This window comes from Oncorhynchus gorbuscha, linkage group LG08 (assembly GCF_021184085.1).
Source record: "Oncorhynchus gorbuscha isolate QuinsamMale2020 ecotype Even-year linkage group LG08, OgorEven_v1.0, whole genome shotgun sequence".
In the NCBI taxonomy this organism is placed as follows: domain Eukaryota; kingdom Metazoa; phylum Chordata; class Actinopteri; order Salmoniformes; family Salmonidae; genus Oncorhynchus; species Oncorhynchus gorbuscha.
Window position 1 is genome coordinate 9,036,570 of NC_060180.1, and position 288,358 is coordinate 9,324,927.

Consider the following 288,358-nt stretch of genomic DNA (forward strand, 5'->3'; position numbering starts at 1 on the left):
AGTGTACGTTTATTTATCTACAGTCCCTTGTTACAAAATGCAAGGTGGTAACCCCTAGCTGTGTGTTTGTTTGTGTGGATGGTGTTGGCAGATCTGAAGATTTGATGGAGCGTTTGTGTAACATGATGTTGGCTCACAGACATGGCATTGAGTTGGTTTATAATGCATGATGTGGGACAGTGGCTGGAGGTTTATGCTGATATGGCAGAACTGTTGCATGAAGGATGATGCCAGTCAGTGACCTACTAGATCTTGACAAAATTATATATTTTAACCTTCCTTTATACATGCTAATAGCAAGTAATTTAAAGCATTAGGTCTTCAAGTTGAGCATTACCGAAATGTCCACAAATATAGATTGTCACACTCTGACAAAAAATGTCTCGATATACAAACAAGCTACACATAGAAACTTGCCATTTCTGGTTGTATTTCAAAGTGTAGCTGGCTTGCTTGCCCCGAGGGTACCAGTCCAGTACGGAATGCGAAGACATTGACATAGGTTGATATGACAACATGCTCTGAGGAGGCAGCATGGTGTAAGGGAGAGGCCCATTTAAATGTCTTCCCTCCAAGTTGTAAATGTTACGTAACAAGGATTAACCCACTTAGAGGCTATAAATAGAAGTGTACACTGTGTACACTACATATAGACATTTAAAGATCAGTGCATTTGTGACGGCTGATAGATTACATCCATACAGTCCTAATGCTTTATGTGATTCAAATTCAAATATGATTAGCTTCAGCTCTAGTTAGAATCAACAGTTTGTGGATCAGTTTGTGGAGTCTGGTCGAGTGGGTAACACCTCTCGTCTTTCTAAAGATGTCATTTAACTGTACTGTATTTAAGAATATATACAGCATATGTGAATAGTGTGTAAATAGTATTTTATTGTCCCCTGGAGACATTCCTATGTATCTTTTTATTTTGTACATTTTGGGGGGGGGGGTAATGTCATTTATCTTGTTATTGTCTATTACTGCTCTGTACTTTGTCATGTATTTGTATGTTTTATGTGGACCCCAGGAAGAGTAGCTATTTTTTTATTTTTTTTATTTAACCTTTATTTAACCAGGTAGGCTAGTTGAGAACAAGTTCTCATTTGCAACTGCGACCTGGCCAAGATAAAGCATAGCAGTGGGAACAGACAACACAGAGTTACACATGGAGTAAACCTTTAACAAGTCAATAACACAGTAGAAAAAAAGGGGGAGTCTACATACAATGTGTGCAAAAGGCATGAGGAGGTAGGCGAATAATTACAATTTTGCAGATTAACACTGGAGTGATAAATGATCAGATGGTCATGTACAGGTAGAGATATTGGTGTGCAAAAGAGCAGAAAAGTAAATAAATAAAAACAGTATGGGGATGAGGTAGGTGAAAATGGGTGGGCTATTTACCAATAGACTATGTGCAACTGCAGCGATTAGTTAGCTGCTCAGATAGCTGATGTTTGAAGTTGGTGAGGGAGATAAAAGTCTCCAACTTCAGCGATTTTTGCAATTCGTTCCAGTCACAGTATACAGAGTACTGGAACGAAAGGCGGCCAAATGAGGTGTTGGCTTTAGGGATGATCAGTGAGATACACCTGCTGGAGCGCGTGCTACGGATGGGTGTTGCCATCGTGACCAGTGAACTGAGATAAGGTGGAGCTTTACCTAGCATGGACTTGTAGATGACCTGGAGCCAGTGGGTCTGGCGACGAATATGTAGCGAGGGCCAGCCAACTAGAGCATACAAGTCGCAGTGGTGGGTGGTATAAGGTGCTTTAGTGACAAAACGGATGGCACTGTGATAAACTGCATCCAGTTTGCTGAGTAGAGTGTTGGAAGCCATTTTGTAGATGACATCGCCGAAGTCGAGGATCGGTAGGATAGTCAGTTTTACTAGGGTAAGCTTGGCGGCGTGAGTGAAGGAGGCTTTGTTGCGGAATAGAAAGCTGACTCTTGATTTGATTTTCGATTGGAGATGTTTGATATGAGTCTGGAAGGAGAGTTTGCAGTCTAGCCAGACACCTAGGTACTTATAGATGTCCACATATTCAAGGTCGGAACCATCCAGGGTGGTGATGCTAGTCGGGCATGCGGGTGCAGGCAGCGATCGGTTGAAAAGCATGCATTTGGTTTTACTAGCGTTTAAGAGCAGTTGGAGGCCACGGAAGGAGTGTTGTATGGCATTGAAGCTCGTTTGGAGGTTAGATAGCACAGTGTCCAATGACGGGCCGAAAGTATATAGAATGGTGTCGTCTGCGTAGAGGTGGATCAGGGAATTGCCCGCAGCAAGAGCAACATCATTGATATATACAGAGAAAAGAGTCGGCCCGAGAATTGAACCCTGTGGCACCCCCATAGAGACTGCCAGAGGACCGGACAGCATGCCCTCCGATTTGACACACTGAACTCTGTCTGCAAAGTAATTGGTGAACCAGGCAAGGCAGTCATCCGAAAAACCGAGGCTACTGAGTCTGCCGATAAGAATATGGTGATTGACAGAGTCGAACGCCTTGGCAAGGTCGATGAAGACGGCTGCACAGTACTGTCTTTTAACGATGGCAGTTATGATATCGTTTAGTACCTTGAGTGTGGCTGAGGTGCACCCGTGACCGGCTCGGAAACCAGATTGCACAGCGGAGAAGGTACGGTGGGATTCGAGATGATCAGTGACCTGTTTGTTGACTTGGCTTTCGAAGACCTTAGATAGGCAGGGCAGGATGGATATAGGTCTGTAACAGTTTGGGTCCAGGGTGTCTCACCATTTGACTGCGGCAGCTTTCCAATCCTTGGGGATCTCAGACGATATGAAACAGAGGTTGAACAGGCTGGTAATAGGGGTTGCGACAATGGCGGCGGATAGTTTCAGAAATAGAGGGTCCAGATTGTCAAGCCCAGCTGATTTGTACGGGTCCAGGTTTTGCAGCTCTTTCAGAACATCTGCTATCTGGATTTGGGTAAAGGAGAACCTGGAGAGGCATTGAGCGAGGAGCTGCGGGGGGGGCGGAGCTGTTGGCCGAGGTTGGAGTAGCCAGGCGGAAGGCATGACCAGCCGTTGAGAAATGCTTGTTGAAGTTTTCGATAATCATGGATTTATCGGTGGTGACCGTGTTACCTAGCCTCAGTGCAGTGGGCAGCTGGGAGGAGGTGCTCTTGTTCTCCATGGACTTCACAGTGTCCCAGAACTTTTTGGAGTTGGAGCTACAGGATGCAAACTTCTGCCTGAAGAAGCTGGCCTTAGCTTTCCTGACTGACTGTGTGTATTGGTTCCTGACTTCCCTGAACAGTGGCATATCGCGGGGACTATTCGATGCTATTGCAGTCCACCACAGGATGTTTTTGTGCTGGTCGAGGGCAGTCAGGTCTGGAGTGAACCAAGGGCTGTATCTGTTCTTAGTTCTGCATTTTTTTAACGAAGCATGCTTATCTAAAATGGTGAGGAAGTTACTTTTAAAGAATGACCAGGCATCCTCAACTGACGGGATGAAGTCAATGTCCTTCCAGGATACCCGGGCCAAGTCGATTAGAAAGGCCTGCCCACAGAAGTGTTTTAGGGAGCTTTTGACAGTGATGAGGGGTGGTCGTTTGACTGCGGCTCCGTAGCGGATACAGGCAATGAGGCAGTGATCGCTGAGATCCTGGTTGAAGACAGCGGAGGTGTATTTGGAGGGCCAGTTGGTCAGGATGATGTCTATGAGGGTGCCCTTGTTTACAGAGTTAGGGTTGTACCTGGTGGGTTCCTTGATGATTTGTGTGAGATTGAGGGCATCTAGCTTAGATTGTAGGACTGCCGGGGTGTTAAGCATATCCCAGTTTAGGTCACCTAACAGAACAAACTCTGAAGCGAGATGGGGGCGATCAATTCACAAATGGTGTCCAGGGCACAGCTGGGTGCTGAGGGGGGTCGGTAGCAGGCGGCAACAGTGAGAGACTTATTTCTGGAGAGAGTAATTTTCAAGATTAGTAGTTTGAACTGTTTGGGTATGGACCTGGAAAGTATGACATTACTTTGCAGGCTATCTCTGCAGTAGACTGCAACTCCTCCCCCTTTGGCAGTTCTATCTTGACGGAAGATGTTATAGTTGGGTATGGAAATCTCTGAATTTTTGGTGGCCTTCCTGAGCCAGGATTCAGACACGGCAAGGACATCAGGGTTAGCAGAGTGTGCTAAAGCAGTGAGTAAAACAAACTTAGGGAGGAGGCTTCTGATGTTGACATGCATGAAACCAAGGCTTTTTCGATCACAGAATAATAAATAAATGAGGGTGCCTGGGGACATGCAGGGCCTGGGTTTACCTCCACATCACCCGCGGAACAGAGAAGGAGTAGTATGAGGGTGCGGCTAAAGGCTATCAAAACTGGTCGCCTAGAGCGTTGGGGACAGAGAATAAGAGGAGCAGGTTTCTGGGCATGGTAGAATATATTCAGGGCATCATGCGCAGACAGGGGTATGGTGGGGTGCGGGTACAGCGGAGGTAAGCCCAGGCACTGGGTGATGATGAGAGAGGTTGTATCTCTGGACATGCTGGTTGTAATGGGTGAGGTCACCGCATGTGTGGGAGGTGGGACAAAGGAGGTATCAGGGGTATGAAGAGTGGAACTAGGGGCTCCATTGTGAACTAAAACAATGATAACTAACCTGAACAACAGTATACAAGGCATATTGACATTTGAGAGAGACATACAGCGAGGCATACAGTAATCACAGGTGTTGAATTGGGAAAGCTAGCTAAAACAGTAGGTGAGACAACAACAGCTAATCAGCTAGCACAACAACAGCAGGTTAAATGGCATTGACTAGGCAACGGGGCCAACAGATAAAACAAACAAGCAGAATGGAGTACCGTGATTAATGGACAGTCCAGCGTGCATCAGCTATGTAGCCAAGAGATCAGTGTCCAGGGGGCAGCGGAGGATGGGGCAGGGAAGCTGGACTGGCGAGTGTTATCCAGGTTTTTTTAAAACTAACAATGACTAAATAGCTTGTAGCTAGTTAGCTGGTTAGCTTCTGGAGGTTCTTGAGTGTGTTCTAAAAATTAAAAATTATAGCGGTTCCGTATCACATTGGAACCGAGGCAGGTTTCCGGAAGGTATAAACACATCAAAAATCGAAAAGAGATAGAAAGTAAATATGGGTCCAGTGAGTGTTTGGGACGCGGCGATTCAGACGGTTAGCAGGCCTGTGCTAACAAGCTAACAGTTCGTAGGCCGGGGCAAAACAAGGTAGCAGTTAGCGGACCGGAGCTAAACAAGCTAGCAGTTAGCAGGCCGAATTAGCAAGCAAGGAGATAGCAAGGGCTAGAGAGTTAGCCTTTGGGGGACGTCACGATGGGGTGAGTCTGTTTATTCCTCTTCATGCGGTGACATCGATAGACCGGTCGTGGGCCCGGGTATTGTAGCCTAGGAGTATGCTACGGTGGTAGCACAGGTGCTCTGGCCAGGCTAGCTTCAAGCTAAGTGGGTGGAAACGCTAGCCAGGAGTAATCATCCGGGGTTGCGGTTTAGCTAGATAGCTAGTTGTGAAGATCCAGTTGAAAAATGTTCCGTTTGCGGTGGGAATCCGGGGATGAAAAATAAATAGATCCGTTATGCTCTGGTTAGAGTCGCGTTGCTCGAACTGGCGAGAGCTTTCCGAGCTAAAGGTTAGCTGATGACCGGTTAGCTGAAGACCGCTAGCATAGCTGGTGATTAGGTGGCTAGCTTCAGTTGAGGGGTTCCGGTTCCGAAGTAAATATAAATACTTTAGGAAAAATAGCTACATTGGGTGAGGCGGGTTGCAGGAGAGTATTTGGAGGCTTAGGTTTAGCAAAATGTTTTTAAAGAGATATGCGAAGAAAAATATGTAAAAACAAAAAAGAAACGATATATACAAGGGACACGACACGACAGGACGACTTACTGCTACGCCATCTTGGAATACTAATGGGGTTCCTAATAAACTAAACCTTCAGAAACACCAGAACCATATACTCCCCCCTGCAGCGGGGATCCTGGTTGATCCCCGCACAAGGCCTAGTTGTTTATTCTCCCTCTACTACTCTGTATCACTGCTCCTATCCTGTCATTCAAATGATACAAATACATAAGGAGTTAGGAATTGTATTTTCCTGAAAAAAATAGGTGGGAAAAAGAATCAAGAGTTTGATCCAGACAGGACTTGACGTGCTACTGTAAAGGTCACCGAGGGTCAAATGCTGAGTGGTATTCTCATTAAGAATACATTGTGTATTGACAGATAAAAGCCTCAATCGAGCATTTACTATCTCCTCATTGTGTTTGCTTATGAATTGCAGTTTCGTTACATTGTGATGCTTTATAATCCATGATTTAATATGAAGAAATTATCAGGGAAACATTTCATCTTGAGTCACTACATTAGGGCTCATTCCCAAAACATGACAGACTAACCACAGGGGACTCTTTCTTGAATTATGAAAAGGGGGGGATGTGAGGTTGTCGTCCTCTCCTTCAGAACCCCAGTGCCGCTCCTCCCTGTCTGGATGACTGGGCGGGTGAGTCTCATGCTCTGTGTCAGAATGGAGCCACCAGGTCGCCCAGTGGGACGCTACATGACCCAGGTCTACCCTGTCTGACTGACTGCCTGACAGTGTAGTGGGCTGCTGTGTTGGGCTGCGCCTCTTTCCACTAACCCAGCTGAGACCACACCACCAGACAGTAGATAACTGATCAGCTGGACTCTCCCCACTTTTGTGCCTATGGCAGTTGCTGGGATGAGATGTGCTCTTGGTGCGGTCCATTACCAACAGAGAAGGAATTATGTGACATCATATTGGATCGGATGACGTTTGAAATCCAGGGCCTCATGGTGATTCTGAGGCAGCATCATGACGACACAGGCTTTACTGTGACGAGCCTGAACCTTGTGAGTACAGTTCACATACTTTCCCATAGGTTGGTTCCTGTTGTTTCACTTTAGATGTTGGCTTATATCAGTCACCTGTTTAAATCCTGGGTATGGACATGAACAAGTTAATGTACAGATTTGATCATGTACTTTCTTGCTGCCAGTATACACATAATTATTTGTTTGCAATGCATCTGTGGTGGAAGCTGTGAGTTGGAGAGGATCATCTGTTAAAAGAATCACTGAAATGTACTGTAAAATTTAATAGGATTCCCCTGTAATTATAAGTAGCCCGCTGATTACATGTTTGCTGTGCTGTCATACAGCACATTAGTGCCAGGTTTGGAGAGTTATCCAACATGCTACTGTTGCATGAGTGCTGTCTGTGGGGGGTGATTTAGAGATTGACCTCCTAGTCATGGAGGGCCTAAATGTGTGAAGGTGTGGGGCATCCTTTCAAGCAAACATTTGGTAAATCTCCACTTATAATCTTCAAAACCTCTCAGTAGTCTACTATATAGCTCTTTTCTAAATGATTAGTAGAACAGACCGACCCATTGTTCACCACAAGTAGATATAATCATACACCCGAACACAGGCTGAGATGACCGAGAATGATCAAAGTAAGGTTTTAAATCAAATGTCTTGAAACACACCTGAGCAGATTGTAGTGATATGGGTTCAGTAGAGGACACTCTCTCCTCCAGACCAAACCATTAGAAGACTTAATGGTTCAGTACATTGACAGCCATGACACTATGTTTAACTATGTTGAGTGTGAATGAGTTTCCAGATCTGGTACACAGTAGATGTTGTATATTCATGTTTTGGGTGGGAAACATCTCCAGATATATAGCCTGCAGTGGTCTGGTGAGTCTCTCCAATAGACTGACATTACTGAACCTCATGAGTAGTCAATAGGCCAGTCCTCTGAGGATGCTATCATTTATGGATGAACTGACTCCCTCCATCTACTGTAAAGTGCTAGACATGACATTGCAGTACCTTTTGCCTCCACTGTTGGCACAATACTCTACCTCTTTATACTGTGGAATGACTGGGTGAGCTTCAGCAATCATATAGGGGATAGGGTATAGGGGATATGGATTAGGGGATAGGGGATAGCAGTGATGATTCTAAAGCACATGAGCCATACTCAACAGAGGGCCCGAGTGCCTGCAGGTTTTCGCTCCTCCCTTGTACTTGATTGATGAATTAAGGTCACTAATTAGTAAATAACTGCCCTCACCTGGTTGTCTAGGTCTTAATCGAAAGGAAAAAACAAAAACCCAGCAGACACTAGGCCCTCATGGAATGAGTCTGACACCCCTGGTCTGAATGGTACATTCGGATACTTGCACACACCTGAAGAACACTATTTGTCTTTTCACACTATTCATCACTATTATAATCAAATAAATATATATATAATAAATAAATATAAATATAATAAAATGTGAAATAAGGTGAAATATATATTTTTTTAATCACTTTTCTATTGTTGTCCTGACCATTTTTTCTGGGCAATTCCATTGTATGTGTTTGTTACATGGAAAACATGCATTCAGATTATCCTGTAATCTCTGTTTGTATCTGTGAGTTGATTGAGACTGTTCTCTCCAAACCATGTCATTGTATTTTTACTGTAACATGGGATAACAAAACCATGTCTGTTTTGATTACAAAATTGTCCTGCTTTATTTACTACACTGAACAAAAATATAAATGCAACATGTAAAGTGCTGGTTCCATGTTTCATGAGCTGAAATAAAAGATCCCTGAAATGTTCCATATGTTCAAAAAGCTTATTCCTCTCAAATTCTGTCCACAAATTTGCTTATATCCCTGTTAATGAACATTCTGACAGGTGTGGCATATCAAGAAGCTGATTAAACAACACGATCATTACACAGGTGCACCTTGTCCTGGGGACAGTAAAAGGCCACTCTAAAATGTGCAGCTTTGTCACACAACACAATGCCACAGATGTCTCAAGTTTTGAGGGAGTGCGCAATAGGCATGCTGACTGCAGGAATGCCCAATAGAGCTGTTGCCAGAGAATTTTATAGAATTTAATAGAATTTGGCAGTACGTCCAACCGGCCGCACACCCACAGACCAGGACCTGCACATCCGGCCTCTTCCCCTAGGGGATCGTATTTCTGTCTGTAATAAAGCCCTTTTGTGAGGAAAAACTCATTCTGATTGGCTGGGCCTGGCTCTCAAGTGGGTGGGCCTATGCCCTCCCTGACCCACCCATGGCTGCGCCTCTGCCTAGTCATGTGAAATCCATAGATTAAGGTCTAATTTATTTAAATTGACTGATTTCCCTATATGAACTGTAACTCAGCAAAATGTTTGAAATTGTGGCATGTGGCATTCAGTATACATCACTCAACCTGCTTTTGTTTCATGTCATCAGGGCAGTACAAAACATGCTCTTCTTATAGTTTTTGTCAGCAGGATGTAAGTCATGCTCATTGTAAGGCATCTCAACAAGCAACGTGACGCTCATTAGACAGCTCAGATATAGAGACAGTGTTGTTATGTGTTTTTCCTGTTATGAGTTCATGTGTGTTATCCTGTTTGGAGTATTTTTTCTCTAGGGTGAAGGCACAGCTGTGTGTGTGTGTGTGTGTGTGTGTGTGTGTGTGTGTGTGTGTGTGTGTGTGTGTGTGTGTGTGTGTGTGTGTGTGTGTGTGTGTGTGTGTGTGTGTGTGTGTGTGTGTGTGTGTGTGTGTGTGTGTGTGTGTGTGTGTGTGTGTGTGTGTGTGTGTGTGTGTGTGTTTACAGTTTGTTTCTGTTTAACGGCATAATGTTACGGTACAGTGGTGTGTGTGTGTGTGTACGCAAGGAAACTTGTTTGCATGTGTTCAGTCAGTGTGTACTGGGGAATTCCAAGGTAACAGGGTGATGCTGAGATTCAGATTTTTCTATTTGAAATGTATTTCAAACAAGAGTCAATGATTTGAAAGTATAATAAACCATACAACTCTATGAACAAGGACGACTTTTAACATTTTCCACTTTAAAAAATGGAATGTCTTGAACAGTGCAGATGCAACGTTTATTAACAGAATAACAGTATGTGCTGTTTGTGATGTCATTCTGTTACCAAACAAACATACTTGTTCTTCAAGTAAATCTATTTATGTACAATTGTAAGAGGAAATTGTTAAAAGTCGTCCTGTGCATTGAGTTGTATGGTTTGAAATCAATGGATTTTTGTTTGCCATACATTTTCAAATGAAAAATCTCAGCATCATTCTGTTAGTGTGGAATTGCCATACTCTGACATGTGTTCACCTCTGTTCCACAGTCTGTTAGACAGGGCAGTTTGCTGTTCCCTAAGCAGAGAGGCTTTCATTAGCTTTGATGATCACATGTATGATCACTGATTGAGGTCTTTCCTTCCTTTGATTGTCATGGGTTGCAGATGTCCCAGAAAACTGACTGATGGTAATTTCATGGTGATTGTAAATAGTAGTACTCCAATTGATGTTAAGTGGACTTTTCTATCATACTTGGGGAAAATGTAAGGGCAGTGTGCTGTCTCACGCTTTCTACTGGGTTGTAGTCTGAGAGGCTCACAGGAACTAAAACTACAACTCATACATTAGTACCACTGTCAAATGTCCAAACGTGACCCTTTTGACCTAGAGTCAAGATGTTGAGTGACAAGTAATCTAGGCCTAAAGGGACACTGTATACCAGTAGCATTAAACGCACCTCAACACCTTTTATACACCTTTTTTTATTTTGTTCGAGTATTTCCACACCTTTTGTGGAAAAATGCATTGAATGTATGGGGAGCGTTACATTTTTCACCACGACCGGCGATCGGAGTTTACCCACCTATTTTTGTACTATTACATCACTGATCAGTAACCCCGTGCCAAACTACTGGTTTGAAGATATTTAACATTTGTTATCAAAAACAAATGGTAAAATCTCATTGTAGCTCGGGTGTCTTCACTGCTGTTTAGCAGTGTAGTCCTGGTTTGCAGCAGTATATTTTTCCTGATTGGAATCAAGTTAACAAAATTGGATAAGGGATCATTTTTTCCTGTTGTTCAGGGGTCTATAATGCAATTGTGGGAATCAATAGCAATCACAGTATTTTCAAGGTTTGCATAGGGTATTTACATGGGTGCATAAACCAGAGGGATTTTCTGTGGGATTGAACCCTGGGTCAGCAGTTCATGTACGTGCTGGAGGGAACACACTCTATAATGACCAGAGTGCAGCTACAAGCTGCTTCAAGATTTAAAAATGTTTATTTGGATGCCAGAAAAAAACAAAAACAAAATAACCCCAGTAGTTATTCTATTTTTCACCATTGTTTTTAAAGAGGGGTTTTAGCCAAAGAAGAGATTGATTTGAATTGCTTCTTTTGTAGTTGTTTTTCTTTATCTATTTTGAAGTGACGGAGGCCTACCTGGGTCTTTCTTGATGGAACAAAAACAAAAACAGCTTAATGTTTTCACATTTAACTAAATCATTTCAAATCCCAATTCCACAATTTTGATATTCAGTGTTTGCCCAAATAAGTACAACAGACATAAATAACAATATTTTTTGTAATGCATGTTGTTGCAAGATGTTTAAATCCTAATTTAGTGTACTTCATATTCTTCCAATAAGGATTTAACTACGAAGAGACGCTGGGAGTGCCTTCACTGTCTCAGAGCCAGATGGAATAGGTTACAGAGATGATAACACACTGATCACAGGATCCTGAATGGTCCCCGCACAAGCTTTGAAAGCATTGAGAGAATGAAAGATTCTATTTTACAAACAGACCATCAGCGAACAGTAAAAGGACAAGACACTTTCATGGAAATGGGTATGAATGAATGGATGTAGTTAGATGGTTAAACTAGTTTCAGGCCTTGGTGTACTGTATCTGTATCATTATGTGATGGTCTGTAGCTAGTCAAGCTAAATGGGAAGCTTCAATTTCAAACATAAGGCCGTTATTCAGGAGAAATGGCTTGAGAGTGTTGCGTTGGTGAATAATAATAATAATAATTTGGTGGTTGAGCCTTATTTCACACATGTACAAGTGTGCACCCATGTGTGAATTAGTCATGTGTTTTTTTGCATATCCCAACTCTCCCTGAAACACCATCGGAGAGTGGGGTCACGGCCAAGGTCTGACATTGTTAACTGCGACAGATTTTTCACCTTGTCGGCTCGACGATTCAAACTAGCAACCTTTCAGTAACTGGCCAAACGCTCTAAACACTAGAGCGGTTGTTCGGGGGTTGAGTCTAATCTGATCCAGTAAGATTGTAAAACTGTTTAGTCTTGAATTTCATCTTGACTTCAAGGAGGCTTTAAAAAATAAATAAAAAAGAGTTGTGTTTACACAAAACAAACATGTCTTTATGACCTTGTCCTTAGGCACAGATATGTATGTACTGGAGGGAGGGGTGTTCTAAAATAGGGTAGGGTTGTCAAACTTCTGTTTTTGCTTTGGGGTTGTGTGTTCTTTTATTTTATTGGGCCCAGGGGAGGGTAGTGCATTTTTTCCCTGGTTTACATTTGCTCTTCTGCTCATATTTTTCCTATAAACAATGGCTTGACTTACCTTTTGATATTACCCTAATAAAGTTTAGAAACGTTTGTGAAGGTTTGGTATGGTGTGGCTATTATTAAACTATAGCTACTGCAGGCCTGTGATATAAAGGCAGTGGAGCCCCGGCGCTCAAACTGTCTCCGACAGTTGAATTTGATGTGAGGAAGACCAGAGTTACTCCTGTAATCTAAGAAATATAACTCTTATCTTTATACAAAATATTCTGAGCGAAAATTAACGATTTAGCCTCCTTCTCTACGTCTATATATGTATAGCAGAAGCAGTAGCCATCTGACATAAAGAAATGCATGTCAGTGACGTAGCATGCCCCTAGCATATCTCTATCTCTTTGGGGTTAGGCATAAGCTTCTCTTCCTTTTTATATAGCCTATATATACAGTAGCATTCAAACGTTTGGGGTCACTTAGAAATGTCCTCGTCATTGAAAGAAAAGCACATTTTTTTGTCCATTAAAATAACATCAAAATGGTCATAAATACAGTGTAGACATTGCTAATGTTGTAAATGACTATTGTAGCTGGAGGCGGCTGATTTTTTATGTAATATCTACATAGGGGTACAGAGGCCCATTATCAGCAACCAATACACCTGTGAACAGTGAAGAGGCGACCCCTGGCCTTCTAGGCAGTTTTCCTCTGTTCAGTGTCTGTGTTCTTTTGCCCATCTTTTCTTTTTATTGGCCAGTCTGAGATATGTCTTTTTCTTTGCAATTCTGCCTAGAAGGCCAGCATCCCAGAGTCTCCTCATCACTGTCGACGTTTATACTGGTGTTTTGCGGGTAATATTTAATGAAGCTGCCTGCTGAGGACTTGTGAGGCGGCTGTTGCTCAAACTAGACACTCTAATGTACTTGTCCTCTTGCTCAGTTGTGCACCGGGGCCTCCCACTCCGTTTTCTATTCTGGTTAGAGCCTGTTTGCACTGTTCTGTGAAGGGAGTAGTACACAGCGTTGTACGAGATCTTCAGTTTCTTGGCAGTTTCTCACATGGAATAGCCTTCATTTCATAGAACAAGAATAGACTGACAAGTTTCAGAAGAAAGGTCTTTGTTTCTTGACATTTTGAGCCTGTAATCGAACTCACAAATGCTGATGCTCCAGATACTCAACTAGTTTAAAGAATGACAGTTTTATTGTTTCTTTAATCAGAACAGTTTTCAGCTGTGCTAATATAATTGCAAAAGGGTTTTCTAATGATCAATTAGCCATTTAAAATGATCAACTTGGATTAGCTAACACAACGTGCCATTGGAACACAGGAGTGATGGTTGCTGATAATGGGCCTCTGTGTAGATATTCCATAAAAAATAATCAGTTTCCAACTACAATAGTAATTTACAACATTAACAATGTCTACACTGTATTTCTGATTTGATGTTATTTTAATGGACAAAAAACATGTTTTTCTTTCAAAAGGAAGGACATTTCTAAGTGACCCCAAACTTTTGAACGGTAGTGTATATTTATTAAAATGTTAATATCATACAGTGGACACCTAGGCCTATAGGCCTATGCATGCAATGCCCTGATACATGTAGTGTGAAAATCTCTGACAGCTGAACCGTGAGTTGGACAATTATTGTTTTAGGAAAGTAGCCTAAAAACAATTAGAAAAAATGGCTATAAAATGATGCATATGCTGCACATGGAAGTATAAGGAATAGTGTTTTTGTCATTTGTTAAAGGCTGTTCTAAATGGCCTGTTGGATCTGAATGCATATGGGTGTCCGGTAAACTTCTCAAATCTCGCTAAATAAACATCTTCCCTGTGATGTTGTCCGGCGCAAAAATATTCCTAAAGGAATCTCTGAAATGGCATATTGTTTTTAATGTTCATTTTTTAATCTTCACATGAAAATCTGTTGCCAATTGGGTGGAAACCTAGCTAGTGTGCTCGTCCAGTGTCACTTTGATTATGCCTGCACATCATGGTTCAGCAGCAGCCCCAAGCATCTATAGTATAAACTACAGACCAGCCTAAACAAGCTTCTAAGAATTCTACTTAAAAACTCCCCCTCATACTCACCTGGAGGTCAAGCATTTTTCCCTCTCTATCTCTGTAATGTATCTGTATCTATGTAATTGTACATGTATTTATGGTTTTTTCAAATAGGGACCACAATGGAAATAAGTCCCAGACTTTGTGCAATCCAGGTCAATTTTAAAAACCTTTGTACAGTGTATATGTATTTTTTTTATTGACAAATAAAATCAATCAATCCAAACTGTGCAGCAGCCAAAACGTTTAATTACAATCGGAGATTGTCAAGCCAAGGATTCAATACTGGGTAAGCCTACAAGGTAGAGAGGGATGTATTTTCTGTTTGTCCAGATTAACATAGTCTATTTATTGTGGTGTTGAAAATGCAAACCATGACATTGAAGTGCCCGAAGTCGGTATGCTTTGTTTATTGGTTGTGTGGTGCATTGGCACAGAAACCTGTTGGTGGAAAATTTGTTGCATATACTTTATAGAATTATAAATATTGCATCAAAATGTTAAAAATCGTATTTCCCTCTAGCTGATCATTGTCTGCAGCCGTCTCTGATCACAGTGTAATGAAACAGGCAGGGAGAGTGAGCTCGTCTGTGATGGTCGGCAAACCCCCAACCTTCTGGCCCATAGCTCTATGTGGCATCGACACAGCCACAAAAGCATGCTGAAGTTAAAATACACTTTTATAAACGTAGTGTCGCTACAGTTATTGTTATTTGTGGTTGTAAACATTATTTTGTGTTAATTATATGAGGGAAGATTGTGTTCCATTTATTTTAGTGTGTTTTAAGTGTGTTTTTCGTTGTAATAAATCTGACCTCGATTTTGTCTTACAAATCCCACATAGGCAATGTTCCGTCTAAAGTAGCCCAGGACTGCCACTCAGCTCCCCAGGACTGTCACGCAGCTCCCCAGGACTGCAGCGCAGCTCCCCAGGACTGCCGCGCAGCTCCCCAGGACTGCCACGCAGCTCCCTAGGACTGCCGCGCAGCTCCCCAGGACTGCCGCGCAGAAGAAATATTAGCCCACCGAGAAGCATGAGATTGAACTTCACTCAACTCTCTAGAGCAGTGGTCACCAACCGGTCGATCTCCAAGGCATTCCTAGTCGATTGCTAAATATTTCTGTAAAAACCCCAACAATATAGCCTTGTGTTCCTATTTTTTTAAATTAGTCTCGGACTGTTGGTGATTTAGCCAGGTAGGCAACTGTTGCCATTTTCAACCATTTAATGTATCTGAAGGTACAAGCTCTGCCTTCCAGGCAGGTCTGGAAAAGTGCACTATAGGTCTATAGCTGGCCAATCGGATGGCTCAGATTACCGTGTCCGCAGTAATGTAGCGGGCATAAAAGAAAGCTACAGCAAAATTGATACTGTGAGATTTCAAAACATTTAAAACCATGACTAGAGAGAGACTGTCAACGAATACAGCAAAGAGCTGCTGTTTTTATGAGTGAATTCATGTTTATGAGTGAATTCATGTTTAAGTTCTTACTCAGCACTGTCAACACTTTGTATTCAACACTTTTATAAGCCATAAAATGCACATTCTTCCTATTTCCACTCAGCGCTACAACAAGCATTGCAGCAGTAATGAATAAGTAAGAAAGTGTATCTTTAGGCTTGTGTTGTTATTATTAGCAGCTTGGGTCTTTTTGAATATCGAGGAATATTTTACTCTCTCTGCTCATAGGAGTAACAACATGAATTTGTGCATGAGGCAGAAATAATGTGGTGCGACTTGAGTTTCGCAATCAACTGGAAGATGTTGTCCCTTTTTGGTCCATGTAGGAAAGGGAGAGCATAGGAATGTTGAGATGCGGACCCTCAGTCTGCTTCTCTCTCCCTCCACTGAGACTGACAATCACATGCATGCTCCATCAGCTAAGTAAAGTAAAAAGCAAATGATTTAAATGTATGCTCACTCAGCTGTGCCTCACAAGTAATACAACAAAGGATCTATTACCAGTATGATCATATAGCCTACCCCAAATGTTGAAATATAATTGTTTTAAATGTCCAAACCACAATGCATTGGCAGGGCAATTAAAGAAAAGTCCAAATGCGGTGATAATGTATTGGGCCTATATTTTATATATATTTTATATATATTTATATTGCACAAACCTCATCGCTACACTACTATTTTTAACTGGTTAATGTTAAATAGGCTTATGCTTTTTAAGTCATGCATTTTGACTCAGAAAGTGATCTTGACTCAGAAAAGGTTAGTGACCACTGTTTTAGAGTATTCCCTGTTAACACTTTCAATGTTTCTCTTTGCTGTGGCAATTGTGATCTAATCGATGCAATCTTAGCCACATTCAATGCAACATATCGAAAATGAAACAAACTATGCAAGAGATTTTGTTGTAGGCAGAACGCATCGGAGAAGGATCCTATGCATTGGCACACAAGACTCAGCCCGGACTTTACACAGACCAGTGCCGGCATAAACAATCAGAGCTGCAGAAAGCCTATACGCAAATAGACCATTGCCATATACGGATCTGTGTCATTTACTTTGAACTGGACTGTGTTTACAGCATTAGCGGTAGTGAGTAGATGCGTTTGTTTTGAGATCAAAGCGAGAGCTGCATGTAGCCATGTGTGCACATTTTGTCATATCCTTTGCTAGTTAGTGAGTTTTTATGCCAGTTATAGATCATTTGTAGTCAATAGGGGAGTGATTGCTTCCTACAAGACCACAAAACGTGTACATTTCTAAACATCTTTGAAAATCTAGTCAGGTAAAAAGCTTTTTTTGTCTTAAAGGGAAATGGTTTTATTTTGAGACAGTGTTGAATAAGCTAAGTAGCCAATAGGCAGAGGGTAGCATCATTTGTCTGATTCTCTGTAATAATGGTATGGGAATAATAATAAATTTTATTTTGTAAAGTGGTTTCTTGCATCAACTACACAACAACATTTTCAGTTACCCTACATGTTTTTTTCAAAAGACTCATTGAATGTAGGCCTACATTGAACACTACACATTGGCTGCTACTGTAGGCTGGAGAGAGGGGGCTAAATCCTGTACAAAACAGAATGCAACATTTAAAAAACTTCTCTCTAGGCTGGAGAGAGACAATGTTCAAGTTTGCGCTCAGCTGACCTGAAATTTGTCTGAATATCATATGGTTCAATTCCAGATCATTTACGATTGAAATGTCATTTTATGAGTGCTTGACATTTGTTCTTTTAAACCGGCGTGCCCTACTGAGATTTCTATTATCACAGTTCGTAAACGAAGAATGTCAGTATCTCTTTGTCAAAGACCAGATCTATAGTAATCAGACTGACACGCCTGATCGAACGCCTATGGATCTCTTCCTCAGGAGCCACAGGGGGTTATGATGGCATTTCCCTGTCATTATATCCCATTCATGTGTCTCTGCAAAGCACTGGGGAGTTTTAATCCAGGAAGACCAGGCTTTTCCTCTCTTTACAAATGGAGGATATCAGAACAGACCCCAATGAGAGAGGGGGCTAAATCCTGTGCAAAACAAAATGCAACATTTATAAAAACTTCTCTCAAGGAATAGGGTGGGTAGAGAATACATTGTGCTCATGTTGAGAAGTTTGTTGGGAACTTTGTGTTCAAATTTAGTTACCGATTGATAAGCCTGTGGTATATAATCTAATGTAAATACGATTGACCTATATTTTGATTCAGTGTGGCATTAAACTGTCACATGGCCAACCATGCAGCACAGGCACGGTTAGACAACCTCTCAGTATCCTTAGAAAAACAATTATTCTTTGATCAGTGTAAATTGACTTATTTAATGGTGGGTCTTAAGTGCTGATGAATAGCATTATGTTTGCATCCTGAAAACCCTATTTGGCTGACAGGACTGGCGGATTGTCACAGCCCAGGGATGTTTGCTTAACCTGCTCACCCACACCCAGCTGAGGTCAAGGTGCCCAGCTATGCCCCGTCGTTACCACGATTAGATCACAAGTCGTCAAGCACGCCAGGGGAGGTCTCCATGATGGGGAGGTTGTGTGACTCTGAACTGGGGAAATGATTATTTAGACCTGTGCTCAAGGAGCTATGTGAAGCCCTGGCCCATTTGGTAAAGGCTATGTCTGCCCTTGCACAATATACATTTTTAACAATTACGGCCTTCAGCAGAGCTAATGAAGCTGTAAGCGAGCGTTTCGTTGGATGTGTATACCATGTGTATCCCGTACATATACGACTAATAAAACTTGAGACAAGACATGAGGCCAGAACGGTAGCGATTCATTAAAGTGTTAGTGAGTGGGAGCTTCTTTTGTTTAAATATACTTTCATCATGTCTGAGGCACCTGCTGAATCATCCCTCAGATGTGCTAGTATATTTTAATTCGTCCCTCAGATGTGCTAGTATATTTTAATTCGTCCCTCAGATGTGCTAGTATATTTTAATTCGTCCCTCAGATGTGCTAGTATATTTTCATTCACCATGCATGGTCTGCCCTGATTCTTTTTGTCTGTGCTAGTTTAGGGGTGCTTGTCTTGCGATACCAGACCTCAACATCGTATTGTTGTTCAAGAATTGATAAAACCTGTATGTATGGAGTCGAGGAGGCTCTCTGAAAACCTGACAATATGTGATCTAGCTCTGTAAGATTGGACCATCTATTCTTGTCTCTTCTCTTTTTGTTGTTTTCAATAATTGGGTCAAGTCTTTGACATCTACATGAACCGGCAACCCCAAAATCCAATATTAGTGGCTTTGACTGCTAAAGTAATCCTCAGTATTTGTCCTTGCGTTGGCCAAACTATTAACCCTGGGTTTAGGTATCAGAGTAAGAATTGTGTTTTAGCACACTAAATATAGCTATCAAATGTAGGAGCTTTAGCCACTAGATGCAGCTCCAGATATTGTCATTGGCCATATGAAATGATGATACTTAGCCATCAGTCAGCATCTAACATCACATCCCAGGTTGGGAGTCTAGTGTTGGCTCTGTTATTGTCCACTGGGATATGTGGCCAACTGTAGCCCTTAGTGTTGGCACACATGATAATCCACAGAAGTAAAGCCTCCTGTTATCTCCAAGCATTATCTCTTCACGTGTGCCTAACATTAGTGACCTATGTAAGCCCTGTAGTGGCACAAAGCATCACCTCAAGATAATGAGTTGTATTTAAGTAAACAAAATGTATCTCTGACGAGAAGCTGCCGCGTGGTTATCTTACGTGCCGTGGCTAAAGTAGACCCGTAGCTGAAGTGTTAACTGTAAACAGTTACTTTATCCTTTACAATCTGAACACCTGTGTTTTTTGTGAGCATTGAGGAATCGGATTCCAGAAGCAAGTATATAGGTTTACATTTTTTAGGTTAAATTAGACAATTTCATTGTTTTTTAAGTGATGATAATCAAAGTCCCCTACAACCACAGAGTGTAGAGATTTATCCCAGACACAATTTGACTTGTTTTCTTATAGACAAAATAATACATAAATAGCATTGGATTCAATTCACTCCCATTGTTTTTCAACCTGGACGAGACTGTAACATAGTAAACGTAAAATTGTCTCCCTAATATGTTGTGCTTCTTATAGTATACATACAGTGCCTTGCGAAAGTATTCGGCCCCCTTGAACTTTGCGACCTTTTGCCACATTTCAGGCTTCAAACATAAAGATATAAATCTGTATTTTTTTGTGAAGAATCAACAACAAGTGGGACACAATCATGAAGTGGAACGACATTTATTGGATATTTCAAACTTTTTTAACAAAGTCTCTGTATAAATGCACCTGCACTGTGATAGTCTCAGAGGTCCGTTAAAAGCGCAGAGAGTATCATGAAGAACAAGGAACACACCAGGCAGGTCCGAGATACTGTTGTGAAGAAGTTTAAAGCCGGATTTGGATACAAAAAGATTTCCCAAGCTTTAAACATCCCAAGGAGCACTGTGCAAGCGATAATATTGAAATGGAAGGAGTATCAGACCACTGCAAATCTACCAAGACCTGGCCGTCCCTCTAAACTTTCAGCTCATACAAGGAGAAGACTGATCAGAGATGCAGCCAAGAGGTCCATGATCACTCTGGATGAACTGCAGAGATCTACAACTGAGGTGGGAGACTCTGTCCATAGGACAACAATCAGTCGTATATTGCACAAATCTGGCCTTTATGGAAGAGTGGCAAGAAGAAAGCCATTTCTTAAAGATATCCATAAAAAGTGTTGTTTAAAGTTTGCCACAAGCCACCTGGGAGACACACCAAACATGTGGAAGAAGGTGCTCTGGTCAGATGAAACCAAAATTGAACTTTTTGGCAACAATGCAAAACGTTATGTTTGGCGTAAAAGCAACACAGCCCATTACGCTGAACACACCATCCCCACTGTCAAACATGGTGGTGGCAGCATCATGGTTTGGGCCTGCTTTTCTTCAGCAGGGACAGGGAAGATGGTTAAAATTGATGGGAAGATGGATGGAGCCAAATACAGGACCATTCTGGAAGAAAACCTGATGGAGTCTGCAAAAGACCTGAGACTGGGACGGAGATTTGTCTTCCAACAAGACAATGATCCAAAACATAAAGCAAAATCTACAATGGAATGGTTCAAAAATAAACATATCCAGGTGTTAGAATGGCCAAGTCAAAGTCCAGACCTGAATCCAATCGAGAATCTGTGGAAAGAACTGAAAACTGCTGTTCACAAATGCTCTCCATCAAACCTCACTGAGCTCGAGCTGTTTTGCAAGGAGGAATGGGAAAACATTTCAGTCTCTCGATGTGCAAAACTTATAGAGACATACCCCAAGCGACTTACAGCTGTAATCGCAGCAAAAGGTGGCACTACAAAGTATTAACTTAAGGGGGCTGAATAATTTTGCACGCCCAATTTTTCCGTTTTTGATTTGTTAAAAAAGTTTGAAATATCCAATAAATGTTGTTTCACTTCATGATTGTGTCCCACTTGTTGTTGATTCTTCACAAAAAAATACAGTCTTACATCTTTATGTTTGAAGCCTAAAATGTGGCAAAAGCTCGCAAAGTTCAAGGGGGCCAAATACTTTCGCAAGGCACTGTACATTTGTGGATGTCCATCATCCATTTCAATTCATACATTGCAAATTACAATACATATGATATGTTAAGATTTGCAATTCCTACAATATGTTACGAATTTGCAATACCAATGATATGTTACGAATTCCAATTTGTTGTGGCTAACGTTAGCTAGGTGGCTAACGTTAGCTAGGTGGCTAACGTTAGGGTAAGGGGTTAAGGTTAGGAGTTAGGTTAAATGGTTAAGGTTAGGGTTAGGATTAGCTAACATGTTAAGTAGTTGCAAAGTAGCTAAAAAGTAGTAAGTATTGCAAAGTTGCTAATCAGATCAAATGCTGAAGTTGTCAGTGATGACAACCTTCGGGTTGCTAGACATTCGTGTTATACACCCACCCATCCACTTTGACCAACCACCTTTCCTTTAAATTTAGCCTTAAATAACCTTCTGCCTTAGGATTTACGTTTACTATGTTATATCTATGAGACCAGGCTGTGTTTTTAGATAACAAACATGTTGATAGGCAGTTGATAACATTGGCAGGTATGCAAGTTGACATTTTCTCTATTGATTGTATACTACTATATTGTAACAGCGTTCCTCAATTATGATAAATTGGCTAACATTTTAGTAGGCTATATATCTGAAGATGTTGTAGGCCTGACTGAGTAATGTAGCCTATGCACTGCGGTCAGTCACAGGGATGAATAAACTTTTATTTTTCACTGGCAATCCATCATGTGTGATGTAAGCTTGGGAAAGTTTAGCACTTTTGAAGCAAATGTCCTGCAATTCTACACATTTTGTCATGGGGCAGAGAGATTTTCTGGGGGAATACAAGTATTGCGTTGAAAATGTATAATTGGTGGAGTACTGATATCCCTGTGAGCCACCCAGGCTCATGTTGCCCAGGATTAAGAACATACATTGTAGATTCATAATATTACATTATATTGTATTGTATTCTAAACTTATTCCACGGATTACTTGGTCAATTTTTAAAAATCAGGAATATTAGGAATATTTTTTATTATAATAAATATATACACTGAACAAAAATATTCATACAACATGCAACCATTTAAAAGATTTGACTAAGTTACAGTTCATGTAAGGAAATCAGTCAATTAAAATAGATTCATTAAGCCCTAATATATGGATTTCACATGACTGGAATACAGATATGCATCTGTTGGTCACAGATACCTTAAAAAAACAGGTGGGGGTGTGGATCAGAAAACCAGTCAGTATGTGGTGTGACCACCATTTGTCTCATGCAGCACATAGAGTTGATCAGGCGGTTGATTATGGCCTCTGGAATGTTGTCCCACTCCTCTAAAATGGCTGCGAAGTTGCTGGATATTGGTGGGAACTGGAACACGCTGTCGTACACGTCGATCCAGAGCCAAACTTGCTCAATGGGTGACATGTCTGGTGAGTATGCAGGCCATGGAAGAACTGGAACATTTTCATCTTCCTGGAATTGTGTACAGATCCTTGCGACATGTGCAATATGTCTGTGCAATGTCATGCTGAAACATGAGGTGATGGCGGCAGATGAATGGCACGACAATGGGTCTCAGGATCTCGTCACGGAATCTCTGTGCATTCATATTGCCATCGATAAAATGCTACTGTGTTCGTTGTCCGTAGCTTATGCCTGCCCATTTCATAAGCCCACTGCCACCATGTGGCACTCGGTTCACAACGTTGACGTCAACATCTGCCCGGTAGAGTTTAAACTGGGATTCATCCATGAAGAACACACTTATCCAGCATACCAGTGGCCATCGAGCATTCGCTTCTGAAGTTGGTTATGATGCCAAACTGCAATCAAGTCAAGAACCTGGTCAGGACGACTAGAGCACGCAGATGGGCTTCCCTGACACGGTTTCTGACAGTTTGTGCAGGAATTATTTGGTTGTGCAAACCCACAGTTTCCTAACGATCCCACAGACGATGCCACTGGTGAAGGAGCTAGATGTGAAGGTCCTAGGCTGGAGTGGTTACATGTGGTCTGCGGTTGTGAGGCCGGTTAGATGTACTATCAAATTCTCTTAAACAATGTTGGCTTATGGTAGTGAAATGTACTTTTAATTCTCTGTAAACAGCTCTTGTGGACATTCCTGCAGTCAGCATGCCAATTGCACAATCCCTATTGTGTGAAGAAAACTACACATTTTAGAGTGCCCCCCCCTTCAGCCCCCTGCCAACAAAAACAAAAGCACCATTCTGCACTAACTGTCATTTTTATTCAGACATTTCTAACAACACAAATAAATAATCATAACAATTAAAACTATAAAACTATATAAACTATATATACAAAAATAAGACTCATAAATATAAAAAATAAGTAACAAAGACAAATAGCAAAAGAATTGTGTTGATTTGGCACTCGAGCATCAATAGATGATCCTGGTGAGGACTGTGCAATATGAGACTTTGTTTTTTTCACTCCCTCCGTTCTTATCCTCATGGTGATTTTCCTTTTTTTAAATATGTTTTCTCTTTTTATGAATGAGGCTTTTGTTCATCCCCATCCACCCAACACTGTCAACCAAGAGTCAAGACTAAACCAATTCACCTTGGTGTTGTGCAGACTAGTTTTATATTATTCTTAACGATTTTGCACAAACCAGAAATAAATGCAACAATATGTCTGTGAAACTAAATATTCACAGTATTATGAATGAATTGTGGTTTATTTGGTAGCATTTCATAGTGTGACTGATTTGACTAATTGCATTAGTACTGTACAAAGTTAGAGGTGCGCTATTTGATAGATTCTCCCGTTCCTCCAACCTCGGGCTTCCAGTGAGGAGACCTGAGGTCAACCTACCCCGGCCCCCCTCCCCATCTCGTACTTCTGAGTGGGAGACCATCCCAGGCAGTAACCTGCCTAGCTCTCAATCTAGAATCAGGGCGTCCACGCCGACAAGGTTAATTGACCCACAGTCCCACATGGTGATATGATATCACTGACATGGCGTGCAAATGAGCGATAGAAAACCGACCGCGCAAACATCACCTTTCTGATCATTTTGGTCCGGGCCCCCATGCCCCCCCCGGGAAGATTGCGCCCTGGGCGGCTGCCCGTGCCGCCTATACCTAAATCCGCCACTGCACCTGTGTAATGATCATGCTGTTAAATCAGCTTATTGATATGCCACACCTGTCAAGTGGATGGATCATCCGCTAGGCAGGTAGCCTATTGGTTAGAGTGTAAGACCAGTAACCAAAAGGTTGCTAGATCAAATCCCTGAGCTGACAAGGTCAATTCTGTTGTTCTGCCCCTGAACAAGGCAGTTATCCCACTGTTCCTAGGCTGTCATTGTAAATAAGAATTTGTTTGTATCTGACTTGCCTAGTGAAGTAAAAATCTTGGCAATAGAGAAATGCTCACTAACATGGATGTAAACAAATTTATACACAAAATTTGAGAGAAATAAGCTTTGTGCTTATGGAAAGTTTCTGGGATCTTATATTTCACCTCATGGGACTTTACGTTGTTCAGTGTGTGTGTATATATAAAAAAAATATTTTAACTAGGCAAGTCAGTTAAGAACAAATTCTTATTTACAATGACAGCCTACCCCGGTCAAACCCGGGCGACACTGGGCCAATGGGACTCCCAATCTCAGGCAGATGTGATACAGCCTGGAATCGAACCAGGGACTGTAGTGGTGCCTTTTGCACTGAGATGCAGTGCCTTAAGATCACTGCACCACTGGGGTCTGACTGCTTATCCCCTGCAGTACCTATGTGGACCCCACTTTGAGAATATCTGGCCTAGGCTTCATGTGGACGAATAAGACTGATGATGGCACTCGATTTGCCTGCTGGGGGGCAAGGAGACCCACGGCTCTGCTAAAACCGTTGACAAAACTGCGCTGTTTGCAAGGAATTGTTAAACACATGTTAACTATGAAGAGCATAGTCAGACCTACACATTTCCGATTATTCATTGCAAAACAATTGCGCACATTTAGCTCTATCATCAGAGTTATACAGCAAGTAAATTTATGCTTTTCATGATCAGTAAACATCAATTGATAATGTAATTTCATATATGTTGTATAATTCCTCGTCTTTTTGGACTCTGCTTGTCAAACAGCAGAAGGGTGCATTTGGAGTGGTGTTAATTTTGCAAGCTACTGGTAGAAATTGTGTACAGTTGGCTAAACATATCTAATGGTAAGTAGACCTTATGTACTTATTTTCTACAGCCAAAGTAGGCCTGCCTAGCAAAGTTATCTAAAATGATCCCTTTTTCAACTTTGTTTTTAAGAGTATTTAAATACGAGTGCTGCTGTCAGTCGATGGCGATTCCTAGTTGAAGTCATTCCTAGTTGATCACCAAACATTTCTGTTGAAAAGCCAAAGATAAAGATGTGTGCCCCTTTTCCCGCGTTGCGCTGTTGTCGGTAGGTGCACTTGATTCAGAAGCCCTTCACAGAAGCCCTGTTCCCATTTTGAACCATTTATTTTGTCTGAAAAGACAAACTCCTGTTACCTTTGAGTACGCCTACGAGCCGGTTAACCACATAGCGCAAATCACCGTACCTACCTTGACACTGAGAAGTTTGATACTAGCTTAAGTGGGATATCATCATTTTTAGTGGGTTCGATTCCCGGGACCACCCATACGTAGAATGTATGCACACATGACTGTAAGTCGCTTTGGATAAAAGCGTCTGCTAAATGGCATATATTATTATTATTATTATTATTATTATTATTATTATTATAAAACCATGACCAGAGACTGTCAAAGAATACAGCAACGAGCTGCTGTTTTTATGAGTGAGTTCATGATGAAGTTTTATTCAACACGGTCAGCACTTTTTATTCAACACTATTCAAACATAAAACGCACGAATCTCTACTTGCAGCTGAAATGAATTAGTAGTCAATTGTATTGATAGCCCTGCGTTTGTACTATTATTAGCAGCTCGTCGTGTCAGTTTTAATATCGAGGAGTATTTCATCTTCTCTAGTCATAGGAACAACATGAATTTGTGCCTGAGGCAGATGCGGTGCGACTCGAGTTTCGCCATCAGTCTCATGAGAGGGTCAGTCTCATGAGAGGAAAAGAAGAAGAGAGTAGGGACAATGAGTGGCGGACCCTCTGCTGCTCTCTCTCTCTCTCTCGCTCCGCTGAGACTAATGTGCTAAAAACAACTGGGAACTGGGAAATTTCAAACTTCTGTCTTCAGTGCGTTCAAGACAACCGGGAACTCGGAAAAAAAGCGAGATCCGACAGTGGAAAATCTTTTGAACGGTCATCCAACTCGGAATCTCGGGCATCTTTCTAGAGCTCCGACTTTCCGACCTGAAGTTCACTGACGTCATGATTTGACCTCGTTTATTCCAAGTTCCCAGTTGTTTTGAATGCACCATGACCATCAGATGCAGGTACAGTCAGTCCAGTAAAATAAAAAAGTAAATGATTTGTTACTTGATTCAATTTTTGCTCAGCTGTGCCTATCAAGTGCTACACCAACTGATCGATTCTGTTATTAAAGCTCGACTTTTGAAACATAATATGGTCTGAGAAAATAACCATATTGGCATGCCAGACATATAACCAATATGATGTGATAATGTATTAGGCCTACTGCACAAACCTCATTCAGAAGCAAGTAGATAACTGTTTTTATCAGGTTCTTGTTTTTAAGTCAGGTTTTTTTTAAAGAAATCTGAGCGGTAGATCTCGGCTTGCTTTTTGACTGCGAAAGTGATCTTTGACTCAGGAAAGTTTGGTGACCACTGGACTGCAGTGATTGATGGACCACATCAAATTGGCTAGCTAGATGAGAACAGATCACGTAAATATGACTAGTTAACAAGCGAACTTTCAGAGGATAAACTATCTAGATTACTATATCCAAATACTGCTTGATTTGCTTGCCATCTATAATGGTGATGACAGCAACCTCTTTTCAAAAGCCTAATCTTTGACGAAGCAAGCTAAATGATGTTTGCTTAGCTAGTTACATGCCAAATTGATAGGTACCTTCACGTATCTGAAATTGCATGATTCATTTATGTTTACTGATCATGAATAGCATACATTTACTTGCTATATAGTTTTGATAGAGCTAAATGTGCGCAATTGCATCGAATAATCTGTCATTTGTAGTTCAGACTATGCTCAATACGTGATGATATTAAAATCAAATAGTAATAACATTTATTTAACGATCCCTTAAACTGCACGTAGTTGTCAATGGTTTTAGCGGAGCTGAGGGTCTCCTTGCCCCCCAGCAGCCAACTACTACAGGCCTATACCATAGGCCTATAGTAGTCTAGAGAGGCTGCTCAACAGTGAGTTCTATGAAACCTGCACTCAGTGGCGATGTACTAAAACCAATTATATTTTTGAAAACTACTTCCATGTTGTTCCATCGTTCATAGGCATATGCCAATGACATCGCAGCTGCTATTACTTTTTCAAAATTATTCCAGCAAAATGAAATTATGTCCTGCTGCATATATCTTTTCCACTGGGCACACCCACTTCATTTCAATGAAATTACGTTGAACCAATGTCAAATAGACGTTGAATTGACGTCTTTGTCCAGTGGGCTCTTTCTCCTCTATCCTTCTATCATTGATAATTAATGGAATATCCATCCCACCATGTCAGACCTAGGTCATGGTATGTTGTCATGTTCAAAAGTGTTTAACATCTATTCGATATCAGCAAATTCAAATTCCCATAGCCAAATTCCAGGAGGAAGACAAAGTTGTTCCGTGCGCCACCATCATTATCATTAGAAACGAAAATATACAGTTAGAATGCCAATAATACAAATAATCAACGTTTAAGTAGCAAAAGTATTTTTTGGAAAACATGTTATATTTAATATATTATGCACTTCAGTTCTATTCCATTTTAATTTCCTAAACGTTGTTCAAAGAACCCTTAAATATGTTTTAAAATAGTCAAGACAATATTACAGAATAATTTAAAATATTTGGAAAAACTACTCAAGTTTAGATACCAGTTATTTTTTACAAACTTACTTCCTTCACATTGTATAATTTATTTCATTATTTAGGGAAAGTATGTATTGACTATGTAGAAGGCTACTCTGTAGGACGTTCTTAAAGTTTGTTTTTATAACAGAGTAATCAATAATTCATTTAAAGGCAATGATGTTGGCCCTAATACAAATAAAAAATTGAAATCAAATTTTAGACTTCACCTTAATACATGTTTTATATCAGGTAAAATGTCTTACCAATGGCTTAACTCAGACAGAAAATCTCTATCTGGTTTTCTGTATTTTAGTTCATATTTTTCTCAATGTATCTATTTTCATTATCATTGAACACTACTTCCTTAATTTGGGAAGATTAAATTCCTACTTTAATAATAGGCTTTAAATGCAGTTAGAGTTATGATTTTGATTCCCACACCATATATGCTATATAAAATTGAATGTTTATACGCTGAAAGTAACTTTAGATAAACGTTTCTGCTAAACTATCCCACTGCGCACACCACGTGATTTCAGATGGCTATTTGTGTAATATTTGTGTAATATTTGGTTTAGACGTTGTTCAATTAGATTTCAACCTTTATTCACCCACTCAAAAAGACAGCCAGAAGTTTGTTGAATTCTTGATGTGTTATCATTATGCTTTGCAGCCATCTAAAAGTACAGGCAAATTCCAATGGAAAAACAATATCAGATTTTCGGTTTAGTTGTCATCTAAATGTGTTCAGTGTTGAAGAGTAGTGAACTACATGTAGTTCAACAGGTAATGTAACTACATTTGACAGTAGCTTGGTGGTTGTTGAACTAAATTCAAATATTGGTTGTGTTTTCATTAGTGAATTACTTTTTTTTTGCCATGAAGCTAACTACTGGAACTACACTACACTTTTTTAGGCATCAAATCGCTTTCTTTTTCGGCCTCAGACCTGCCTAATTCTCCATTAAAACATATTTTTTTGCAATTTGTAGTCTATGACATTTCAGATTTAAATATGATGATTTTTCACACGGTAGATGTTGACGTGAGGAAATGTGAATTCAACATATCAATTATTAATTTGTGGACAAACTGGAATTCAACCAGACTAAGTCAGTGGCACAGATGGAACTATCCAAGCAGAAGATACATCTTCTTCAACCAACCACAATTCAATATCCAGTTTGTCTACAAAGTAATAATTGATATGTTGGAGTCACATCTTCATCTCAACCAAAAATCTAAGTTAAAGAATAGGACTCAATTAAATCAAAACTTTAAATATACTTTAAATAAAGTTTGATTTGTTTTAATCCAATGATTTAACTTTGGCATTTGGTTGAGATGTAGATGTGAATCCAATACATGAATTCTTAACTTGTAGGTTAAATTTGAAATCAACCAATGTTTGAAACCATAGGCCTATATGCATTCTATATTTTTATTTAAACCCGGGGTTGAATTGAAACACTAGCTGTTGATGACTCCGCACGTTTGATATAAGCCTACTATCATTGCTGTTACAGTAAATGACTTATAAAGTATGCTTTCATTTAATTTGCTCTGTTAAACCTACTCTTTGGAATGGCTTCGATAATAACAGGGAATATATTTAGTTATTAAGTGGAGATCTCTCAACAATCATTCTCATGATAGCACATTGGAAGGAGTCAGTGACATATATCACAGCTAAGCACGGGTTGTTTAAAGGTTCAATACAGCAGTTTTTATCTCAATATAAAATCATTTCTGGGTAACAATTAAGTACCTTACTGTGATTGTTTTCGAATTAAAATGGTCAAAAATAAACAAAAATAGCTTCTTAGCAAATAGCAATTTCTCAAGCAAGAATTTTGCAATGACTGTATGGGAGGAGTCTGAGTGGGGAGGGGAAAACTGAGAACTAGCTGTAATTGGCAGAGAGGTTTGGAACTCTCTTATTGGTCTGTTAACTAATTTACCACCTGGTGATGTCACCAAGAAGGCCAAAACTTCATCCCACCAAAACAGGCAGACATTTTAGGTGGTCTTTTCAAACAGCTCTTAAACTAAAAGGAATTTTCATCATTTTCACAATTGCACAGTATTATTCCAACCTCATAGTGTGGAAATATATATACAGCACAGGTAAATCAAATTTTTGACTGCACTGGGCCTTTGAAACCCTGAATGGGAGACCAAAATGATAGCTGTAGATGATAAACTCTCCAGTAGGAGGTGCTGCCCAAACTATGTTTTTTTCTGATAGTGGATATAACGTTGAAATCTAACGTTGTTTCAAAGGTACAAATTCAACATATTGTATAACAAGGTATGTCTATGTGAAAATTGGTTACCATAACAACATAATTATGTGGTTAAATTTCACAATACGTTGACAAATTAAGTTGAAACGGAGTTGATTAAACCAGTTTGTGCCCAGTGGGATGTTATTGTTATCATTATGACTACCATTAAAGCCATATTTGTAATATTTCCACCAATAATGTGTAGCTTAAAATAATGTTGAAAAAAGTACCCTGTTGCTCTTATGGAATGCATCATACAGAGTGTGGTTTTAAAGTCCTAACTTCTGCATTTCCTTAATTCCTGCTGCCAAAAAAAAAGGCATATGAAGACAGAAGTTATCATTTGTACCCTTTAGATATTTACATTTCCTATATATTTGTACTTGCTTATATGTAGATTGTCTGCATAAATAGCAAACGTTGTATACAGTAGCTATGTAAATTGAGAAAGATGTAGTAAATTAAACTCACATGTGGTCCTCTAGCTGAGTTGGTAGAACATGGCGCCTCCTACGCCAGGATAGGTGGTTCGATTCCTGAGACCACTCATACTTAAAATGTATGCACGCATGACTATAAGTCACTTTGTAGAAAAGCGTATGCTAAAAGGCATATATTATATTACATGAAGGTGTGATATTCCAATGTGTCTGATTTTTCATCAGTATATGCACACTTGCCAAGTTCAGCAACCCATTTAAAAACAACTTTGCAGTGATTAATTACGAAATGATCTTACTCAACTATCAACTAAAAGATTTAGATGCTAAACCAGTAGTTTGTCATTGATGGCATTGTGTTTCTCTTTACCTCAAAAGGCGCCTTTCTTTTCCCAGGGTGAGGATGGCGCGGACGCCATGTTGTAGCTGAGGCCGTATCTGTCATTCAGCTTGCCCTCGCCCTCAACTCTCGTTTTCCACACAATTTTAGTGAGAACGCCAACTCTTCCACCTTTCGTCTTTGCACACCTTCCTACACATCCTCCTTCTCCACAGTGCCTAAGCGGGAGCATAAGGGGCTCAGACATCACTGTCTGTATACTAAAAAAAATCTCAACCTATCCAATTCAAGCTCTTTCATTGGTTATGTACAATCTCACCTCGTTTTCATTCCAGATTTCAAGAGGTCAAGGCTTTCATAACTACAAAAGCTTGGCAATTAGCCTTGAGCGAGCAAGATTTACCCATGACTTTGTCACAAAAAGAGTGCATAAGGTTATCAATAAATTAATCAATGTTGAATATACCTTAGGCTAGCACTTAACAGCTATTGGGAAAACAATTCTGGGAAAAATTCTGGAAATGTGATGGTACGATAAAACAGACATGTTTGTGGTATTTTGAAGTTATAACCAAATCAACATTTCATTGACAGTATCTTTCCCAACACTATGAAGTTAACATGAATGATTATGAACTAAAGGCACTGAAAATGACATCCGCCAAATAGTATTTTTATTTTTTATATTTAACCTTTATTTAACTAGGCAAGTCAGTTAAGAACAAATTCTTATTTACAATGATGGCCTAGGAACAGTGGGTTAACTGCCTTGTTCAGGGTCAGAACAACATATTTTTACCTTATCAGCTCAGGAATTCAATCTAGCAATCTTTTGGTTACTGGCCCAACGCTCTAACCACTAGGCTACCTGCCGAGTAGAACTGACAATTTACGTACTTTAAATCAGATGGCATTTGAAAGCATGCATACATAACACACTGCAATGATGGGAAGACGTGGAGTACGTCAGCCAACCTTGGTTTTTGTAAATGGCGAACCCTAAACGAAGAAAGCTCAAATGGAGGGACAGGGAGGGTAGAGTCAGGAGATTGTAGGCATCTCTGAAAACCAAGATTGGAGCTCTGAAAATAAAGCCAGTAGAAGATTGAAACAATTCTAATTAGAAGTGACTGCGTGCCAGTGATCCATGCTGACTATTAGTGTTGTCACGGAACCCTGCGGATGCAACTGCGCATGCACACTGGCGCCCTCGCTTCACTGCCAGTTTGGGGAAGGTCATCTTGCCTGGGTGTGCATGCTCCCAGAGCCAACCGTGGTTCTATGATTATGCACGCAATCCTTACCAGGGGCGGGGGCGAAACGTGGCCATGGAGGTTTAAGCACATCGATTTCTGCTTGTTTGTTTCAAAATAATGTAGAAATGCCCCAGAAAACCGAAGCCAATGTTGCAAGGTCACCGATGTTGTTAGTGATGTAGATTGCGGGTTCAAGAGGTCGACCTCAGCCAAAGCGCATTTGAGTTTGTGCTAAAATGGCATACAACTACTAGCGATCTTAGATTTTGACTTTGCTTTATGTGTTATTTGGAAACCCTCAATGCTCATCTTTTATAGGAAATGGACAATGAAATAGATTAGAAATATTCTGGTGCTACTATTCCTGCTACCAAACCTTTTTAGTCTTTCAAATTCAATAATGTATATGATTTATGTTAGTAATTTAAACAATTATTTAACAGTGGAACCACACTAGTTGCGGCATCCATTTTTTAAAACTTATAAATTATTGACATATACCCATTGATTCTTGAAGAATATAACTCATAAATCCCTCATCAACTTGGTTAAACTGCCGTACCCCATCAGAACTCAAAATATAAACTTGTTTAACTACAATATTTGTAAACAAAGTAAATGTAAACAAACTGTATACCCTCAAAACATGGTTAAAACTATCATTTTAATATTTTAATATCATGGATGGCCAGTCCTTGCATCCATAGCTCTGTCTATTCATTAAGAGTTGTTACATTTCTCCAGCTGCATCCCTCAGCTTTTTAAAGAAACGTTGTTATTGTTTAACCTACTGATTGCCACTTTAAGCTAAATGTTTTGACACAGTTTAAGGAACCATAGTAAAAGAATCCTATAGGATTAGTGATTTTTCCAATAGAATCATATATGATCCTTGCAGTCCTACAGGAGTTTGTGTCACCTGTATCAGAATCCTATTTGAATTAAATTGGACTAAAAGTAATCCTATTGGATCCTATAGAATTCTCGCAATCCTATAGGATTTTGTATCACCTCTATCAGAATCCTATTGGACTACTTTTTTCCTATTGGAATTCACAAGTAAAACTGCACCATTTTGTTTCTCTCTGTCGTGGAACACACTTTCATCATTTAGATAAAATGGTTGTCTTTGCCATTGTGTTCATAATGGGTGATTGGGTAGAATATTTTCTAACCCATTGGTTATCACTCATATGCCATGTCTAGAAATATGCAGACAGACGGATTAAAATAAAATGTATCCTATAGGTTTTTGACAAGTCTAGTAGGATTTTGTCACCCCAATCAGAACCATATTATAACATCTTTTCTTACTTAAACCCATTAAATTATGGTCTGTTGTCATTAGTTCCAGTACAATACAACAACATTACTTTCTAAATGTTAATTGATCGGAAAAAACAGTTCTATATTAATTTTTGTTTTATTCCCCTGTAAGAAAGCCTGTCCCTTTAAGAGTGACTGAGGAAGTCACAGCTAGCATGAGCTTGCAGTGTTAATTAGCCTAACTCCCAAGTTTAGCTCGCCACCTGTGGCTGTGCAGACAATGTCCAGGTTTCTAACGTTGTTATTCGAACTGTTTTATCCTTTACTGTGTGTGAATTCAGGAACTGTGAGTGCAGTATTTGTTTCCTTATGTTCCCTGACGCACTTGCCAATGTTTTAGTCATATTTTCGTAATCTTACAGCATTTTATGCACTCATTTTTATGCTAGCTAATAACTACTGTTAGCCAAATGTTGCCTGTCGGCTGACTAGCAAGATATCCAGCTAGCAAGGTTGTAGCCATTTGTATGTCATTTTTGAGTCACTGTATTGTTATAGCAGATGAGATTTTTTTTTCTTCTCTTGTTTGCTATTGCTAAATATATGTGCCTTATTATAGACAAGTCGACCCGTTTTTATGATTTCTGGTAGATCCCTAGTAGAAAAATCATATCAGATTTCAGAACCAGTCCTATCGGATTTTATCCTATAGGATCCTATTGGATGCCAAGACAAGAATATAATAGAAAAAAACAGTCAGGTATTGGAACCAGTCCTATTGGACTATACATTTGTATAGGATAGATTCCAAAATCAGATGTTTTTATTGGAATCCTGAAGGATTTTTTTGACTGGGGAATGTGGATATTTTAAGACTATCAAAGGTCCAATACATTTTAAGAAAGTTTAAGATAATTTACTGCATTTCTATATAATATAAAAACGCTAAAATGTTATTTGGAGAACAGAAAAAACAAGAAAAAATGTACTTAGCCTCTATCACATTGGTTGCTTTAGCGTCATTCACCTCAGTTGATCTACAAACATGCAACCTATTAGCTATAAAATTAGCCGCTACTAATTAGCTCATATTAACTCAGCACCAGGATTAAAAACTATATTTTAATACTTGCTGTACAGAGGCATCTGTTAGTAAAACAAGTATTTTATAAACAAAAGCTAAACAAATACGTTTTCTTTACATAACTTTTTGTTGTTTTACAGATAATTTCCTGCATTTCTACGCATTTTGCCATGGGGTATGGAGAAATGATTGCAGTTTTAAAAGCTTATGCCATGTTAATATGATATCTGAGTGAAAGTGACTAACAAAATCAATGGGGGCCCCCTGGAGGTCAGGGCCACTGGCCACGTGCCCTGCATGCCCTGCCGGTAATTTGGCAATGATTACAACAAATTAAGATAGCTGGCTAGACTAACTTGACTAATTTACCAATCTACAAAATGACAGGGGCTAATTGAGTGACTGTCTGTTAGTGACATACTGTATAACAAGAGGAAAACGACTGATGTACAACCAAATTTCGAAATTGCACCTTGTGTATTCTACTATTCTAACTCTCAACAGTAAGTTGAGACCCTAACTTAGTTATTACATTTTTCTTGAAAAAATTACAGAGGTCCAGACCTCAGTGTCCCCATATGTAGCTACAGCCCTGATGCCGTGTAATACTAAAGACCAAGTAGTTCCGTTTTTATGTTGTCAGAATACTTTTCTGCTGTGAGTTTCAGTTTCAAGAGTTTTAATGTCACATTCACAGGTACAGTGAAATGCCTTTCTTGCAAGCTCTAAACCCAACAGTGCTGTAAAAAATAACTAAATAATACTAAAAATAACAAAGTAGAACACAACAAATGAGATGGAAATGAGAACACGAGAAAATAAGCGTACTATATACACAGTCAGTTCCAGTTCCATATTTACAATGCGAAGGGATATTGGAGTGATAGAGGTAGATATGTATAGAGGTCAGGTGAATAGGCATCACAATATATGATAAACAGAGTAGCTGGCGCGTATATGATTGTATGTGAGTGGGTATGCGTGTGTGTAGAGTCAGTATAAATGTATGTGTGTGTGAGCAAATGTTGGAGTGGCAGTGTGCATGAGTGTGTAGAGCCCTGTGACAAGGGTCAACTCAGATACTGTAGTCCTTGTAGCCATTTAGTTAGCTACTTAGTAGTCTTATGCCTTGGGGATAGAAGCTGCTTTCCTGAATGTGTTATAGCTCTGGATAATATACTGAATAATATAGTGCATAGGGTAAACAGGATTGTTTTTAAATAATAGTTTACAGTACGGCTATGAATATCACAGATAGTCCATATTGATCTTATAGAAATGTTATTACTAACTAAATTAAGTTACTCTTTTCTGACTCATCCTCTTGAAATCCTTAATTAATCAATAATTTTATGATTTTTATGAAGTGAGCTATTTTGGGGCTATGTTCCCTTTATAAAATGTGCAAATAACAAAAATAAGTGTTCATCTAGATAGCTACTGTATATTTCTTCTTCAAAACAAACCCTATTCTTATTTTTTTTCTGTCACTTCTGCAGATGTTTTAGAAGAAATGTTAGGTATGCATTATGGCAGATAGCTTTCTACAAAACGATTTTCCTTATTCATTGATTGATTCTCATTCTACTATGGGAAGTAGAATTGATTTTACAATTCTACAAATATTTCATGTTGGTGGGGGGGTTTGGGTGATGAATGGAGTGGTATTAAGCCCTTTCAGGTATCTCTAACTTGTACAAATCCACAAGTATATTGTCATGGATTCCCCCTGTTCTGCTGCTCTTTCTGTGCACCAGCTCCTGAGGTCTACGTCACCGGCCTCTAAGTGTCACTGAACTGTTTCATTAAGCACACCTGGTTCCCATTTCCCCTGCTAAGTAATTGTATATACAGTGGGGCAAAAAAGTATTTAGTCAGCCACCAATTGTGCAAGTTCTCCCACTTAAAAATATGAGAGAGGCCTGTAATTTTCATCATAGGTACACTTCAACTATGACAGACAAAATGAGAAAAAATATCCAGAAAATCACATTGTAGGATTTTTATGATTTTTTAATGATGGTGGAAAATAAGTATTTGGTCACCTACAAACAAGCAAGTTTTCTGGCTCTCACAGACCTGTAACTTCTTCTTTAAGAGGCTCCTCTGTCTTCCACTCGTTACCTGTATTAAAGGAACCAGTTTGAACTTGTTATCAGTATAAAAGACACCTGTCCACAACCTCAAACAGTCACACTCCAAACTCCACTATGGCCAAGACCAAAGAGCTGTCAAAGGACACCAGAAACAAAATTGTAGACCTGCACCAGGCTGGGAAGACTGAATCTGCAATAGGTAAGCAGCTTGGTTTGAAGAAATCAACTGTGAGAGCAATTATTAGGAAATGGAAGACATACAAGACCACTGATAATCTCCCTCGATCTGGGGCTCCACGCAAGATCTCACTCCGTGGGGTCAAAATCATCACAAGAACAGTGAGCAAAAATCCCAGAACCACACGGGGGGACCTAGTGAATGACCTACAGAGAGCTGGGACCAAAGTAACAAAGCCTACCATCAGTAAGGGCATGAAGATGAAACGTGGCTGGGTCTTTCAGCATGACAATGATCCCAAACACACCGCCCGGGCAACAAAGGAGTGGCTTCGTAAGAAGCATTTCAAGGTCCTGGAGTGGCCTAGCCAGTCTCCAGATCTCAACCCCATAGAAAATCTTTGGAGGGTGTTGAAAGTCTGTGTTGCCCAGCAACAGCCCCAAACATCACTGCTCTAGAGGAGATCTGCATGGAAGAATGGGCCAAAATACCAGCAACAGTGTGTGAAAACCTTGTGAAGACTTACAGAAAACGTTTGACCTCTGTCATTGCCAACAAAGTGTCAATAACAAAGTATTGAGAGAAACTTTTGTTATTGACCAAATACTTATTTTCCACCATAATTTGCAAATAAATTCATTAAAAATCCTACAATGTGATTTTCTGGAATTTTTTTCTCATTTTGTCTGTCATAGTTGAAGTGTACCTATGATAAATTACAGGCCAGTCGCATCTTTTTAAGTGGGGGAACTTGCACAATTGGTGGCTGACTAAATACTTTTTTTGCCCCACTGTATGTGCCCTCTGTTCACCATTGTCTTGTCGGTTATTGTTCCCATGTCCGCTGTTCTTGTGAGTACCTGTGCTTTGTTGTTTCGTCTTTCGTGCTGCGTGTATTCTGCGTGTATTGTGTACTCATTATTATGGGTCTCGTCCCGTCCCGTGTATTGTTATTATGGTTCTCGTCCCGTGTATTTATTAGAGGTTTAACCTCCCTCTTTTGTTTGGGTTACATCCCTGTGGTTTTGTATACATGTTTGTTTTGGGCTTCTTCCCAGTGCCTTTTCATTGCATGTTGTTTTTTTGGGTGGAGTATTAAAACCCCCTATTAGGTATTCCTGTGCCTGTCTCCAGTCATTTATACAACGTAACATATATACCCAAATGTAGACATATAATTACACCAAATGAGTGGGGATTCAGACGTACTATTGTGCAACCACACATAATGCATATAAACTAATGCTGTTGAAATGTTGCACGATTAAAATAATATCCAATGTTTTCATTGGGTTATATTAAGTTTTGAAAGTATATGCTATATTCATGGTATCAACATTAATCTCATATTGTTCCTCGTTTGTCTTTTAAATTACTTCAATAATGCACCCTAACTTCCATGGGTCTTAACAAGCACATTCAAATTAATTGGACATGAACTTCACATGAGTTCATAAAGAACTCAGTGTCAGCAAGTTCATGTATCAACATATTTAGTTTTTGTTTTAATTCAGGAATGCCCGTCCATGACAAAGATGCTAGATGTAGTAAATGTGTATTTATTTTGGAATGTAATGATGGATATCTGATGTGTCGGTCAGTTGCCTCCAATTTTAGAGCAATACAAATTGTCTCACAGATTTGCCTGTAAATCTGTATGTCTGTCAAGTGAAGATATATAAAGGATGAAATGGAAGAATAACAATTTTATATTTGTTGTTGACTTTTAGTGTATTTAAGTGCATGTGTTCTCAGGGATGGTACCAGCACCCCCTGAAATATGATTGGCCACACTTGTTGCCCACCAATTCTCATTGGGTTATAGCACTGTCAATCTGGCTCCGAGTGGATAGGGAAAAAAATATTTCCGCAACAGAGACAAATAAGAAATGTAACTTTTTCTTTCTACAAATTTTGCTCTCACATTTGAACAGTTGGAGCTATTCGCTATTATGACCACATTCCTGAAAGGTAAGACTCAGGAACAGGAATGTGTTCAAAACACATACTCTTAATGGGCCATTTAGCAGGCCACCACCATTATGCATTAGATATGAAAATACAGTTTGAATGCCAATAGAACAAATAATCAACATTTGAGTTGCAAAAGTATGTTTTGAAAATGTTATATTTCAAGTAATATGCAAGTCTGTCCTATTCCATTTTCATTTCCAAAACGTTGTTCAAAGTAGTCTTAAAGTCCTACTCACCTGATTTACTTTACAAAAGGCACATCTGTGGTCCAGGTATCCTCATGACATGGCACAAGTGGGGTTTAGGCCTTTCCTCCTTTGTTCTCTATTGCTCCTCTATTGTACCTCAAGTAAGAGGAGGAGGGACTGGTGACCAAAGCACCAGTTCCAATCCATGCACCAATGCTGTTTAACAAACTCCAGGCATTTACATTTGTTGGATGACCTGAAAATTGAGCTCTTTGGCCATGCACACCAGTGGTGGGTTTGGCATCGAAATGAGAAAACATACCTGCTGTATAATATGGTGGTATATCTTTAATGTTATGGGGCTATTTTGTTTCCACTGGTCCTGGGGTCTTTCCTAGGGTCGAGGGCATGAACCTTACCCAACAACCTGGTTGCAACCTTCCAGCAAAACAATAACCCCAAGCACACATCAAAATCCAGAAAGAAATGGTTAGTTAGCCACAAAAGTCACAATGGCCATCTCAGTCTCCAGACTTGAAATCCATTGAAAACCTGTGGTTTGAATTGAAGAGGGCAGTCCATAAGCGCAGACAAAGGATATCAAGGATCTGGAAGGATTCTGTATGGGGAATGGTCTAATATCCCTCCCATTGTGTTTTCCAACTCTCAGTGCTGTCATCCTTGCAAGGTGAGGTATTGAAAATGGGGGTGGCAATCATTTTGACCCCTACCTTTTTGAGAAAAAAATAAAAAGTCTCTTTCTCTGAGCAATTGTATTAATATAAAATAATATATATTTCCCATTGTTTTAGAGCATACAATATAGCTCAGTATTTTAATTATTTATTTTATTCAGTCATTCCCATCTTTATCACCCTCTGTTCTGTTGTATTGGATTTGACCCAACCCTGTAGTATTTAATTTAGGCCAAAATGTGAATTTGTTTGCCATGTTGTCTTGCAATATTACTTAACAGCCTTGTTGCAAACAGAAAGCATGATTTGGAGAAGATTTTTTTAACACAGGCATCTTTCTTTTCACTTTGTATTAAAGTGTTTTGGTGGCAGCATCATGTTATTTTTATTTAACCTTTATTTAACTAGGCAAGTCAGTCAAGAACAAATTCTTATTTACAATGACGGCCTAGGAACAGTGGGTTAACTGCCTTGTTCATGGGTAGAATGACAGATTTTTACCTTATCGGGTTGGGGGATTCATCCCTATGGGTTATGGATATGACTTCTGCTCTTAGGGGTAATGGATAGCCATGGTTGGGGCCTAGTAGCCTATAGGCAATTTGACTTATGTTAAATGTTGTGGCTATAGGCTTACTTCTGATGTCATTATTAGATATAACATGCATCTTGTTATGAAACTATTTCATATTAACAACCTCAAGTTATCACTGTAGCGGTTTATGGTTTATTATTTCCTATAATAGTCAATTAAATGAATGTACTCTTAACATGAATGTACCATACCTGCTTGTTGGGTTTAGGCTAGTTGTTTTCTTCTTTAACGCTACTGTAGCACCCAGTTTAAACTATATCAAATTAATATCGGATGAATTATTTAAACTAATCCATAATAACAATGTATCTGAAGTGTTTTATGTGGAAATGTTTGACCGTTCTCGAGATTATAGATTCTTGAAATAGTTCAATTTTGATATCATTAGCCTATGCTCTAGTAGAAATGCAATAATGCATATCAATTGTGGAGGATCGTGACCAAAGTAACCTTATACCATTACAATGCTAGATGTCCAATGTGCTAGCCTATATGACCAACAAACATAAGGATGATCACCCCAAGATAGATAGGTCTATACCCGCACACTGAGTAATCTTGCACGCGTTCTAAAACGTACAATACTTAAATCAATTTGATGCACTAATTATATCCATGGCATGTGGAAACATATGTGTCTTGATAAGGTTTAAGTGAATACATCCTCAAAATAAGTAGCATAGTTATACTTCTACTTTTTATATTCACCTGTTCACACATGTTCCTGTAGCCATGTTCAGACAGCTCACACCGCCAGCAGCATTGTTTGACGCCAGAACAATTCATGCCGCTCTTGGTCCAACTTGTTTTTGTTTTGAAAAGTGCCAACGCCATGGCTATACAATAATCCTGAACACAGGGAGAATATTGTTGTTGCTTTTCTATAGCATATAAGACATGGGGCATATAGGCTACCCTTTGTGAGATGTGGTGCGGTTCTCTTCACATCAAAGTTCATTCTGATGTTAATTTATTTATTTTCTAATATGGTTTCACTTTCTCTACGTTTTTGTCTCAAACCACCTTTCTAAACATTAGATTAAAATGAGCCCCCATAACAACTCGGACCAACTAGCACACTTTTGTCTCAAATGAGAGGCATCTTCTCCCACATAGCTTCTGGCTACTCATGAAGTAGCTTTTACCATTGGGCCTATTATTTTGTATTTATATTTTTGGGACGTACCAATTAAATTAATGATTCAACGGAAATATTCGGTTTGAATGGTGTATGAAAGGTAGGCCTATATGCAGCCCTATAACTCAAATAATTTGTATCTACACATATTAAGCCAACACTTCCTGACTACTTTTTGAGTCCATTAGTACACTTTTATTTAGTACCCTATATGTTAATTGTTTTTGTGCAAGGCTTGGGTTAGTTACAGACCTATATGGTCCTTAAACATGACATTAATCGTAACTCTTAAATCGCCCCCTTACCCCAAACCCTGCAGATAGGGTGGAATCGTTGTAATATAGCCTACATATGATATGTAATATGTAATTTTATGATTAAGTAATATGTAATATTATGAATAAGTCAATTATGTCCAAATGGTTTTATAACAAAGTAGGCATATGGTTCTACACTAGACATATTGTGAGAGCTTCAATTAATTTGGTCAATTTCAATACATTTGGCATGGGTGGCATGCCTGTGTATTTTACGTGGAATTGGGCTTAACCATTTTGTAACCTACCATTTTGTATTGACAAAACACAATCAATGTATAATATATGCCATTTAGCAGACGCTTTTATCCAAAGCGACTTACAGTCATGTGTGCATACATTCTACGTATGGGTGGTCCCGGGGATCGAACCCACTACCCTGGCGTTACAAGCGCCACGCTCTACCAACTGAGCTACAGAAGGACCATTATTATTATTATGTTTAATATATATCTGCCTATTAATTACAAATTAATTACAAATTAATAGGCATATATATTAAATTCATTGTAGCCTATTGCTTTGAAATGAAGAATGGCAGTATATGCCGCATCTCAGAAACATGAAATCTGTAGGCCATGTCACCCCACGGCATAGTTGTTTATGAACAGGAAAAGCGGACATCGATCGTTTCACTGCAGTTGTATCAAATACCATGCGTATCGAAAACTCACCACACATTTCAATTGAATTTACAAATGTTTTTACTATTTTATGACACCATTTATATATTTTTATCCACAGAAATATAAATGATTGACAAAGTAGCCTAATTGCACACAGTACAAATGACCCTATCCTGCCTATTGTAATCATTTGAAATTAATTAATTACTTGGGCTGATCGTCTTGACAGAAACGTTGCACTGTGGTTTGCATTGAAAGGGGAGTCGTTGTTTCAGAAACATAACCTATCCTCTATATATATATTTTCCCTTCACCTTGTGAGATTCAGCAGCAGAAGAGTATGGGATGAGATGCTTTTAGGGTGAAGACTTTAAGCCCAATTTTACGTGAATTTGCTATCCTTTTCCAGCCATAAAAAAGGTGCATATTTGTTTCCGTTGATAAAACACATATTTTGCTATGCTAGCTACATAGGCTGCATATTCTTTCCTCTGAATATAGCGTGTCTGAATGTATAACCCGTACATTGGTTTTGTGTTGTTCTTTCATTCATGCTACACATAGCAAACCTATAGCAAAGCGTAATGTCTTGTACTTTAATCAAGTTTATTTTTTTCAAAACATACAGCAACAAAAACAGACAATACTCATACATTAGGTAGGCCTATTCTAACAACAAAAAGTGCAAAACTTTGAAAGAACATTTACAAAAAAAATCGTCAACATCCAAAATACAATGTTGTGAAATAAATAAACCTGTATATAGTCTTTCCAACAAAGGAAAGAAATCTGTCAAATGTTAGGCCAAAATGTGTGTGAATCAGCGCATTACTCTCCTGAATATTATACTATTTTGCTTGTACATAGGCCTATTGGATAATGGAATCTTGATTAACTGGTCATTACAATAACAATGCAGAATGCTATTTCTTTGGATCAGCGTTTGCCAAACTGTGGTTCTGTAAGCCCAACCCCAGTGTTATGCAAACCAGATTCCAGAAGTATCAGTGATGAATGATGTTGTTCTATTTATTTGAATAGGCCTAGACTATTTCAAACCATTATTCTCAGAATGTGAGGTTGGATATAGCCTATTACTGAAAGCTAAGGCAATTTACAGCTCAGAGTATAGTCTTAATTTACAGGATAAATGTTCTTTTTTGTTTGTTTTACATTTGAGTCATTTAGCAGACGCTCTTATCCAAAGCGATTTACAAGAGCAAGTAGGGTCACATCGACAGATTTTTCACCTTGTCGGCTCGGAGATTGGAACCAGCGTCCTTTCGTTTACTGGCCCAACGCTCCGCTAGGCTACCTGCCGCCCCACACATGGGCATATTACATTTTTGTCATTTTGTCAGGGTTATATATAGGAAGCTGGTAGGCCTTATCGTATTGTGTATAATTGTAAGGTGTAGACGTGACTAAGAAAAAAATAGGAACCACTGATTTAGATGATAAACTCTACATTGGTGTGGATATTATACGCCTGTTTGCCAAATGTGTGTTTGATGTAATAGGACTAAATGATCAGACTCTTAACCTGCAGACCTGAATAGGTAGTAGCCTATAACACCTTTATCAAACATGGCAAGTGTCAAGACAACCGGAACTGGTTTTAACGAGAAACTGAAACCTCAAGTGCTTTAAATGAAAGACGTAGGTAGTCCTCACACGAGGAGGAGGCCTGCACTATCATGCACTGTTGTGTCCTTTAATCTACATGTGCTTATTTCGGACCCATCAACAAAATAGGTGACAAAATAGGCTATCATTAATTTAAGAGTACACACAAAACTCTACTTCTCTCTAAAATGTGTAGCATACATTACAGATAGGCCTACAGCAGTAGCCTACATTGGAGTCTCTGGACAGAGAACCTGAGAAGATATGACTTTTGTAGGCTTTTATTTTCTCCCGCGTGTCTTAACCCTGATCTGTATGACGTTTCCCCCCAAAACGTTCTAAATTAAGTCTCATATAAATAATGAATAAACTGTATGTTTTTTATTCATGAATACACTGACAATAAAATGTAAATACATTGTACAATAAATACAAAACATAAATAAATTATTCAAATAATGAAAATCTGTACGATATAAATAGCCCGAAATAAAGTTACCTTTGGCAAGTCTATAGTTACATTTTACAACCCACAGGTAACAAAGTTTGTCTTTCAACGCAAAATAATAAATCGTTGCACTTCAGGATACATAGGCTGCTATGGCCATATTTGTTTTGAGGAATTATTGTTTCTGACCTAATTTGTGATCACTGTTTGTTTACCCTATAATTGCCATTTATATGGTGCTTTTGTATGTCCTCCCCATGTTATCGTTGTGCAATCAGTTTAAGAAAGCATTTGGAGTGACCCTCTTTTGATGGGACAACACTCCTGGAAACCCGCTAGAAATTCCCGGTGAAAAAGACGGTAGGGACGTTCTTAGAGAGTTCGAGATCAGTGTTTGTGGCGAGCTCGTCGGCACACCATAGCCCTGCGCGCTCTGCTGGAGATGCGGCGGCGGGTGCTGGCTCCCTGAGACAAAGTAGCCACTCTGTCCCGATAGTAGCCCAGACGTGTTTACACCGTAACTGTTTGACAAACCCAGAGCACCGACAGATCCACCTAGATGGCGTGTAAGGTCCCCGTTACTCAGCTGGTCCACCCCGGGGAGTAGAGACCCATACGCGTGCCCTTGGTTCAGAAATCCTGCAGATGATCCATTGTAATGGGGATGGTGCAACGATAAAAACGGAGAGATTTGCCAATACAGAGGGTTGTTCGCCCTGTCGTTTATTCCCAAACTGAGAGGCGCAAAGCGTAGTCCCCGTTTCATCGCCAGTTTACCCCTTGAGGTAGCAGAGCGTCTCCGAAGTTTTCCCGTAGTTCCACCAATAAACACATCGTCGCTCGAAGGGTCCAACATCCAGTAGTTCCCTTTGCCCGGGTCGTCGTAATGCCTTGGCACTTTCACAAAACACTTATTGAGGCTCAAGTTGTGGCGGATAGAGTTTTGCCAGCCTTGCTTGTGCTCCCGGTAATATGGGAAGTTCTTCATGATAAACTCATAGATACCGTTCAGAGTCAGTCTCTTCTCAGGACTCTGTCTGATAGCCATCATAATCAAGGCGTTGTAGCTGAATGGCGGTTTATCATATTTCCCATTTTTGCTAGGCTCTGTCGCCCGCTCGGTACCCTCGTCCTCCTCCTTCGGTTTCTCTGGGTTCAAAGGTGCAGATTCCATATCAGGATCCAGAGATTTTTCCGAATCAGAACCCGAAGAAACAATGTTTTTTTCTGGGAGCACCGAGTCCTGTTTTTCACATTTTGAGGGAAGCAGTAGACTCTTGATACTAAATGAAGTAGATCGGTGCACCATTGGCGGCTCTTTCTGATCTCCCATGCCGGACACTGACAAAAATCTCGGATTTTGTGTTTAAAAACGAAAAGGTCAGACGCGATCGGATCAGGACATTGCATGCATGAAGGAACTTGTAGGATAGAGAGTAGCCGGGGCTGGGATAGAGAAATTAGTCATTAAGAAGGTTGCGTCTTATCACAAGGCTACATCACCAAAGGGGAGGAGCCTGTAGATTGCTGATGTTTTAACTGTCAACAAATGCCTCTTCCCCATTCGATATTGTTGAAACAAAATAGACTTTCAGTGCACTATATTGATTTGTCAGGATGGCTCAGTTTCCGTATCTGTTTACCATCACCTCATCTGTGTGTTTGTGCGTGCACACGAGCCATCGGTGCGTGCGTACGTGACCGTTTCCACCTATGTGCGGTGTGCGCGTACAAGTGTTCATCGTCTGTCGTAGCGAGTCCCCCCTCTAAGGACAATGATGGTTTGAATATGTTTCATGTTTAGGCAAACAAAGCATTTAAAATGGGGGATTTGAGCATTGTGGGTGCGCTCCAATCATAGTATTGTGCTGGAGTACTGGACACGTCAGAGGCACATCAAAGAGCCTATTCAGTCTGAACGCCGCTACTTCAGCGCCTCTAGTGTAGCGTACTGTGATATGCCTGCGCTGAGAGCGCACTATTTGAGCAACATGCATGGAGTGTTTTGTGGCTAAAAATAATTGCCTACAAACAACATTTGGTGCTACTAACGAGCTGTGCATAGCCATACGAGTAACAACTTTGTGTAAGGCCATTATTATTTGCAACAGCCTATTTATTTTTCGAGCTCAGAAAAATATTTGACTGCATAACGAAGCCGATAGCGCCTACAACCAGGGTTTAAATTATAATTCGAGGGTTTTGTTAATGTTTACTTAGGCTACATTTTTCTGTACATGTTTACTCCAATTCAAGCCCTTGAGTTGAAGGTAATAATATTGGCTGGTTTTAATATATTCAGTGGTTCACCAGAGGTATTTTAAGAGGTATTTTAAATTATGGAACGTTGAATTTGGGTAAAGTAACCCCTTACCATGTCAAGTGCTTTGAAACCGGGTGAAGAAGCACTGTTACAATGCTATATGAAACATCTGAACATCTATTTTTACACTTTTAGCAAGAATTACATTTATATTACCTCTGTATTTCCAATGTGTCCAACGCCTTCATAAGGGATACGCCTCCAATAGTAGGCCTAGTAGGTAAGAAGGAATAACAAAACAGGCCAGGGACAAGAAAGGTTGTCTGAAATGATTGTAAACAGGTTTGGGTGTTATGTCAGGTGTTATGTCAAATTAAATAATAATTTGCCTGTCTACGTTAAGATATTAATTACATTTTAGTTTTAATTTAAAAATCTACATTGTGGAGATTATATGTATTGAAACTATTATACTGATTTGTGAAATTAAACTTTCATTTTGAGAAAAAACACTATGGGGTAATCCTGTACATTTTGTGTCACTGAGGTAGGACTAAAGCTTGGTCTAAAGGACTGTAATCTAACAGAAATGCTGAAGGTAATAACAGGTCTGTCTTCACTCCAGGTTGGTCATTGAGTTAATATATAATAATAATAATATATGCCATTTAGCAGACGCTTTTATCCAAAGCAACTTACAGTCATGTGTGCATACATTCTACATATGGGTGGTCCCGGGGATCAAACCCACTACCCTGGCGTTACAAGCGCCATGCTCTACCAACTGAGCTACAGAAGGACTGCTTTTGCAACACTGCATACAAGAAGACTGTTGTATACATAGGGTACGTATAATTCAGAATTAAGCACACTGATCTTTTATTCTGGTGTATTATGTTTTCCTTTATCTACAGAGGCACAGAGCTCACCCATGTTTCCAGGTTAAATTTAATATTAATGATAGTCCCATTTTTCCTCTCTAGTATTGTGCTGCTTATACACTCTATTAAATTGAGCAGGTCTTTGGAGCTGGGAGATAGGTGATGCACTGAAGGCATGTGATGGAACATGTGGGCCTACCAAGTCTTTAATGGTCTACATAAGCAAACTAATGTGTAATGGCACGTTTCCACTCGGAGGCCTGGGGGGCAAATTGAAGCTATCCTCCCTGGCCTGGCACTGGTGAATTTCCCCTGTATAGTGACACGGTAGAGTTGCTGCTTTCAAAACATTAAGATGTATCGTACATGATCTCCATTTAGCTATGATCACACAGCTATTAAATTGAGATAGGGCTATTGTAGAAATGGGTTATTGGATGACATTAATCTCTCAGTCAAGTCATTGCCATTGTTCTGTAGGGAAACAATATAGGGAACAATATAGGGAACCACTATACACCGTACATCAGTGTGTTACCACAGACAGTCAGTTGACAAGTGTTGGATAAAGTCAATAAATCATTGATGATTTACCATACAAGATACAAGCGTGTATTTGCTCTTAAATTAGATAATAGCATCTTTCCATTTCCCCCAGCAGCCCATTCTTCCACAGCTGCACAGATTAAAGCAGTGTTGCCACAATATTAACTATGAACTATTTAAGATCAGGTTTCAAGTGCAAGATTATAATTTTGTGGTGTCACTAAACATGAACTTTGCTGACACCCCTCTCATCCATTTGATGTCATGTGTTCACAAGGGATGGAGCGCGAGGACTTTGGAATTAAGTCATATAAGAGTCCTTTTACAGAGGTTTTATTTTCTTCAAGCTTAGTGTTTATAGTCAATTAGATGTTCGTTTTGAGTGCCATTTAATTTATTGCATCCAATTTCCCCTTTTCAAATCCTGGGACTTCTGCCCTTTTTGTGTGGAAAAAACAGGGTCTTTTAGATTTGATTGTTTTGAGTGAATAAAAAAAAACATTGCATTCTCTACCTTTTTGAAGTGGCGTCACAAATCTGTTAACCGTTAACCTTTTAAAGGGAATATGACAATGTCCTATCATAATGTCACATTCAATATCTAGAAACAGATTCTGGCATTGTCTGTCATTAAAGTTCAAAGTTAAAACGCAGCTTTACTAGAGTACAAAGATGGTCTTGATGGACAATAAAGAAAAAGACCAGTGTCAAAACATTAGTCTGGCGCTTAAAACAGGACATCTGAATGTCAGAGCGCCCCCTAGGGATACTTCCAGGATCTCACATACACATACTGTTAAATACTTTTAAAGCCAAACCTTATACACCAACCCCAAACAAAATCAGTCAGAATCGCCAGCAGCTTTGGGGTCATCCAAAGTTTACTGCTATTTATAGAGCAGCAGTAAGGAGCACCCTCCAGGGCTACGATGGTAACTCCCCCCACACAGCATCCTGGGACGCAGGGTGATTACTTCAGCTCCGTCAAGGGGTTGAAGATACACTGCAATGAACCAGGATGTTCCCACAGGTAAATTATAGCTACCGTACACAGACAGAACATCCTATTGTGGGCCTTCTGCTGTTCTAAATCTGGTCTGTGTGGTCACACATGCTCACATGAATGGATTTTGTGTGCGTGTGCGCCCTCAGAATTCTCAGTAACACACACACGCACGCACACACACACACACACACACACACACACACACACACACACACACACACACACACACACACACACACACACACACACACACACACACACACACACACACACACACACACACACACACACACACACACACACACACACACACACACACACACACACACACACACACACACACACACACACACACACACACACACACAGAATATGTATTTATATTGGTAATTAGATCATGTTGAAATGTGTCTCAGCAGTAATAAGGCTTAGTTCTTAGGTTCATTGTCTGGAACGCTTTCAATAGAACATGAGGCTAAATCTGCCATGTTAGGTCAGAAGCTGTTGTTTAATCACTGCTGATGGAGGTTGATGTTAGGGAAACCACAGTATTGCTCTTCCTTAAAGTGGAACTGACTGCGTTTGAACTACTTTGCTGATATGAAGCAAACAGATAATAATAATATCAGTGAAAAATATCAAATTCATAGTTTATGCTTCAAAACTTTATAAGCAGTTTTAAAAAACATGTTATATTTGACTCAAATTTCCATGACGTACAGTAAGGCATTGTTGGCAGAATGGATGGATGCAGTTCAATGCATAATTAATATAATTTACCAATACATTTTTTTTGTAGTCCAAAAATTGATATCAGGTTGTAAATCATAGCTGGCCTGGTACATTATCTGTTGCCTCCACCCATTTGGGATGCACTGTTTCAGTTTCAATTACTCAATATTTTTAACAAAAACGAACGACTGTAACTAAGGCTGAGAACGTCAATAAAATCAAACTAGCAAGGGCAATGATCACAAGTCAGTCAAAACGTGGCTAGCGCACATGTGTCAAACACAAGGCCGGCGGACCGAATAAGACACACAAGCGAGTATAAATGAGTCAACAGTTGAGTCATCTACTTTATGAAATTACAGCCTGATGCATTCGAATCGCTCACATCAGTGAATTTATCTTAAATTGCGCTGCTTTTGTGTGTTCCTTCTACAGCATGCAGTGGAAGGAAAGTGTACAGACACATGCCACAGTCCTAGTTAGGCTACTCAAATGTTGCTGTCTGGCTTCGGTTTTTAAAGCTTGACAATTAATAACCAAGAAACAAAACCTGCAACAAAACACCATGCAAATGATAAACATGTAGGCCTATTACAGCAACATTTGAGTAGTCTTTGCATAAGTATTCAGCTCCCTGAGTCAATATATGTTAGAAAAAACTTTGGCATCGATTACAGCTATTAGTCTTCTTGAGTAAGTCTATAAGAGCTTTGCACACCTAGATTGTGCAATATTTCCCCATTATTCTTTTCAAAATTCTTCAAGCTCTGTCAAGATGTTGGGAATCATGGCTAGACAGCCATTTTCAAGTCTTGGCATAGATTTTCAAGTAGATTTACTTTCAAACTGTAACTTGACGACTCAGGAACATTCACTGTCGTCTTGGTAGGTTGTTGTGTTGTAGGTTTTTATCCTGCTGAAAGGTGAATTCCTCACCCAGTCTGGTGGAAAGCAGACTGAAACAGGTTTTCCTTTAGGACTTTGCTTGTGCTTTGCTCCATCCTGTTTCTTTTTATATAAAATAAATCCCTAGTCCTTGCCAATATCAGGATTCAGCCACCACCATGCTAGAAAATAAGGAGGCAGTTACTCAGTGATGTGTTGGATTTTCCCCAAACACAACTTCAATATTTATTTTTTGCTCCTGCTGCTCTGTATCATTCCATTTCTCCAAACGTCAAATGTAGAAGTTAAGGGTTAGGTTGATACACTCCGAATGGTTAAGGTAAGTTTTAAGGTTAAAGCATTCTGTTTAGGCCCACCGAATGGTTAAGGTAAGTTTTAAGGTTAAAGCATTATGTTTAGGCCCACCGAATGGTTAAGGTAAGTTTTAAGGTTAAAGCATTATGTTTAGGCCCACCGAATGGTTAAGGTAAGTTTTAAGGTTAAAGCATTCTGTTTAGGCCCACCGAATGGTTAAGGTAAGTTTTAAGGTTAAAGCATTATGTTTAGGCCCACCGAATGGTTAAGGTAAGTTTTAAGGTTAAAGCATTCTGTTTAGGCCCACGAATGGTTAAGGTAAGTTTTAAGGTTTGGGATAGGGTTAAAACATTACGGTTAGGCACTCATTCCAAATGTTTATGCCACTGTTAAGGTTTGGGATATGCAGTGGTGGAAAAAGTTCCCAATTGTCATACCTGAGTAAAAGCAAAGATACTTTCATAGAAAATTACTCAAGTAAAAGTGAAAGTCACACAGTAAAATATTACTTGAGTAAAAGTCTAAAAGTATTTGGTTTTAAACATACTTAACGTAAATGTAATTCCTAAAATATACTTGAGTACCAAAAGTAACATAAGAAATCATTTCAGATTCCTTATATTAATCAAACCAGACGGCACTATTTTTTATTTATTTTTTAATTATGGCTAGTCAGTGTCACACTCCAACACTCAGACATAATTTACAAGTGAAGCATCTGTGTTTAGTGAGTGCGCCAGATTAGAAACAATAGGGATGACCAGGGATGTTCTCTTGATAAATGCTTTAATTTGACCATTTTCCTGTCCTGCTAAGCATTCAAAACATAACGAGTACTTTCGGGTATCAGGGAAAATGTATGGAGTAAAGTACATTATTTTCATTAGGAAATAGAGAGAAGTAAAAGTTGTAAAAAATATATAGTAAAGTACAGATAACCATAAAAACTACCCCCCCCCCCCCGCCCCTAAAACAACAGTGTCCACAACTGGGATCAAACATACAACACCAAATCTTCTAACACCATGACTCTGGATCAGAAGGTTGTCTTTTCGATCCCAGTTTTTATTTTTTTATTTTAACCATGTCCCAAACCTTAACCCTTACCTTAACCGTCCCAAACCTTAACCCTTACCTTAACCGTCCCAAACCCAAACCCTGTCCCAAACCCTATCCCAAACCCAAACCCTGTCCCAAACCCTATCCCAAACCTGATCCAGAGTCAAGGGACTACACCAACAACATAGCAAAACCCAAGCCTAATTGATAGTAACAGTGCTCACCATTGCCCCTAGCGGACAGTTTAATTTGTTTTCCTGACGTCCTCAAGACATGGATAGACATCCAATTTCGATATCAATCTTGAATGACCTGGCTGGTAGTAAACTACCCAATATCTTTTATATTGTTTTTCACACTGTGTATTAATATACTGTATTCTTCACATAGCTCATTCTAATATATCTAGTACATTGCATTTTGTTACACTGTTTACATATACACTGGATTCTCGACATAACTCACTGTAATATACATATATTTGCTGCACTGTTATGAGCTAGTACCACAAGCATTCACTGCACCCGCTATAACATCTGATAAACTGTGTACGTGACCAATCAACTTTGATTTGATTTGAATATAAGTACATAGGGTTGTATAAGTTCTTCCCTTTAATAGGTGATATCAACACATTACAACCAAAATATAACTGAGAGGTGTCATAAAGGCATAAACATAACAATAACTTTCAATCAATCCAATTTCAATGTCACATGCATTGTAAACAACAGGTGTAGACTAACAGTGAAATGCTTACTTACCAGCCCTTCCCAACAATGCAGAATACAATAAAAAATAAATAATAAAAATAGAAAAATAAATATTAACACAAGGAATAAATGCACAATGAGTAACGATAACTTGGCTATATACACGGAGTACCAGTAACGAGTCGATGGCGGCTTGGCTATATACACGGGGTACCAGTAACGAGTTGATGGCGGCTTGGCTATATACACGGGGTACCAGTAACGAGTCGATGGTGGCTTGGCTATATACACGGGGTACCAGTAACGAGTTGATGTGCAGTGGTATGAGGAAATTGAGGTAGATATGCACATCTAGGTAGGGGTAAAGTGACTAGGCAACAGAATAGATAATAAACTGTAGCAGCAGTGTATGTGATAAGTGTGGAAGTGTGTGTGGAGAATATGTGCCTGTGTGTACGTGTCGTGTGTGTGTGTTGGAGTGTCAGTGTAAGTATATGTGAGTGTGTGTAGAGTCCAGTGTGTGTGCATTGAGTCAAAAAGAGTTAGTGCAAAAAGGGTCGATGCAGATAGTCCGGGTAGCTATATGGTTAACTATTTAGCAGTCTTATGGCTTGGTGGTAGAAGCTGTTCAGGAGCCTTTTGGTCCTAGACTTAGTGCTCTGCTACTGCTTGCCGTGCGTTAAAAGAGAGAACATTCTATGACTTGGGTGGCTGGAGTCTTTGACAATTTTTAGGGCCTTCCTCTGACACCGCCTGGTTTAGAGGTCCTGGATGACAGGGAGTTAGGCCCAGTGATGTTCTTGGTCGTATGCATTACTCTCTGTAGCGCCTTGCAGTTGGATGCTGAGCAGTTGCCATTCCAAGTGGTGATGCAGCCAGTCAAGATGCTCTCATTGGTGCAACTGTAGAACTTTCTGAGATTCTGAGGGCCCATGTTAATTTTTTTCTGCCTCCTGAGGGGGAAGAGGGTTTGTCGTACCCTCTTCACAACTGTGTTGTTGTGTTTGGACCATGATAGGTCCTTAGCGATGAGGACACCGAGGAACTTGAAGCTCTCGACCCGCTGCACTTCAGCCCTGTTGATGTGACTGGGGGCGTGATCGGCCCTCCGTTTCCTGTAGTCCACACTAAGCTCCTTTGTCTTGCCCACGTTGAGGGAGAGGTTATTGTCCTGGCACCACACTGCCAGGTCTCTGACCACCTCCCTATAGGCTGTCTCATCGTCATTGGTGATCAGGCCCACCACGTTGTGTCATTGTAAAACTTGATGATGGTGTTGAAGTCGTGTGCGCGGCCACGCAGTCGTGGGTAAACAGGGAGTACAGGAGGGGACTAAGCATGGTCCCCTGAGGGGCCCCCGTGTTGAGGGTCAGCGTGGCGGATGTGTTGTTGCCTACCCTCACCACCTGGGGGCGGCCTGTCAGGAAGTCCAGGATCCAGTTGCAGAGGGAGGTGTTCAGTCCCAGGGGCTTTAGATTAGTGATGAGCTTGGAGGGCACTATTGTGTTGAACGCTGAGCTGTAGTCTATGAACAGCATTCTCACATAGGTGTTCCTTTTGTCCAGGTGGGAAAGGGCAGTGTGGAGTGCAATAGAGATTGTGTCATCTGTGGATCTGTTTGGGAGGTATGTGAATTGAAGTGGGTCCAGGGTTTCTGAGATGATGGTGTTGATATGAGCCATGACCACCATTTCAAAGCATTCCATGGCTACAGATGTGAGTGCTATGGGGCGGTAGTAATTTAGACAGGTTACCTTGGCGTTCTTGGGCACAGGGACTATGGTGGCCTGCTTGAAACATTTAAGTATTACAGACTGGGTGTCACGCCCTGATCTGCTTCACCTGTCTTTGTGCTTGTCTCCAGGTATTGCCCGTCTTCTCCACTTATCCCCTGGGTATTTATACCTGTGTTTTCTGTCTGTTCCAATTCGTCTTGTTTGTCAAGCTTACCAGCGTTTGTCCTGTCAGCTCCTGTCTTTTCCCAGCCTCTCTTTTTCTCGTCCTCCTGGTTTTTGACCCTTGCCTGTCCTGAACCTGTACCCGGCCGCCTGACCATTCTGCCATTCCCTGACCCTGAACCTGCCTGCCGTCCTGTACCTTTGCTCCACCTCTAGAATACTGAACTCTGCCAATCCCTGACCCTGAGCCTGCCTGTCTGCCGTCATTTACCTTTGCTCCTACTCTGGGTTAGCGACCCCTGCCTGCCTTGACATGTCGTTTGCCTGCCGCTGCGGTTACAATAAATGTTGTTACTTCACACAGTCTGCACTTGGGTCCTACCTTGATTCCTGATAGTATGAAATGGCCATGACTGACCCAGCAGACCCAGGGCCAGCTGCACAACGCCATCTCCTCCCAAGGAGCCCCCATCGGGAGGCACGAGGAACTGCTTCGTGGCCATATGGAGGGGGTCCAAACGTTGGCTGAACGCAATGACCGGCATTGAACAGTTTGCTGGAGCAATTGCACAGGTTGTCTGGGAGGCAGCCTACCACGGTGGTAACCCCGCAGCTCCTTAGCGACTCAGCGCCATCTCATCGGCCACCCCACCTTCTCAGGAGCCCCGTTTACCTCCCCCCGAAACGCTTCAATGGAGAGTTGTGCACCTGTCAGGCGTTTCTAGCTCAGTGTTCCCTCATTTTCGAGATTCAGCCCTCCTCCTTCCCCTCGGATTGCTCCAAGGTAGCTCATCACACTGATGTCTGGGAGGGCTCTCACCTGGGCTACTGCTGTATGGGAACAGCAGCCGGCCATATGCGTTAGTCTGGAGGCGTTCATGGAAGAGGTGAAGAAGTTTTTTTCCGCCCCGTTCTCCGGGAGAGAAGCTCCCTGGGAGCTAATCCAGCTTCGGCAGGACTCCTGCAGGGTGGCTGACTATGCGGTGGATTTCCGCACGTTGGCAGCAGAGAATGCTTGGAACCAGGAAGCACTGTTCGATATGTTCCTGTATGACGTCTCTGAGGTCAAGGATGAGCTTGCTACTCAGGAGTTACCTACGGATCTTGATTCCCTTATCGCGTTGACCATCCGTATCGATGGGCGACTACAGGAACAAAAAAAAAATCAACTTCGCTCACACATCCAGGGATTCCACCTTGCTTCCGAGTTATCCTGGAAGTCCCCGTCGATCCCGTTGCCGAGAGAACCCGAGGCCTCCCGACCTGCCCTGAGAGTTGCCGGAGTCAGCTGAATCGCCGCATCCCGAGCCTATGCAACTAGGTAGAGCTGGGCTATTGCCAGCGGAATGGCAAATCAAATCAAACCAAATCAAATGTATTTGTCACATACAGATGGTTAGCAGATGGTAATGCGAGTGTAGTGAAATGCTTGTGCTTCAAGTTCCGACAATGCAGTAATAACCAACGAGTAATTTAACCTAACAATTCCAAAACTACTACCTTATGCACACAAGTGTAAAGGGATAAAGAATATGTACATAAAGATATGAATGAGTGATGGTACAGAACGGCATAGGCAAGATGCAGTACATGGTATCGAGTACAGTATATACATATGAGATAAGTAATGTAGGGTATGTAAACAAAGTGGCATAGTTTAAAGTGGCTAGTGATACATGTATTACATAAAGATGCAGTAGATGATATAGAGTACAGTATATACAAATACATATGAGATGAGTAATGTAGGGTATGTAAACATTATATTAAGTAGCATTGTTTTGAAAGCAAAAGGCTTTCGGAGCCATCATCGACTCAGTGGGTTTTGTCCAACATGTCTCTGGACCCACTCACTGTCACAGTCATACGCTGGACCTAGTTTTGTCCCATGGAATAAATGTTGTGGATCTTAATGTTTTTCCTCATAATCCTGGAATATCGGACCACCATTTTATTACGTTTGCAATTGCAACAAATAATCTGCTCAGACCCCAACCAAGGAACATCAAAAGTCGTGCTATAAATTCACAGACAACACAAAGATTCCTTGATGTCCTTCCAGATTCCCTCTGTCTACCCAAGGACGCCAGAGGACAAAAATCAGTTAACCACCTAACTGAGGAACTCAATTTAACCTTGCTCAATACCCTAGATGCAGTTGCACCCCTAAAAACTAAAAACATTTCTCATAAGAAACTAGCTCCCTGGTACACAGAAAATACCCGAGCTCTGAAGCAAGCTTCCAGAAAATTGGAACGGAAATGGCGCCACATCAAACTGGAAGTCTTCCGACTAGCTTGGAAAGACAGTAGCGTGCAGTACCGAAGAGCCCTTACTGCTGCTCGATCATCCTATTTTTCTAACTTAATTGAGGAAAATAAGAACAATCAGAAATTCCTTTTTGATACTGTCGCAAAGCTAACTAAAAAGCAGCATTCCCCAAGAGAGGATGACTTTCACTTTAGCAGTGATAAATTCATGAACTTCTTTGAGGAAAAGATTATGATTATTAGAAAGCAAATTACGGACTCCTCTTTAAATCTGCATATTCTTTCAAAGCTCAGTTGTCCTGAGTCTGCACAACTCTGCCAGGACCTAGGATCAAGAGAGACGCTCAAGTGTTTTAGTACTATATCTCTTGACACAATGATGAAAATAATCATGACCTCTAACCTTCAAGCTGCATACTGGACCCTATTCCAACTAAACTACTGAAAGAGCTGCTTCCTGTGCTTGGCCCTCCTATGTTGAACATAATAAACGGCTCTCTATCCACCGGATGTGTACCAAACTCACTAAAAGTGGCAGTAATAAAGCCTCTCTTGAAAAAGCCAAACCTTGACCCAGAAAATATAAAAAACTATCGGCCTAAATCGAATCTTCCATTCCTCTCAAACATTTTAGAAAAGGCTGTTGCCCAGCAACTCACTGCCTTCCTGAAGACAAACAATGTATACGAAATGCTTCAGTCTGGTTTTAGACCCCATCATAGCACTGAGCCGGCACTTGTGAAGGTGGTAAATTACATTTTAATGGCATCGGACCGAGGCTCTGCATCTGTCCTCGTGTTCCTAGACCTTAGTGCTGCTTTTGATACCATCGATCACCACATTCTTTTGGAGAGATTGGAAACCCAAATTGGTCTACACGGACAGGTTCTGGCCTGGTTTAGATCTTATCTGTCGGAAAGATATCAGTTTGTCTCTGTGAATGGTTTGTCCTCTGACAAATCAACTGTAAATTTCGGTGTTCCTCAAGGTTCCGTTTTAGGACCACTATTGTTTTCACTATATATTTTACCTCTTGGGGATGTCATTCGAAAACATAATGTTAACTTTCACTGCTATGCGGATGACAGACAGCTGTACATTTCAATAAAACATGGTGAAGCCCCAAAATTGCCCTTGCTAGAAGCATGTGTTTCAGACATAAGGAAGTGGATGGCTGCAAAATTTCTACTTTTAAATTAGGAGAAAACAGAGATGCTTGTTCTAGGTCCCAAGAAACAAAGAGATCTTCTGTTGAATCTGACAATTAATCTTAATGGTTGTACAGTCGTCTCAAATAAAACTGTGAAGGACCTCGGCGTTACTCTGGACCCTGATCTCTCTTTTGAAGAACATATCAAGACCATTTCAAGTACAGCTTTTTTCCATCTACGTAGCATTGCAAAAATCAGAAACTTTCTGTCCAAAAATGATGCAGAAAAATTAATCCATGCTTTTGTCACTTCTAGGTTAGACTACTGCAATGCTCTACTTTCCGGCTACCCGGATAAAGCACTAAATAAACTTCAGTTAGTGCTAAACACGGCTGCTAGAATCCTGACTAGAACCAAAATATTTGATCATATTACTCCAGTGCTAGCCTCTCTACACTGGCTTCCTGTCAAAGCAAGGGATGATTTCAAGGTTTTACTGCTAACCTGCAAAGCATTACATGGGATTGCTCCTACCTATCTCTCTGATTTGGTCCTGCCGTACATACCTACACGTACGCTACGGTCACAAGACGCAGGACTCCTAATTGTTCCTAGAATTTCTATGCAAACAGCTGGAGGCATGGCTTTCTTCTATAGAGTTCCATTTTTATGGAATGGTCTGCCTACCCATGTCAGAGACGCAAACTCGGTCTCAACCTTTAAGTCTTTACTGAAGACTTATCTCTTTAGTGGGTCATATGATTGAGTGTAGTCTGGCCCAGGAGTGGGAAGGTGAACAGAAAGGCTCTGGAGCAACGAACCACCCTTGCTGTCTCTGCCTGGCCAGTTCCCCTCTTTCCACTGGGATTTTCTGCCTCTAACCCTATTACAGTTACTGGCTTACTGGGGCTCTCTCATGCCGTCCCTGGAAGGGGTGCGTCACCTGAGTGGGTTGATTCACTGATGTGGTCATCCTGTCTGGGTTGGCTCCCCCTCTTGGGTTGTGCCATGGCGGAGATCTTTGTGGGCTATACTCAGCCTTGTCTCAGGATGGTAAGTTGGTGGTTGAAGATATCCCTCTAGTGGTGTGGGGGCTGTGCTTTGGCAAAGTGGGTGGGGTTATATCCTTCCTGTTTGGCCCTGTCCGGGGGTGTCCTCGGATGGGGCCACAGTGTCTCCTGACCCCTCCTGTCTCAGCCTCCAGTATTTATGCTGCAGTAGTTTATGTGTCGGGGGGCTAGGGTCAGTTTGTTATATCTGGAGTACTTCTCCTGTCCTATTCGGTGTCCTGTGTGAATCTAAGTGTGCATTCTCTAATTCTCTAATTCTCTCTTTCTTTCTCTCTCGGAGGACCTGAGCCCTAGGACCATGCCCCAGGACTACCTGACATGATGACTCCTTGCTGTCCCCAGTCCACCTGACCGTGCTGCTGCTCCAGTTTAAACTGTTCTGCCTTATTATTTTTCGACCATGCTGGTAATTTATGAACATTTGAACATCTTGGCCATGTTCTGTTATAATCTCCACCCGGCACAGCCAAAAGAGGACTGGCCACCCCACATAGCCTGGTTCCTCTCTAGGTTTCTTCGTAGGTTTTGGCCTTTCTAGGGAGTTTTTCCTAGCCACCGTGCTTCTACACCTGCATTGCTTGCTGTTTGGGGGTTTAGGCTGGGTTTCTGTACAGCACTTTGAGATATCAGCTGATGTACGAAGGGCTATATAAATAAATGTGATTTGATTTGATTTGTTTAAAGTGGCTAGTGATATATTTTACATCAATTTCCATTATTAAAGTGGCTGTAGTTGAGTCAGTGTGTTGGCAGCAGCCACTCAATGTTAGTGGTGGCTGTTTAACAGTCTGATGGCCTTGAGACAGAAGCTGGTTTTCAGTCTCTCTGTCCCTGCTTTGATGCACCTGTACTGACCTCGCCTTCTGGATGATAGCGGGGTGAACAGGCAGTGGCTCGGGTGGTTGTTGTCCTTGATGATCTTTTTGGCCTTCCTGTGACATCGGGTGCTGTAGGTGTCCTGGAGGGCAGGTAGTTTGCCCCCAGTGATGCGTTGTGCAGATCGCACCACCCTCCGGAGAGCCTTGCGGTTGTTGGCAGTGCAGTTGCCTTACCAGTCTGTGATACAGCCCAACAGGAGGATCTCAATTGTGCATCTGTAATAGTTTGTGAGGGTTTTAGGTGACAAACAAATTTCTTCACCACACTGTCGGTGTGGGTGGACCATTTCAGTTTGTCCGTGATGTGTACACCAAGGAACTTAAAATTTTCTACCTTCTCCACTGCTGTCCCGTGCTTCCTCTGCTGTTACCTGAAGTCCACGATCATTTCCTTTGTTTTGTTGACGTTTAGTGAGAGTTTGTTTTCCTGACACCACACTCCCAGGAAATACCTCCTCTCTGTGGGCTGTCTTGTCGTTGTTGGTAATCAAGCCCACAACTGTTGTGTCAAAACTTGATTGAGTTGAAGGCATGCATGGCCACCCAGTCATGGGTGAAGAGGGAATACAAGAGGGGGCTGACCACACACCCATGTGGGGCCCCAGTGTTGAGGATCAACGAAGTGGAAGTGTTTTTTTCTACCTTTACCACCTGGGGGCCTGTCAGGAAGTCCAAGACCCAATTACACAGGTCAGGGTTGAGACTCAGGGCCCCAAGCTTTAACAGCAAGAGGAATATGTATTGTCCAGATGGGAAAGGGCAGTGTGCAGTGTGATGATGATTCCACCGTCTGTGGACCTATTGGGGCGGTCAGCAAATTTAAGTGGGTGTAGGGTGACAGGTAAAGTTGATGTGATATGATCTTTGACTAGTCTCTCAAAGCACTTCATGATGACAGAAGTAAGTGCTTCGGGCGATGGTCATTTGGTTCAGTTACCTTTGCCTTCTTGGGTACAGGAACAATGGTGGCCATCTTGAAGCATGTGGGGACAGCAGACTGGGATAGAGAGAGATTGAATATGTCCATAAACACACCAGCCAGCTAGTCGTCGCATGCTCTGATGCTCAAGTTTAAATGCCTTACTCCTGTCCGCCACAGAGAGGGAGAGCCCACAGTCCTTGGTAACGGTCTTCGTCGGTGGCACTGTATTATCCTCAAAGCGGGCAAAGGTGTTTATTTTGTCTGGAAGCATATTACAGTTCATAATGTTATGTTGATAGAATAGTCTCGAACGGAGCTTGTCTAGTTTGTTCTCCAGCGATTGCACATTTGCCAATAGAATTGAGGGTAAGGGTAGTTTATTCACTGGTCACCGTAGTCTCATTAATGTGCCCTCACGGCGACCTCTATAACAACGTCTTTTCCTCTTCCTTGTGTTGTTGTCCTCTGGCCTGGTCCGAGGTGAGCAGTATGTCCTGTGCCGAAAGACTCATTGAAGTAGAAGTCTTCCTCCAGATCAAGGTGCGTGATTGCTGTTCTGATGTTCAAAAGCTTTTTCGGTCATAGGAAATGATGGAGGAAACGTTATGTACAATAAAAGTTAAGATCAGCGCAAAATCCCCCCACAAAATAGCAGAATTAGTCAGGAGCCTGTTAAACGGCTGCTATGCATCCCAGCGCCATCTTTCAGTTCATTATAAATGCTTATAAATGCTTTAAAAATGGTTACATGTAATAAATACTTGTCAATTGTAATGCTTATAGCTGTTTATAAATGTTACAAATGATTAAATACTTAACTTATTGTTTATCAATCATATCTGCTTGTTTATAAAAATTATTATAAAGTAGTACGTAACAATTTATTCACAATTGACCTCTTTCAACCCAATTGCAGCATGTTTACATTGAAGTCCAACTGAATCAGTTGTGCCTGTTCTGTTTGTTGATGGAAAGTCAGCTTAGATTCCTCTTGTCATATTGATTATGCAGACATGTAGCTGGGACTGGTGTGGCTGGGGAAGAGCCTCTGAAGCCAGCCGATGCAGCTTGGGTGGGTTATTGGAGCGGGCAGTTAGTCAATGCCAATGACTACGTACAAGTCTTCATTAAAGACCATATGCAGTGTCTTACCTAAAAATAAATGGTGAAAATGGCATACTCCAACGCTGGACCATTTACATGAGTTATTCACTGAGTGCTTTAAAACAGAATCTCATATGATCCAGACTAATCCACATAGACAGAGCCAAAGTTCAGAAGCATGATTGTCAGAGCACTTCGGCAGCTACTGTACAAAAGTAAATCCTGCTTTACTGTATGGTAGGGGTGTCAAACATATGGCCCACGGGCCGTATCCGTCCCGCAAGGGGGTCCAATCTGGGCAGCGTTTTAATTTGAAAACAAATTGTGGGACGGGACGAACTCAATATACTTTAAAATGACTTAAACCAAAACTAAACTGTGTAGAAATTATAATGGACCTACATTCATACATTCTCTTGATTGTGTCCAGCAGGACATTTTTTTTACACATTTTGACGGCAATGAAATGTAATCCAATGTCAGTGTGGTCCTCCGGACATCAATGAAGACTGAATGCGGCCCTCCGGGCAAAATTAGTTTGAGTCACCTGCTGTATGGGTTCAGAGTAAATACAAACAATCCTATAAATATAGAAATAATCCCTAGAATGTTTTGACTCAATGGGATACAGTTTATGTGGTACTTCTGTAGCTCAGTTGGTAGAGCATGGCGCTTGTAACGCCAGGGTAGTGGGTTCGATCCCCGGGACCTCCCATACGTAGAATGTATGCACACATGACTGTAAGTCGCTTTGGATAAAAGCGTCTGCTAAATGGCATATATTATTATTATATTATATATTATACTCTTTGGAGGAATTTAAGATATCTTAGTGGAGAACGGGTTTAGCTTTATATGATTGCAGAGGATCAAAATATGGATAAAACATGGGTAGGAGACTTCCATGTATGAGTGTATTTAGCCAAAACTAGCATAGTTCAGATAGCCAGCTACAGTTGAAGTCAGAAGTTTACATACACCTTAGCCAAATACATTTAAACTCAGTTTTTCACAATACCTGACATTTAATCAGAGTAAAAATTCCCTGTCTTAGATCAGTTAGGATCACCAATTTATTTTAAGAATGTGTTTGTCAGAATAATAGCAGAGAGAATTATTTATTTCAGCTTTTATTTCTTTCATCACATTCCCAGTGTGTCAGAAGTTTACATACACTAAATTAGTGTTTGGTAGCATTGCCTTTAAATTGCTTAACTTGGGTCTAACGTTTTGAGTAGCCTTCCACAAGCTCCCCAAAATAAGTTGGGTGAGTTTTGGCCCATTCTTCCTGACTGGTGTAACCGAGTCAGGTTTGTAGGCCTCCTTGTTCTGCCCACAAATTTCCTATAGGATTGAGGTCAGGGCTTTGTGATGGCCACTCCAATACCTTGACTTTGTTGTCCTTAAGCCATTTTGCACAACTTTGGAAGTATGCTTGGGGTCATTGTCCATTTGGAAGACCCATTTGCAAACAAGCTTTAACTAACTGATATCTTGAGATGTTGCTTCAATATATCCACATTGTTTTCCTTCGTAATGATGCCATCTATTTTGTGAAGTGCACCAGCCCCTTTTTCCTCCAAACATAACGATGGTCATTATGGCCAAACAGTTCTATTTTTGTTTCATTAGACCAGAGGACATTTCTCCAAAAAGTACGATCTTTGTCCCCATGTGAAGTTGCAAACCGTAGTCTGTCTTTTTTACGGCGCTTTTGGAGCAATAGCTTCTTCCTTGCTGAGCGGCCTTTCAGGTTATGTTTTTATAGAACTCGTTTTTACTGTGGATATAGATACTTTTGTACCTGTTTCCTCCAGCATCTTCACAAGGTCCTTTGCTGTTGTTCTGGGATTGATTTTCACTTTTCACACCAAAGTACGTTAATCTCTAGGAGACAGAACGCGTCTCCTTCCTGAGCAGTATGATGGCTGCGTGGTCCCGTGGTGTTAATACTTGCGTAATATTGTTTGTACAGATGAACGTGGTACCTTCAAGCGTTTGGAAATTGCTCCCAAGGATGAACCAGACTTGTGGAGGTCTACACTTTCTTTTCTGAGGTCTTGGCTGATTTCTTTTGATTTTCCCATAATGTCAAGCAAAGAGGCACTGAGTTTGAAGGTAGGCCTTAAAATACATCCAAAGGTACACCTCCAATTGACTCAAATTATGTCAATTAGCCTATCAGAAGCTTCCAAAGCCATGACATAATTTTCTGGAATTTTCCAAGCTGTTTAAAGGCACAGTCAACTTAGTGTATGTAAACTTCTGACCCACTGGAATTGTGATACAGTGAATTATAAGTGAAACAATCTGTCTGTAAACAAATTACTTGTGTCATGCACAAGGTAGAAGTCCTAACCGACTTACCAAAACTATAGTTTATTAACAAGACATTTGTGGAGTGGTTGAAAATGAGTTTTAATGACTCCAACCGAAGTGTATGTAAACTTCCGACATCAACTGTAATTTAGCCAGGGAAAACTGGGGAAAACCAGCTTGGGCCTTGTGTGCATGTGCGCACATGCACACAAAGCTAATTCAGGAGACAGATTGGAGTTTTTATGCCCTGATATGGTGGCGAAAAGTTTGATTAACAATTCGGAGACTGCAACAAATAAATCAGATTACTTATATTTAAGTCGAACAAATCAATATACATTCCTTAAATAGTAAAACAATAAAACAAGGCTTAAAATGTTGTTTAAGTGATACATACAGAAAATGAATGGTGAAGTTGCTTCTGGACACGGTAGACTCCTCCTCCTCAAAACTCTATTCTGGCAGGGTAAATATGCATCAGGTGTAACGGCGTTCGTCTGTTGAAGGAAGAGAGTCGGACCGAAATGCAGCGTGTTGGTTACTCATGACTTTAATGAATGAAATGCGGTACATGAAATAAATGGAAGACGAAAACAACAAACGGAACGTGAAACTATTACAGCCTATCTGGTGAACACTACACAAAGACAGGAACAATCACCCACGAAATACAAAGCGAAACTAAGGCTGCCTAAATACGGTTCCCAATCCAAGACAACGAGAATCACCTGACTCTGATTAGGAATCGCCTCAGGCAGCCAAGCCTATACCACACCCCTAATCAGCCGCGATCCCAAATAATACAAACCCCAATACGAAAACAACATATAAACCCATGTCACACCCTGGCCTACCCAAACATATAACAAAAACACAAAATACAATGACCAAGGCGTGACAGAACCTCCCCCCCTAAGGTGCGGACTCCCGGACGCACCTCAAAACATAGGGAGGGTCCGGGTGGGCGTCTGTCCATGGTGGCGGTTCTGGCTCGGGACGTGGACCCCACTCCATTAATGTCCTTGTTCCTCCCCTTCGCGTCCTGGGATAATCCACCCTCTCCGCCGACCATGGCCTAATAGTCCTCACCCAGATCCCCACATAACTGAGGAGCAGCTCGTGACTGAGGGGCATCTCGGGACTGAGGGGCAGCTCGGGACAGAGGGGCAGCTCGGGACAGAGGGGCAGCTCGGGACAGAGGGGCAGCTCGGGACAGAAGCAGCCCGGGACTGAGGGGCAGCCCGGGACTGAGGGGCAGCCCGGGACTGAGGGGCAGCCCGGGACTGAGGGGAAGCCCAGTACTGAGAGGAAGCCCAGTACTGAGAGGAAGCCCAGTACTGAGAGGAAGCCCAGTACTGAGATGAAGCTAAGGCAGGTAGTAGGCTCCGGTAAATCCTGGCTGGCTGGCGGAACTGGAAGATTCAGGTTGACAAGCAGATCTGGAAGATTCTGGTTGTCTGGCAGATCTGGAAGAGACTGGTTGTCTGGCAGATCTGGAAGAGACTGGTTGTCTGGCAGATCTGGAAGAGACTGGTTGTCTGGCAGATCTGGAAGAGACTGGTTGTCTGGCAGATCTGGAAGAGACTGGTTGTCTGGCAGATCTGGAAGAGACTGGTTGTCTGGCAAATCTGGAAGAGACTGGTTGTCTGGCAGATCTGGAAGAGACTGGTTGTCTGGCAGATCTGGAAGAGACTGGTTGTCTGGCGGCGCTGGGCAGACTGGGAGCACTGGCGGCGCTGGGCAGACTGGCGGCGCTGGGCAGACTGGGAGCACTGGCGGCGCTGGGCAGACTGGGAGCACTGGCAGCGCTGGGCAGACTGGGAGCACTGGCGGCGCTGGGCAGACTGGAGCACTGGCGGAGCTGGGCAGACTGGCGGCACTGGCGGCGCTGGGCAGACGGGAGACTCCGGCAGCGCAGGACAGGAGAAAGGCTCTGGCTGCGCTAAAGAGGCGGGATACTCCGACAGCGCAGGAGAGGAGAAAAGCGCTGGCTGCGCTGAACAGGCGAGGCGCACTGGAGGCCTGGTGAGTGGTGCTGGAACTGGTGGTACTGGATCGAGGACACGCACAGGAAGCCTGGTGCGGGGAGCTGCTACCGGAGGACTGGTGTGTGGAGGTGGCTCTGGATCGACCGGACCGTGTAGGCGCACTGGAGCTCTTGAGCACCGAGCCTGCCCAAGCTTACCTGGCTCGATGCCCACTCTAGCCCGGCCAATAGGAAGGGCTGGTATGTGCCGCACCGGGCTATGCTCCGGCACTGAAAACACTGTGCGCTCCATAGCATAACACGGTGCCTGCCCGGTCTCTCTAGCCCAACGGTGAGCACAGGGAGTTTGCGCAGGTCTCCTACCTGGCATGACCATACTCCCTTCTGTCCCCCCCAAAAAAAAAAAATTTGGGCTGTTTTTCGGGCTTCCAACCGCGTCGCCGTGCTGCCTCCTCATACCAGCGCCTCTCCGCTTTAGCCACTTCTATTTCTTCCTTGGGACGGCGATATTCTCCAGGCTGAGCCCAGGGTCCTTTTCCGTCTAATATCATCTCCCAAGACCAGAAGTCCTTATATTGCTGCTCCTCACAATTAACAGGGAGAGTAGGCTCAGGTCTGACTCCTGACTCAGCCACTCTCTCTCTGCGCCCTCCCCCAATACATATTTGGGGTTTACTTTCGGTTTTCGCTCTGCACCGCGGTGTCTTCCTTTTCGACTCCATTCGCCTATAGCCCTCTTCGCATTGCTGCAGCGAATCCCAGGCGGGCGCCTGCACTCTCTCTGGGTCGGCCGCCCACCTGTCGATTTCTTCCCACGTCGTATACTCCATGCCTCTACCGTCCATAACGTCCTCCTTTCGCTCCTGCCAGTTTACACGCTGCTCGGTCCGTGAGTGGTGGGTGATTCTGTAACGGCGTTCGTCTGTTGAAGGAAGAGAGTCGGACCGAAATGCAGCGTGTTGGTTACTCATGACTTTAATGAATGAAATGCGGTACATGAAATAAATGGAAGACGAAAACAACAAACGGAACGTGAAACTATTACAGCCTATCTGGTGAACACTACACAAAGACAGGAACAATCACCCACGAAATACAAAGCGAAACTAAGGCTGCCTAAATATGGTTTCCAATCCAAGACAACGAGAATCACCTGACTCTGATTAGGAATCGCCTCAGGCAGCCAAGCCTATACCACACCCCTAATCAGCCGCGATCCCAAATAATACAAACCCCAATACGAAAACAACATATAAACCCATGTCACACCCTGGCCTACCCAAACATATAACAAAAACACAAAATACAATGACCAAGGCGTGACATCAGGTTACTTGTGACAATATACATTCATCCATTCATTGTGCTAGGAGCATGTTAAAATGTCGGATTTAGCGACCAAATTGAGGAATCTAATTCATGGGAGGAAATCCAAAAGAAAACAACTGAAACTGATGAAATGGCTGCAGAATAAAAAATGACTCAAAAGAAAAATGAAATGCAACTCATGCCACCGCAAAATGAAGTTGAAAGAAAGTGATTGCATGGACCACTATGAATGGTAGGTATTTTCTATGCTAGTCTATGCTAGTCTATGCTAGGCCTCTCACTAAAACTAGGATGCATGTCAGTGGATGCAGTTATGAAGCTTATGAAATATGTAACTGAAATCTCTGAACTTTCTCTCTCTCTCTCTCTCTCTCTCTCTCTCTCTCTCTCTCTCTCTCTCTCTCTCTGGTCTTCCTAATTTTCTCTCTGTGAGTCACTGGGAAGATCGCAATTGTATACTCCTTGCGTCCTCTCTGCTCGTCTCCTTCTCAAAACCCATTGGAGGAGGTTAGAGGAGGAGACACTCTGGCTTTCTCATCCAACGGGTTTTTAAAAGGAGAGAGAACCCAAGTATGCAATTCAGATCTTCCCACTGTCCTTAAAGCCAGACTGTAGAATAGTCAAAGTGGTTGGAAGATCAGTGGATGTTCAAAGCACCCACCTGATGTTAACCCTTTTGAACAAACACATAGTGTGGGTCAGACCTGGGTTAAGACATGTTAGTTGACTTTATGTGCATATTTTTAGATGGGATTATGGAGATGCTCTTTTTTTCATTAGAACATGTTCTTATACTTCCTTGTCTGGTGTACTCCTTTTACCATTGCATGTTTTAGAATATTTTCAGCCATTGGTGGAGCATCAGGTGCTGTCTACTAATGTGGCCAGCTTTTGGAGAGTAACAAGTCATTTATAATTGTTTATAAAGTATATGTAGTCCACACTTCAGATTAAGGGCTGCAAAAATAATGTATTAATAATTAGTTAATGGGTTTTAAGGACCTTCATTCATAATCAACTGAGGTAGTAGTAAGTGCATGTAGTCAAATTTATAAATGAACTCATTCACAATTAATAAATATACCATTTCATGACCTATATAAATGTATTTATAAATATAGATATAAATGTTGAGCCAAACTTTTAATTACCGATTAATAAATACCTTATAAAATGAGCTTACGAGTTGACAGTAACTCATCACTGGTTTATAAGTATGTCTGTAGTAGATTAGTAATAATTTACATATTGTGAACATGCTATGATCAAACACATTAATGATCTTATAAATCATAAAAAATATATTTTCTTTATAAATGTGTAATTTACTATTTAGAGACTGCTTACTGACATTTACAAATGTAGGAATAATGATTAATAAACGTTATATAAACTCTTTCCAAACTCTTTAGAAATGGTTTATTAAGGGGCCTTAGTATAAAGTGTTACTGTGTCCTTGGATCCAGTTGACCTGTATCTCTCTCTACATTAGTCAAGGCAAACAAGACTGAGGATAAGACATGCATACTCCAATGCTGGACCATTTACATGAGTTATTCACTGAGTGCTTTAAAACAGAATCTCATATGATCCAGACTAATCCACATAGACAGAGCCAAAGTTCAGAAGCATGATTGTCAGAGCACTTCGGCAGCTACTGTGCATAGTAAATCCTGCTTTACTGTATGGCAGGGGTGTCAAACATATGGCCCATGAGGGGGTCCAATCCGGGCAGAGGGTGGTTTGAGGAAGGGGGAGAATGAACTCAATATACTTAAAAAATGAAAAGGAAATATAACCAACTTTCAGTGCGGCCCTCGGGACCTTGTTGAAGACCAAATATGGCCCCAGGGGCAAAATGAGTTTGACACCCCTGCTTTATGAGTTTAGAGTATCTGACAGAGGAAATACAAACAAATCCTCAAAACAGCCACGTAGGCCTCCCGGGTGCGGTCTAAGGTACTGCATCGCTGTGCTTGAGGCGTCACTACAGACCCGGGTTCGATCCCGGGCTGTGTCGCAGTCAGCCACGACTGGGAGACCCATGAGGTGGCGCACAATTGGCCCAGCGTCATCCGGGGTAGGGGAGGGTTTGTCTGGCTGGGATGCCCTTGTCTCATCGCGCTCTAGTGACTCCTGTGGCAGGCCGGACACACGCACGCTGACACGGCCGCCAGTTGTACAGCGCTTCCTCCGACACATCGGTTGCGGCTGAGTTAAGCGAGCTGTGCGACTTGGCAGGGTTGTGTTTCGGAGGACGCATTGCTCTCGACCTTCGCCTCTCCTGAGTCCGTACAGGAGTTGCAGCGCGATGGGACAAGACTCTAACTACCAATTGGATATCTCAAAATTGTGGAGAAAAAGGGGTTAAACGTTTTTAAAAAGGCTTAGGCATGGGACGGCCTGGCTGGGCCTGGGCCCACGCACTGGGGAGCCAGGCCCACCCAATAAGAATGAGGAAATCCATTTTTTGTTTTTGTTTTATTCTCTGTATTTGTCAGTGTTCCAAACGGGACATTATTTGTCTTTTTATCTAAACATCCAAACACCATTAGATAAAATTCATAGCAAGCAGTGCACTGGAATGACATTCAGATGAACTGGAATTGACAATCACTCTCATAGGATGGGTGGCCAAAAAACAACTAACTGAAAGCCACATTCCCAATATGCCACAAATATGACCGCACTGAGACATATGTCATTGTGCTTCTATGGCTATATGCACCATGCCACTGCCTATTTCATATATTCATTTAGCAAACAAGACCGCTCACAATCCAGTGCCTTTATCACAGTCAATACACCTTTATTTTAGCTTTAGTTAGCTTTAAAAATGTAACATTTTCTCTCACCCTCGTGGCAAAATGTGTAGAATAGCATGAGATTAGCTATAAAACTTAACATTTTCCTCTGCCCCATGGGAAAAATGTGTAGAATTGCAGGAAGTTACACTACATTATAACAGTTTAACTTTATATCATTGCGGAGGACCAAAGATGAAGGAGAACTTGGATAAGAAGACTTTCCCATGTATGAGTGTGTTTGAAACATTGTTGCATTTTACTGCTCCAAACAAACAGTGTATGACATATTATTGCACAATTTATAATTCATCATGTGGTAACATAAATGTTCTCGGTTCGTGTCCAGTTGAGTTCTTTCAAGCAGAAAATGTAGTACAGTGCAATCAGTATGATTTAAATCCTAAAAGTCTTCATAGAAACACATGGGAGTATTGAGAGTTGTTAAATATAGATTATGGTTCTGAATAATATATGATCTGTACATTTGGTGCACAGCTGGAAGTGGTTTTATTATTGAACATTTAAACAAATGGGGTTACTAAGGAACCGCTTTTGTGATTTTAACCTACACAAACTACACACGATTCCCTCCAGCCCAAACCCAGCGACAGCAATATTTCATTGTGACCAACGTGGCATAATGTCCTAGTCTGAACAGTCAGTACCATGGAAAGACTGTGAACTGCTGCAGCCAGGTGTCTTTTGACAACTCTGTCGCTGTTCATGGATGTGTCCTAATTCTCTTCTCCCCCTTGGGTTTGTGTACACTAGCGCCTAGTGTTGCCATGTTCTTTACAAAGGTCAATTTTGCTGCTTTGGTTGGCCACACACCGCCTCCCTAACCAACCTCAACCCCAGCCTGAGCCCCACACTTATCATCACACACGGCAGGGAACAGGCGCCGTGCAGGCCAGGGCCAACAGCCTATAATGTATTTAATGGAGCGCATTTGCTGCCCTTTTGTTACGTAAAATCATTGATGTGCGTGTGTGTGAGCGTTGGTGCATCAGTGTGAATGTTTTGTTTGTTTGTGTGTGTATGTATGTATGTATGCGTATGTTTGTGTGTGTGTGCACAAGGAGGGGGACGGACTATGGCCACGGGTGCATTCTGTTGGATGATATTGCTAAAAGGAGCCGACATGTTACACAGCAGACATGGCGTAGCTTTGCCTTTCAGCTCAGCTCTCTGCCCCCGTGCCTGACAAGGCCTCAGGGATCACCCCAGTCCACAGCGCGGCGCAGAATAGCACTCGACATCTTTCACAGACACTGCAAAGAACACTGCGACCTAAAAACCCAGCTCACAGAAAACCCTGCATTCCAAACAGAAGAGTCATCCATGTGTGAACACAGTGAACACACTGGGAAATTAGATTATATCACCACTCTCCAATAATTTAGCAAGTTTGTAAAATTGTTCCCTATCACCCTCCCAAAGAGATGAAAGGGGGGGGGGTCTTATGAAACAGTAGAGTAAATATTTCCATAGGAGCGATCATCGTTGTTTCATGTGATGATCCTCAGCTGTCAGCTCTGCTGCTCTTCTCTGTCTTTCTGTCTGTGGGTGTTTGTGATGTCTGTGTCTATATGCCTGTGCATTGATGTGTGCTCCACTATGTGTGTGTGTGTGTGTGTGTGTGTGTGTGTGTGTGTGTGTGTGTGTGTGTGTGTGTGTGTGTGTGTGTGTGTGTGTGTGTGTGTGTGTGTGTGTGTGTGTGTGTGTGTGTGTGTGTGTGTGTGTGTGTGTGTGTGTGTGTGTTTGTGCACAGGCACTGTCTGACCGAAATCACACAGAGACAGCAGTGTCAAAATTTGTGTGAGAGAGTAGAGGGTGTCAATTCACATAGCATATGCTATCTTAATTTCCATAAGATTCCATAATAAACATTTTGTATTTGTTGTTCGCTATGTAGCCAGTGTGAATTATTGTTGGGTGTTCCTTTTGACTCATCTTATATGTCCTATGGGAGCCACCATACCTGCCTGCGCTAAACATTTGTTATGTTTGTTTATGAAGGGGAAGAGAGTTGTAGTTAGTACACCTGAGCAGTTTATAAAGAATTTAGCTAGTCTCATTCGCATACGTAACAGTATTCTCTCTTGAAATCGGAGGTCCTCAAATTTTCCAGCCGTGCCTGCCTTGGCTATAGATATCAACACCCGTAGGCTGAAGAATCCCAACTGTTGACCAATCACCAACGAAGGGACCTAGACTTCGGCTGCTGACTTCGGATTGCTTCAAGAAAAATATGTCAAATGCTGTGCCCAACAAAACCCTTAACGAAATCCAAAACTAACAAAAACATCCCAAAATGTCATCATAATATATGCACAAACTCTTCCGAACTGTTTCAGCTGGGAAACACTTTTCGTTTGATTTGGGCTTTAAAGTGTGTGCCCCTTCTCGTGAAGGGTGCATTTGCAGCCACAATTCAGCACGTTCCTGCATTTTCAGGAACCCCTCTTTATACTTCTATTGTTAAATTTTTAAGCTAGGACTCTGGTCCACAGGCGGGAGCGGTCCTGTACAGTGGATGGCGGTAATGCGCCATAACGTTGGATGCTAACTGCCGATAAACCCCACAGAAGAAATGACGGGGGTGATAACAATAGCTAGCTAGCTAGAACAATGCTAACGGTAGACAGTGTCCTTCCCCCCCCTGCCTGTCCTTTGCCTGTTTTCCCACAGTTCTGTAAACGATGGCAAGGGCAGGTGTTTGGCAAAAGGAAGCAAAGGACACTGTGTGCTAGTTAGCTAGGACTCCGGTACACAGCAGATTCCATAGGTAGCTAGCTAGTACACTAGTAGACAGTGTACATCTTCCCCGCCTGTTGGGCACTGTTTTCCTGCAGTTCTGTTAAAGACTGCAAGGGCAGGCATTAGCGAAGGACATTGGGTGCTAGTTAGCTAGGACTCCGGTACAGAGCAGGCAGGATAGGTAGTGAGCTAACCAATGCTAGGACACAAATCAAATCAAACTTTATTTGTCACATACGCTGAATACAACAGGTGTAGTAATACAATTACCGTGAAATGCCGTGAAGCCTTTAACAAACAATGCAGTTCAATAAAGTAAAGAAAATATTTAACAAGCTAAAGTAAAAAAATAATAAAAGTAACACAATAAAATAACATTAACGAGGCTATATACAGGGGGTAGCAATACAGAGTCAATATGCGGGGGTACAGGTTAGTCGAGGTCATTTGTACATTTAGGTAGTGTCACGCCCTGACCTTAGAGAGCCTGTTTATTTGGTTAGGTCAGGGTGTGATTTGGGTGGGCATTCTAGTTTTCTATTTCTTTGTTGGCCGGGTATGGTTCACAATCAGAGGCAGCAGTCTATCGTTGTCTCTGATTGGGAATCATACTTAGGCAGCCTGTTTTCCACCTAAGTTTGTGGGATCTTGTTTTTGTTCAGTTACTGTGTAGCCTGCAGAACGTTACGTTCGTTTATCTTTTGTTATTTTTTGGTGTTCATCTAAAACTAAAGAAAGATGTACACTTTCCACGCTGCGCTTTGGTCTCATTCCGACAACGGACGAAACAGGTAGGGGTAAACAGAGAGTAGTAGCAGTGTAAAAACAAATGGGGGAGGTGTCAATGTAAATAGTCTGGGTGGCCATTTGATTAATTGATCAGCAGTCGTATGGTTTGGGGGTAGAAGCTGTTAAGGAGCCCTTTGGTCCTAGATTTGGCACTCCGGTACCACTTGCCGTGCGGTAGCAGAGAGAAGAGTCTATGACTGGAGTCTCTGACAATTGTTTGGATTTCCTCTGACACTGCCTGGTATATAGATCCTGGATGGCAGGAAGCTTGGCCCCAGTGATGTTTTGGGCGTACAAACTACCCTCTGTAGAGCTTTACGGTCAGATGCAGAGCAGTTACCATACCAGGCGGTGATGCAACAGGATGCCCTCGATGGTGCAGCTGTAGAAGGTTTTGAAGATCTGGGGACCCATGCCAAATCTTTTCAGTCTCCTGATGGGGCAAAGGTGTTGTTGTGCCCTCTTCCCAACTGTCTTTGTGTGTTTGGACCATGACAGTTTATTGGTGATGTGAACACCAAGGAACATGAAACTCTCGACCCGCTCCACTACAGCCCCATCGATGTTAATGGTGGCCTGTTCGGCACACCTTTTCCTGCAGTCCACGATCAGCTCCTTTGTCTTGCTCACATTGAGGGAGAGGTTGTTGTCCTGGCACCACACTGCCAGTTCTATGACCTCCTTCCTATAGGCTGTCTCATCGTTGTCAGTAATCAGGCCTACCACTGTGTGTCATCAGCAAACTTAATGATGGTGTTAGAGTTGTTTGGCCACGCAGTCATGGGTGAACAGGGAGTACAGGAGGGGACGAAGCATGTACTCCTGAGGGGCCCCAGTGTTGAGGATCAGTGTGGCAGACGTGTTGTTGCCTACTCTCACCACTTGGGTGTGGCCCGTCAGGAAGGCCAAGGATCCAGTTGCAAAGGGAGGTGTTCAGTCCCAGGGTCGTTAGCTTAGTGATGAGCTTTGTGGACACTATAGTGTTGAGTGCTGAGCTGTAGTATATGAACAGCATTCTCACAGTGTTCCTTTTGTCCAGATGGGAAAGGGCAGTGTGGAGTTTGATTGAGATTGTGTCATCTGTGGATCTGTTGGGGCGGTATGTGAATTGGAGTGGGTCGAGGGTATCCGGGATGATGCTGTTGATGTGAGCCATGACCAGCCTTTCAAAGCACTTCATAGCTACCGAGGAGAGTGCTATGGGGCGGTAATCATATAGGCAGTTTACCTTTGCTTCCTTGGGCACAGGGACTGTGGTGGTCTGCTTGAAACATGTAGATATTACAGACTCAGTCAGGGAGAGGTTGAAAATGTCAGTGAAGACACTTGCCAGTTGGTCCGCGCATGCTTTGAGTACACATCCTGGTAATCCGTCTGGCCCCGCGGCTTTGTGAATGTTGACCTGTTTAGGGATAGGCGGGACGCAAATGTCTCAACTGGCCAATTGCCAGGGAAAATGCAGAGCGCCAGATTCAAATAAAATACTATAAAATTCAAACTTTCATTGAATCACACAGATAAGATACTCAATTAAAGCTACACTCGTTGTGAATCCAGCCAACATTTCAGATTTTTAAAATGCTTTTCGGCGAAAGCATAAGAAGCTATTATCTGATAGCCTGCACCATCTGCACCAGCAGTAAACAAACGAGTTAGCATATTTCAACCCTGCAGGCGCTACACAAAACGCTGAAATAAAATATAAAACATGCATTACCTTTGATGAGCTTCTTTTGTTGGCACTCCAATATGTCCCATAAACATCACAATTGGTCCTTTTGTTCGATTAATTCAGTCCATATATATCCTAAATGTCCATTTATAAAACGCAACGTCACTACAAAATATTTCAAAAGTTGCCTATAAACTTTGCCAAAATATTTCAAACTACTGTTGTAATACAACTTTAGGTATTTTTAAACGTTAATAATCAATCAAATTTTAGACGGGGCAATCTGTGTTCAATACAGGAAAAAGAAAACAAACCAGCACCACTTTTCACGTCTTGCGCTTCTCACAAAAGTGTATCCAGTTCCGAGTTTGCCTACTTCTTCATTGCACAAAGGAATAACCTTAACCAAATTTCAAACACTGGTGATATCCAGTGGAAGCGGTAGGAACTGAAAACGTGTTACTAAGAAATATCCCTTGGCAATAACAAGACAGGGAAAAGAGAAAGGCAACAAAAAAAATCTGAACAGTTAGTCCTCGGTGGTTTTGCCTGCTACATAAGTTCTGTTATACTCACAGACATGATTCAAACAGTTTTAGAAACTTCAGAGTGTTTTCTATCCAAATCTATGAATCATATGCATATCTTATATTCTTGGCATGAGTAGCAGGAAGTTGAAATTGGGCACGCTATTTATCCCAAAGTGAAAATTATGCCCCCTAGCCCCAAGAGGTTAAACTCTTCCTCATATCGGCTACCGAGAGCGTTATCACACAGTCTTCCGGAACACTTGGTACATGTTTTAGTTTTGCTTGCATCGAAGCGAGCATAAAAGCCATTTTGCTCTTTTAGTGGGCTTGGGTCACTGGACAGTTCGTGGCTGGGTTTCCTTTTGTAGTCTGTAATGGTTTTCAAGCACTGCCACATTTGATGAGCATCAGAGCCGGTGTAGTAGGATTCAATCTTAATCCTGTATTGATGCTTTGACTGTTTGATGGTTCGTCTGATGGCTAGGAGGATTTCTTATAAGCGTCCAGATTAGTGTCCCGCTCCTTGAAAGCGACAGCTCTAGCCTTTAGCTCGATGCGGATGTTGCCTGTAATCCATGGCTTCTGGTTCGGATATGTACGTACGGTCACTGTGAGGGGGACGTCGTCAATGCACTTATTGATGAAGCCGGTGACTGAGGTTGTATACTCCCCAATGCCATTGGATGAATCCCGGAACATATTCCAGTCTGTGCTAGCAAAATCGTACTGTCAGATTTGCCAAATGGAGGGCGAGCTTTGTATGCGTCTGTGTGTGTGGAGTATAGGTAGTCTAGAGTTGTTTTCCCCCTCTGCTTGCACATGGGACATGCTGATAGAAATTAGGCAGAAACAGATTTAAGTTTACCTGTATTAAAGTCACCGGCCACTAGGAGCACCACTTCTGGATGACCATTTTCTTCTTTGCTTATGGCCTCATACAGCTGGTTGAGTGCGTTCTTATTGCCAGCATTGATTTGTGGTGGTAAATAGATGGCTACGAATAATTTAGATGAAAACTCTCTTGGTAGATAGTGTGGTCTACAGCTTATCATAAAGCACTCTACCTCGTGTGAGCAATACCTCAAGACTTCTTTAATATTAGACATCATGCACCAGCTGTTATTGACAAATAGACGCACAAACCCGCCCCTCGTCTTACCAGACATAGTGATAAAATAATTTATATGTTTAAAGATAATGATTAAATAATTCCACTCAGAAACCATATAATTGTATGAAATGTATTAGAATCATAAAACTATAAACTGATGTGTGTAGTTTTAGTCAGAATTAGAACAAGGACCCTTTGTTCCTTTTTATTTTATTTATTTATTTCACCTCTATTTAACCAGGTAGGCAAGTTGAGAACAAGTTCTCATTTACAATTGTGACCTGGCCAAGATAAAGCAAAGCAGTTCGACACATACAACAACACAGAGTTACACATGGAGTAAAACAAACATACAGTAATACAGTAGAAAATACGTCGATATACAATGTGAGCAAGTGAGGTGAGATAACAGAGGTAAAGGTAAAAAAAGGCCATGGTGGCGAAGTAAATACAATATAGCAAGTAAAACACTGGAATGGTTGAATGTGCAAAGTAGAGAGAGAAATAATGGGGTGCAAAGGAGCAAAATAAATACAGTAGGGAAAGAGGTAGTTTTTTGGGCTAAATTATAGATGGACTATGTACAGGTGCAGTAATCTGTGAGCTGCTCTGACAGCTGGTGCTTAAAGCTAGTGAGGGAGACAAGTGTTTCCAGTTTCAGAGATTTTTGTTGTTCGTTTCAGTCATTGGCAGCAGAGAACTGGAAGGAGAGGCAACCAAAGGAAGAATTGGTTTCGGGGGTGACCAGAGAGATATACCTGCTGGAGCGTGTGCTACAGGTGGGTGCTGCTATGGTGACCAGCGAGCTGAGATAAGGGGGGACTTTACCTAGCAGGGTCTTGTAGATGACCTGGAGCCAGTGGGTTTGGTGACGAGTATGAAGCGAGGGTCAGCCAATGAGAGCGTACAGGTCACAGTGGTGGGTAGTATATGGGGCTTTGGTGACAAAACGGATGGCACTGTTTACAGTCTAACCAGACACCTAGGTATATGTAGTTGTCCACATATTCTAAGTCCGAGCCGTCCAGAGTGCGCAGGTGGACAGGCGGGCAGGTGCAGGCAGCGATCGGTTGAAGAGCATGCATTTAGTTTTACTTGTATTTAAGAGCAATTGGAGGCCACGAAAGGAGAGTTGTATGGCAGTAAAGCTCGCCTGCAGGGTTTTTAACACAGTGTCCAAAGAAGGGCCAGAAGTATACAGAATGGTGTCGTCTGCGTAGAGATGGATCAGAGACTCACCAGCAGCAAGAGTGACATCATTGATGTATACAGAGAAGAGAGTCAGTCCAAGAATTTAACCCTGTGGTACACCCATGACCAGGTCTGAAATCAGATTGCATAGCGGAGAAGGTATGGTGGGATTCTAAATGGTCGGTAATCTGTTTGTTGACTTGGCTTTCGAAGACCTTAGAAAGGCAGGGAGGAAAGATATAGGTCTGTAGCAGTTTGGTTCAAGAGTGTCACCCCCTTTGAGAGGGGGATGACCACAGCTGCTTTCCAATCTTTCGGAATCTCAGATGACACGAAAGAGAGGTTGAACAGGCTAATAATAGGGGTGGCAACAATTTCGGCAGATAATTTTAGAAAGAAAGGGTCCAGATATTCTAGCCCGGGTGATTTGTAAGGGTCCAGATTTTTCAGCTCTTTCAGAACATCAGCTGACTGGATTTGGGAGAAGGAGAAATGGGGAAGGCTTGTGCGAGTTGCTGTGGGGGGTGCAATGCTGTTGACCGGGGTTGGGATAGCCAGGTGGAAAGCATGGCCAGCCGTAGAAAAATGCTTATTGAAATTCTCAATTATAGTGGATTTATCGGTGGTGACAGTGTTTCCTATCTTCAGTGCAGTGGGTAGCTGGGAGGAAGTGTTCTTATTCTCTTTACAGTGTCCCAGAACTTTTGAGTTTGTGTTGCAGGAAGCAAATTTCTGCTTGAAAAAGCTAGCCTTGGCTTTTCTAACTGCCTGTGTATATTGGTTTCTAGCTTCCCTGAAAAGTTGCATATCACGGGGGCTGTTCGATGCTAATGTAGAACGCCATAGGATGTTTTTGTGTTGGTTAAGGGCAGTCAGGTCTGGAGAGAACCAAGGGCTATATTTGTTCCTGGTTCTAAATTTCTTGAATGGGGCATGCTTATTTAAGATGGTGAGGAAGGCATTTAAAAAAATAACCAGGCATCCTCTACTGACGGGATGAGATCAATATCCTTCCAGGATACCCCGGCCAGGTCGATTAGAAAGGCCTGCCCGCTGAAGTGTTTCAGGGAGTGTTTGACAGTGATGAGTGGAGGTCGTTTGACCGCTGACCCATTACGGATGCAGGCAATGAGGCAGTGATCGCTGAGATGGTTGAAAACAGCAGAGGTGTATTTAGAGGGCCAGTTGTTTAGGATGATATCTATGAGGGTGCCCGTGTTTACGGTTTTGGGGAGGTACCTGGTAGGTTCATTGATAATTTGTGTGAGATTGAGGGCATCAAGCTTAGATTGTAGGATGGCTGGGGTGTTAAGCATGTTCCAGTTTAGGTCACCTAGTAGCATGAGCTCTGAAGATAGATGGGGGGCAATCAGTTCACATATGGTGTCCAGAGCACAGCTGGGGGCACAGGGTGGTCTATAGCAGGCGGCAACGGTGAGAGACTTTTTTTTAGAGGTGGATTTTTAAAAGTAGAAGTTCAAATTGTTTGGGTACAGACCTGGATAGTAGGACAAAACTCTGGAGTCTATCTTTGCAGTAGATTGCAACACCGCCCCCTTTGGCAGTTCTATCTTGTCTGAAAATGTTGTAGTTTGGGATGAAAATTTCAGGATTTTTGCTGGTCTTCCTAAGCCAGGATTCAGACACAGCTAGAACATCTGGTTTGGCAGAGTGTGCTAAAGCAGTGAATAAAACAAACTTAGGGAGGAGGCTTCTAATGTTAACATGCATGAAACCAAGGTTATTACGGTTACAGAAGTCATCAAAAGAGAGCGCCTCGGGAATAGGAGTGGAGCTAGGCACTGCAGGGCCCGGATTCACCTCTACATCATCAGAGGAACAGAGGAGGAGTAGGATAACGGTATGGCTAAAAGCTATGAGAATTGGTCGTTTAGAACGTCTGGAACAGAGAGTAAAAGAACGTTTCTGGGGGCGATAAATAGCTTCAAGGTATAATGTACAGACAAAGGTATGGTAGGATGTGAATACAATGGAGGTAAACCTAGGTATTGAGTGATGATGAGAGAGATATTGTCTCTAGAAACATCATTGAAACCAGATGATGTCATCGCATGTGTGGGTGGTGGAACTGAAAGGTTGGATAAGGTATAGTGAGCAAGGCTAGAGGCTCTACAGTGAAATAAGCCAATAAACACTAAGCAGAACAGCAATGGACAAGGCATATTAACATTAAGGAGAGGCATGCTTAGTCGAGTGATCATAAGGGTCCAGTGAGTAGTGAGGTTGGTAGGGGTCACGGCGATTCAGACAGCTAGCCGGGCCATCGGTAGCAAGCTAGCATAGGATGGAGGTCTGTTTTTAGCCACCTCGAGTGTTTCCGTCGGTAGATTATTGCGGTTTCATGTGGTAGAGGGGATCAATCCAATTGGCAAAAATAGATAAAGTTATAGTGACCCAATAAATTGTCCGATAGACCTATTCAGATAGCAGCCGACAAGACAGCTAACGATTAGCGGGCGGCAGATGGGCGTTCAGGTAACGTCGCGACAGAGGGGCCAGTTGGATAACTCCCTTGGGCAGATAACGTCGGTAGTCCAGTCGTGAAGGCCCAGGGGGCTACGCATTGGCAGTAAAACGGGTCCGGATAGGTGATTGTAGCCCAGGAGTGGCTGATGAAACTCTTCAGCTGGCTAGCTCCGGAATAATTTGTTTGCTCCGGGATCGACGTAAGCCAATAGTCACACGGATAGCAGCTAGCTAGCTGCGAGATCCAGGTGTAAATGTCCAGAGCTTGCGTTTCAAATCAGGGGATATGGAGAGAAAAATAGGTCCGGTATATTCTGGTCTGAGTCGCGTTGTACAAAACTGGCGATAGATTTTTGAGCTAAAGGATAGCTGATGACCACAAACCGTGGTTAGCTGAATACTAACGTTAGCCAGTAAACTGGCTAGCTGCTGGCTAGCTTCTGTCTAGCTTCTGGCTCGCTTCTGGTTAGCTTCTGGCTAGCTTCTGGTTAGCTTCTATTGTGGATTTCAGATTTGAGGTAAATAAGACTTTTTTTTTAAATTGGTGAGGCGGGTTGCAGGAGAGTGTTTTGAAGTTGAGTTTTTGGAGAAGAAAATATATAAAAGATATGTGAAGAAAGGTATAAATATATATATATATATATATATATATATACGGGACACAACAAGACGAGGTCAAAGGACGTCTGACTGCTATGCCATCTTGGGAACGACTCTCTTTAGTATGTAAGCAGGGTGCAAGTGTGAAACAAATGATAAGAGGAGCTATCCACAGACAAGCTGTACTACTGGGTTCCTTACAGGACATTCTGTCTCCACCCGTGGAGGGGAGAAACTGTTAAGCTTGCAGAAAATCATGAAACATGTTGCAGATTAAACAATGTATCTGTGTAATGGAAAAACACACACTGTCTGAGCAAGGCGTTGCTTAAAATTGGAACTTGTGTGTGTGTGTTATAAAGACTGGGTTTGCATCTTTGATGTTAGAATGTTCTCTGAATAGACTGTACTAATCTTTTGCATAAGCTGAGTCTTAGCCTAATTATTATACCCATGGTCTTACAAACCTCAGGGATTGGTCAAAGCTATTGATGGTTAGTTATTATCACTTGGGATTGAAAATTCTCCTGACACATAGTTTATATGTCCTGTCGTTGCATGGAAATCCCGTCAGCTCTAAATGATCCATGTCGTTATTCAGCCACGACTCAGTGAAACGTAAGATATTACAGTTTTAAATGTCCCATTGGTAGGATAGTCTTGTTCGTATATCATCCATTTTGTTTTCCAAGGATTGCACGTTGGCCAATAGAACAGATGGTAGTGGAGGTTTACTCACTCGCCTACGAATTCTCAGAAGGCAGCCCGACCTCTGCCCCCTTTTTCTCCATCTTTTCTTCACACAGATGACGGGAATTTGGGCCTGTTCCCGAGAAATCGGAAGTCGGACTCGTTAAAGAAAAAGTCTTGGTCCAGTTCGAGGTGAGTAAACCTGTTCTGATGTCCAGAAGTTATTTTCGGTCATAAGAGACGGTAGCAGCAATGTTCTGTACAAAATACATTTAAAAATGAGTTACAAACAACAACAAAAAACTAACAAAATAGCACAGTTGGTTAGGATTCTGGAAAAAAAAAACGTCAGCCATCGGGCACTACATTCCCGCAATTCTGTTAAAGGTGAGGGCAGGCAAGAGCGAAGGACACTGTGTACTAACTTGTTAGCTAACTAGCTAGGACTGCGGTACACTGCAGGCGGGGTAGGTAGCTAGCTAATGATAGCTAGCACACCAGTAGACATTGTACTTCGCTCACGCCTGTCAGGCACTGTTTTCCCACAGTTCTTCTGTTAATGATGGCGAGGGCAGGCGTTAGTGAAGGACCCTGGCTGCTAGCTAGCTAGTTAGCTAGCTAGGACTCCGGTACACAGCAGGTGGGATAGGTAGCGAGCTAAAGATAACTAGGACACCGGTAGACAGTGTACTTTGCCCCCGCCTGTCGGGCACTGCTTTCCCGCGGTTCTGTTAACGGAGAGGGCAAGTGTTTGGCAGGCAGGAGTGAAAGACACTGTGTGCTAACTTGTTAGCTAGCTAGGACTCTGGTACACAGCAGGCAGGTTTGACACTGGTTGCTAGCTAGGACACTGTTAGGCGATGTCATTCGCCCCCGAAAAACTCAGATAATAATTGTTTCCCTTTTGACCCACATTTTAATTGCATAGACAATAAGGGGAAAGATGACGTGCCTGGGTGGGGGGGGCGTTCATGCAGGAAACAATGGGATGCTCCTGCAGATGCAGGAGTGTGGTGCCTGTAAGTGAAAATATCTTGTATGTAGAGGCTAATTAGATGAATGTCACATTACAATCTGGGTAGCTAACCACCACAAACCTGCAGCTGTTTCTATCTTTAAGCGTCATACAGACCTGCAGCTAAATTCATACAGACTACCTGACATACCGGCTAACGTGAGGCTACCTATCTGAGCTACCAGTAACTACAATTGTGTTAACCTGGGGCTAAATTCTAACTACAGATGTAGGATCTTTGAACCAGTTTGCTACAGCAGGAATATAATCTTGCAGCAACAGGAAATATGAATGAATATTTTGTGCATTATTATTAATGGACATTTTTGTAGGGGTTGATACATTTTTCACAAGGGAAAATGAAGTCTGACATTTCTAAGTGTAAATTACAAACTTCAGAAGTATTTTTAAACCTCAAATACACCACAGGTTTAAAATATCCTGTATTGCAGGAAAGTTCTTCTGCAACAGGGTGATCAAATTAAGATCCTACATCTGTAGAGCTCTCTGCCAACCTGAGGTCCCTTAGCTATGACCTGCAGCTACCTGCTGACTCAGAAACATGAGCTGACCTGGACTCCTGACGGAACTTTGCCTGCAGCATCAACACCACAATGACTTTGAGGGCAAAAGTATAAATAGCACAGATGTGCCATTCCTAACCCTTTGAAATAATTTCCACTCCAGATCCCAGAAAATAAATACTCCCACCCACATTGACTCACATTTCCAAACCCAGGCAATACTCATGTTACATATCCAATGGAATATATTTACACGCAAATATATTCATACTTACTACCACTTTCAAATTCGAATACAGCTTATCTAACATTTACATAAATATTACTTCATTATATTCTAAACTACAACTGATACTTTCCAGTTTAGAAAAGTGAACATTCATGCTCAAATCCACAACATCCATTTGCTTCCCCCTGCAGCAAATACCATCCTTAGGTTCACAGTCCACAATGCTCTATTTTATTCAGTACTGCATTGCCAATGGCTACAGTAGCCTACTTAGGTCATTTGCGCTTACTCTGTGTTAATGTGTTTACATTTCTCATGTCACTTTGTATCAGACAGGCGTTGTGCCAAAAATGTGCTGGAAAAAAAACAAAAAAATGGGACACTTTATCTGAGGATTTGATAAAGCCCTCTATCTAAATCTCGCCATGTTTCCACCCTCATACAAACAGATCAGAATTCTGGGTAAAAAATCATTACTACATTATTGACTGATCTAGGACCTGTCTGGCTAATTGCCACCATACTGGGTTTATTGTGTGTGTGTGTCTCACAGGAGGTTGGTGGACCATTAATTGGAGAGGACGGGCTTGTGGTAATGGCTGGAGCAGAGTAAGTGGAATGGTATCAGAAATATTGTTTCTATGTGTTTGATGCCATTCCATTCGCTCCGACCCAGCCATTATTATGAGCCTCCACTAGTGTGTGTGTGTGTGTGTGTGTGTGTGTGTGTGTGTGTGTGTGTGTGTGGGGGGGGGTGTGTGGGGGGGGGGTCTGGTGACCTGCCAGCTGTGTGTATGTGTGTGTGTGTGTTGATAGCATGAGCTCTCTGTGGATTACTGTGTGTTCTGGACTGGCATTTGAAGCTTAGGGGACATCATCTACTGATCGCCTGGTATTTTCCTAGATTGTCTGTACACATTGGCTCACTGAAACGCATCTTGAACCCTGTCACTCTGAATTCACTAAAGTCTGCCTGTTGAAATCCCACAGCTTAACGTTTTCAGTGGGCCAAATGACGCAAAAGCAGACAAGCTCACCCAGATGTAGAGAGGCTGGTTGACGGAGGGAGCTGAGACGACAATGCTCCAAAGCTCTTCACTGCCTAGCTTTAAAGGAAAACTCCACCTAAAAACTATCTTTTGGTATTTGTTTCATTAGTCCATTGTTGATATAGTCCCAACATGTTTTGCATGTCAGCAATCAAGTTTTCAAGATATATAACTTTCAAAATACAGAAATACAGCCAGTATGATGCATAATACTGTGTTATGCATCATACCGGCTGTATTTCTGTATATTGATGAGTGTGTGTTTTTGTGTCTGAGGGTGAGTCTGGTGACCTGCTAGCTGTATGTATATGTGTGTGTGCGCGTGTGTGTTTGTGTGTATGACATTTACTCACATTTCCAAACCCAGGCAATGGTCATGTTACATAGCCAAGGGAATATTTACATGCAAATATATTCATACCACTTTCAAATTCAAATACAGCATCTCCAGGAGAAAAATGCATTTGCATAAATATAACTTAATTATATTCTAAACTACAACTGATACTTTCCGGTTTCGAAAAGTGAACATTCATGCTCAAACCAAGAACATCCATTTGCTTCCCCCTGCAGCAAATACCATCCTTAGGTTCATAGTCCACAATGCTCTATTTTATTCAGTACTGCATTGCCAATGGCTACAGTAGCCTACTTAGGTCATTTTCTCTTACTCTGTGTTAATGTGTTTACATTTCTCATGTCACTTTGTATCAGATGGGCATTGTGCCAAAAATATGCTGGAAAAAATAACAACAAAAAATAGGACACTTTATCTGAGGATTTTATAAAGCCCTCTATCTAAATCACATTATATTTCAACCCTCATAAAAACAGACCACAATAAGGGGTAAAACAAAATTGCATCACTGGGATGTGGTAATGTATTAATGACTGATCCAGGACCTGCCTGGGTAATATCCACCGTACTGGGCTTAAAAAATATATATATTAGTCCTAAGACTTTTACTGCTGTTCTGTTTGATGTGCATCAGTATCTCTGTGTGTGTGTGCGTGCATGCGTGCGTGCGTGACGTTGTGTGCATCTGATTTACACATGTGTGTAATTGTCTGTGTGTGTTGGGTATACATTCACTCTGCACTGTATTTTACAGGTTAAGTAGGTTATGTTTGTTTGTATGTCACCCCTGGGGGGATCTAGCAAATCAACGGACGGTTTCCATCCGATAGAGCCAGTCATTTGCTGAACCTTCACCTAAATGCTCTTTTCCAGCACTAATGCACTCACTACCACAGACTTTGACAATTGACTGTATGCGTTTTGCTTGTGCACTTTTTTTCCAATGGCTGGCATTTCCTATAGCTATCCATTATGTTGTTTTGAGGAAATACGTGTAAAACAGCAGTAGAGGTGTGGGCCAAATTAGACAGTATGGTTAGTCTGACATCTAGTGTACAAAGGGGCACATTACCGAAGCGTTTAGGTTGACAGTTCTTCCTGACATTATTCTGGACAAAGGTTAAGTTCACCATGTCCAATCGCGCAGCAGATACCAAATTGAGTTCTGGAAATGTAGATATTTGGTTGGTGTCTTCAAGTTGCTTGTAGTTCTAAATTTCACAGTATTCCCGTCGTGAGTGACCATACTGTAAAATTATCTGTGTTTCATAATTTAGGTTCTTGCAAGTGTCCATTGCTATGTGGGGTTTTTTAAGCATAGTGCTAAAAGTCATTGATTTATACTTGACTTCAATGACACAGCTTACAGTTTCTAACAAGAGCTTGCTGCTGCATAATTACACCCACCTTCTGCCCCACAGGTGGGGTCTTGTTTACAACAATGCAGTTAGTTCTTTGTTTACATCCAAAGAGCTTTTAGTACTTGAGGCTTGAGCATAACACTTCAACCCAGTTACAGGGCTGTATCACAGCCAGCGGTGATCGGGAGTCCCATAGGGTGGCGCACAATTGGCCCAACGTCGTCCGAGTTAGGGAAGGGTTTGGCCTGGGGGGCTTTGCTTGGCTCATCGCGCTCTAATGACTCCTTGTGGCGTGCCGGGTGCCTGCAGGCTGACCTCGTGTTCAGGTGAACGGTCGTTCCATTGGTGCTTCTGGTTTAAGCGGGTGGGTGTTAAGATGCGTGGTTTGGTGGGTCATGTTTCAGAGGACTCATGACTTGACCTTCACCTCACGAGCCCGTTAGGGAGTTGCAGCAATGACACAAGATCGAAATTAGAGAGAAAAAGGGGCTACAATTATTAATAAACAGATAAAGACCACTTCACATTTTCCAAATTTTGTTACGATTTAAATAAAACATTTTCGTCATCAATCTACACACAATACCCCATAATGTTTTTAGAAATGTATGCAAATGTTTTAAAAATCAAATATGCTATGAGACTTGTGCTCAGATGCTTCCGGTTTCCATTGATCATCCTTGAGATTTTTCTACAACTTGACTGGAGTCCACCTGTGGTAAATTCAATTGATTGGACATTATTTGGAAAGGCACACACTTGTCAACATAATGTCACACAGTTGACTGTATGTCAGAGCAAAAACCAAGCCATGAGGTTGAAGGAATTGTCCGTAGAGTTCTGAGACAGGATCGTGGAGAGGCACTCATCTGGGGAAGGGTACCAAAACATTTCTGCAGCATTGAAGGTCATCACGAACACAGTGGCCTCCTCCATCATTCTTACATGGGAAGAAGTTTGGTACCACCAAGACTCTTGCCGTAAAAGGACCCCCTGCTTAGAATTTCCCAAAAGGCACCTAAAGGACTCTCAAACCATGACAAACAAGTTTCTCCGGTCAGTTGAAACCAAGATTGAAATCTTTGGCTCGAATGCCCAGCGTCACGTCTGGAGGAAACTTGGCACCATCCCTATAGTGAAGCATGGTGGTGGGATCATGTTGTGGGGATGTTTTTCAGTGGCAGGGAATGGGACACTAGTCAGGACTGAGGGAAAGGTGAATGTAGCAATATAAGGAGAGATACTTGATGAAAACCTGCTCTAGTGAGCTCAGGACCTCATACTGCGGTGAAGGTTCACCTTCCAACAGGACAATGACCCTAAGCACACAGCCAAGACAACGCAGGTGTGGCTTTGGGACAAGTCTCTGAATGTCCTTTAGTGGCCAAGCCAGAGCCCGGACTTGAACCCAATCGAACATCTCTGGAATGACATGAAAATAGCTGTGCAGCAACGCTCCCCATACAACCTGACAGAACTTGAGAGGTTCTGCAGAGAAGTCTGAGAGAAACTCCCCAAATACAGGTGTTCCAAGCTTGTAGCGTCATACCCAAGAAGACTCAAGGCTGTAATCGCTGCCAAAGGTGCTTCAGCAAAGTACTGAGTAAAGGGTCTGAATACTTATGTAGATGTGATATTTCATTTTTTTTTTCATTTTTTCAAATACATTTGGAAAAAATGTATAAACTGTTTTTGCTTTGTCATAATAGGCTATTATGTATAGATTCATGAGGGGAAAAAACAATTTAATCCATTTTAGAATAAGTCTGTTACGTAACAAAATGTCAAGGGGTCTGAATATTTTTCGAATGCACTGTAGGCTAGAAATGTTAACAATTTACATATTTTTTAAAAGATTGCATTCAATTGTCCCTCCCTGTTGCACACAACAAGCTTCCATTCCTCCTGTCATAAGGGGATTTATGGCTGATTTAAGATGAAAATCCAGTTCCTTAAATGGCACTTACTATAGTCATTTCTTTCATTTAACTCCTTGAGATGGAAATGTTATGTTTGTTTTAAGTTAAACATATGCTCTTTTTGACAATGATAAATGAGGTGAAATTCTCCTTTATTATATTTGTGGAAATACCCTTCTACGAAAGATACAGAATAGTGTACCACAGTATGTCTCATAATACCCATAAAACCTACCATTCAAACAGGGAAATGGTTCCAATAGTTTTTCCACCATTCATTTTTTCCCATAGGGGATTTTAGAAACACTTAAAATAAGGGCTGTGTTTCGTGTAGGCTTACCCTGGTGTGATGTTTTTGATAAGAGTGTAAAAATTAAATGACAATTCTGCGAACTGGAAAAATATTGCTACCGTTTCCCTGTTTGACCGCTAGGTTTTATGGGTATCATGACACCTTCGCTGTGAGACTCTATGCAGTGCCAATCGTCCCCTCCCATCTCTGATCGGTCTTAAATGCTTTGCTTTTTTTACACCAGCAGGTGGCTCTATTTACCTATATTGACGAGTTCCTGCATTCCATAGTCCCTTCTGTTTCGTTGGTCATATTTAGTGTTATAGAATTGAATTGAACTGAATTTACTACATGGACTTTGGAGTCAAAGTTTACTCTGTGGTCATTTTTTTTTTACAATCCTCACAATCCTCAAGTCTGTCTAGCCCAATAGATCTGATTGGCTTTATTTTTACTCTGTTCAGATTTGGGCAGAGCAATCACAGACCACTGCCTGCACATTCTGCCTGCACATTCTATAGTGATGAGATAGTGTTTTGGCATAGCCGTCCACTAGAACGCCCAAATACAATCAGTTTCTCTGGGAGGGAAATATGACAAGATTAATACTGCATTTTCCTTCCAAGTTAAATGCTATTACCCAGACTTATATTTTTTTACTGATCTTTGTTAGTTATTGTGATATGAACAGTTTATTTTTTATTTTTGTTGGTGTTGTCTTTAACACAAGTTGGCTGATTACTATAGCTAATGTGTTTCCTATTATCAGAGAGTTTGTCAGAAATTGTCCATTTGAGAATCAGTTTGGGGAGATGATGGAAACCTGCATAGTCTGTAGGGGACGGTCTGTTCTCTTTGCGCGCTCGCTCTCATTTGTTCATATCCTCGCTCTCTCTCTCTCGCTCTCTCTCTCATGCTCTCTCTCGCTCTCTCTCTCTCTCATTTGTTCATATCCTCTCTCTCTCTCTCATTTGTTCATATCCTCGCTCTCTCTCTCGCTCTCATTTGTTCATATCCTCACTCTCTCTCTCTCTTGCGCTCTCTCTCTCACTCTCTCTCTCATTTGTTCATATCATCACTCTCTCTCTCTCTCTCTCACGCTCTCTCTCACGCTCTCTCTCACGCTCTCTCTCACGCTCTCTCTCTCGCTCTCTCTCTCATTTGTTCATATCCTCGCTCTCTCTCTCTCACGCTCTCTCTCTCTCTCATGCTCTCTCTCTCTCTCGCTCTCTCTCTCTCATTTGTTCATATCCTCGCTCTCTCTCTCTCACGCTCTCTCTCTCTCTCATGCTCTCTCTCTCTCTCTCTCTCGCTCTCTCTCTCTCATTTGTTCATATCCTCGCTCTCTCTCTCTCACGCTCTCTCTCTCTCTCATGCTCTCTGTCTCTCTCTCTCGCTCTCTCTCTCTCATTTGTTCATATCCTCGCTCTCTCTCTCTCACGCTCTCTCTCTCTCTCATGCTCTCTCTCTCTCATGCTCTCTCTCTCTCTCTCATGCTCTCTCTCTCTCATGCTCTCTCTCTCGCTCTCTCTCTCTCATTTGTTCATATCCTCGCTCTCTCTCTTGCTCTCATTTGTTCATATCCTCACTCTCTCTCTCTCTTGCGCTCTCTCTCTCTCTCACGCTCTCTCTCTCTCGCTCTCTCTCTCATTTGTTCATATCATCACTCTCTCTCTCTCTCTCACGCTCTCTCTCTCGCTCTCTCTCTCATTTGTTCATATCATCACTCTCTCTCTCTCTCTCACGCTCTCTCTCACGCTCTCTCTCTCTCGCTCTCATTTGTTCATATCCTCGCTCTCTCTCTCTCGCGCTCTCTCTCTCGCTCTCTCTCTCTCTCATTTGTTCATATCCTGTCCCTCCCTGTTGAATGGCCAGGGAGTGAGTGTTTTGGTAGAGATGATCTCACCAGCAGGTTCAGAGGCGGGTCTCTCATCCAGATGTGAATCTGATGTCCTCAGAGTTGATGCGGCTCACGAAGATGACATCATAATCTCAAGAGTATTCCACAGAGAGCTGTGAGAGGCTGCTCCCCACACCCACTCTAATGCTTACTGCACCTCATCACTACACACATAAATTCTTGTAACTAAGCACATACACACACATGGTTGATACGCTGTAGGAGACAACGTTTTTACAGATCAGTTTTTTGTTGTTGATGCTCTGTGTGCAGCCTGGACTGAAGTCTATCTGCCACATAGTTAACTTTGGTCTTTCAAGATTTCTCTCAATATGTGCCAAATACTGAGCTTTTCTCACTCTGAAGGGTTCTTTGATGTAGAGCATGCTCGTTGGAAATGCCAAGCCTTCACAGATCACGTCTCCCCTTTCCTGAGGGATACACTTTGTTATGTGTGTGTGTGTGTGTGTTCATGTGTGGTTTTCTTTTACGACTCCTGTACAATAGTTTAAGGGCTGATCCTGTTTCTCCACAGACAGTCGAAGCAGAAAAGCAGAACAGGGACTTTGGGACTCAGCAGGGGACTCTTCCTGAGCTCAGCTCTGTTGAGTGTTCTGGAGACCTCATCCTGGTGCCTAGTCACAAAGCCCAGCTGTGTGGGCTGCTATGGTAACATTGCCATTCCTAGGCCATAAAACCTCTATTAAAGAGCCCTAATGGAATTATCCCCAATTTGTGCTGATGTCTGGTGAGGAGAGAGAGAGAGTGGTTTGGCCAGTGTCAGTCAGCTTTTGTGTTTCCTGATATGACATGATTTCCTTCCTAATTGTTATTTAAGGCCACAGTCATTCTGGGTGGATGGATGAACTCTTCCTATATATAAATACATACATACATACATACATACATACATACATACATACATACATACATACATACATACATACATACATACATACATACATACATACATACATACATACATACATAATAATAATAATAATATATGCCATTTAGCAGACGCTACATACAGTCATGTGTGCATACATTCATGTATACCCACTACCCTGGCGTTACATGCTCTACATACATACATACATACATACATACATACATACATACATACATACATACATACATACATACATACATACATACATACATACATACATACATACATACATACATACATACATACATACATACATACATACATACATACATACATACATACATACATACATACATACATACATACATACATACATACATACATACATACATACATGGCAGCTGCATCCATACCTCTTGAGATAATTCAGTCAGCTACAATTTATTCTACTCAGATCATTAACAAGATTATTGCTTTATCAAATAAGTTGACAAATATTGCAATAATGCCTAAAGCTATTGGACAGTATGCAGCTAAGCTGCTGCCTTGTAGAAGAGTGTTTTTCTCTTTTCATATTCAACTACCCTTCCCCTATCCTACTCTGTTCTGTGTTGGGATCATATTGCCATCTTATTTAGGCTAGCAGGCTGTATCAGACAGGGAGTAGCAGATATTTTTAATGTGTGGGTTCTCTAATCCCTAAAATCAGTGAAAGTAATCACAGAAAGCAGATGTGTTCCTGGGTGTGTTTTATAGACTGGAGGAAAGTGTATGGTGTTTTAGCTCTCTGTATGTGTTGTACCATGTGCACAGCACTGTGGGACTGACCTGCTGCCTGCTATAACTAACATAGCTCTCCTCTTCCCTGAGTCCTGTGGCCCAAATCTGTACAACGTCTGTGTAGGAAGAGACCTACAAACCACCAGGGAGGGAGATTGGGAATGAGAAGAAGAGAAGCAGAGGGTGATCAGGGAGTGAGTGATGAGGGAGGATGATAAAGTAGTAAGGTGGAGGAACAGGGCGGTGGAGAGGCTTGGCGGCTAAGACCACTGGTCAGCGAGTGGCGTGGCAGGGACACAGATGGTCTGGAGTCTGGCCCATGTAATCCCTCTTAGCCCTGTTCTGATGAAGGCCAAACTAAAGCCAGTCCTCTCTAAAGCGCTCTCTATGGGAATACTCTAATCACTGCAGCTCTGTCTAATGCACTGCATGCAGCTGTTTGGTGGGGCTGATGACTGTTTGAAGATGGGGGTTTTCAGCCTATTCGAGAGCTCAGATTCGCTCAGATTTCATTTTGACCCTGGTAGGATTTCCTCTGGAAGGGTTTCGCATAATGTTGCTGTTAAGGTTTCTTTATCTCTTAATGGACAAACAACAGCCATCAGTAAGGAATCCACGTTGGTACCATCCTGGAACTGGCGCTGCTCATCTCATATGCCCCCCCACATTCCATATAGCTCACTCACCTCTCATAGAAAACACACACACACACCCTACCATACCTAAGCTCTCACACAGAAGGAATTCTTCATTTTTTATGAATGTAGAAATGACAGAGGGGTGAAATTGGGTGAGTTTGTACAGTACATATTAATTCACAATATCCCCCTCCAGACATAGCTCTCTTCCCATAAACTTAGGAACTTTCAAGCATTCATGCTGGGAGCATGTTGTTTTGACATCAGGGATGTGGCTGTGTTTAGAGTATCAGCCACTCCCACAGCTGGTTAACTCTCTCACTTACATGGATCAAAGGCACATTCCATAAGATTTCCTGCTGCAGAATTTCACCAATTGGAAGGCTACAGTTAAAATAAAACATCCCATATTATAATCCATACATATACATGTAGATATAACATTGTTTCCCTGCTGAAGAAAACTACATAGACCAGCCTAAATATCAAGCTGGTCCATGTTGGTTGGATGCTTATCAAGCTGGTCTGACCAGCATGGTCTAGCTGGTTCGGCTGGCCGACTAGCTGGTGATACTGGTATGCTGGCATCCCCATCACTGATCTGTCTGGCAAATCCATCCCCATCATTATCATATTCCCCAGCATGCTCTATTTTGATTTTTATAATTGTTTGTTTCAATATCTGTGTTTTTTGCATGTACATTGATGAATTAATCAATGAGTGTATCTTATGCTCCACAAATCTAAACAAATTAAAACTGTTAGTTGGACTTATTGCACCCATTACTGAAATTGTTATTCCAGTTGAGATGCTTAGGGTAGTCTCATATGTTCATCTTTATATGCCTGGCAGTCATTCTGAATGCAGGTTGCAGGAGAATAAAAGTTAAATTTGTTGGATATCCCCACTCTGACTGGATTCCAATAGGAATTAAACATCACTTTGCAAGCCAGCTTAATGTGACTTGCAGACCCGTATTAGGTAAAAACTAGTCTCCTTATGGTATATGAAGGTTGGTCACCAGCAAAAACACAGCGAAGGCTGGTCACCAGCAAAAACACAGCAAAGTTTAGTGACCAGCAAAAACACAGCGAAGGCTGGTCACCAGCAAAAACACAGCAAAGTTTAGTGACCAGCAAAAACATAGCGAAGGCTGGTCACCAGCAAAACCACAGCAAAGTTTAGTGACCCGCAAAAACACAGCAAAGTTTAGTGACCCGCAAAAATAAAGCAAAGTTTAGTGACCCGCAAAAACACAGCAAAGTTTAATGACCAGCAAAAGCTCAACGAAGGCTGGTCAATAGTGTCCAAAACACAGCTTATGCTGTTTTTTACAGCAGGGTTATATTTTATTTGACCCTATCAACCTGATTGTTTTAAGCAGGAGATGTTGTAGTTGACCTGGTGCTGGTTAACATTGGCAGAGTATTGGAAGGCTAATTTGATTATACACCATACAGAGCCATTAGCTAGACAGGCCCTGTTTAGATTGCTCTCCAGGAACAATGCAATGTCTGCCGCTAGCTGGGCTCATTAGTTAGAGCCATAGTTGTTTCTGCAACACATTGAATCCCTTCCCATACGCTGGTTTATGTTATCTAATTTCCTCAAATGTGTGGGAAAAGAGGCCTGGCCAGTAAGTCAGTCAGCAGGCAGGCAGGCATGAAGGAAGAGAGTGGTTGACACAGTGGGTGGTGCTCGGAGACCAGGCCAGTGTTATCAACCCACCATCACGTCACACTGTGTTCTCAGCTGCTTCTGATGTTGGTCCATTATTTAATTCAATTAATAGGGGGTGGACAGGCTTTGCTCCAGAAGTTCAACCTAAGAGTTGAAGATATCAAAGCCGCTCTATCACTAAGACAAGTAGGGCACATGCCTTCAACAAGGAAAATAGCCAAAGACACATGATATGTGACAGTAGAGAGGCGACCATCCTTGTGCTCACACTGTTTTGGGTTCAATACATTTTATCTTGTAGAGGGAAGTCAGTGGAGATTAGCAGGTCCCTGATGCAGTGGGAGTCTTAGAGCTACCCTCTAAATCCTGCAATTGCTGTTCAATCTGCAGTCTGTGGGCTGGCTGTGTGCTACGCTAGAGCAGAGCAGAGAAGGCAGTAGATGGAGATGTTGCCTTTTCTCTCTCTCTCTCTTTCTCTCCATCTGTCTCTCTCTGTCATACAGGCAGCTGTCAGTCAGCTCTCTAGCACACTATGGGTAGCCCCTTCGGCATTATGTCTCTGTGGTCTGAACTCCCATCGCACCAGAACGTGCTTTAGAACGTGACCACATGTGGACCATTGATCCTTTACAATCTCTCCACTAATCTACGCAGCCTAGGAATTAATGTAGCCCTTAGTAGTTGGCCATGCAGCGACATGAGTGACAGGTTCTCAGTCACCAGGGCTTGATCTATATACTGTGAATAAGCATGTTGACTGTTGCTCCACTCTGAGGCAGGCTCCATGGCAAACTGAGGTTTCAATTTAAGACTGAGCTGAGTTCAGTTCAATTCACTTGATTATGTTTGTTGTGCTTTTCTCAAAGTCATTTGTCATAGAGAACAGTAGAGATGGTGCCAAGGAAAACTGCTTGCTCTGCACTGTACCCAGGCTGGCTGGGGCTAGGACTCATTTGTCCTTGGTGACGGAGGTTAGGATCATGTTGCTGAACCATTTTTACCAGTCATCTGAAACAGAGGTTGAAGTTTTAATGTATGCCCACAGCTGTTTGACATGACACACATTGCATGTGATAGAGGGACTATACTATAGGGGACACCGTCGATCTAGTGTTGGCCCCATGGATTGGCCATCTGTCTTAGAAAGCATGCCTTCCCTGTGTCAATCGGAAAAGTCGGAAGCCTTATTTGGCCTAGGCACTGTTTGCTGAACAGAGGGGTCTCTAGAGAACCTCAGATTTCCGTCTGTCTAAAGCATGCTCAAACTCTCAAAGTTAATTTTAGCAATGGAATGTGTGTTTCCAAGCTCCAGATTCACTGGTTATATTGGAGAATATAGAACACATGGTTAGTTGTTGAGAGCAACAGGATTTAAACCAATCATGTAGAAGTTTAGAGAAAACAGCCAACAGGAAAATAGAGCAGATTGATATTTCTTTATGGGAAACACAAGCAGTGTTATTTAATAAAATGACCATCATTGACATAAGAGAGTGGTGGCTAACAGAGTAACTTATTCTTCTTTCTATCCCCCCTCTCTCCCTCCCTCTCTCCCTTTCGCTCTTCACAAGAAGTTGTGGCTGAGTAAGGAGGGGAGTACCAGCTGTCGCACCACCCCAACCTCGTTCTCCAATGAGAGATCCATCGACAAGATGGAGCTCTCTGGCTTCAAGAAGCGCTTCTGAGGAACTTCCTTCATTCATTTCACCAATGCTCTCTAATCACATCCTCTTCAGTACTTCTACCACATCACTGTTACCTACTGTCTCTGTGGGTATTATCCTTCCCCTACCATCTGTAGCTTTATGTTTCTCAATTGATTGTTTCCTCCCCAACCTTTCTGAAAAATACATTTAAAAAATACAATGCTGTAAAGCTAGAATCCTTAGTTGTTACATCAATTTGCTGGTCTTAAAAATATTTACCCAATGATTCTTGAAGAATATAACTTATGTACTAAGTGTACAAAACATTAAGAACACCTTCATTTTATTGAGTTGGTGAAGGAAACGTGAAAAATCTAGCAGCGTTGCAGTTTTTGAAACAAACCGGAGTTCCTGGCACCTACTACCATAACCCATTCAAAGACACTTAAATATTTTCTTGCCCATCTACTCCTCTGAATTGCACACACACAATTCATATCTCAATTGTCTCAAGGCTTAAAAAACATTTTTGATCCTTTGCCCTCGCCTTCAGTTACACTGATTGAAGTGGAAATAACAAGTAACATCAGTAAGTATCTTTCACCTGGTCAGTCTTTGTCATTGAAAGAGCAGGTGTTCCTAATGTTTTGTACACTCGGTATACATGCCCCATGAGAAACCCCCAAATAAGCTTGTTTTACTCCAATGTTTGTAAACAATGTACATGTGAACAAACAGTATATAGCCTCAAAACAAGGTTAAACTATAATTTTGATATCATGGATGATCAGTCCTTGCACCTATTGCTCTGTCTGTGAATTTCTAGTGGTTGCATTTCTGCTAGCCCATCCCTCAGCTTTTAATCAAAGCAGAGGCGTGGTGACTGTTTTGTTATTGTTTTCATTATATCTGAATCTATTATGTAGACAGTTTGAAATTGTGTGCCATTTTTGTATGTGAAAGCTTATCCAAATAGTACCTTTTTTTCTCATCAATGCTTTCCGAGTCTAAACATTTTGAATGTTACATTCAGGCTGGCAGAACAGAATCTATTCTTAGGCAGCTTTGTGCTTTGCTGATTCTCATTGCTTTTCTTCTCAAAATTGAATGCAATTAATAAAACCATTAAATACCCATGATATTAGAATTCCAATTCACTATTCAACAGTTAATACAAGAGACAAAATATAATTGCTTTTGTCCCTTCAAGATAGTGCCTCTTTCCTCTCTGTTTCCTATGGTCCTGGATAATAATGCGTAAGGTCATGTGATCTGGATAATGTTGTGTAAAATCAAGTGACACAGAGTAATCCAGCCAGAGTCCGACTGCACCATCACACTGAATCGCAAGTTAGGAGTATTGATAACCCATTAGAGTGTGTGTGTGTGTTCGGTTCATTAGACCCAGCCTACAGTATGTGTGTGTTTATCTCCGTCCTCCATGGCTCTCCTTTCTCTATCTCTCTCGCTCTCTCTGCTTTCTGTCTCTCACCTCACCTGTATCCACTCCCTCTGTGGCAGTCTGCTCAAACCATATTCTAACTGTGACCTGTGACTCTGTCTTGACACTGTTGTTGACTCCCAGCTTCCCCTGGCTTGACCCCTCTCTACTTTGCGTTGTGCCAATACCATCTCATCATCACCAAGTCAAGCCTATCTAAGTAACAACATTCATTTAGGCCTGCTTTTTACCCAGCACGCAGTGCGGTGTTAAATCCCAAATGTGAACAGGAGCGAGGCAGGATCCTCTTAGCTGACAGAGAGACCTGATTAAACTCAAAGGCTTATGCGCCAATATTGAGCCCAGAGTCTCCTACTGCTCTGCATGGGAATACAGTCAGAGAGAGAGAAGCTTCACTCAACACAGCAGGAGGCTATAGTCCTGTAAGGCTTAAAGTGTGCATATTAACCTATCAGGACCTCTTCCATGGATAATGATGCATGTTATTGCTCTAACTTTATCAAATTACGATATATGGGCAGTGTTTTATCTAATTACGATATATGGGCAGTGTTTTATCTAATTATGATATATGGGCAGTGCTTTATCTGATTATGATATGGGCAGTGTTTTATCTGATTATGATATGGGCAGTGTTTTATCTAATTACGATATATGGGCAGTGCTTTATCTAATTACGATATATGGGCAGTGTTTTATCTAATTATGATATATGGGCAGTGTTTTATCTAATTACGATATATGGGCAGTGTTTTATCTAATTACGATATATGGGCAGTGTTTTATCTAATTATGATATATGGGCAGTGCTTTATCTAATTATGATATATGGGCAGTGCTTTATCTGATTATGATATATGGGCAGTGCTTTATCTAATTATGATATATGGGCAGTGCTTTATCTGATTATGATATATGGGCAGTGCTATTTAATGTTTATGGTACATTTTTTATTTTTTATTTTTTATTTCACCTTTATTTAACCAGGTAGGCTAGTTGAGAATAAGTTCTCATTTGCAACTGCGACCTGGTCAAGATAAAGCATAGCAGTGTGAACAGACAACACAGAGTTACACATGATTTATTGTTGTACTGATTAGAGGACCTTATATTTCTATGATATAAATCGTTCCCAGGTTTGGTTTTAATTAGACAGACAGACAGACAGACAGACAGACAGACAGACAGACAGACAGACAGACAGACAGACAGACAGACAGACAGACAGACAGACAGACAGACAGACAGACAGACAGACAGACAGACAGACAGACAGACAGACAGACAGACAGACAGACAGACAGACAGACAGACAGACAGACAGACAGACAGACAGACGTAGTAAGCGGGGTCTTCTTGCTCAATGACTAATTGTTTAAGTGCCTCTTGAAGCCTTGTGAATGTTTTTTTCTGGTCTCAGATGATTGGATAAAAGCATTTAGCCCCCCCCCATCACCCCACCACCATTATCTTCTAAAGATCAGAGGCACACTTAGAGTGAACATGTAGTCTAAGTAGTTCAATTTTCTCCTGTCCATTACTGAGCTTGGTGGGGGGGTTGACCAATAGGATGAAATGGAGAGGCCAACCAAGGTAAGTTCTTGATACGTAGTGTGATAACCTCACCAGCCCACATGCATGAATTTCCACATTACATCCACACAAGTCTCACTTATGCTTCAATGTTCAGTCACAAGATGCTCTCCTCCCACACATACTCCTTGTATCACTCCTCAGTCTAAAGATTTGGTTGTCCGTTGTTTTCTACACTACAGTATTTGTCCCTGATATATTGCGGCGCTCAGTATATCATTCCTAACTGTGTCCAGTCCCAAACATATCACCCTGATGAGTTCTCAGTGCCCTCTCTCTCCCAGTGTGAGTAGGAGGGGTGCAACGCAAAGTGTGTTGCCATGCCACCAAGCCCCAGGGCCTTCCTCACTGGAGCCTCTCTGGGGGGACAAAGGAAGAGGCCCTTTGATTGGAGGTGGTCAAAAGCAGTGGATTTATGTCCCCATGTGAATAAGACATGCACCACTAGATACCCACTCATTTAGGCCCCAATCCGCTACAGTTACATAACCTGTGCAATCCCCCATTGATTCCGACCCTTCAGCCTTTGTGTTGTGCTATTTTTCCCAGTCCTTGTGTTTCCATGACAACAAGTCAGTGGGATATTGTTGATTCACAGGCTGTGTATTGTAACTGTATGTTATTGTGCTGTAATGGAAAAATAGCCACCAGTGGTGCTCCTACATGGAAACAGCCCAGTGGCAACTGTCCTCACTGGACAGAGCTATCCATCACTAATGGAGAGAAAAGGGCACATTGCTGCTCAGTGTCATGGCTACAGTATAGGGGTACACACTTCCCATCCACACACACACACACACACACACACACACACACACTTGAAGATCCACACTAAAAAGGACTGTCAACATAACCGCTCTCACATACAGTACATACAGCAAAAAGATGCCCACACATTCTCCCATTCACATGCAGTACTATGTATTTGTGACAAAACACTTATATAAATAAAGCTATACTAGGGGCATAGGGGCAATTTTTCAGCCCATCAGGTAGGAGATCAACCTGTTGCAAATGTTAATAGTAACACTCCTATATCCCCTCACCATAGAGAAATATTTTATAGTTGAGTAGTGTCTGACAGAGTGCATTGTTCAGTGTCTGGTTTTCATGGTTATTAGTCTCCCTCTAACGCTTCTCGTTGGTGGAAGGAGAGGAGGACCAAAATGCAGCGTGGTATCTGTCCGTCATATTTTTAATGGTACAACTGAACACTACACAAACTGAAAACGAAACAGTTCCGTGTGGAAAACAGACACAGAAAATAATCACCCACAACCAAACTGGGGGAAACAGGCTACCTAAGTATGATTCTTAATCAGAGACAACGATCGACAGCTGCCTCTGATTGAGAACCACACTCCTTGGAAAACATGGGAAATGGAAAAAAGAACATAGACTACCCACCCCAACTCACACCCTGACCAAACAAACACAAAGACATAATAAAGGAACTAAGGTCAGAACACTCCCACAATCAGTGCCATCACTGACACAAAGCCATCCCACTGGGCACAGATGTCAATTCAACGTCTATTCCACATTGATTCAACGGCATTTCCTTGAAATGACATGGAAACAACGTTGATTCAACCAGTGTGTGCCCAGTTGGATGTCGCCTGAAGGACAGCATTTCATTACCAGTCATTCTGTTAAAGGTCCTTACTGATAGCCCCATCTGATTACATCAACATAGAATCATCTCCAACTGAGGCAGAGGAGAGCAAGTTTATGTTTATTGTCATAAGTCTTGTCCTGGAGGCTGAACTGAGCAAGTTCCGCTAGATGGGCCAGCTGCAAAGTCAAAATTGGCTATATTGTAAAAATTCATGAAAACAAGTTTTTAGGTCTTAATTCAAGGTTCGGCATTAGGGTTGGCAGTATGGTTAGGTTTCAAATCAGATTTTGTGGCTGTGCCAGCGCTCTACAGAGCTGCCTCCAGGCCAGGGCAAGATTCAATGATAATAATAAATGTGTATGTGACCAATAACATTTGATTTGATTTAAAGGATAGGATAAAGTGTATAACTTAAGCAGCTCTTAGAGAGCTTACTGACTGGCCTACTAGGCATGCCTTGAGACCGCAAACGCAAAGCAATATATTCTCAGTCACCCTTGGGAGTGATAATTATGTTACATTCAGTCATATATTGTAGTTATAGTGTAAGAACTGTAAATGTATTGACAATCTTATTTTAATTTGGAGTGATGCAGCGATATTCCGTTCAGATTCCCTCTAGCTTGATGCCAAGAGGAGGCGGATGGAGGCAGAGAGAGAGAGAGAGAAAGACAGGAGCAGAGAGAGTGAAGTGGAGAGAGAAAAAAGGAGAGGAGTGATCAGAGTGGAGCGGCAACATGCATCCAGCCCACCCACTCTTCACTCAGCGGTACACAGCATGTTAAATCAGGCGTAGAATTTCTGCCCCCTCGACCTCTTGTCTCTGTTCTTCTCTCTTTCTCCTCCTCTTCACACACAGGCCACTTCCACAGCAACCAACAGAGCCAACTCGCACAGTGGCCATGGTAACCACACTATGTGGGAAGGGGTTTCAGATAAACTAGCCTGCATTTACAGAGGCAGCCCAATTCGGGTCTTTTTTCCACTAATTGATATTTTGACCAATCACAACAGATGTTTTCACATGAGCTTGTTTTCAGAGCTGATCTGATGGTTAAAAGACCAATTAGGGAAAACAGTATCAGAATTGGGCTGCATGTGTAAACGCAGCCTGAAAGTGCTGAGGCCTTTTACATTCTGTCTGTCTATCTCCCAGCATACCATACAAAATATCTTCACAATCAGCTGCTATGTAATAAAGGAGCTAAGGTCTAATGAAAAGCATACAAATAATTATATTGGTCATATTTTTGTGTGGGTGCACTCAATGACAATGCAGACTCTTAATTGGAACGTGCGCTGTATCTTTTTAAGCTTTAGAAGATGTAGCCAATGTGAACGCATGGTATCACTTAGGGGTGCTGAGGATTCCCTCCCAAAAACATTGAAAAAGGTTCCCCCTCACTCTGCACTGTTCGTACATTTACATTGTAGTCATTTAGCAGTTGCTCTTATCCAGAGCGACTTATAGTTAGTGCAATCATCTTCAGATAGCTAGGTGGGACAACCACATACAGTCCCTTGCGAAAGTATTCGGCCCCCTTGAACTTTGTGACCTTTTGCCACATTTCAGGCTTCAAACATAAAGGTATAAAATGGTATTTTTTTGTGAAGAATAAACAACAAGTGGGACACAATCATGAAGGGGAATGACATTTATTGGATACTTCAAACTTTTTTAACAAATCAAAAACTGAAAAATTGGGCGTGCAAAATTATTCAGCCCCTTTTACTTTCAGTGCAGCAAACTCTCTCCAGAAGTTCAGTGAGGATCTCTGAATGATCCAATGTTGACCTAAATGACTAATGATGATAAATACAATCCACCTGTGTGTAATCAAGTCTCCGTATAAATGCACCTGCACTGTGATAGTCTCAGAGTTCCGTTAAAAGCGCAGAGAGTATCATGAAGAACAAGGAACACACCAGGCAGGTCCGAGATACTGTTGTGAAGAAGTTTAAAGCCGGATTTGGATACAAAACGTTTTCCCAAGCTTTAAACATCCCAAGGAGCACTGTGCAAGCCATAATATGGAAATGGAAGGAGTATCAGACCACTGCAAATCTACCAAGACCTGGCCGTCCCTATAAACTTTCAGCTCATACAAGGAGAAGACTGATCAGAGATGCAGCCAAGAGGCCCATGATCACTCTGGATGAACTGCAGAGATCTACAGCTGAGGTGGGAGACTCTGTCCATAGGACAACAATCAGTCGTATATTGCACAAATCTGGCCTTAATGGAATAGTGGCAAGAAGAAAGCCATTTCTTAAAGATATCCATAAAAAGTGTCGTTTAAAGTTTGCCACAAGCCACCTGGGAGACACACCAAACATGTGGAAGATGGTGCTCTGGTCAGATGAAACCAAAATGTAACTTTTTGGCAACAATGCAAAACGTTATGTTTGGCGTAAAAGCAACACCCTGAACACACCATCCCCACTGTCAAACATTTTTTTTTTTTTTTTTTATTTTTATTTCACCTTTATTTAACCAGGTAGGCTAGTTGAGAACAGGTTCTCATTTGCAACTGCGACCTGGCCAAGATAAAGCATAGCAGTGTGAACAGACAACACAGAGTTACACATGGAGTAAACAATTAACAAGTCAATAACACAGTAGAGAAAAAAAGGGGAGTCTATATACAATGTGTGCAAAAGGCATGAGGAGGTAGGCGAATAGTTACAATATTGCAGATTAACACTGGAGTGATAAATGATCAGATGATCATGTACAGGTAGAGATATTGGTGTGCAAAAGAGCAGAAAAGTAAATAAATAAAAACTGTGGGGATGAGGTAGGTGAAAATGGGTGGGCTATTTACCAATAGATTATGTACAGCTGCAGCGATCGGTTAGCTGCTCAGATAGCTGATGTTTGAAGTTGGTGAGGGAGATAAAAGTCTCCAACTTCAGCGATTTTTGCGATTCGTTCCAGTCACAGGCAGCAGAGTACTGGAACGAAAGGCGGCCGAATGAGGTGTTGGCTTTAGGGATGATCAATGAGATACACCTGCTGGAGCGCGTGCTACGGATGGGTGTTGCCATCGTGACCAGTGAGCTGAGATAAGGCGGAGCTTTGCCTAGCATGGCCTTGTAGATGACCTGGAGCCAGTGGGTCTGGCGACGAATATGTAGCGAGGGCCAGCCGACTAGAGCATACAAGTCGCAGTGGTGGGTAGTATAAGGTGCTTTAGTGACAAAACGGATGGCACTGTGATAAACTGCATCCAGTTTGCTGAGTAGAGTGTTGGAAGCAATTTTGTAGATGACATCGCCGAAGTCGAGGATCGGTAGGATAGTCAGTTTTACTAGGGTAAGCTTGGCAGCGTGAGTGAAGGAGGCTTTGTTGCGAAATAGAAAGCCGACTCTTGATTTGATTTTCGATTGGAGATGTTTGATATGGGTCTGGAAGGAGAGTTTGCAGTTTAGCCAGACACCTAGGTACTTATAGGTGTCCACATATTCAAGGTCGGAACCATCCAGTGTGTTGATGCTAGTCGGGCAAGCGGGTGCAGGCAGCGATCGGTTGAAAAGCATGCATTTGGTTTTACTAGCGTTTAAGAGCAGTTGGAGGCCACGTAAGGAGTGTTGTATGGCATTGAAGCTCGATTGGAGGTTAGATAGCACAGTGTCCAATGACGGGCCGAAAGTGTACAGAATGGTGTCGTCTGCGTAGAGGTGGATCAGGGAATCGCCCGCAGCAAGAGCAACATCATTGATATACACAGAGAAAAGAGTCGGCCCGAGAATTGAACCCTGTGGCACCCCCATAGAGACTGCCAGAGGACCGGACAACATGCCCTCCGATTTGACACACTGAACTCTGTCTGCAAAGTAATTGGTGAACCAGGCAAGGCAGTCATCCGAAAAACCGAGGCTACTGAGTCTGCCGATAAGAATATGGTGATTGACAGAGTCGAAAGCCTTGGCAAGGTCGATGAAGACGGCTGCACAGTACTGTCTTTTATCGATGGCGGTTATGATGTCGTTTAGTACCTTGAGTGTGTCTGAGGTGCACCCGTGACCGGCTCGGAAACCAGATTGCATAGCGGAGAAGGTACGGTGGGATTCGAGATGGTCAGTGACCTGTTTGTTGACTTGGCTTTCGAAGACCTTAGATAGGCAGGGCAGAATGGATATAGGTCTGTAACAGTTTGGGTCCAGGGTGTCTCCCCCTTTGAAGAGGGGGATGACTGCGGCAGCTTTCCAATCCTTGGGGATCTCAGACGATATGAAAGAGAGGTTGAACAGGCTGGTAATAGGGGTTGCAACAATGGTGGCGGATAGTTTCAGAAATAGAGGGTCCAGATTGTCAAGCCCAGCTGATTTATACGGGTCCAGGTTTTGCAGCTCTTTCAGAACATCTGCTATCTGGATATGGGTAAAGGAGAACCTGGAGAGGCTTGGGCGAGGAGCTGCGGGGGGGCCGGAGCTGTTGGCCGAGGTAGGAGTAGCCAGGCGCAAGGCATGGCCAGTCATTGAGAAATGCTTGTTGAAGTTTTCGATAATCATGGATTTGTCGGTGGTGACCGTGTTCCCTAGCCTCAGTGCAGTGGGCAGCTGGGAGGTGGTGCTCTTGTTCTCCATGGACTTCACAGTGTCCCAGAACTTTTTGGAGTTGGAGCTACAGGATGCAAACTTCTGCCTGAAGAAGCTGGCCTTAGCTTTCCTGACTGACTGCGTGTATTGGTTTCTGACTTCCCTGAACAGTTGCATATTGCGGGGACTGTTCAATGCTAATGCAGTCCGCCACAGGATGTTTTTGTGCAGGTCGAGGGCAGTCAGGTCTGGAGTGAACCAAGGGCTGTATCTGTTCTTAGTTCTGCATTTTTTGAACGGAGCATGCTTGGTGGTGGTGGCAGCATCATGGTTTGGGCCTGCTTTTCTTCAGCAGGGACAGGGAAGATGGTTAAAATTGATGGGAAGATGGATGGAGCCAAATACAGGACCATATTGGAAGAAAACCTGATGGAGTCTGCAAAAGACCTGGGACTGGGACGGAGATTTGTCTTCCAACAAGACAATGATCCAAAACATAAAGCAAAATCTACAATGGAATGGTTCAGAAATAAACATATCCAGGTGTTAGAATGGCCAAGTCAAAGTCCAGACCTGAATCCAATCGAGAATCTGTGGAAAGAACTGAAAACTGCTGTTCACAAATGCTCTCCATCCAACCTCACTGAGCTCGAGCTATTTTGCAAGGAGGAATGGGAAAAAATGTCAGTCTCTCGATGTGCAAAACTGATTGAGACATAGCCCAAGTGACTTACAGCTGTAATCGCAGCAAAAGGTGGCGCTACAAAGTATTAACTTAAGGGGGCTGAATAATTTTGCACGCCCAATTTTTCAGTTTTTGATTTGTTAAAAAAGTTTGAAATATCCAATAAATGTCGTTCCACTTCATGATTGTGTCCCACTTGTTGTTGATTCTTCACAAAAAAATACAGTTTTATATCTTTATGTTTGAAGCCTGAAATGTGGCAAAAGGTCGCAAAGTTCAAAGGGGCCGAATACTTTCGCAAGGCACTATATCACAGGCATAGAAACTACATGTTTCCTCAATAACGTAGCTATCAGTAGAGTCAGAGCTAGAAGGGGTGGGGAGGGTTGAGGTGAAGAGGAGGATTATTTAAGATACTGTTTGAAGACGTATGGTTTCAGAGGTTTTTATGAAGTTGGGCAGGGACTCTGCTGTACACAGATCTGATTCATTGCATATGGGATGGGTCAGATTTATGCTGACTTTCCCACCAAATCCCAGCATTTCAATGCTCTGGCTGTCAGGTGCTCAACGTGACCATAAAAACACAGTTCTTTCTTCCTCTGTAATATGGATCCCTCATTCAGAGTGACCAAATATTCTCAGTGCCTCCACAGTTGGCTTAAAATGATGCCGTTTATTATCCGTCCATACCCTCTCTGTGTTCACTTTTCTCTCAACATTACTGTACTGGGGGGTGGACATCACCAACACTTCACCTGTTGCTGAGTGTGTGCTGAGAAGAAACGGTTGCGAAGGAACCCGCACAAGTTTCTCGTAACAGTTCGAATTTACAGTGATTTCGTGGTGGGTGGGGGGTGTTAATAAAGCTGAGAAGATGTATTGTATGACTTTGCATGAGCTGTCATTTGAATATATTCTGCTTAATTAAGTATATTGTGGGAAAACAAAGCTGGGAATGATTACTGCAAGTTTCCTGTGCTAGAAAATGTGTGGAATATTGACAAGTCCTTTGTTCTTTCTCAAGTGTGATCTAAGGCAAACAAATGTTCTAGTAATGTGGTTGAGACCAGAGAAAAGCATAACCAGCTCTCTGTTAGGTTGATCGTTTGATTCGACAGAGGTGATGTTTAATTCCTATTCACTCCTATTTGCTATTGAACATGGCTGTGCCTGTTCAGTATGGTGTCTGGTGTCTGAATGGAAATACCCTATGTCATCATGAACCCTGCTGCCTCCTTAAGCTGACCAGATCCAATTCTGCCAGAGAGAATTCTGGGACACCCTCAAGGTCATCTAAAAAGGTTCCCTTGAGAAGAAGCTCAACATGGTTTTAACTGAGTAGAAACTGTAGCTATCTATCTATACAATAAGTGTTTTAGAGCACATCAACAGACTTCATCTAGTCTGCTTGGGGATTCGAACCAGTGACCTGGCTGTTACTGGCCCAATGCTCTTAATCGCTGGACTACCTGCTTCCCTTTCTGTATTAACATCAATGCAGTGGTTCTCGAATGGACTTAATCATGGACTTCCTTGTTTTGTGATACAGCCGTGGGACTAGGACTGCTCATACTTCCACAGTGAGAGACAAAGCTCGGGGCCCTGGGTCTGATCCCCTCCCTTTGCAACTGGGTCCTGGACTTCCTGACAGGCCATCCCCAGGTGGTGAAGATAGGTAACAACACCTCCGTTATGCTGATCCTCAACACATGAGGGCCCACAAGGGTGCATGCTCAGCCCCCTCCTGTACTCCCTGTTCACCCTTGACTGTGTGGCCACACACGCCTCCATCTCAATCATCAAGTTTACAAACGACACAACGGTGGTAGGCCTGATCACCAACAATGACAAGACAGCCTACAGGAAGGGGGTGAGGGCCCTGGCGGAGTCATGCCAGGAAAATAACCGCTCAATCAACATCAACAAAACGAAGGAGCTGATCATGGACTTCAGGAGAGGGAGCGCACCCCCATCCACGTCGACAGCGTTGCAGTGGAGAGGGTGAAAATCTTCAAGTTCCCCAGAGTGCATATCACTGACAACCTGAAATGGCAGACAGTGTGACTAAAACCTCAGGAGGCAAAATAAATTCAGCTTGTCCCCTAAGACCCTCACAAACCTCTACAGATGCATCATTGCGAGCATCCTCTTGGGCTGTATCACTGCCTGGTACTGTCCGCAACCGCAGGGCTTCCCAGTCGGTGGTGTGGTCTGCCCAACACATCACTGGGGGCACACTGCCTGCCATCCAGTAGATCTACAACACCCCATGTCACAGGAAGGCCAAGAAGATCATCAAGGACCTCAACCACCTGAGCCAAGGCCTGTTCACCCACATACCATTTAGAAGGTGGTGCATCAAAGCTGAGACCGAAAGACTGATGAACAGATTCTATCTCCCGGACATCAGACAGTCACCACGCCTCCGCCCAGTACCCTGCCCTGAACTTAATCACCGTTACTAGTCGACTGCTACTCAGTACTCAACCCTGCTCCTTAGAGACAGTTGCCCTATGTACATAGTCATTAAAATAATGTTTACATACTGTTTTACTGTTCATATGTACTGTATATACTGTTTTCTAGTCAAGGCCTATCCTATATAACTACTGCTGTACACACCTTTTCTAATTCCTATACTGTCCGTACTGTCTATACACACCATCATATACATATATATTTTTATTCCGAACTCTGACATTTCTCGTTCTAATATTTCTATATTTATTTGTATTTTTGGGATTTGCGTGTATTGTTTTGGATTGTTAGGTATTACTGCACTGTTGGAGATAGGAACAGAAGCATTTCGCTACACCCGCGATAACATCTGCCACCAATAACAGTAGATTTGACTTGATTTGAGAGCAACGTTCACCATAGAGAGCAACAGGGGCTTGTATGAGTTATCCTGTCACTGACTCCACAGCAGGGAGGAAGATCTACTGCCTGCTGGACATTTTCAGGACTACAGCCAAGATGGCTTTCCCTATAAACACACTATTATGAGAACCATATCTCGATCCAGCACAGATGTGAGTTGCAAACATTCCCTTTCCCTCCATATTTGTTAAAAGTATGATAAGTATAGCCTACTGTAAATTCTGTGAAAATACTTTAGACAAAATTATGAGCATGACAATGTCTGAATAAGTTACTAATGAGAAGGGAAGGCGCCTTAAGACTCCATATAATTCACTACATATGAAGAGGTTGGCCCTGTCAGTTCAGAACCTTCAGTGCGCACACAAGCACGCACACGCCCCATGGGAGGAAACGGGATGTCCTGAAGCGAGCTTGTCTCATTCTCTCAACTCCAGATGTTGGAAGCGGAGCCTGCTTATCAGAACCAGAGACGTGAGCCAGAAAATTGGAAAATTGTGTCTTAAACCACATTGCCATGGTCCTGAACCTCTGTCCAGAGCTATGCCCCATAGCGCTGGGCATGAACTATCACACAACTCTTCTGCTCTAACAATGCCTCCCACCAGGCACAGACATCATTTCAACGTAATTTATTTCAATAACATGGAAATAATGTTGATTCAACCAGTGTTGGACTACAAAAGAAGTACTCTTTTGTTTTGTTATTACCCCCTTTTTCATGATATCCAATTATGATCTTGTCCCATCGCTGCTGCTCCCCAACGGGCTCGGGAGAGGCAAAAGTGATGTCATGCATCCCCCGAAACATGACCTACCAAACTACACCCCTTAACACCCACCCGCTTAACCCAGAAGCACCAATGTGTCGAAGGAAACATCGTTCGACTGATGACAAAAGTCAGTTAGTGTTCTCTCTGTGACTATTTATTTCACTGAAATGATGGGTATACGTTCTTTAATATCTTCAATGTCTCTCACTATTTTGATAGAGAATAGAGAATGAACAAAAAGGGTAATCCCTAGAGACATTTAGATTTTTTTTAAATGTTTCAATCTGTATTCTAGGCTGCCTGTATTGGCTTTTCAGTTGTTATATACAGTAGCATAATATTTTATTGGGGGAGACAGCTTAGCTGGTAAGAGCTTTGGGTCAATAACTGCAAAAGTCACTGGCTCAAATCCCCGAGCTGACTAGGTGACAAATCTATTAATGTGCCCTTAAGCAAGGCATGTAACCATAATTGCTCCTGTAAGTCGAGCTTCTGCGAAAATGTAATGTAAGTGTGTCATCTCTCTATAACACAATCTTTACTTTATGATGACACTATCGAATCTTCCAAGAATTTCCACAAAGAATTTCCAATGTGTCTACGGTCTACAATGTGTTTAGGACACACGATTTTCTTTGGCTTGTGCTTTTACCAGTCCTGATTTAATTTATTAATGCTCAGCTGGTTGATACAAGTGCAAATGTATGTACAATTCTACATGTAATTCAATAGCTATGCTGACACAGCATATTATACAGTGGCAGCATTGAGATATAGACCGCAATAATGTCCCACTTTTAATTTCAAACGTTGCCCTAAATCACGCATGTGGAGATGTTGGACGCGCTCCTCTGCCCAGGCGTTGTTGACTTCTGCAAGATCTTACAACGCCTGGACAGGTATTTTCAGTATCAGTTAACAATGTCATATGTCATAGGAATTGTCAGTCAATGACACAGTAATTGACGCGTCACGCAACCATTGGTTGATGCATGCAATATCTGAGCAGAGGAACGCGACCACTGACGAGGAAGCCTTGCGCAGAACCCACTTGGTGCGTGAGACCTTGCGGACGAAGTCTCCGCCCATTGTCGAGATTGTGCTGCAGTTGCAGCAAGAAAGGTGGTGAGGAGGACTCCATCAGGATTCTGCGTTTTTCTCGTCCAGTGTCTGGCTGCGTGCTGTTTGCAGGCTTCTCCGAAATTGTTGATTGGTAAGTTTGTGCAATTATTTTATTGAGATAGGAAATTGGTTTGGCGCTCTTCTCGGCGATGGAGACCACACTCCGGACCGCTCTAAACAGATTACACCGCAATAAGAGTTCTCTTTGTATCCAGTTAGAATCAGTTACTGTTGCAAAAATCATGTGGAACCGAACAGATCTTGTTCTATCCACATTGCTCAGATTTCGAAGTTCGTGTTTATATTTGACCCTGATGAAGTTGTCTTTGCTTGAAATATCAGATTTATGTGTTTGTGCGGCGTTGTGTTTTTATAAAGGCCATTCATTCAGAGAGCATCTAATCTGTAGGGTACTTGGTTCGCAGTCACACATTGCGCCATGTTAATCTGGAGGTTTGAGAATGTATATAACGGTATACACAAGGAGCCACCCTACTGCTCTTTGAAGAGATGCAGGCGTGGCCGCCCTTGTTTATAGAAACATTGCTATGATTTCAAGCCAAACACTGATAAATCCGACATTCAAAGCAAAATTCTGGACTTTAATGTATTAAATGTGTGTAATGATATTGAGGAATTACATCTAGGTACCGTATGTATAACTTGAAGCTATTATGTAATCAGATAGGAGATGCATGTATCGCTCGCCGTAGGCCTATGTCACATCGGAGTCTGCTCTCTGCTACATGTGGCTCGAGGCTACCCTTTAATGTTTACCGGGAGTTGAAAACATTTAGTGACGTCATTGGCACAATTTAAATCACAGCAACTGCTGAATTGACCCTTTGCTGGTGAAATCCCCCATTTGCCTCACGTCTTCACATGTTTGTGCCAAACGGGGTTGTCACTATATTGAGCAAGGTGGGCTTTGAGGCCTTTTAAATAGTTACGAACGCCTTGTGATTATGAGATATCCAGCGCATTGGCTTTGCTGTCCCGAGTGTCACTGACAGTCGTGAGTCAGTTTGGTTGTAAATCATTTCTCTGCTGCAGGGTCTATATTGAATGTACAAAACATTAGGAACGACTGCTCTTTCCATGACAGACTGACCAGGTGAAAGCTACGATCCCTTATTGATGTTACTTCTACTTCAATCAGTATAGATGGGGAGGGGACAAATTAAAGGATTTTTAAGCCATCAGACAATTGAGACGTCATCGGGCTCCCGAGTGGCGCAGAGGTCTAAGGCATTGCATCTCCGACGCCCTGGTTTGAATCCAGGATGCATCACAACCGGCTGAGATTGGGAGTCCTGTAGGGCAGCGCACTGCCATTCAGATGTTGAATGGGCAAAGACAAAATGTATACATTACATAGCCAAAGGTATGTGGACACCTGCATGTTGAACATCTCCTACAAAAATCATGGGTATTGATATGGAGTTGCCGCCCCCCCCCCCCCCTTTGCTGCTATAACAGCCTCTACTCTTCTGGGAAGGCTTTCCACTATTCAAATAAATAATTATTGAACCTTTATTTATACAGGTCTTTTTCAAGAGAGACCTGGTCCAATAAAATGTTGCAACATTGCTGTGGGGACTTGCTTCCATTCAGCCACAAGAGCATTGTGAGGTCGGGCTCTGATGTTGGGCGATTAGGCCTACGTTCCAATTCATCCCAAAGGTGTTCAATGGAATTGAGGTCAGGGCTCTGTGCAGGCCAGTCAAGTTCTTCCACACCGATCTCGACAAACCATTTTGTCAGGAAAGGGCCTTCCCAAACTGTTGCCAAAGTTGGAAGCACAGAATTGTCTATAATGTAATTGTATGCTCTACTGTTAATATTTCACTTCACTGGAACTAAGGTGCCTAGCCCAAAACATGGATAAACAGCCCCAGACCATTATTCCTCCTCCACCAAGCTTTAAAGTCGGCATAATGCATTAGGGCAGGTAGTGTTCTCTTGGCATCAGCCACATCCAGAGTTGTCCGTTGGACTGCCAGATGGTGAAGCGTGAATCATCACGTTTCCACTGCTCCGGAGTCCAATGGCAGCGAGCTTTACACCGCTCCAGCTGGCACTTAGCATTGCATATGTTGATCTTAGTCTTGAAGCTCCCGATAGGGTAGCCTAGTGGTTAGGGTGTTGGACTAGTCAGCTCGGGGATTTTAACTTGTAGCCTTTCGGTTACAAGGTACAAACATGTCGTTCTGCCCCTGAACAGGCAGTTAACCCACTGTTCCTAGGCCGTCATTAAAAATAAGAAATTGTTCTTAACTGACTTGCCTAGTTAAATAAAGATTTTTTAAAAAGTCATTGTGCTGACGTTGCTTCCAGAGGCACTTTGGAACTGTGAGTGTTGCAACTGAGGTCGGACTTTAAAAATAAAAAAAAATGTTTTTTTTACACGTTACATGCTTCAGCACTCGGTGGGCCTGTTCTGTGAGCTTGTGTGGCCTACCACTTCGCAGCTGAGCTGTTGCTCTTTGACGTTTTCTCTTCATGATAACTGCACTTTTATAGTTGACTGGGGCAGCTCAAGCAGGGCATAAATTTGACGAACTGACTTGTTGGTGAAGCGGGCATCCTATGATGGTGCCACCCTGAAGGTCACTGAGCTCTTCAATACGGGACATTCTACTGCTAATTTTTTTCTCTGGAGATTGCATGTCTGTGCTCTATTTTATACACCTGTCAGCAACCGGTGTGGCTGAAATGGCGGCATCCACTAATTTGAAGGTGTCCACAAACTTAGTGTAAGTGCCTTTGAACGGGGTATGGTAGTAGGTACCAGGCGCACTGGTTTGTGTGAAGAACTCCAATTTTGCTGGGTTTTTCACCCTCAACAGTTTCCCGAGTGTATCAAGAATGGTCCACCACCCAAAGGGCATCCAGCCAACTTGACACAACTGTGCGAACATTGGAGTCAACATGGGCCAGCATCCCTGTGGAACGCTTTCAACACTTTGTAGGGTCCATGCCCTGATGAATTGAGGCTGAGGACAAAGGGGAGAGCAACTCCGTATTAGGAAGGTGTTTTGTACACTCGGTGTATATTTCGAGTGAGCAGCCCTTTTGCTATTGAACATGAATGTAAATATTTACCACACCATTTCATAAACCCTCGTGCCCTTTCAAGTATTATTCAGCCATTCAGGAGGAAACTGTGACGCACAAGTCCATAGCCACGTTCTCAGTTTTTAGGATGACTGGCATCACAGGCCAGTAGCCTCCTCGTGAGCCCTTGGCTGTAGTTTGTGTGCTGGTTGGCTGTGCTCTAGCATGAGTGTGACTGATCATAATGATAAAAGACTATCTCCCTTTTTTCAATTCAAAGGGCTTTATTGGCATGGGAAACCAAAGTGAAATAAACAATAAAAAATAATAAACAGGAAACATTACACTCTCAAGTTCCAAAGGAATAGACATTTGAAATGTTATGGCTATAAACAATATGCAAATAGTTCAAGTACAAAAGGATAAATAAATATGGGTTGTATTTACAATGGTGTTAGCTGGTGTCCCCTTTCTTGTGGCAACAAGTCACAAATCTTGCTGCTTTGATAGTACACTGGTATTTCACCCAATAGATATGGGAGTTATCAAATTCTTTGGATCTGTGTAATCTGAGGGAAATGTGTCTATGGTCATACATTTGGCAGGAGGTTAGGACGTGCAGCTCAGTTTCCACCTCATTTTGTGGGCAGTGTGGCCATAGCCTGTTCTCTTGAGAGCCAGGTCTGCCTACGACGGCCTTTCTCAATAGCAAGGCTATGCTCACGGAGTCTGTACATAGTCACAGCTGTCCTTAATTTTTGGTCTGTCACAGTGGTCAGGTATCTAGTTTGCTCTTTTGTAAATTCTTTCCAATGTGTCCAATTCTCTTTTTTTCCCCCTCATGATTTAGGTGGGTCTAATTGAATTGCTGTCCTGGGGCTCTTTGGGGTGTGTTTGTGAATAGAGCCCCGGGACCAGCTCTTCTCCAGGTTCATCTCTCTGCAGAGGATGGCTTTGTTGTGGAAGGTTTGTTAATCGCTTCCTTTTAGGTGGTTGTAGAATTTAACAGATATTTTCAGGATTTTGACCTTTAGCATGCATTGGCTTAATTTTGCTCTGCATGAATTGTTTTGTGTTGTTCGCTGGGGATATTTTTGCAGAATTCTGCATTCAGTTTCTCAATTCTTTGTGTTTGAGCGGACCCCAGACCTCACAACCATAAAGGTTTTTATTACTGATTCAAGTGTATTTTTCTGCCAGATCTGGATGGGCAACAGTATCTTTAAAAAAATATATTAAAAAAACATTTTTACCCCTTTTTTTTTTTCTCCCCAATTTCGTGGTATCCAATTGTTGCAATAGCTACTAAGGTTGAAAGTCATGCGTCCTCCCATACACAACCCAACCAGCCGTACTGCTTAACACAGCGCTTGTCCAACCCGGAAGCCAGCCGCACCAATGTGTCGGAGGGTCATCCGCCACCTCATCAGGAGCATCCCCACGCCTTGTAGGAAAATGGCATATATTATTATTTTATTATTATTATATTATTATTTATTATTTTATTATTATTATTATATATTAGGAAGGTCATACAGGCATGTGGAGGCCACACACACTACTGAGCCTCATTTTGACTTGTTTTAAGGACATTACATCAATTGAGTCACTCTAAATCCATGGGTTGATAAATTTGATTTCCAGTGATAATTTGTGATTTTTGTTGTCAGCACATTAAACTATGTAAAGAAAAGTATTTAATAAGAATATTTCATTCAGATCTAGGATGTGTTTATTTAGTGTTCCCTTTTTTTTTGAGCTGTGAACATTTTCTCTCGCGCCTCTGTTTTCTACCTATGTACCAAGCCAGTAGGTGGACAAGTTCCTTTTGCATGGCTCGGGGGGGGGGGGCCCGGGTGGGTGGTAATTTCAATTAAGGACGACTGGAATAGTCTGACACGTTCAACCCCCCCCCCCCCCTCCCCCATCTGGGCCATGCAAAACGAGCTCGCTGTTTCATCAGTTATTAGTGCAGAGTAGTGTTCATACATTTTCCCCCGGGGGGAATCCTGTTAACCTCGGAGGCTTCTTGTCTTGTGAAGTGATGGGTGTTTGTTTACTGAAGGAGGAACTTATTTTCTAGCTCTCTGGGAGAACTGAGGAATGCTCATTGTCCTATAAGAGTACTTTAACTTGGTGTCAGATAAGCAAGCAGGTGATGTCTATTTTCAGGAATGAGGCCAGCCTGCCCTGCAGTGGGAACCTGTTCTCTGTCCTCTCTCCCTCTTCAATCAAGAGAATGAGATTCTGCTTTTGGTTGGGTTTGTTCCTTTTTAAAGAGGCAATCTGTGTTACTTCATCCATTTTTAGATGTATACATTATTTGTAACCGTTGATTCTTGAAGAATATAACTTATAAATGCCTCAAGCCTAGGTCAACTTTTTTTTTATTCCAGATGTTTGTAAATGTACATTAACCTGTCTAGGACACGTTCCGATAACTGAACCTCCCCCAACATTCCGCTGAAAAGGTAGCACGGGAAATTCAAAAATATTTTAGAAATATTTAACTATCACACATTAACAAGTCCAATACAGCAAATGAAAAACATCTTGTTAATCTACCAATCGTGTCAGATTTTTAAAAAAAGAAGAAAAAAAACGTTTTACAGCGAACGCAACTTATATTTATGTTAACCACCAAATCCAAAAAAACAGCCAAAGAAAGTTAATCACTAAACTTTGATATCCTTCATCAGATGACACTCGTATGACATTTTACACAATACATTTATGTTTTGTTCAATAATATGCATATTTATAGCCACATCTCGGTTTACATTGGCGCCATGTTCAGAAATGCGCTATGTCAGATAACAAAAATACTCAAACTTTGACGAAAGATACACTGGTTCTTAATGCAACCGCTGTGTCAGATTTGTATTTTTAAACGTTAGGAAAAAAGCATACCATGCTAAATATATTTCTCTGCCATGTTGGAGTCAACAAATACAAAATTACATCATAAATATTCCCTTTGAGCTTTCATCAGAATGCAGTGCAAGGAATCTTAGTTCCGCAATAAATCGTTTTGTTCCAGAATGTTAATTACTAGTGTCCAATTAGCTAGCACGTTTAGTTCACATGTTTAAAACCTGGCGCTGGTCCAGGTGAACTCGGCATTCGTTTTTGTATACAGAGTAATGGAGCGCATGACGATATAATGAGTACTGCGCATAACCAGGAACTGGCATTCAGTGAATAGGCGATGAGTTAAATATTGTCTGTGTACAACAAATTATGTTGCAGGCGAAAGCCTGAGAAATCCAATCCGGAAGTGCCTAATATTCTGAAAGCGCTGCGTCCCTATTGAGCAGTGAATGGGCTATCAACCAGATTACTCTTTCTCCGTATTCCCGACGGTGCCTACAGCATTGTGACGTAGTTTTACACATTTATGTTGAAGAATACCCGTAGGTGGCTACATTGCGCAAGTGGTCACCTGATGCTCCCAGAGATTCTCGCGTAAAATACAGAGGTAGCCATCACTCCAATCGGTCCTACTGAAAAACGAATTGTCTCGCTGGATATATTATCGAATAGATATTTGGAAAAACACCTTGAGGATGGATTATAACTGAAGTTTGCCATGTTTCTGATTATTATGGAGCTAATTTGGAATATTTTTCACCATTTTCGTGACTGCGATTTCTCAGCCAAACGTGAAGCACAAACGGAGCTATTTCGCCTACAAAAATTATATTTTTGGAAAAAAGGAACATTTGCGATCTAACTGGGAGTCTCGTGAGTGAAAACATCCAAAGGTAAACGGTTTAATTTGATTGCTTTTCTGATTTCCATTACCTGCTGCTAGCTGGACAAAATGCTATGCTAGGCTATCGATAAACTTACACATGCTTGTCTAGCTTTGGCTGTAAAGCATATTTTGAAAATCTGAGATGACTGGGTGTTTAACTAAAGGCTAAGCTGTGTCTCAATATATTTCACTTGTGATTTTCATGAATAGGAATATTTCCTAGTAATATTTATGTCTGTTATGCTAATTAGTGTCAGATGATTACAATGGTCCTGGGGTGTCACTAGAGGCTAAGATTTTTTTCTTTTTGCTTTATTAAACAGATTAAAAGAAAAAGGATGTCCAGGGACCTGTAGTAGACTTTGTTTCATGGAATTGTTTTTGTTGTCTTAACCTCTTATGACTAGGGGCAGTATTGAGTAGCTTGGATGATTTAAGGTGCCCAGAGTAAACTGCCTGCTACTCAAGCCCAGTTGTTAATATATGTAGATTTGGATAGAAAACACTGACGTTTTTAAAACTGTTTGAATGATGTCTGTGTATAACAGAACTCATATGGCAGGCAAAAACTTGAGAAATCCAACCAGGAAGTGGGAAATCTGAGGTTTGTAGTTTTCCAACTCATCGGCCTATCGAATAAAAGTGGGATATTGGTCATATTGCACTTCCTAAGGCTTCCACTAGATGTCACGTCTTTAGAACCTTGTTTGATGCTTCTACTGTGAACGAGGGGGGGAATGAAGGCTCTTTGAGTCAGGGGTCTGGCAGTGTCATGAGCTGACCACCCGCGTTCATGTGAGTTAGACCTGCGTTCCATTGCATTTCTACAGACAAAGGAATTCTCCGGTTGGAACATTATTGAAGATTTTATGTTAACATCCTAAAGATTGATTCTGTACATCGTTTGACATGTTTCTACGACCTGTAATATGACTTCTTCTTAACTTTTGCATGGACTTGCCCGCACGTAGTGAGTTTGAATTGTGTATTGAACGCGCGAACAAAAAGTTGTTTGGACATAAATGATGGACTTTATGGAACAAATCAAACATTGTGGAACTGGGATTCCTGGGAGTGCATTCTGATCACAGGTAAGTGAATATTTATAATGGTATTCTGACATCTGACTCCACAACATGGCAGATATCTTTATGGCTTGTTTGGGCTTAGAGCGCTGTACTCAGATTACAGCATGGTGTGCTTTTTTTCCGAAAAAAATGTAAAAATCTGACACAGCGGTTGCATTAAGGAGAGGTTTATCTGAAGTTCCATGTATAATACATGCATCTTTTTATCAATGTTTATGAGTATTTCTGTAAATTGATGTGGCTCTCTACAAAATCACTGGATGTTTTGGAGGTAAAACATTACTGAAAATGCGCCAATGTAAACAGATTTTTGGCTATAAATATGAACTTTATCGAACAAAGCATACATGTATTGTGTAACATGTGTGTCATTTGATGAAGATCATCAAAGATTAGTGATTCATTTTATCTTTCTGCTTTTTGTGACTTCTCTCTTTGGCTGGAAAAAATGGCTGTTTTTCTGTGAATAAGTGCTGACCTAACATAATGTTGTGCTTTCGTCGTAAAGCCTTTTTGAAATCTTTAAAATGGTGTAAAATAGTACTATGTCTGAGGAATTTTAGTTATGAGATTTCTGTTTTTGACTTTGGCGCCCTGCACTTTCAATGGCTGTCATATCCATCCCGTTAACGGGATCCCAGCCATATTAAACAGGTTTATATAAGTCTCCAATGTCCTAGTGCTCCTTTTCAAGTAAAATCAACACAGAATTTACCTGTGAGTGTTTGGTTTCCCCGTTAGAGGGTTAGGCCTGACCTGTATAGCCCCACTGTAGCCTCTCTATCTCTGGCACCCCGGGTCAGCTGAGCTGTGCAGCCCAGGCTGAGTGCGCTCCTCTGTGTGAGAATGGCTGGGGTCACCTTGCCTGGTGGAAACATCTCTGGCTGTTCATCTTCAAGGCTGTAAGTGGGTTGATGTCCTATCAGGGAGGGGAAAGTGCTGGAAAGCTGCAGCAGGTAGGAAATGGAACGGCAGAACTGTGCGACAGAACTCGTGCGTTTGCTCAATGGCACAACCCTGGCTAAAAATGGGCAACTGTTTCAGCTGGAAAGGTATTTTCTCTCGCTTTTATTTTATCCCCCCCCCCCCCAATTGGATGTTTTAGTTTAGGAATTCTCTCTCTCTCGGATGTTTTAGTTTAGGATTAGATTCTCTCGTCTCTGGTGGACATGTCTGTATAAATGGAGGGATCGGAGTTCATTGTTGAAAGGACCTCAATTCCCAATTACTCTATACCTTGTACCTCTGTCTTCTCCTGTCCTTTACCGCAAGGTCTGACATCCATTTAGTTTGACAAGAGCAGTAGTTTATTTCCCACCACCATCATACCATTCTTCTCAGTACAGAGATTAATTTTTCCCTTTTCTGTTTACACTCTACTCTACACAGAACCTGTTTGAGACATGTTACATTTCTCCAGTGCTAATCCTGGTTTGCCTCACGTTGTGTACAACCACGGATAACTTTGTGACCCAGGGATGACCTCGGCTGGGGTCAGTCTTGACTACTACAGTTGTACCCATTGTGTCATCTATTCTAAACAACTGTTTAGGAGTGGGAGATTGTGCAGCACTGAAGTGGGTAACCTGTGTGTGAGCGATTAATTGATTCTTTGGCATAAGGATGGCATGGAATCATTCATATGGTGGTGTTTTAGTGGGCAGTGGAATGTGCAGCGAGGCTTGGTCAGTGGAATGTGTGATTGACTTGACAGCGGGAGTGTTTACCAACTCAAATCAAGTTGTATTAGTCACATGCGCCGCATACAACAGGTGTAGACTTTACAGTGAAATGTTTACTTATGAGCCCCTAACCAACAATGCAGTTAAAAAAAAAAGATATAGAAGTAACAAGTAAGTAAAAAGCAGCAGTAAAATAACAATAGCAAGACTATATACAAGGGCTACTGGTTAGTTGAGGTAAAATTATTTAAGTGATTATGGGGGGGGAATAGGTTTTGTGCCCTCTTCACAACTGTCTTGGTGTGCTTGGACCATGTTAGGTTGTTGATGTGGACACCAAAGAACTTGAAGCTCTCAACTTGCTCCACTGCAGCCCCATCGATGAGAATGGGGACGTGCTCGGTCCTCTTTTTCCTGTAGTCCACAATCATCTCATTTGTCTTGATCACGTTGAGGGAGAGGTTGTTGTCCTGGCACCACATGGCCGTGTCTCTGACCTCCCTATAGGCTGTTTTGTCGTTGTCTGTCACCAGGCCTACCTACCACTGTCATTGGCAAACTTAATGATGGTGTTGGAGTCTTGCATGGCCGTGCAGTCATGAGTGAACAGGGAGTACAGGAGGGGACTGTACGCACCCCTGAGGGGCCCCTGTGTTGAGGATTAGTGTGGCGGATGTGCTGTTACCTACCCGTACCACCTGGGGGCGGCCCGTCAGGAAGTCCCGGATCCAGTTGCAGAGGGAGGTGTTTAGTCTCAGGGTCCTTAGCTTAATAATGAGCTTGTGAGGGCACCCTGGTGTTGAATGCTGCACTGTAGTCAATGAATAGCATTCTATTCATAGTGTTCATTTTTTCCAGGTGTGAAAGGGCAGTGTGGAGTGTAATAGTGATTGCATCATCTGTGGAGCTGTTGGGGTGGTATGCAAATTAGAGTGGGTATAGTGTTTCTGGAATAATTAGTGTTGTGTTCCATGATCAGCCTTTCAAAGCACTTCATGGCTACAGATGTGAGTGCTGTGGGTCAGTCATTTAGGCAGGTTACCTTAGTGTTTTAGGGCACAGGCACTATGGTGGTCTGCTTAAAACATGTTGGTATTAGACTCTGACAGAGGGAGGTTAAAAATGTAATTGAAGACACTTGCCAGCTGGGCTGGACCTCAGGGGTTTGGAGACAAATGTCTCTACTGCTCAATAGATAACAGCTACAGTTCATCCATGTTTTTTTCATATTCAGACTCGGTCATGTGTATTCACTCATGGCCCCAGGCAGTTTGAGTTCTATATTGTGTACACACCCAAGAGCCAATGTGTGCATGGCTCCAGGCCTAGGAGCTATGGACTTATGATCAGCGGTATGAACGCAACATGCAACTATTTCAAACATTTTACTGACTTAGTTCATAGAAGGAAGTCAGGCTATTGAAATAAATGAATTGGGCCCTAATCTGTAGATTTCACATTACTGGGCAGGGGAGCAGCCATGAGTGGGCCTGGGAGGGTGTAGGCCCACTCATTTGGGAGCCAGGCCCAGCCAATCAGAATGAGTTTTAAAGGGCTTTATTACAGACAGAAATACTCCTCAACACCCCCACACTCCCTCTGAAGGTCCTTGGCTGGCGTCAATCCTGAAGAAGCCGGATGTGGAGGTCCTTGGCTGGCATGGTTACACATGGTCTCCGGTTGTGAGGCCGGTTGGACGTACTGCCAAATTCTCTAAAATTACGTTGGAGGCGGCTTATAGTAGAGACATTAACATTAAATTCTCTGGCAACAGCTCTGTTGGACATTCCTGCAGTCAGCATGCCAATTGCACGCTCCCTCAACTTGAGATCTGTGGCATTGTATTGTGACAACTGCACATTTTAGAGGTCTTTTATTGTCCCAGCATAATGTGCACCTGTGTTGAACATGCTTTTTAATCATCTTCTTGATATGCCACACCTGTCTGGTGGATGGATTATCTTGGCAAAGGAAAAATGCTCACTAACAGGGATGTAATCAAATTTGTACACAGCATTTGAGAGAAATAAGCTTCTTGTGTTTCTGGTGTCTTTTATTTCAGCTTTACATGTTTACTTTTATTGAGTATATGTATGAAATCCAAGGCATTGGCAATGTGTGTGTCTGAGAATGTCCTTTGACTTTTTGGGGGCTTTTCAGTTCTGCATTTTGTTAATGGGGGAAACTTGAGCAGGGGAGTTTGCGACATGACCTTCTCTGGGATTACTTTAATTTGATTTGCATGTAGCCAAAGGCTACTTACAACATTAGCTGTAACCCTACACACAGTCTGTGAGCATGGGATGTTCTATGCACAAAGTGTTGGATGCTCGCAATTCAAATTCATGAAGTTCTGCAGATGTGGCAGCTCAGTGATAATGTTATAGAGTGGGTGTGAAACACTAGCCAAGGAGAGATACAATGTTTATCTGTTCTCTCTGAAGAATCATTCTGCAAACACCCCCACATAATGTCAGTATAAGGAAAGGAAAATTAAGCACCAATATACATTTTTGAGCCCATGAGATAGAACTGTGTCAATTTAAACCCAGTGCAGACCTCACTGGTAGAAGTCATTTCAAACAGGTGACATGAGTTCATAACGATAGTCTGTGTGAAACCAGGATTAGACATGACGAGACTCTTAACTCTGCTTTCACTGTGCGTACGTCTACTTCTGTCTGTCATTCTGATTCTGTGGGCTGTGATGTCTTGCCAGTATCACCCTCAGGATCACAGAATCCATTCAGTAATATTATTGTTATAATGACAGCCTCAACATGCAGGCTGTCTGGATCCTGTAAAGCTTGTCTCTCCATCCTTAGAACTAGAGGTCCCTGGAATAACTGCATATGTTAACCAGCATAATGGCACAAGCTCTTCCAAAATAATATCCTACTACAGTGCTGCGTCCAGATTCTCCTTCATTTGACGTTTGCTTGTGTGTGTGTGTGTGTGTGTGTGTGTGTGGGGGGGGGGGGGTGATTGTGAGCCTTGTCAGTAGCTGTCCGTCTCTGCTTAAAATACACTCTTGTGGGAGTTTCATTTTTACTAAGGCTGGGGCGGTTGAGCTGTGCTGAGGAGGTATTCAGGAGATTGCTCTGGAGTATTATTTTTCCTTAAATACACACTGTCCCACACATGGCATGCTGGGAATAGTGGGGTCCACAGGCAAGGCCCTGGGAGCCTGTCCTTGAACACATAATTCAGCCCCGTGGCTCAGTCTCAACCCATAATTGATTCCCCAGTGGAGAGGGGATCGTTTGCTCTTCTGACCTGCCAATAATGTCACCCAGCAGCAGGAGATTGGTGTCTGACATCAGAACTAAGAGGAACAAGAATTGGGGACATCCAATTTCATCACCAGGCCACATGGTCAGGAACAACTCCTGTCCTTATTGATACACGGTATCTACGTGATGGGAGTCGCTCCTCATCTGCCCAAGGCGAGAGTCAATCTCACGTCAACAACGGAATCTTGTACTCCAGAAGCTAGCGTGCTGTGCTAACCATTACCCTGCCAAAACAAGTGACTGACCTACGGATGACCTAGCTGAGCTCTCGTGCAGCTCTGCTCTAAAATCAGAGCGACGTGAGTATGTGCAGAGACTTGCGTATATAATCTAAATAGATTAGTATGACATCCCACAATGCTCTTGGGGAGGAGCAGCACTATGGTCCGAGATGGCCTGGGAATCATCCAAGGTGAGCAATGATTCATGAAGGCTCTAATCTGGCCGGGGCATTCTGCCGGTCGATCGGCATAGGGCTGCACTGACAGAACGCACTGAGGATGCAGGAGTCTGCGTGCGCGTGCTCATCTCTGGCCCTCCCAGAGGTATGGAGGAGTTGCAACACATACTGGAGGGAGGGTGGTGTGCAGGCATGTGTTCTTCCTGTTCTGTCCTTCGTGCTGGCCTTCAGATGGTGGGAGATGTGTATTGGAGATGTGCTGCAGGTAATCTGTGGATTTGCACTGGCTGTACAAAACATTAAGCACACCTCTTTCCATGACAGACTGACTAGGTGAATCAATGTGAAAGCTATGATTTCTTACTGATATCAATTGTTAAATCCACTTAAACCAGTGTAGATGAATGGGAGCCAGGTTAAAGAAGGATTTAAGCGTTGAGACATGGCTTGTGTGTGCGCCATTCAAAGGGTAAATGGGCATGGCAATAGACTGATGTGCCTTTTGTATAGGCTGTATAGTAGTAGGTGCCAAGTGTAGCGGTTTGTGTCAACTGCAACACTGCTGGATTTTTCATGCTCAACAGTTGTATCTAATGGTCCACCACTCAGTGCTGTAAAAATACTTTAAAGTACGACTTAATTTGCTTTTGGGTGATATAGGTACTTTACCATTTAAAAAAATATTTGTACAACTTTTACTTCACTACATTCCTAAAGAAAATAATGTACTTTTTACTCCATACAATATCCCTGACAACCAAAAGTTGAATGCTTAGCAGGTCAGTGTCAAATTCATGCAATTATTACAAGAACATCCCTACTGCCTCGAATCTGGCCGACTCACTAAACATGCTTTGTTTGTAAATGTCTGTGTGCTCCTGGCTCTCCAAGAAAATTATTTGCTTAATATAAGGATTTTTAAAAATGTTGATACTTAAGTATATTTTAGCAGTTACGTTTATTTGTGGCACTTGAGTATATTTACTTGTGGGACTTGAGTATACTTTGACTTTTACTCAATTGGTATTTACTGAGTATCTTTACTCAAGTATGACAATTGGGTACTTTTTCTGCCACCACTCAAAGGACATCCAGCCAACTTGATGCAACCGTGGGAAGCGTTTGGAGTCAACATGGACCAGCATCCCTGGGGAACGCTTTCGACAACTTGTAGAGTCCATGCCCTGATGAATTGAGGCTGTTCTAAGGACGGTGTTCTCAATGTTTTGTACTGTTGGCGTGTGCAGTCGGTTTTTTAGAATGTGTTGGCTCCCATTGGTGCTGCCAAAATCTGTATTTTATATAGTACCCATATACTAAGCACATTTGATAATTGATGTTTTTATATTCCTGTGTGTTAGATGGCTTATTCAGCATTATTGATTACTGAAAAAAAGCTAATTTTGTTTTTCCTGGAACAATTTTCCATCGGCTTCATACAATCATTGGAATGCATTTCTGTATGAAATATTCAGTACCCTGCAGTATTCCTGTACCTCCTGAACAATAACAGCCTAGATTTGAACACAACGTAAATATCTTACAAATGGATGGCTACAAACAGCCTTCAGGATGGTAGAAATGGAGTGAGTGAACAGTTTCTGTGGGTTGGCAGTACAGATTTTAGTAAATGGATTAGTGATGACAGTTCAACATTGTTCTCTGCTGATACAGATGCTGAATGTTCTTAAAGCCACACTAAGCAGGTAATCAATCATGGGATGTGGGCCCTACTCCCCTCTCCTTGGCTCCTCACCAATACTGTCCCACCCTGAGCAGAGATGGGAACAACCTGTGCTATCTGCAGTGCATATGTCTGAGATGAGCCAAGAGAATGTAATCAACCCTGCTTAATAGATGCAGCTGAGTGTTTAAAACGAGGTCTAATCTAAAACACCCCCCCAGTGACCAGTCAAACGCTGAAGTCCAGCACTGTAGGTTAATATTGTTTTCCCTAAAAGGAGGAATTCTAGTTCATGGGGACAGTGGGTGAGCGTTATTACTGCTCATAAGAAACCAGAAGATGTGGAATCACAAGTAGAGTTCTTTCATGTGCTCATTTGTCAGCCTTGACTTGCAAGCCCCCATGTAATTAACAGTTGTCCTGCTATATGTTGACTTATGTTTAGGAAGTCTTGGCCAAAGTTTGAATTGATGCATGCGTATCCGCTTACATTGCTTGAAGTTAGCCGCGTTACCATTCCTCATTCGAAGAGCGGGAGAGATCTTGAGCTCTGAAGGGTCCTTTTGAACCCACTTGTCGCAAGTGCACCCTGTCCATCTCAGAGTAATGGCAATTTGCACCCTTCACTTGCAGACTGAAGTGGTGAGAAATGTGAAGAATCCCGTTTCCAAGAGTGTTATTTCAGTGTGTCGTAAAACTAGATATAACTGTCCTTTCTAGTGTTAAATCAAATTTTATTTGTCACATACACATGTTTAGCTGATATTATTGCAGGTGTAGCGAAATGCTTGTTTCTAGCTCCAACAGTGCAGTAATATCTAACAATGCACACAACCTAAAATGAAAAGAATGTAATATTTTAGGATGAGCAATGTCTGTGTGGAATAGAATACAGTATATACAAATGAAATGAGTCAAGCAAAAATATGCAAACATTTTTAAAGTGACTATTGTTCCAGACTTGAAATCCCTGGCCACTTCAGTAATATGTACAGTTGAAGTCGGAAGTTTACGTACACTTAGGTTGGCGTCATTAAAACCAGTTTTTCAACCACTCCACACATTTCTTGTTAACAAACTATAGTTTTGGCAACTCTGTCATGCACAAAGTAGATGTCCTAAGTATATTTTCCAACAATTGTTTACAAACATTATTTCATTATCACAATTCCTGTTGGTCAGTACATACACTAAGTTGACTGTGCCTTCAAACAGCTTGTAAAATTCCAGAAAATGATGTCATGGCTATGGAAGCTTCTGTTAGGCTAATTGTACTGTACTGCCGGATGTCATAAGGTGAATGCACCAATTTGTAAGTCGCTCTGGATAAGAGCGTCTGCTAAATGACTTTAATGTAAATGACATCATTTGAGTTAATTGGAGATGTACCTGTGGATGTATTTCAAGACTTACCTTCAAATGCAGTGCCTCTTTGCTTGACATCATGGGGAAATCCAAAGAAATCAGCCAGGACCTAAAAAAAAATTGTAGACCTCCACAAGTCTGGTTCATCCTTGGGAGCAAGGTACCACGTTCATCTGTACAAACAGTAGTACGTAAGTATGAAGACCATGGGACCACGCAGCCATCATACCGCACAGGAAGGAGACGTGTTCTGTCTCCTAGAGATGAACGTACTTTGGTGAGAAGTGCAAATCAATCCCAGAACAGCAAAGGACCTTGTGAAGATGCTGGAGGAAACGGGTACAAAAGTATCTATATCGACAACCTGAAAGGCCGCTCAGCAAGGAGGAAGCCACTGCTCCAAAACCGCCATTAAAAAAGCCAGACTACGGTTTGCCACTGCACATGGGGACAAAGATCGTACTTTTTGGAGAAATGTCCTCTTCTGGTCTGAGACAACTACTTGGCCATAATTACCATCGTTATGTTTGGAGTAAAAAGGGGGATGCTTGCAAGCTGAACACCATCCCAACTGTGAAGCACAGGGGTGGCAGCATCATGTTGGTGTGCTTTTCTGGAGGAGGGACTGGTGCACTTCACAAAATAGATGGCATCATGAGGATGGAACATTATGTGGATATATTGAAGCAACATCTCAAGACAGTCAGGAAGTTAAATCTTGGTCGCAAATGGGTCTTCCAAATGGACAATGACCCCAAGCATACTTCCAAAATGGCTTAAGGACAACAAAGTCAAGGTATTGGAGTGGCCATCACAAAGCCCTGATCTCAATCCTATAGACAATTTGTGGGCAGAACTGAAAAAGCGTGCACGAGCAAGGAGGCCTACAAACCTGACTCAGTTACACCAGCTCTGTCAGGAGGAATGGGCCAAATTTCACCCAACTTTGAGGAAGCGGCTAGGGATGCCGTCTGGGCCGGCAGCCTTGAAAGGGGTTAACACGCTTAAATGTCTGAGAGCCCACAGTCCTTAGTAGTGGGCCACGTCAGTGACACTCCTCAAAACGGACGAAGGTGTTTAAACTTGTCCGGTAGCAAGATGTCGGTGTCCATGACGTGGCTGGTTTTCCCTTTGTATTCTGTGATTGTCTGTAGACCCTGCCACATACGCCTCGTGTCTGAGCCATTGAATTGCGACTCCATTTTTGTCTCTACTGACGTTTTTGCCTGTTTGATTGCCTTACAGAGGAAATAACTACACTGTTTGTATTCTGCCATTTCCCAGTCACTTTGCCATGGTTAAGTACGGTGGTTTGCAAGGCTTGAATTGCTGACAGTTTGTGATTTTACCAGAGGGTTTGGACAGACCATTTACCTTCACCACAACAAAGTCCTTTCCCTTGCTCCTGTCCCAACCGGTCTCAGCACCATTATCGGTCAGCGGGGTGCCCTGTTCTGCCTAAGTTTAGCCAGATGAAGCAGCATCCCAAACACATTTCAAATGATCGTTAGGAGCTTCCTGTCACTTTCCACGTTCTGCAGCCCCTTATGCAATGCACTCTCCTGTGTGCTTTCAGAGCCCAGATTGAAGGTGTGAAGTTTATTTTGCTAATGAGGGTTCATTATTTATTTACTTTGTGGACGTCCTCTTGCTGTGTGCTTGTGGTTAATCAAGAAAGAGGAGCTGAAAGAGGATATTCAAAACAAGACAGCCCCATCGTAAGTCCTCCATTTTAAATGTACCATCACTGGCCCTTACTCCCACTAACCACAAAATGTCCGCCCCACTTTGGGGTTGGCGGGGCTGGTCCTTAAGGACTCCCAAAGAGCAGATTGAGTTTCCATGGTGACATGGTGGCCATAAAATGCTGGGCAGGGCTCCAGTCCTCTGGGCCTGTACTGGCTGAATGGTCTGGATGCTTTTTAAAATTAATAATAGATTAGCTGACGTATGTTCCGCCTGTCCCTAGTACCATCAACTGTTAGTTTTGTCTGGCTGCTTGTTTGTTAGTAAGGCTTGATGATATCAGTGTAGTTTTAGCTGTATAAACTTGATACTTTTGTACATCTGTGACATCATGCTATTTGTTCGTAGTCGCCATTCTGACTGGACTGAAGGGCCTCACCCACAGACTATGGGCCTTATTCTCTCCCAAAGTACTTTTATTTTTTATTTTTTCATTCCAATCCCATGAGCGACATGAGCTTAATTCGGGCTATGCTACACAGCCTTGTGAAATTTGTTGTTCACAGTTGAAGCGTCTGTGCTGTCAATTGGGCCATCTGTTTTGTGACACTATCAATGTCAAGGTCTATTCTTGTGCTAGGAAATTAATTATTTTGAGGACTAATTCTCTCTCAGATTTGTGTGAATGTGTATATCTGGAAAACCTCGGCTAGATTTGTCTACATCAGCTAGCTGGAGGGTTGTCAGGGTCATCTTGGTCATGTCAGATATCATTCATTAGGGATTTTGTCCCGGCCTTAATGGCTTTTAGTTTTTTTTTTTGACCAGGGAACTGCTGTAGAATATTTCCTTTCTTTGATCAGATGAAGAACTAATTGATTTGTGGTTGATGTAACCTAGTTCATCAATAAAACATATTTGGCATCAGCTTCTTTAAACAGGCCTTTTATTATTCAGTACAGAGAAGCGCTCCTCTGAAATGAAATATCCACAGTGCAGTTGGCAGAGTCTGTTACCCAGCTGTTCATCTTGCCTGATGTGGACCAGAAGCCAACTGGAAGACGTATGGTCACTTAATGCCTGGTTTATTTACAGTACCACGTGGCTTGTCTGTTAAGGGGATTATCCTCTAATTTGTAGAACCTGGGTTAATGGCATACCAGGCGTGACAGGAAAGTGGCCGAGATCCAACAAAAATCCAACAAGTGGTAGTGTTGAGGTGATGGATGTGTAGGCTGGAGTGGTAGTGTTGAGGTGATGGATGTGTAGGCTGGAGTGGTAGTGTTGAGGTGATGGATGTGTAGGCTGGAGTGGTAGTGTTGAGGTGATGGATGTGTAGGCTGGAGTGGTAGTGTTGAGGTGATGGATGTGTAGGCTGGAGTGGTGGTCGAGCATCCCTGTCTCTCTCGTGAGATGAGAAACTTCTTCTTCACCTCAAACAGACTCCTAAAGTGGAGTTTTAAAGGCTAGTGCTATCCGGATCATGGGACGTCCCTAACTCCTACCATAACCATTTTGGTATGGTTATCATATGTTTGCTTGGTAATTCTCTGTTCGTCTACCCATCCTCTATCCTCTCAGCTGCCACACTGCCCCCTGCGCCTGTGGACATGACTTGCTAATGACTTTGCCCTCTAAGCACAGCTCAAAACTGTCTAGAACTATTACTTATGCTCTAGGTTTAAAGTCCCCCGATCCCCAAAGCCTGTGGCCTGCCGCTGGCCTCCCACCCCAGCCTTCTCTCCCTTAGCCTCCTCCCCCGTCCCTGTCCCCCGCTCCCCCCATCTGTGCATGGAGAGGAGTGGCTGTTTTTGGGTCTGAGGGAGAAGAGAGCCTTTTGGCAGCAGGGCTGGCGGAGTTGCGCAAGTGTAGGAAATCTGTGGGAGGGAGCGTTTGAGTGTTTGTACTCTGAGTAGAGTGGGAGGGAGAGTAATGTTATCCAGACCATAGTGTGCCTGCAAAATGCACCATTTCTGCCTGTGCCCTGGCTAGGGATACAGTGTTCGGCTTTCAATATATTTGCAACGTTTCAATTTAAGATCTCTTTAAATGTGTAAACTATTGCTGCCCTATTGCATACTCGCACAAGGTACCAAAATGCCGCTTGGCTAATGGTACTGTAAATGGCTGATATGGTTTGGAAAATATTGGCGTGATACTGCTGTACTTAGTAAGTCCACTGGCCTATGTGTTTCTGCCTATATGGAGAGTCCTTTGTTGGCCTTCTCTTCAGGTTGAGCAGTGTTTATGGAACTAATAGTGGGGAAAAAAGGGCCTGGGAATTTAAAATGCATGGCTGTTTCTAACTGCCTGACACTAACATTGCTATATAGCTCACTAATGTGCTTTACAGTTATACAAATACAGGCCACATAGAACTTCTCACTTTCTCAATGTTTAGAGACCCAGATATTGAAGTGTTTTGCAAGGTTAAACCATCACATCTTGCAGTGAGCTGACCCGGATAGATTTATAATCCCCTTTTTCTCCTGTCAAAGTTCCATTCATACAGGCACGTTGTAGTTTCAGGAGAATAGTCTTGCAAAGGAATCTGAAGCGTTTGCGACGTGCTCCACAATACAGATGGATGATATAGCCTGTAACCTTTGACCTTACATGATGCATATATATTGCCACAAGCCTCCATTTAAGCCTAGCCTATATCATTGACTGCTTTTATAGTTGCTAGTGTTCCTGTCGCTGTGGGTTTGTGTAGACGTTTCATTTAGATTGTAGTGGGGCGTTCATTTGTATTTTGTTGCCGGTCAGTGCAACCATCGTAGCTTGTTTGCCTGCCCTGTTGGTGTTCTTGCCAATGTGTTTAGTCTCGGTGCCATGGATCCTGTCCTTTCTCCAAGTCTGTCTGTGTATAATGGAATGCAGTTCAGTGAGATGTCTGTTTTATGGGCTGTGTTGGCGCTGACAGGGAGGGGAGTCTAAGGAGCTGCAGCAGTCATGGGAAATGGAGGACCGTTACATAACATCTTCTCAGCAACTCACAATGCCTAGAATGCAGCACAGCAACTCACAATGCCTAGAACGCAGCACTTGCTATATACCACCATTGGTAGGCAAATTGCTTTTGAGTCCACCACCATAGTGTTGGACTTGCGTATCATGAAGGGGTGTCAGATGTCAATCAGAATTCAGCCATATACTCTCTCAACCTTACTTAGCCCATCACAGCCACTTTGATTTAACTGGCTCTGTGACATTAAAGTGACTGGCATCTATGATACTTTGGCTCTTGCATTATAAGCATAATGATGGTCCCTTTATATTATACTGGTGAGAATACCTCCACAGTGAAGCCCTGCGAGTGGTGACTGGATAGGCTAAGTAAAGTTGTGAGTATATGGCAGAATTCTGACAGCCGGCACCCCTCGTTCATGATGCGCAAGGCCAACACTATGATGGCTGGAGGATGTGACTGACATGTATTCCTCTGAACAAATGGGGGGAAGGAAGGTCAGATGGGCTTTCCTCGAGAGATACACAACCCCACCCACACAACACACTCAGGCCTTCCTTCATAATTCATCCTCACAGCAGGAGTGTATTTACCAGGAGACTACTGTAGTGCTGTTGGCCTCGACTGCTCAGTGGAGGCCATCTGAACTGAGCATGCATGAACGTGATGGAGACCGGCACAACTGAATAATCTCTGTGCGCTCATCTGATTCGCATTGAACAGTGTATTTTATTAATGTTAAAACACTTTGGGTTCATGTGATTGGCTGAGCCGTCGCCAGGCAATCTCCCTTCCGCTTACATCAGTAAGACCGGAGCCGTTGTTTGTTAAGAGGCTTCTCTGGGCTGAGTGTCAATTTGGCAGGCAGACCGAAGACATAATCTGGGCACCAGCCTTTGAAGTACGTACGTATGCACATACCCAGCCATTTGAAAACGCAGACCCACTCTTCATATTTGGCATGCCAGAAAACTCCCTTGAGTAGGTTTATCACAGCTTCAACACGCATCCCATCCACCACTAAATCATTAGACACGGCTCTGTAAGCTCCTCGAGGCCCTCGGTCTAATGAGGTGATGATGTGCGACTCCCTCCATTCCACTGGTCCCACTGTGGCCATCATTGCACTCTGTTGGAATCCTCATATGAAGAGTGGTGGAGGGAGGTGAGTGGGAAACTGTCTCCGTTTACTATCAGAGGGAATGACTGAAGGTATTTCATGAGGACTGGGTTGTGCAGTTTGATAACATTGTAGAAAGGCTAGATTTAGTTTGTTACCGCCGGCGAATACTGCAGCAGAGTTCGTCTGGTCAATGGCATCTTCAGACTGAAAATACTGCAGCAGAGTTCGTCTGGTCAATGGCATCTTCAGACTGAAAATACTGCAGCAGAGTTCGTCTGGTCAATGGCATCTTCAGACTGAAAATACTGCAGCAGAGTTCGTCTGGTCAATGGCATCTTCAGACTGAAAATACTGCAGCAGAGTTCGTCTGGTCAATGGCATCTTCAGACTGAAAATACTGCAGCAGAGTTCGTCTGGTCAATGTCATCTTCAGACTGAAAATACTGCAGCAGAGTTTGTCTGGTCAATGTCATCTTCAGACTGAAAATACTGCACAATGCACTCTCAATGATTGGTCCCTGGAACTATTGAGAGGAGTGCACTTCCTCTTATTGACTGTTGCATGTATTTAGGATTACCTCTTAGTTTCCAAAGGCACACCCCTCGCCCTCCTCCTCTCTGGCTGGGACAGTCACTGCGTTGTGTCTGTGACATTCTTTTACGAGACACATGACATTGCAGTCCGGAAGCCAGTGAATGGCTGACTTGATTCCAGCCGGGCTGTGGTTTATCTCTGCGGGGCTACAAAGGGAGGTTGTTATCTGGCCCTGATGCCAGCACCATAGGAGCTGTGGAGAGTGAATAATCACCATGGAGAGCCATGCTAGGTCACTGAAGAACTGGCCTGGGCAACTCGACAAGTGCCTGTTCAGAATTCCTAATCACTCTTAGTGGCTGTGATGCCTGTTAAGAATCGTGAGGATGAGTGTCCTCTGAGTTCATAGTTTGACATGTTTATTGGCTCGTAAATGTTTCCACATTGCTCTGCTGTCAGGTTTTCTTATGTAAACTGTATATAACATTAACATGCTATGTGAACATGTTTAGATAATGTTATTTTCTAATCTCCATCTTGCTTATAGCTACAGTATCTATAAGTGACTGTTATTCCTTGGTGAATTCCTCTGTTATTGTGCCTACAGAAGCCTCTGATAAAAACAGGCATGTATTAACTTTATCACACACAAACAACAATGTTACAACCACTTAATTAGCTGTCAATTTCTTGGATAACCTAATAACCAGGCTGGAATGTTGACAGGGAAAACCACAAAGATCTTGTAACCAATGTTTGATCTTTTAGTGATCTCCGTGTGGTGTTCTCATCACGGTCTGGTGTATTTCTCCTTATTAATATAGTCCTATATCCCAGATGGTATTGTGGCCATAAGGTCACTAGTTTGACCTGTCCTTATGTGGTGTACATTATTATCAAAGGATGCCTGTTTATGGTCTGGATAGATTTTAAATAATTCAACTAGGCATTCCACAGTGGATCCTGGAACTTTACCAGAATAGGTAATGTCCTGAAGTTAGCCTCCCTTATCTGGGCACTGGTGTAGGCGTCACCTTAAGAGTACAGGCGTGGCTTATAGCTTGGATGGAGTAGTCGAGGATTTGGCCTCTGCCACAGTCTTTCTGGCCTCAAGTCTGAATGATGTGTCCACATGAATTACTTGAGCAATTCCCTGTTTCTTACACCATGAAGTGAAGGGATAGCACGCTGCGCTAAGAATATTGAAACTCTGTTCCAGAGACTGTCACTTCAAAGTGTTTGTGTACCTTGGTCGATGGGGACGGTCTTTATCCAAGCAACATGGACTGAAACTCACCGGCCGTTCAACATGGCCCAGATGCTGTAGCTACAGTATAACCACACACTGTATCCTTCTGAAAAGCTCTGTACACAATGAATAGGGAAATCTCGTTTGACCAGATTGTGCCAGAGCGAATTGCACACATTTCCCACATCCCACAAATACCCATCATAGTCAGTGTTTTACTGTACTAACTATGTAGAGCCAGGGAGTGAGGCTTAATTGGTTGTATGATCCACAGCTTGGAGTGTACCATTTTAAAAAAATGTGTGGGAGATGTGCTTATGAATTTATTTGCTTAAGCTTCTTTCTAAATATTAATTTTCACACGTGGTGTCTCCCCTATGAATGGGGGAGAATGATTAAATAACCCAACAACTCAATCCTATGTGCGTGAATATGAAAATGCGACATGTATCCACGTGAGTAAGTAGAGCTGTGATAACCTAAAGTCAAATTGCGTGTACAGTGCCGATTTGCATGTGGGCGTAGTGAATGATCCGTCCAGCTGTGTCCCTCAGGGTAGGGAATAATGTATGCCAAGGCAAAGTGCAGGTTGTGTGGGTGCTGAATACGATCCTGTGCCTGGCTTTTGTAGACCATCTGGAATACTGAAGTTTAAGTGAAGTTGACTCTGTGGATGATGCAAGAGGTTGCAGTGAGCGAGGTGTCAGAGCCTCTATTGGGTTCAACAGAAAAAAGCAACTGGCGACATTCCGGAAACAGCAAACACGACCTCTTCATGGTATAGAACTCTTGTTTTCACAGGTTCAAGCTGTAGCAATACGATATTTACACATTTATAGTGAATGTAGGTAATCTAGTATAAAACTACACAGCTGCTGTTTTTTTTTTTGCATATTTGACAAAAACCCTTTGACTGAAATGTTTTATTTTTAACCCTTCAATGGTTTTCTATTCCTGTGAACTCATGGTTGTGTTTTCTCTTGATCAAGTAAATGGTCATGTTTCGGACTTGCTTGTTATGCTTGGCAGCCTTGTGGAGTAGGCCGAGAAGGAACAGTGCCATTTCAGTTTGCAGCAAAGGCTCTTGCTGTTTGGTATCCATGGAGATCTTTAGTACGATCTTGATAAAGGCCCTTTTCAATACAGTCACTGAAATGTTTCTATTTAGGAGACTAGAGAGAGCGAGAGGAAACTAAACACAAGTATTATAAAGTGCTGGATAAAAACATTGCGCATGAGGGAGAAGGACAAATCAAAATAATTGAAAGTAATCAAGTCACTCGTGCAGTGACAACATTTCAAAGCCTTCATTGTTTATGGCTTATGCATAGCAATAACTAATAAAAAGTATTGACTCATTGCGGCTGGAAGGCTGTTGTAGCCACGAAGACGGTGAGTTGAAATAAAATTATACTATGCATAAGCTGTTAACAATGACTTTAAGATGACAGATCTGTTTGGCCACACATGCAGTTTTTCTTAAATAGCATTGGGGTCAATGTAAACCATTACAAAATGCTAATCAGTCTAATGAGGCAATCATCTATTTACATTCCCCCCAGGTTTTAAGAGCATTCCATGCCAGATTTCTACATTCCAGGCTTATATTGACACAATGTTGACCTCTGCTATTGATGTGCCAGCCTGCAAATCAGTCTATTTCACCCCTGATGTCCTCATTTTGAGCCTGTGCTCAGAGGGAAATTATTACATTAATCCCAATTAGCCAGCAGTTTGTAAGGCTTAACCCTGATTTTTAAAGGATGTAATGTTTCAGTTTGTTTTTGTGTACGAGGTCTCTGCGTGTCTGTACCATCAGTGTCTGTGTGCAGTGCACTGTCATGGATAATGAATACATCCTCAGACTTGTCAGTGTAGTCTGTAATGGAATGACCCGAGAGCTAGATGGATGGATGGACATGCTGAGGTACAATGTGTTGAAGGTCCGCAATAGACTGGTATTGAGAGGACACAACTTTATTGCAATCTCGTCTCCTCTAGCCTCTCCTTTTTGTGAGGTTTTCACCCTCCACCACCACAGGCTAAAAAAATATATATTTTAGACCTGTAGCTCTATCTACTGCCCTACGTGCGTATACATCCCACATCTAGATTTGATGGTGGGAGGATGTGGTGGGACTGAGCTACTTTTATGAAGCAGGTTTAGGATTTTATACTGGACAAATATAAATGCAACAATTTCAAAGATTTTAAGAGTTATAGTAGATACAAGGAAATCAGTCAATTTATAAATTGCTTAGGCCCTAATCTATGGATTTCAAATGACTAGGAATCAGTTGGTCACAGATCCCAAGAAAAGGTTGGAGCGTGGATCAGAAAACAAGTCTATCTGTTGTGACCACCATTTGCCTCATGTAGCTCGACACATCTCCTTTATATAGAGTTGATTGTGGCCTGTGGAATGTTGTCCCACTCCCCTTCAATAGCTGTGTGAAGTGGTTGGATATTGTGTGTTCCAGTTCCCATCAGTTGTACACGTAGACCCAGAGCATCCCAAACCTGATCAAAAAATAACAATAATGATGGTCACCTTAGACAATTGGCTATATGGCAACAAACTCACAATATGTCCATGTTAAGAACTACAATGTGACCCGATTCACTTTAAAGGCATTGGGTGAGAAGGATGTCTGAGTATGCAGGCCATGGAAGAACTGGGTCATTTTCCCCTTGGAGGAATTGTGTACAGATCCTTGTGATATGGGGCTGTGCATCATCATGCTGAAACATGAGGTGACTGCATCGGATGAATGATACGACAATGGGCCTCAGGATCTCGTGCATCTCTGTGCATTCAAATTGCCATCGATAAAATGCTATTATGTTCATTTTCCGTAGCTTATACCTGTTCATACCATAACCTCACCACCACCATGGGGCGCTCTGTTCACATTGACATCTTGACATTTCACACCTATCAGGTGGATGGATTCTCTTGGAAAATGAGAAATGCTCACCAACAAGGATGTAAGCAAATTTGTGCACAAAATTTGAGAAAATAAGCTTTTTGTGCGTGAAACATTTTTGGGATCTTTTTTTTTAGTTCATGAAAAATAGGACCAACACCTTACTTGTTGCATTAAAATGTAGTATCCAGCCATAATACTTCTGAGCCAAACTCATTATAATATAATATTATTATATTATAAACACTCACGCAATCACTCAAGCTTCAAAGTGGCCTGATCCCACGAGCTTACGTTAAACATTGCCCTGTGCAGCGGGATCAGATGGCTTTGCGAGGCTTGAACAACATGGCTTGTAAAATCCGGTTCAATAGCTCTCAACCATCAATAGTGGTTGGTCCCTCTGGTCTTTGTTATGTACTGTAGACAGGTGTTGATGTCCAGCAGGTGTTGATGTCCAGCATCACTTGCAGTGTGCTGTTTTCACCACTAGATAACTTTCTGCTGTGTTGTCCTTAAAGTCTTGGTGTTAATCTCTTCTACCACTGCTGGTCATCACCATGCAGTCTCCTCCCCATGTCCTGACAATTTTGTGTGTGGTTTACGTACACCTTAGACAAATACAATTCCTGACATTTAATTATGAGTAAAAATTCCCTGTTTTAGGTCAGTATCACCACTTTATTTTAAGAAAGTGAAATGTTAGAATAATAGAGAGTATGATTTATTTCAGCTTTATTTCTTTCATCACATTCCCAGTGGGTCAGAAGTTTACATGCACTCAATTAGTATTTGGTAGCATTGCCTTTAAATTGTTTAACTTGGGTCAAACGGTTCAGGTAGCCTTCCACAAGTTGGGTCAATTTTGGCCCATTCCTCCTGACAGAGCTGTCGTAACTGAGTCAGGTTTGTAGGCCTCCTTGCTCACACTTTTTTTCAGTTCTACCCACATCTTCTATGGGATTGAGGTCAGGGCTTTGTGATCCAATACCTTGACTTTGTTGTCCTTAAGCCATTTAGCCACAATTTTGGAAGTCTGCTTTGGGTCATGGTCCATTTGGAAGACTCATTTGAGACCAAGATTTAACTTCCTGACTGTCTTGAGATGTTGCTTCAATATATCCACATAATGTTCCATCATGATGCCATCTATTTTGAAGTGCACCAGTCCCTCCTGCAGCAAAGCACCCCCACAACATGATGCTGCCACCCCTGTGCTTCACGGTTGGGATGGTAATCTTTGGCTTGCAAGCCTCTTCCCTTTTCCTCCAAACATAACGATGGTCATTATGGCCAAATAGTTCTATTTTTGTTTCATCAGACCAGAGGACATTTCTCCAAAAAGTATGACCGTTGTCCCTGTGTGCAGTTGCAAACCGTAGTCTGGCTTTTTTATGGGGGTTTTGGAGCAGTGGCTTCTTCCTTGCTGAGCGACCTTTCAGGTTATGTCGATATAGGACTTGTTTTACTGTGGATATACAGTATACTTTTTACCTCTTTCCTCCAGCATCTTCCCAAGGTCCATTGCTGTTCTGGGATTGATTTGCACTTTTATCACTAGGGGACAGAACACATCTCCTTCCTGAGTGGTATGACGGCTGTGTGGTCCCATGGTGTTTATACTTGCGTACTATTGTTTGTACCAATGAATGTGGTATCTTCAGGCATTTGGAAATTGCTCCTAAGGATGTGGAGGTCTACAATATTTTTTTTTTTCTTGGCTGATTTTCTTTTGATTTTCCCATAATGTCAAGCAAAGAGGCACTGAATTTGAAGGTAGGCCTTGAAATACATCCACAGGTACACCTCCAATTGACTCAAATGTTAATTTGCCTAACAGAAGCTTCTAAAGCCAAGCCATGATATTTTCTGGAATTTTCCAAGCTGTTTAAAGGCAGTCTACTTAGAGTATGTAAACTTCTGACCCACTGGAATTGCGATACAGTGAGATGTGAAAAAATACTTGTCATGCACAAAGTAGAGGTCATAACCGACTTGCCAAAACTACAGTTTAACAAGAAATTTGGAGTGTTTGCAAAATTAGTTTTAAAGACTCAACGTAAGTGTATGTGAACTTCTGACTTCAACTGTATCTTCTACACGGTTGCACAGTCTGTGTTAACCCACTTCAGCAGCACACTATCCCAGAGGCAGTGTATTTTTAGCCTAGCAACTGTCTAGTTTTAGTGGTTGTTAAGCAAAGAGGTGGGTGGTACAGCACAACTCTCTCCATCTTGTCCCCACTTCACACTGTTCTGTGGCACATCTGCACATGGATAGTGAAAAACAATTACTATGCCATGCCTCTGTGATAAGGGCTGATATTTACATGAAATAATAAAAGGCAAAAACGTATATAAGGCCAACGTCGACGTGAAGATGTGTTTATAATTTGCGCAGCATGCATGTTTTAGCCATGTGTGTTTCTCTTATGACTACAACTCTGCTGCCCCTCAGACAGTAGACATTAGTCAGAGCACCATTGTCCAGTGCTTGCTGACTGTTGGTGTTCAGATGGACTTCACTTCTGGAGGGATTTGCTGAGCTCATCAGGCTAACACTGGCCTGTCCCAGTCTGGTGAATGACTGTGACTGTAGCAGAGCACAGGGCCTAGAATTGGGAGTGGGGAAGACTGCTGAGACTGCAATGAGCATATTTTTTGGTGGAGCTTACTGATGGTGGTGGGTACTGCCTACTAGAGTGGAGGCTTTTAGATTTGGTGTGTATACTATTTGCAATTGTATGTTTTTGTGTTGTAATTAGTCATACTCTGCTTTGATCTGTGTGAAATGTTATGTTGCTGAGATTTGTAGTTTACCAGGAAAGTTTAGAAAATGCTGTGATATGGGTGGTCCTACAATAAAACATATATTTTTGTATTTGGTGTTGGACAGATTGTAAGACATTTGTCTAACTTTCTGTTTTATAGGTGCTCTGAAAGCCAGCTCATTGAGTTTAAGGAGCCCACTCAGTTTGTTCCATTTACCAACAATGTAGAATTAAGCTTTTTAACAATGTAGGAGTAGTAACATTTAATCACCAGGAGGTGGTACTACAAACAAGCTTTACAAATTCACACAACTTGTCTGAAACATTAGGGGGAGATGACTTAATCTCTTAGTAAGAATCTCTATAACCAAAGCCATATCAGCATTGAAACTTACAATCTACTTTAAGGTGTTGAGATTAAAGACCAATGTTAGGATGTAGTGGAAAAGCTATGTACATATGCTTGTCTTAACACACCATTGACTGATTTTATGTAAAACCATCAAACATCTGAATTTTCCTAAACACGTCATGTCCTCTGTCCACAGGGCTTCATGTGAAGCGGCCGATGTGTGACAGTTGAAGGGTCAGGATGACGTCCGTAGCCGCCGATTTCGACCACATGGAGATCCAGCAGCAGCAGTATAGTAGCGACACAGTCAACAACCGCTGGGATGTTGACGAGTGGGACAACGAGAACAGCTCGGCCAGGCTGTTTGAACGCTCCCGCATCAAGGCCCTGGCAGGTAGGAACCAGAACTACAACACTACTGGATCCGGGGACCATCTTACACATGGATATACTGTTTACATTGTCCTTTCCAGCACTGTTCCAGCAACTACTGTGAATGCATAACCAGATAAATTTAGCACAGATTGGCTCGGCTCAGTAAGGTTCTACTCAGTAGTGTGAAAAGCAACTCTGTCCCCTCTTCCAATCTTACTGTCTGGTCATAGACATACTAAACACTAGGGGACAGCACAGGCTCCAACTGGCACATCACAAGCTGCTTCTATTCCATAAATGGGTTACAAATGTCAGATATACAGTATACTACTTTATCACGGTGTCAGGCTGGACTACTGCTATCCTTTGGCTACTGTTGAACCAATCTGATGAAGTTGCTGTGCGATATAGGAGTAAGCTGTATTCCTGCTTGTTTATTGTGATTGTTACTCTGTCATTGTGGTGAGTGTGACCACTGCTTCTTTGAGGATTGGTGGACACAGAGTTACAGAATAGCCGTTGGGGATGAATAATTAATTACGTAAAATGAGGATTAACTCAGATCGAGAACTTGAACCGAATCTGATCTGTGATGTAAAGAAAATATATATATCATACAGGAAGTGGCCAAAGCCCTGTGTTGGAGATAAATTACACACAGATGAAGCGTTGTAGCTAAAATGGCAATTGTAAAGCCATATCTTCCTGTCCTAGGACCTATGTGGCACTGTTGTGGTTCCAATATACCCTTATCTCTTAATGCTAACCAGAATTTTGGCTCACCCAGACTTTGAAGAGTCCACTTACTGTACCTCCCTACAGTATACAGTGCCTTTGGAAAGTATTCAGACCTATACTTTTTCCATTTTATTACTTTAGTCATACACTAAAATGTGATAATCTACACACAATACCCCATAATTACTACGCAAAAAAGGGAAATATTACATTTACATAAGTATTCAGATCCTTTACTCAGTACTTTGAAGCACCTTTGGCAGCGATTACAGCCTCGAGTCTTGGGATGACGCTACAAGCTCTGCAGATCTGTATCTCCCATTCTTCTCTGCAGACCCTCAAGTTCTGTCAGGTTGGATGGGGAGCATTGTTGCAGTTATTTTCAGGTCTCTCCAGAGTTTTGATCAGGTTCAAGTCCAGACTCTGGCTGGGCCACTCAAGGACATTCAGAGACTTGTCTTGAAGCCACTCCTGCGTTGTCTTGGCTGTGTGATTGGGGTCGTTGTCCTGTTGGAAGGTGAACCTTTGCCCCAGTCCGAGGTCCTAACCTGCTCCAGAGCGCTTTTCATCAAGGATCTCTCTGTAATTTGCGCTGTTCATCTTTCCCTCGATCCTGACTAGTCTACCAGTCCCTGCCGCTGAAAAACATCCCCACAGCATTATGCTTCACCGTAGAGATGGTGCAAGGTTTCCTCCAGACTTGGCATTCCGGCCAATGAGTTCAATCTTGGTTTCATCAGACCAGAGAATCTTGTTTCTCACGATCTGAGAGTCCTTTGGGTGCCTTTTGGCAAACTCCAACCAGGCTTGTCGTGCCTTTTACATTTTAGTACCCTTCCCAAGATCTATGCCTCGACGCTCTAGGACCAAGTCCTTCTACCTCATGACTTGGTATTTGCTCTGACATGCACTGGCAACTGTGGGACCTGACATAGACAGGTGTGTGCGTTTCTAAATCATGTCCAATTCATTTAATTAATGGCAGGTGTGGTACAATCAAGTTGTAGGACATTCTCAAGGATGATCAATTGAAACCGGATGCACCGGAGCTCAATTTCAAGTCTCATGGCAAAGGATCCGAATACTTATGTACAGTCGAAGTCGGAGGTTTACGTACACGTAGGTTGGAGTCATTTAATACGTGTTTTTCAACCACTCCACAAATGTCATGTTAACAAACTATAGTTTTGGCAAGTGTCTTAGTATATTTACTTTGTACATGACAAGTCATTTTTCCAACAATTGTTTAGACAGTGAAATAATGTCACAAATCCAGTGGGGCTAAATTGACTGCCTTTAAGCAGCTTGGAAAATTCCAGAAAATGATGTCATGGCTTTAGAAGCTTCTGTTAGGCTAATTGACATCATTTGAGTTCATTGTACCTGTGGATGTATTTCAAGACCTACCTTCAAACTCTGTGCCTCTTTTAGCTTGACATCACAGGGAAATCCAAATAAATCAGCCAGGACCTCTTCCACAAGTCTGGTTCATCCTTGGGAGGAATTTCCAAATGACTGAAGGTACCACGTTCATCTGTACAAACAATAGTAAGCAAGTTTAAACACCATGGGACCACGCAACCATCATACCGCTCAGGAAGGAGACTCGTTCTGTCTCCTAGAGATGAACATACTTTGGTGTGAAAAGTGCAGATCAATCCCAGAACAACAACAAAGGACCTTGTGAAGATGCTGGAGGAAACAGGTACAAATGTATCTATATCCACAGTAAAACAAGTCCTATATCGACATGACCTGAAAGGACGCTCAGCAAGGAGGAAGCCACTGCTCCAAAACCGCCATTAAAAAAGCCAGACTACGGTTTGCAACTGCACATGGGGACAACAATCGTACTTTTTGGAGAATGTCCTCTGGTCTGATGAAACAACAAAGATTGAACTGTTTGGCCATAATGACCATTATGTTTGGAGGAAAAGGAGGCTTGCAAGCTGAAGATGACCATCCCAACTGTGAAGCACGGGGGTGGCAGCATCATGTTGTGGGTGTGCGACGCTGCAGGAGGGACTGGTGCACTTCACAAAATAGATGGTATCATGAGGCTGGAACATTATGTAGATATATTGAAGCAATATCTCAAGACAGTCAGGAAGTTAAAGCTTGGTTGCAAATAGGTCTTCCAAATGGACAATGACCCCAAGCATACTTCCAAAATGGCTTAAGGACAACAAAGTCAATGTATTGGAGTGGCCATCACAAAGCCCTGATCTCAATCCTATAGACAATTTGTGGGCAGAACTGAAAAAGCGTGCACGAGCAAGGAGGCCTACAAACCTCACTCAGTTACACCAGCTCTGTCAGGAGGAATGGGCCAAAATTCACCGAACTTACTGTGGGAAGCTTGTGTAAGGCTACCTGAAACGTTTGACCCAGTTAAACAACTTAAAGACAATGCTACCAAATACTAATTGAGTGAATGTAAACTTCTGAACCACTGGGAATATGATGAAAGAAATCAAATCTGAAATGAATCCTTCTCTACTATTCTGACATTTCACTTCCTTTAAAATAAAGTGGTGATCCTAACTGACTGAAGACAGGGAATTTTTACTAGGATAAAATGTCAGGAATTGTAAAGTTGATTTTTAAATGTATTTTGCTAAGGTGCATGTAAACTTCCAACTTCAACTGTAAATAAGGTATTTCAGTTTGACTTTTTATAAATTCAAACATTTCTACACTTGTTTTCACTTTGTCATCATGGGGTGTTGTGTGTAGATTAACATTTATTTAATCAGTTTTAGTATAAGCCTGTAACGTAACAATGTGCAAAAAGTGAAAGGGCCTGAATACTTTCCCTGCTGAGATGTTCTACTCTTGCCACCCAGTAGCTGCAGACTTGTTTTTGGGGTTCCATGTTTTCCAGGCCAATATGCTAGTGTTCCACTTAATTAAATAATTCACCTTCCTCTTAAATATGCAGGAGGTGGTGGACTGCAGCACCACAATATGGGTCCTCCGGCTCTTCGTCTGTTGGCATTGTCGTAGGTATTTTGTTCATGATAATGGCGGTCTTGTTGTTGTGCCACATGTCCATATATCCTGCTTTTCTCTTATCCCCATGGATAAGCTTCTGTCACTGTCTGAGTTGTCTTTTGTAGACTATATATAGAATAATGTATAGCATAATTTGTATTGTTAGGTCTGAGTTTATCATGTTACATAAGGTGTTTTGGTCATATTTCTGTCCCCCATGTTGGGGGGGTAGTAGTATTGCTGTCCCCCATGTTCCAATTAAGCTGATCTTCTGATATAAATGATTCATGTAATCGATACCAGCTGGATGCTTACTGCAGTAAAACCCCTTTCTCTCTGCTCAACCCTCTCTCTCTCTCACTCTCTCTCCCTCGCTCCCTCTGTGCATTTGTTGGGCAGATGTGAGTTTAGCATTGCAATGGCATTCTGCTCCTTTGGCCTCAATTGATGGAGGTGACATCACTCACACGTGCATGCCCCTTTTTTCATCAGTTAGGCAGAACCAGTGCCTGGCTGCTTATGTCCGCAGTTTTAAATGGAATTTTGATCATGAACCGTGGCCACCTAAATTGTTAGTTGTGGAGAGCTCACCAGTGTGGTGAAAAACATCTATTTTATTGGCATTCTGAAGGGTAATTGTAACTTAAATGTATTCCACATCACCTCAAATGTTGCCAACAAGTTCCAGTCAAGGTTAGATGTACAGTACATAGAGCACCACACTAAAACCATGCTGTTCAAGGATACAGGATGACTTTGGTGCCAGGTCTTGTGCTTGAACAGACTAACATGTCTGTATAAACCAACCAAATCTATGGTGTAAACTGATGCCCCTTCCTAGTTTTCTCCTGAAGAGTTCGTATGACCATGTGTGGTTCACCTCCACAGGGTGTTCATATGATAGGGAAATCTAACACCACTTTGGGCCAACTCCACTGGTCCCCTTGGAAACAGACCTTTATCTCCTTAACCTATAGCACTCTATAGTCTATGACACTTCAGTAAAAACCTTGTTTGTGTGGGCTTTCATACAATGCATGTTTTCATTGCTTACTAATAAATAAATAGGTATTTTTAAAAAGGTTGGATGCGTCTCGCTACTAATTTCTCAACAGCAGTCGACAGTTTTATTCTGGCTCCGATGCTTTTAATGCACTTATGTTGTGTCAACTGGACAATGCTCCAATCCTCTCCAACCTGGCATGGTGTAATTTGATATGGAATATTTTCTTAAATTCTGTCTAATCAGGCCTGGTCCTGGCTGGAATGCTTCCCTACACTAGACCAACACAATTGCCACCCTCCTATCCCCGCAAAGTAGAATAGTAGCCTAGGCTAAAGTGTCACCCGCAATCCACTTTAATGAATTCCCATGTGGTAGCCAACCATTTGGTTACATGCATTTCTGTTAATGCATGTATTAATTTGTCATTTTAAAATTCTCATCCTCTGAGTGGACAACCTGCTACACTTGTGAGAAACAAGTTTTGTTTTATTTCATGCCATTTACATGTTCCATATGAGCATGTTGTGTCTGGTTTCTCTGTCCTGTTAATGTTGGCGGAGTGCACACGTCTGAACAAGTAAGTATAAAATATGTTTTTAATCGAAACATTTTTAAACATCCATTCAAATTTATAGTTCCTCAGAGTCAAAAATAAACATCTCTCCCCCTCAATAATCGGCATACACTATTAGTGACGCTATTTGAATGATTTCAGTTTCATCTTAGTAACTGCAGCATATCTCTCCCCTCCATACTTTCATTGTCAATTCATTATGGTACAGCCCACTTTCGGAAAGCCTAAGATAGGCCTAGGTTTTTGAATACGTTTTAACCACTCTGGAGTAGGCGGGACGCTGGCGTCCCACATGGCTAAAAGCCAGAGAAAATGCAGAGCTCCAAATTAAAAATACATCACACTTTCATTAAATTACACATGCAAGATAGCAAATTAAAGCTACACTTGTTGTGAATCCAGCCTACATGTCAGATTTCAAAAAGGCTTTTCAGGAGAAAGCATAAGATGCTATTATCTGATGATAGCACAACAGTAAACAATGATGGTAGCATATTTTAACCCTGCAGGCGCGACACAAAACGCAGAAATAAAATATCAATCATGCCTTACCTTTGACGAGCTTCTTTTGTTGGCACTCCTATATGTCCCATAAACATCACAAATGGTCCTTTTTGTTCGATTAATTCCGTCGGCATATCCAAAATGTCCATTTATTTGGTGTGTTTGATCCAGAAAAACACCGCTTCCAACTTACGCAGCATCGCTACAAAATATCTCAAAGGTTACCTGTAAACTTTGCCTAAACATTTCAAACTACTTTTGTAATACAACTTTAGGTATTTCTAAACATCATATATATAATCGATCAAATTGAAGACTGGATGATCTGTGTTCAATACAGGAGCAAAACAAACTGACGCTACTTTTCTGGTTACGCGCCTCTATCAAAAGGTACACATGAAGTGACGTTCGTTATGAGCTATGGTACTTCATTACACAAAGGAAAAACCTCGCCCAATTTCTACAAACTGGTGACATCCAGTGGAAGCGGTAGGAACTGCAGGAAAGTCGATTTAGAATTCTGGTTTCCCCATAAACATACTGAAAAGACTTTGGTTTGTTTGGTTTGTTCTCGGGGTTTCGCCTGATAAATAAGTTATGTTATACAGTCATGATTCAAACAGTTTTTTTATAAACTTCAGTATTTTCTATCCAATACTAATAATAATATGCATATATTAGGATCTGGGACAGAGTAGGAGGCAGTTCAGTTTGGGCACGCTATTTATCCAAAAGTGAAAATGCTGCCCCCTACACCAAACAAGTTAAGGAAAGGAGAAATATTTGCTTGATATACGCTGGTGGCTTTGATTACGCGCGTGTGCGTGCTGATTCTCTCTAGGCCTATGTCCTCTCAGAAAATGTTCTAAAGTAGCCTGTCTGTATTTATTCTGGTAAAAGGCCTGTTTTTCATTAGCTTTGGTTACCTTCTCATTACGGTGTCCTCTCGTTGAACATATTCCACTGACATTGAATGACCATAGCTGCAGGGTTTGGGACACTTTGCAAATATTTTGGGAAAAGTGGGTGAAAACTCATTTGGTTTGTGCATCAAGAGGCTCTTTATTTTTAAAAATAATCATCTGCAGAAAAGCCAACAGACAAGGGCAAGGTAGGCAAATCTCTTTCAGTACAAAATGCGACCGATGCCCTCAATCTGGCAATTCTTAATTTGTTGATTTAATATTTATAAGTAATAACATGTATAATAATGTCATGAGACTAACAAAGTGTAATGGCTTGTTTCAAATAGGTTGTTGTTAAGAAGCATATCCATGTGTACAAACAATTGTGACCTCCCCTTTTTTTGGCCTACCAGCCTGTGTACATTCGCCTGGCCAATTACCATAACCTCAAATTCCAAGACCGCCAGTCCTAGTATGAGCATACAGCCAAGATGTTTGTGTATATGTGAAGGTCTGTGAGAGGGTCAATGTCAATGAGAACCTTTGCAGCCTGGGACACAACCATTTGCTTGTTTCCAGTCAGTGTGTTTGTTTACACACTTCCCATTTGTGTGTATTGACCCATTTGGAACCTTGGCAGTATCCCTGCTGTTTCTGGAAATGTGGTTCTGCTTCACCCTGAAGGGTCCAGGAATAACCAGCGCTGAGGTCACCGTAATGGCTGCAGAGAGGAGCTCTTAAAAACGATCGCCACATTCTGCAAGGCCGGTCCAGCCGAGACGTGTGAATAATTCAAACCAGCCGTGACAGCGCCTCATCTGAAATACTCTTTATTCTGCGGAGCATCCACCCCGTGCCCCCTAACATTCTCTGCATTCCAACATTTACACATTAAACCAGGAAGCCACCAGCTCAGTCTCCCCAGGTCTGAGGGGGGTATCGTTTCCCAAATATAAGAGAATGTCTGAAGTGGACTGTCTCTGGCTCTTTAAAAAAAAGATGTTCATCAATCTCGCTGGTAGGAACTGAACTCAGGTCATTCTAATTTGACAGGGATGAAGCAGAGTACTCTTGTGAAATTCTCCACGATGGCTTTACAGGTTTGTGTCCATAACGCATCAGTGAGGAGCCCAGTGAAGACCATTCCAGCAGGGCCAGGTGTTTTGGCAACATGCAGGCTTCATACCATCTGGACCTGTCATAGCTGTCCCCATTTAGCTACTAAAATATATTGTTTGGCCTATGGAGAGTAGGGCTGGGAATTGCCAGGGACCTCACGTTACAATATTATAGTGATACTTAGGTGCAGATATTGCGACTCTCACGATTTTATATATGTATTGCTATTCAAAACTGTGATTAGATTTTTTTTATTGTGATTTGCTGTTACAAGCATATTGCTCACTCTTTGTCTGCTGCAGAGAGACTAGAGCATGAGAACGTGTTTTGATCCTTCATGGAAATAAAAGTTGCTGAAATCATGTTGCCTCACTAGTTCAAAATAAAACTGAGAACAAACTATAGGATGCAGGTACAGCAAACTAACACTAGCGAAAGCTACCTAGCAAAATAAAAAAGTTACTTTGAGTCAAAGCCCCCCCCATCACTAATGCAGAGTGCCTGTATTTTTGAGTTTCTTGTACAGCTCTCTGGTGTACAAGCTTTAGGGTAATCAGAAAAGCAAAAGGATGGCTCTTATCGACTAACACCTTGGTTCATTGCCTTTTTAATGACGCATAATGAGTTTGTCGCAGCTTGTATGCCATTTGTTTCCCCTTTTGTCCTTGTGGATCACAGTACAATGGCTGGAGAGGCATGACTGTAGGGTAGCACATACCAGAGACAGTGGCTGTCAAGTGATATTTCACTGGTTCACTCTCCTGGCTGGAGGCTTATGACTAAAACCATATGGACCCCCCCCCCCCCCCCCATCATCCTCCCTTTCTCAATAGAACAGAGGGGGGAAACTGAATCTTAAACCACAGGATGTTCTTTGACACATTCAGAACATCCTCATGGGACATTGTTAGAAGTAGTGAGCAGGGCCAGACTTAGTGATTTGGCAGAGGCCAGTCTGAGACCCTCCAGTCGCACCCCTCTTACAAATGTGTCTATGGGATTTAATCTGCCATCAAATTTGTCTAACATTCACTTCAATAAAGTAGGTTACCTTTGCACGTTGATTCAAAATAATTCCAGCATCTGAACAGTGCACTGTGCATCCACCAACTTTCCTTCAATTCGCAAGTGGGTGAAACGATCTCGCAGACAAGAATCCGAGCGAAACAGCGCCCCTCTGTCTTACTATATTTAGCCCATGTATCGGATGCTGTCTGGACAAAAATAGTATGACAAGCCAATCTTTTTGTAGACCGCATCCGCTACGTGGCGTACATGTCCTTTGCCTCGGTGACATTGGCATATTATCAGCAGCACCTGTCTTTATTACTAAAGAAATGCATATTGTATCCCTCCAGAGTCTAAGTGCCCAGGACTGGGTTTCTATCAAGCTAACAGGGGTGGCAGGTAGCCTAGCGATTTTAAGAGCATTGGGCCAGTAACCGAATGGTCGCTGTTTCAAATCCCCAAAACGACTAGGTGAAAGATCTATGTGCCCGTGAGCAAGCCACTTAACCCAAATTGCTCGTAAGGTCGCTCTGGATAAGAGCGTCTCCTAAATGACTAAAATGTAACAAAGTATGGAATTGTTTTAAGTTGGTCATACCAAGGGTCATTTAGCTATTTTGATTTAGAATTTTAGTACCCATGAAAATACACTTTTTATACATTTGATAAAACATTGAATTTGGCCTTACTACTATTAGCCCATAGAAGTGCATTGAATAACTGATTCAAATCATATATTCAAATATGTTTATATAGCCCTTCGTACATCAGCTGATATCTCAGTGCTGTACAGAAACCTAGTCTAAAACTCCAAACAGCAAGCAATGCAGGTGTAGAAGCACGGTGGCTAGGAAACTCCCTAGAAAGGCCAAAACCTAGGAAGAAACCTAGAGGAACCAGGCTGACTGGTGGCCATTCCTATTATGGCTGTGCCCGGGTGGAGATTATAACAGAACATGACCAGCATGGTCAAATAATAATCACAGTAGTTGAGGGTGCAACAAGTCAGCACCTCAGGAGCAATGTCAGTTGGCTTTTCATAGCCGATCATTGAGAGTATCTCTACCGCTCCTGCTGTCTCTAGAGTTGAAAACAGCAGGTCTGGGACAGGTAGCATGTCCGGTGAACAGGTCAGGGTTCCATAGCCGCAGGCAGAACAGTTGCAACCGGAGCAGCAGCAGCAAGGCCAAGTGGACTGGGGACAGCAAGGAGGCATCATGCCAGGTAGTCCTGAGACATGGTCCTAGAGGTCAGATCCTCAGAGAATTAGAGCGAGCATACTTAAATTCACACAGGACACTGGATAAGACAGAAGTACTCCAGATATAATAGACTGACCCTAGCCCCCGACACAAACTACTGCAGCATAAATACTGGAGGCTGAGACAGGAGGGGTCAGGAGACACTGTGGCCCCATCCGATACCCCCAGACGGGGCCAAACAGGCAGGATATAACCCCACCCACTTTTCCAAAGCACAGCCCCCACACCACTAGAGGGATATCTTCAACCACCAACTTACCATCCTGAGACAAGGCCGAGTATAGCCCACAAAGATCTCCGCCACGGCACAACCCAAAAGGGGGGCGCCAACCCAGACAGGAAGATCACATCAGTGACTCAACCCACTCAAGTGACGCACCCCTCCTAGGGTCGGCATGAAAGAGCACCAGTAAGCCAGTGGCTCAGCCCCTGTAATAGGGTTAGAGACGGAGAATCCCAGTGGAAAGAGGGGAACCGGCCAGGCAGAGACGGCAAGGGCGGTTCGTTTCTCCAGAGGCTTTACGTTCACCTTCACACTCCTGGGCCAGAATGCACTCAATCATATGACCCACTGAAGAGAAGTCTTCAGTAAAGACTTAAAGGTTGAGACCGAGTTTGCGTCTCTGACATGGGTAGGCAGACCATTCCATAAAAAATGGAGCTCGATAGGAGAAAGCCCTGCCTCCAGCTGTTTTCTTCGAAATTCTAGGGACAATTAGGAGGCCTGCGTCTTGTGAACATAGCGTACGTGTAGTTATGTACGGAAGGACCAAATCGGAAAGATGGGTAGGAGCAAGGCCATGTAATGCTTTGTAGGTTAACAGTAAAACCTTAACAGGAAGCCAGTGTAGGGAGGCTAGCACTGGAGTAATATGATAACATTTTGGGGTTCTAGTCAGGATTCTAGCAGCCATATTTACACTGAAGTTTATGTAGTGCTTTATCTGGGTAGCCGGAAAGTAGAGCATTGCAGTAGTCTAACCTTGACGTAACAAAAGCATGGATACATTTTTCAGCATTTTTGGACAGGAAATTTCTGATTTTTGCAATGTTACGTAGATTGGGGAAAAAAGCTGTCCTTGAAACAGTCTTGATATGTTCGTCAAAAGAGCTCAGGGTCCGGATTAACACAGAGGTTCTTCAGTTTTATTTGAGACGACTGTACAACCAAGATTAATTGTCAGATTCAACAGAAGATCTCTTTGTTTCTTGGGACCTAGAACAAGCATCTCTGTTTTGTCAGAGTTTAAAAGTAGAAAGTTTATAGTGGAATTGCCCTATTCACTTACATATATTTTTCTGCCCTTTCGGGGGGTTGTAGAGCGAAACGGAGAACACCATAGTGTTTGTGAAACTCATATTTAGTGTGTAGCCTCAACGGCCCGAATGCTCCTGATGTTTTCGTGAAAAGAAAGGTTTTCGGAACGTCTCCTGGTCTGACACACCGCTGTAGCTCGGACACTTTCCTCCGCATCCGCATCTGCGGTGGATGGTGTCCGAGCTAGAGGTGTGTTTGTCAGACCAGGAGACATTCCGAAAACTTGTTTTCTCACACAAGTCTGGAGCGTCCGTGTCCATGCAAGCTCAAACAAGACGGATTTTGATGGATTTATTAACTATCGGGGGGGGGGTCAAAGGTTTATTTTTATTATGCCTAGCTTGATGTGAGCCCTGATGGTAAGTCCACCAGTGGTAGTGAGCCATTGCGTTTGAATGCATTAATTAGATAATATAGGAACGGTTTCAGATGAAGGCTATGGTATTTTAAATGAGGGAGTATTTAAGTTAAACAGTGGAGAGGGACGTTTTACTGAATGAATAGTGTGTTTGTGTGGAACAGAGGCTCTCCAAAGGGGATTCGTGAGGAGGCCTTGTGATTAGTGCTCCGACCACGCAGGAAATTGGGGCAGCTCGTATAGGGGAGTTTTTCATTCGGTCCATACTGTTTTCCCTTCACATGCAGCTTTCTTTCACTTCAGTATTGACTAAAAACCACTTATCACTGCTCATGTTTACCTTGCTCATTCAACTATCCCCATACATTTACCCAGGGGCGCAACTTTGGTTGTGGTCCTAAAGCACACCGTGCCTCGTTTTGTATCACATTCCAATGATAACTGGGTGGGACAAAAATGCAATTTCAGAATGTGGGGGGGACATGTCGTCCCCAGTGAAAGTTGGGGCCCCTAAATTTACCTCACACACTCATTCCTCACAGCAGAGACCCCACTAACCCAACTTTCAATACACATAATATCCATTTAGTTGCCTGGTTACCCAACGTTGAATTGAATTCTACGTTGGGCAGAAATGATCTTTATTTATGAGGAAAGTTTCCTCTCGCGACCTCTACAAGCCATAATGTTAATATTTGAACGTACTTTAACGGTTGTCTGTGCGGTTGGTGCTTTTAGTGGTAGGAATGAGAGACCATATATCCACAGGAAAGTACAACTGCCTCAACTTTTCAAACCACTGGTTGTGAGTTCAGATTTGTATCACCTGAAGCATGCACACAAGATGAAAATACATGCAGGAGACGCATGACCATCTCCTGCACGTGTTTACATGGTTCTGTGTATGCTTCAGATGATACAAATCTGAACTCACAACCAGTGGTTTGAAAAGTTGAGGCAATTGTACTTTCCTGTGGATATATGGTCTCTCATTCCTACCACCAAAAGGATCAACCGCACAGAACTGGTAAAATGCGTTCAAATATGATCGTATTCAACATTCTGGCTTGTAGAGGTCATCAGGAAACTTTCTTGAATCAAATGCAAAATTTCTGCACTTCGATGCAATTCCTCATTGGGTAACCAGGCAAGCATTTAGCACATATGTATCCAAAGCGACCTAGTCCTACATTTTACATATGGGTGGTCACGGGAATCGAAACCACCTATCCAGGCTTTGCAAGCGCCTTTCTCCGCCTACTTAGCTACAGATTTCTCATGTATTCCCTCTGGTCCCAAAGAACAACGGGTAGGCATACATAATAACAGACCTGTGAAGAGATGATTTCTAGAGAGAAGTGATACGACAGATCAGTCACTAGGGCAAAGCCATGTCAGACTGACTGGGCCCTAACCTGGGACTGTTTTTGGTGAATGTTAGGCTGACTGCCCTGTGAGAACCTAATATAATAATAATAATATATGCCATTTAGCAGACGCTTTTATCCAAAGCGACTTACAGTCATGTGTGCATACATTCTACGTATGGGTGGTCCCGGGGATCGAACCCACTACCCTGGCGTTACAAGCGCCATGCTCTACCAACTGAGCTACAGAAGGACCACAGCAGTAGCGGTGTTTAGATATATTACAGTATAAATAGCCAGGAGTAATGGGCCAGCTAGGGGGAATTCGCATGAGCTTTGGGGAGTAGAAACCTTTTTGTCCCCCCCCCCAAGCCATGCCTTCCATTTTAAAACTGATGAAATCTCATACCATAAAATGCCTGGAATTTGAGAAAGACCAGCTTTGAAATATATTTAAGGGGGGCTTTGCATGAAGGGGTTTCAGATGGGTGGGAGCATTGTGCTGTTGGACTAGTCTAACAACTATAGATTTCCATTGTCAGAGGAAGAGCCAAGCAAATGGAGATGTAATGTTTTTTATCAATAAGTCTCAATTGTGTGCAATAACCCCTCACTTCAAGTGGTGGGTCAGGTGGACTACATGGCTAAATAATGGAGAGGAAAGGACTGGAGAGACCTGTTCACTGTCTAGGATATTATTACACCGAGCTAATTCTTCCGGTTTTGTATGGCTGTTCAAAAGTTTTAGTGAGGCCCACACACTCGTGTGAGGAGGGGGGAGGCGCTTTACCGTGAACTCTAACAGGACGTGTTGGCAGGACACAGCCAGGAAGTATTTTTTTTTTGCATGTGTATCTATGATTCAATGAAATATGGAATGTTTTGTCTCTTGATATTACGAATGTGCTTAGAAATGGGGAAGGTCTCGGCCAAGTCTCCCCCTTTCCAGTTGGTACAGCCCTCTGCTCCTCTTTCCCACCTACTCCCCCTTATGGTAATGCAGCTGTGACATCACCACTAAACACAAGGGCTGTGAGTGGCTGCTAAAGAAATTCCAGGCTGCTGGCTCCTCCCACCCCTCCCTAAGGTTTGAAAGGTGTGCAGTGTTTGAGCAGTCTTCTGCTCATTGCAGGAGTACGGAGTCCAGTGTTCTTTCTCTGAATCGGTGTGTGTGTCTCTCTTCCCCTCTGTGGCTTTTACCACATTGGAGCGCAGCACTATCTTTCTTATTGTGCATGTTGGAGTGTCGGCAGCCTGCTTGTGTTGTGTGAGGATGGGGGGATGATGATTGTGGAAGGGAGGAAAGAAGTCTGAGGCAAGCGTGATGCTGCGGTGCTGTTGAGCCAGCATTTGACCCCGGGGCTGACTGCTGCAGGATCTCCCACAGAGGGACTTTTCCAGCTTACCTCTTACATCTCAGCCACCACTGGACATTCTTATTTTAGAAGGGGGGGACCAGCGAACCCCTCTTCACTCCACTTTCTCCAGCCCTTTTATTTTCTACTGGACTGATGGAGCTACAGAGGGCGACCAGTATGCCTGGCCCCTTGTCCCCAGGGCATCTCTCTCCAGGGGCCCTGTCTCCTTCTGGGCCTGGCCCCTCTCTAGCCACCAGCCCTGGCCCTGATCCGGGCTACTCCGCCAAACAGGCTGCTTTCAACTACAACCAGCTGGAGGGCCGCTTTAAGCAGCTGCAAGGTAAGACTAGTAGGGAGGAAGGCAGAGCAGATCCCAGGGCTGTGTTGTCCAGTGTTGCTATGCACACTAATGTTAGTGGATGAACAGCAGCAGGCTCTGTAGTATCAGGCTCATAAAGACGTGGGATTTCATGGTGGCAGGTGAAGTACTTGCACATTTCAGGATGATGGGGACTTTGTTGTCTGTCTGATAGGAGGTCCCAGCATCCTCCTTAATTCACTGAGCGCTCCGAGATCATGAGGTAATGACGGCCGTGCTTCAGCACCTAATGAAATATTGATGTTGTGCAGGGAGGAAAGAGGACTGGGTGACAGCTACACGTGTAAAGAGACACCTTTTTAGGGAGACCATGAGGGGGTTGGGGGGGGGGGAGCAGGAAGGAAAGCCATTTAAAAATGTGCCTTTCAGACGAGACCCCCTTCTCCACCCCCTTCTCAACACTAATTTTCAACCCTCTACCCTAAGCGCTCCCCAAAACACCAAACGACATGGCTGGAGCTTTTGGCTGTTCCAAGACAATGGCAGGAAAGGAGAGCTAAGGAGAGGGGCATGGAAGGGGCTTTGTAAGCAGCATTGTGCTGGAGGAGGAGAGAAATCGCATCGTGCCCTGTTAGACGGTCTTGTGGAACTATTTGACAGTGTAGGAGAGCCCTAGCATTGCTCCGTGTTAGATGGTATGTTTTGGAGCTGTTAACCAGACGGAGTCTCACGTTGCCTTGTTTTGCATCACATTAGAGGATGAAAGAGGGCTTTGATGAGCACACTCCCAACAGAGGGAAGAGCGTCTGAGCCTCTCTCTGTCCTGTGCAGTCTGCCTGCATGCCACAGCCCTGCCTGCTCATTGAAGTGTGTTTGGGTCTGTCAGTGCTGCTCCTGTTACCCTTATGTGCAAAACCTAAAGACCAAAGTGGCACCTCTGATCTATGCATAGTCACTTTACCCCTACCTACATGTACAAATGACCTTCGACTAACCTGTACCCCCGCACATGCACTCGGTACTGCTACCCCCTGTATATAGCCTCGTTATTGTTATTTTTGTGGTTTAGTTACTAAATATTTTCTGAACTCTATTTTCTGACAACTGCATTGTTGGTTAAGGACTTGTAAGTAGTTCACTGTAAATCATTGCACCTGTTGTATTTGGCGCATGTGACAAATACAATTTGATTTGACTTCCATCACCCAAGATTGCTGAGATAAGTCGTGTCTCAGTGAATAATGCAAACACAGCCTAAGAGCATCTGTTCTCTCTGGCTTTTTTTGTTTGTTGACTCTGGTCCTATGGGCTTGGTTGGTTTATTCTTTATTTAACCAGGTGAGTTGACTGACAATACCCTCTCACTTGCAGCAACGGCCTGGGGGAAAGTTAGTTGTTGACTTGTGCGTGGAACTATGACATACCAGGAGGTCACAACAGGAACTAACATGAGGCAGTGGGTGGAGCAGGGGACAGATGTTCAGAGCAGAGCGCGACACGCACAAACACAGAACACGCATGAGCAGCCAGAAGAGGACTGGCCACCCCTCGGAACCTGATTCCTCTCTAGGTTTCTTCCTAGATTCCTGCCTTCCCAGGGAGTTTTTCCTAGCCACTGTGCTTCAAACGCATTGCTTGCTGTTTGGGGGTTTAGCCTGGGTTTCTGTGTAGCACTTGTCATCTGACATAAAAAGGGCATTATAAATACATTTGATTGACAGTCTCATGCTAACACCATGTACAGTATGTGTCGACACACACATAAATCATTGCAGGCACCAGGGAATGAATGAGGGATATTATTTATGATATTAAGATATTTTACTATGTAAGCTAATAAAGTATGTTTGAGATGAGGTGTTAGTGAATGATACATGTTGTCAGTCCCTTCACGCTGTGGTTCCATTAGCATGCTACTGACAGACCGGAGGCCTCTGGACCTCAGACACCCTATGGAACCCATGACTTTTGAGCCGTTGTCACCGTGAGATTGAGTGTCCCCTGATTTTAATATGAATCCCAGCATCTCTGACGGCACGGAATCTTTCACTCCACACAGCGATATGGAACAGGGAGGTACACCGCCCAAGTATTGTGGCAAGGCTGAGAGTGCAACGTTGAAATGTGGCAGATTTGGTCTGTCGTTTATTGGACTTTTACATTAGCTTTCTCTGTAGTTCACAGAAGGGTGCTAACCCAATTAACATTTGTCCCGTTTGGCTACATATGTCTGCGTTCAGCAGGGAGAACACTAGCTCATGATAAGCGCTCTGTGTGTACCCACTTCGGTGTTTAGCACTGGACTTGAAGGCACCGATTTAAAATGTTGGTTTGGTTTCTGTGGCCAGTCCATTTGTAGGGGACATTGGCTCAGCTCTAATGCCTCACTGAAAGGATTGCTTGGCGCTAAATGTGTCAGTTCAGTGAAACCTCTCCTAATAGCGTTATCAGCCTGGTAATGCCACAGACAGACTACACCACCCCCATGTGCTGTCAGGGTCATGATGAATGGATAACCAACTATTGAAATGGATGACAGGGTGAAAGAGGAAGGGAAGTTGGCATCTTTTATTAAAGTGCCAATCATTGCTGCATTCCCAGTGCAAGGCAAACAATGGCACAGTGGAGAACCGTGCCTGTTGTGCTGCTTTCATTGTACTGTATATCGAAGTGATGAGGCTGTTAGTTCCGTTCTGGTGTCATTTGTGCTGCAATGCTACTATAATGAAAAACACTATCTGTCAGGTCAAGTGTTTTACTAGTGGTAGCATGACAGTATTTCGGGTGGCAGCACTGTATGTCTTCAGACTTCACACTACACCAGAAGTCTTACGTCCTTATTGGTGGCTGTGTAGGGATGGAAGGACTGGGAGGCCACAGTTCTGCTCCCTGAAGAATGGTGTAATATGAGCTTGGAGGAAAGTGGAAATCCTGCATTTCCTGGAGCTCTGCTGAAGGTTAGGGAGGGCCAGAGAAACGAATGGCAACCTGATGACACGTCAGGCCTCCCAAAAGGTTTTAATGATTTGTCTCAGAACAGGAAGACTCTCTTTGCCATTCTTCGAACTTCATTTCAAAATGGCCACCAGCAGGTCCATAAATGACAGACAATTGCAGCAATGATGGAGGCTGTGTTTATCAGACGTGATGTAGAAAAAAAACGATGCTGCTGATGCTTGCATCGAATTAATCTCTATCATATGACCTCATGTCTGTCTGGCAGTGAAAGTACTGGCGCTAGAGGAAATGACAGCCATTTGGCAACATACAAAGTAAGTGTGGATAGTCAAGTCTTCTGGGAGGGAAGAAAAACCTCAAATGCTCTCAAGGGCTGTAGACTTAATGAATATCAAACGTAAGGTCACCAGATGGGTGTGAGGTAGTCATAGTTACACTGTACAGGCCTTCAGGTTCAGTTGGCATTGCGACACTGTACAGGTTCAGGTTGGCATAGCGACACTACAGATTCAGTTTAGGTAAAACTATCAAATAAGTGTAACCTACCTGTGTGATTTTGGAGCTGTGCCATTTGAGGAATGTAGCCAGGTGCCTGGGTATGTCACACATGGAAGGTGTATAAGGAATGAGACCATGTGATGTTGGTATATCAGAGGAATGTATATATATATAATCACAACTGCTGCTACCAGACTCTTATTATACTGCTCAGTTTATACATTGCCTCCCCCCAAAACATGTGTAAACATTGGACTATAAATTGTGCCTTCCTGTATTATACTTATACAAAAAATGATATATTCCACTGTCATTTACTTTGTTTGTATTCTTATCTTTTATAATGTATTGTTGTGTTGTTGAAGGAACCTGCAAGTAAGCAGCGTAGCCTAGTGGTTAGAGCGTTGGACTAGTAACCGGAAGGTTGCGAGTTCAAACCCCCGAGCTGACAAGGTACAAATCTGTCGTTCTGCCCCTGAACAGGCAGTTAACCCACTGTTCCCAGGCCATCATTGAAAATAATATGTTCTTAACTGACTTGCCTGGTTAAATAAAGGTAAATAAAAAATCCCATACAAACGACTAATGCATCTTCAATAGTAGGTTCCCCCTAGTCTTGCCTGTTCTCCTCAGAATAAACAAACTTTCTGACACAAATGTCAGCTTCACCAATCAACTGAAGTGTTGCTACATGGGATCATCTTTCAGGTCACAACGGTTGATCCGTTGAGGCTAAACCTACTACTCTTAACAGAGCAGAGTGAGGCAGGCTGGTCTGCTGAATAATCTTTGTAGAAGAGGTTCGTCTCAACATGACCTGTATCAAGAGCCTTGGCGTTTAACGTTGTGAAGAAAACAAACAAATGAAGTGGTGTTGAGAATGTGTAGGCGGGGCATCCACACTGTCAGTACAGCGACCGTCTTGGTAAGTACCAGGGCTCGAGCCCACATTCTAGCCTGATGAAAGGCATGGGAGCAGGGATTTTGGTCCGGATGCATTGGGAACATGAGTTTGGATATGTATATACAATCCAGATCAAACAGCCCAAAGCCATGTTTGTGTTAGTTCACTCTCTCATGACTGTTATGAAGACTGAGTTAGGCCAAAGCAGACCAGGCTGGTCTGTCTCTCCAGTGCGCTACAGGGTGTGGCTGGAAGAGTGTCTGTTTCGTGTGTCTCACATGAGAGGGTCTCAAAGCCCCTAGTTTCAGAAGCATCTCTCTCTCCGACTGTCTCTCTCTCTCGCCTTTATTTATATATATATAGCAGATGTTTGATATAATGAGCTTTTCTATCTCCAGGCTTGTGGGCTTTACCTCTGCTAGAATAGCAGCTACACACAGCCTTGGCCTCTGTATAGGGGAACATCGGTTATTTTAAGACGTTTCATTTTATACCTCGGTTATCTACAATACTGACAGAAAAAGGAGTGGATGTTTTAGTTGAAGTCCTTAGCTTGTCAGTCGAATGAGCTTCTGTTACAATATGGAAAACACATTGGCCTAATGTAATATCCAAAGTAACATATTATACAGTACATGCTGTTTTTGTTTCACTGTAAAATGTGATATACAGTGAGTGGACAACATGAACCTGCTCTTTCCATGATCTACTGACCAGGTGAAAGCTATGATCCCTTATTGATGTCAGATGTTAAACCACTTCAATCAGTGTAGATGAAGGGGAGGAGACAGGTTTGAGACATGGGTTGTGTATGTGTGCCATTCAGAGGGTGAAAAAATATTTAAGAGCCTTTTGAATGGGGTATGGTAGTACAGTAAATGCCATGCACACTGGTTTTTCACTCGTCAGTTTCTCGTGTGTTTCAAGAATGGTCCACCGCCCAAAAGACATCAGCTTAACTCGAAGCAACTGTGCGAAGCATCCCTGAGAAACTTTCGACACCTTTGTAGAGTTCATGCCCTGAAGAATTGAGGCTGTTCTGGGGGCAAAGGGAGGTGCAACTCATTGTTCGGAAGGTGTTAATGTTTTGTACACTGTTTTGTACACTAGAGCACGTCTAAAAAGCCTCTTGATCCTTCCTACAGGGGTTTAAATGGAGACTCAAACCTAAAGATGCTGCTTTCTTAAAGCTTGGTCAGTGTGTTTGCTTTGTATTTCTTCTCCATCTCTAAAGCAACAGAAGGTCTAGGATGTGCTCTGAGCCTATCCTCTCCCTCCCGCGCTCCACATGACGTTCTGACTCTGCCGTAGTCGACTCTGCCTGCCATCCCCGCGCTCCACATGACGTTCTGACTCTGCCGTAGTCGACTCTGCCTGCCATCCCCGCGCTCCACATGACGTTCTGACTCTGCCGTAGTCGACTCTGCCTGCCATCCCCGCGCTCCACATGACGTTCTGACTCTGCCTGCCATCCCCGCGCTCCACATGACGTTCTGACTCTGCCGTAGTCGACTCTCCCTGCCATCCCCGCGCTCCACATGACGTTCTGACTCTGCCGTAGTCGACTCTGCCCGCCATCCCCGCGCTCCACATGACGTTCTGACTCTGCCTGCCATCCCCGCGCTCCACATGACGTTCTGACTCTGCCTGCCATCCCCGCGCTCCACATGACGTTCTGACTCTGCCTGCCATCCCCGCGCTCCACATGACGTTCTGACTCTGCCTGCCATCCCCGCGCTCCACATGACGTTCTGACTCTGCCTGCCATCCCCGCGCTCCACATGACGTTCTGACTCTGCCTGCCATCCCCGCGCTCCACATGACGTTCTGACTCTGCCGTAGTCGACTCTGCCTGCCATCCCCGCGCTCCATATGACGTTCTGACTCTGCCGTAGTCGACTCTGCCTGCCATCCCCGCGCTCCACATGACGTTCTGACTCTGCCGTAGTCGACTCTGCCCGCCATCCCCGCGCTCCACATTGCTTGTAGTATTGGTCACTCTGAGAATTGTGCCGCATTCCCTGTGAACAGCATTATGTGTTATTTAACTACATCAGAAGGCTTGTCTTACTCTTTTAGCTAGTACGTTATTCTGTCTTTGATCAAACACACAGCTTTAGATGCTATATTGGACAGTAATTTGTGGACTTAAGCTAATCATACGCTGCATTCTCAGTCATATCTATTGCCCTAGGCTCTTCTCTGAATGACTGAATAGTCATCTAGAAGCCAGCTGCAAAAATTATGAACAAAGTTCACTCACAGATGTGGTTATGGAAGAGTTTACAAGAAAGCCTCTATACATTCTTTCATTTTTCAACTGGAATCCTGAGTATCAATTGAGTAGTAAACTAACAGGAATGATATTTCCCTTGAGGCCACACAGCTCTCGCTGTAAATCTCCTCTTAGCTCTGTACTAATACAGGGAAGGGAGACTGCAGTACTGCTCGACCAGCCGTGACGTACAAACCTGACCGGAAAATGCTGTCTTATTTGTTGATTGGTGGCTGTTTTTATGGTTAATGCTATCTGGGATCCTTTGGACTTGCGTAGGGACATCCTAAGGATCCCAGATAGCAAGGACCCAATTTTTATTTTCCTGTTAAGTAAATTAGGGCCCTGTTTGTCGGTCTGTTCGACAGTGTCCCAGCTATGATGTGTGGGCCCAGAAGAAATGGCTTTGACACTGTGGCAGCCTTGTTTGTCCTTCAACTGCTCTGTCTCGCTGGTATTTGGTGTGCACCCTGCAGGAAGTTGACAAATGACAGATTTATTAGGGGAAACACTGTAGCCTACATTAGAGGCAGGCCGGGATAAAACATTTGAAAAGATTTCCCCAGGGGTGTGTGGTTGTATACTTGGTTTAGATGCAGGGGGGTGTGGTTGTATACTTGGTTTAGATGCAGGGGGGTGTGGTTGTATACTTGGTTTAGATGCAGGGGGTGTACAGCTGTGTCTTGTAAAACAGCACTCCCTAGCTGGACAAGCAGGGTTGTGTAAATCGGTAAGTATAAACTAAAGTAATCTGAAACCTTCCATCTATCCTGTCATTTGCACAGCTATCGTTAACAGGACAGTGCCACAGAGTATTCCCAATTGAATACACTTAAGGTGTCCGCATTTAATAAAATATATATACACTCACCTTTATTTATCCAGGTAGGCCAGTTGAGAACAAGTTCTCATTTACAACTGTGACCTGGCCAAGATAAAGCAAAGCAGTGCGACAAACAACAACACAGAGTTACACATAAACAAACGTACAGTCAATAACACAATAGAAAATTCTATGTACAGTGTGCAAATGTAGGAGAGTAGGGAGGTAGGGCAATAAATGGGCCATAGAGGTGAAATAATTACAATTTAGCAATTAAACTGGAGTAACAGATGTGCAAGTATAGATACTGTGGTGCAAGAGGATAAGTAACTATGAGCAGGTAGTTGGGTGTGATATTTACAGATCGGCTGTGTACAGGTATAGTGATCGGTAAGCTGCTCTCACAGCTGATGCTTGAAGTTAGAGGGAGATAAGTCTCCAGCTTCAGTTTATTTTATTTTTTCTCCAATTCGTTCCAGTCATTGGCAGCAGAGAACTGGAAAGAAATGCGGCCAAAGGAAGTGTTGGCTTTGGGGATGACCAGTGAAATATACCTGCTGGAGCGCTTGCTATGGGTGGGTGTTGCTATGGTGACCCGTGAGCTGAGGTAAGGCGGAGCTAGTGGGTTTGGCGACGAATATGTAGTGCGGGCCGGCCAACGAGAGCATACAGGTTGCAGTGGTGGATAGAAAATGGGACTTTGTTGACAAAACGTATGACACTATGATAGACTACATCCAGTTTGCTGAGTAGAGTGTTGGAGGCTATTTTGTAAATTAGATCGGTAGGATAGTCAGGTTTACGAGGGTATATTTGGCAGCATGAGTTAAGGAGGCTTTGTTGCCAAATAGGAAGCCAATTCTAGATTTAATTTTGGGTTGGAGATTCTTAATGTGAGTCTGGAAGTAGAGTTTAGTCTAACCAGACACCTAGGTAGTTGTCAACATATTTTAAGTCGGAACCTTCCAGAGTAGTGATGCTAATCGGGCGGGAGGGTGCGGGCAGCAATCGGTTGAAGAGCATGCACTTAGTTTTACTAGCAGCTGGTGGCCACGAAGGAATGTTGTATTGCATTGAAACTCGTTTGGAGATTTGTTAGCACTGTGTCCAAAGAATGGCCCGAAGTATACAGAATGGTGTCTGCTTGGAGGTGGATCAGAGAATCACCAGCAGCAAGAACGACATCATTGATATACGCAGAGAAAAGAGTTGGCATGAGAATTGAACCCTGTGGCACCCCCAGAGACTGCCAGAGGTCCGAACAGGCCCTCCGATTTGACGCACTGAACTGTCTGAGATAGTTGGTGAACCAGATGAGGCAGTCATTTGAGAAGCCAAGGCTATTGACTCTGCCGCTAAGAATGCGGTGATTGACAGAGCCGATAGCCTTGGCCAGGTCGATGAAGACTGCCGCGCAGTACTGTCTTGTATTGATGGCTGTTATGATATCGTTTAGGACCTTGAGCGTGGCTGAGGTGCATCCATGACCAGCTTGGAAACCAGATTGCATAGTGAAGGTACAGTGGGATTCAAAGTGGTCGGTGATCTGTTAACTTGGCTTTCGAAGATTTTAGAAAGACAGGACAGATACTCTAGACCCAAACGGTTATAGACCTGTCTCCCACATTGAAGAGGGGGATGACCGCGGCAGCTTTACAAACTTTGGGGATCTCCGATGATACGAAAGAGGTTGAACAGGCTAGTAATGGGTGTTGCAACAATTTCAGCTGATAATTTTAGAGGGTCTAGATTTGTAGGGATCCAGACTTTTCAGCTCTTTCAGAACATCAGCTGTCTGGATTTGGGTGATGGAGAAGCTGGAGGGGGGGGCTTGGGAAAGTTGCTGCAGGGAGTGTTGAGCTGTTGGCCGGGGTAGGGGTCGTCGGGTGGAAGCATGGCCAGCCGTGGAAAAACGCTTATTGAAATTCTTGATGATCGTAGATCTATCGGTGGTGAGTGTTTCCTAGCCTCAGTGCTGTGGGCAGCTGGGAGGAGGTGCTCTTATTCCCCATGGACTTTAGGATACAGATCCTTTAGTGTCCCGCATGCTTCCTAGACGAAACAACTGGGTTTAGTATATGCCCCTTCGTCTGTTGGTCAACAGTAGGAATTGTTCAAAAGATACGACTAGTATTCATGCACATTTTTTAATTGAAGAATACGCCACCAAACATCTTAGTTAATGTAAAATTGCAGGTCTAAGATCTCTTTGGCAAAAATGTCAAAACTAATGACAGATTTCTTGAGTTAGCTTCGATTAATTCAGACTATTTGGAAGAAATGTATGCTGGCTATGGCGTCTCAAAATTGACATGGTACTATTGCCAGTTCTAGTTTTTCAGCCAAGCTCTCTTAAGGGAGCATGCGAGTACACTCATCTGGTTGTAAAGTTAATGTCTTATGTAGACTTTTGGTAGCTGAGCAGTTGTATGACCTGCTGTCAACATCTCTTCCAATTACCATCCCTGACACCACGTGGTTTTTGTTGAATGTCTCAACGTAACTCGATGTTTATTTTGGTATACCGTCTGTGTATTTTGATGAATTGTCTCCAGGACAAAGTCCCACTTCCACCCAACCAGATGCAGATATAATTAAACCACAGTTTGCTAACAATCTGGGACGTGGCGCTGGGGTGCTGCGTCACAAACAGGGTGATGTTGTTAAACTGCTGCTAGCTTCATTTACCACCGCTGCCACCCCTCTTCATTCCTCTGTTCATCCTTTTACCCTTCCCTCTCACCATCATCCTTCTCTCATGCGAGATCAGGGGTGTCAAACTCATTTGGCCCCGTGGGCTGCATTCGGTCTTCAATGAGTTCCAGAGGGCCTCACCCAAAATGTGCAGAAAATGGTCCTCTATCCATCCTTATATTATTATACTATTTTCGATGTTCCCGGACTATCTAGCTTTCATGCCGGTGATTATTAGCTAGCTGGACACAGTTCAGAAACTATATGAATGTAGGTCCATTATCATTGAAACAATTTTCTTTTATTCTCAAACCACCCGCGGAACGGATTGGATGCCCTCGCGGCCGTGTATTTGACACCACTGCTCTAGATTCTAGATGAATGGGACACTAATAGGCTATGGTACTCTTTGCCCCAGGATTACGGTGGTAGCATGCCTAGAGAAAGTTCATCCTAGGATACAGATCCTGATTTTGCCAGCTCATTTAATAGGTATTGGCATCATTATTCAGGAAAGGTCATAAAGGCATATAACATTTGGCTGCAGTAGCCTACAGACTGCTGTTAAATGAAACAATGCAGTGTTGATTAGCTCTGTATTCTGGTGAGTGAGACACAATGTGACAGTGTTTTCCTGTGACTGGGTTAGCCGGCGGTCACCGATGGCCTGGCTGTCCCCTAACAAACCGCGGCAGAGAGCTGCCCCAGGCGTCAGTATCATTGGACAGACAGGCAGAAGGTCGTTCCGCCAGAGAGAGAAAGACTTATGTTTCTGGAAAAAGGGGAAATGTAATTTGTTCAGTTTTTTTGACACATGGTCTGTACCGTACATTCCCTTCTCTCATTGTGTCAGGTTTCTCAGCATCAGAGATACTGTGGGCAGAACATGAGAGGAGATCTAGGAGAGCTAGATTTTCTGGCACAGTCTCAGCAATGTGGCCACCCCCCAGCCATGCCAGAGGCAGCTTTTGTTTATTTTTATTATTATTATTATTATTATTATTATTAGCCCCACACACACACAAGCAGTGTGTTAAAGCCACTCTGTAAATAGCCCCTGCTGTTGGTTCAGCATCATTGATAAGCCACAGAGTATTTTAAGAGTCCTCCTGATGTTGAGACTTGGGAGTTTTGACTATCTAGCAGAAGGAATTCCTTTGTAGCCAATCAGCACCGTGGGCTAGCCTTTTCTGTTACTGCCTCTACAAACAGGCTTATACAATAAGTATTTTATGATTTTAATTTCATTTTATAGGGTAAGCAAGCAATTGCATTAGGCTAAAATAGAATTGTTCCATCTCATTCCCAGAGGCCTGGTCTGTGTTCTTTCGATTTTCAGTTACAGCTTTTTAGACTTTTGGCGACCAACGACATTTTCCATTTTCTCCCACTGCAGTTTCTTTCCCTTCTTAGCTCACTGACTTTACTTTAAAAACTTTCACACTTCTCTGCATCACTAATGTAACAGCTCATCTTGGCTGTGTAACCTCCTCCCTCTGAAAATCTCCTTAGTTGTGCTCCACTGAGCTCTGAGAGCAGGAAGTAAGTCCTCGTATGACCAGGTGGACTCTGCTAAATGTCCCTGTGATTAAATATTTGGCTCAGATTACTGGTTTTTCGAGTCATCACCAGCCGGGAACCCTAACCCACCAAACGTATCCAAACTCATCCAGTGTCCCTGAAAGACGTGTCATTTAACAGAGACCTGTTTTGTCTGCATTGTCTCTTCGTTTGACACCTGTTTGGAATTGGGGACCTTGGACTTGGATGTCCTTTTCCGTAGTTAATAACCTCAGCTCATTTTGGATCTGTTTCACAGTGATTTGACATTATTCACTCACCTGAGGCCCTGCAGAGGCCTCTTTTTTTACTTTCTGTGTCTGTGCGACTGCACATACACATTCCACAACCATTTACTGAGGAACCAGAGAACTGTGACAATATCCATCTGTCATTTTGTCTTTTATTTCTCTTTCCTAGTCCTTTTGCTCTGGTACCTATGGCCACATCTTTTCCAGGCAGGGCTCTAAAGTGCACACATTTTGGTCACATATGCTAACAAATATTTTGCTGTGCGACCAGTAGTTTTATTTTGGGAGCACTGTGTGATAAGGCTTTGCTATACAGTTGTTTTCGAAGGGCCCTTGAGAAACAAGTGTGTTCAGATTCATTAGATTCATGGTTGCACCATTACTACAGCCAAAACGGCTTGCTTCTAGACCAACCAGATTAAAAGATGTGACCTATTTATTATTGGCACAACATTTGTATCTTCCTATAGTGGTCGCTGGGACCGCATTTTACATTCATTTACCACATGGGCGGTTCTAAAACTACTTGCCCTTGAGAAACAAGTGTTTTGTTTACACTTTGTTCAGTCACATTACCTCATTTGCTAGCTAACAACCTGGTAACTTTACCAGTATATCCAAACATTTGTGGACACGGAAAGAAGGGAAAAGGGGGGGGGGCTAGTCAATTGTACAACTGAATGCATTCAACTGAAATGTGTCTTCAGCAGAAAGGAAACGTGATAGCTTCTTTGGGAGATCAATGATCATGGCAAAGAATGAATGACCGATCTCTTGTACCTTATCACAAACCTGAGGTTTCTAAAGAGACCTTGTACAGTTTTCAATATAATGCATCTCAATTGCAATATTGTGCTTTTACACAATGTAGAAACTTAATATTCCACAACTGGCTTTGTAATTTCGATGACTGGTAATATCCAGATTTTTGCTTTTATAATATAATAAACTGTCTTTACAGTGTTACAGCACATGTGCTTCAAAAGTTTCTAGAATTCATATAGATACAATATAGGCTGCATCTTAATAAATTCAAAACATCTTATTTTCTGGTGCTCATAAACTTCATGTGGTGCGCCTAACTTTCTAAAGTTGGGAGCAACAGCATTTTAAAAAATGTAGAGCCCTGCTTCCAGGCCTGATAGTTTGACTTTGATTGCTATTGCTATTCATTGTTTCCCCTATATTAATTTCAACCTGGACTCAGGGGTAGGTGTAAACATAGTAGATAAATTCGGGACCCTCAAATGAGTATATGTATTAATTTGTGGATGTTAATCATCCATTTCGTATGATGTATTACAATTTGGATGATATGTTGCGCAGTACAATTTGGATGATATGTTACGCAGTACAATTTGGATGATATGTTGCGCAGTACAATCCGTACGATATGTTGCGCAGTACGATATGTTGCGCAGTACAATCCGTACGATATGTTGCGCAGTACAATCCGTACGATATGTTGCGCAGTACAATCCGTACGATATGTTGCGCAGTACAATCCGTACGATATGTTGCGCAGTACGATCCGTACGATATGTTGCGCAGTACGATCCGTACGACATGTTGCGCAGTACGATCCGTACGACATGTTGCGCAGTACGATCCGTACGACATGTTGCGCAGTACGATCCGTACGACATGTTGCGCGAGTACGATCCGTGCGACATGTTGCGCAGTACGATCCGTGCGACATGTTGCGCGAGTGCGATCCGTGCGACATGTTGCGCAGTACGATCCGTGCGACATGTTGCGCAGTACGATCCGTGCGACATGTTGCGCGAGTGCGATCCGTGCGACATGTTGCGCAGTACGATCCGTACGACATGTTGCGCAGTACGATCCGTACGACATGTTGCGCAGTACGATCCGTACGACATGTTGCGCAGTACGATCCGTACGACATGTTGCGCAGTACGATCCGTACGACATGTTGCGCAGTACGATCCGTACGACATGTTGCGCAGTGCGATCCGTGCGACATGTTGCGCAGTACGATCCGTACGACATGTTGCGCAGTACGATCCGTACGACATGTTGCGCAGTACGATCCGTACGACATGTTGCGCAGTACGATCCGTACGACATGTTGCGCAGTACGATCCGTACGACATGTTGCGCAGTACGATCCGTACGACATGTTGCGCAGTACGATCCGTACGACATGTTGCGCAGTACGATCCGTACGACATGTTGCGCAGTACGATCCGTACGACATGTTGCGCAGTACGACATGTTGCGCAGTACGATAAATTGTGAATTTAAGAATTCCAATTTCTTGTGGCTAAAGTTAGCTTTGTGGCGCCCACCCAATGACCCCGTTTTTGCCTTCAGTAACCTTCTGCCTTATGTAACCATAACAAATGTAAATGATTGACTAATTAGTGTCATGGATTTTCATTTACTACGTTACATCTAGTGGGAGTCATGGCTATTCATTGTTGCCACTATTAATCATTGTCTTCTCCCCCCCCCCCCCCCCCCCCACTGCCTGTCAACAGTCACATGCAATAAAACAACTAGTCTTGGCATACTAATATGAGGATTTAGCATGTCACCTTTTAGGTATTTTTCAGTAGATTTCATGTAAGTAGTTGACATTGCGCACACAGTTCTATGATCAGGATGCCGTACAGAGTGGTTGTCCCCAGATTGGTCTGGTCAGCAGTCCTGATAGTTTGGTAGACCTGTGGTTTGTGGGTCTGTGATTGTGGCCTGTGACTGCTTGTTGTGATTGTGGGCGGAGGGGATTACGGTTTGTACTCTGCAGGGCCAGAGCTCTGCTGCAGGTTGAGATGAGTTCTTGTGCGTGTGTGTGCACACTTGAGCTTGTGTGTGTGTGTGTGTGTGTGTGTGTGCCTGAGCATGTGCAACCATACGTGTGTATATATGTACATCTGTTGAGCGACGGTTTCCCCTTCCTGTGTTCTGTTCTGGGCCAGATGCTCTGCCCTGCAGGAAACCCTGTTTACAGACACTCGACATGTCTAGCTCCACCCATATTCTCCATCTGTCTCCATCTCAGCTTCATTAAGAACACACATTTATTTGAGATGTATGCCCTTTTGTACTGCAGCTGATTGTGTCAATGTGTAATTACAACCTTGCCCGGCACACAGGGTCATGTGTCACACAGCAAAATGTGTAATGTGAATGAACTATTTTACTTTGTTCTGTTATTGAAGTTACCTTTGTTTCTGGTCCTTAACTTTTATTTGGAATATTATGTGATGCTAAGCTTATCTAGCCTCTTCCTGATTTCCAAAGCCTTTTTCCTGATTCACAAAGTCATGACTAGCCAAACCTAACATGGCAGGCGTAAAAGAGAAATCCTGAGCAGAGTTCCCACATCCGGTTTTCAGCAGAAAAGGAAGCCAAGTTGAATTAGCTATATCCCTGAACCGAATGCATCCGGTTGTTGGAAACTCCGCTAAGCCTATGAATAGCCTAGTCTCTTGTAAACAGACTACATAAATTGTACTGTAGATCTGTCACAGTACAAATGGAGTTCAGCAGCGTTGTGGTGCTTGGCTTTGTCGTCACTGGTTATTTGGACAATTTCGCAGTGTATCTTTTGAATTTCAGAAGGGGAGGGGACCTTTGGTCGATTGTTTTTTTTTTTTTAAGGCAGCTCCTCGGTTATCTCTGATTCAGAGGGGTTGGGTTAAATGTGGAAGACAAATGACGGTTGAATGCATTCAGTTGTGCAACTGACTAGATTTTAAATCTCTTCTGTTAACATGTATGGTCCCAGAACTTAACTGAGCGTCTGACCCAATTATGCAAGCCTTTAGTTCTGGGTTAACCAGCCTCACCACACACAGCCATGATCTAACCATGCAGCATAGTGTCCCAGTGAAGGAGCTGAATGTTAGTTAGCTCGTTAGCCCAGTCGGTGATAAGGCCTGATTCAGTCAGATGCTGCTTTGCATGTCATGGTGGAGAACACTGGCTGCATTGTCTCTGCTGCTCTGACTGGCCCCACACAGCTCCCTCCGTCTCCCTGCCTCTGACTGGGCCTCCACAATGGGACACACTGCTCCCTCTGTCTCTCTGCCTCTGCACTGCTCGCTGGGCACTGCGACTCATGAAAGCCACGAGGACCTGCGGCACTATCTACTGTATTATCTCTGGGACCAGGCTGTCAGGCCGTTGGACAGTCCTGTGAAGACGTAGCCTAGATGGAGCTGTTTGGCACCAGGGTTTAACCTACATGCTATCACAGTCTGCTGCTGCTTTATTAGCAGTCTGGTCACGCTGTGATGTCACAACGTCCTCTGAGCTAATGGCTGGCCTGGAGCTGGAGGGGAGAGTGCATTAGTGCACATTGTTAACAGGTGTCGTTTCTTAGTCTGCGAGAAGGAGACTCACCCTGATGGAGGGAGGTTGTGAAACTTCCTCTCAAAGCCAGATTTCCATGGCAACAGGCTTGGAGTTCATATGAGGAATAGCCTGCGACGTTGTGTGTGTGTGATGCAGCAGGTATGGGCTGACCGGTGTGGCTGGTTCTCTTGGCCCAGTGACTGATGGTTATGGCCTCTGCAGTAGGGTGAGAAGCTAGACCACCCGTCCTGCATGGGAACACTAAATTAGAACAACCCTGTGAGAACATGACCAACTAACAGAAAATGGCATGTACAGTAGGCCTACAGTATGAGGCACAGCTAGCTCACATTAGACCAGCGTGTATATGTAAAATCAAATCACATTTTATTGGTCACATACACATATTTAGCACATGTTCTTGCGGGTGTAGCGCAATGCTTGTGTTCCTAGCTCCAACTGTACAGTAGTACCTAACAATTCACAACAATACAGACAAATCCAAAGTAAAAGAATGGAGTTAAGAAATATACGGTACCAGTCAAGTTTTGAAACACCTACTCCAGTGTTTTTCAGTATTTGCACTATTATTCTACAATGTATAAAATAGTAAAGACATTAAAACCATGAACAGGATAATGAGCCAACACACCTCCAGGCTGTGTAAGGGCTATTTGACCAAGGAGGGTGATGGAGTGCTGCAGGAGATGACCTGGCCTCCACAATCATCTGACCTCAACCCGTTTGGGATAAGTTGGATCGCAGAGTGAAGGAAAAGCAGCCAACAAGTGCTCAGGAAATATTGGAACTCCTTCAAGACTGTTGGAAAAGCATTCCAGGTGAAGCTGGTTGAGAGAATGCCAAGTGTGTAAAGCTATCAAAGCAAAGGATGGATACTTTGAAGAATCTCAAATTGATTTAACACTTTTGGTTACTACATGATTCCGTTTGTGTTATTTCATAGTGTTTGTCTAAACTGTTATTCTACAGTGTAGAAAATAGTTTAAAAAATAAAGAAACCCTTGAATGAGTAGGTGTGTACAAACGTTTTACTGGTACTGTATAAACATTAGGATGAGTAATGTCGCAGTGGCATTGACTGAAATACAGTATATACATGAGCTAAGCAGTAAGAACACATTTGTTAGTGGCCACGGATTCCATGTCTTTGTATATAGGGCAGCGGCCTCTAGTGCAAGGTTGAGTAACCAGGTGGTAGCAGGCTAGTGATGGCTATTGAACAGTCTGATGGCCTTGAGATAGAAGCTGTTTTTCAGTCTCTAGGTCCCAGCTGTGATGCACCTGTACTGACCTCGCCTTCTGGATGGTAGCGGGGTGAACAGGCCGTGGTTCGGGTGGTTGTCCTTTGGCCTTCCTGTGACATTGGGTACTGTAGGTGTCCTGGAGGGCAGGCAAAGCGCACCACTCTCTGGAGACTCATACGGTTGCGGACGATGCAGTTACCTTATTAGGCGGCGATACAGCCCGACAGGATTCTCTTAATTGTGCAACTGTAAACATTTGTGAGGGTCTTAATTAAGAGCTAAGCCAAATTTCTTCAGCCTCCTGAGGTTGACGAGACGATGCTATTGCTCCTTCGCCACACTGTCTGTGTGGGTGGACCCTTTCAGATGGTCGGTGATGTGTATGCCGAGGAACCTCAAGCTTTTCACCTTCTCCACTGCGTTCCTGTCAATGTGGATAGGGGCGCGTGCTCCCTCTGCTGTTTCCCGAAGTACACGATCATCTCCTTCGTTTTGTTGACGTTGAGGGCGTGGTTATTTTCCAGGCACCACTCCGTCAGGGCCCTCACCTCCTCCCTACAGGTTGTCTAGTCATTGTTGGTAATCAGGCCTAAAACTGTTGTCTGTAGACTTGATGATTTGAGTTGGAGGCATGCGTGGCCACGCAGTCATGGGTGATCAGGGGGTACAGGAGGGGGCTGAGCACACGCCCATGTGTTGAGGATCGGCGAAGTGGAGGTGTTTCCTACCTTCACCACATGGAAGTCGGCCTGTCAGGAAGTCCAAAACAGAGTTGCACAGGCCAGGGTTCAGACCCAGGCCCCTGAGTTTAATGAGGATGCTTAGAGGGTACTATGGTATTGAAGGCTGAGCTGTAGTCAATGAATAGCATTCTTACATAAGTATTCCTCTTGTCCAGATGGGATAGGGCAGTGCGATGGCGATTGCATAGTCTGTGGATCGATTGGGGTGGTATGCATATTGAAGTGGATCTAGGGTGTCTGGTAAGGTAGAGGTTATATGATCCTTAACTAACCTCTCAAAGCATTTCATGATGACCGACGTGTGTGCTACGGGGCAATAGTCATTTAGTTCAGTTCTTTGCTTTCTTGGGTAGAGGAATAATGGTTGACATTTTGAAGCATGTGGGAACAGACTGGGATAGGAGAGATTGAATATGTCCGTAAACACTCAGACAGCGGGTCAGCACATGCTCTGACGATGCGGCTAGGGATGCCGTCCGGGCCGGTAGCCTTGAGGGCTTAAATGTCTTACGTCGGCCATGGAGAACGAGAGCCCACAGTCCTTGGGAGCGAGTCGTGTCGGTGGCGCTGTATTATCCAAATCGGGAAAATGTGTTTTGCTTTTCTGGGAGCAAGACGTCGGTATCCGACGTGGCTGGTTTTCCCTTTGTAATCCGTGATTGTCAGTAGACCCTGCTACATACGTCTCGTGTCTGAGCTTTTGAATTGCGACTCCGCTTTGTCTCTGTACTTAGGTTTTGCCTGTTTGATTGCCTTTGAGAGGGAATAACTATGCTATTTCTATTCAACCATATCCCAGTCACTTTGCAATGGTTAAATGCGGTGGTTCGCTCTTTCAGTTTTGTGCGACTGCTGCTATCTATCCACGGTTTCTTATATACACTGTCAGTGTATACATTGATGTTATTCTTAGAGGCTACCCAGAATATATCACAGTCTGCATGATCAAAACAATCTTGAAGCATGGATTTCGATTGGTCAGACCAGCGTTGAATAGACCTTAGCACGGGTACTTCCTGTTTGAGTTTCTGCCTATAGGAAGGGAGGAGCAAAATGGAGTCATGATCTGATTTGCCGAAGGGAGGGCAGGGGCGGGCCTTGTAGGCATCCCAGAAGTTGGAGTAGAAGTGGTTGAGTGTTTTAGCAGTGCGAATACTACAGTCAATGTGTTGGTAGAACTTTGGTAGCGTTTTCCTCAAATTTGCATTGTTAAAATCCCCAGCTACAATAAATGTGGCATCAGGATATGTGGTTTCCAGTTTGCACAAAGTCCAGTGTAGTTCCTTGAGGGCCATTGTGGTATCAGTTTAACGGGGAATTACTGTAGGAGCTAATACTGTCGGCAGTGAGGTATTCTACGTCGGGTGAACAAAAGGACTGGAGTTTCTGTACGCTATCTCAATCACGCCATGAGTAGTTAATCATGAAATATACACCCCGCCTTTCTTCTTCCCGGAGAGTTCTTTATTCCTGTCTGCACAATGCACTGAGAACCCAGCTGGCTGTTTGGACGGGGTCAGTAGATCCGGAGAGAGCCGCGATTCCGTGAAACCGAGTATGTTAGTCCCTAATGTTTCTATGGAAGGATATCCTCGCCCTGAGCTTGTCTACTTTATTGTCCAGAGACTGAACATTAGCAAGTAATATACTTTGAAGCGGTGGATGGTGTGCACGCCTCCTGAGTCTGACTAGAAGTCCACTCCGAATAAGTCTTCTCCGCCGGCGGCGTCTTGGAGCAGCCTCTGGGATAAGTTAAATTGCCCTGGGTGGTACAAACAAAAGATCCAATTCGGGAAAGTTTTATTCCTGGACGTAATGCTGGTGAGTTACAGCCGCTCTGTCAAAGTTTTTTTCCGTCTATGTAATAACACACTTTCTGGAATAATAATTTTAGAAATTGAACACAAGAAAATACTGCAAAGCTGCTTAGGAGCTAGAAGCAAATCAAATTGTATTGGTCACATACGCATGGTTAGCAGATGTTAATGCGAGTAGTGAAATGCTTGTGCTTCTAGTTCCGACCATCTAACAAGTAATCTAACAAAGCAAAGCTGCTATGTCGGCGCAATCTTGCTGTGTCACTTAGTCTTCTGCACATATTGTAGGCGGTCTGGCATTTACACTGAACAAAAAATATAAACGCAACATGTAGTGTTGGTTCCATGTTTCATGAGCTGAAAGTAAAGATCCCATAAAATGTATATACGCACAAAAAGCAGATTTCTCTGAAATGTTGGGCACAAATTTGTTTACATCCTTGTTAGTGAGCATTTCTCCTTTGCCAAGGAAATCCATCCACCTGACCGGGGTTTCATATCAAGAAGCTGATCAAACCGCATGATCATTACACAGGTGCACCTTGTGCATGGGACAATAAGGCCATTAAGTTTTGTCACACAACACAATGCCACAGATGTGTTGAGGGAGTGTGCAATTGGCATGCTGACTGCAGGAATGTCAACTAAAACTGTTGCCAGATAATTTTAAGTTAATTTCTCCTACATGAGCCACCTCCAATATTAGAAAATTTGGCAGTACGTCCAACCAGCCTCAACCGCGGACCGCTTTTATGGCGTTGTGTGGGCAAGCGGTTTGCTGATGTCAATGTTATGAACAGAGTGCACCATGGTGGCAGTGGGGTTATGGTATAGGCAGGCATAAGATACGGACAACGAAAACAATTGCATTTGGTTGATGGCAATTAAATGTACAGATACCGTGACGAGATCTTGAGACTCATTGTTGTGCCATGTTTCAATATGATAATACACAGCCCCATCTGTAGGACCTAACACATTTATTACAATTGACTGATTTCCTTATGTAAAGTCATTGAAATTGTTGCATGTTTTTATATTTTTGTTCAGTATATGTTAGGATATTGTCATCCTGTGAGAATAGCACCAGCTATGCTAACAACATTTAGTTTGCACAAACAAGACGGCTATTTAAAGATGGCCTAAACGAATAATTATTGAAGTATGTTATGAAAATTGCAATTGGCTCAGAACAGGACATCACAGCTGGCCCTTGGATGTACACAGAGCTAATATTAATACTATGCATGTCAATCTCTCCTGCCTCAAAGTGGAGGGGAGAGACTTCATCACTGCTTGTATTTATGAGAGGTATTGACATGTTGAATGCAAGGAGCTGTCTGTTTGAACTACTGGCGCACAGCTCATACTCATGCATATCCCACAAGACATGCAACGAGGTCTTTTCACAGTCCCCAAGTCCAGAGCAGACTATGGGAGGTGCACGGTACTACATAGAGCCATGACTACATAGAACTCTATTCCACATCAAGTAACGGATGCAAGTATAATTGGATTAAAAAAAACATAAATACACCTCATGGAACAGCAGGGACTGTGAAGCAACACAAACATGGGCACAGACACACAAGCACACACACACAAGATAACATACACAGGTACATGGATTTTGTTCTGTAGATATGTGGTAGAGTAGGGGCCCGAGGGCACACAGTGTGTTGTGAATGTATTGGAATGTTTTTAAAATTGTCTAAACTGCCTTAATTTTGCTGGACCCTAAGGAAGAGTAGCTGGTGCATTGACAGCAGCTAATGGGGAACGATAAATACAAATATTTACTTAACACTTACCTAGCCTGTGAAATGTTAATATTTACAGTACTTGTCCGTCTTTCTGTGAAAACTGGCTACTTTGTACCTCTTCGACATAGGAAGCTACACCCTACACCGTTATTCCAAGAACAGTGACGACCTTGGTGTAGGTGTTCATCAAAAGACGAACGGTAGCAAAGGCCCACAGCCAGTCAAACAACCGGGGACACCTGGCATAAACAGGAAGAATGAGAGGAACACGCTGTTTCTGTCGAGAGGCCTGCAAACCCTCACGTTCTACTCTGTTAGCCGCACACCTGGAGTCTTTAGCTTTGTAATCTAGATTGTGTGTGACAGACTACAGAAGAGCACACGTCGGTTGAACTGTAAACTACCCCCAGGTGATAACCTGGTTAATATGATAGAACTCAGAATTGAAACTAACCCCTTGATCACAATCTGCTCCTTCTTGTAGATGAGCGCGAGGCGGTGCAGAAGAAGACCTTCACCAAGTGGGTCAACTCCCACCTAGCCAGAGTGTCCTGCAGGATCACTGACCTCTATATGGACCTGAGGGATGGACGTATGCTCATCAAACTACTGGAGGTCCTCTCTGGGGAGAGACTGGTACGTTAGACAGTCGAACTGATTTCCCAGTCACACAGAGTAATAATTCACCTTAAAAATTGAATTTCTTATTGTCAAAATTATTTCACTTTAGGATTGCTGTTCCAAACGATTCCTCCATGATTCTACCCTATATGCATACATTCGGCCCATGCATAGCTAATATGTTTCACTGATTTAAAATAATAATAATAATAATTCAGGGCACACGTACAGTGCATTTGGAAAGTATTCAGACCGCTTTTTCTACATTTTGCTATGTTACAGCCTTATTCTAAAAAGTACTAAATATATACACTGCTCAAAAAAATAAAGGGAACACTAAAGTAACACATCCTAGATCTGAATGAACGAAATATTCTTGTTAAATGTTTTTCTTTACATAGCACATTCAACTGACAACAAAATCACACATTATCAATCGGAATCAAATTTATCAACCCATGGAAGTCTGGATTTGGAGTCACACTCAAAATTAAAGTGGAAAACCACACTACAGGCTGATCCAGCTTTGATGTAATGTCCTTAAAACAAGTCAAAATGAGGCTCAGTAGTGTGTGTGGCCTCCACGTGCCTGTATGACCTCCCTACAGCGCCTGGGCATGCTCCTGAGGGATAAAATCTCCTGAGGGATCTCCTCCCAGACCTGGACTAAAGCATCCGCCAACTCCTGGACAGTCTGTGGTGCAACGTGGCTTTGGTGGATGGAGCGAGACATGATGTGCTCAATTGGATTCAGGTCTGGGGAACGGGCGGGCTAGTCCATAGCATCAATGCCTTCCTCTTGCAGGAACTCCTGACACACTCCGGCCACATGAGGTCTAGCATTGTCTTGCATTAGGAGGAACCCAGGGCCAACCACACCAGCATATGGTCTCACAAGGGGTCTGAGGATCTCATCTCTGTACCTAATGGCAGTCAGGCTACCCCTGGCGAGCACATGGAGGGCTGTGCGCCAAAGAAATGCCACCCCACACCATGACTGACCCACCGCCAAACCGGTCATGCTGGAGTATGTTGCAGGCAGCAGAACGTTCTTCACGGCGTCTCCAGACTGTCACGTCTGTCATATGTGCTCAGTGTGAACCTGCTTTAATCTGTGAAGAGCACAGGGCGCCAGTGGCGAATTTGCCAATCTTGGTGTTCTCTGGCAAATGCCAAACGTCCTGCACGCTGTAAGCACAACCCCCACCTGTGGACGTCGGGCCCTCATACCACCCTCATGGAGTCTGTTTCTGACCGTTTGAGCAGACATATGCACATTTGTGGCCTGCTGGAAGTAATTTTGCAGGGCTCTGGCAGTGCTTCTCCTTGCACAAAGGCGGAGGTAGCGGTCCTGCTGCTGTGTTGCCCTACTACAGCCTCCTCCACGTCTCCTGATGTACTGGCCTGTCTCCTGGTAGCGCCTCCATGCTCTGGACACTACGCTGACAGACACCGCAAACCTTCTTGCCACAGCCCGCATTGATGTGCCATCCTGGATGAGCTGCACTACCTGAGCCACTTGTGTGGGTTGTAGACTCTGGCTCATGCTACCACTAGAGTGAAAGCACCGCCAGCATTCAAAAGTGACCAAAACATCAGGCAGGAAGCATAGGAACTGAGAAGTGGTCTGTGGTCACCACCTGCAGAACCACTCCTTTATTGGGGGTGTCTTGCTAATTGCCTATCATTTCCACTTGTTGTCTATTCCATTTGCACAACAGCATGTGACATTGTCAATCAGTTTAGATTTCACAGGAGTGTGATTGACTTGGAGTTACATTGTTGTTTAAGTGTTCCCTTTATTTTTTTGAGCAGTGTGTTTTTTTCCTCATCAATCTACACACAGTACCCCATAATGCTAAAGCTGTTTGCAAATGTATTAACAATGAAAAACTATCACTTTAACATAAGTATTCAGACCCTTTTACTCAGTACTTTGAAGCAGCAATTAGAGCCTTGAGTTTTCGTTGTCTTGGCTGTGTGTTTAGGGTCGTTGTCGTATTGGCAGGTGAACCTTCACCCCAGTCTGAGGTCCTGAGCGCTCTGGAGCAGGTTTTCATCAAAAATCACTCTACTTTGCTCCGTTCATCATTCCCTTGATCCTGACTAGTCTCCCAGTCCCTGCTGCTGAAAAACATCCCCACAGCATGATGCTGCCACCACCATGCTTCACTGTAGGGATGGTGCTAGGTTTCCTCCAGATGTGATGCTTGCCATTCAGGCCAAAGATTTCAATCTTGGATTCATTAGACCAGAGGATCTTGTTTCTCATGGCCTGAGAGTCCTTTAGGTGGCGTTTGGCAAACTCCAAGCAGGCTGTCGTGTGCCTTTTACTGAGGAGTTGCTTCCGTCAGGTCACTCTCTCATAAAGAGCTGATTAGTGGAGTGCTGCAGAGATGGAACAACAATCTCCACAGAGGAACTCTGGAGCTCTGTCAGTGACCATCAGGTTCTTGGTCACCTCCCTGACCAAGGCCCTTCTCCCCCAATTGCTTAGTTTGGCTGGGCAGCCAGATCTAGGAAGTGTCTTGATGGTTACAAACTTCTTCCATTTAATAATGATTGAGGCCACTGTGTTCTTGGATCTCCAATGCTGCAGAAATGTTTTGGTACTCTTCCTCAGATCGATGCCTAAACACAATCCTGTCTCTGAGCTCTACGGACAATTCCTTCGACCTCATGGCTTGGTTTTTGCTCTGACATGCACTGCCAACTGTGGGACGTTATATTGACAGGCGTATACCTTTCCAAATCATGTCCAATCAATTGAATTTACCACAGGGGGACTCCAATTAAGTTGTAGAAACAACTCTAGGATTATCAATGGAATCCAGATGCACCTGAGCTCAATTGAGTCTCATAGCAAAGGGTCTGAATATTTAGGTAAATAAGGTATTTTCTGGTTATGGGTCTGAATACTTTCCGAATGCAGTGTATTTTTTTCTACTTGAAAGTGCATTTGTAGTCATAGGTGTTCCTCATATTGCTCTTATCTGGGTTCTATTAACGGTGCAGCAGTATCTCTCATAACATGCCTACATACTATGTTACACACTATAAATATAACTCCCTCATCATATCTCAGATTCAACATAAAACCAGCCACACCTTTACTGCTCTCTCCCTCTGGTAAAGAATATATTTAAAGCACCCCCGGTAAAGGCAAGGTCATGGTGTATATGGAAACTATGGAGAGGTTATGAGTAAGGTTGCAAACCTACCAGTAATTTACCAAAGTTACCAGAATCTTCAGTCATTTTTGTAAGTAACTGAATCTATCATGACTTGGGTCATTTATACTTTAACTTTTAACCTTCCAAATATTGAGTTTGTACCCCTTTTGACCTCAGATCAGCTTCAATTCGTCAGGGCATGGACTCTACAAGGTGTCGAAAGCGTTCCACAGGGATGCTGGCCAATGTTGACTCCAATGCTTCCCGCAGTTGTGTCAAGTTGGCTGGATGTTCTTTGGGTGGTGAACCATACTTGATACACACGGAAAGCTGTTGAGCTTGAAAAACCCAACTGTGCAGTTCTTGACATAAACTGGTATGCCTGGCACCTACCATGCCCCGTTCAAAGGCACTTAAATATTTTGTCTTGCCCATTCACCCTCTGAATGGCACACACACACAATCCATGTCTGTCTTTAACCTGTCTCCTCCCCTTCATCTACACTGATTGACGTGGATTTAACGAGTGACATCAATAAAGGATCATAGCTTTCACCTGGTCAGTCTCTCATGGAAAGAGCAGGTGTTCCTAATGTTTTGTCCACTCAGTGTGGTGGTCAATTTTTATGTCTGTGTCCATATTGTCCATGAGTTGCTAGTAGATGGACCATACGGTTCAAGAGAAAATAGCCTAAATATTGAAAAAAGTATCTAATCAACAATGGCATTATTTTGCAACTCTTCCAACTGGTGACTTTTTTAACTGTCACCAGTTTGAGCCAAGTCATTGACAATAAAATAGGCAAATTCAAATAGTAAAATAAATGTGTGTAAATATTTCATGCTGAAATCCTCATATTAAAAAATAACGGTATTCACTTAGTTAATAGTTTATATTTGGGATCAGCTTTGTTATTGTTTATTTTAATTATTTGATATTTTAGACATGATCAGTCCACACAGAGGGCCTGAGATAATTAGACGCCCATGACAATTTGAAGTAATATATGCCATTTAGCAGAAGTACCCGAAAGGGTATTGTGACAAATTCCATAAAACCCTTGAAAGATACCAAAAATCTAGTAGTGTAATGGTGAACTTTGAGTAACATATCCTCCCTTTGCAACCCTAGTTGCGAGCAGTTCAGTTGAGGACAGAGCAGAGAAGTAGAGAGTTTACACTCTGCTAGTTTCAGACTGGGTCACAGATTGGGTTACAGGGGTCATGTGGTCTCTCATCAAACCTCTTGGAGGCTTATACTGAACGATCCATCCAGGCATCTGTTGCTTGAGCAACATTTGAAAATGTGATAAATTCCTCTTGCCTAGTACAATAGAAATGCAGCTGTTGCTTGAGCCTGGGTGGATTGTTCAGTTGACATCTGTCTGTTATTTATTTAATGAGGACAATTGTGTACAGATCTTTTTCCCTAATTTGTATTGGTAATTGTCCATAAAGCACTGCTTTTTTGACATTATCAACAAAACAAGTCCGACAGGCCCTAGTGTTGTCGCACCTGGACTGCTGCTCAGTCATCTGATTTGAAAAAAAAAACAGATAAAACGACACCTTTATGGAACATTGCGGTTTGTGTGTCTATGCGTCTACATGCTGTTTGTATGTTTTGTATTGTACAAACTAAATGTAACCGGAACAACGCAAACTGTGAAGACACACACGTATATTTTAATATTGTTATATGGTGGTATTATAAACGTTGTGCTGTAATGATGTTCTATCTTATTGTATCTTTTTTGTTGTTGTGATGTGCCTTAATGAGTTTAACCCAGGAAGAGTAGCTACTGCCCTGGCAGGAACTAATGGGGGTCCATAGTAAATACAAAATGTGACACAAACTGACATACACATGTATAACCTACATGAACCACAAACACACTGATGCAGACCTTATTATATACATTCAATGCACCAAGCATGTGCGCTAGCATGCAGTTACACATACAGACTGCTTACAATTGAATGCTAGAGGCCAAGCTAGGTTAGGAGACCTTATGCAAAGACTGGAGTTGGATTAAGGAAAAACCATAACATCAGCACTGTGGTGGTGGCAGCAGCACATGATGTCAGAGGGCAACCTTCACTCTGAGCCAATGAAATGTTCCAGCTTAGCAACTGTGCTGAAGGAGGGGAGAGAAGCAATTATCACTGCAGAATTGCCACTAAAAAAAGAGATTTAGCAAAGTTGGCACTGATGGGTTTTATTAACTATGTCCCATTTCAGCTCACTCTCCCCTCACACCTCCCTTCACCACCAGTGGCTTTTGAAAGGCAGCTCTCTGGAATCAAAATGCGATTAAGCCGGACTACTGCCCCTACGACGTTCAGTAGGTCGTGCCAAGATCATGCCCTCCATTGAGGGCATTGGCAGGTCTTTGCTGTGAGAAAGATCTGACCAGTTTCAACTCACTCACAATGAATGCAGTCTACTGTGGTCCCTTCAAAATATGCGCCCTTCGCCTTGAGATTTGAGCTTCTTTTCACCGCTACGAGGAAATGAGGCAAAAAAAACGACAACAAATGGAAGAATTTCTAAAGCGGGCTTGCTATGATTGAGTGAAAGGTAAGCAGAGGGAGAAATTATCAATGAGATCTTTGATATGGAAAGACTGGCGGAGGGGCCTACAATGGAGTCCTGCAAAATGATCCCAACTCAAGCCAGCCTCCATTTCTCAACTGTTTCAGGAAGCATAGGAATGCTGTGTTAAAGTTCACTCCACAGAACACTACATTAAAATGCCAGATGGGTATCTCTCTGATCTGGTGTTATTTGTGTTAGACAGAGGAGATACCCACTGGTGTTCTCCAGCTGTCTCAACAAGGCCAGGCCCTGAGTACTTCCTGGGTCATGACCCCTGGAAAATTGGTTCTAACCCTGAGGAAGCTCTAGATGACCGGTCTCTACATATGGCATCACAGGTCTGTCCTTCCAGACTTATCGGAGATCTAATTTCCTCTTGGTCATTTTAGGATTACTTAGTGTAACACACAAAAACGCATTATTTTTTATATATATCTATATCTATATCACTGAAGTCCCATAGATATGTCCTCATATAAAGCACATCACTTTTCTTGTATAAACATTCTTAAATCTGCCTACCTCAAGGATTAAAGAAGTCTGCTAAGTAGGTCATCAACCCAGGGAGTCCTGCCTCAAGTCAAAATATACAAAACTAAACCATTTAGATTGTTGGCAGTAGAACGTCAGAGATATGAAGAGTATGAGTGACACTAATGTAATTAGACTGATAGTACCACCTCTGTCCCTCTTTTTTTCCCCTCCGCAGCCCAAGCCCACTAAGGGGCGCATGCGTATCCACTGCCTAGAGAACGTGGACAAGGCCCTGCAGTTCCTCAAGGAGCAGAGGGTCCATCTGGAGAATATGGGCTCCCACGACATTGTCGACGGCAACCACCGCCTCACCCTCGGCCTAATCTGGACCATCATCCTCCGCTTCCAGGTCAGCTGATGACTCACTCGCGTATCGTGCATGTGCTGATTATAAAGTGAGAGAGCACAGTTGGTAAAGGATTACATTTTATAAATTGTCATTTTAAAAAATCCCACTTAAATCCACAGATGTGGGTCAATGTCACTCAAACTAAGACAGGAAGTTGGTTGTGATTTTTTTTATTTGTATATCGAAAGTGCTGAGGGGGTGTTTGTGCCGGTCACTCAATGCAGGTGGGTGCATTCCAGTGTGTGTGCACGTATTTGTTCTTTGTGTGTGTGCCAGCCTAAGTGCATATAGATGTTATATCAGTCGCTGTGTATAGTGGTTCTCAGTCGCTGTGTATAGTGGTTCTCAGTCGCTGTGTATAGTGGTTCTCAGTCGCTGTGTATAGTGGTTCTCAGTCGCTGTGTATAGTGGTTGTCTCAGTCGCTGTGTCCTGATGATGGCTGGGCGTTGTTTGACCATTTTGTTATTCTGGGGTATGTGCTTCTCAGATCCAGGACATCAGAGTGGAGACTGAGGACAACAAGGAGAAGAAGTCTGCTAAAGATGCCCTGCTGCTGTGGTGCCAGATGAAGACTGCAGGGTGAGTGACCACAACACCAGCAGCAGCACCACTACAGCATCACCACAGCACCAACAGCTTGAGGCATACTCTACTATAGCACACAGTCAGCAGAATAATCTAACACATTATGATCAACAGATAGTTTAGATCACAATCAACAACATCAAGAGTATATGTGAAAACATACAGTATATAGGAACATTCTGGCCTAGCCCAGTATACACTGGGTGTACAAAACATTATATTAGGAAAGTGTTCCTAGAGTTTCACCACCGTTTGCCCTCAGAACAGCCTCAATTCGTCAGGGCATGAACTTCAAGGTGTCGAAAGCATTCCACAGGGATAATGCCTCATGTTGACTCCAATGCTTCCCATAGGTGTGTCAAGTTGGCTCGCTGTTTGGGTGGTGGACTATTCTTGATGCACACAGGAAACTGTTGAGTGTGGAAAACCCAGCAGCGTTGCACTTCTTGGCACACTCAAACCGGTGCGCCTGGCACCTACTACCGTACCCCGTTCAAAGGCACTTAAATCTCACCCTTTGAATGGCACACAGACATTCCATGTCTCAATTGTCTCGAGGCTTAAAAATAATTTTTTCACCTCTCCCCATCTACACTGACGTGGATGTGATCCATTTTGATTTCAGGCTGTAACACAACAACATGTTGACATGTTGAGATGTATGAATTCTCTCTGACGGTCCTGTAAATGGGTCACAGCAGTCTCAGGAATCACATGGCCTTGAGAGAAACGCCTCGCATCAGTGATATTTCACAATCAATGCTGTGTTTAACACAAATGATGTGACTAAAGGGGATCTGTAGAGGAACACAGGGTGGACAGCCGAACCGAGGAAATCCCAGCGAGGGTGTCACATCAGACATCAGTCACAACCTAAATGTCAGACTGTTTAGAACAGCAGCATGAACAGCCCTGGGCTACATGATTTGAGAAATCAATTCACTCATCAACAAAGCCAACACTGCTATAGCCCAGCTTCAAATAGAAAAATCACCATAGTTAAATGTTTAGTAAAGAAAGACATCTGTTTCACTGAGGGAATCAGAGGCTGGAGATTTGATGTAAATATTATATATTCTTCAAAAGTCTCAACAAATTGCCACCTAAGATTTATCGTGACAGAGATTTGATTTTAGTAAGACAGGCCAAAACAGAAATAACTTTCACCTTCCTAATCTTGTGTTGCACCCCCTTTTGCCCTCTGAACAGCCTCAATTCATTGGGGCATGGACTCTACTAGGAGTCTAAAGCGTTCCACAGGAATTCTGACCCATGACTCCAATGCTTCCCAGAGTTGTGTCAAGTTGGCTGGATGTCCTTTGGGTGGTGGATCATTCTTGATACACACGGGAAACTGTTGAGCTTGAAAAACCCAGTTCTTGACATAAACTGGTATGCCTGGCACCCACTACCATACCCCGTTCAAAGGCAATTAAATATGTTGTCTTGCCCATTCACTCTGAATGGCACACATACACTATCCATGTCTCAATTATCTAAAGGCTTAAACATCCTCCTTTAACCTGTCTCCTCCCCTTCATTTATACTGATAGAAGTGGATTTAACAAGTTACATCAATAAGGGATCATAGCTTTCACCTGGTTAGTCTGTCATGGAACGAGCAAGTGTTGTTAATGTTTTGTACACTCAGTGTATGTTTTTGTATCTGTTTTCCAGATATCCCAACGTGAACATTCACAACTTCAGCACCAGCTGGAGAGATGGCATGGCTTTCAACGCCATCCTCCACAAACATAGACCTGACCTGATAGACTTTGACAAGCTGAAGAAGTCCAACGCCCACCACAATCTTCAGAATGCCTTCAACCTGGCAGAGCAACACCTGGGCATCCACAAGCTGCTGGATGTAGAGGGTTCGTACAGAGTGCACAAACACACAAACACACAAACACACAAACACACAAACACAGACATACTTAACTTGCATTACACACTTAGAATATAGTCATTGGTGCATGACTCTGAACTGTTGTACATAATCATGGAATACCATAGCCTGGTGGAAAACATACAGTATACCGAACATTGAGGAGGATGCTCCTTACACTTCTGTAACATACTGTGCTCTATCCCTGTCTCTCATGCACCTGTCAGTGTTTTATACCATTATGACAGTACATGAATACTCATGCATTTTCAGCCTGACCTAATTTATGCTCTTACAGTATGCCTGTATGAATAAATGACAACTTGAAAACTGTTGTATAACTACTGTATAACGCTTGCAGAGACTACTTCATGAGTAGTTTGAGAGGCTGTTACTTCTGGGTCTTTAATGTAGTCCACAGGGTAGCTGACAGCCCCATTATGGGGACATTTACAAACAGAAAGGCACATTCACTGCTATTGTCCTTTTCCAGTGTGACAGCATAATGGCTGCCTTAAATGCCCAGTGCGTTTTTATCTCAATTTCAAATCCTTTCTGGGTAAGTTTTTAATAAAACAATCAAATGAAATACTCAAACTACATCCCACAAAAAGGCAGACATTTCAGGCAGTCTTTTCAAACACCTCTTACATATATCTAAATCATGTTTTTGACTGCACAGGGCCTTTTAAATATTTAATAGGGGGTGGTTTTGGGATCTCAGCATGTCTTCTCAGAGGCCTGCAGTGAGGGGAACAAAGACTGAGGCGTGAGAACGCTCCCGTGTATTGTTCTGACGGAAAATAGCCCCTCTACTCCAACCACCTCCCTCCTAAACATGGCTCCTAAATCAAATAAATGCCATTTTTCTCAGCCGAGTTGCACGGAAGCCAAACCATCTGATGTCTGAAGATGAAGGAAACATGGACGAGTCAAAGCTGTATTTGTCTGACTCTGTGTGTGTGTGTGTGTGTGTGTGTGTGTGTGTGTGTGTACAGATATCAGCGTGGACCACCCGGATGAGAAGTCCGTCATCACCTATGTTGTGACCTACTACCACTACTTCTCCAAAATGAAGGCTCTGAAGGTGGAGGGAAAACGTATTGGGAAGGTGAGGGGTTAGTTCTTATCCCGTACTTCTCAAAGTACACCCCTTTCCCTTAGATCAGTGGTTCCCAAACTTTTTATAGTCCCGTACCCCTTCAAACATTCAACCTCCATCTGCGTACCCCCTCTAGCACCAGGGTCAGCACACTCTCAAATGTTATTTTTTGCCACCATTGTAAGCCTGCTACACACACTATACAATACATTTATTAAACATAAGAATGAGTGAGTTTGTCAGAACCTGGCTTGTGGGAAGTGACAAAGCTCTTAAAGGACCAGGGCACAAATAATAATCAGTATGTTTGCTCTTTTATTTAGCCATCTTACATATAACGTTATTTGTGAATAACTTTCCACAGGTTAATGAAGGGTGTGCTTGAAAGGATGCACATTACTCTGCAATGTTGGGTTATATTGGGGAGAGTCTGTCCTAAACCGTTTTCTACACATTGTGCCAGTATTTAGTTTCATGCTAGTGAGGGCCGAGAGTCCATTCTCGCATAGGTACGTGGTTGCAAAGGGTATCAGTGTCTTAACATCACGATTTGCCAAGACAGGATACTCTGAGCGCAGCCACATACAGAAATCTGGCTGTGGCTTCTGATTAAATTCAGTTTTCACAGAACCACTTGTTGCAATTTCGATGAAGCTGTCTTGTTCAGATATCGGTAAGTGGACTGGAGGCAGGGCATGAAATGGATTATGAATCCAGTTTTGTGTCATCCGTTTTGGAAAAGTAACTGTAATTGCGCACCCAACTCACTCGGGTGTGTCGCTAGATCACATTTGACATTGTCCATAAGCTTGAGTTCATTTGCACACACATCATACAATGTGAACCTGTGTATGTACAAGAACCTGTGTTCTTGTTAATGCAGACAGAAAAGAGCTCCAACTTCTTAATCATAGCTAATATTTTGTCCCGCACATTGAGTATAGTTGTGGAGAGTCCTTGTAATCCTAGATTCAGATCATTCAGGTAGGCCAGTCGTGTGAGAAACTCGTCATCATGTAAGCGGTCAGACAAGTGAAAGTTATGGTCAGTAAAGAACTTTAAGCTCGTCTCTCAATTTAAAAAAAACGTGTTAATAATTTGCCCCTTGATAACAAGCGTATTTGTAAAAGTTACATGGCCGCTGCCCATATCATTGCATAGTGCAGAAAATACACGAGAGTTCAGGGGCCTTGCTTTAACCAAGCTACGTTTGGCTACATACGGACCGTTAGTGGAATTCCTGCGAGAGAGTGAATGTGATTGGATGTTAATTATTTGACTAGGCTACCTGTATTTGGCATTGTGTTGTTTTTTTGCTGAACACTCGATGGTTTAACTTTTATTTTTGGCAGTGAAACGAGGCTACTCAGGCGAAGAAGGGAAGAAAAAAAATTTCACCCAAATGTATAACCCCTTTGGAAAATATAAATGTACTGTTTGTAAATGTGAAGTTAGGGAATGCCTGCCTCAGATACTCAAAGCATATTTTCCACTAGCTGTAATCAGTATACAATGCATGTACTCTTCTACTGATTCACCTACTTCATCTCCCAGGTGCTGGACAATGCCATTGAGACAGATAACATGATTCAGAAATATGAGAGTCTGGCCTCTGACCTTCTGGAATGGATTGAACAGACCATAATCATCCTCAACAACCGCAAGTTTGCCAACTCCTTAGTGGGTGTGCAGCAACAGCTTCAGGCCTTCAACACCTACCGTACCGTGGAAAAGCCCCCCAAGTGAGACACACACACACACGTAAATGCACGTGCCCAAACACATCAGAGTTCAAATATTGTCTTCCACTATGTCCTCCACCTACCCCCCAAGTCTCCCACATGCTTCATACCATCAGCTCGACTTGGAATTTACTGTAATATTACAGTATCTGTTCCTAGAATTGACTCACCATGGACATAACGGAAACAATCAGGGATTTTATATGTGTAGCCCTTACAAGTGTAGACAAGTAATATCAGATTCATAGCTGGTCACCGTGTGAACTAATGCCTCTTGGTTCTGAGAAGTAACTTCAAAGAAAAGACAAACCCACACACTCTTACTAGTATCACTATTTTTTTTATTCAATCTTCGTCTTGGCCTGCAGGTTATTTATTGTCTTGAATCTTGTCTTGGAATCCGCACTGAGTGATTTCTGCTAGATGAGAAAGTTGCAAAGTTGAAATTGGCCAGATTGTAAAAATTCATTAAAACAAAGCTTTTTGCTCTTCCATTTAAGGTTAGAATTAAGCATTAGGGTTGGCAGATGAGGTTAGTTTTAGGTTTATAATCAAATTTTATGACTTTGTGGCTGTGCCAGCTAGTGACCACTGCAGAGCTGCCTCCAAAACAAGATTCATGATGAAATTCACTAACCTGCTCTTAGCCTTGGCATTCCTCAAAGCATTTTTCTGAATTCCAGTTTTTCATTCTGAGAGGTGGCTAAAAGCAAATCTTGTTCAGACAGATGTTACAGCCTGTTGAAATGGACTTTGGCACCATTTCTACAGAGGCAACAATGTCACCCCTACTGCTGACAAAATATATATTCCTCTGTGGCCTACTGGCAGGAAAATAATACTCATCTTTTTGTTGATAGCTAGAGTTACATGGGTCAAGGCAAACGCCACCCGCCATTAGAGTGGAATTGGGCTAATCTCCCCAGTCAGGGTTACACAACATTACAATTGTTATTCTCTTTGTTTCTGTCAGGTTCACAGAGAAGGGCAACCTGGAGGTTCTCCTCTTCACCATTCAAAGTAAGATGAGGGCCAACAATCAGAAGGTCTACATGCCACGGGATGGCAAACTCATCTCAGACATCAACAAGGTGAGACCTAGTGCTCCTTAAGCCTGTTCTTTACTATCTCAACAGCCTGGCTAAAACAAACACTCAGAAATCCTTGTCCTTGATTAGGTTAGAATTGATTACAGTGATTGACAGACAGTTTAAGGGCGGTGAGCTGATCGACAGAGGGTTTCTTGTCGATTTAATGGATAGACATGGTGGTTTCTGTGAATTTAGTATAGTTAATGACATTAAGATTTACTTTGCTTTTGGGGTATTGTACAGTTGCTAGGTGGGTTTAGTTTACGTCACCATAGCTACCAAGGATAGTGGGAGTGAACTTTGGGAGAAGCGGGAATGGGGTGTTGACGGGAACTGCAGCAACACTATTCCCTGGTGGCTAGGGTGCCGCGGGCGGTGTAGTAACCGATCAGGGGTGCCGGAGGGAGGCAGCCACTTGTCAAAATACCGCCCCATTTCCGCCTAATCTTGCCTAATGGGGGGGGGGGCAGCCCTGAGTACAGTAGATGTATTAGGTCCATAGAGTTCTGTATGGTGAACCTGTATGAATGTTACTTGAACGTGTGTCTCTCCTGTCAGGCCTGGGAGAGGCTGGAGAAGTCTGAGCATGAGAGGGAGCTGGCGCTGAGGACGGAGCTGATTCGTCAGGAGAAACTGGAGCAACTGGCCCGCCGCTTCGACCGCAAGGCTGCCATGAGAGAGACCTGGCTGAGTGAAAACCAACGCCTCGTCTCGCAGGTAACACACACTCATTGACACACACACACACACACACTGGTGGTAGACACTAACAATGACACTACTCCTACTGTACATTATCTACCTGAACTGTTTTGGTTCATAGCAATCATCCACTCTGGTCATGGACAATGAAGTAATTTTACTCCCCTGTCTCATCCTCATGATGTTCACCCACTTAATATCTCCCTGGTAGTTCTATACAGACCCATGTAATATCTCCCCCGGTACAGTAGTTCTCTTCAGACCCATTTATCTCACCGGTAGTTTTATACAGACCCATTTAATATTTCCCTGGTACAGTAGTTCTAAGTTATAATTTCCCAATATAACCTTTCAGATATTTTCATATCTGATCAATAGTCTTCTGATTAATTAATTATTTATTTTACCTCACGTTAGTCTCATTCCAAACGTCGTAAATTGTTGGTTATCTGCACGAACCCAGTCTTTACTATGATTCATCCATACATCAATTGTCTAATATCATTTATTTATCATTAACTAACAGTCAATATGGTTACAAAAAATGATACGCTAATGTGCCCTAGTGGGCTATTGCGGCTCGGTGAACAAAATGGGGAGTGGGGGTCAGCTGAGAAGTCACGACAGAGTTGATAATTATAACAATTGAAATGCTAATCCTTTACACATGAACGCTCACTCATTCGGAAACGATTGCAATCAATATATATATTTACACTCAGTGTGTCGTCTTGATCGCTGTTGAAAAGTTTGTTTCTTTTGTAGAATTGTCTGTCTCTCTCTCTGTGTCGTGGTTATATCTCTGTTGTGGTTATAGTGGATAGTTCAGAGTGATATTCATTCGTTGTAGAATGGATGTTTCGGCAGTTGTTCTTCGCGTTCAATGGTACTGAATTCCTAGCTGCAGACTATGAATTAATATCAAAGACTTGTTCTTATTCTGTCAGTATCGGTAGTCTAAGAGTTTAACCACGTGGTATGGTTAAAAGATTCAGCAATGGTCTCCCGTGATTGAGAGAAACATGGTCTGACTGAGAATTTCTCAGAGTTGGGTTTTATTCTGAATTGCAGAAAAGGGGCTGTCCCAGGATGCCTGACCTTAACTGGGCTCAGGGGCGGTCCTCTGATTTTAGTTCAACTAAAAAGGGAATTGAAGTTTTCTTCATTAAACAGTCCAAAATCACACACAATTTTACAAACAGTATCATACTCACTCATTCATATTATACAACAATTAGATGTAAACCTAATATCTGAGGCTATTATATAAACAGTGTTATGGTAATGTAGCCACAGTCTCCCATGAGCTTCCCCAAGTTGTAACAAACAGACCAGTTAGTAGCTGGATTCTTCACCGATCTTTTATACCTTCTCCGGAACATGACATTTGTTCGGACCTCAAGTTCTTTGAGGTGGAAGAAATTCCTTTGTTCTCTATGAAAATTCACTCCGTCTCTTATACTATGTGGCCATGAGGCACGGTCTTCTCCTCAGGAATTTACGACCTCTCTCTGACCACAGCAGCCTAGTTGGAGGCAAGGGGGAGGCTATTTTGTACCCAAAGAGGGCAACGTCATGACACTACAGACACATTTAATATCTCCCTGGTACAGTAGTTCTCTTCAGGACCATTTAATATCTACCTGGTAGTTCTCTTCAGACCCATTTAATATCTCCCTGGTACAGTAGTTCTATATAGACTTATGTAATATCTCCCTGGTAGTTCTCTACAAACCCATTTTAATATCTCCCTGGTACAGTAATTCTATACAGACCTATGTAATATCTCCCTGGTAGTTCTATACAGTTAGATACAACCCCATAACTTGCCTCACTCCTTTCTTTCCCTCGCTCCCTCCCTCCGTTAGGACAACTTTGGCTTCGACCTGCAGGCAGTGGAGGCTGCCACCAAAAAGCACGAGGCCATTGAGACGGACATCGGCGCCTACGAGGAGCGTGTGCAGGCTGTGCTCTCTGTGGCCAAGGAGCTGGAGGCGGAGAACTACCACGACATCAAGCGCGTGACTGCGAGGAAGGACAATGTGCTGCGTCTGTGGGAGTACCTGCTGGAGCTGCTGAAGGCCCGGCGCATCCGGCTGGAGATGAACCTGGGCCTGCAGAGGGTCTTTCAGGAGATGCTCCACATCATGGACTGGATGGACGAGATGAAGGTGAGAAAGATGGTGGTGATGATTGAGGGATAGATTGGGGACAATGTGGTTGGATGGTGCGGTAAGAACAGTCACATTTTGTGATGTACGAGCAACTATCTTTGGCTTAGTTACATTGCCCACTATTGACCCAGTGACCTGTGATCTTCCTGACCCAGTTGCTGTGCCCTGTATCTTCAGATGCTGCTGCTGTCCCAGGACTATGGGAAACACCTGCTGGGAGTGGAGGACCTGCTGCAGAAGCATGCTCTGGTGGAGGCTGATATCGCCATCCAAGCCAACCGCGTCAAAGCCGTCAACAACAACGCTCAGAAGTTCGCCATCGACGCAGAGGGTGAGTCACGTGCTGGGATTAGTCAGTTTTGTGTGGTAGGTGATTTATTTTTGCTCTCTCTGTGGGTGATATCTGTAGGCTGTATTTGGATGGAGCGTAAAAGCAGGAGAGATTATAGATTTATTGTATCCTTAAGGGTATAGCTATACACTGAGTGCACAAAACATTATGAACAACTGCCATGAGACTGACCAGGTGAATGTTATGATCCCTTATTGTTACTTGTTAAATCCACTTCAATCAGTGCAGATGAAGGTGAGGAGACGGGTGAAAGAAGGATCTTTAAGCCTTGAGACAATTGAGACATGGAATGTGTTTCTGTGCCATTCAGAGGGTGAATGGGCAAGACAAAATATTTAAGGGTTTGATTTAAGTGCCTTTGAACAAGGTACGGTAGTAGGTGCCAGGCGCAACTGTTTGAGTGTGCCAAGAACCGCAACGCTGCTGGGTTTTCCACACTCAACAGTTTCCTGTGTGTATCAAGAATGGTCCACCACCCAAAGGACATCCAGCCAACTTGACATAACTATGGGACGCATTGGAGTCAACATGGACTAGCATCCCTGTGGGAGGCTGTCTACACCTTGTAGAATCCAAGACAATGCTGCCAAAAATAAGTCCTTGTTCTTTGTCAGTTATACAGTATAAGCTTGTATTTTCAGTTTAAATGATAGAGGTGTTTTGAGTGTGATGTGTTCCTGTCCCCCCTTTTAGGCTACAAGCCCTGTGACCCCCAGGTGATCCGAGACCGCATGGCCCACATGGAGTTCTGTTACGCAGAGCTGAGCCAGCTGGCCGCCGATCGCTGCGCCCGCCTGGAGGAGTCCCGCCGCCTCTGGAAGTTCTTCTGGGAGATGGCCGAGGAGGAGGGCTGGATCCGGGAGAAGGAACAGATCCTGTCCTCTGAGGACTGTGGCAAGGACCTGACTGGGGCCGTGCGCCTGCTGAGCCAGCATCGCGCCTTCGAGGACGAGATGAGCGGTCGCGCTGGCCACTTGCAGCAGACCATCAAACAGGGAGAGGAGCTGGTGGCCGCCGACCACTTCGGAGCCGACAAGATCCGCAAACGCATCCAAGACATCCAGGCGCAGTGGGCGGCCCTGGAGGGGCTGTCTGCAGTCAGGAAGGCCCGGTTGGAGGAGGCCTGCAACCTGCACCAGTTCCAGGCTGACGCCGATGACATCGACGCCTGGATGCTGGATGTTCTCCGCATCGTGTCCAGTGCTGACGTTGGCCATGACGAGTTCTCCACCCAGGCCCTGGTCAAGAAGCACAAGGACGTGGCTGAGGAGATCACCAGCTACCGACCAGTCATCGACGCTCTGCACGAGCAGTCCAAAACCCTACCCAAGGAGCAAACTGGCTCAGAGGAGGTGCAGGGGCGCCTGGCAGGCATTGAAGAGCGCTACAAGGAGGTGGCTGAGCTGACCCGGCTGAGGAAACAGGCCCTGCAGGATGCCCTGGCCCTCTATAAGATGTTCAACGAGGCGGCCGCCTGTGAGGTGTGGATCGATGAGAAGGAGCAGTGGCTCAACAGTATGGAGATACCAGAGAAACTGGAAGATCTGGAAGTGGTTCAGCACAGGTAAAGATATCCAGCCTAACCATGCTTATCGAGTTCAGATGCATTATGTCAGTTGATCAATTTGAAGATCTGTTGTCATTTCAAGACTACCCTTTCTCTTGAGGCAGACTTGAGACAGACAGAACTCCCACAGTGAAACCCCTGTGCCAAGAAAATTCAGAATACTTCCCATGTTTGCAATATCTTTGTATGTCTGTCAGAGCTAGAATTAAATGTATGTGCTCCCGGCGATTTGGCTGGACATTGGAATGTAGCACATTGGAAGGGATGTGTGAAACAAATACTTTTTAAGCCAGCTGAAGTGGTCCGCTAGTGCAAGGTGTGGAAACTAGAATCCTGTAATTCACTTCCCACTTAGCAACAGAGCCTACAATGTTTTAAAGCCAAATCATTCTAAAGTCTTCCCACACTGAGAAGAAACAGACTGTGTCCTCAGTTAGCTTAGTGTTTTGGACAGTAGTTCAATGTCTCTGGTCTGAAATGATGTCTCCCCCTCCACACTGTTTACTCACTGTCCACCGCATGGAACCATTCCCAGACTCCTGTTTCATTGGCTTTGCTTCTATACACTGACAGCTGGAACATGGCATTACAGTTTAGCTGGAAACAAAGCATGTTAACAGAATTAACATTAAAATCACATTGTTTCCATCTGCTTATGTACAGTACACTCATTTCTCCTCCTCCCCCTATTCTACACCCCTCTACCCCTTCTCCCTCTCTCCTCCTCTCCCATTCTTTGTCCATCTCTCTACCTCCTCTTCCCCCTCTATCCCCTCTCTACCACCTCCTCCAACACTCTCTTCCTCCAACACTCTCTTCCTCCAACACTCTCTTCCTCCAACACTCTCTTCCTCCAACACTCTCTTCCTCCAACACTCTCTTCCTCCAACACTCTCTTCCTCCAACACTCTCTTCCTCCAACACTCTCTTCCTCCAACACTCTCTTCCTCCAACACTCTCTCTTCCTCCAACAACTCTCTCTTCCTCCTCCAACACTCTCTCTTCCTCCAACACTCTCTCTTCCTCCAACACTCTCTCTTCCTCCAACACTCTCTTCCTCCAACACTCCTCTTCCTCCAACACTCTCTCTTCCTCCAACACTCTCTCTTCCTCCAACACTCTCTCTTCCTCCAACACTCTCTCTTCCTCCAACACTCTCTCCTCCAACACTCCTCTTCCTCCAACACTCTCTCTCCAACACTCTCCTTCCAACACTCTCTCTTCCTCCAACACTCTCTCTTCCTCCAACACTCTCTCTTCCTCCAACACTCTCTCTTCCTCCAACACTCTCTCTTCCTCCAACACTCTCTCTTCCTCCAACACTCTCTCTTCCTCCAACACTCTCTCTTCCTCCAACACTCTCTCTTCCTCCAACACTCTCTCTTCCTCCAACACTCTCTCTTCCTCCAACACTCTCTCTTCCTCCAACCAACACTCTCTCTTCCTCCAACACTCTCTCTTCCTCCAACACTCTCTCTTCCTCCAACACTCTCTCTTCCTCCAACACTCTCTCTTCCTCCAACTCTCTCTTCCTCCAACACTCTCTTCCTCCAACACTTCCTTCCTCCAACACTCTCTCTTCCTCCAACACTCTCTCTTCCTCCAACACTCTCTCTTCCTCCAACACTCTCTCTTCCTCCAACACTCTCTCTTCCTCCAACACTCTCTCTTCCTCCAACACTCCTCTTCAACACTCTCTCTTCCTCCAACACTCTCTCTTCCTCCAACACTCTCTCTTCCTCCAACACTCTCTCTTCCTCCAACACTCTCTCTTCCTCCAACACTCTCTCCTCCAACACTCCTTCCCAACACTCTCTCTTCCCCAACACTCTCTCACTCTCTCTTCCTCCAACACTCTCTCTTCCTCCAACACTCTCTCTTCCTCCAACACTCTCTCTTCCTCCAACACTCTCTCTTCCTCCAACACTCTCTCTTCCTCCAACACTCTCTCTTCCCGCAGGTTTGAGAGTCTGGAGCCAGAGATGAACAACCAAGCATCCCGCGTTGCCGTGGTGAACCAGATTGCTAGGCAACTCATCCACAACGGTCACCCGAGTGAGAAGGAGATCAAAGCCCAACAGGACAAACTCAACACCAGGTCGAGTAACATCCTACATCGATCTTAACACCAACTACATTTAACCTCAGTTAAAAACCTCTAGTGGGAATGTATTCTCCCCTGACTGTGTGTTTCTATGTCACTCTAGATGGAGCCAGTTCCGTGACCTAGTTGACCTGAAGAAAGACTCCCTCAACTCAGCTCTGGGCGTGCAGAACTACCACCTGGAGTGCAATGAAACCAAGTCGTGGATCCGTGAGAAGACCAAGGTTATCGAGTCCACCCAGGAGCTGGGCAACGATCTTGCCGGGGTTATGGCCCTACAGCGCAAACTCACCGGCATGGAGCGTGACTTGGCTGCCATCGAGGACAAGCTGGGAGAACTGGGGAAGGAGGGGGAGTGCCTGGCGACTGAGCACCCTGACCAGGCCCAGGGCATCATGGGTCGTCTGGGGGAGATCACAGGGGTGTGGGATGAGATGAAGGGCACCTTGAAGAATCGCGAGGAGTCTCTTGGCGAGGCCAGCAAGCTGCAGCAGTTCTTCCGGGAGCTGGATGACTTCCAATCATGGCTGTCCAAGACCCAGACGGCCATCGCCTCAGATGACATGCCCAACACACTGACGGAGGCAGAGAAGCTTCTGGCGCAGCATGAGGGCATCAAGAACGAGATCCGCAACTACGAGGAGGACTACCAGAAGATGAGGGACATGGGCGAGATGGTGACCCAGGGCCAGACGGACGCCCAGTACATGTTCCTGAGGCAGAGGCTGCAGGCCCTCGACACGGGCTGGAATGAGCTGCACAAGATGTGGGAGAACCGTCAGAACCTACTGTCCCAGTCCCATGCCCACCAGCTGTTCCTCAGGGACACCAAGCAGGCTGAGGCCTTCCTCAACAACCAGGTAACTTCACACTTCTATAGGGCTGACACCATTTAGTCGACTGGTAGATTTTTGGTTAATAGGCTGTTGCTTGACTGAGATTTCTTTAGCCGAGCAGTAGCAAACATTTTTAAAATAATTAATGGTGTACCAGACAATGGTCTGATTTGCGCCTGTCTGAGTGGGCTAATCTATTGAGAGGCCGTGGGATGGCACAGTCCATCATTCTAAGATGTGCTACTGAAATTGTATATGGTCATATTATATAAGAACAATGGTGCAACACTAATAAAAATAATCTAATTTTTATGCGCTTTCTCCCGCGTTGGATAGCAGTCGCTGTCCGCTGTTCCAAACAGTCAGAAAAATGTTATTGTAATCTAACCAAACCTGTTTGACAAACTTAATATGGACGCAGTGCCTGCTCCTTACCTTTTTTTCTTGTTCTCCAGTATTTTCCACAACTTATTTATTCCACACATCTAGCTTCCGCTTTACCTCCTCTGCATCCATTTTGCTGTCATGTGTTTGGAGTTTGTTATAACCAATGTATTTAATGTGAATATGATATGCTATAGGTCAGGCGCTATTGGTCACATGCGTGCAATGTATTCATGCATCACATAAAGAGAAGGGTTGAGGGAATAGGGAATGTTTTTCCCTAACAAATTTCAGTAACAGAACTTTTCAATCAGAAATGTCTAATTATGTTGCAGCTTCAGCAACACGGACAGCGCGATAAACACTGTCGATGTTCTGTGGTGGTCGCTGCAGGAGGGAGGAGAGGGAGACAACCGGTGCTAGTTAGTCAGTCTGAGCCCGGCACAATCAAATCAATTGCAGTCAGACTCCCTATAGTCATTCGTTTTAATTATTTAATTAAACGGTTTGTTTAAATCAGACAAGCTCAGTACATAGTTGATTTGATTGAAACACAGGACGTGTCTATATGGAAAAATACACATTTTAACATTTCAACCAATCGATTGGTCGAAAGAACAGAACTCTCGGTCGATCAAGATGTTTTTTTGTCAGGGAAAGCACTACACTTCTGTTTCAGACAAATGTCAGTGAGCAAAATAACCTGAACGTTTTGAATAAATGTGATGGCCGTGTACAAAGCAGGCTCTCGGTACTGCAAACCCATTGCAAGGACTGCATCATACTGTTAATGTTAACATTATAGTTAAATAATGGCCTACACGCATTGTTAAAGAAAGTATGCGTGTGTGTGCACAATTATCAGTGTGTGTGTGTGTGCATTCCTTTGTGGTCTAGCCGACGGGTTGAACCCCTCATTATTAGAGTGATGCTAAGAGAGGCAGGACGGCTCTTAGTCAGATCACTGTCTGGGGCTTTAGCTGGACCACACTGACTGCGCTGTTCAGCACTACCGCTCACATCCCAGCCAATCAGATGCATGCACACACACACTGTTTTTCTCAGTCCTCTGGAAAGATTTCTGAGAGAAACACCATATCCCTTGTTAGTGTGCTACGGTAGGCGACAGTACATGGGAGTCACCTGCATGTTCTTGAAGAGTCGAATGGCACACTCACTGATGCCGCTACTGTCCGCCTCTCTCTCAGGAGTATGTGCTGGCCCATACAGAGATGCCCAGGACTCTGGAGGGGGCGGAGGGAGCCATTAAGAAGCAGGAGGACTTCATGACCACCATGGACGCCAACGAGGAGAAGATCAAAGCTGTGGTGGACACCGGACGCAGGCTGGTCAGCGATGGAAATGTCAACGCTGACCGCATCCAGGAGAAAGTGGACTCTATCGATGAGAGGTATTGAATACTTTGTTAAAAGCTCTATACAATTTGATTTATTGTGTATGTGGAGAACTGAGTGGTAGCCATCATTACCTATTTAAAAAATTAAAGGGCTGTTTCTGAACTCTTACCTCTCTCTGCTAAAGATATAATGTTTTAACGTGTGTGTGGTGTGTGTGAAGACATAAGAAGAACCGCATGATGGCCAGTGAGCTTCTCTGTAAGCTGAAGGATAACAGAGACCTGCAGAAGTTCCTCCAGGACTGCCAAGAGGTGAGCTGCCCCTATCACACCCATATAACATACCCCTCACCTACTCTCTCTCTCTGGGTGTGTGTGTGTGTCTCACTAATTGGCTCTTTGGTGTGTGCAGCTCTCCCTGTGGATCAATGAGAAGATGCTCACAGCTCAGGACATGTCGTACGACGAAGCCAGAAACCTCCACAGCAAATGGCTCAAACACCAGGCTTTCATGGCCGAGCTGCAGTCCAACAAGGAGTGGCTGGACAAGATCGAGAAGGTCAGTGACTTAATGATGTATATCTTCTCTTTAACAATTTTGTTGCACATCCCTTGAGATTTGTGGTTTTCTGAGGGAGCGTGTCCCTAAAGCGCTCTCTTTCTCTCTCTGTGTGTGTGTGTGTGAAGTACTTTTTTTTAGCTCATAACTTATTGTTGATGTTTATACTCCACACTTCCCTCCAGTCTGATAAGAACAGCTCTCTCCTTTGGATAATTTAGTCCTTAATGCAGAGCGATCAAGTCATGACAACCACGTGGGCTATTTAAGCAATAAGTCCCGAGGGGTGTGTGCTATACGGCCAATATACCATGGCTAAGGGCTGTTCTTGGATATTGTCCACAAACCCCCGAGGTGCCTTATTGCTATTATAAACTGGTTACAAATGTAATTAGAACAATACAAATATTTTTTTTTGTCATTCCCGTGGAATACAATCGCATATACCACCGCTTTCAGCCAATCAGCATTCAGGGCTCGAACCACCGAGTTTATAATACAGTTTATTTTTATCTCTCTGGTACTATTTCACAAGTATGTGGTACATTTTCACAACTCTTAGTACAAAACTCCAAACTGGTAATGTGGCCCGTCTTTCATTCCAAACCTGTCATTGTGCATTCATTTGGATTGTAAACATCTCTCACCACACAACCATTGCTTAAAAATATATGTTTATTGTGAAATGTAATGAGAACATTGGTTTAATACCCAAAACACAACACAATTATTTTCAATTTAATATTTTTTTACCAGTTAATCCAATAGCAAACAATGCAAGATACGTGTTTCAAATCACCCTTAGAAGTGCTCAAGGTAATATGCTACAGTACTGTAAATTACAGTAGATTAGTTTTCACATTAAGCAATACACTTACATTACCTAACAAAATGTACAGAAAATGTATTATTTCCATCTCTATCCAATGTCTAATCATTCATGAAAAAAATAAATTGTATTTTTCAGATATAATTGCAATATAGGTTTACTGTCTAATCTAATAAAATGACAAATTAAACCATGTTAAGTACGTATTCATTTGCATCAAGCCACAGTGAATGTCCTCATTGTTCATCATGCACCGCGGGACAACCTTTAGGCATGGCGAATCCAAGCTTGACATTGGTCTGCATTGATGTCGTCACATGCCTCATCCATGGCCAGAAGGAGGGTGGCACGTTCAGGGGGATGGCGATCATACACCTTCAAATCCTCAATAGGGTTGAGGAAAGGAGAGTATGGGGGCAGATATAGGGTCACGAATCAGGGATGGGCCCATACCATGACTGAACCACGTCTGCATGGTGAAACCTAACATTGTCCCACGCAATGATATAGGTGACCCCTTCACCTTAACAAGCCTGCTCAATTTCATTGAGAAACACAATGAGGTGTGCAGTGTTGTAGGATCCAAGTAATGGCCTACATCCTACCACGCAGTCTTCAGAGATGGCTGCGCACATGGAGATGTTTCCCCCACGTTGTCCTTTCACTTCGACGGCCCCCTATTGGCATATGAGGTTCCGCCCACGATGCCTAGTTGAAGCCCACTTCATCAACAAAGATATACTTGTGATGGTTCACAGTAACATAAAGCACCATCCTAAAAATATAATTTGGTTAGATATTTCTACATTATAGTTCCAAATGATATTGTGAAATAGTAACAGTAATACAGTATATAGTGCTGTACCTGAACAAACTCGGTCCGCAGTTGTTTCACGTGGTCGTTGTTTCTCTCAAGGCACCAGGTAAATGTGTTTCATAGATACCTGGTGCCTCTTCAAAAGGCGGGCAATTGTTTGTAGGCTGATTGATGCCACATTGGCAAAGGGGGGGGTCATCTTTCTCCTCAATGGCCTGTATTTTTTTCGGACAGCCGTATGTCATTCCTGGTCCTCTACATTTCCACCACGGCCCACTCCTACTGGTCTGTCAGTGCACGGCCATACCATGGGGGCTTCTGTCAATTCTGAGGTTAGAACAGAGTATACTGTCAATGGATAATACAGTAAGAATATTTTGTGAATTGACATGCATTACGATATGCATTTTTACTGTAAATGAAATGGTAAAGAATAGTGCATATCCTGCAAACTTACCGGTGGTCTTGGTGAAATGTTCTCATGATTGAAATTATTTTAAATTTACATTTTTTTTAAATAATTTTTTAGGAGGTAGATCAGCTTTAATATTGCAGATTGTAGCTTCCATCAATGTACTTGTCTGCATCATTTACAATCCCCCATATGTTTTGTAAATATATAATATATATTAAACTTTTATCCCATCTATCTGTGAATAGCATCCGGTTTTCTATTTGCCATATATTTTTCAACTTTGCTGTGGTGTTTGACAAGATCTATGAACCCTTTCTATTCTCAGTCTCTACAGATTATAAATAAAATAACGTTTTTGGTTAGTTATATTATTGATCGATTGAGTATGACTTTTTAAATCCCAGAGCAGTGCTATTTGCAGAGTTAGCTCCAGGTAAATGTGGCAATTCTTCAACCATTCCTGAACCTGTGACCAAAAACAAGCTACTTATGGACAGTACCAAAACAAATGATTGAATGATTCTCTCTTCGCAGCAAAAAACAGGATGGTTGTATCCACCATATATATCTAACATTCTATTGGCTGCAATCATTTAAAATATATCTTTTATATTAAAAAACAAAGTTTTGTATCCAGTGTTTTGTGTATCAGTTCATAAACCATGTGCCATGGAATCATTACATTGAAATCATTACATTGAAAATCTCTGTCCAACTATTTTTCAATCTGTCACAGCTGTCAAGTTTTGAGTCCTTCAATGAAACTGGTATACTTCTTTATTTATAACAATTTTCTTTAACCAATTTTGGTCTTTAATGCAGGGCAGAATGACAAGTTCCATACTTTCTCCCTCTTCCACTTGCCTCTTCAATTTTTGCGGTAATTAGTTGGTTTGAATGGCGCAGACATTTCCATATATTTTTGTTAGCTGCATGTGACAACTCCACCAGTTCTATTTATGATGTCAATTACAAAGATTATAGTTTTAAAAAAATTATCTCCAAGTGTTTATTTTTTTAAATCAATTAGTTAATTTGAGTTTAACCATGATATTTGTTATAATATTCTTTGTATTTTCTGGTGGATTACACTGACTTTCTATGGCCTGTTTTTTTTAAATTACCACTTTTGGTAAGCTGAATAAAGGGAAAAGGGTCTTTCTTGAACATGGTAAGACGTTCTTACTAATCTGATAGAACCAGTTCGGATTTAATTAACTTTTGGGTGACTGAAGCATTTAGTGAGGTCTAATGCTTTAATATGTACCAATTTCTGCCCTCCGAATTCATATTCATTATATAAATTGGCCCATTTAATTGTCTGGCTTGCCATTCCAAAAAAATATGCTCTGATTATTTAAAGTTGCTCGGCTCGACCATAAGCTAATGGGTGAACTGGGATATGACTAATCAGGGTGATTTTCGCCCCCCATAAATATACAGGTATTTTCCTTTCCGTGGTAGCAAATTTGTATCTTTTTTTGAGGCATTGTCGGAACTAGAAGCATAAGCATTTCGCTACACTCGCATTATCATCTGCTAACCATGTGTATGTGACAAATAAAATTTGATTTGATTTGTTAACGTTTTATTAAAATGTATTGTGGTGAGAATTTCTAAATATCGGGATTTGAAGACTGAGTATAGCCACTTCACTGTCAGAATTTTATTGTTAAACTACAGTTTTTTTTGTGATCCAATGCATAATACTTATCATAATTAAGTTGTAATCCAGAGAGGTTAGAAAAAATGCTCTTGATTCTCTGAGGCTGTGGAGGGATCCAAATTTAGGATTTAAAATAACTTGAATCATCAGCGTACAATGACACCTTTGTTTTTAATCTCTGGACTTCCAGCCCCTTGATATTATTGGTGGATCTGATTTTAATAACTAACATTTCGATGATCATAATAAATAGATATGCCGATAGTGGACAACCTTGTTTTACTACTCTTGACAGTTTAGTACTTTCTTAAAAGTAGCCATTATTTAGTATTTTACACCTAGGGTTACTATACATAACTTTAACCCGTTGTATTAGAGATTCTCCAAAATTGAAATATTCCAGGCAATTCTATATAAATTCCAGTCTACTTTATCAAAAGCATTTTCAAAGTCTGCTATGAATACTAGGCCTGGTTTTGCAGATTTTTCAGTGTTCTATTGTTTCCAGTACTTGTCTTATATTATCTCTAATGTATCGTCCATGTAGAAAACCTGTCTGATTAGGATTGATAATATCTGACAATACCTTTTTTAAATTCTATGCATTTTGCTGGAACACTGAAGGGGATGCCATTTTTTTAATGTACTGTATCTTTACCACCTGGGTCCTGTTTCAGTAAAAGTAAAATCAGACCACCTTGTTCAGTATCTGATAATCTACCATTTTCGTAGGAGTAGTTAAAACATACCAATAACGGTCCCCTGAGTAACTCAAAGGTTTTGTATTCTTTGACTGGTATACCATCCAGCCCTGGAGTTTTCCAGGACTTGAAGGCTTTAATTGCATCAAGAACTTCCTCTGTAATTTGGCCTTCACGTGAGTCTTTCTGTACAGCTGTTCATTTTGCTTTGTTATTAGAAATAAAATCCTTACAATTAACTTCGGTTAGTTGAGATGGATTAGACTGAAATGAAAACCTATCCTTAAAGTACTTTGTTCCTCTTTAACTAAATTGTTTTTGGTAGCATTTCTATGTTGAAAATAAAAAATAATTTGTTGCGTTTCTCTCCAATAATCCATCCAGTTCGTTTTATTTGTATAATATATTACACTTGATCTTTCTTAAGTTCCTCCATTTATTTTTGTTTTTCCTCTGACGAATTCTGTGCCTCTGTGGTACAGTTTTTATTGCTATCTATCTGATTGAATTCACAGTTGATCCTTTCAGATTGGGGTGAACTAATCTGTCAGCCTCTGCCACGTTAAGGCCTCTGTTTACCACATGGTCAACAAAAATGGCTGGACTTCATTAGACATGGGTCCCATGCCCGCCTCTTTGATGGGTCCCATGTCCGCCTCTTTGATGGGTCCCATGTCCGCCTCTTTGATGGGTCCCATGTCCGCGAGCTCTTTGATTTCTTCCTCTCGCTTGCTGTAAATCCTGCTCCACGTTGAAAGAAATTATCACATAGCCCCTTTTATATGGGCACAAATTGTGGTTACCATTATGTGAAATCAATTAGCAATAACGCGTAATCATTATGTATGTTTGTCATGTATCATACAAGTCATTTATATTTTTATACTTTACAAGCAACAATTTATTTATGTAGTTCTCAATCTATATATAGTAGACAAACCAGTTTAAAATCTATAGCTTTACCAAACAGTTCAGTGATTAAACATTAAGCGTAGTTGGATTAAGTGATGGTCAGATGTATATAAACAAATAAGAGAATCCTATGAAAAGTATTGTGAGCATTGCATTGTTAAAGTCAATTTATATGGAAGGTATTTCTAGATCAAACACTAATTAGGTTGGGTGAAAAAGTTAGTGTGATTTTGGATTTTCTTTTTGCTGCACTTAGTCAATTGAAAATGTCCTTTTAGTTTTTGAAAAAATAACCTTTGATCCATTTTGAGTTTTGTACAAACTGACATTTCACCATGTGAAAATGCTACCAAAGTGATAAATGCTATTTGCTTTCAGTGGAATTCATTTCAAAACAAGCTGTCAGCAGAACCAGTGCAGTAGCTCTGCAGACTAGAACTTGTAGTTTAAAAATTCAGGATTGACGGCTTGTTGCCGAGAATGATCGTGAGCAGTGTCACATTGCTCAGGTCCGATTTGACTGAATCACCAATTTCCCATTGTCTTCCTTCCTGAATGGCATTAGTGGAGCTCGATTTATCTCCATGATGTTCTAACGTGACTTTCTCCTAACCAATCCCAGGATGGAATGCAGCTGATAGCTGAGAAGCCGGAGACCGAGTCCATGGTGAAGGAAAAGCTGGCAGCGCTCCATAAGATGTGGGATGACCTGGAGTCCACCACCCAGACCAAGGCCAAGTGTCTGTTTGATGCCAACAAGGCCGAGCTGTTCACCCAGAGCTGTGCCGACCTGGACAAGTGGCTGGTAGGAGTGGATGGACAGATCCAGTCAGACGACTACGGCAAAGATCTGACCAGTGTCAACATCCTGCTCAAGAAACAACAGGTCCTAACTACTGGAGTTTGAGTTGTTGTATGTCTCCCTCAGTTATGTGACCATGCTACTTATTTTCCTGACTCCTTTGACACATGCATGGACTGGTAAAAATACCAATTTCTCTATCATTTTAGCTCATGGTTTCATACTAGGTTAAAGCCACTATCAGTAATTTACCTCAGGAGGAATTCACTTGCATAGACGAACGATATAGCCAAACGATGAGTTAAGTGTTAAGCCTGATTTGTTTTCACTTTTACTTTAACTGTGTAAGCTGAACAGCACACGCATGAAGTGTTGGAACACGGTTTATTATGCAGATGGTTCCTCCATACTAGCGTGTGGAGCAGCAATGAGCAGACTAACCACATTATGTAACAGCCCATGTTACGCACATACACACACTACCCCCCGTCCCATTACATAATCTCTCCCTCGCCTTGATGTGTGGATGAGCCAGCACCGTGTGTAAGAGAGCCAGAGAAGGACAGACAGAGGGAGTAAAGCACAGTGATGGAGCCAAACAGTATGCTTATAATTTGAGATAGAATGTCAGTGGAGCATGCGGATTTGTATATGAGTGACCGTGAAATGAAAGGTTGTGCACCCATAGTATCCTTTGTGTAACCCAGATCCAAAATGTGCGCATTGTGAGAGAGGGAGAGCATTGCCACAGTTTTTTCCATCTGGAAGAGGGAGAGCAAACAAGCGTGAGAGAGGGGGAAACTCCAAGAGCAGAAATGATGAGAAGAGCTCTGGATCGCATGCTCTCAGGAGACCAGAGAGGGAGATAGAGAGCCTGCTGTAATCTCGTCTCTTTCCTTTCCTCTCTTATTCCCGTCCACTCCTCTTCCTCTCCTCCTGGTGTGGCATCCCTAGATGCTGGAGAGCCAGGTGGAGGTGCGTCAGAAGGAGGTGGAGGAGCTGCAGAGCCAGGCCCAGGTCCTCAGCCAGGAGGGGAAGGATACGGACGAGGTGGACGGCCAGCGCCGCATTGTGGAGAAGAAGTTCCAGCAGCTGCTGGACCCTCTACGGAAGAGGAAGGGAAACCTCATGGCCTCCCGCGAGATCCACCAGTTCAACAGAGACATGGAGGATGAGATCGTAAGTACATTAGTCTAGCGTAGCCGTGTGTGGGTGGGTGTGTGCATGTGTTTCAGAGAAAGAGATTATGTATGCCTGCTTGTGCAAGTGTTACTTGTATTTTTATGCAAATGTCTATAAGCTACAGTATGTGCTTGTGTGAAATCTGTGCCCTAAGGCAGTGTGGAACAGCATCAGAAGCTGAGCAGCACCTTGTCTGAAGGGATTTAAGATGTTAAAATGTTTTGTTTTTTGTTGGGGGGGGGGGGGTGCACTGAGTAGCAGCAGGTGGTCTCTTTGTTCATGTGATGACTGTATTGACTCCTTTCAGGCAGACAAGCAGCAGCAGGCTACATGTTTTGAAAGGACTGGGTTGGGTCTCTGAACTGAAGTGTCTGCATCTGTGTATGCCATCAACTGGATTTAAAATGCTTCAGTCAGTCGGAACAAAAACCGCTTTGTCTAAGTAGTTCACTTACATCAAGTTGTTAGTTGAGGTTAAGTTTAGATGCTTCCATTGCTTTTGCTACATCAGTGTCAATCTTCCAAAATTATTCATATCTATATCTGTTTTCCTCTTAGCTCTGGGTTGAAGAGCGAATGCCACTTGCAATATCAACAGACCACGGAAACAACCTGCAAACAGTCCAGTTACTCATCAAGAAAAACCAGGTAAGAAACTAACTCCATCCGTTTGAACCTTGAACAGTATTTCTATCTATAGAATATAGCTCTTAGCATTTACAGTAATGTCAGGGTGACAGATCTATTTCTGACTTCATTCTGACCTGCTGCCCTTTGACCTCTCTCCCACCAGACCCTGCAGAAGGAGATCCAGGGCCACCAGCCCCGTTGTGATGACATCTTTGAGCGGAGCTTGCAGGTCCTCAAGGATGATGACGACAGCCTCAGCGGCGAGGAGATCAACCAGCGGGTGGCCGACCTGCGGCGCCTGTGGGCCCAGATTCTGGAGGAGACGGGCAAACGCCATGGACGCCTGGAGGAGGCCCACATGGCCCAACAGTACTACTTTGATGCTGCTGAAGCCGAGGCCTGGATGAGCGAGCAGGAGCTCTACATGATGTCAGAGGAGAAAGCCAAGGTGAGGGGTGCAGTGGGGCAGAGAGCTAAAAAATGTTTTTTTTTTTAAATGAGCAATCGGAATGAATGTGAGAGGATGATGGTGATAAAATGTTATTGGTCACATACACATGGTTAGCAGATGTTAATGCGAGTGTAGCGCAATGCTTGTGCTTCTAGTTCTGACAGTGCAGTAATATCTAATGATTCCACAACAACTACCTAATACACACATCTAAGGGGATAGAATAAGAATATGTACATAGAAAATATGGATGAGCGATGACCGAGCGGCATAGGCAAGATGCATATGAGATGAGTAATGTAATATATGCATTTGGTATTTTATTAGGATCCCCATTAGCTGTTGCAAAAGCAGCAGCTACTCTTCCTGGTGTCCACACAAAACATGACATAATACAGAACATCATTAAACAAGAACAGAAGAACAGAACTACATACATTTTTAAAAAGTCACACGTAGCCTACATATCAATGCATACAAACAAACTATCTAGGTCAAATAGGGGAGAGGTGTTGTGCCACGGTGTTGCTTTATCTTTTTTTTAAAACCAGGTTAGATTTTTATTTGAGCATTATGAGATGGAAGTTCCATGCAGTAAGGGCTCTATATAATACTGTATGTTTTATTGTATTTGTTCTGGATTTGGGGACTATGAAAAGACCCCTGGTGGGATAAGTGTGTCAGAGCTGTGTGTAAGTTGACTATGCAAACCATTTGGGATATTCAACACATTGTTTCTTATACAATTAAGAAGTGATGCAGTCAGTCTCAACTCTTAGCCAAGAGAGACTGGCAGTATAGTATTTATATTAGCCCTCTGATTACAATTAAGAGCAAAACGTGCCGCTCTGCTGGGTCCGCTGCAGCTTAACTAGGTCTTTTCTTGCAGCATTGGACCACACGACTGGACAATAATCAAGATTAGACGAAACTAGAGCCTGCGGACTTTCTTTTTGGAGTGTGGTGTAAAATAAAGCAGAGCATCTCTTTATTACGACTAGACCTCTCCCCATCTTTACAACCATTGAATCTATATGTTTTGACAATGACAGTTTACAATCTAAGGTAACACCAAGTAATGTACTCTCCTCAACTTGTTCAACAGCCACATAATTCATTACCAGATTCAGCTGAGGTCAAGCACTTAAGGAATGATTTGTACCAAATACAATGCTCTTAGTTTTAGATGTTCAGGACCATCTGGCCACCCATTCCAAACAGACTGCAACTCTTTAAGGGTTTCAGTGACTTCATTAGCTGTGGTTGCTGGTGCATATATGTTTGAATCATCATCAGCATACATGGACACACATGCTTTGTTTAATGCCAGTGGCAGGTCATTGGCAAAAATAGAGTAGAGGGCCTAGAGAGCTGCCCTGTGGTACACCACACTTTACATGTTTTACATTAGACGCTTCCATGAAAGAAAACCATTTGAATTCTATTAGATAGCTCTGGTTGAAAACCCATCGCACTTAAGTTTTCAACAGTTTATGGTCAATAATATCAAAGGCTGCACTGAAATCGAACAGTACAGCTCCCACAATCTTATTATCTATTTCTTTCAACCAATCAACAGTAATTTGTCAGTGCAGTGCATGTTGAGTACCCTTCTCTATAAGCATGCTGGAAGTCTGTTGTTAATTAGAGAAAATTACAGAGAAATAGAATTGTATTTGGTCAAACTCAATATTTTTCCAACGTTTTGCTGCCAGCAAGCTTATAGGTCTGCTGTTAGAATCAGTAAAGGCCGCTTTACCACACTTGAGTAGCGGAATTACTTTGGCTTCCCTCCAGGCCTGAGGACAAAGACTTTCCTCTCCCCCTTTTTTCCATCATTCTTTATATCGTTGATCTTTAATTCATAATACAGTTTCTTCTTTTTGTTGAGTTTAGTCACATAATTTCTCAATTTGTAGTAAGTAAGCCAGTCAGATGTACAGCCAGACTTATTAGCCACTCCTTTTGCCCCATCTCTTTCAACCATACTGTGTTTAGTTTCCTCATCAATCTATGGAGCCTTAACAGTTCTAACAGTCAGTTTTTTAATAGGTGCATGTTTATCAATAATTTGAAGAAGCAATTTCATAAATTCATGAACTGCAGCATCTGGATGCTCCTCATTTATCACATCAGACCAATAAATATTTTTAACATCCACATCTGCAAAATCTTTTGTATGATCTCTTATATACTATTTTAGGCCCAGCTGTTGGAACTTTGGCTTGCCTGTATATAGCCACCATATTGTGATCACTGCATCCAATGGGTACGGATATAGCTTTAGAACAAAGTTCTACAGCATTAGTAAAAATGTGATCAATACATGTGGATCTATAGTGTTTGTAAACACACTGGTAGGTTGATTAATAACCTGAACCAGATTACAGGCACTTTAATCATATTTAAACATTATTAAAGTGCCATTATTTAAAGTGACTAGTGATAAATTTATTAAAGTGGCAAATTATTTGATTCTGTATGTAGGCGGCAGCCTCTCTATGTTAGTGATGGCTGTTTAGCAGTCTGATGGCCTTGAGATAGAAGCTGTTTTCAGTTTCTCGGTCCCAGCTTTGATGCACCTGTACTGACCTCGCCTTCTGGATGGTAGCGGGGTGAACAGGCAGTGGCTCGGGTGGTTGTTGTCCTTGATGATCTTTTTGGCCTTCATGTGACATTGGGCGCTGTAGGTGTCCTGGAGAACAGGGAGTTTTCCCCCGGTGATGCAATGTGCAGACCGCACACCCTCTGGCAAGCCTTGCAGTTGTGGGCGATGCTGTTGCCATACCAGGCGGTGATACAGTCCAACAGGATGCTCTCAATTGTGCATCTGTAAAAGTTTGTTAGGGTTTTAGGTGACAGGCCAAAATGTATTCAGCCCGCTGATTGGGCTTGATAGGATGTAGGTTGATGGTGATTGGACCTGATGGAGGATGTAAGAGGATGGTGATTGGACCTGATGGAGGATGTAAGAGGATGGTGATTGGGCCTGACGGGGGAGGTAGGAGGATGGTGATTGGGCCTGACTGGGGAGGCAGGATGATGGGGGTTGGATCTGATGGGATAACCAGCTGTCTTTGGTAGAGCTACAATGTGTGTTTTGGTTAAAACTGGTGGGTTGCACTTCAGTAGTTTGTTGGGCTGGATCATTAGGAGGGGCAGAGTTTAATAGGAACTGGGGTGTGGCTAGAAGGCAAGCTGCTGGATAGGAACTGGTTGGTACTGTACAAGGGGTATTTCTGCACTTGGTAGGACTGAATGTTGCCCGGTAAATTGTTGGTCTGTCAGGCAGAGGTGGATCCTTATCACAGTGAGAAATGAGGAAGTCTGTGAAGGGTGAAAGATGTGTGCAGCGACCTGGGCAAACATGGCCTTACGACATAGTTGTGTGGCATGCTGGGATATTGGGTGTGGAAGGTGAGTAGGCAGAGTAGTCCTCCCGTTCATGTTTTCATGTCCTTTAGTAGGCTGGATGCTCCTTGGCCCTTAATATTCTCCTACCACAGGACTGGATCTCTGTGAGACTAGTCTATCTCTAGTCGATAATGTGCCCTGTACACTGATTTTTATTTTTTATTTAACCTTTATTTATCCAGGTTAGTCACATTGACATAAATTACATTTTTCAAGAGAGGCCTGGTCCAACCAAGACAGCAGCAGGGCGGTAACAATGTTTGCGACAAATATCAGACATACCGTAACAACTTACAGACATAGACACCCCATTCAAAAAATAATCATATTCACGTAGACAAACATGCATTTAAATTAAAGGAACATACAAGTGTCATAGATACAAGTACAGGCTGTATAAAAAATAGATCATGTGTACAACCGCGTTAAGTCCTAATGTCAATCACATTCCTCAGTAGCATGTGAGTCAACAAAACCTTTAAACTCCTCCAGCTGGTCTGGAGAGAATTCCAAGAACACGGAGCTGAGTAGCTAAAATGTTTTGCCATGATCCATTCTGATTTTAGGAACTGTTAAAAGTAAGTAGGAGTAAGACCGTGACTCGTATTTATTTTCTGACCTTATCAAGGAAGAACAGAGAACTTGGCAGGTTTCCCAAAATGGCCTTATAGATGGTATAGATAGATGGTATACCAAACCGTGCCCGTGTACGGTCTGTGCCGTCACCTTCTGTACCTTGACGCTCTCTCTCGTGTGTGTGTGTGTGTGTGTGTGTGTGTGTAGGATGAGCAGAGCTCTGTGGCCATGTTGAAGAAGCACCAGATACTGGAGCAGGCTGTGGAAGACTATGCTGAAACTGTCCACCAGCTGTCCCAGACAAGTAGAGGCCTGACTGCCGCCGGACACCCTGAAAGGTGAGTGGTCGAAGGGGCTCATCCTCAGGGTTAAAGTCCACCTCCAGTGAAATTTGGAAGTTTAAACCATAATCATATTCACCCATTTCAGTCTAAAGAATGTTAAGGGTTTAAACCCAGCCCAGAGTGGTCAGAGACCAGACACTTAACCTCTTGCGACGAGCAATCCCGGATCCGGGAGCGTAATCAGCCTCAAACAAATTAGCATAACGCAGCGGACATAAATACCCCTAGTAACTTTTCCTATTCATGAAAATCGCAAATGAAATTAAATAAATATATTCAAACACAAGCTTAGCCTTTTGTTAACATCACTGTCATCTCAGATTTTCAAAATATGTGTTACAGCCAACGCTAGACAAGCATTTGTGTAAGTTTATCATGGCATAATGCTATGCTAGCTCTGCTGGCAGCAGGCAACATTTTCACGAAAATAAGAAAAGCAACCAAATTAAATTTACCTTTGAAGAACTTCGGATGCTTTCACTCAGGAGACTCCCAGTTAGATAGCAAATGTTCCTTTTTTCCCAAAATATTATTTTTGTAGGCAAAATAGCTCCCGTTTGTTCATCATGCTTGGCTGAGAAATCGACTGGAAAATGCTACCATTACAACGCCAAACTTTTTTCAAAATTAACTCCATAATATCGACAAACACGGCAAACGTTGTTTAGGATCCATCCTCAAGGTGTTTTTAACATATATATTCGATAATCGATCCGGCGAGGCAATTGGTTTCTCATAAGAAGCGATTGGAAAAATGGCTACCTCAGTATTTTACGCAACATTTTCTGTGGGAGACACCATGTGACCACTTGCTATATATGGTCCCTTACGGCTATTCTTCAATGGAAATGCGTAAAAAGACTTCACAATGCTGTAGACACCTTGGGCAATATGTGGAAAACGTAAGCTCATTCGTAGCTCATTCACGGCCATATAAGGAGTCATTGGCATGAGGCGGTTTTAAAAAATGCGGCACTTCCTGGTTGGATTTTTATCTGGGTTTCCCCTGTAACATCAGTTCTGTGGCACTCACAGGCGATCTTTGCAGTTTTGGAAACGTCAGAGTATATTCTTTCCAAAGCTGTCAATTTATATGCATAGTCGCATCTTTTTGTGATAAAATATCTTGTTTTAAAACTGGAACGTTTTTCATCCAAAAAATTAAAATAGCGCCCCCTAAATCCAAGAGGATTGTAACTGTAAGGTTAATCTCCATTCCTGTTGAGTTGAAGTAGGATTTAACCACCCAGAGGTTAAGACTTGACAGTTTAGCATCACAGAAGAGAGGGGGTAGGATCATGTATATCGTAACCCCCTACCTATCCTGCCTCCTTCCTTCTCCTGCTGTGTAGTGAGCGGATCGGCATGCGTCAGTCCCAGGTGGATAAGCTGTACGCAGGGCTCAAGGACCTGTCGGAGGAGAGGAGGGGGAAGCTGGACGAGAGGTTCCGTCTGTTCCAGCTCAACAGGGAGGTGGATGACCTGGAGCAGTGGATCGCTGAAAGGGAAGTAGTGGCTGGGTCACATGAGCTGGGACAGGACTACGAACATGTCACGGTATGTAGTGCAGCCATGCCACTTATGTTACCCTGTTGCCAGAGTATCTAGCGGAATATGTGAGTCCTCACTTTGCTGTGATAATATCCCTCTGCAGATGCTTCAGGAGCGTTTCCGTGAGTTTGCTCGCGACACGGGCAACATCGGTCAGGAGCGTGTGGACACCGTCAACCAGTTGGCGGATGAGCTCATCAACTCAGGCCACACCGACGCGGCAACAATCGCGGAGTGGAAGGATGGGCTGAATGAAGCGTGGGCCGACCTGCTGGAGCTAATCGACACACGCACGCAGATCCTGGCGGCTTCCTTTGAGCTGCATAAGTTCTACCATGATGCCAAGGAGATCCTCAACCGCATCCTGGACAAACACAAGAAGCTGCCTGAGGAGCTGGGCCGAGACCAGAACACAGTGGAGACCCTGCAGAGGATGCACACCACCTTTGAACACGACATCCAGGCCCTGGGGACACAGGTATGACAATAACGCCAGAAAGACCAAAACACCTACTACGGCAGTTAACCAGCAGCATACCACCCTGCATCCCACTGCTGGCTTGCCTCTGAAGGTAAGCAGGGTCGGTCCCTGGATGGGAGACCAAATGCTGCTGGAAGTGGTGTGGGAGGGCCAGGAGGAGGTACTTCCCGTTCCCAATGCCTCATCGCAGTGATCGGGGATATTACCCTATATAGGGTGCTGTCTTTTGGATGGGATGTTAAACGGCTGTCCTGACTCTCTGGTCACTAAATATCCCATTTGTACTTTTCATAAGAGTAGGGGTGTTAACCCTGGTGTCCTGGATAAATTTCCAATCTGTCCCTCAAGCTATCATGGCCACAATCATACCCAGCTTCCAATTGACTCATTCATACCCCCTCATCTTCCATGTAACTATTCCCCAGGTTGTTGCTGACCCTTAACCTTGTTCTGAATACCTCAGAAACAAAGGTTATGTGGTTTGGTAAGAACGCCCCTCTTCCCACAGGTTCTATTACTACCTCTGAGGGTTTAGAGCTTCAGGTAGTCATCTCATACAAGTATGGCTAGAGGTGCACTGTCCTTCTCTCAGCATATATCAAAGCTGCAGGCTAAAGTTAAATCTAGACTTGGTTTCCTCTATCGTAATAGCTCCTCTTTCAGCCCAGCTGCCAAACTAACCCTAATTCAGATGACCATCCTACCCATGCTAGATTATGGAGATGTAATTTATAGATCGACAGGTAAGGGTGTTCTCTCGAGCGGCTAGATGTTCTTTACCATTCGGCCATCAGATTTCCAATGCTCCTTATAGGACACATCACTGCACTCTCTACGCCTCTGTAAACTGGTCATCTCTGTCTACCTGTCGCAAGACCCACTTGTTGATGCTTATTTATAAAACCCTCTTAGGCCTCACCCCCCCCCCCATCTGAGATATCTACTACAGTCCTCATCCTCCACATACAACACCTGTTCTGCCAGTCACATTCTGTTAATGGTCCCCAAAGCACACATCCCTGGGTCGCTCGTCTTTTTAGTTCGCTATAGCTAGCGACTGGAACGAGCTGCAACAAACACTCAAACTGGACAGCTTTATCTCTCTTCATTGAAAGATTCCATCATTGACACTCTTACTGACAGTTGTGGCTGCTTTGTGTGATGTATTGTTGTCTCTACCTTGCCCTTTGTGCTGTTGCCTGTGCCCAATAATATTTGTACCATGTTTTGTGCTGCTACCATGTTGTCATGTGTTGCTGCCTTGTTATGTTGTCTTAGGTCTCTCTTTATTTTGTCTGTTGTGATGTGTGTGTTGTCCTATATTTACAAAGTATTTATTTTAAAAAATTTAATCCCAGGCCGCCGTACCCGCAGGAGGCCTTTTGCCTTATGGTAGGCCGTCATTGTAAATAATAATTAGTTCTTAACTGACTTGCCAAGTTAAATAAATAAAACATGTATAAAAATGAGATTGTGTTCTCGATCAAGGGGCTAAAGCAGTTCTATTACAGCCTAAACAAATTATACAGCTATAAGGTGAATCTCTCACAGATTTGTAATGTAAATCATAGATAAGACTTGCTTGTTTCCCTCCCCAGGTGAAGACGTTGCAGGAGGATGCTGTGCGTCTGCAGTCTGCCTACGCCGGAGACAAGGCAGATGACATCCAAAAGAGAGAGGGTGAGGTGCTGGAGGCCTGGAGGACCCTGCTGGAGGCCTGCGACGGCCGCAGGGTCAGACTGCTCGACACCGGCGACAAGTTCCGCTTCTTCAGCATGGTGCGAGACCTCATGCTCTGGATGGAGGACGTCATCCGCCTCATCGAGGCTCAGGAGAAGCCCAGGTACTGTGAACCTGACGGGAAACAGTTTGGCCTCGTACGGATCATTTTTTAAAATAGCTTGACATTATTTCAGTGCATGTTTTTTTTCTCTTACTGACTCCAAGAAAAACCAGAAAAGGTGAGAATAGTCTCTGTAGTTTTCTGTAAGCAGCTTGTGGTCGACAGCTCGAGTCCAGATTTTATGTATCTAATCCTCAATGGTCTGTTCTGATTGTTGTGATTTACAAAGTTATCCTCACTAGCTCACCCTATAAAACTCTCTGTATTAAAAGGTTGTAGTCCATGCCCCTGTGTAAATCGCTAGAAATCTGTCAATTTAAGCTAGGGAGATCATTGGATGCGTCTCAATCCACATCATCCGCCTACTTTATGTTGCACTTCCTCATCTGCGATGAAAGGTGACAGAGCTAGTGCAGTGTTTCTCAGACCATGAGGCATCCCGAAAATCGTCTGAACGATTTGGCCTACAAACTATTATGAAAAAGATGGAATGATGAGAATATCACAAACACGGTGGTGTTCTTAGTTTTGCTTTTCGACTGCCACAAGATTCTTGGGACTCGTCTGAAGTCTGTACAGCCGATCTTCCAACTTCTCTGTACACACTAATATGACCCCTCCTTGGAAAGGTGAGAGACTCACGGGAACGCCCACAGGGCTCACAAGACTCGTCTGAATGTCCCCCGGTACCCGTTGAAAACAATTATGGAAGTACTGTATATGGAGACTGTTTAGTGCCAAAAATAAGAGGTTAAATACATGTACAACAAAAAACACATGTTTCCGGATCTTTCGTATGTCTCTTAGATATAAGACAGACACTTCAGAACAAAATTCCTTTTTGATAATTTTTGGGGACTAGTCATTGTTTTGTGTAGTGAATCTGTAATTCATTATGTTTGTTTGGGCTTATAGCAATAAGGCCCAAAGAAATGTTTTCATCAAATATACACTATATATACAAAAGTATGTGGACACCCCTTCAAATTAGTGGATTCAGCTGTTACAGCCTCACCCGTTGCTGACAGGTGTGTAAAATTGAGCACACAGCCATGCCGAAGTGGTAGGCCACACAAGCTCACAGAATGGGACCACCGAATACTGAAGCATTTTGCACATAAAAATCATCTGTCCTCGGTTGCAACATTCACTACCGAGTTCCAAAATTCCTCTGGAAGCAACGTCGGCACAAGAACTGTTCGTTGGCAGCTTAATGAAAGTGGTTTCCATGGCAGCGCAGCCACACACAAACCTAAAATCGCCATGAGCAGGGGGAAACGCATTCTCTGGAATGATGAATCACACTTCACCATCTGGCAGCCCGACGGTCGAATCTGGGTTTGGCAGATGCCAAGAGAACGCTAACTGCCCCAATGCATAGTGCCAACTGTAAAGTTTGGTGGAGGAGGAATAATGAACTGGAGCTGGTTTTCATGGTTTGGGCTAGGGCCCTTAGTTCCAGTGAAGGGAGATCTTAATGCTACAGCATACAATGACATTGTAGATTGTGTGCTTCCAACTTTGTGGCAACAGTTTGGGGAAGGCTCTTTCCTGTTTCAACATGACAATGCCCCCGTGCACAAAGCGAGATCTATAAAGAAAGGGTTTGTAGAGATGAGTGTCGAAGAACTTGACTGGCCTGCACAGAGCCCTGACCTCAACCCCTTGAACACCTTTGGGATGAATTGGAGCGCCTACTGCGTGCTAGGCCTAATTCCCCAACGTTAGTGCCAACCTATGAGTGCCCAGTTTTCATCAAGGCTCACTGTACTCTGCTCTTTAAAAAAATATATATATTTTACCCCGTTCTCCCCAATTTCGTGGTATCCAATTGTTTAGTAGCTACCATCTTGTCTCATCGCTACAACTCCCGTACGGCTCGGGAGAGACTAAGGTTGAAAGTCATGCGTCCTCCGATACACAACCCAACCAAGCCGCACTGCTTCTTTCACACAGCGCGCATCCAACCCGGAAGCCAGCCGCACCAATGTGTCGGAGGAAACACTGTGCACCTGGCAGCCTTGGTTAGCGCGCACTGCGCTATGGCCCTTCTCCCCCGATTCATCAGTTTGGCCGGTCGGCCAGCTCTAGGAAGAGTCTTGGTGGTACCCAACTTCTTCCATTTAAGAATGATGGAGGCCACTGTGTTCTTGGGGACCTTCAATGCTGCAGAAATGTTTTGGTACCCTTCCCCAGATCTGTGCCTCAACGCAATCCTGTCTCGGAGCTCTACGGACAATTCCTTTGACCTCATGGTTAGGTTTTTTGCTCTGACATGCATTGTCATCTGTGGAACCTTTTTATATAGACAGGTGTGTGCCTTTCCAAATCATGCCCAATCAGTTGATTTTACCACCGGTTGACTAAAATCAAGTTGTAGAAACATCTCAAGGATGGTCAATGGAAACAGGATGCACCGGAGCTCAATTTAGAGTCATAGCAAAGGGTCTGAAAACGTATGTAATTAGGTATTTCAGTTTTTTAAAAGATGTATGCGTTGTCACTATGGGGTGTTGTGTGTAGATTGAGGAAAACATTCAATCAATTTTAGAAGGCTGTAACAATGTGGGGGAAGGGGTCTGAATGCTTTCTGAATGCAGTGTGTATGAATGTGTCTTTATTTACTTTAAGAGGTCTTCAAAAAATAGCAAATGATCCTTGGTATGACCTTCTTTAAACAATACCACATAGCTTAGTAGGATCCCCCCCATCTTAGACTGGGCTTAGACACTTATGGCTTAATGCTATAGCAAGGTTTTCTGCAGCTCAGGTTTTCAGCAGATGGCTCAGCTGAATGTATTCCCACTGACAGTTGGTCCTTTTTATAGCTACTGAAAACGCACCTGTAGAAAATGGTGTATACACCATGCCTCAATGTCCTCCTCTCAGGGAGACAGCAGCACATCAAGCCCTTATCTGGCAATTGGTTTCAGTGCCTCTCAGCTGAATCTCAGCCAGCAGCTTACCATTGAGACAGAGAATGAGATGGAGACACCAGGAGACAGACAGGAAAAGACAAGAGGGAGAAAGAGACCGACAGACGTTGTGGGCTAATGAGGATGTCGGGTAAAGGGCAAGGAGAGAGAATGATGGATTTGCTACTGAGGTGAATGGTGAAAAAAGCAGGTAGGAGAGAGAAATGGAAACATTTAGTTTGTCAGTAATTGCATTGCTCTGTTTCCACTGTCTGAAGAAGTAACACCCTATCCTGCCTCGTGGTTAGTCTGACATTGGCATGGTCCCAGGGATCAGGGTAATCGGACAAGTCTCTGAGGGGGGAACATTATGTGAGCGGCTGTAGTCCACTGAAATACACTGGGTGTCAGGTCATCCTGTCTTGACTGTATGTACCAGTGGTTTTAGAAAACGTACACTAGCATGTTAACTAGCAATGTAAGTAGCATTTCATTGGTCATTTAAACCCCCTGGTAACCTAAGCAAAGGACATTGGGACCTTGATATGTTCAGTGTGTGTGTCACTCCTCTTTGTCTTGATGGGTCACTCCTCTTGTCTTGATGGGTCACTCCTCTTGTCTTGATGTGACACTCCTCTTGTCTTGATGGGTCACTCCTCTTGTCTTGATGGGTCACTCCTCTTGTCTTGATGGGTCACTCTTGTCTTGTTGTGACACACTCCTCTTGTCTTGTTGTGACACACTCCTCTTGTCTTGTTGTGTCCTCAGGGACGTGTCGTCCGTGGAGCTCCTGATGAACAACCACCAAGGCATCAAGGCTGAGATCGACGCCCGCAACAACAGCTTCACCAACTGCATCGAGCTGGGCAAGTCCCTGTTGGCAAGGAAACACTACGCATTAGAGGAGGTGAGCGGCCAACAATGTCATAACACCCTCACAGATACTGTTACTTCCCTCCTCTGTTCTGTTTCTCTTTTTTGCCTTGTTCTACTTTGTCTCTGGATGGAAATATGGCTCCCTCTAGTGTTGCAGTGTGTCATTACATGTGTGGTGTTAGCCTCAGTTAACTAAATGTCCCTTCAATTTTCAGATCAAAGAGAAGTTACTACAGTTGACAGACAAAAGGAAAGACATGATTGACAAGTGGGAAGACAGATGGGAGTGGCTAAGATTGGGTAATTCTATCAAATCGTGTTCAGTCTGTTGCACCGTATTAGCTACTGTGTAACTGTTGCTTTATACTGCCGTGTTGTCTGACTAGCTGTGTTTCTGCCTAGTTCTGGAGGTGCACCAGTTTGGTAGGGATGCGGGTGTGGCTGAGTCATGGCTGCTGGGACAGGAGCCGTACTTGTCCAGCAGGGAGATGGGGCAGAACGTGGACGAGGTGGAGAAACTCATCAAGAGACACGAGGCCTTTGAGAAGTCCGCTGCCACCTGGGAGGAGCGCTTCTCAGCGCTGGAACGGCTGACTACGGTGAGAGGACGGGATGTTCACAAGTCAGAGCTGTAGGATAAACCAGTCATACAATAACTCTATTTAGTTTTTCATTCGACTATGAGGGAAATTGTCTTGGGCTTGAGATAGTTAAAGAAACTAACTCATATAAAATAAGTGTGTGTGCAAATTAAGAGGCCTGTTCTAACTGTTCTGTGTGTAGGGTAACCCATGATGTCTGGCCGCTCCGCCAATAATATGACAGAAACTGACTGGTTCCTCTTGATCCTAGACAGAGTAAAGGTTATATCCTGCACACCAGTAACAGAGCTATTGTTCTGTTTTGGAGCCTGTTTCAGGGGAAAGATTGTGGTGGAGAAATCGGTGTTAGCTAGGTAACCAAGATAATTAAGATGTCTTATCGGCAGAATATACTTATTCTAATGACTAGTGCTCAACAGTTCACTCACGTCTCCTTTCGGACTCTGGGGTTGACGGCTGCACTTCCTCCCATATATGGGCCTCAATCACCTGGGGTCCAGAGAGGGGAGAAGTCATGCGTGTCTATCACATGTCCCTGTTGCTATGCAGAATATCAGCAGGGCGTATGGCAAAGGAGGTCAGAAGGAAACATTGTTTCCATATATGAACTGTGTCTTTATTGCAAACCATGTGAAGGGATGGTGTGAGTAATGGGGAACCAATCACTTGTCTCCAGTGTCGGTGCGTCAGTCACCTCCTAGGGTGAGAGAGTTTTCACCTTGATGAACTAGGGGAGAGAACAAAGTAACAACAAATGTCCTAAGTACTGAACAAAACAAGTTCTTTTGTATTTGGGGCCGACGGTCTGGCACAGGATATGTGGGGTTGGTGTTTGGAACCATTGTGCGTCATCTATGAGGTTGTGCCTATCCTGACCTATCCTGAGATGGTATATAACCCAGAAGCTAACTCCACTCAGTGGGCTCTCACTCCTTCTCCTGCCGGGGTGGGGCGACCAGCCTCATTATAATACGTTTTTAATCAAACTAATACCTTGATTGATTTTTTTGCCTCTCCTCATTAATAGTTAAAGGTAGAATTTCCACTACATTCTCCAAATCTCTCATCTCATTTGTCTATCAGTCAAATTGACTTAATGAAATGACTTTAGATTCTCAATTTCAATCTGACTAATTAGGTTGGTCATTAATGATTTGTGTGTCGGTTTGCGATGCAGATGGAATTACTGGAAGTGAGAAGACAGCAAGAGGAGGAAGAGAGGAAGAGGAATCCGCCACCTGCAGAGACCCAGACGGACGATGCATCGCCACAGCAGAGGTGAGAGAAAAGCCTGGAGCACCACACTAAAATGTTGTTTGGTCTGTCTGTCATGACTTATTTAGTGCGTCTGTTCTGTGTCAGTGTTTAGACTCAACAGACACGCTCTATTCTGGTCTTGTGTTTGTCCTGTATTTTGCACACTATTACACAGAGCCATAATCACATGGAACTCCCATCTCCAATTACTCAAGCAAATAGCCAAATGACCTTCAAGAAATGTATAAAACAAGATCTCATGGCATAATAAGGACAGTGAAATGACACACGCAGACACATGCTATCACACTCAAACACACACAATCTACACACGTTTTTCTTTAGTAGTTTTGTTTGTATATGGTTGTGTTTTACATTTGATAGACTGATCAACATGGACAGCCAAACAGTGTTTTGTTACTTGTCATGTTTTGTGTGGACCCCAGGAAGAGTAGCTGCTACTTCTGCAAAAGCTCCTGGGGAGCTGAATAAACCTATAAACAGACATAGAGGTAGACTCAGTGAAATGACGTGGCCTTGAGCAGCACCTCCGATATTGAGATGAGCTAGATGCAAGACTTCGCTCTCATACAGTCACACACAATCTGCGTGTGCGTGTGCGTGTGGTACAAGGCCAAAACAACAGAAGTTGAGCCTCTCACTGCAATGCTCTTAAAAGGAGAGGAAATTAACCCACTATGCCGTTTACTTTGTGCACTTACATCACATTTCTGAGTCTACCTTTAGCTGTGTTTGGGGCTGACTGTTTTCTGTGTGTTTATAGATACAGCATTTGGGACTGTCTGTCTGTGTGTTATGAATGTCCCAGTGTGTTTATACTGAACTGACTGTTGTCTCTGTGTGTTGTCCCTACAGGGAGGGTGAGCAGGTGTCTCAGAACGGACTGCCATCGGACCAGGACTCCCCTCGGGTTAGTTACCGCTCCCCAGCCTACCAAAAGTATACCAGCTTTCAGACCCACAGGACTGGGACTGGGGGAAAGAATGGCGGGTGGGTCGGACCGTGACCCCCAACACCCCCTGCCCCCCACCCAAAGGGAGGACTGTACACCCCCCACCTCCCCACCAGTGATTCAGACAATTAGTCACACTTATTCCTCATTTACCATTTAGCCTTATCCTATGTCCATTAAACACTACCTTATCCTATGTCCTTTAAAAAACACTATACCTTATCCTATGTCTGTTACAAAACACTATACCTTATCCTATGTCTGTTACAAAACACTATACCTTATCCTATGTCCTTTAAAAAACACTACCTTATCCTATGTCCGTTACAAAACACTATACCTTATCCTATGTCCTTTAAAAAACACTACCTTATCCTATGTCTGTTACAAAACACTTATCCTATGTCCTGTTACAAAACACTACCTTATCCTATGTCCTCACTACCTGTCTGTTTACAAAACACTACTACCTTATCCTATGTCCTTTAAAAAACACTATACCTTATCCGATGTCCGTTACAAAACACTATACCTTATCCGATGTCCGTTACAAAACACTATACCTTATCCGATGTCTGTTACAAAACACTATACCTTATCCGATGTCCGTTACAAAACACTATACCTTATCCGATGTCCGTTACAAAACACTATACCTTATCCGATGTCCGTTACAAAACACTATACCTTATCCGATGTCCGTTACAAAACACTATACCTTATGTCCGTTACAAAACACTATACCTTATCCGATGTCCGTTACAAAACACACTATATCCTTATCCTATTATCCGATGTCCGTTACAAAACACTATACCTTATCCGATGTCACTATACCTTATCCTATGTCGTTACAAAACACTACCTTATCCGATGTCCGTTTATCAAAAAAACACTACCTTATCCTATTACAAAACACTATCCGTTACAAAACACTATACCTTATCCTATGTCCGTTAAAAACACTATACCTTATCCGATGTCCATTACAAAACACTATACCTTATCCGATGTCCGTTACAAAACACTATACCTTATCCGATGTCCGTTACAAAACACTATACCTTATCCTATGTCCGTTACAAAACACTATACCTTATCCGATGTCCGTTACAAAACACTATACCTTATCCGATGTCTGTTACAAAACACTATACCTTATCCGATGTCCGTTACAAAACACTACCTTATCCGATGTCCGTTACAAAACACTACCTTATCCGATGTCCGTTACAAAACACTATACCTTATCCGATGTCCGTTACAAAACACTATACCTTATCCGATGTCTGTTACAAAACACTATACCTTATCCTACCTTGAGTATTCCTTTTTCTTTTATTTGCGTAATGCTTTTAATGCAAATTACCTTTGCTGATTGCAGTTTCCTGTGTTGCCATTTTTTTTATTCACCTAATCTTATTCTAATCTCATCACAGCAGATGTTGCTGGACTGAACATGGATAATTAGATCAGAGTTTTGCTTAATAGGTTTTAGTTATTAGTGCTTTAATCTTTTATACCTTCATATTGCTTCAAACTGACTGGTGCCTTTTATTGATAGATCAAACACTACTGAGGACTGCCTTATCCTACTGGTATTCCTGCTCTTTTATTTGCAGTAGCTGCAAATTACCTTTGCTGATTGCAGTTTCCTGTGTTGCCATTTTTTTTATTCACCTAATCTTATTCTAATCTCATCACAGCAGATGTTGCTGGACTGAACATGGATAATTAGATCAGAGTTTTGCTTAATAGGTTTTAGTTAGCTGATAGATGGTTCAAACTGACTGGTGCCTTTTATTGATAGATCTGATAGATGGCTGGAGCTGCTCTGCAGTAGCTGATAGATGGTAGCTGCGGTAGCTGATAGATGGTAGCTGCGGTAGCTGATAGATGGTAGCTGCGGTAGCTGATAGATGGTAGCTGCGGTAGCTGATAGATGGTAGCTGCGGTAGCTGATAGATGGTAGCTGCGGTAGCTGATAGATGGTAGCTGCGGTAGCTGATAGATGGTAGCTGCGGTAGCTGATAGATGGTAGCTGCGGTAGCTGAGGTAGATGGTAGCTGCGGTAGCTGAGGTAGATGGTAGCTGCGGTAGCTGATAGATGGTAGCTGCGGTAGCTGATAGATGGTAGCTGCGGTAGCTGATAGATGGTAGCTACATACTGGACTATTAGCTGATCAGATGTAAGCAGAGCAAAGTTTGCATGGGAAGGTGGAAATAAGATATGAAACCAATTTGGATGGTAGAGGACCAGATATAATGTTGAGTTAGGCAACCCTATTTCAAAAGCAGAGATTGAGCTTGAGCAAAGGATCAAAACAATAAATTAATACATTATTACATTTTAATCCTAGTGGATTGAAATGATTTATTGGTTGATAGAAAGTGAAGCATAATGGGACACAAGCACTACGTATTCTAGAATCACTGTGTGTGTGTGTGTGTGTGTGTGTGTGTGCGCGGTTGGGGAGTAACGAATTACATTGTAGGGATTTTTTTTTACACGGGTAACTCTAATCCGTTTTGTTACCAGCAAAAATATTGTAATCAGATTACAGATACTTTTGAAAAACTAGATGATTACTTCAAGGATTACTTTTAAATTCAGTAGGAAGTTTGCGGAAAAAAATCTTTGACTCTTCTGTTTCTCAATGACGTTCAAATCAGCATTGAAGAAAGGCCCACGTTGTAGTTTGTTCCACCTGACAGTCTGACCACAAGTCAGAGACCACTAGGATGACACACCAAATGGGTTTGATGGATCGCTGGAATAGGCTTTTGTAGGCCACAGTCCAAGCTGTGTCTTCCAATGGTACGACTGCTGTCGGCATCCAAAGATCATCCAACTTGAATAAACGCTTGGCGTTAAGGATGACAGCAGTGGTCTAGTCTACGGTGATACGGATATCACTTGTTATTGATATCTTCATAGCGCATTGATGTGAATCACACTGCTACTCTGTCATTTAGCTATTTGCGCCTTACGGATTGTGCTTGTGGATGGCTCTTCACAAATGTGTATTTGAACCCAATAATGGTTGAATTTAAGAAGTTTAAAGCTGCCTATCATTGTTTTTGAAGCCAGTGAAAAATGTGCTCTCGCTCAATAGCTGCACAGTGCGGATCCCAGCCTATGGAATAAAGTGGGGCTTTTATTGCTCAATCTAATTCATGCTGCAATTTTTTAAATCCATGGGCCTAAAGGACACATGTTCCAACTCGCTCACTTTTGATAGACTTAAAGGGGCAATCTGTAGCTGCTACATCCATTTTTGGAATTATATCTGTCGATCTAGAATATAACTTCGAAATGACTCATGAGTATAGTTCAACTGTCGTACCACATCAGAACCCAAAATATAAGCTTGTTTTTCTCGATGTTTGTAGACATGTAAACAAACACTGTATAGCCTCATAGCATGGTTGAAACAATAATTTTGATATCATGGATGGTCAGACCTTGTATTCATAGCTCTGTCTATTAATCTGAGAGTGGTTACATTTCTCCAGGCCCATCCTTCAGCTTCTTACCAAAACAGAGGCGGGCAAATGTTTTAATGTTTCATCTGTGGATTTGCCCTTTAATCAGCTGCATATTATCAAGATAAGATATCAAAGTGTCACCAACAAAAAGTTAAACAATAGGCGTATAGCAAATGCAGCATATGGCATTCATTTTTCACATGTAAATAGCACTTCATTAGCCCTCAAAGCATGCCATTCCATTAGCGCAGCACTTATTTTTCAACTCCGTCCATGACAGCAAAATCCTAAACAGAGTAGGGCTGTTTAACCCTTAGTTTTGGGTTATGCTCAGGTAAAATAGTTTGGCTAATCTATATTTCCAAGTCCTATTCTTGAAGATGAAAGGGTTTAACATTTATTGGAATGACTGGAATTCTGGTAGATTTTGATTTTTTTATGTAAAGATGTAATTTAATTGGATTATTATATGTAGTAGAAAGTGATTGGTTAGAAGAAGCCTACATAACCAACCCATAGAGTAAAGTTTAACATCCATATATGGCCAGCTATGGTTCAATTGGTAACATTTTCTCTTCTTCAAATACCTCTTAAGGGGAAAGTAATCTAAAAGTAACTGAATGTAATCAGATTGGGTAATCCAAAAGTTACTTTACTGATTATAATTTTGGACAGGTAACAAGTAACAGAATACATTTATAAAGTAACCTACCCAACCGTGTGTATGTGTGGGGGAATGAAAAAGGACCCCCCCCCACCCACTCACTGTGTAGATTTCTATGTGTGGGGGAATGAAAAAGGACCCCCCCCCCCCCACCCACTCACTGTGTAGATTTCTATTTGTCTTTTCCTTATTTCCTCTTTCCTTTCCCCCCTCCCTTCTTTCTCTCTTCCCCCTCAGCTCGACACTCCTCTCCTCCTGTCTCCATCCCTGATGATAATACTGTTTATGTATGTTGTTATTTACAAACTTACCATGTGGAACCTGAATAACTGACAGACAAAGTGCACGACTTAAATCGGTAACTCAGTAATGCCATTCAATCATATTCTTTAGTCCTCTCAGGTTTCAAGTTGCACCAGATCAAGTCAACCAGGTCTCTTGCAAAATAGATTTATCTCAGTGACTTACCTGAATAAAAAAAGGTTAAATAAAATTCAAGAAATCAAAAGTAGTGAGTAGCTACTGTATCTTTCCCAGATGTCCATCCATTTCACATCTTCACCCTCGTCCAGACCACCCATACATGATGTCATAACGCCATCATACAGTACCATCTCAAATACCATTTCACTATGTATTATTCACTTCACTATGTGGAAGGGATATTCGTATCACTTCACTGTGGTAATTCTGTTTTTCGGTTTGTTCCAGTGGTAGCGAATGTGTTCGTGTGTGTAGAGGGGTATGCACCCATTCCTATCAGTCATTCATTGGTCCTCAGTAGTTCTATGGTACCTGCTTTCATGTTCTCATGTCACGTCATGTTACTATAGCTCTGTCTATCGGATCTTCATTTCCTCCCTGGTTGTGTTCCTGTTGGTCCAGCCTTGAATCATTTCTTCCTTGCACACACCACACTAACACACTTTCCCCAATAAAACCTTGGTAGTCAATCACTTACCATGTTTGTTCTGTTTGTTGTCCGTGTACAGTGTTTTTGTCCTCATGTCTTATGTTGGTATATTGTTTTGCATGTCGTCATTGTTGTTAATCACCTTCCACTTTCAGTGACAACTGTTATTGTTGTATATTCTATGGTTTTGTCCCGGGGTTGTTTTATGCACATTCATGTGCAATACTTTTTCATTCCATTTTTAATTTCATTGTCATGTAGTTCTCATTTATCCAGTGGACGTCTGACATTAAATCTACAGTATTTTATCTCGGTGTAAAAAGGCACCCCTCCAAACTGGGAGGTCAATGTTTGAGCAATTCTAAGGTTAGTGTGTATAGTGCTGCATAAGGGTCATTTCTAAGGTAACTACAGTTTACTATCAAAATTATCCTCCAATTCAATCAAAGTTGATCTGAGAGTATTTATGTAGAGGTGAGCAGTCTAGCTGGATTATTATCAGTTTGGAGAACATATTTGAGAAAGAATTTGGGTGCAGATGTGACCATTAATAATATAAAATCCCGATATGAGTGTCAGCCCAAGCTAAAACTATTATAGCTTTTACCCTGAACATTTAACAAAGAGGTGATGACAGATATCACTCCCATGTTGCACCAATCGAAGACCGCAAAACCTGGCAGCGATGCAGTCCAACTCCAGTGTTGGTCCAGCCAATGGCAGGATCTCTGTATAAGCATCAAGGATTTGTCCATCGCCTGGCAAGCTCTCAGTAAAAGTATCCATGATTGGTCCAGCCTTGAAGAGCTCAGTAATGGGTAATGAGGATTGGTCCAGCCTTGAAGAGCTCAGTAATGGGTAATGAGGATTGGTCCAGCCTTGAAGAGCTCAGTAATGGGTAATGAGGATTGGTCCAGCCTTGAAGAGCTCAGTAATGGGTAATGAGTTGGAGTGGGTGTGTTGTGAAATAATATTTTAACTGGCCAATTTTTACCTTCCCCTTCACTTTACAATAATGAAACAAATGTCAATAATGAGTTCAAACAATGTGCTAATTGTTTGGGATTTTGGTTTGGTCTTTCCCTCCTTTTCACTCCCTTTCTATCTCTTTATTCAACAGTGTTTTGTGTGGGCGTGGCAATGTGGTGGGCATGTCTTAACCTCTGATCTGTGCATGTGTTTGAAATGCTCTCTCTCGCTGTCTCAGCTGGACCCCGGTCCCACTATAATCAATCCCATAATCCAACGCTCTTCTAGATCAGTAGTGGCTCAGCTTTTCTCAGAATCTATATAAAGGTTGACTGAGGAGGCTTACAGATTTTTACTGCATTTGCAAGCTTATCCCTCTAACCAAGCTTAGATTATCGGCATTTGAGTTTGTCAAACAGTGAGTCACTGCAGGTGAGAGTGAATCGAAAACTGTTAGTGTAACCTCATATCAGACGGCTGTTCTTCTAGTCAGATTTGGGCTCCCGAGTGGCGCAGTGGTCTAAGACTGCATCTCAGTGCAAGAGGTGACACTGTAGCACCTGGCTTGAATCCAGGCTGGATCACATCCGACTGTGATTGGGAGTTCCACAGGGCGGCGCACAATTGGCCCAGCGTCGTCCGGGTTTGGCCGGGGTAGACAGTCATTGTAACTGACTTGCCTAGTTAAATAAAGGTTCAATAAAAAGTGTCAAAAAAAGATGGAGGCAGAGGTTCATTGTGAATCAGTCAGATTGAGTCATTGGAGAGACGGGTTCGAGTAAAAGTCTCAAATAGAGGGCACTTGATGTCAGAGAGAAAGTTGGAGAGATCCAGTGAGCGAGTTAGAGAACAGTCAGAGACGGAGATGCAGTTAAATACTAGATTAGAGTTTCACCTCAGGCACTGAACTCTAAGAGCTGAGGAACTATATGGAGCTGTGGACCTATAAGGAGCACAAACACATCGGGGCATTATAGCCAGAGGTTGGGGAACAAAAGTTACACATAGACAAAGTCTCAACACTGTGGGTGATACAAAGATTGAGACCTGATGTGAGGATGGCACAGTCACTCAGAGGTGACTCAGCTCTGGGGTTCTGTGTGTCATTCATCTTATGATGACTGGGCTATAATTGTGAAATAGAGGCACACCACATTGCCAGTTTGAGGCTGGTGTAATGGCATTGTTTTGGTTTATACAGACACCTATCCAAAGGCTCTTTTATGAAGACATTTTTCCTCATCAAATGGAAATGTGGAGACTCATTGTGATGAACTATTTATTTCTCATTTACAGTACAATAGTTGTAGAGCATACCGCTTTGAACTTAACTATACTTGTCTTAAAGCCATGTTGTCATATAGCAATCAAAGGGAACATACTGAATGTTTCTACACTGCCTCTCATCCTGCATGAAGCTTTATCCAACTCTGACTTCCAGCTCCACTGTGTGTTGTCTAGCCCCAGCCTTCTCTAATACTTGTTTCTGACAGGATAACGTAGAGGAAAGTGACATCGTTAATGGGGTGGAGGAGCCCAGCCCAGGTGGGTCGCCCGGTGAAGCACGCAAGGTCAAGCCCAGCCAGGCTGCCACACTCCCGCCCAAGTCCCAGGACTCAGACCCAGCCAACCAGATGGAAGGCTACCTGCACCGCAAACACGAGTGGGAGGGTCACAACAAGAAGGCATCCAGCAGGTACACACAGATACAGTTGAAGTAGGAAGTTTACATACACTTAGGTTGGAGTCATTAAAACTAGTTTTTCAACCACTCCACAACAAACTATAGTTTTGGCAAGATTCTGGAGGAAACGGGCACAAAAGTATCTATATCCACAGTAAAAACGAGTCCTTTATCGACATAACCCAAAAGGCCGCTCAGCAAGGAAGAAGCCACTGCTCCAAAACCGCCATAAAAAGACAGAATACGGTTTGTAACTGCACATGGGGACAAAGATCGTACTTTTTGGAGAAATGTCCTCTGGTCTGATGAAACAAAAATAGAATTGTTTGGCCATAATGACAATCGTTATGTTTGGAGGAGAAAGGGGCAGGCTTGCAAGCCGAAGAACACTATCCCAACCGTGAAGCATGGGGGTGGCAGCATCATGTTGTGGGGGTGCTTTGCTGCAGGAGGGACTGGTGCACTTCACAAAATAGGTGGCATCGTGAGGCAGGAATATTGTGGATATATTATTATTTATTTTTTAATTTTTACATATTTTTGGTATCCAATTGTTTTTTTATTTTTTTTTAGTAGCTACTATCTTGTCTCATCGCTACAACTCCCGTATGGGCTCGGCACATTGTTAGCTAATCCAAGTTTATACATTTAAAAGGCTACTTGATCAATAGAAAACCCTTTTGAAAGTATGTTAGCACTGCTGAAAACTGCTCTGATTTAAAGAAGCAATTAAAACTGGCCTTTAGACTTGTGGGTTCGATTACAGGCTCAAAATGTCCAGAAACAAAACCTTCTTCTGAAACTCGTCTATGTTGATGTTCCATAGAAAAATCAGCTGTTTCCAGCTACAATAGTAATTTACAACATTAACCATGTCTACACTATTTCTGATCAATTTTATATTTTCTTTCAAAAACAGGGACATTTAAGTGACCCCAAACTTTTGAAAGGTAATGTAAGTTGACACCTGCTCGTCAAACATCATTTCAAAATCATGGACATAAATATGGAGTTGGTCCCCCCCTTTGCTACTATAACAGCCTCCACTCGTCTGAGAAGGCTTTGAACTAGATGTTGGAACATTGCTGGGGAGACTTACTTCCATTCAGCAACAAGAGCATCTGTGAGGTTGGGTGATTTAGGTGTGGCTCGCAGTTCATCCCAAAGGTGTTCGATGGGGTTGAGGTTAGGGCTCTGTGCAGGCCATTCAAGTTCTTCCACACCGATCTTGACAATCCATTGTCATGCTCAAACAGGAAAGGTCCTTCCCCAAACTGTTGCCACAAAGTTGGAAGCGCTTAATCGTCTAGAATGTCATTATATGCTGTAGCGTTAATATTTCCCTTCACTGGAACTAAGAAACTATGAAAAACATCCCCAGATCATTATTCCTCCTCCGAACTTTAGTTGGCATTATCTATTTGGGCGGGTAGTGTTCTCCTGGCATCCTCCAAACACAGATCTGTCAGCCAGATAGTGAAGCTTGATTCATCACTCCAGAGAACGCGTTTCCACTGCGCCAGAGTCCAATGGCGGTGAGCTATACACCACTCCAGCCGACGCTTGACTATGTGCATGGTGAACTTAGGCTTGTGTGCAGCTGCTCAGCCATGGAAACCCATTTTATGATGCTCCCGACAAACAGTTCTTGTGCTGACGTTGCTTCGAGGCAGTTTGGAAGTCGCTAGTGAGTGCAACTGAGGACAGATTATTTTTATGCCTTACGTGCTTCAGCATTCGGCATTCCCATTCTATGAACTTGTGTGGCCTACCACTTCGCGGCTGAGTCGTTGTTGCGCCTAGACGTTTCCACTTCACAATACCAGCCCTTAGTTGACCGGGGCAGCTCTAGCAGGGCAGAAATTTGCCGAACTGACTTGTTGGGAAGGTGGCATCCAATGACTGTGCCACGTTGAAAGTCACTGAGCTCTTCAGTAAGGTCATTCTATTGCCTGTGTTTGTCTATGGAGATTGCATGGCTGTGTGCTCGATTTTATACACTTGTCTGCAAGGGTGTGGCTGAACCAGCTGAATCCACTAATTTTAAAGGATGTCCACATACTTTTGTGTATATATAGTGAACATTCCTTTTTGTCTGTTTCAGATCCTGGCACAATGTGTATTGCGTGATCAACAACCGGGAGATGGGCTTCTACAAAGACCATAAGAGTGCCAGCCAGGGGATCCCTTACCACAACCAGATCCCCATCAGCCTGAAGGATGCTGCGTGTGAGGTCGCCCTCGACTACAAGAAGAAGAAACATGTGTTCAAACTGAAGTGAGCACTACTTAGTGAATAGCTCCCTCTGTGTCTTGCATTATCAGAAGATGAGGTCTTGCATACTGTAGCCAGTAGTATGCTTTTCTCAAGTTTTTATTTTCCTTTTACAGAGCTACAGATGGCAATGAGTATCTCTTCCAAGCCAACGAGGATGTAAGTTTGTTTAGCTATAAATTCGTACAGTGGATGTGAGTGACGTTCTTCCTGTGAATGTTGTTTACTATCTTCAGTCCTTGTCTCCATGTGGATGGGTGTCTGAATGTATTGGTATGATCTGTGATGTGTGTCCTGATAAATCCTTGTCTGGGCCGCAGGAGGAGATGAACTCGTGGATGCAAGCCATCTCCAGCGCTGCGTCCTCTGATAAGACCGAGATGACCCCCAGCAGCCATAGCACCCCCACCTCCAGCCGAGCCCAGACCCTGCCTGCCTCCGTCGCCCTGGCAACTGAGTCCAGCCCTGGCAAGCGTGAGAAGGACAAAGAAAAGCGCTTCAGCCTTTTCAGCAAAAAGAAATAGACCCCTCAGCCCCCCAATGCCATTCCTCTCATCTCCCCTGCTTCTCTTAAAGCCAGACTCCAGCATGCAAGCTCAGAGCCAAAACTCCACACTCTGTGCCTAACAATCCTACAGCTGGGCTCAGAGGTCAAATACAGTATGCTATTTTCTTTTTTTAAGATAAGGAACAAACAAAAAAAGATGAGAAATTATGTTAAGGTAGACATGATGCTTTGGGCAGCTGACATTGTAAACTATCCATAATTCACCGCTGAAAAACTAGACAGGGTTTCCAGTTAAGATTTATTTGTATTTTTTCCTCTGTTTTCCTGCTTTCCCATCCCTGTGCTTTTCACTTGTTGCTTTGGTTGTTTTTTCCCTGTTCTTTTTGTAGTAGTATGTAGTTTCTACGGTCTGGCCTCAGTTTTGTGAGGCGATCTTTGAAAGATGACATTCTTCTGAGTTGAAAAGCAAAGTCAGTGGTGCTTTGAACTGTGTGTATAACTTGTCTATAACAAACTATTAAAAACCAGTTTAATTTCACTTACTAATAATAAGCTCTACAACCATTAAGCTTCAATGTAGTCTCATTTTATCCCCTAAAATGTAGTATAACACATTAATTTGGATGAAAAGACGGGGGTTAATTTTCTCCAGCACTGTGGCAAATTTCTGTCATATCCCTTCAAGATATTGGACTTTCAAGACGCAAATGGTACGTTCAAGACAACTGGGAACTCATAAAAATATGAGGTCAAATCATGACTTCTGTGATCTTCAGGTCGGAACTCTAGAAAGAGGCTGGATGACGTTCTTTTCTTTTTTTTGACTTCCCAGTTGTCTTACTTAAACGCACTGAAGTCGGAAGTCTGAGATTTCCAAGTTCCCAGTTGTTTGGAACACAGCCAAAGTGTCACTTGCCACATCATAATGTTCATGCAAAACACATCATCATGATGTGGCAATTGAAACTTTGCTTCTTGAAAGGCCATTTTCTTGAAACTTGACTGCTGACATGCAAAACATTTTGGGACTTTATCAACTGTGGACTAATGAAATAAATACCAAAATATAGTTTTTGGGTGGAGTTTTCCTTTACGTTTGTCATGATTTTTTGTACAATGTTATCATGTACTAGTCCGGCTCAATAAATTGCTAAGACCAGTCAGAATGTTGGATATCCATGAAGAACTAGAACACAGATTAACACAGATTAATGAAAACATTATTCTGTCCTTCATTAAATTTGTTTTCCTACATATTTGAGTTGCATTATGTATGTTTAAAATGTATTGAGCATAAAAATGTATGTACAATAAACACTTTAAGCATTGTTGTTAAGTGGAAAAGTGAATTCTGAAGCATTTACTGGAATAATTCGTGTCATGGGAAAATGGTTGCTTGTTGGCTATAGCACTGCATATTATCATTTTTGCTAAAAATCTCTGGCTATTTGATAAAGTGTGCATTTCTGTCACTGTACCTATTGTAATGAAATATTTCTTCATATTGCACAATCAACAATGCAATGATGGGAGAAAGCTTGTTTTCCATAGTAGGTTCTCGAAGTATGTAGTTTAATATGGACCAAGGTCACAGATAGATGGAACTGCACCAGTAGACGTTTACCCTCTCTGTTAAATATGTGCAAAACCATTAAATTGCTTTTAAGATGCAATCTCTCTTTGTTTTCAGTATGACAGCTTCACCCCAAATCAAACTATTCCTGTTGTCATTACAGCTTCTATAGGATTTAATACATTTTGATGACATGCCTCATTAGGTGCAACCACTTAATTACAAAAACGCTCAATGGTTTTACTAAGCAATTAGACGTTACTATGTAAAAACATGTTAATGAGTAATTACATTTCTGTTTAAACAACAGATAAGCAATGAAAGGTATGTAAAGTCCTGTGTCCTCAATATAGATTTTTCTGACTGTCCGTAACTCTCAGTATTGTTGGGTCACTCAATTCTTGGTTCCCTTTCACAATTGCCTGTGCACCATCTAGTGGCCGAAAGGAAATATTGCAGCCCCAGTAACATTTCTTCAGATAACTAATCTCATTCCCAGATACTTGGTGCCTTGGAAAGAGGTTAGCAGAAAGCTAAACAATTTATCAATGGAAAAATACAAAGATGTTATTTTAATTAGTTCTGATATGAGACAAGACTATGGGCACCAGTTTGATCAAATGGTTTAGAGGGTAAAAAGGCATGGACTGCTGTTAATTTAATTAACCACTTTCAGCCCCTCCAGGAACATCAGCACTGCTGACCAATTAGGTTTGTCACTTCATTTGGGTAAATTGAAGCCTGTCCTCCAAACGAATGTAAGAATAACGTAAGAATACCGGTCAAACCTTGCAAGACTATGTAGGGTGGGCTGTAGGTAGGAGAATCCCCTAAAATGAAAATTGTGCTGTAAAATGATCAGACCATGGGTTAACCATGTTGCTTTTAATTTCGACGTTATTTCATACCAATGGCCATGAAAGGAAGGAGACCACAAAGAAGACTGTGTTAACAGGTTGTAATTTGGCTATCAAAGTAACCCTCTTCGCAGAGTACTCACCTCTGAGTAATCTAACAGCCAACCTGAGGGGACAGGAGCGTGGGATATATTTCATTGAGATTATGAGGCGGACGATGCTCCCCGTCTCTCTAATTGGGAAAGGGCAGTAAATGTTCCTTCAAAATTTATATCACAAGAGGGCGCAAGAGTACCAGTGTATTGGAACTCTTGGGCGTATTATATTGGCAAAGTAGAAATGCTCACTAACAGGAATGTAAACACATTTGTGTACCGCATTTGAGAGAAATACGTTTTTTGTCCGTATGGAACATTTCTGGCATCTTTTAATTCAGTTTATGAAACAGGACCAACACTTTTAAATCTTGCACTTCTATTTTTGATTAGAATAGATTGGTTTATTCCAGCCTTTCTTAAACTATGGGCCGGGACCCAAAGTGGGCCCAGGACATGTGGGAGGTGGGTCACGAGTTATGAGAATACATCTATAATCGCATAATATTTCGTCTTCATTTGGGTTACAGAAGAACGGTCAATTTCTCATGAGAACGTTTGAGAGCCCCTGCTCTATTCTACCAACCCTGACAACCAGATATCTGGGGTCAACAAATCAATACAGTTTGAAACAAATTCTCCTCTGCATTAATTCAAGCAGTGACTCGCAATTACTTTGTGCATCAGTAGTATTTGTAGTTTTACTAGTCACAAAGAGTATGAGGTTAGAACCCCAGGAAGAGTAGCTTCTGCTAAAAGATCATGGGGATCCAGTACACAGTGCATGAAATAAACCACAGAACACATCTTATTATTACATACTTTTACCCAGCAGCATACCCTGGTTAGATGATTAAGGGAGGGGATGATGTATTATAACGAAGTAATATTTGACTACTTCCCAGCACCATGTCAACATGAACAGTTGTCTTAGTTAGATTTGGCTTGGCATTGACATAGCAGCTTATTATGTTGCCATGGTTAGGCTAGGTGGAGCATAGCAATGGTCTGAGGAAAGCCAGTTCTGTTTTTGCTTTAGCCAACTTCTCTATCATTCATTCTCCCCTATCACTCATCCATGATATATGGCGTGCATGGCAACCAGACCTGGGTTCAAATGAATGTATTTCAGTATTTGTTATTTAAATACTTATTTTCTGAGTATTTTAGTGTTTTCAAATAATGTGGCCTAGATCAATTACTTCTATTGGAAGTATTTGAAAGTATTTTCAAATAATTTCTTATAAATAGCCTACTACTTGAAAGTATTTTCAAATACTTATTTCAAATACTATTTTCAAGTACAGTTGAAGTCGGAACTTTACATACACTTACAGTGGGGAGAACAAGTATTTGATACACTGCGGATTTTGCAGGTTTTCCTACTTACAAAGCATGTAGAGGTCTGTAATTGTTATCATAGGTACACTTCAACTGTGAGAGACGGAATCTAAAACAAAAATCCAGAAAATCACATTGTATGATTTTTAAATAATTAATTTCCATTTTATTGCATGACATAAGTATTTGATCACCTACCAACCAGTAAGAATTCTGACTCTCACAGACCTGTTAGTTTTTCTTTAAGAAGCCCTCCTGTTCTCCGCTCATTACCTGTATCAACTGCACCTGTTTGAACTCGTTACCTGTATAAAAGACACCTGTCCAAACACTCAATCAAACAGACTCCAACCTCTCCACAATGGCCAAGACCAGAGAGCTGTGTAAGGACATCAGGGATAAAATTGTAGACCTGCACAAGGCTAGGATGGGCTACAGGACAATAGGCAAGCAGTTTGGTGAGAAGGCAACAACTGTTGGCGCAATTATTAGAAAATGGAGGAAGTTCAAGATGACGGTCAATCACCCTCGGTCTGGGGCTCCATGCAAGATCTCACCTCGTGGGGCATCAATGATCATGCGGAAGGTGAGGGATCAGCCCAGAACTACACGGCAGGACCTGGTCAATGACCTGAGGAGAGCTGGGACCACAGTCTCAAAGAAAACCATTAGTAACACACAACACCGTCATGGATTAAAATCATGCAGCGCACGCAAGGTCCCCCTGCTCAAGCCAGCGCATGTCCAGGCCCGTCTGAAGTTTGCCAATGACCATCTGGATGGTCCAGAGGAGGAATGGGAGGTCATGTGGTCTGATGAGACAAAAATAGAGCTTTTTGGTCTAAACTCCACTCGCAGTGTTTGGAGGTAGAAGAAGGATGAGTACAACCCCAAGAACACCATCCCAACCGTGAAGCATGGAGGTGGAAACATCATTTTTTGTTTTACATTCCATCTCTCGCAGTTGAAGTGTACCTATGATAAAAATGACAGGCCTCTACATGCTTTGTAAGTAGGAAACACTGCCAATTTTGCAGGTTATCAAATACTTGTTCTCCCCACTGATAGGCTAATTGACATAATTTGAGTCAATTGGAGGTGTACTTGTGGATGTATTTCAAGGCCTACCTTCAAACACAGTGCCTATTTGCTTGACATCATGGGAAAATCTAAAGAAATCAGAAAATAAATTCTAGACCTCCATAAGTCTGATTCATCATTGGGAGCAATTTCCAAATGCCTGAAGGTACCACGTTCATCTGTACAAACAATAGTACGTAAGTATGAACACCATGGGACCACGCAGCCGTCATACTGCTCAGGAAGGAGAGATGAACGTATTTTGGTGTGAAAAGTGCAAATCAATCCCAGAACAACAGCAAAGGACCTTGTGAAGATGCTGGCGGAAACAGGTACAAAAGTATCTATATCCACAGTAAAAGGAGTCCAATATCGACATAACCTGAAAGGCCGCTCAGCAAGGAAGAAGCCACTGCTCCAAAACCGCCATACAAAGCCAGACTACAGTTTGAAACTGCACATGGGGACAAAGATCGTACTTTTTGGAGAAATGTCCTCTGGTCTGATGAAACAAATATAGAACTGTTTGGCTATAATGACCATCGTTGTGTTTGGAGGAAAAAGGGGGAGGCCTGCAAGCCAAAGAACACCATCTCAACCGTGAAGCACGAGGGTGGCAGCATCATGTTGTGGAGGTGCTTTGCTGCAGGAGGGACTGGTGCACTTCACAAAATAGATGGCATCATGAGGAAGGAAAACTATGTGGATATATTGAAGCAACATCTCAAGACATCAGTCAGGAAGTTAAATCTTGGTCGCAAATGGGTCTTCCAAATGGACAATGACCCCAAGCATACTTCCAAAATTGTGGCAAAACATCTTAAGGACAACAAAGTCAAGGTATTGGAGTGGCCATCTCAAAGCACTGACCTCATCCTATAGAATTTTGGGGGGCAGAACTGAAAAAGTGTGTGCGAGCAAGGAGGCCTACAAACCTGACTCAGTTACACCAGCTCTGTCAGGAGGAATGGGCCAAAAGCTTGTGGAAGGCTACCCGAAATGTTTGACCCAAGTTAAACAATTTAAAGGCAATGCTACCAAATAATAATTGAGTGTATTTAAACTTCTGACCCACTGGGAATGTGATGAAAGAAATAAAAGCTGAATACTCACTTTCAAATGTCTCTGAAAGTAATTGAAATACCCAAAATATTATTTGAACCCAGGTTTGATGGCAGCACATGTCAGAGGAGTTGGCTATCTGGCAACAGGCATGGCAGGGTGGAGCAGTGATTCAAACCCCAAGCAGTTGTTATGGTGAGAAATAGGTAGGCTGCTAGAGTCCCATGTGAGTTGTCATTCAAGGGGAGAATCTCAACTGAATACTCACGCATCCTCTCTCCTCGCCTCCATTTCAAAATCCATTGGATGTGAGATCCAGAGGTCCCTCCCCTCTGACCTTCTCCTCCAAAGGGTGTTGATAAGGAGGCGAAGAGAGAGGACGCTTGAGATTCTTCCAAGGTCTATGTGAATACGACTAGAAGAATATGAACTCAGCCAGCCAACTCCTCTCACATGCAACATAATCACAGAGAGCCCTACAGGAGGCCCAGTTGAATGGCATGGTAGATTGCACTGGCTCTCCAGTGAAGTCTGTCACCCTGCAGTGCTGTTCAAGGGGCTGGCAATGGCATGCTCTACTTAGCATTTAGCCTTTGAGAACGTTCTACACATCAGTTCCAAGAGTCCAGTTTCCATATAGAATAATTATTGTACTATGCACCCACCCACCTAGCTTTCTTAAGATGAATGCACTCAAAGTCGCTCTGGATAAAAACATCTGCTAAATAACTCCCATGTAAATGTAAAAGTATGCAAGGATATTAGAGTACAGAGGATCAGTCAAAGGGGCACTTAATAATCAGTAAGAGTTTATGGTTGTTCGACCCTTTACAGAAAATGTACTGGTGTTCTGATTGGAGATTCATGGATACAAGAGATATTCAGCTCTAGAATGCATCTGTATCACATGTGAGTTAAAGACTCTCCCTTTGGTTCAACTGTCTCAAATTTGACAAATCAAAATATGAATATGATTCAGGCAAAATTATTATATCCCATTTAGTTTCCTATTTGGGATTGAACTCCATCCAATTTCATCTACCATCGAACTTGTCACAAAAAAAAACATTTATCAGTTGCTATTCGATTCAGTCAGTTCCTATTCGGTCTAATCTCTTTATTTTTATTAGGGCCTACAATTTTAATGATTCAATTTAATTAAATTTCACTCATATGAATTGACTCAATTATTGCTGATCGTAGAAGCTGCCATTCTGTTTTCAGACGTAATCGATGTATTTTTCATCTGTAGGTCTTCAAGACCTTGGACAGCGCTTCACTATTGCTGACTGGTAGTTGTAGTTTTCAATGTTTTGGACCAACGAGAAAGCGTGAGAGAGGGAATGCCTCAGCCATAAACACATCAATACCCATAAACCTGTGCAGCTAGCCGCTCATCGTCGGTGGTAGTGCAGGGGTGGCTTGCAGGGTGTTGTGGTTACTAGCTCTTCGAAACCAGAGAGAGGCTATTCTAAAAAATATTACGTTTAAGTACTTGATGGGGAAAGTCTCCATTACGTTACTACATTAATATTAATATGCAATGAATAACACAGTGCTAGACCTCCGCTCAGCTTTCCACCCCGGTTTATCAAAGTCATCGCCTGCCATTCGCCCATATGAGTAGGTTTATTTTGCTCGCTGCCCGGAATCCCTACTTTCATCCATCCATGTGAGATGCGGGAGATACCGTGGAGTCGCGGGGTGAGCGACTGTGTTTGGAAGCCCATAGATTGTTTGCCTCTGCACGGAAGTTAGCAGAGAATTTTCATTTTGGGGCGTCTTCACACTGACAGCGGCGAACCAGCTGTGGCTGTCAAGACAGGTCGTACTCTGTCAGAGTGATTTGCTGTGAAAATCCGTAATTCCTCACAATTGTTCGATTCTCGGATTTACTCCAACCAGATTTGTGAATGGAAGACAGACATATTGCATGTTCGGCCTATTTTCTACATGTTTGTTTGCTTTGAAATGTTTATTTGTTAGTTATTGTCTTGAGAAATATATAAAACCGCAGTAACTATGGTTGATGTGACGGTTAAGGATTAGTGTGCGGATTATATTTCAGCAGCAGCCGAATCCTCCAGCAGTTGTGTTCTTTTTCTGTTTGTTTATTTGGCTGGTACCTCTGTTTTCGTTGTCATTTGAAAAGGAACCCATTTAAAATGGATAAAAAAGCAATGTAATGTCATTTAGTGGAGTAAATTAACTTTTGTAAGACATGGTAAAAGGTTAAAAAAACATATTTTTATGAGGAAAATAATGAATTAATCCACAATCTAAATTAGAGTAGGCTAACATAGTAACAATTCAGGCAACACCGTGTCTAAAGGCAAACATTATGAATGGGTCTGAGGTGTATCAGTCCTTGCCGGTGTTTTCTCAAAACGCAATGTGCACATCTGCTGTAGGATGCGGGAATTAAGCTGTTTATGATAGGCTACATATAGGAAAATGTAATCTGTTAGGATTTTTCTCATTTAATCAGTGATGGGCTCATAAGGTTTGCACGTGCATGTCAGTGATCCGTGGTTGTGGTGCAGACTACTGTAGGGTGGAATAATTCACTAAACTAACAAATTGTCAGATATCATGGCGGACCGGACTGCTCCGCATTGCCAACTGAGATTAGAATGGATCTACGGGTACAGGGGGCATCAATGCCGAAACAACCTGTACTACACCGCTGGGAAAGAAGTGGTATATTTCGTGGCTGGCGTCGGCGTGGTTTACAATACCAGAGAACACACTCAGAAGTTTTACCTGGGCCACAACGATGACATTATAAGGTGAGTGTTACTTGGAATATACATACAGTAGCCTTCAAAACAACACCAAGAAGTCTATGCATAAAGTACGAACAAAATTCGCACAATTTAAGAATGTAGAATATCCATTTAAAACATAACATTGTCCTCTCATTAGCATCTCTTCAAAATCACACATTTTATTTAATCTAAAATAATCTCAATGAATACCTTAATTAAAGCAATAAATTGTTGCATGGCATCACTCCAGTGTTGCTCTATCCCTTGTGAGCCTTCCCTGTGCAGATGTAATGTGTATCCTGTCCAGAGAGGCTGTGTACTACCTGAGGGAGTCATTGCAATAATTGTATTCATAGAGGTCATTGGGCTACTATTTGTACTATGACTTTCCTTATATCTCGCATGACTGTCTACATCACGACTGACTGCATCACGACTGTCTACATCACGACAGTCTACATCAAGACTGTCTACTTTACGACTGACTGCATCACAACTGTACATCACGACTGTACATCACGACTGTCTGCATCACGACTGTCTACTTTACGACTGTCTACTTTACGACTGTCTACATCACGACTGACTGCATCACGACTGTCTACATCACGACAGTCTACATCAAGACTGTCTACTTTACGACTGACTGCATCACAACTGTACATCACGACTGTCTACATCACGACTGTCTGCATCACGACTGTCTACTTTACGACTGTCTACTTTACGACTGTCTACATCACGACTGACTGCATCACGACTGTCTACATCATGACTGTCTACATCACGACAGTCTACATCAAGACTGACTGCATCACGACTGTCTACTTTACGACTGTCTACTTTACGACTGTCTACATCACGACTGACTGCATCACGACAGTCTACATCACGACTGTCTACATCACGACTGTCTACATCACGACAGTCTACATCAAGACTGTCTACTTTACGACTGTCTACTTTACGACTGTCTACTTTACGACTGTCTGCATCACGACTGACTGCATCACGACTGTCTACATCACGACTGTCTACATCACGACTGTCTACATCACGACTGACTGCATCACGACTGTCTACATCACGACTGTCTACATCACGACTGTCTGCATCACGACTGTCTACATCACGACTGTCTACATCACGACTGTCTACATCACGTCTACATCACGACGGACTGCATCACGACGGACTGCATCACGACTGTCTACTCTACGACTGTCTACATCACGACTGTCTACTTTACGACTGTCTACATCAAGACTGTCTACTTTACGACTGTCTACATCAAGACTGTCTACTTTACGACTGTCTACATCACGGCTGTCTACATCACGGCTGTCTACATCACGACTGACTACTTCACGACTGTCTACATCACGACTGTCTGCATCACGACTGTCTACATCACGACTGTCTACATCACGACTGTCTACATCACGACTGTCTACATCACGACTGTCTACATCACGACTGTCTACTTCACGACTGTCTACTTCACGACTGTCTACTTCACGACTGTCTACTTCACAACACTCTACTTATGTCAAAAGCTATTTTGACATAAGCTATTAGATATAAGACAAACTATTTCAGCACCACTGATAATTGGACAGCTCCTTGTTTTTTCGAGTCAAACATGCTGATTTCAAAGCACGGAGATGGCCCACAGCTGCTCACTCCAAGGTATTCAAGAGCTAAAAAGCCTGTTAAAAGCTCTTGTATCCCTTGCATACCTGCAAGTATGGTTGCAGTCCCCCCTGTAAAGCACACACTGGAGAGGGGTTGAGGCTGGGGGATCTGTGAAGTGTATAGTTCTTAGTTCTGTATGCAACTAGAGTATTTTTAAGAGACCACGAGCTGACAGCGCAGATGGGGAGCTGTTTTCTATTGAGCACAATGCTGGTTGGATTGAGCCCTGTGCTGTTTGGATTGAGCCCAGTGCTGTTTGGATTGAGCCCAGTGCTGTTTGGATTGAGCCCATGCTGTTTGGATTGAGCCCTGTGCTGTTTGGATTGAGCCCTGATTGAGCCCTGTGCTGTTTGGACATCAAGACCCTGTGCTGTTTGGATTGAGCCCTGTGGTGTTTGGATTGAGCCCTGTGCTGTTTGGATTGAGCAAGTGCTGTTTGGATTGAGCCCAGTGCTGTTTGGATTTAGCCCACTGTTTGGACATCCCAGTGCTGTTTGGATTGAGCCCAGTGCTGTTTGGATTGAGCCCATCTGTTTGGATTTAGCCCTGTGCTGTTTGGATTGAGCCCAGTGCTGTTTGGATTGAGCCCAGTGCTGTTTGGATTGAGCCCAGTGCTGTTTGGATTGAGCCAGTGCTGTTTGGATTGAGCCCAGTGCTGTTTGGATTGAGCCCAGTGCTGTTTGGATTGAGCCCAGTGCTGTTTGGATTGAGCCCAGTGCTGTTTGGATTGAGCCCTGTGCTGTTTGGATTGAGCCCAGTGCTGTTTGGATTGAGCCCAGTGCTGTTTGGATTGAGCCCTGTGCTGTTTGGATTGAGCCCTGTGCTGTTTGGATTGAGCCCTGTGCTGTTTGGATTGAGCCCAAGCTGTTTGGATTGAGCCCAGTGCTGTTTGGATTGAGCCCTGTGCTGTTTGATTGAAGACAAACTGTTTGGATTGAGCCCCACTGATTGGATTGGACAGCTCCTGTTTTTTGAGCCAAACATGCTGTTTGGATTGAGCCCTGTGCTGTTTGATTGAGCCCTGTGCTGTTTGGATTGAGCCCAAGCTGTTTGGATTCAAGAGCTGTTTGGATTGAGCCCAGTGCTGTTTGCTGCTGTTTGGATTGAGCCCTTGCTGTTTGGATTGAGCCCTGTGCTGTTTGGATTGCAGCCCCCTGTTTGGAAGCCCTGTGCTGTTTGATTGAGAGGGGTTGAGGCTGGGGGATTGAGCCCTGTGCTGTTTGGAGCCCAGTGCTGTTTGGGAGCCCTTGCTGTTGCAATTGAGCCCAGTGCTTTTTAAGAGCCCTGTGCTGTTTGATTGAGCCAGATGGGGAGTGTGTTTGGATTGAGCCCTGTTTCTTTGGATTGAGCCCAATGTGCTGGTTGGATTGAGCCCAGTGCTGTTTGGATTGAGCCCAGTGCTGTTTGGATTGAGCCCAGTGCTGTTTGGATTGAGCCCTGTGCTGTTTGGATTGAGCCCTGTGCTGTTTGGATTGAGCCCAGTGCTGTTTGGATTGAGCCCAGTGCTGTTTGGATTGAGCCCAGTGCTGTTTGGATTGAGCCCTGTGCTGTTTGGATTGAGCCCTGTGCTGTTTGGATTGAGCCCAGTGCTGTTTGGATTGAGCCCTGTGCTGTTTGGATTGAGCCCAGTGCTGTTTGGATTGAGCCCAGTGCTGTTTGGATTGAGCCCTGTGCTGTTTGGATTGAGCCCAGTGCTGTTTGGATTGAGCCCAGTACTTTGAGAATGCTTTGTGACTTAGTTCCTGATCTTTTTTTGTGGTTCAGTGATAGCAAGCAAACCACGTGCAACAAACCAAAACACAAACACACTCATGATAAGCCGTGATCTGTAGTTTGTCCTCAGAATTGCTAGAAACTACAAGGCTCTCTGCAAAGCCACTGTTTATTTCTAGTCAATGCAAAGTCCTCCTCAGTTCACACAGAACACAATCAAACTGGTGAGGCCTACAGTGCTGGTCAGATTGTGTCGCCAATCCATCTCCATCTACTTTTGTTGAAAGGCTTTTATAATAATATATAATATATGCCATTTAGCAGACGCTTTTATCCAAAGCGACTTACAGTCATGTGTGCATATATTCTACATATGGGTGGTCCCGGGAATCGAACCCACTACCCTAGCGTTACAAGCGCCATGCTCTACCAACTGAGCTACAGAAGGACCAATAATAAAGTTATTTTTCTCCACTCTGTCAGGGAATAATTATTTTGCAGACACTTTTATCACAGTGGTCGTATTGATGGATTAGGTCTGTAATTGTGGCAGTCATATTGATGGATTAAATCCATGTTGGGCCTATAATTTCTGGAAAAGGCCTTTTCAGTGGACACTTGCTTCTGTTGAACGAATATTACATGTCTCCATGGCCAGGACTGAACACAAAAAAGACTACCATTAAACATCTGGTTTTTAACACAATTAGACTTACTGCTCTTCAGAAAGCATATACATGTCGATCTAGACAAAGTGGATTTGTTTAGAGTGATGCACTTTTATTGAATAGTTATTCATCACACATTCTCTTGGCCTACATGTCAATATTGAAGGATTAGCCTTGTAAGTGCATGCAGAAGCCTTGTGTAGCTGGAGCACTGGACCCAGACAGTCTGGGAAACCATGGAAACAGGCTGAACCTGAACTTGGAGAGACCCAATAGCTAACGGCCAGTATAACACCCAGTATAATTAGGCAATAAGGTACGAGGGGGTGTGGTATATGGCCAATAAACCATGGCTAAGGGTATGGTACTGAATATGAAGTATACTTTTTTTTTTACAATTTCCCTTTAAATGAGACCTACTTTGTGCCACAGCTCCATGAAGGCTAAAGGTGTTTACAGAGTCAAACGTTTTGGGAGTTTTACTCTGTCTTTTTTAAGACAGGCTTTCTTAAACTCGCCCTCTGACATCATCTCAACGGAGGCAGAAGAAAAACTGTCTCCCTTCTTATTCTGATTGCTTTCAACTAAATGAAGGGGATGAGATAGCATTGAAATGATATGATTTGCATGTACATGTGTTGTATTATTGCATTAGTACCTATGACGCCTGTGGGACCAGTTGGCAATGAGTGCCTCTGAAATGTATCTGTCTTTTGGAAATATGGTTTGTGGGTAGGGGTGATTGAGGTTAATGTATGTGTGTCTCTGTGCCATTGTCTATGTGTGCATGTGTCTATACACCACTCTGTGTCCTTCACATAGGTGTGTGTGTCCATGCATGCAGATCAGTATGTGCAGAGGGATGGTTAGGGAGTCATTATAAGAATGCCAACCACGTAGCCACCACTCCATGGATAAACATGTACACGTCACATACACACACTCAATATCACACACACGTCACAGGAGGTTGATGGCACCTTAATTGGGGAGAACTGGCTTGTGGTGATGACGAGAGTGGAATCAGTGGAACAGTATCAAATACACCAAACACATGGTTTAGAGGTGTTTGATGCTATTCCATTTGCTCCGTTCTGGACATTATTATGAGCTGTTCTCCCCTCAGCAACCTCCACTGATGCACGTATACACACACACACACACACACACACACACACACACACACACACACACACACACACACACACACACACACACACACACACACACACACACACACACACACACACACACACACACACACACACACACACACACACACACACACACACACACACACACACACACACACACACACACACACACACAGAGAGAGTCAGGCTCTTCAGGTCATTTCCTTTTTCCAATTTGCGCTCAAAGTAATTATCTCTTGGCGTAGGGCTGCGTTGCTGTCTGTAATTGAAATTGAATTGAAGTCTGGTCCTCACGCTGTGATTGTCAACGTGGTCTCAAGTCAACACCTACCTCAGGACTCTTATTTTCAAGAGGACACATTCCAGTTTCCTGTATGAGAGGCTTTAGAATTCAGTCTCCTCTTTGAGAGGCTATAAAATCCAATCTCCTATATAATTGGCTTTAGAATCCAGTCTCCTATATGAGAGGCTTTAGAATCCAGTCTCCTATATGAGAGGCTTTAGAATCCAGTCTCCTATATGAGAGGCTTTAGAATCCAGTCTCCTCTATGAGAGGCTTTAGAATCCAGTCTCCTATATGAGAGGCTTTAGAATCCAGTCTCCTCCATGAGAGGCTTTAGAATCCAGTCTCCTCCATGAGAGGCTTTAGAATCCAGTCTCCTCCATGAGAGGCTTTAGAATCCAGTCTCCTCTTTGAGAGGCTTTAGAATCCAGTCTCTATGACAGGCTTTATAACCCAGCCTCTTATACGAGCGGCTTTAGATTCCAGTCTCCTCTATGAGAGGCTTTAGAATCCAGTCTTCTCTATGAGAGTCTTTAGATTCCAGTCTCCTCTACGAGAGGCTTTAGAATCCAGTCTTCTCTATGAGAGTCTTTAGATTCCAGTGTCCTCTATGAGAGGCTTTATATTCCAGTCTCCTCTATGAGAGGCTTTTATATTCCAGTCTCCTCTATGAGAGGCTTTAGAATCCAGTCTTTTCTACGAGAGTCTTTATATTCCAGTCTCCTCTATGAGAGGCTTTTATATTCCAGTCTCCTCTATGAGAGGCTTTAGAATCCAGTCTTTTCTACGAGAGTCTTTAGATTCCAGTCTCCTCTATGAGAGGCTTTATATTCCAGTCTCCTCTATGAGAGGCTTTAGAAACCAGTCTTCTCTATGAGAAGCTTTAGACTCAGTCTCTCATATGACAGGTTTTAGAATCCAGTCTCCTATATGACAGTCTCTAGAATCCAGTCTCCTATATGAGAGGCTTTAGAATCCAGTCTCCTCTATGAGAGGCTTTAGAATCCAGTCTTCTCTATGAGAGTCTTTAGATTCCAGTCTCATCTACGAGAGGCTTTAGAATCCAGTCTTCTCTATGAGAGTCTTTAGATTCCAGTCTCCTCTATGAGAGGCTTTATATTCCAGTCTCCTCTATGAGAGGCTTTTATATTCCAGTCTCCTCTATGAGAGGCTTTAGAATCCAGTCTTTTCTATGAGAGGCTTTAGATTCCAGTCTCCTCTATGAGAGGCTTTAGATTCTAGTCTCCTCTATGAGAGGCTTTAGATTCCAGTCTCCTATATGACATGCGTTATAATCCAGTCTCCTATATGACAGGCTTTAGAATGAAGTCTCCTATATGAGATGCTTTAGAATCCAGTCTCCTATATGAGAGGCTTTAGAATCCAGTCTCCTATATGAGAGGCTTTAGAATCCAGTCTCCTCTATGAGAGGCTTTAGAATCCAGTCTCCTATATGAGAGGCTTTAGAATCCAGTCTCCTCCATGAGAGGCTTTAGAATCCAGTCTCCTCCATGAGAGGCTTTAGAATCCAGTCTCCTCCATGAGAGGCTTTAGAATCCAGTCTCCTCTTTGAGAGGCTTTAGAATCCAGTCTCTATGACAGGCTTTATAACCCAGCCTCTTATACGAGCGGCTTTAGATTCCAGTCTCCTCTATGAGAGGCTTTAGAATCCAGTCTTCTCTATGAGAGTCTTTAGATTCCAGTCTCCTCTACGAGAGGCTTTAGAATCCAGTCTTCTCTATGAGAGTCTTTAGATTCCAGTGTCCTCTATGAGAGGCTTTATATTCCAGTCTCCTCTATGAGAGGCTTTTATATTCCAGTCTCCTCTATGAGAGGCTTTAGAATCCAGTCTTTTCTACGAGAGTCTTTATATTCCAGTCTCCTCTATGAGAGGCTTTTATATTCCAGTCTCCTCTATGAGAGGCTTTAGAATCCAGTCTTTTCTACGAGAGTCTTTAGATTCCAGTCTCCTCTATGAGAGGCTTTATATTCCAGTCTCCTCTATGAGAGGCTTTAGAAACCAGTCTTCTCTATGAGAAGCTTTAGACTCCAGTCTCTCATATGACAGGTTTTAGAATCCAGTCTCCTATATGACAGTCTCTAGAATCCAGTCTCCTATATGAGAGGCTTTAGAATCCAGTCTCCTCTATGAGAGGCTTTAGAATCCAGTCTTCTCTATGAGAGTCTTTAGATTCCAGTCTCATCTACGAGAGGCTTTAGAATCCAGTCTTCTCTATGAGAGTCTTTAGATTCCAGTCTCCTCTATGAGAGGCTTTATATTCCAGTCTCCTCTATGAGAGGCTTTTATATTCCAGTCTCCTCTATGAGAGGCTTTAGAATCCAGTCTTTTCTATGAGAGGCTTTAGATTCCAGTCTCCTCTATGAGAGGCTTTAGATTCTAGTCTCCTCTATGAGAGGCTTTAGATTCCAGTCTCCTATATGACATGCGTTATAATCCAGTCTCCTATATGACAGGCTTTAGAATGAAGTCTCCTATATGAGATGCTTTAGAATCCAGTCTCCTATATGACAGGCTTTAGAATCCAGTCTCCTCTATGAGAGGCTTAAGAATCCAGTCTCCTATATGAGAGGCTTTAGAATCCAGTCTCCTATATGAGAGGCTTTAGAATCCAGTCTCCTCCATGAGAGGCTTTAGAATCCAGTCTCCTCCATGAGAGGCTTTAGAATCCAGTCTCCTCTTTGAGAGGCTTTAGAATCCAGTATCTTATATGACAGGCTATAGAATCCAGTCTCCTCTATTAGAGGCTATAGAATCCGGTCTCCTCTATGAGAGGCTTGAAAATCCAGTCCCCTTTATGACAGGCTTTAGAATCCAGTCTCCTATATGACAGGCTTTAGAATCCAGTCTCCTATTTGACAGGCTTTAGAATCCAGTCTCCTATTTGACAGGCTTTAGAATCCAGTCTCCTATTTGACAGGCTTTAGAATCCAGTCTCCTATTTGACAGGCTTTAGAATCCAGTCTCCTCTATGAGAGGCTTTAGAATCCAATCTCCTCTATGAGAGGCTTTAGAATCCAATCTCCTCTATGAGAGTCTTTAGAACAGTCTCCTCTATGAGAGGCTTTATAGTCCAGTCTCCTATATGACAGGCTTTAGAATCCAATCTCTGTGCGAGGTTTTAGAATCCAGTCTCCTCTGAGAGGCTTTAGAATGTAGTTTCCTCTATGAGAGGCTTTAGATTCCAGTCTCTTTTATGAGACACTTTAGAATTACCCAGCACCCATCTCTCATTTCCCCATGTACCTGGGCAACATAATAGTCACCATTGTAGTTTTTTATTACCCAGTGTTTCAAAATTCCAGGAACTTTCAATAAATTCCCAGCTTTTCTAGAATTCCTCTCTTGAGGTTTCCAGATTTCCACCTTATTCCCTCCTGATTCCGGGGTTCCCCCATCTGGGATTTTGGGAAAACCAGAGAATTTAATTATAATTTACCACAATTTTGCAACCCTATCTTTACCTTAATCTCTTGTGGACAGACTACATAAACATACCTGACCAAATGAGACCTAATTCAGGAAACTATGTGTCGCAAGTCACGACTTCAAGATTTTAGTTCTGTCTTAACAGAGATTACCTTTGCCCTCATGCTGTGGCATTGCATACACAGAGACATAGAGACACCTAGTGTTGGATACAGTGATGAGCTCAGTACAAGGTATAATCACCTTTAAGAACCCTTAAGATGCCTAGTTAACAAAAATGTATAATTACATTATTGGTTTATAAGTCATTGGGTTCTTGAATGCTCTCCATCTGAACAGCCGTTTCCTTGAGGTATTACAAAGGTGTGGAGATGTATCCCCTTGGAAGATACAAACGGGCAGTCAGAAAATGGATGCCTCTGCATCCAGAAGAAAGCTCTTGCTAAATTCACAGTTGTGTGTTCTTGTCATGTGTCTGTGTGTCTGGAAGTGACTTGTGCTTGTGGCTCCAGCTGGTGTGTTTCACAGTGCTGTACCCTTGGCTGGAATCCCCGGCCTGGCTCCGGCTGGGCTGTGCTTACTCTCATGCTCTGGTTCTCTGAACTCCCTCTGCTGTCCCATTTCCGTCAGTGCTGCAGGGCAGAACCCGGCTCCGGATACATCTGTCACTGCCAGCCAGCCAGGCAGAAGTAGGAAGAACCGGGACTCAACCACACTTTCAAACAGCCCTTTTCACACTCAGACAAGCAAGTCTTTAAACTAGACCTTTACAGTCTAGTGTCACATTCACACAGTCTAGTCTTAAACCAAATGTTTATACAGCATAGTCACAAGCTATTAGAACTATTCTACAATTTATCAACCAGCTAGGATCTTACGCCAGGATGTCTTATGACATGGTTGATATGATATGTGTAGTATGTAGTATCACTGATTGAATAAATTAGTACTGGAAATAGAAAGACCTTGTCAGCCTCTCTCTCCCTCATCACTGCCACCAGTTTTGGCTTATCCCCTCTGTCTCCTCCTCATGACCTTTGCATACATTACTGGGGCTGACTGGGACAATACCAGCTTTATTAGGGCCAGTATGCAGAGACCAGGAGATGGGCACGGATTGCTGATGGTGTGTTTGTGTGTGCATGCATCTGTGTGTGTGTGTGCGTGTGCGTTTGTGTGTCACTGAATGTGTGTGTGTGTTGATGTCTTTGCGTCTGTGTGTGTGTTGGTGTCTGTGCATCTGCGAGCGTGTGACAGATCTAAGATGTGACAGTGTTTACTGGCTGGTCTCATTAACCAGGGGGTAATGACTGTATCAGAGACGGACACAGTGCTACTCCCACGATGCTCCATTAACACCAGGCTGGGCTCTAAGTGTTTCTGATTTCACGGAGCTGAAGACTTCAAATGAGCCGTTGGCCTTTACTGGTTCCTCTCTATGCCTCACTACAATATGGAGTCCTTTGAAAAATAGATGGGTGCATAAGGAAAGAAAATCTTTAGTCAATGCTCAAACATAATTTTCTCTCAGTGGTTTTCAACATGTTTATTGGACTTGATAATAATTGGTGATGTTACAGTATATTATAAATGTTTTTATGAAAAGGGATATTCCATTGGTTGTCTGTTGCTGGGCCAAGGTGTCTCTCAAACACACATTGTAACTGCATGGGTGCTTATGACAACGTATTGATTACCTTGACGACGCATCGATTTTGTACTGTGTTGACACCAGTGGAGGCTGGTGGGAGGAGCTATAGGAGGACGGGCTCATTGTAATGGCTGGAATCGAAGTAATGGAACGGAGTCAAGCATGTGGTTTCTATTTGTTTGAAACCTTTCCATTTATTCCATTCCAGCCATTACACTGAGCCTGTCCTCTTATAGCTGCTCTCACCAGCCTCCTCTGGTTGACAAATAGATTATCTTGTTGACACACTTCTCCGCCAAGAAATACATTCATTCAGTACCATTTCCTGTTATATATTTGCACCATCTTATGCATGCTGATCAGGCATGTTAAGATCATGTCTCGGGATATATGATTTAGCCCTCAGTGATGTTGTGGCGTTTGCCCAGATTTTTGATTGATAATATGAAGGTAGTTTTCCTTACCACATTAGGCCCTAAATATAAGAACGGTAGGCCTTGGAGGGTTGTTAGACAATGGTCTGTCAGTGGGCATAGATCCATCTTACTAGTGACATGGCCTTGCTGGCAGCTCTCCTCCAAGCTGTGTGTGTGGCGGAACACCATGGTCCTTACGCTTCAGTTGTTACACCATGAGAAAGGACCGTACTGTGCTGATGAAGTATATGGGGGCTCTGGCTTATCTAAAGGCATTCACGGGTGAAAGATGGCACTTCATTCGATGCATGGACACGGTTGAAAGAATGAACCGTGGAAACTGGTTAAAAGCTGAAGGGTGTTGAGGAAGCTGAACTTTTGATCAACTTAAGTGCCTCTTAGGTCAAACCATGGAGATCATAAAAGTTGTCTTTTTGTAATAGGGTTGAAGTATGTAGAATTTCATTAGGTTCTGTAACAGGATGTGTCAGACGACCTATTCGAGCATGTAGTTTGATCAGCCTTGGGATTACCTGTCACAGGATAATGACAACAGATATCAATAGTTGATGCATGTCTCCTCTCCTGTAATTGCCTCTCACCCTCAGCACATTCAATTAAAATTGACATGGAAATTAGCTTCTCAGTTTGCCACCATTTCTTTGCCCCTTGAGCAATGAATGTTCCCACTTTCTGTTCTTACACCTACCACGCCTGCTATCTCACTTCACCTCTATGAGATCTCAGTAGCTGAATTTACCTCAGTGTGTGAGTGTCTGAGGAGTGTGTGAGTGTCTGAGGAGTAGCTTGATTTCCAATTGGTTTCGACTTTAACAAGTCTTGTCGTTGACACTCCTAGGCAACTACGGTACAGGCCATTTAAGCACATCTTTCATCATGAAAATCTGTAATGTCTCTGCTCTTTTCTGAGCACTGTGACATAGATGCTTATCTTGCTGTGCTGTACTGAAATTGTATGAAATAATAGGCTATACAGGACTGTATTTCCATTTGCCATTTTCCAGTAATACTAGAATATTCACTGGATACCTTTTGGAATGGCATCGACAGGTGTAGGATCTTAATTTGATCACCCTGTTGCAGGATAACTTTCCCGGAATGCAGGGCATTTAAAACGTGTGTGTATTTGAGGTTTAAAAAGGCTTCTGAAGTTTGTCATTTCCACTTAGAAATATCATACTTGATTTTCACTTACGTAAAAATGTATAATCCTTACAAAAATATCCATTATTTCTAATCCATATAATACACATTTCCTGTTGTAGCAAACTGACTCAAATTAAAATCCTGCATCTGTAATAGGGAATCCTATCCATTTTGAAGGTGGTGTAATCCAGTCATTAGCCCAGTCATAACAGCTCATGCTTTCTCCAGACAAAACCACTCACAGTAAACTGTCTGTTCCATTATTGAGATGAAGGTTTTCTAAGAGGCCTGTTAGAATGATTGTTCCTCTGTTTGCCACAGCTCTATAATCTCCGTTTAATAACAGTACTCCTTCCAACACTGTCTGGTGGCAGACACTTAGGGGCTCTATTTTCAGATGGCGGTGGGGAGGTGCAGTGTCAAACGCATGTTAGTTATCAATTTCGTCATGTAAAAAATGTCACGCTGGCATTTCCACCCCTTACGCCACGGTTTGTAATTTACCTGTCTAACATCAGCTTGCTGGCGCTGAGGTGGGATGGGTGGTAATATTTGATGTCTCCTTAACGTGTGCCAATATACCAAAACAGTCAACGAAATCCCCCCCTTTTTGTTATATTGGACATGTTTTTTCTCCAGCTTCTGTGAAAAGTCTGGGCTCATTATGTATGATTTCCATTACATGAAATATGTTAGTGACTGTAGGAAGCCTGTTTAGGAACATCAAGTTATTTTAAAAATACTGCTTACCGTTTTCTATTTATTATTTTGTCAAAAAATGCATCTACCACTTTCCTCTATTGGACCAAACTGTCAAATCGTGGGAATTTTGATAGCTGTCTATGATGCGGAATCTGCTTGTTTGCAAAGTCACTACTGGCCATATCAATGATGATGGTAAGCTGAGTGGAAAAGCGAATGCATTGTCTATAGCCTAATATTTCCATGTTGAAGCCTATTACTTTTTTAATGTAGAACACTAGATAGGCTACATGTTTGTTTATAACTAGGACTATTGTAGTGTTAGGCTACTGTATAGGCAACTATTTAATAGCTATCTTCGATGAATTGGACAAACATCATAGGCTACTGTAACGGTTCTCTTGTGGTGAAGGAGAGTCGGACCAAAATGCAGCGTGTAGATTGCGATCCATGTTTAATAAACAAACGTAAAACACGAATCAATACAAATACTACAAAAATCAAAGAACGTAATGAACGAAACGAGGACCGAAACAGCCTATACTTGTGTAAACTAACACAGAGACAGGAACAAGGACACTAAGGACAATCACCCACGAAACACACAAAGAATATGGCTGCCTAAATATGGTTCCCAATCAGAGACAACGATAAACACCTGCCTCTGATTGAGAACCACTTCAGACAGCCATAGACTTAACTAGAACACCCCACTAAGCTACAATCCCAATACCAACACACCACATACAAAAACCCCATGCCACACCCTGGCCTGACCAAATAAATGAAGATAAACACAAAATACCTCAACCAGGGCATGACAGCTACTCCTGCCTAAGAGCCCTTGTGTGACGCTTGTCGTCTGGGGAAGGAGAGGAGGACCAAGGTGCAGCGTGGTTAGTGTTCATATTTTAATGAACACTGAAAACAAAACAATAAACAACCAACAGACAGTCCTGTAAGGTGCAACACAACACTAAACAGAAAATAACCACCCACAAAACACAATGGAAAACAGGCTACCTAAATATGGTTCTCAGTCAGGGACAATGATTGACAGCTGCCTCTGATTGAGAACCATAACAGGGAAAACACAGAAATAGAAAATCATAGACAAACTAACATAGACAACCCACCCAACTCACGCCCTGACCATACTAAAACAAGGTGCAGACTGAACCTATAGGGGAGGGTCTGGGTGGGTGTCTGTCCGGGTTGGCAGTTCTGGCGCAGGACATGGACCCCACTCCACCATAGTCTTTCTCCCCTCAAATGTTTCCGTGGCCTCTTAAGAGCGGCGACCCTCGCCGCCGACCTCTGACTGGGGACCATAGCCACGGGTCCCGAATGGACGGGAGATTCCGGCAGCGCCAGAGTGAAGGACGACTCCGGCAGCGCCGGACAGGCGGGAGACTCAGGCGGCGCCGGACAGGCGGGAGACTCAGGCGGCGCCGGACAGGCGGGAGACTCAGGCGGCGCCGGACAGGCGGGAGACTCTGGCGGCGCCGGAGTGAAGGGCAATTCTGGCATTGCCAGCATGACAGGCGGCTCGTGGCTAGGATCCCCAGTCAGAGGTCGGCGGCGAGGGTCACTCCTGGCTGACTGAAGGCTCTGGCAGCTCCTGGCTGACTGACGGCTCAGGACAGACGGGAGGCTCTGGCGGCTCAGGATAGACGGGAGGCTCTGGCGGCTCAGGACAAATGGTAGACTCTGGTGGCGCTGGGCAGGAGGAAGGCTCTGGCAGCGCTGGACAGGCGAGATCACCTGTGGGGAGAAGACTGAGAGACAGCCTGGTGCGGGGGGCTGCCACCGGAGGGCTGGTGCGTGGAGGTGGAACCAGATAGACCGAACCGTGAAGGCGCACTGGAGCTCTTGAGCACCGAGCCTGCCCAACCGTACCTGGTTGAATGCTTCCCATAGCCAGGCCAGTGTGGCGAGGTGGAATAGCCCGCACTGGGCTGTGCTGACGAACCGGGGACACCATGCGTAAGGCTGGTGTCATGTACACCGGCCCGAGGAGACGCACTGGAGACCAGATGCGTTGAGCCGGCTTCATGGCACCTGACTTGATGCCCACTCTAGCCTGGGCGATACGAGGCGCTGCAATGTACCGCACCGGGCTATGCACACGCACCGGGGACACCGTGCGCCTCATGGCATAACACGGTGCCTGCCCGGTCCCTCTCGCTCTCCGGTAAGCACAGGGAGTTGGCTCAGGTCTCCTACCTGACTTAGTCACACTCCCCGTGTGCCCCCCCCAATATATTTTTGGGGCTGCCTCTTGGGCTTCTAGCCGCGCTGCCGTGCTGCCTCCTCATACCACCGCCTCTCGGCTTTCGCTGCCTCCAGCTCAGCCTTGGGGCGGCGATACTCTCCAGCCTGTGCCCAGGGTCCCTTGCCGTCCAGAATCTCCTCCCATGTCCAGGAGTCCTGAGATCGCTGCTGTTGCCCGAAACCACGCTGCTTGGTCCTTTGGTGGTGGGTGCTTCTGTAACGCTTGTCGTGTGGGGAAGGAGAGGAGGACCAAGGTGCAGCGTGGTAAGTGTTCATATGTTAAATATTTTAATGAACACTGAAAACAAAACTATAAACAACCAACGAACAGTCCTGTAAGGTGCAACACAACACTAAACAGAAAATAACCACCCACAAAACACAATGGAAAACAGGCTACCTAAATATGGTTCTCAATCAGGGATAACGATTGACAGCTGCCTCTGAGAACCATACCAGACCAAACACAGAAATAGAAAATCTTAGACAAACTAACATAGACAACCCACCCAACTCAAGCCCTGACCATACTAAAATAAAAGACAAAAAAAGGAACTAAGGTCAGAACGTGACACCTTGGCCTTAGGCCTACGTGTGCCTGCTAATGGAACGAGATATGCAATTTATGATATCATGATTCCATCCTATTTAGGAATATTGTTCTCGTCAAATTTGATTTAAAACCAAGCTTATTAAAATGATTCACTGTCCATGGCTTTATGGTGAGAACGCATGGCTCGCTGTAATGCAAGTTAGAAGCCGTCTGCTATTTTTGGAGAAGTGCAAATATGATCTGTAAGAAGGTTTCAAGATGTTTATAAAATATTTGGGGACAGTATAACGGTAAGTGGACATTCCCCCTTTCTCGTTATATTGGATATTGAGAATTTTGGATGTGCGTAAAACACTCCATAGTCTACTTTGTCTTAATATTATATGCCAAAGTGGAGAAATGATGGTGCCTGTAGCTGTATTTAGACTATTCAAAACAAGTTGTTGTGTCGTTTTATTCTAATTTGATTAGAATTATTCAGTCTTTTTTACGTCCTTTCAGTAGTGAATTTAATCTTGCATATTGACAATGTATGCATAGCTCAGACATGTAATTTACTGTAAGCCTATATCAGTGCTAATGCTATGTTTAAAAATATATATTTTCATATTGAAGCCATGCAATTAGCCTACTTAGCAAATATGGGATGGGCCTACATTTTGTTATTTTGTTTCTATAGGCTATTTATAATGGACTAACATAAAAGTTGATAAACAAATACACCTAAACACAACTTGAAGCAACCACATATTTAGCCATGGAGCATGTTCTGATTGGCCAGTAAAGGGGCAAGCCTAGACACACTTACAACTAGTTTATTCATGAAAACCCAGCCCTTTTGCACCACCGCCAACTATTGCGTCCATAATTCCTGCTGTGAAAATAGCAAAAGTATTTATGAGACACACACGGACCTATAGCGCCGTTACGTAAGGTTTTACCGATTTGTGTAAGGTTGGTTAAAATAGAGCCCTTATTGTTCTTATTCATTAAGTTATTTAAAATGTTCGGAGGAATTGCGCTCATTATAGATCAACTGAGACTATTTGTGTTTTAAATTATTCCCCTTATTGCAGAATTTCCATTGCTAATTGGTTATATTTCCTGCTGCTCGTGCAAAATATGCTGTAGCCATTAGTACAGTAGCCCAACGAATGAAGCTCAATGAGTACCTTTTCACTATGAGTTCTAGCTATGTTTCTTGAATGTTTTTGTCTCTTGGCTGAGCTATTGCTGTAAGGTAAACATCTTCCTCAGGAGCAGAGGGATTTATTGAATCTTCTGAGGCAACCCAAACGAAGCACCATTTAATTTTCTCCTGTTTTTCTACCCTCTTTGCCCTCCAACCTGGTTGAATAATTTATAAACAGACGTATTGCTTTTTACTGTGAAATCCAGCCTCTCTTGGCAGAGTCCCTTTCTGCTGTTTTTAGCCTGAGCTGATTCTGTGGCTGCTAAGAATAGCCAGGGTGATATTGCTATCGTTTTGCTGGAGCAGATGGTGGTTTTCCCGAGGACACAGGCTTCCAAGAGAGGAACACTAATTATGAAAGGGCAAGATTACAGGAGAGGAACACACTATTTATGAGAGGGCAAGATTACAGGAGAGGAACTAACTAATTTTGAGAGGGCAAGATTACAGGAGAGGAACTAACTAATTATGAGAGGAACTCACACTAATTACGAGAGGGAAAGATTACAGGAGAGGCACTCACACTAGTTATGAGAGGAAATGCACACTAATTATGAGAGGGAAAGATTACAGGAGAGGAACTCACACTAATAATGAGAAGGCAAGATTACAAGAGAGGCACTCACACTAATAATGAGAAGGCAATATTACAGGAGAGGAACACACATTAATATTGAGAAGGCAAGATTACAGGAGAGGAACACACACTAATAATGAGAAGGCAAGATTACAAGAGAGGCACTCACACTAATAATGAGAAGGCAATATTACAGGAGAGGAACACACATTAATATTGAGAAGGCAAGATTACAGGAGAGGAACTCTAATTATTAGAGGGCAATATTACAGGAGAGGAACTCACTAATTATGAGAGGGCAAGATTACAGGAGAGGAACTCACTAATTATGAGTGTCAAAGCTCAGGAGAAGACCCAGATGCAGACAGTTTCGAAGTGTGTTACAAAAACAGGGGGGCAGGCAAAAGACTGGTCAAAGGCAGGCAGAGGTCAGTAATCCAGAGCAGAGTCCGAAAGGTACAGAACAGCAGGCAGGCTCGGGTTCAGGGCAGGCAGAGGTCAGTAATCCAGAGCAGAGTCCGAAAGGTACAGAACAGCAGGCAGGCTCGGGGTCAGGGCAGGCAGGGGTCAGTAATCCAGAGCAGAGTCCGAAAGGTACAGAACAGCAGGCAGGCTCGGGGTCAGTGCAGGCAGAGGTCAGTAATCCAGAGCAGAGTCCGAAAGGTACAGAACAGCAGGCAGGCTCGGGGTCAGTGCAGGCAGAGGTCAGTAATCCAGAGCAGAGTCCGAAAGGTACAGAACAGCAGGCAGGCTCGGGGTCAGTGCAGGCAGAGGTCAGTAATCCAGAGCAGAGTCCGAAAGGTACAGAACAGCAGGCAGGCTCGGGGTCAGGGCAGGCAGAGGTCAGTAATCCAGAGCAGAGTCCGAAAGGTACAGAACAGCAGGCAGGCTCGGGGTCAGTGCAGGCAGAGGTCAGTAATCCAGAGCAGAGTCCGAAAGGTACAGAACAGCAGGCAGGCTCGGGGTCAGGGCAGGCAGAGGTCAGTAATCCAGAGCAGAGTCCGAAAGGTACAGAACAGCAGGCAGGCTCGGGGTCAGGGCAGGCAGGGGTCAGTAATCCAGGATGGTGTGACAAGGTGCAGAACAGCAGTCAGGGTCAGGGCAAACAGAATGGTCAAAACTGGGAAAACAAGAAAACAGGAACTAGAGCAAGACAGGCACACAGGCAAAAACGCTGGTAGGCTTGATGAAACAAAACGAACTGACAACAGACAAACAGAACACAGGTATAAATACACTGTATAATGGGGAAGATGGGTGACACCTGGACGGGTTGGGGAGACCAGCACAAAGACAGGTGATACAGATCAGGGTGTGACAGAGAGGGTACGATTACAGGAGAGAAACACACTAGTAATGAGTGGGAAAGATTACAGGAAGTCAGACTAACATCACGAGCAGCAGAGGTCACGGAAGGGTTAGAGGAAACAGGGAGTGGTAATGGTTGTAGAGTGGATGTGTGAGGGGTTAGCAGTGTAGGTTGGATGAATGACAATGTTAAGGTGAATGCTAAGTTGACCTAGGTGCCTGTTAGAGTGAACTGTAGGGTGATGTTTTATGTCATGGAGAGATTGTAGGCTATCACATTAGTGATTTCTATTGGTTTACGCTTCTCTGTTAGAACTGATTGGATCTGTTGCGGCATTTCAAGGATGTCTGCCTCAATCTCAACATTCCATGAATCACGTGTCAAACTCATTCCACGGAGGGCCGAGTGTCTGCGGTTCTCACTGCTTGCTTGTACTTGATTGATGAAAGACGGTCAGTGATTAGTTAGAAACTCCCCTCAACTGGTTATCTAAGTCTTAATTGGACACAAATTGAAAGGAGAAATCAAAAAAACTCCGGACACTCGACCCTCAATGGAACGAGTTTGACACCCCTGGTCTAAATGATAAGGACCTGTGTATGAAGTAGATAGGACCAGGGCTTTCTGATAAGACAGAGTTATATGGCAGCATAGTGAGTAATGGATTGGCCCAATTGAGCTCTATTCATCATACACCTTCAGGGTAGCTGCAATTCCAGATCTAATGAAAATACAGTTTTTAGTGAGAGAGTGGAATGTATGTATTTTGATTATAAATGGTGGAAAGGGACAGACCCATCCTTCTCACTGTCTTCTATTTCATGGTTATTAATGCCTTTTAAAGGAGCAATTTAGTCTACATACAGCCTAGTCGTGCTCGCCAGCCTCAAGGTGCTCTGCTGGAGAGAAGAGACTACATATTGGCTTTTTCTAGGGTGCATACCTTTCTTCAATATATCTCAATATTGTCTTCTTAACATAAAGGCAGTATGCTACAGAAGGATATATTTTGTGGGACATTTTGTTGGTTGAGGATGGTTTGCTTTTGTGTAGTTAATGACCTTGTGTAGGTTTGTTGTCCACGTCTGCTGATACTTCACCTCTAGTTAAACTTTCATTCTTAATCTTGATTCCTGTGTCCTTGGCTGTCCGGTCGTCAAGGCAACCAGGCTGTCAGCAGGTTGGTTGCTAGTGCACTGTTTGTTAAATTGTTCCCTGGAGACATATTGGTTCACATTAGCTTATACTGTTCACATACGGCGCTGGCAGGCATTGGACAACAGAAAATGAATCTCGCGAATCAGTTAATAAGATGAACTGAAAGATTGTCACCAACCTTGTTGCATGTACTGAGGAACCTTAACTTGTAGCGTTATTCAGAGAGAATATGACAGAAGAAAATGATTGAGATAGTGATTTATAGACAGTGTCTTTCTTCCTACAGCACCGATGCTGCATAGACAGCAACAGTCTGTTTAGGTAGGTAGGGCATCAGAACAGGCATCAGGAGAGTCTCCCAGGTGGCAGCAGTGTTTCTTTTTGTGTGTGTGTGGGGGGGGGGGGGGGGGGGTAGGTGGCAGCAGTGTTTCTTTTTGTGGGGGGTAGGTGGCAGCAGTGTTTCTTTTTGTGGGGGGGGGGTAGGTGGCAGCAGTGTTGTCTGGCTCTGATTTCCTTCCCCAGGGGGATTTCCCTGTGCCGTCTGCAGAGGAGTATCACATTACTGTTTGTTTGTGTGACGAGAGTCTGATACTGGAGTCTGGTCCTACTGGCACTGACTAGGTGTTCTTCACTATTTACCATCTTGTCTATGAATTAGTATAATAAATAATCTCATCAATGATCACATTTGTATGTATATTATTTTACATTTGTTATTTTATGGAGTCAAAAAAAGATATGGGGTTTCTCTTTTAAAATACATATTTTCCTTCAGTTCATGTTTTTTTAATGTAAATGTACTCAAACACATTCATCATGATTGTTGCTGTCAATAAATCAACAGGTTTATCCATCACTGACAGTTTTGTGGCTAGGCTGCCATCACACACCGCATGAATGGAGCATCTACTGATGTCTGTCCTCACGTACAGTCCCTCTGTTCCTGGCCCTGGCCTCTGCAAACCCAACAGCCCATTGAAACCTCTGCAAATCTGCCCTCATGCCACAGTCTCTCCATCTCCATCAGAAAGCTCTGCACGTCTGCTCTTGTTAGGGCCAGCTGGGACATAGACTGCCTGGGAATGAGAGTCAGCTGAGTAGAACTGAGCTCTCTCTTTCTCTTTCTCTTTCTCTCTTACTCTCTTGCGTGAGGGTTTCTTCATTTCTCCCACTCCCTTTCTTTTCTCAGAGCCTTTATTTATGTCTACTTCCTTCCTCCCTCTGCTCCAGGCAGAGCTCCAAGCCCAGATTTACAGCCATGAGCTTCATACAGAAAGAGGCTTTGAGATGAAAGAGTCTGAGACAGTCAGACTGAGCACAGAGAGGGAGAAAGACATTCAGGGACTGAGAGAGCAAGGAAAGAGAAGGAGAAAGAAAGACATGTCGGTGTGCTGTGCAGTGTGTACTATCATGTCTGCTTTGTACTGTCAGGACATTTCTCCTGATAGGAATGGTCCTTTTAACCTCATTTGTACGATTGGACCGTTTACAATGGCAAGGCTTGGTTTGTACCAAGCTACCACTTCTCCTCTGTACTGTGTTTATGGTCAAGGTCACAGCGGACTTCACTGTGTTGAGCGGTACTGAGCGTGGTCGCCTCCCTTTCCTCAGTCCATTGGTGGTGTGATGATCCCTGACCCTGTGTGGCTGATGCTAGTAACACAGTAATGTCTGCTGTTCGGCCAGGCCCCAGTAATGATGCCATTAATCACATGTATTTATAGAACACCAGGGCACCTTTCATAAACAAAGGAAGGAGGTTGGCACCTGGAGCTACCAATGATCCACTGTGGGGTCTATAACCTATTGAGTTTCAGATTGAACGCTATTTGACAGAGACATTATCAGATGAGCTTCTTGAGCTCGATGTTACCGATGCTGTGTGTTGAGTGTATTACTACTTCATGAAGTACACTTATAAACATTACTGTCACCTTTGACTTAGGAATAGGGCTGAAAATGGCTAATGACAAAGGAACAAACACTGTGTATTACTCCAAGAGTAGTAATGTCAATGATAAATCAAGCACATGATAACCCCTTTTGTAATGAAAGAGAAATGTAGGCAATATCAGGTTTTTTGAGTGCTAAAGCTGGAGTCACTCTGCAACTGAATTACACACCCTGGCCTGGGTGTGTAGACCACTGGCCTGAGTAAGAGTGGGCACGCGCTGTTTTAACCAGAAAGAGCAACAGAATATATACATATTTCATCTGAATTTCATGAGTTTCTTTCAACAGCATTGTGTGCGTATTTCCTGTCGTATTGCCTAATTCCCTGTTATATCTCCTCTTCTGTTTCTCCAGCCTCGGCCTTCATCCTGAGAGGTCTCTGGTGGCAACAGGTCAGGTAGGGAAGGAACCCTACATCTGTGTGTGGGACACCTTCAGCGTACAGACCATCTCTGTCCTCAAGGACGGACACTCCCATGGAGTGGCCTGCCTGGCCTTCAGCGCAGATGGACAGGTGAGACACACACACACACCATCTCACACCTGACTCTCCTCACACACTCCTGCATGCACCTGTCTCTCATTCACCTCTTGTCTTAGAGGATGGTTTCCTGTCCTATCACCCTGTTACCAAGGAAAACCTGTTGGATATTCTGAGTCTCACTGAAAAACAACAATACTTTGTCATGCAGCAATGTGAGTGCTCCATCATTTGCCAGATTGTAGGGTCATACTCAGGGGTTGGAACCGGTTCATGGAACAGAACTGAAAACTGGAAAAGAATGAAATAAAAAGAGTATCACATAGCCTATTGCCGTGGGAATGGGATTATGGTTGTGGGTTGCTGAGAGAAGTGAAGCCTGCTGGGTAACTGTGCAGACTGGGGATGATGTACAGCCCTCTCATTAATCATGTTTACTGGGAGGATTGCTGGGACAGCACCATTCTCCTATGACCTTTAGATTGATGGATGGGGCTCTATGAGAGTCTCCTACAGCAGCAGCAGCCTATTGACTTCCCCCTACAAGACCAGTAAGTTACACCCAGGGATGGAGAGAGGGGATGGAGAAAGAGGACAGAGGGAGGGGATGCATGGAGGGGACAGAGGGAGGGGATCCATGGAGGGAACTGAGGGAAGGGATGGAGGGAGGGGACGGAGGGAGGGGATCCATGGAGGGGACAGAGGGAGGGGACGGAGTGAGGGGATCCATGGAGGGGACAGAGGGAGGGGATCCATGGAGGGGACAGAGGGAGGGGACGGAGTGAGGGGATCCATGGAGGGACGGAGTGAGGGGATCCATGGAGGGGACAGAGGGAGGGGATCCATGGAGGGGACAGAGGGAGGGGACGGAGTCAGGGGATCCATGGAGGGGACAGTGGGAGGGGATCCATGGAGGGGACAGAGGGAGGGGACGGAGTGAGGGGATCCATGGAGGGGACGGAGTCAGGGGATCCATGGAGGGGACAGAGGGAGGGGACGGAGTCAGGGGATCCATGGAGGGGACAGAGGGAGGGGACGGAGTGAGGGGATCCATGGAGGGGACGGAGTGAGGGGATCCATGGAGGGGACAGAGGGAGGGGATCCATGGAGGGGACAGAGGGAGGGGACGGAGTCAGGGGATCCATGGAGGGGACAGTGGGAGGGGATCCATGGAGGGGACAGAGGGAGGGGACGGAGTGAGGGGATCCATGGAGGGACGGAGTCAGGGGATCCATGGAGGGGACAGAGGGAGGGGAGGGTCAGGGGATCCATGGAGGGGACAGAGGGAGGGGGACGGAGTGGGGGATCCATGGAGGGGACAGAGGGAGGGGACGGAGTGAGGGGATCCATGGAGGGGACAGAGGGAGGGGACGGAGTGAGGGGATCCATGGAGGGGACAGAGGGAGGGGACGGAGTGAGGGGATCCATGGAGGGGACAGAGGAGGGGACGGAGTGAGGGGATCCATGGAGGGGACAGAGGGAGGGGATCCATGGAGGGGACAGAGGGAGGGGACGGAGTGAGGGGATCCATGGAGGGGACAGAGGGAGGGGATCCATGGAGGGGACAGAGGGAGGGGACGGAGTCAGGGGATCCATGGAGGGGACAGTGGGAGGGGATCCATGGAGGGGACAGAGGGAGGGGACGGAGTGAGGGGATCCATGGAGGGGACGGAGTCAGGGGATCCATGGAGTGGACAGAGGGAGGGGACGGAGTGAGGGGATCCATGGAGGGGACAGAGGGAGGGGACGGAGTGAGGGGATCCATGGAGGGGACAGAGGGAGGGGATCCATGGAGGGGACAGAGGGAGGGGACGGAGTGAGGGGATCCATGGAGGGGACAGAGGAAGGGGACGGAGTGAGGGGATCCATGGAGGGGACAGAGGGAGGGGATCCATGGAGGGGACGGAGTGAGGGGATCCATGGAGGGGACAGAGGGAGGGGATCCATGGAGGTGACAGAGGGAAGGGATGGTTGCTGTTGTCGTTGCCTTCATTGTGGTTTTAGAGTTGACAAATGCAATGTCACGTCAGAGGAGGCTGCGGTGGGGGAAGAATGTGTCTCGCTGCTCCCTTAAGTAATTGGGTGTCTGGAGCGAGGGAGGGGATAGCTTGGTGAGGAGAGCCAGGGCTAATGCAGCCGAGTATCGGGAGGGAGGAGGGGAGAGAGAGAGAGAGAGAGAGAGAGAGAGAGAGAGAGAGAGAGAGAGAGAGAGAGAGAGAGAGAGAGAGAGAGAGAGAGAGAGAGAGAGAGAGGGGGGGTTTGTGATGAAAGTCGGCTGCATTAACCCTGGCTCTCCTCACCACCCCCTCTCTCTCCTCTCTCCTCTCTTCTTCCAGATACTCAGTAGCATTAGCCCTGGCTCTCCTCACCAACCCCCCCCTCCCTCCCTCTCTCTCTTCTCTCCTCTCTTCTTCCAGATACTCAGTAGCATTAGCCCTGGCTCTCCTCACCAACCCCCCTCCCTCTCTCTCTTCTCTCCTCTCTTCTTCCAGATACTCAGTAGCATTAGCCCTGGCTCTCCTCACCCCCCTCTCTCTCTCTCTCTCCTCTCTTCTTCCAGATACTCAGTAGCATTAGCCCTGGCTCTCCTCACCCCCCCTCTCTCCTCTCTCCTCTCTTCTTCCAGATACTCAGTAGCATTAGCCCTGGCTCTCCTCACCAACCCTAATGCTACCGAGTATCTGGACCAGGGAGGGGCAGCAAGCAAAGTTACCTCAGACCCTTGGTCAATCATAAAGACATTTTGGCCTTGTTATCATATAGCTCCTTTCTAAAATGCATTAGATGGCTGTTTTCTTGGAACCCCTGTGTGCACAGCGAGTAAACAACTCTGGGTGTAATATAAGGCAGATGGATGTCTTTTTGGGTTGGGATTTAAATGAATTTGTGGATGAATGGTTGTGGCAAACCACAAAAATGACAGAACAGGTTTTCCTAAGGAAACGAGAACATATTCTCTCCCACTGAAATGTTTTGATTCATGGACACCCATTACCTTTCACTGCCATTCAGTTAAGCACTTTAGGTCAACCTACATTTGGCATTCATCTACTCTCTTTTATACAATTTGTAGAAATGCCTTATATTGGAGCACCACATCTGAAATATCCCTGACATTTAAGTCCAATAAATGTTTTTATCTAGTCATATTTCTTTGTCATCCCACAAATCCCTGTAAAATGTTGTGTGCAGGGAGACAGTTGGCAGAAATGTTCCTAAATGCCTTGCTCCTTTGTCTCATAAGATGGGTAATTAACAATTAACTTCCTAAATGGTCATTTCCGCCAGACTAATTGGAAACAATTTGCATTCCTTTCTACGGTGAGCGTGATAAAATACAGCCAATGTTTTTAGTAGTGCTGTTCAAGGTCTTACTCTATTAGCTGCAAATTGCTATGCTGCCTGTGAACTGTGTCTCTGCAGCTGTCACATGGGGAAAATGATGTCATATTTCCTCTCCCATTGGGCACAAACTGATCCACACTCTATAAGGCATGTACAGTGCAAGTACTCAGACACCTTCCATTTTTCCACATTTTGTTATGTTACAGCCTTCTTCTAAAATGGATTCAATAATTTTTCCCCCGAATCAATCTACTCACAATACCCTATAACAACAAAGTGAACAGCTTTTTATACATTTTTGCAAATGTATTTAAAAAAACAAACATAAATACCTTATTTAAGTATTCAGACCCTTTGCTATGAGACTCAAAGTTGACCTCAGGTGCATCCTTCTTCCATTGATCATACTTGAGATGTTTCTACAACTTGATTGGAATCCACCTGTGTTAAATTCAATTGATTAGACATGATTTGGAAAGGCACACACCTGTCTATGTAAGGTCCCACAGTTGACAGTGCATGTCAGAGCAAGAACCAAGCCATGAGGTTGAATGATTTGTCCGTAGAGCTCCAAGACAGGATTGTGTCGGGGCACAGATCTGTGGAAGGGTACCATAAAATGTTTGCAGAATTGAAGGTCCCCAAGAACACAGTGGCCTCCATCATTCTTAAATGGAAGACGTTTGGAACCACCAAGACTCTTCCTAGAGCTGGCCGACCAGCCAAACTGAGCAATCAGGGGAGAAGGGCCTTGGTCAGGGAGGTGACCAAGAACCTGATGGTCACTCTGACAGAGCTCCAGAGTTCCCCTGTGGAGATGGGAGAACCTTCCAAAAGAACAACCATCTCTGCAGCACTCCACCAATCAGGCCTTTATGGTAGAGTGGCCAGACAGAAGCTACTCCTCAGTAAAAGGCACATGACAGTCCACTTGGAGTTTACCAAAATGCAGCTAAAGACTCTGACCATGAGAAACAAGATTCTCTGGTCTGATGAAACCAATATTGAACTCTTTGGCCTGAATGCCAAGCGTCACGTTCTTGAGGAAATCTGGCACCATCCCAACAGTGAAGCATGGTGGTGGCAGCATCATGCTGTGGGGTTGTTTTTCAGCAGCAGGAACTGGGAGACTAATCAGGAGCTCTGTGCTCCAGAGTGCTCAGGACCTCAGACTGGGGCGAATGTTCACCTTCCAACAGGACAACGTCATTGAAAAAAATAATTTGTTCTTAACTGACTTGCCTAGTTAAATAAAAATTGCCTAGTTAAAATAAAAATAAACATAGACACATATAGGCCTAGGGTTTCTATTCAACTAAACATAGACACATATAAGCCTAGGGTTTCAATTCAACTAAACATAGAGACATATAGGCCTAGGGTTTCAATTCAACTAAACATAGACACATATAGGCCTAGGGTTTCTATTCAACTAAACATAGACACATATACTCCTAGGGTTTCAATTCAACTTAACATAGACACATATACTCATAGGGTTTCAATTCAACTAAACATAGACACATATAGGCCTAGGGTTTCTATTCAACTAAACATAGACACATATAGGCCTAGGGTTTCAATTCAACTAAACATAGACACATATACTCATAGGGTTTCAATTCAACTAAACATAGACACATATAGGCCTAGGGTTTCAATTCAACTAAACATAGACACATATAGGCCTAGGGTTTCTATTCAACTAAACATAGACACATATAGGCCTAGGGTTTCAATTCAACTAAACATAGACACATATAGGCCTAGGGTTTCAATTCAACTAAACATAGACACATATACTCCTATAGTTTCAATTCAACTAAACATAGACACATATACTCCTAGGGTTTCAATTCAACTAAACATAGACACATATACTCCTATAGTTTCAATTCAACTAAACATAGACACATATAGGCCTAGGGTTTCAATTCAACTAAACATAGACACATATAGGCCTAGGGTTTCAATTCAACTAAACATAGACACATATAAGCCTAGGGTTTCAATTCAACTAAACATAGACACATATAGGCCTAGGGTTTCAATTCAACTAAACATAGACACATATACTCCTATAGTTTCAATTCAACTAAACATAGACACATATAGGCCTAGGGTTTCAATTCAACTAAACATAGACACATATACTCCTAGGGTTTCAATTCAACTAAACATAGACACATATAGGCCTAGAGTTTCAATTCAACTAAACATAGACACATATAGGCCTAGGGTTTCAATTCAACTAAACATAGACACATATACTCCTAGGGTTTCAATTCAACTAAACATAGACACATATAGGCCTAGGGTTTCAATTCAACTAAACATAGACACATATACTCCTAGGGTTTCAATTCAACTAAACATAGACACATATACTCCTATAGTTTCAATTCAACTAAACATAGACACATATAGGCCTAGGGTTTCAATTCAACTAAACATAGAGACATATAAGCCTAGGGTTTCAATTCAACTAAACATAGACACATATAAGCCTAGGGTTTCTATTCAACTAAACATAGACACATATAAGCCTAGGGTTTCTATTCAACTAAACATAGACACATATAAGCCTAGGGTTTCTATTCAACTAAACATATACACATATAAGCCTAGGGTTTCTATTCAACTAAACATAGACACATATAAGCCTCGGGTTTCTATTCAACTAAACATAGACACATATATGCCTAGGGTTTCAATTCAACTAAACATAGACACATATAAGCCTCGGGTTTCTATTCAACTAAACATAGACACATATATGCCTAGGGTTTCAATTCAACTAAACATAGACACATATATGCCTAGGGTTTCAATTCAACTAAACATAGACACATATACTCCTAGGGTTTCAATTCAACTAAACATAGACACATATATGCCTAGGGTTTCAATTCAACTAAACATAGACACATATACTCCTAGGGTTTCAATTCAACTAAACATAGACACATATATGCCTAGGGTTTCAATTCAACTAAACATAGACACATATAAGCCTAGGGTTTCAATTCAACTAAACATAGACACATATATGCCTAGGGTTTCAATTCAACTAAACATAGACACATATAAGCCTAGGGTTTCAATTCAACTAAACATAGACACATATATGCCTAGGGTTTCAATTCAACTAAACATAGACACATATAAGCCTAGGGTTTCAATTCAACTAAACATAGACACATATAAGCCTAGGGTTTCAATTCAACTAAACATAGACACATATACTCCTAGGGTTTCAATTCAACTAAACATAGACACATATAAGCCTAGGGTTTCTATTCAACTAAACATAGACACATATAAGCCTAGGTTTCAATTCAACTAAACTAAACATAGACACATATAAGCCTAGGGTTTCAATTCAACTAAACATATACACATATAAGCCTAGGGTTTCAATTCAACTAAACATAGACACATATAGGCCTAGGGTTTCAATTCAACTAAACATAGACACATATAGGCCTAGGGTTTCAATTCAACTAAACATAGACACATATAAGCCTAGGGTTTCAATTCAACTAAACATAGACACATATAGGCCTAGGGTTTCAATTCAACTAAACATAGACACATATAGGCCTAGGGTTTCAATTCAACTAAACATAGACACATATAGGCCTAGGGTTTCAATTCAACTAAACATAGACACATATAGGCCTAGGGTTTCAATTCAACTAAACATAGACACATATAGGCCTAGGGTTTCAATTCAACTAAACATAGACACATATAGGCCTAGGGTTTCTATTCAACTAAACATAGACACATATAAGCCTAGGGTTTCTATTCAACTAAACATAGACACATATAGGCCTAGGGTTTCTATTCAACTAAACATAGACACATATAAGCCTAGGGTTTCTATTCAACTAAACATAGACACATATAGGCCTAGGGTTTCTATTCAACTAAACATAGACACATATAGGCCTAGGGGTTCAAGTTCTGGTTGATTTCAGTTAATAAGTTAATAATTTATATGTTGGATTCATGTCTCCATCTCAACCAACAATCTAAGTTAAAGAATAGGATTAAATCAAATCAAACTGTAAAGTGCATTTAAAGTTTGAATTAGTCCTATTCTTTAACTTAGATTTTTGGTTGAAATCAAGATCCGAATCCAAAATATAAATGATTCATTTGTAGACCAACTGGAATTAAAGCCAGACTCAGTGGCACAGATGGAGCTATCCAAGCAGAAAAAAGATCCTTCAAATGTTGTTATTTGATAGCATTGACAACCAAACACAATTCAATATCACTTTCACAATACGGTAAATTGCCTATTAACTTCTCAACAAGTTAAGAAAGGATATGTTGGATTCACGTCTCCATTATAACCAAACACTTTTTGTTAAATAAATAAAATAATAAGATTAAGCCAGTGGCTTAGCTCTAAGTATCCAAACAGTACACACATCTCTTTTAAATGTTGATATTTGTTCGTAATGTCAACCAAACACAACTCAATATTACTTTCGTAATATAGTAAATAGTCTAAAGGCTATCTTAATGTAGTGAGTAACATCCATGGCCACATGTTGAGGTTACTGTGACTATAAGTCTTATATAATCACATAAAGCATGTTCCAGATAGCATGCATAGGTCATCGCAGGTCTGTGGAGATCTTCACAATTGCTGTAATAGTCTGCTCAGAATCTTGAACAGCATTGATCACTTGCACCATGTACATTTAATGTAATCTCAACTGCAATCCATGTCATGTGGTTGTGCTATAAATTGAAGCACAGTGATAACACATGCAGTTGTTGTATAAATAAACAAAATATCAGACATTGATTTTCATTTGGAATTTGGTCGTGCTTTTAGATGGTTGAAAGCGTAGTGATAACACATTGGCAATTCAACAAACTTCTGGCTGTCTTTTTGAGTGGGTGAAAATAGGATGAAATCTCGTTGATCAACGTATCAAAACTATAAAATAACAAATGTGGAATCATGTAGTAACCAAAAAAGTTTTAAACAAATCCAAATATATTTTATATTTGAGGTTCTTCAAAGTAGCCACCCTTGATGACAGCTTTTCACAATCTTGGCATTCTCTCAACCAGCTTCATGAGGAATGCTTTTCCAACAGTCTTGAAGGAGTTCCCACATATGCTGAGCACTTGTTGGCTGCTTTTCCTTCACTCTGCGGTCCAACTCATCCCAAACCATCTCAATATGGTCCTTCAGTCTGCGGTCCAACTCATCCCAAACCATCTCAATTGGGTTAAGGTTGTGTGATTGTGGAGGCCAAGTCATTTAATGCACAACTCTCCTTATTGGTGAAATAGCCCTTACACAGCCTGAATGGTTGTTTTAGGTCGTTGTTCTGTTGACAAACAAATGATATTCCCACAAAGCACAAACTAGATGGGATGACGTATTGCTGCAGAATGCTGTGGGAGCCTGCTGGTTAAGTGTTCCTTGAATTCTAAATAAATCACTGACAGTGTCACCAGCAAAACACCATCACACCTCCTCCTCCATGCTTCATGGTGGGAACCACACATGCTGAGATCATCCGTTCACCTACTCTGCGTCTCACAAAGACACGGCTGTTGGAACCGAAGATGTCAAATTTGGACTCATCAAACCAAAGGACAGATTTCCACCGGTCTAAAGTCCATTGCTCGTGTTTCTTGGCCCAAGCAAGTCTCTTCTTATTATTGGTGTCCTTTACTAGTGGTTCCTTTGCAGCAATTCGATCATGAAGGCCTGATTCACAGTCTTCTCTGAACAGTTGATGTTGAGATGTGTCTGTTACTTGAACTCTGTTGAAGCATTTATTTGGGCTGCAATCTTCGGTGCAGTTAACTCCTCTGCAGCAGAGGTAACTGTGGGTCTTCCTTTTCTGTAGCGGTCCTCATAAGAGCCATTTTGTCATAGCTCTTGATAGTTTTTGTGACTGCACTTGAAGAAATGTTCAAACTTCTTGAAATGTTCCACATTGACTGACCTTCATGTCTTAAAGTAATGATGGACTGTCATTTCTCTTTGCTTATTTGAGCTGTTCTTGCCATAATATGGACTTGGTCTTTTATCAAATAGGGCTATATTCTATATACCCCCCTACCTTGTCACAACACAACTTATTGGCTCAAATGCATTAACAAATTCCACAAATGCACTTTTAACAAGGCACACCTGTTAATTGAAATGCAAAGGGTGGCTACTTTGAAGAATCTCAAATATAAAATATAACACTTTTTTTGGTTACGACATGATTCCATATGTCTTATTTCATTGTTTTAATGTCTTCATTATTATTCTAGAATGTAGAAAATATTAAAAATAAAGAAAAACCCTTGACTGAGAAGGTGTGTCCAAACGTTTGACTGGTACTGTACATTAATTGATTATGAAAATATAAAGAATAAAATCCTCCATTTACAGTATATTCATGAATATTTCTTAAGCTTTCTCCATTGAATAGAAACAGCCTCCCTCCTTTCTTTTGCAGATTAATGAATAGGTCCCCCTTTCTCTCCTTTTCAGCAGCTGGCCTCTGTGGGGCTGGATGGCAAAAATACAGTGTGTGTTTGGGACTGGAAGAATTAATGAAGCGGTCCCCCTTTCTCTCCTTTTCAGCGGCTGGCCTCTGTGGGGCTGGAAGGCAAAAATACAGTGTGTGTCATGCTGGTGAAAGAGGACCCAAAAGCGACTTAACAGAAACAGAGTTTATTCAAGTCCAAACAGAAAACGATAAATCCTGAATCCTTAACAGGAAATGTCCAAACAGGGAATAACAGAAATCCTCTAGTCTGTAGAGGGGAATAACAGGAGAAGCGGCCACAGACTGCAGGTCGCACATGCTCACACGCAGCATCTGATGAAGGCAAAAACACGCAGGACAGGGCGATGGGTGAATTCTAAACAAGGAACCGACAGGACCGGAACGGAACACAAAGGAAGAAATAGGGACTCTGGGAAAGGATCGGGGGTGTGGGAAGACTAAATGATGATTAGGGGAATAGGAACAAAAACGGAACGATAGAGAGAAGAGAGAGCGAGAGAGCGTAATCAGACCAGCAGAGGGAAACGAATCATTAATAAATGACAAACATGACAGACTGGAAGAATTAATGAAGCGGTCCCCCTTTCTCTCCTTTTCAGCGGCTGGCCTCTGTGGGGCTGGATGGCAAAAATACAGTGTGTGTTTGGGACTGGAAGAATTAATGAAGCGGTCCCCCTTTCTCTCCTTTTCAGCGGCTGGCCTCTGTGGGGCTGGATGGCAAAAATACAGTGTGTGTTTGGGACTGGAAGAAAGGAAAGATTCTGGCCACTGCGACAGGACATTCAGACAGGGTAGGCTGTTAAGTGTGCTGTGCACATGTTTGCATTTTCGTATGTGTGGTGTGTATTGATTAAGTGTGTATGTGAGAATACAATCTGTTTTATGTCTTGACTTTCTGTGTGATTGAGAGGAAATGTTTGTGTTGTTATTGGCTTGGCTGTCTTTCAGATCTTCGATATATCCTGGGATCCCTTTCAGCAGAACCGGCTGGTGAGCTGTGGGGTAAAGCACATCAAGGTGAGCTTCAGAATAACAACACAGTCTGCGCAGTCAGTCCATGCAAAACCTTAAAAAAAAAAAAACTGAGCTATCAATCTTGGGATGGGTTACCCTTACCCAATGCAGCCAGCAGCAGTCTATTTTCAAGTTCTACAACAGGGGTTCCCATCTCTTTTTGACATTTGACTGTCCAATTTGTTTTACTTTAGAAGGTCATAGGTCAGTTTCTGAATGTCATTGAGACAAACCAATGTTCATCAGAGTTGCCTCTTCCTCTGCATTTGACTGATTGTTTCTAGACCAAAGCATTGCAGAGTTAAATACAATGAAACAATCAAGGACGGTCCCCCCACAGGGGGGCGACCCCTAGGTTGGGAACCCCTGTTCTTCAACATGTACGTTTATATGGTTGTTGTTAAAAGTGGAGGAGTAAGTAGGTGCTCTCAGATATCCTAGCAGCAGAATGAGAAAGTGGTGTTAGAGGGACTGGAACATATTGTTTTCATTGGGTCAAAAGCAGTAATCTGGTCTGTCATTCCCCTCTGGAAGGGCTGTCTCCTAGTGTACCCACACTCACATTCACACACAGATACAACTCTCAACTTACTGAAGAGCCCTCAGTTTACAATAAATATGTACATGGAATATCCTCACAAAGAGTAGCAATGGATAATCATATTTGTAGTTGTTTTGCTTACACTCTTAGAAAAAAAAAGTTGCTGTCTAGAACCTAAAAGGGTTCGTATGGCAGTCCCCATAGGAAAACCTTTTGAAAAAACCCTTTGGTTTCAGGTAGAACCCTTTTTAGTTCCATGTAGAACCCTTTCCACAGAGGTTCCTACATGGAACCCAAGAGTTCTACCTGGAACCAAAAAAGGTTCTCCTATGGGGACAGCCGAAGAACCCTTTTGGAACCCTTTTTTCTAAGAGTGTAGTACCATCTCCAGTTATGGTATGAGACATACATCTTTTAATTGACTGCTGTGAGCTTTATTAGAAACAAGCACCATGCTATCTGCCCTGAGAAGATCAGGCTGGCTAGCAAATGAACAGTTGTGATTGAAGCAACGCATCTCCAAACGCGGATCTCTGTGCTCTTGTTCTCTCCCTCTTCACTCTATCCTTTCCGGGTCATTTTCCACATTCTCTCTTTCTCATATTATGTTTTATCCACCTCTCTCTCGCTACCTCTCCTCCATCTTCTGTTTTATCCACCTCTCTCTCTACCTCTCCTCCATCTTCTGTTTTATCCACCTCTCTCTCTACCTCTCCTCCATCTTCTGTTTTATCCACCTCTCTCTACCTATCCTCCATCTTCTGTTTTATCCACCTCTCTCCCTTCTCTCCTCCATCTTCTGTTTTATCCACCTCTCTCTCTCTCCTCCATCTTCTGTGTTATCGACATCTCTAAAGTTTTATCCAATGATCTTCTGTTTTATCCACCTCTCTCTTCCTCCATCTTCTGTTTTATCCACCTCTTCTACCTCTCCTCCATCTTCTGTTTTATCCACCTCTCTCTTCCTCCATCTTCTGTTTTATCCACCTCTCTATCTACCTCTCCTCCATCTTCTGTTTTATCCACCTCTCTCTCCTCTTCTGTTTTATCCACCTCTCTCTCTATCTCTCCTCCATCTTCTGTTTTATCCACCTCTCTCTCTCCTCCATCTTCTGTTTTATCCACCTCTCTCTCTACCTCTCCTCCATCTTCTGTTTTATCCACCTCTCTCTCTATCTCTCCTCCATCTTCTGTTTTATCCACCTCTCTCTCTCCTCCATCTTCTGTTTTATCCACCTCTCCCTCTCTCTCTCCTCCATCTTCTGTTTTATCCTCCTCTCTCTCTCTCCATCTTCTGTTTTATCCACCTCTACCTCTCCTCCATCTTCTATTTTATCCACCTCTCCCTCTCTCTCTCCTCCATCTTCTGTTTTATCCACCTCTCTCTCTCCTCCATCTTCTGTTTTATCCACCTCTCTCTCTACCTCTCTCCATCTTCTATTTTATCCACCTCTCTATCTATCTCTCCTCCATCTTCTGTTTTATCCTCCATTCTCCTCCATCTTCTGTTTTATCCACCTCTCTCTCTACCTCTCCTCCATCTTCTGTTTTATCCACCTCTCTCTCTACCTCTCCTCCATCTTCTGTTTTATCCACCTCTCTCTCTCCTCCATCTTCTGTTTTATCCACCTCTCTCTCTATCTCTCCTCCATCTTCTGTTTTATCCACCTCTCTCTCTCCTCCATCTTCTGTTTTATCCACCTCTCTCTCTCCTCTCCTCCATCTTCTGTTTTATCCACCTCTCTCTCTATCTCTCCTCCATCTTCTGTTTTATCCACCTCTCTCTCTCCTCCATCTTCTGTTTTATCCACCTCTCCCTCTCTCTCTCCTCCATCTTCTGTTTTATCCTCCTCTCTCTCTCCTCCATCTTCTGTTTTATCCACCTCTACCTCTCCTCCATCTTCTATTTTATCCACCTCTCCCTCTCTCTCTCCTCCATCTTCTGTTTTATCCACCTCTCTCTCTCCTCCATCTTCTGTTTTATCCACCTCTCTCTCTACCTCTCCTCCATCTTCTATTTTATCCACCTCTCTCTCTATCTCTCCTCCATCTTCTGTTTTATCCTCCTCTCTCTCTCCTCCATCTTCTGTTTTATCCACCTCTCTCTCTACCTCTCCTCCATCTTCTGTTTTATCCACCTCTCTCTCTCCTCCATCTTCTGTTTTATCCACCTCTCCCTCTCTCTCTCCTCCATCTTCTGTTTTATCCACCTCTCTCTCTCTCCTCCATCTTCTGTTTTATCCTCCTCTCTCTCTCCTCCATCTTCTGTGTTATCCACCTCTCTCTCTACCTCTCCTCCATCTTCTGTTTTATCCACCTCTCTCTCTCTCCTCCATCTTCTGTGTTATCCACATATCTCTCTCTCCTCCATCTTCTGTTTTATCCACCTCTCTCTCTCTCCTCCATCTTCTGTTTTATCCACCTCTCTCTATCTCCTCCATCTTCTGTTTTATCCACCTCTCTCTCTCTCCTCCATCTTCTGTTTTATACACCTCTCTCTCTCCTCCATCTTCTGTTTTATACACCTCTCTCCTCTCCTCCATCTTCTGTTTTATCCACCTCTCTCTCTCCTCATCTTCTGTGTTATCCACCTCTCTCTATCTCTCCTCCATCTTCTGTTTTATCCACCTCTCTCTCTCCATCTTCTGTTTTATCCACCTCTTCTGTCTCTCCTCCATCTTCTATTTTATCCACCTCTCTCTTCCATCTTCTGTTTTATCCACCTCTCTCTCTCTCCCTCCATCTTCTGTTTTATCCACCTCTCTCTCTCTCCTCCATCTTCTGTTTTATCCACCTCTCTCTCTCTCTCCTCCATCGTCTGTTTTATCCACCTCTCTCTCTTTCTCCTCCATCTTCTGTTTTATCCTTCTCTCTCTCTACCTCTCCTCCATCTTCTGTTTTATCCACCTCTCTCTCTACCTCTCCTCCATCTTCTGTTTTATCCACCTCTCTCTCTCTCCTCCATCTTCTGTTTTATCCACCTCTCTCTCTCTCCTCCATCTTCTGTTTTATCCACCTCTCTCTCTACCTCTCCTCCATCTTCTATTTTATCCACCTCTCTCTCTCTCTCCATCTTCTGTTTTATCCACCTCTCTCTCTATCCTCCATCTTCTGTTTTATCCATCTCTCTCTCTACCTCTCCTCCATCTTCTGTTTTATCCACCTCTCTCTCTCTCTCTCCTCCATCTTCTGTTTCATCCACCTCTCTCTCTCCTCCATCTTCTGTTTTATCCACCTCTCTCTCTACCTCTCCTCCATCTTCTATTTTATCCACCTCTCTCTCTATCTCTCCTCCATCTTCTGTTTTATCCTCCTCTCTCTCTCCTCCATCTTCTGTTTTATCCACCTCTCTCTCTACCTCTCCTCCATCTTCTGTTTTATCCACCTCTCTCTCTCCATCTTCTGTTTTATCCACCTCTCCCTCTCTCTCTCCTCCATCTTCTGTTTTATCCACCTCTCTCTCTCTCCTCCATCTTCTGTTTTATCCTCCTCTCTCTCTCCTCCATCTTCTGTGTTATCCACCTCTCTCTCTACCTCTCCTCCATCTTCTGTTTTATCCACCTCTCTCTCTCTCTCCATCTTCTGTGTTATCCACATATCTCTCTCTCCTCCATCTTCTGTTTTATCCACCTCTCTCTCTCTCCTCCATCTTCTGTTTTATCCACCTCTCTCTATCTCCTCCATCTTCTGTTTTATCCACCTCTCTCTATCTCTCCTCCATCTTCTGTTTTATACACCTCTCTCTCTCCTCCATCTTCTGTTTTATACACCTCTCTCTACCTCTCCTCCATCTTCTGTTTTATCCACCTCTCTCTCTCCTCATCTTCTGTGTTATCCACCTCTCTCTATCTCTCCTCCATCTTCTGTTTTATCCACCTCTCTCTCTCCTCCATCTTCTGTTTTATCCACCTCTCTCTCTACCTCTCCTCCATCTTCTATTTTATCCACCTCTCTCTCTCTCTCTCCTCCATCTTCTGTTTTATCCACCTCTCTCTCTCTCCCTCCATCTTCTGTTTTATCCACCTCTCTCTCTCCTCCATCTTCTGTTTTATCCATCTTCTGTTTTATCCACCTCTCTCTCTTTCTCCTCCATCTTCTGTTTTATCCTTCTCTCTCTCTACCTCTCCTCCATCTTCTGTTTTATCCACCTCTCCCTCTACCTCTCCTCCATCTTCTGTTTTATCCACCTCTCTCTCCTCCATCTTCTGTGTTATCCACCTCTCTCTCTCTCCTCCATCTTCTGTTTTATCCACCTCTCTCTCTACCTCTCCTCCATCTTCTATTTTATCCACCTCTCTCTCTCTCCCATCTTCTGTTTTATCCACCTCTCTCTATCTCCATCTTCTGTTTTATCCACTCTCTCTCTACCTCTCCTCCATCTTCTGTTTTATCCACCTCTCTCTCTCTCCATCTTCTGTTTTATCCATCTTCTGTTTTATCCACCTCTCTCTCTCCTCCATCTTCTGTTTTATCCACCTCTCTCTCTCTCCTCCATCTTCTGTTTTATCCACTCTCTCTCTCTCTCCTCCATCTTCTGTTTTATCCACCTCTCTCTCTCTCTCTCCTCCATCTTCTGTTTTATCCACCTCTCTCTCTCTCCTCCATCTTCTGTTTTATCCACCTCTCTCTCTACCTCTCCTCCATCTTCTGTTTTATCCACCTCTCTCTCTACCTCTCCTCCATCTTCTGTTTTATCCACCTCTCTCTCTCTCCTCCATCTTCTGTTTTATCCACCTCTCTCTCTCTCTCCATCTTCTGTTTTATCCACCTCTCTCTCTCTCTCTCCATCTTCTGTTTTATCCATCTCTCTCTCTCCTCCATCTTCTGTTTTATCCACCTTTCTCTCTCCTTCATCTTCTGTTTTATCCAACTATCTCTCTCCTCCATCTTCTGTTTTATCCACCTCTCTCTCTCCTCCATCTTCTGTTTTATCCACCTCTCTCTCTCTCCATCTACTGTTTTATCCACCTCTCTCTCTCTCCTCCATCTTCTGTTTTATCCACCTCTCTCTACCTCCTCCATCTTCTGTTTTATCCACCTCTCTCTACCTCTCCTCCATCTTCGGTTTTATACACCTCTCTCCCTACCTCTCCTCCATCTTCTGTTTTATCCACCTCTCTCTCTCTCCTCCATCTTCTGTTTTATCCACCTCTCTCTCTCTCTCCTCCATCTTCTGTTTTATCCACCTCTCTCTCTCTCCTCCATCTTCTGTTTTATCCATCTCTCTCTATCTCTCCTCCATTGCCTGTTTTATCCACCTCTCTCTCCTCCTCCATCTTCTGTTTTATCCACCTCTCTCTCTCCTCCTCCATCTTCTGTTTTATCCACCTCTCTCTCTCCCTCCATCTTCTGTTTTATCCACCTCTCTCTCTCTCCTCCATCTTCTGTTTTATCCACCTCTCTCTCTCTCCTCCATCTTCTGTTTTATCCACCTCTCTCTCTCTCTCCATCTTCTGTTTTATCCACCTCTCTCCTCCTCCATCTTCTGTTTTATCCACCTCCTCCATCTTCTGTTTTATCCACCTCTCTCTACCTCTCCTCCATCTTCGGTTTTATACACCTCTCTCCATCTTCCATGTTTTATCCACCTCTCTCCTCTCTCTCTCCATCTTCTGTTTTATCCACCTCTCTCTCTCTCCTCCATCTTCTGTTTTATCCACCTCTCTCTCTCTCCATCTTCTGTTTTATCCACCTCTCTCTCTCTCCTCCATCTTCTGTTTTATCCACCTCTCTCTCTCTCCTCCATCTTCTGTTTTATCCACCTCTCTCTCTCTCCTCCATCTTCTGTTTTATCCACCTCTCTCTCTCTCCTCCATCTTCTGTTTTATCCACCTCTCTCTCTCTCCTCCATCTTCTGTTTTATCCACCTCTCTCTCTCTCCTCCATCTTCTGTTTTATCCACCTCTCTCTACCTCTCCTCCATCTTCGGTTTTATACACCTCTCTCCCTACCTCTCCTCCATCTTCTGTTTTATCCACCTCTCTCTCTCTCCTCCATCTTCTGTGTTATCCACCTCTCTCTCTCTCCTCCATCTTCTGTTTTATCCACCTCTCTCTCTACCTCTCCTCCATCTTCTGTTTTATCCACCTCTCTCTCTCTCTCTCCTCCATCTTCTGTTTTATCCACCTCTCTCTCTCTCCTCCATCTTCTGTTTTATCCACCTCTCTCTCTCTCTCTCTCATCTTCTGTTTTATCCACCTCTCTCTACCTCTCCTCCATCTTCTGTTTTATCCACCTCTCTCTCTACCTCTCCTCCATCTTCTGTGTTATCCACATCTCTCTCTCTCCTCCATCTTCTGTTTTATCCACCTCTCTCTCTCTGCTCCATCTTCTGTTTTATCCATCTCTCTCTCTCTCCTCCATCTTCTGTTTTATCCACCTTTCTCTCTCCTTCATCTTCTGTTTTATCCAACTATCTCTCTCCTCCATCTTCTGTTTTATCCACCTCTCTCTCTCTCCTCCATCTTCTGTTTTATCCACCTCTCTCTCTCTCCATCTACTGTTTTATCCACCTCTCTCTCTCTCCTCCATCTTCTGTTTTATCCACCTCTCTCTACCTCCTCCATCTTCTGTTTTATCCACCTCTCTCTACCTCTCCTCCATCTTCGGTTTTATACACCTCTCTCCCTACCTCTCCTCCATCTTCTGTTTTATCCACCTCTCTCTATCTCTCCTCCATCTTCTGTTTTATCCACCTCTCTCTCTCTCCTCCATCTTCTGTTTTATCCACCTCTCTCTCTCTCCTCCATCTTCTGTTTTATCCATCTCTCTCTATCTCTCCTCCATTGCCTGTTTTATCCACCTCTCTCTCTCCTCCATCTTCTGTTTTATCCACCTCTCTCTCTCTCCTCCATCTTCTGTTTTATCCACCTCTCTCTCTCTCCTCCATCTTCTGTTTTATCCACCTCTCTCTCTCTCCTCCATCTTCTGTTTTATCCACCTCTCTCTCTCCCTCCATCTTCTGTTTTATCCACCTCTCTCTCTCTCCTCCATCTTCTGTTTTATCCACCTCTCTCTCTCTCCTCCATCTTCTGTTTTATCCACCTCTCTCTACCTCTCCTCCATCTTCGGTTTTATACACCTCTCTCCCTACCTCTCCTCCATCTTCGGTTTTATCCACCTCTCTCTATCTCTCCTCCATTGCCTGTTTTATCCACCTCTCTCTATCTCTCCTCCATTGCCTGTTTTATCCACCTCTCTCTCTCTCTCTCCTCCATTGCCTGTTTTATCCACCTTTCTATTCACCTCTCAAATTTTTCTTTCACCTTTCCTTTCCTCCCTCTATCATTGCATACTTGTACTTCTCTCTCATTCCCTGTCTCATCTCTCCTTCTTCTTTCACTCGCTCGCCACCTCTGCATCTTCCCCCTCTCCATGTCTCTAGTTCTGGGCTCTCTGCGGGAACGCCTTGACGCCCAAACGGGGTATATTCGGGAAGACGGGGGACCTACAAACCATTCTGTGTGTTGCGTCAGCTAAAGATGATGTCACATACTCTGGAGCGTTGAATGGGGATATCTACGTGTGGAAAGGACTGAACCTAATGCGCACAGTGCAGGCCGCTCACGGGGTGAGTGAAATACGTCCCTCTAATTCTCAACACCCATTGGCTGTACACTTGGCTGCACATTGGCTGTACACTTCCGGACATCCAAACTCCCGCTCTGGCTAAACCCAAACCTTCTCAATTCTATAATTGCGTACATCTATACACTGCAGCAACTGAATTCCCCTTCCCTGCCTATGAATCCCATGTAAATCTATAAGGTGTTGAAAAGCATTCAAAATTATAATTTTGCCCCTTTTTTTGTCTCCAATACAGAAAATATACTTTTTTGAAAAGTTTGATAATCCCCCTGCCTAAACCTAAAGTTGACTTCACTGTGTGTAGGCTGGGATCTTCAGCATGTATGCCTGTGAGGAGGGCTTCGCGACGGGGGGACGTGACGGCTGTGTCAGGCTCTGGGACGTGGACTTCAAGCCTATCACTAAGATCGACCTTCGGGAAGCTGAGCAGGGGTATAAAGGTAGGCCTATTTTAAGGCCTGGTTGAAGGCCTGGTAGAATCAACATGGGGCTCATTGGTTGATGAGCGCTAGCCCTCTGATCTGTTCAACGTCACAGAGTCTAAGCGGTGTGCATTAGCCGATAGGCCCTTCACAGGTTCCCGGAGGATGCCAGAGAAGCAGGGGGCCAGAAGGCTGATCAAATCTAGTCAGGGTCCGCATGTTTGTGCTTGTCCCTGTATTTTATTAGGATCCCCATTAGCTGTTGCAAAAGCAGCAGTTACTCTTTCTGGGGTCCACACAAAAGAGAGACTGGTATGCATAGTATTGATATTAGCCCTCTGATTACAGTGAATAGCAAGATGTGTGGCTCTGTTCTGGGCCAGATGCAGCAAATGTCAAATTGGCTTTTTACCAAATTACCGTACAACAGACCATGTATTCACCCTGCACACCCTAATTGACAACCAAACAAACCAAAACAAAGGCAAAGTCTTCTCATGCTTTGTTGATTTCAAAAAAAGCCTTCGATTCAATCTGGCATGAGGGTCTGCTATACAAACTGATGGAAAGTGGTGTTGGGGGTAAAACATACGACATTATAAAATCCATGTACACAAACAACAAGTGTGCGGTTAAAATTGGCAAAAAACACACACATTTCTTCACACAGGGTCGTGGGGTTAGACAGGGATGCAGCTTAAGCCCCACCCTCTTCAACATATATATCAACGAATTGGCGCGGGCACTAGAAAAGTCTGCAGCACCCGGCCTCCCCCTGCTAGAATCCGAAGTCAAATGTCTGCTGTTTGCTGATGATCTGGTGCTTCTGTCACCAACCAAGGAGGGCCTACAGCAGCACCTAGATCTTATGCACAGATTCTGTCAGACCTGGGCCCTGACAGTAAATCTCAGTAAGACCAAAATAATGGTGTTCCAAAAAAGGTCCAGTCACCAGGACCACAAATACAAATTCCATCTAGATACTGTTGCCCTAGAGCACACAAAAAACTATACATACCTTGGCCTAAACATCAGCGCCACAGGTAACTTCCACAAAGCTGTGAACGATCTGAGAGACAAGGCAAGAAGGGCATTCTATGCCATCAAAAGAAACATAAATTTCAACATACCAATTAGGATTTGGCTAAAAATACTTGAATCAGTCATAGAGCCCATTGCCCTTTATGGTTGTGAGGTCTGGGGTCCGCTCACCAACCAAGACTTCACAAAATGGGACAAACACCAAATTGAGACTCTGCACGCAGAATTCTGCAAAAATATCCTCCGTGTACAACGTAAAACACCAAA

General features: G+C 43.0%; 3 protein-coding genes across 9 annotated transcripts in view; 2 read left to right on the forward strand and 1 right to left on the reverse strand.

Moving 5' to 3' along the window:
- Window positions 1–43,530: 43,530 nt before the first annotated feature.
- LOC124041167 (forkhead box protein G1-like) lies at window positions 43,531–46,647 on the reverse strand. The gene has a single exon (XM_046358416.1). The coding sequence runs from the start codon at window positions 46,350–46,352 to the stop codon at window positions 45,294–45,296; it is 1,059 nt and encodes a 352-aa protein (XP_046214372.1). The 5' UTR covers window positions 46,353–46,647; the 3' UTR covers window positions 43,531–45,293.
- Window positions 46,648–111,865: 65,218 nt separating this feature from the next.
- LOC124041168 (spectrin beta chain, non-erythrocytic 1-like) lies at window positions 111,866–238,099 on the forward strand. Of its 3 annotated transcripts, XM_046358418.1 has the most exons (35): window positions 111,866–112,037; window positions 142,082–142,279; window positions 179,452–179,603; window positions 186,070–186,243; window positions 186,732–186,823; window positions 188,507–188,703; window positions 189,716–189,828; window positions 191,374–191,561; window positions 192,535–192,652; window positions 193,211–193,369; window positions 195,223–195,525; window positions 195,706–195,859; window positions 196,574–197,444; window positions 199,408–199,545; window positions 199,655–200,411; window positions 201,980–202,182; window positions 202,350–202,440; window positions 202,541–202,687; window positions 208,650–208,913; window positions 209,784–210,008; window positions 210,570–210,659; window positions 210,805–211,089; window positions 215,290–215,420; window positions 216,779–216,983; window positions 217,081–217,455; window positions 219,057–219,301; window positions 222,985–223,123; window positions 223,308–223,392; window positions 223,495–223,691; window positions 224,872–224,972; window positions 225,828–225,882; window positions 233,453–233,655; window positions 235,748–235,921; window positions 236,035–236,077; window positions 236,239–238,099. In XM_046358418.1, exons 2-35 carry the CDS (start codon window positions 142,126–142,128, stop codon window positions 236,440–236,442), a joined length of 7,032 nt encoding a protein of 2,343 aa, XP_046214374.1. In that variant the 5' UTR covers window positions 111,866–112,037; window positions 142,082–142,125; the 3' UTR covers window positions 236,443–238,099. The 3 variants fall into 3 exon arrangements, with proteins under 3 accessions (XP_046214374.1, XP_046214375.1, XP_046214373.1); XM_046358417.1 differs by lacking the exons at window positions 111,866–112,037; window positions 142,082–142,279 and adding an exon at window positions 156,539–157,111; XM_046358419.1 differs by lacking the exons at window positions 111,866–112,037; window positions 142,082–142,279; window positions 233,453–233,655; ... (1 more) ...; window positions 236,035–236,077; window positions 236,239–238,099 and adding exons at window positions 156,538–157,111; window positions 230,315–233,444.
- Window positions 238,100–243,864: 5,765 nt separating this feature from the next.
- LOC124041170 (echinoderm microtubule-associated protein-like 6) overlaps window positions 243,865–288,358 on the forward strand; it is a 112,550-nt gene continuing 68,056 nt past the window's right edge. For 4 of the 5 annotated variants that reach the window (XM_046358422.1, XM_046358421.1, XM_046358423.1 and 1 more), the window contains exons 1-6: window positions 243,865–245,223; window positions 267,470–267,629; window positions 278,179–278,277; window positions 278,435–278,503; window positions 286,426–286,611; window positions 286,933–287,068. In XM_046358422.1, the coding sequence (XP_046214378.1) occupies window positions 245,027–245,223; window positions 267,470–267,629; window positions 278,179–278,277; window positions 278,435–278,503; window positions 286,426–286,611; window positions 286,933–287,068 (847 nt within the window). In that variant the 5' untranslated portion in view covers window positions 243,865–245,026. The remainder of the gene's footprint in view (window positions 245,224–267,469; window positions 267,630–278,178; window positions 278,278–278,434; window positions 278,504–286,425; window positions 286,612–286,932; window positions 287,069–288,358) is intronic. The other variant, XM_046358420.1, reaches the window with a different exon arrangement.

What these genes read in the sequence shown, in the direction of transcription:
- LOC124041168 (XM_046358417.1), top strand. Translation starts at nt 156,925, where the DNA reads ATGGAGCTACAGAGGGCGACCAGTATGCCTGGCCCCTTGTCCCCAGGG. An exon ending in TGCCAGATGAAGACTGCAGG is followed by an intron (nt 186,824 to 188,506) that starts GTGAGTGACCAC and finishes TCTGTTTTCCAG; the next exon opens with ATATCCCAACGTGAACATTC. An exon ending in CAGGACAAACTCAACACCAG is followed by an intron (nt 199,546 to 199,654) that starts GTCGAGTAACAT and finishes ATGTCACTCTAG; the next exon opens with ATGGAGCCAGTTCCGTGACC.
- LOC124041167 (XM_046358416.1), bottom strand. Translation starts at nt 46,352, where the DNA reads ATGGGAGATCAGAAAGAGCCGCCAATGGTGCACCGATCTACTTCATTT.